General features: G+C 35.6%; 3 protein-coding genes across 8 annotated transcripts; all 3 read right to left on the bottom strand.

The window, feature by feature from the left end:
• Positions 1–9,430: 9,430 nt before the first annotated feature.
• On the bottom strand, positions 9,431–31,708 carry ikzf1 (IKAROS family zinc finger 1 (Ikaros)). 5 transcript variants are annotated; one of them, XM_030156794.1, is made up of 8 exons: positions 31,405–31,708; positions 26,230–26,283; positions 25,946–26,059; positions 19,165–19,434; positions 17,164–17,331; positions 15,716–15,841; positions 15,080–15,214; positions 9,431–11,073 (listed from the first exon to the last, which is right to left on the bottom strand). In XM_030156794.1, the coding sequence occupies exons 1-8, from the start codon at positions 31,697–31,699 to the stop codon at positions 10,370–10,372; spliced, it is 1,866 nt and encodes a 621-aa protein (XP_030012654.1). In that variant the 5' UTR covers positions 31,700–31,708; the 3' UTR covers positions 9,431–10,369. The 5 variants fall into 5 exon arrangements, with proteins under 5 accessions (XP_030012654.1, XP_030012655.1, XP_030012656.1 ...); XM_030156795.1 differs by having other exon boundaries at positions 15,080–15,211; XM_030156796.1 differs by lacking the exon at positions 15,080–15,214.
• Positions 31,709–34,143: 2,435 nt separating this feature from the next.
• Positions 34,144–63,370, bottom strand: spmip7 (sperm microtubule inner protein 7). Its single transcript, XM_030156600.1, has 11 exons — positions 62,980–63,370; positions 60,596–60,684; positions 57,011–57,093; positions 56,524–56,662; positions 51,888–51,955; positions 51,755–51,796; positions 51,272–51,379; positions 50,952–51,062; positions 40,419–40,527; positions 39,659–39,832; positions 34,144–34,311 (listed from the first exon to the last, which is right to left on the bottom strand). The coding sequence occupies exons 1-11, from the start codon at positions 63,368–63,370 to the stop codon at positions 34,144–34,146; spliced, it is 1,482 nt and encodes a 493-aa protein (XP_030012460.1).
• A 51,548-nt stretch (positions 63,371–114,918) lies between these two features.
• vwc2 (von Willebrand factor C domain containing 2) lies at positions 114,919–231,160 on the bottom strand. Of its 2 annotated transcripts, none has more exons than XM_030156809.1 (4): positions 230,881–231,160; positions 193,114–193,846; positions 191,618–191,747; positions 114,919–115,755 (listed from the first exon to the last, which is right to left on the bottom strand). In XM_030156809.1, the coding sequence occupies exons 2-4, from the start codon at positions 193,765–193,767 to the stop codon at positions 115,604–115,606; spliced, it is 936 nt and encodes a 311-aa protein (XP_030012669.1). In that variant the 5' UTR covers positions 193,768–193,846; positions 230,881–231,160; the 3' UTR covers positions 114,919–115,603. The 2 variants fall into 2 exon arrangements, with proteins under 2 accessions (XP_030012669.1, XP_030012670.1); XM_030156810.1 differs by lacking the exon at positions 230,881–231,160 and adding an exon at positions 196,561–196,582.
• Between the last annotated feature and the right edge of the window lie 11,070 nt (positions 231,161–242,230).

Genomic DNA, 242,230 nt, shown 5'->3' with positions numbered 1-242,230 from the left:
TTTGAGTTTGAGACCCAGTCAGTCTGAACCCAAGTTTTGTTGAAGTGCTATCATGTCTACATTTCTACTGACTCATCCATCATCACAATAAGGCTGGAACAGTCACAAATAGGAGGATAATGTCATCAGTCACTCCTAGGTAACAACACAGCAGAAACCACAAAGAATAAAAAATAATGACTTAACACTAGTGACACGAACACATGGCAAAGTTGATCTTGTCTTGTTTAATCTTTTACATCTTTCATGCGATCCTGCCTTCACGTGCTATAGGAATTATGGTATATACTAATTACAAACTCAAAAAGTGCACATGAACGCCCCCTCATGTTGTATTTTCCACTGGAGAACTGGGGAAAATTTTTGATCCATGGGATGAAAATAACCTTTTGAACTTTTTAACATGGCAGACAGCAACAAGGAATTCACCACAAATGACGAACAATGCTCTTATTTACATTCTGATGCTGTTAGCTGATGATTTTGCACATTTATAGTATAAACAATTTGGGAAAAAATGCTGTAGCAGAGGAATTAACACATCCAAAACTGTTTTACCCAAGTTTTTTCGTTTCTTTTCTTTTTTTTTTTTTTTTTTTTTTTTTTTTTAACTGAAACAAACAACATTGCAAGAACAATGACGAACTCACACGAAAGCATCATTATCTTGATTATTATTTATGTTTTACTGATTATGCTTTTAATTGTGTGTTTTTAACCTTTCTTTTCCATTTTTGTAAAGCACTGTGAATTGCCCTGTGTATGAACTGTGGTATACAAATAAATTTGCCTTGCCTTACCTTGCCTTATCTTGCAGTTTTGTTTTACCCAAGTAACAGGTCACCATAAATTGTGTCAGCCATTTTTCATTTCACTATGATAACAAAAGCACTTGAACACAACATGCTTGTAATTTTGATTTCACAAGTGGAAAGGTTCATCTTCCCGATAGCACGTGAAGGCAGCATGAGTTACAGCATTTCAGGAATTCTTCCAGAGAAAGATATTGTTCTGTTTCAATCTGGAAATGTAATCCGCATATTGTATCAAATATATGCAGAAGCATATACAAATGGCCTGCAAAAAAATAAAATAAAAATGTAATATTAAAAAGTCAAATATTCTAAAAGTCTAATATTTAGCACTTAACATTCTGCTGTGGTATTGTTTTGATTAACATGCAATGTCACCACATTTATTTCCATCATTTTCTGGACACATAATGTTGCTGAACCTAGACCTGACCCACTAAAGCACAGGTGTCAAACATGCGGCCCGGGGGCCAAATCCGGCCCACCAAAGGGTCCAGTCTGGCCCTTGGAATGAATTTGTGAAATGCAAAAATTACACTAAAATATGAACAATCCTTTTAGTTCAAGTTCCACATTCAGACCAATTCAATCTCCAGTGGGCAGGACCAGTAAAATACTATCATAAGAACATATAAATAATGGCAACTGCAAATGTTTCTCTTTGTAAATGTAAATATTTTCACGTATTTACACTAAAACAATGTATAATTTTGCAAAAAATGTGAATAACCTGAAATGTCTTAAGAGAAGTAAATACAATTTTAACAATATTCTGTCTGTTATTAAATGTTTTGTGTATTTGTAGATCCACTGTGATCTGTAAGTTATCATTTACATGTGGAAATGATAAACTGAGGCAAAATATTGTTAGAATTACACTTATTGTTTCAGTTTGTTCATGTTATTCACATTGTTTGAAAGGATAGTTTGTAGATGTAAACCTTTTCATAATGTAAATTTACTTTTTCGCTCTAAAACAGAGAAAAGTTTGGAGTTGACATTATTTATATATTATTATGTTATTATTTTACTGGTTCGGCCCACTGCAGATCAAATTTAGCTGAATCTGGCCCCTGAACTAAAATGAGTTTGACACCCCTGACCTAAAGGAACAACAGATCTGACACTGCCCCCACAGGCTTGGAGTGTAGGCGCTAGGCATTATGGGTAATCCCTTCATCCACCTCTCCTCCTCATCCTGATGGACCATCACTCTAGAACAGGGTCAACCTGGACTCACCAGACCACATGAGAATTTTCTATTGAACCACAGTCCACTCTTTATGCTCTCTATAAACTGATGGTTCTGTAAGAGCGGTACCGGAAGCAGCCACAGTTCTGTCTGTGTTGCCATGGTAACACTATGTATCGCTTGTACCACACCCATGTAACCAGAAGAACATCAGTTAAAAGTGCAACAAAACCAACAGTCAGAAAACAGAACTCAATCCACATGACAAGCACTTAAATGGACAAATATATAAACCAAGCTAACAGTCTGAAAACAGCGTATGTCATGAATAATTAATAAAACAACAGACAAACTTTGCAGTGCTAAGATAAGCTAAGCTAAGCTAACACTAAGCAGATCCAAAAGTACAAGTGTTATTTCTTTACCGATAGAATTCACAGAACAAGAAAAAGAAAAGCAAAAGTAAAGGTTACATTAGGAAACAATAATAATTAACTTTGTCTTACCTTTGCTGTTTTCTAACTGTATCTTGGATTTACAAGAATGAAACTTTTGCTATCGGCTAACCCATTGTTTTGTGTTACACTGAAATGATTCCCACTGGAAACAAAGGGTTTCACAGGTTAACCCAGTAAAAACAGCTCCGGGACTCATTTCCAGTCTTGAACCTGAGTTTGAGAACACAACTCTGTGCTGGACCAATTCCAGAACAAAACTGTTGTTGCTGTTGTTTTTTTGTGTCTTTTTTTTTTTTTTTAATCTATTTATTTGTCATCCCTCTGAATTTTACCAGCTCTAAATCCCTCAACATGTCACAGTACACTGAAAGATTCTGTCTTCCACACTAGAGAATAATTTACTTTGTGTTGTTTTTTCCTTAAATCTGCTTCCAACTGAATCAAACATGACACTGACGGCAGAAAGTGAACAAAAATCCATCAAAACAGTGATTGAATTCCCAAGATTTGCCTTAAATATTTGGCAAAATCCCATTTATTATCAATATCAGTAAGGATCATTCACCAAGCAGGTTACACCGATCACACAAATGCATTATTTTTACAGTCAAATTTACTAAAATTCAAAGACATCATAGAGCTACAAACAACACAAATCATATTCAAAGCCAAAAATAATCTACTACCGGGAAACATACAGAAATTATTCACCGAAAGGGAAGGGAGTTATAATTTAAGGGGTAGATTTAATTTCAAAATTCAGAGGGTGCGCACTACTAGGAAAAGTTTTAGTATATCATTCTTCTCTCAGTTTTTGACGTGAACATTTACCAGACCTGTGTCTTCATGTACAAATATGTTCACTTAACTCATATTCTTCCTAAAGTTTTTCGCAGTTTCTTTATGTTGTCTTCTGTTATTCACAACTTTCCGACACGATTTTCAAGCAAATTTTCTCTTCCGTACTGCCGAACTTCAGTCTGTCAGTATTCTCTGAAATATGGTGGACCAAATCTGTGGAATAATCTACGACCTGAACTTCAATCAACATCTACTTTATCATTGTTTAAAAAGCATCTGAAAAGGACTTTAATTCATGAAAAAATGTAAGGCTGTGTATCACTTGATTTGTATTTGATGATTTGTAATGTGGATTACATTTTTATTGTTTTTACTTTAGTTTATTATTTCAGTTATATTGTCTTTTTTAATTCTTTTTTTGTGTATTGTTCATTTCGGGGGAGGTATTCATATAAGCCTTCTTTTTTGGCTTCTAACCTCTCCTGCACAATTTTGTTACTTGTTTGAATGTTGTTGTTTTTTCCATTGCTGTTTTTATTTTGAGCAAATAAATAAATTAAATAAATAATGTTCAAACATAAGACAATTCAAACATGTTTTTCACAAGATATAGTTAACAGGGTTATTAATTGTCACCATATGTTCACTGCTGTATATAATCCTTCCTTGAGTTAGTTATTATTTGTTTATTTATTCAACAGCACAACTAAGAAAGGCATTGGTAAAAGATTATATGTGTATTTGTATGTGTGTTTATGTATAAACGTATATATGTGTATATGGATGAATGAGTGTGTGTGTATGTGTGTTTGTGTGTGTGCGAATAGATATATAAATATAGAAGAGTAATGTAAAAGGATGAGGGACATATATTATTAATAATATTGTAGGGAGAGGGGGTGGGATTAAATAAGTTATACTTCTTCCCACCCCTTTTCGGGTAAATGTAAACGGAATTATTGTGCTTTTCTTCTGACTAAGATTGTTATGATTCTTGATATTTGTATTATTACACTGGGCTACAAAAAAAAAATGATTTTGCAAGTTGTCTAGGTTTTTTCAACTGAATTAGGACCATTTTGCACCGCTAAATCCAAAAATGACATCTGTTTTTCTCAATCAGGTCAGGTTTTTTTGCTAATTTGATTTTGAAAAATTTGATCTTCTCACAAAACTGATAACATTTAATAACATTAATACCAAAATAAGATTGGTAAGCACACTTTATGAAACTTGTGACTTGATTCCTGTTAGGTACAATGGTGTATTCACCGCAGATGTAGCAGAATACGTCAGGCTTATTTTTGCAAGATCTTCTAGTCGAAGCCATTTCATTCACCTGTAATATTAAAAAAAACATTAATCATAAATTGGCAAAAGTCAAATCTTCAGAACTCGTTTTTTGCAAGAAATATGAAAGAATTTTGTATCATATGATGTGAAAAGGCCCATAAATGTAAGCAAAAATGTTAAAAAGCCAATATGTAGCATAGTTCAGAAAGTTGACCTGATTGAGCAAAATTAATGTGATTTTTGGATTCAGCACACCAAAATTATCCTAAATCAGCTCAAAAAACTTAAATAATAAATATGTTGTTGACCAGTGTTATGTATGTTTTGCAAGAGCATACATGTTAAATTTCATTGCATGTTCGGAATAAATCACTAAATCACAATATTGCGTTCAGTTACTTTATTTTAACCCTTAATTTAACAAGCAAAGACCAAATTCTGACCGTCTGGTATGTGCCAAAAAGTATTTACAGAGGAAGGAAATGGAAAAGAGAGCAAACACATAAATAAAAACAACAGATGATAAACATAGAGAAGGGGAAAATGGCAATAAGAGCAGTAATTGAGATGGATTTCTGCAGCTTTTTATGATAAATTTCCTTCCTTAGCAGCAGCAGAGTGCAGTGACACCAGGCCAGAGGATGTGTTGGATTTTGAGTCTTTTATTCTGATGCAAAGGAACGGCTACATATTGTATTTGGCTGCAGATATTTGGCTGATGAAGCTGTTGGATCTCTTTAACACACAGGTGTCAAACATGCGGCCTGGGGGCCAAAACCGGCCCGCCAATGGTTCCAATCTGGCCCGTGGGAGGAATTAGCAAAAAGCAAGTTAGGGCATCAAACTCAAAAATAATATTATAATAACCTATAAATAATGATAACAGCATTTTTTTTCTCTTTGATTTAGTGCAAAAAACATTAAATTATGAAAATGTTTACATGAACAAACTATCCTTTAACAATAACATGAACAACTTGAACAAAATGAAGAAAATTAAGTGCAGTTTCAACAATTTTCTGCCTGTTACTAAAGGTTTTGTGTATATGTAGAAATGATAAGTCGAGGCATAATATTGATAAAATTGTACATATATTTCTTAACAAATTTAATTTTTTTTCAGGTTATTCACATCCTTTTTGTTTGGATAGTTTGTAAATGTAAATATCGCCATAATTAAACTTTTTTTTTTTTTGCACCAAAACAATTTGGAGTTGCCATTATTTATTGCCTACCATGCTATTATTGTACTGGTCCGGCCCACTTCAGATTAAATAGGGCTGAATGTGGCCCCTGGAAGAAAATGAGTTTGACACCCCTGCTTTAACAGAACAATTAGATTTGAGTGATTGTGGTTCTTAAAGGAGCGCTCGAACTCAGCTGTCTGAAAAGGGAAGTGAGATGTGGGATCCTGGCAGGGCCGGAGCTGGTTGGCCACGTTATCCCTCTTATGCAAATGGCCCCCCCTCCCCTGTTGGGTCCCAGTCAAGCGTGGGGGCTCGGCGCTGGCCACAGCTGCTTCCCGTTTCTGCTAAATCACACAGCAGCCATCTGGACGAGGCCGCCGCTGCACAACGCCGCTGAGCTCCTCTGCCGGCCCCGACCCAGCATCTCCAAACAGGCCTGGCCCTCAGAGCCCCGGCCCCTGCCTTCTGCTCCAGTGCCTGATCCTCTCCGTCCCAGCTCTCTGGTCCTGGGGGGCCCGACAGGACGCTCCCTCAGCCTTCAGGTCATACGGACCAGGCACATGTCCACCGGCTGGACCTGTTTTTGTGTTTCCAGGGTTTCACAAACAAGGGGGGAGGAAGCCAAATGCACTGCCGCCACCTTAAACACAAGCATGTCCGTTTAAGGAAGCACTATCATCAGAGTATTTTTACTTCTTCACCCCCACACTGCAAATTACACTGGTCTACAAGGAAAATCCAGAATAAAAGTAATGAAATTTTACCACATGACAGTCACTGATAAAGAAAAATCAAGTCAAAAATGCTGGTTGGCTGAAGTTTCCAAGATACAGCCTTGGGTCAAAATGTGAAATTCAAGAATTAACGAGAGAATGGGTTTGACTCAAAAGGAATATTTGTCTCAGAGCTACAAGATCTACTTCCAAACACTGTCTGCACATTCGAATACATTCACTTTACAGGTTCTATTTAGTGGAAGATTTATAAAACTATTATATAAACGCACATAAACCAATATATATGTGTAATAACACTTAATCACAGACCTTGAAAACATCAGCAAACCGGCACTTTTGTCATTTATTTTCCAATTAACCCTTTCATGCATACTGGTCACTCCAGTGGACAGTTCTTCTCCAGCTGTTCTCTTGTGTATTCATGGATTTTGTTGTTTTATTTTCATATCAGCCAACACAGTGGACGCTCATGCATCATCCCATACACAGCAGTTCATAGCATTACTGTAACTTTGCTGTTCTAGATAAACCTGATCTGCACGAACATGTTTGAGTGTAAATCAAGTGCTTGTTATTGTTATTAGACTGTAATTAACAGGTTTTTTTTGTTTTTGTTTTTTTAAACAAAATGGTTTCTTTTTTGCGTATTATCTCCATGAAATGAGTAATGACCTGTATTAGTGTTTGTTAAAAGGTGAGAAAACATCAGATTAGCTGCATTAAAAATGTTTTTATGTTATAGTTTTCACACAGTTTATCAGTAAATACATTTCTTTGCTTCAAAAATTGAATGCATGGTGTCCAGCTGAATGGATATTTTTGCAACTCCATGAAAAATAGGTTCATAAAAAATGTTAATTGATTTTTTTTAATGCCTAGAGGAATAAAAACACTCAAGAAAAAAAAAACTTAATTAAGGCTGTCATAATTCATGCATGGAAGGGTTAAACTTATTAAAATACGTAACATTTAGCACATTTAATCTCTGAAGCAAATCATTTCTAAAAAAATGTAGACCAGTGTTATTTGTTTTTGATTAAAAAAAACCCAAAGATTTAGAAGTGTTAAATAATTTATCTTGTTTTAAGAGTTAATTTCTTATTTTAAGTGTTCATACATGTAGATGTGCTTATTTCTAGATTTAACAATCTTAATTAAAGAAATTCAAGAAAAGGCACACGTCTACCAGCTGGACCTGTTTTGGTGTTTTTGTGTCTCACAAATAAAACTCCTTTTACACACAAATCACAATTTACATTTATATGCAGACAAAAAAACAAAAACACCTATGGATACCTTCTATAATCCACTATGAAATAAAAAGGAACATTTTTAGACAGAAATTAAGACTTGTACATACAAGTTTAACCCTTTCATGCATGAATTAAGAGAGCCTTAATTAAGTTTTTTTTTTTTTTCCTGAGTGTTTTTATTCCTCTAGGCATTAAAAAAACAATGTGATTGACATTTTTTATGAACCTATTTTTCATGGAGTTGCAAAAATATCCATTCAGCTGGACACCATGCATTTAATTTTTGAAGCAAAGAAATGTATTTACTGATAAACTGTGTGAAAACTATAACAAAAATATTTTTAATGCAGCTAATCTGATGTTTTCTCACCTTTTAACAAACACTAATACAGGTCATTACTCATTTCATGGAGATAATATGCAAAAAAGAAACCATTTTGTTTAAAAAAAAACACAAACAAACTGTTAATTACAGTCTAATAACAATAACAAGCACTTGATTTACACTCAAACATGTTCGTGCAGATCAGGTTTATCTAGAACAGCAAAGTTACAGTAATGCTATGAACTGCTGTGTATGGGATGATGCATGAGCGTCCACTGTGTTGGCTGATATGAAAATAAAACAACAAAATCCATGAATACACAAGAGAACAGCTGTAGAAGAACTGTCCACTGTAGTGACCAGTATGCATGAAAGGGTTAATACAAGTACACATTCACCACCATAAAACCTGTTAAATCTTAACATTTTTGCACAACATCAACATTCTTTCATGCATTATCAATGTTATTATGAGCAATAGTGTGTTTCCTTCCTATTATTTTATCAGTTTCCACCACTACAAACATACACAGTAATTTAGTTTTATCTTTAAATATACTGAATTTAGTCCATGTGGTTTGTTTAAGAGCAAATAAGATTTTTTAAACATTATAATGTCAATACCAGAAGACAAAACTAACATTATTACTCTAAGCTCCACAATTTTATTAAAAAATAATGGAAGGATCACTGTGTCGTATATTCTGTTAAATATACAGTATCTTGGTGTTTTTATTATTATTTCTATTTTTACTGCTTAATATTACATTTTGCTCTTTACTGTTGCGACTAATTTAAAATGATTGAATTTTATTTTAACAGCTTATATAAAAGCAACTTTTTATTTTCATTTTATGACCATATTTAGAGGACAGTGGTATTTATGAACAGAAGTATTTTCCTATTAACCTGTTATTATTTTTGCTTTCAACATGTTTAGGGGTTGTTGTATTCTGTGCACAAATGCCAGTCATTCACTCGTCTTGGCTTTTTCTTGACAGGCAGGACTGAGCTGCATCTTGAATGACATTTAAACTTAATTATTTGTGAAGGTTTGAAAGCGTAAAAGGACATTTCCATATTTTTTCAGAACATGAGATGATGAAGTTAAACAGAAACTTTTCAGATAACTCCAAAAATCTTTTTTTTTCCTGAGTTTGGTCCTAATTAACAATAAAGACAAACACTGAACTTTAAATTGAACTTGGATAGTGTTAGAAAAGGCAAGTTAAGGCCATGGGTATTAAAACACAGTATTTAAAAACATAATCATGCACTTTTCTTTCTATTTACCTGCTGTAAAAAGAGAAAATTTATTCTTCTTTCTCTATGATCATTTTCATTTATTGCAAAACAAAACACTTCGTCTCCCTTCGTGCATATATAAAATATCCTTTATTGATATTTCTGCAAGCAAGAAGCTCCCACAAACCTCCGATGACTCACGTTTTGTGTGTGAAACAAATCTCAGCCATCAGGTACAAAACAAAGGCCAGGGATAACATTGTCTTCTCATAAAACTAAAAATACCTTCCAGCAGCAGTAATCGTGTTTTCTTCTCAAATACATTTAATACAATTGAAAGGATTGAAAAAAAAAAAAAAAAACAACAAAGGTTCCAGCTTTTAGAACTACTCTACAGACAAACAGCAACCACTGTAATAAATAGAAAAAACAGACAGGCAAATGTAAAGGCAAATGAGATATAAATAATGAGTTATTACAAATACAAGAACAGGTTTGGACTAAGTGAGGATCAGGTTTTCTACTGTACATTGATTGCAAAATTTGTATCGGTAGGATTTGATACCAATATTATGGTCGCCTGCATGAAAGTGATTGCAGCAGAGAATCTTTTCTTCATATTGTAGATGCTTCAGTGCAGATATTCTTAAATCTTTTCATTACTTTTATTCTAAAACTAGAAAAAAAAAAAGTTGCTGCCTGGTTTTCCAAAAGAATAAATGCATTTGTACATTGTATACAAGAGGCAACTGTATATATGGTTTGTATAACACCTTTGTAGGATGTCTTCTTTTATTTCCGAACATTATTTTTTTGTTTCTTTAAACAGACAGGTGAAGAAAGCTCCTTCTTTTCAACTCCTTCAAATGAAAATAAATGGACTTCTTCATATTTGCATACATTTATGTGTCAACAATCATGCATACTTTGTATAAAAACACAGCTTTTTGGGGTTAACAGTGTATCTTACATGATGTTTTTCTATAAATTTATTTCATGTGCATGAGTCTGACTTCTTAGCATGTCTGTCTGTGTGACAGTGTGTGTGATCTGGTCTTCACGTGGCTCAGTAGCGATGCTCCCCTCGTGTTATGTGGGAGGAGAACTCGTATCGGTCTTGGCTCCGGTGACCGCAGAGGTTGCACTCGAAGGGGTCTCTGAAGCCGTGGCAGCCCATGTGAATGGTGTACATGACGTGGTCCAGGAACAGAACGCGGCAGTGTTCGCAGCGGTACGCCCTCACCTGCTCTCCGTCCGACGTCACCACCTTGAACCCCTCCGAGGCCATCTCCATGCTGGCCCGGATGGCCTCGTACTGCCTCTGCTGCTCCTCCTTCACCAGGGGGAGCACGCCGTTCCTCACCCCCGAGGTGATGTGATTGGTCAGGTAGATGAGGCCGGCGGCAGCCCCCGTGGGCCGGTCCTCGTTGTTGCTCTCGGTGTCTGTGGAGTCCTGGCCGCTGTGGCTGGGCGAGCCGTCCTTCTCGCTGGAGGCCGACTTGGACTTGGACAGCAGCAGGAGGTTCTCGGCCGCGCTGTCTTTGGCGGACAGGGCCGTCCCCACGTGGCCCTCGGGCGGCGGCTTATGCAGGGGGTACATGGAGCCCAGGCCAACATCAGAGGAGGAGGCCGGGGAGGTCTGAACCAGAGGCCGTAGCGACTCGGCGCCCAGGTAGCTGATGGCGCTGTTGATGGCCTGGTCGATGACATGGGGCTGAATGAGCTCCCCCGGTCCTCCGTCGTAGGAGAGGTCGGACAGACGCTTGTCACCTGAGGAAGCAGACAGAGGACCAAACTATAACGACCACACTTACACTGACACACAAACATCACCTGCAGCCTGTGACTTCATCATCTGTGTAATGAGCCTGAGCTTCAGTTCAGAGCTTAGTTTAGATCATCTGTAGGTGAGATGTTTGAGGCACTTATCCATAGTCTGAGCCAAGGTTCTAATAGTTTTGGATTTTTCACTATAGCTTAGTTTTATTTAGTTTTGACTAATTTTCTCTAATTCAGTTAGTTTTAATTAGTTTTTAGAGCAGGTTTGCTAGTTTTGATTAGTTTTCATTATTTTCTAAATGCTTAGTTTTAGTTTCTTTATATCTTTTCTCTTCTTCACCGTCAAATTCAAATAAATCCCAGACAGGACTCTGCTGCTTTCTCCCAACTTTAGTCTCTGTGTTTCCAGGTAGAGTGGGGACCAGAAGACGAGTAAACGACAAGTGACGACAAGTGACAGACCGTTAAATATCATATGGTGCCAGCAGGTAAAATTGCTCGAGGGAAATAAATCGATTTTATATCAATCCGATATTGACAAACACGAAAACAAAGGGAATTTTATCCAGAATTTTTATTAGTTTTAGTTAGTTTTGTAAGCACACAATACAGTTTCAGTTAGTTATTGTTTTTTTCTTTTAATTATGTTTTTTATTTATTTCAGTTAACGAAAATGTTTTTACAATTCTAGTTTTCGTCATTTTGTTAGTTTTCATTAACGATAATAACCTTGGTCTGAACTACAGTAGATCGTCTGCACCGCCCCAGTTTGGAGATGCAACAAGGGAACTGGAGTGGAAGCAAAACAATGACACTGCTGTGGATGGGGGGGGGGGCAGCAGAAGAAACACAGGCATGTCCGTTTAAGTAAACACTATATTCAGAGTATTTTTACTTCTTCACCCTCACACTGCAAATTATTTGGTTCTTACCGTGATAAAAAAAAAAACTTAGATTTAGAAGTGTTTAATAATTTATCTTGTTTTAAGAGTTAATTTCTTATTTTAAGTGTTCATACATGTAGGCATGTTTATTTCTGGATTTAACGATCTTAATTCAAGAAATCTTGTCAAGTGAAATGATCTTGCTGCATTTCACTTATTTTGGGTACCTTTTTTCTCAGATTTAGTGTTTTTATCTTGTTCTCAGACACAGGGAATGAACATGGACACGATATCTGTCTTTTCGAAGCTACTGTTTTCTGACCAACATGATAACAGTCATTTTACCTCAGAACACAGGAGTTAGCACTTTTTCACTGTTAGTTATTGTGAGATGTTACTCTTTTAACATGTTAGTTCAGGTTAAAGTAACAAACCAACACATTGGTCACAGCAAAAAGACTATTTCAGTGTTCTATGGCAGGGGTGTCAAACTCATTTTAGTTCATGGGACACTTTCATTCCAATATGAACCGAAGTGGGCCAGACCAGTTAAATAATAGGTAAAACTACATTATGAAAGTGTTTCCATCTACATCTCTTCCTTAAAAATGTGAATAACATGAACAACCTGAAATTTAAGAAAAATGAATGCAATTTAACAATATTTTGGCTCAGTTTATCATTCACACATGTACATTATCACTTACAGTGGCTCTATACATATACAAAACATTTAATAACATGCAGAATATTGGTAAAATTACACTTACTTCTCATAAGACATTCCAGGTTGTTCATATTTGTTTAGGTTATTGACATTTTGTGCAAAAGGATAGTTTGTAAATGTAAACATATTTATGGAATTTTACTTTTTTCCCTAAAACAAAGACAAACATTTGGGGTTATCATTATTTATAATTTATTATGATAGTATTTTACTGGTCTGATACACTTGATATATTGGTCTGTATGTGACCCCTAAAATAAAATGATTTAACACTATTAATTGTTAATATCTTCAGTGTAATTTTTGCATGTCAAAAATCATCATCCCACGGGCCAGATTGGACCCTGTCGTCGGCCAGTTTTGGCCCGTGGGCCATAGGTTTGACTTTTGTGTTTTATGGGATAAAATTGCTGTTTTAGTTAAAGGAGTCTGATGGTGTAGAAGAGACTGATATAGAGACTTCACTTCCGCATCTTAAGGAGTGTTGGCTAGAAGGGTACACCACTGCAAATATTAAAAACACACTCTACAGCAGGGGTGTCAAACTCATTTTAGTTCAGGGGACACATTAAATGAGTGAAATATTAGCGTAATAGCCTTAAATACTGACAACTCCAAAGTTTTTTCTGTTTTAGTGCAAAAAAATAACATTAAATCATGAAAATATTTACATTTACAAACTAGCCGAACAAAAAAAAGATGTGAATAATCTGAAAAAAATTTAATTTCTTAAGAAAAACAAGTGCAATTTTAATAATATTATGCTGAAACTTCTCATTTATACATGTGGATTATGGATCAGATCTACAAAGGCACAAAGCATTTAATAACAGGCAGAATATCGGTCAAATTACACTTAATTTTCTTTAGACATTTCATGTTGTTCATATTTGTTCCGCCTATTCACATTTTATTGTTAAAGGATAGTTTTTTCATTCATTCATTATCTGAACCCGTTTTATCCTCACTAGGGTCGCAGGGGTCGCTGGAGCTATTTATGGGTGAATAGTTTATAAATGTAAATATTTTCATAATTGACTATTATTTTTTTGCACTAAAACAAAGAAAAAAAATTGAAGTTTTCATTATTTATAGGCATAATGTAATTTTTTTTCATATTAAACCAAAAATAATATTTGGAGTCATTATTTATAGGTTATTATGCTTTTATTTTACTTGCAAATTCATCCCATGGGCCCGATTGGAACCTTTGGTGGAACGCTTTTGGTCCGCAGGCCACATGTTTGACACCTGTACTCTACAGCAGGGGTGTCAAACTCATTTTCTTTCAGGGGCCACATTCAGCCCAATTCGATCTCAAGCGGGCCAAACCATTAAAATAATAGCATAAAAACCTATACCTCCAAATTTTTCAGAACAAAAAATAGCTTAAATAACTTAAATTCTGAAAATTTTTACACTTTACAAACTATCCAAAACAAAAAAGATGTGAATAATCTAAAAAAAAAACCCCAGACATTTCTGAAGAAAAATAAGCATAATTTTATCAATATTATGCCTCAACTTATGATTTATACATGTGCATTACAGATCAGATCTACCAAGGCAGAAAACATTTGTTAAAATTGCACTTATTTTTCTTTAGATATTTCAGGTTGTTCATATTTGTTCCGTTTATTGACATTTTATTGTTAAAGGATATTAGAATTTAATGTTCTTTGCAATAAATCAAAGAGAAAAAATTGGTGTTGTCATTATTTATTGGAATAATGTCTTTTTTTTTTTTTTTTACATTAAAGAAGAAAATTTGGAGTAATTATTTATAGGTTATTATGTTATTATTTTCGAGTTTGACTGACTTAAAATCTTCAGGGTAATTTTCCACTTTGCAAAATCATCCCGCGGGCTGGACTGGAAGTTTTGGCGGGCCAGTTTTGGTCCACGGGCCACATGTTTGACACCTGTGCTCTACAGGATGTACATCGATGCATCCTTTAAAACATTATTTTTGCTTTGGTTCTGTCCCAGTTGCATTCTGGGAAATCCTGACTACAATAATACACTGACCACAGATAAGTACCTCATACAACCTCTGTACATTTTAAGTGTCTTTAATTAACTGATTTTTTTTTTCATCTTTATCATTTGCAGCTTTTAATAAAACATGTTTGTCTCTATTTTCACATAAAGGTTATAGTTGTCTTAATGTAAAATTAAAATACAGGATAAAACATGTGTTAAATATGGTTCTACTAGAGATACTATAACACTGCATGCATTCTGCAGAGCCAGGGAGCAAATAAAAAAAAAAATGCAACACACAAAGCGCACCTATGCACATGCTATAGGTGCAGCCTTTACAGTTACTTGTCAGCACATGTACCAACATTGTATTTACTCAGAGGAAGCAGATTTCAGCACTTACCCACAAACTTCTGTGGCATAGTGCTCTTACGTTTAGCTACATTATTAGCTAGTCTGTCTAGCACCAAGGCTCTGTCAGATCCCGTCTGGCTTAAGTCTTCCCTCTGCTCATTCTGGTTGCTTTCTTCCTTTACTACTGGAAAGCAAGACAGAAAAGTAGATTCAGAGTCAAGGTATTTTAAGTTTGTCCTGTTTAAAGTAATGAGCTGTGTACGAAGGTCTTTAGGTTTATTATAACACATGGCTGATGTTTTTTTTTTTTTACTCAGCGCAGAGCGGACTATTCTGACACATGTGAGGCACTTGGTCTATAAATACAGTATTCGTTGGTGCTCACAGTTGAACTAAATGTGTTTCTCAGCATCAGTGCAGATGTTAAAACACACTTTACCTTACATATTTTACAGTGCATTCATTCATGACTGCAGAGTACACATGGACAAATATTAAACTCTGTGACTTCTTTGAATTTTTATTACAATTACACGTATTTTACGTTCCCAAAAGGCTGTAAGTCAATGCAGGTTTCTATTCAACCGGTCCTGTTTGGTGACTGCTACACTTTTGTCGCATGCATGAGAAGCCTTACATTCAAGCAGGTCATCAGACTGGGTGAAAGTGCAGCGTGAGCACCAACCTGTGTAGATGTTGTTCTGCAGCCCCATGCACTGGAGGTAGTTGTGACACCGTTCCTTGTGCTCCTCTAGAGAGCTGCGCTGCTTGTAGCTCCGCCCACAGTAAGCACACTTGTGGGGTTTTCCAACTGCAATAAATAAGTGTACATCAGTGAACACAGCAGTGGAATATACAGGCAAATACTCAGGTTCTAATCTAGTGTTTATTTGTTTCTACAGACTGGTTTCAGAGCTGTCGGATGGTTTGCTTTTCACCTAGCGCCATCATCAGGTCAACATTGAATTTGCTTGCAGTGGTTTACGTACAGCTTATTTCACTGTGTCATAAACTTATAATTAGACTGATTAATAATTTTCTTCCACTTAATTTAATTACTATATCAATAAAACTTGGCTCTTAAAGTGGCTGATTATTAATTTCAGGCTTTTTACTAAAGGAAAATAACAGTTTGAAAACTAAAAATCACACTTTGAACTGGCTAATTTTTTTTTTTCACAAATTACTTTTGGCAGATTTTTTTTTTTTTTTTTTTGCTTTATTGTGAATTACTTTGAGTTTGATAGTAAGTGATCCAGGTGTTTATTAGATCAGTTCCCTTCAGTAAAGTTAAAGGCAGTTTCCAACAAATCTTGTATTAAGTTAGTGATAAATGTGTAAAAGCACTAGAGGGGTAGGATTAAATAAGTTTATACTTCTTCCTACTCCTTTTTGACCGTGCAAAATTCAGACTTGCACGTACTTGAAGATAGATTCTGTTCATTTAAATGTTACTTTGTTTTTGTCTTATTTTGCTTTGTTTTGTTTTATTTTGTTTCTTTGCATGTTCAAAATAAATAAATCTAGGTTTTTTTCAGTGATTGAAGCTGATATGAGCTTTTGCAGGTTCAAATGATCATAATTTAATCAGTCATCCTTTATTTCTAATGTCTAAAACATTAAATAACACTAGAAGGAACCATGAGGGAGCACAGTTTATCGTTTTTTTTTATACTGAGTTAATCCTACATTCTCATCCTGCTGCTGTAAATGTTCACAACTCCTCCAAATGAATTAAACTATGCATTTGCTTGAATTACATTTGCTGTAAATTTCAGTGTTCAGCTACTTTGGAAAACAACGCAGCTTATTTTAAAAGTGAGATTCTATACAGTATTAAGTAGTTTTAATATTTACATCGTCAGTAGGGATGCATGAACTCATGGCATTTCATTTTTCCCTCTGTGCAGTGATCGTTTTCATTTACTTCAGCTCAATAAGTTTATGACCTACTCAGAGAAGGCTGTTTACACCCTAAAATTTCATTAACACATACTTCTGCAAAGCATTTGCAAAAAAAGTGACACCATATCTACACCCAGTCAACTTCCCCTTACATGTCATCCCTTTTGTAAACACTTCCATGTAATGTTCCTTGAATTACCACTGAGGGTGAGCATTGTGTTCACTCACCCGAGTGGGTGCGTAAATGGCCGGTGAGGGCGTCCCTCCTGCGACAGGCGTAGCTGCACAGGTGACACTTAAAGGGTTTCTCCCCCGAATGGAGCTTGATGTGACGCAGGAGGTTGCCCTTCTGAGTAAAAGAGGCGCCGCACTGGCTGCACTGGAAAGGACGTTCACCTGAAGACGAGAACACAACAGCACACGTTACTGTAAAGACGCAGGTTCAAAGGATGAACAGGAAAAAGCAACTTGTATACTTATACTAGCACCCAATTTAATGAAGGGTTCATGATATGAAAGCGTTGGAAGCACTGTACCACTGTCCCTGATCTCATTATTTTTAATCACTGAGGACAATTAATGCTCAGAGCCTTTGTCTTTTCTATGTGGATGAAAAAGCGGCTGCTGCTGTGGGAATGTGGGGTCACTGCACTACAAGCATCCTGAGCGCCAGAACAAGCCGGATGATGGAGCATCTCTGGGGCAGACAGCGATCCAGCAGCCTGGGAGGGTTTCACAGCAGAGTGACACTCCATCTCTCCATGCTCCCCCTGCCCCACCGACTTCTGGCGCTCTGATCGAACAAGAGCCTTTCAGACTCAGCCTGCCAGTTCCGTAATGCACCATTGCCTAGGTCAATTTGATCTGAAAATCTCATTTTTTCCTCTTCTTCGTCTCTAAAATAAGAGCGGCACATCACAATGCAAATTCAGCCTCATTTGAATAAAGCGAAGGAAACACTTTGTGTTGAGAGCCAGTCTTCCTGATCAGCGCCTCTGGAATAAACCAATATCCAGCCTCTCCGCGTGTTGTGGCATTCTGTGAGAACGTTTTAATATGGCCTTTTTTTTCAAAAGCCCCCCATAAAATAAGAGTCACCAGTGGAGCAGCAAAAATATATAAAAGGAAATTCATTAAAAATGCATTTCTGGAGCAAAGACTCACCACAGAATATTTTCTATTTAAAACGGAGGCACTTCATTATATCTTTTATTGTACTTTCTTTTGCATTTACATTAGTCTAGTGTTCCTTTCTTCCATTTTGAGTTTCATTAGTTTCTGAAGCTTGACAGTTAAGTGCCTTTTTCAGAAATGTTCCCCACCACTGGTTTGGGTTCATTACAATAGAATATCAATTCTGAAATTTGAAAAACTTTTAATAGCCAGATAATTGTCACTTCATGGAGATTCCATTTAATTGCTACAGATATCCTGTTTCTCAACTGAAGCCATGTTTTTTCGGACCAAGTTCCCCTCTGCTACTTTATCGCACAGTAATTTGATCATTTACTATTGCTTGTCATGTGGTAATTTGAGATGAACAATAATAAATACTAATCTCAGAGACTATTTCACGCACGATAGGAAGGTCTACATGCAAACAACCAAACGCAGAGATGCCATTACAACTAAGGGTGATTGCAAACATAACAACAGGCTCTAAAGTTTATTTCTCAGAAGTATCACTACTGATGGTGTGTCAGGAAAGAACACAAAGGGATGCCTCGATTACCTTAAAGTTCACTAAAAACTTTAATGTTCGAGGATCAGTGTGAATACACATACAACTGACACTTTATTCATGTGAAATCTGAGTTTAAAGAATATATTTACAAGCAGGATTTTTTGACATTTCAGATATTTTGGAGCCCATTGTGAGCTTTTGTGCTGTTCTATCAAGTGCATTGTGGAAATCCAAAGCTCATGCAATGGAAATGGGCTTTGAAGCATGTGTTCAACAAAACTTTACTATTCAGAGACCCCAGACAGTGTTTAATGAGGTCACTGAACTTTTTTTTTTTGTGTAAAAAACAAAATAGAATCAAATTATGAGTATTTTTAGGGTGAGGTTAAAGTCAAATTGTTGCAGGAAGACAGAAACTAAACAAAAGCTGTAAAACTGGGGATGAAGGAGCCACAGCAGACGTCTTTCTACCCCTCATCCATCCTTTCATACTGACAGTGAACATGGGTGCAAAGGAAGGGCAAGAAGTTGTGCAGATGGCTTACCAGTGTGGCTTCGCTTGTGCACCATCAACACATTGGGACCAATGCAAACTATCCCACAGATATCGCACTTGAGCTTCCCGTTGGGCAGCCGGATACCGCCGGCCGAGGAGAAGGCCTTGGCTTCGGGGCTCGGCTGAGAGCCGTTCACCTTGGCCCCGGAGGCATCGATCACGCGCAAGTCTTCCGCGCACTCCTCCTCCTCCACGCCATTCATGTCACAGGCCAGCCCATTCTCCTCATCACTGCGAGCCTCAACTTTAATGTTACAGGCTGGAAAAGAGGGCAAGGGGAGCCACGGTTTAGAATACGAGCATGGTTCTGTCATAGAGTTAAATACTAGGACTGTCTACCAGTGTGATAGTGATACCGTGACATGTTGTGACTCTGAGATGCAGCATTAACCCTTCATGTCCTAAACAGTCGCCAGCTACCAAAAGCATCTACTGACGTAAGATGTCAAAAAACTTTAGAACCACTAATCCAATCAATACATGAAAATAATTGGTGTAAAATGCAGTTTGTCATCTTTCTATGGTCATCAGATATGACCCAATTGGACATTCAGAGGCTCCGTAGTGAACGTGGAAACACCGATTCACCAGTAAAACCCATGGAGTTTGATAAATGACAGTGATTACAGGTGGTTGTTTTTATGTTCAGTTAATGATATATTGTCAAAAATGTCACTTTTTCTTCAGTTTTCCCTGTTTTTATATAATGACCTTTGAATTTACTCTGAGCTTTTGTGAACATCTACACAATCAGAAAATTAAATACAGGAAAATACCTGAATATCACGGAAAAATGTTAAATGCAGAGGATGATATGATAAAAAGTTGTGATAAATACTTATGAAAGGTTTAATGTAGAGAGAAATTAAAAAAATTAAGAGGTTTTTCAGGGTTAACATGATCCTTTAAATTCCATTCTTGGAATAGCAATTGTTTTTCATTTGTTATAGTTATATTCTATTAGTATATAATTGTGATAAAGTGGGAAAGGTTAAATATAGGAAACATTCATTTGGAAGTTGCCACAAAAATAGGTCTAGATCTTTAAGGGTTAATGTTGTGAATGATCCCTGTCTTTTTTACTCTTCTTTGAATCATTACATATTAGTCTTAACTTTTTCCACTCTAAGCGTCAAAGTTGTTTTTATCTGATCCATCACTGTTCGAGTCTAAATTAAGGTTAAGTCATCATTTCCTTGTTTTTTAGTCGGAATTTTTCACTTTCTATTTTTTAATCTCACCTACAACATCCATTTTCTCTCAGGCATTCTGCTTTTTATAGTTTTGTTAATTTTGTGGCTTTACATGACAACATTTTAACATGATTTACTCTCAGTGCAGTAGTCCAGAAGTGTCCTATTAACACAAAACCTATAGAATGCACTTTATTCTCTCTCTGTCTCACTTCTCTATTTAGATCAATATGCATCGGGTCATCTCCTCCTTGAACTGTTGCATCGGGCAAGTTCTGCCCCCATAAACTTCCTTTAGTTTTCATTCAAATGTATTAAATTCCCCTAAACTTCCCCCTTCTATTAGACATTGTTTTCTAATATTCACCTAGAGAAAAGCTCACATAAAACCCATCTACGGTCCCTTTTATTTATTTATTTATTTTAACTCTACATTCTTAAGAACACACAGGTACTTTGCGTGCCTGCTGCTTGAAGATGTCAGTGATGAAATGAAGAAACACACAGATCATCTAACACTATCATCACACTTTGGTGAAACAAATGACAGCAAGATAAACAGGAAACAGAGACACAGGAAGTAGTGTGAAACTAGGGACGACAGCGGTGTTTCTCTGAGCAACACAGTGCGATGAACACACACAAACACACTCACTTGACCTCTTTTTTGTTCACCTAACAGGGTCTTCATTTACTTAAATCCTGTGCCATAAATATGGACGCCTGCTTTTTATTTAAGTCTGTAACCTCCACTTGGTTTCAACGCTCCGTGTGACAGTAGCAGCTCCTTCTTTTTCCCACCAGCGAACTTAAGAAACATTAAAGAGAACTGACCGATATCTTGCAAGTCCCACAGCCACCAGTCTGTGGTTTGCATGTCATGGTGGCAGCCTGATTTCCCCATGCCTCTACCTCTGTTTGTACAACTGAAGAGGAAGAAGTGGAAATAAGTGAAATATAGGAATCTATGGAAAAGGGGAAGCTTCAGAAAGAGGGCCTGTCTAACTGAAATACCAAGAATTATGGAGAAGTGACAGAAAGGGAAGCACGGAGAAAGGAATTGTAAAACAGCCTGTAACTGAAACTTTTTTTTTCAGAGACCCAGAGACAGGGAGGCGTCTGATGTATGTTTCCCATAGAAAACAGGTATTTTGGGTCGTCTATTTTCTTGATTAATCCAACCATCTAGACTACTTTATTAGTCGTCGTGTGACACACAAACAATCTCCTCATCTGTTTGTCTGTTGAAATTTTCTGGACAAACTCTCTTGTCTTTTCACTGTTCAGATGAGATAAGAGAATCACCATCTGTGCACGCAAAGGGAAGGAAAGGCGTCACTCTTTATCAAATCAAAATGGTACTAAAGCTCTTTTAAAATGAAGCTGCATAAATGAATCGTCTGTAATTGAAGCTCTACCTTTGCTCTTAGTCTTTCGTCGGGTCTTCATGCACTGACGTGACTTTAAACTAATTAATCCCTGTGTCATATCTTAAAGTGCACGCAGCTTGTGTACGTGTCATTACCGTGTTTCTGGTGGTGAAAAAGAATTACAGCCTCCACTGAGCAGCTGGAGTCATCTTTTTGTGGAGGCTTTACATTACACAAACATTTGTACAAATATCTCACTCGAACCAGCAGAGTTTTTCAGTCAGGCGTAATGGCTTTACTGCTGATGTATGTGTCAGAAACAAATTAAACTCTGGAAGGTTTTTTTTTTTTTTTTACTCTATGTGAATAAGTTTGTTTCATTTGCATATCACAGAGCTCGAAAGCAAAACTCGATAAGCGGCTGAACCGCTTCAAGCCTCCTAACTTTATTCATTGGTTGTAGCCACAAAACCTCCAGTTATATTAACCAATAACTACAGATGAATGTTATCAAAACTAATGAATAATTAAAAGAAAACACAAAGATCCTTATATGCAGGAAGATGACATTTGCAGGTTTATTTTCTAAACATAAAATTGTCTTTTGTTTTACTGGCTTGTCTTCCTGGAAGTAAAACATCCTCCATTTACTTTCATTTATGTTGTAAGAATCTTTTCTTTGGAACTAATGTGGTATTTTGTTTAACCTCCTGAGACCTAGGAAGTAAAAGTTTTGGCTTTTTTTTCCCCATCAAATAAATGCCTTGACTGGAAACGGCATAAACGCAACAGTTTTTCAGATGCATTTTTTTTTTTTAGTTTTTTAAGGGCTGTCCTTTGCAGTAAAGTAAAGCTGTGAAACACTTATCCCCTATAGAGGACAAAAATGCATTGCAGGGACTGTACAATAACCGACCATTTTGCAAGAAAATAAAACATTTGACCCCTACGACTGTACGTTTTAACTCATAAGATTAAAGATTAAAGAGTTCATGAATATACACTGTTGCCCATAAAGTTGGAAGAAAATATTTTTACCTCTTCTCATGAAATGATTGTGACAATGTGATTTATTCCTGATATTCAAAGTTTAACTGGGACTCAGTATGTAATCATTGCACCTGATTAAAGGTGATTACTGATGTGTATAAACAGGAATAAAAAGAGGAATGTGTCTGAAAACAAAATTATTACAACTTTACAGGCAATAAAAATATAAAAATAAGGAAATTACTCATACAATGGTGTAGTCATACTGCGAGGTTCTAGTGTATATATGTTTGATGGGTAAGAAACATAAAAACAAACTATTTGAGAAAGTTTTAGCAGATTTTCCATGGATATACAGCTCTTGATTATCATCCTATAATGTGTTTTGAGTTGTGGCTTTCCACAGATACATTGATGCCCAGTTGGAACACTTGGAATTAAATATTTTTGCCTGTTCTCATGAAATTATTGTTAAAATGTGATTTGTTCTTGATAAAATCTAACTGGAACTCAGTGTGTAATCATTGCACCTGATTAAAGGTGATTACTGATGTGTATAAACAGGAATAAAAAGAGGAATGTGTCTGAAAACAAAATTATTCCAACTTTACAGGCAATAAAAATATAAAAATAAGGAAATCAATGAACAGCATTAATTATACAGTATTAATTATGACCAAAAAGGACAGTCTGAGGAATAATATTTTAATATAAAGCCTATAGAAGTTGTATTCATCTGTCACTGATTTCATGAAATGAGGAATCTATAAATACTAACTCTTCATGTTAATGTGTAGCAGAGAGGTTCTCAGGTTATCAGTTGCCTAAATCAGACAGAAGGGAACCATGAACGCCTGGCTGACACCCACTTCTCATGGATATGGGGAAGTTATGACTAAATCGGGAGTAGGAACAAGGCTTTTTACTTTATGTTATGTTTGTCACAGTCACACATCCTGATTTGCTCGTTTTGGGAAGCAAGTGTCAGATCACAGCATAGACAAACAAAGGCCGTTGCAATAAAAAAAAAAAAAAGTTCTAACCTGATGTGGATGAAAATGTTAAATAGATATTAGCAGAGGGTGAAATACTGCACCAAGAGAAGTGAGTAAAAACATGACGAAGGTACAGAATTAGTGTAAGAGGAGCACTTTGTTGTAACAGGGTCATAATGTACGCTCAAGCTCTTTTAACAGAGGTTGAGATAGGAATCAAGCTGGTAAGTGTGTTAGTTCTGTGCAGCGTGGAAACACCGGGAGCCTGTCGGAGGTTCCTGTTACAGAGCTGTGCTGCTCTCACTGCCTGAAAATAACCCTGTATGCAAGTTTGTCGAACCACATGTGTTAAACCGCGCCAGCAACACACTCAACGCCACTTGCAGGAACACCAAAAACAGCCTGCTTTTCCCCTCACCTCACTTTTTTTTTTTTTTGTTGGTTTTTTGTCATAAACGCGCCTCCATGTTTTCGGGAACTACAGTCTACAGTCTCCTTCTTAGTGTCATGTCTCTGAAACAGCAAAGGCTCCTTCTGATTCACCGAAAGTGAAAGAGAAATCCGTCCACTGGGATGTTGTAAAGGTCTGCATAATGTTCACACGTTTCATTTGAAGGACCTTACAGAAAATGACAAAACTAAATAACTTCCCTTTCTCCTGGAATTACACATGAGCACACAATGTTTTTTTGGTTGCACTATTGTCAATTCATAGCAGCAATGTCACTTGTCTGACTACTTATTTGCAGCAGGAAACCTGGTTTTGAGGTTTGGAGCGTTCAATACTTTGAGGTCCCATGTCCCGCTTATAGCCCCCCCCCCCCCCCCTTCTCTCCCCTCCTTCCTTACTTTGCCTTTTTGCTACAGAGAACTGAGCAGCACATGATCCTGGGTGATAATTATAACTCGTTCAGGTTTTATCACAGAGGTAGCGATGCATAGATGTACCAGATACTTACACTTCCCTTCTTTCTTTCTCTGTCCCTGTATATATGTATATATAGACACACTCGTGCTCAATATTGAAACTATACAGGGAAAGAAAGGAAGCTGCGATTGTGCATAAAGTCACACTTCTAAAATGATGCCAGAGAGCAAATATCTTCAGTCATGTGTCTTTTTATGTCACACACAAAATCTGTCCATGCCGTCCACTTCGGTTTAACCCATTCCGACCTCTCGGTGCGTGTTTAGATGATCATACATGTGACATATGACGGCCTAACTCGACTGTGTGTGAGTGTGTGTGTATGTGTGCAGGTGTGAGACTTGATGTGGTGAAATGATGCACAGCTCAGCCCTGTTCCTGAACTCTTTATCTCCAGGAGTGTTGAAACTGTCTGATGGCAAGTTCTTCTTAGGAAACTCTTACACATCCTATTTCAGTTTCCTCTCGCATTTTATTTTTGACTGTGCGCTGCTAATCTTTACCGTTATCTGGATAAGTGGAAAAACACTGGTAGGATCGTCAACGCTTTGCTTGTGTCATCGTGTGAAGTAATTTGTCATGATGAAGGCTGAAATGCCTCTTTTTAAACTTCTTTTAATTTGTTTACACTTCCTGTTGTGCGTCTTATGTTTGTTATAATAAGATTTAATGTGTCAACTGAATAAATAATGTTTTTTCTCTAATTAAATGAACATCCTGTCTGTGCTATGTAACTCATCTGACAAAAACTGTCAATAATCTGCAAGTATTCCTCCTTCTACATTTCATTTCCTATTTTCTGACATACTGCCCATGCAACCAGACTTGAGATAAATATACCCCTACAGGCCCCATCCTTACTTTCACCATGATATTCCCTGGCTTGATGTTCACAAACTCAAATCAAGGCCACATTAGCTATTCCTTAAGATTGGGCTTATTAATGACATGCCATGGATCAAAGGGATTTTTTGTACCTTTTCTGCCAATGACCTAAATTTGTGTCTTTGCAGCTTTAAATTAATTTTTCCAAGGGATTTAAAGTGGCAAATACCTCCCACTGGATGAGCATGGGATTAAATTAAGGGTTTTTTAATATATAAGCTATGCGTTTGATAGTGACACCGCTGCCGTTTAAGTATTTTACTCTGATTTGGATGCTTTGTGAATACTTTATCAGGCAGTGAAGTACTTACTTGCATCGCCGCTTTAAACTTCATATGTGATTCCAATCATATGTGAATTTTTACACAAGTATCAGTGGGTGTTTGAGGAGATGCTGCCTCATTCATACCTTTGTCCCCTCTGTTGTTCTGCTGGTGGGTGGAGCCGGATGACAGGTCCTCCGGGACGGCCATGGGCTCCTCCGCCTCCTCCGCCACTTCGTTGGCAGGAGGGCTGTCCCTGCCTGTGGAGACACACACCAGCAAAACACCCATCAGTCACCGCGCAACCCTTCGCCGCCTCTCATTCGGCAGAACCAAAATTACCTCCAGGTGGTGTAAAAGCAGTTTGTTGGCCCTATTGTATCTACTTTGTGCACTCTATGCCTCAATCATGCAGCGGGTTGTCTTTTACCTGGCATCTGGGCCATTTCCTGGGCCTCCTCTGTCTCCATGCGGTGCAAGTACTCTAATAGGAGAGAGATGGAAATGTAGATCGGTGTAAGTTTAATCAAGTACAGGCTGAGAAACAACATTATAAAAAGACAGACTTGAGTAAAGGGTGTACTTTCTCGCTTTGACCCCTGTGAGATCAGTCTTGTCGCAGCTGCAGACACTCCACTGTCCCCCACATTACATTACAAAGAATTACAGACATTTTCATTACAAGTCTGACAGAGCGACTGAGCTTGGAGAGTGGCTTGGCTCGGGCTGATGTGCCCGCCGCTAGCGCAGGGTTACCGGGAATGGGCTTTCAGACCACATTTGTTATTTATTGTTAATTTCCTGCCACGTAATCATCCAAAAATGCAAACTGACTGCCGCAAAATTAAGCAGAAAATTAACTGGCCCAAGGTCACTGAGGATGCGGGTGTTTGCCGTGCCCAGCTGATTGGCGCTCGTGTTCTCTCTAATTTACTGAGCATGCATCGCTGAGCCCGCGGCCTGAGCACAGATGCATGCAAGCCACAATCAGAAACAAAAAGAATGGAGGAAAGAGACAGAGAGACAGAGGAGGCCAGGGAGGCGGTGAGACAGATATAAAGGCAGACAGGTAGGCGAAGGGAGGGCAAGAAGTGAGGAGAGTAAATGTAAAAGGAAAGAGGAAAGAAGAAGGCAGAGAGACAGAAAAGCAGGCCGAAGGACAGAGAACTTCTCTTTATTTATTAATTTTTTTAGCAAGAGGAGTCCAGAAGCGATCCTTCGGCCAGGGCTGAATATCTGAGGAGTCACCAGTGCTCGTGGCCCCATTAATAATGGATGGCCCTCAAGCCTGCAGCAGATGGGCCCGACAGCCTCAGCCCCAGCTCCGCCACTTCAAGAAGCCCTTGGTGGGGCCGCTGCCCAGTCCAAGCAGCCACACAGGGAGAAGTGAAGCTCCCGAAAATAGCGAAATGAGCCCAAGGGAGAAGGGGAACCTAGGCCTTCCTGTTTTACTGACAGATGGCTCCACACACTTGGAACAAATAGTGGGAAGCGACAGGGCCGCTCTGTCGCAACACACAGTTTTCTGCGGAGTCAAGTCAGGAGCTCGGCAGCCGCAGACGCCCAGGATGCAACTGTGAGAGGAGGGAGGAGAAGTGGGGGGCAAAGGTCGCTGGTGCAGATGATTCGTTCAGCACAACACGGGGTGTTGCGTGTTACTCGGCTGATATGACTCTGCACCGCCTTTCTTCAGCATCTGGAGTTTGGAGGCAGGGGGCAGAAGGGTATATTCTCATGTGCCCTTTTCTGGGCAGATGGTGCGAAGGGAAACACGGATGTGTTGGCGGGGGGGGTGCTTCGACAGAAATAAAGAAGAGAGTTCCTACATTCAGCCACAACCCAGTTGCGTAGGCATGTGGAAAGAAAGGTGTGCACTGAATATTCAGGAAGCAGATACTGACGAAAAGTTATTCAAAAGTATTTTTATGTATTTTCACAACCTACTTATATCCTCCTTTAGGTGTGTGTGTGTGTGTGTGTGTGTGTGTGTGTGTGTGTATGTGTGTGTACCTATAATCCAGTAATATTTTTAATTCAGAAATGGGCCTGTTTCTTCAGTACCTCAAGTATATTTTTAGATCAGTATTTTGCATTTTTAAGTTTTAGCTTTAAATGCAGTACTTTTATAGTATTTTTACACTGTTGTATTGCTACTTTTACTTACATCTAAATACTTTATCACCACTGTTAAGAACTGTGCTTATTTGTATGAATGACAAATGTGCTCCTTTAAAAGCAGTTCCATTAACAGTAAAACATTAAACTCCACATATCTCAGCATACTTACACCTAAATGAGAAAATGAATACATTTACTGCTGAAACTGCTTTCAAAAGTTCACATTTACTATCAAACACCAGCAATAATTCTCAGAAGTGGTGAGAAGATATGTATAAATGTAAGTAAAAGTAAAAGTAGCAGTACAACAGTGTAAAAAAAGCCCTTCATGTTAAGGCTTATTTAAAATTACATTAGTATTACCATCAAAATATACTTCAAATATAAAAATAAAAGTGCAGATTATAATTATTATAATTATTGATGCATTAATCTATGTGTTCATTTTTAATTTTACAGACAATAACAGTGGAGATGATTTTAATTACTGAAAATACTATTGGGTGTCTCACGTTATAATTTGAGTTGACTTATTTTATATAGAATAGAATAGAATAGAATAGAATAGAATGCCTTTATTGTCATTACACATATGTACAACAAAATCAAGAGACAACTCTCTTGTGGTGCGTAGTGCAAAACAGTTTAAAAGAAAAAGAAGTGTAAATATATATACACAATAAAATAATAAATCAGAATTTAAGTTTCTCATGATATTTATGATAATTTGCATCCGAAGTCTATGGAAATACTCAAATAAACTTCAGCAAAAGCACATATTTCCTTATATTCTATCACTGATTGATAATTATGAATCAGTAAAATCAAGCTGATGTTTCTGTATAAATGCTGATGTTGTGAAGACATTTTAGTCAACTCTCACAACATTTTGAGGGTTAAAACTTGACAGTGAAGTTAAGGATAAGATGCAAAATGACGCATTTTGTTAAAGATAAAGTGGGGGCAGGTGGAATTTTTCAGCCGGTGAAATGGATGTCACAGAAAAGAGTTGTGTGAGCGGAGGGGCACTGGAAAAGTTTAGGTCTTAGTGTGTCAAGTGAGTCGAGGCAGGAAGAGGGTTGTGGGTTGACAGAGTTGTCAGTCCTGTGCGTGTGTGTGTGTGTGTGTGTGTGTGTGTGTGTGGTGGTGGTGCATTCAGGGGGGGAGGAGGGGGGTGCCTTCAGGCGTCTGCTCAGAGTGAGGTGCAAAAGCTACACCAGGGAGCTGGGTGGAGATGAGAAACAACGAAACCGTTAACAGATACTGTGGACCACACCAGCAAAGTTTGGATACTCAGGAGGAACTCAAAGTCTGCAGAGCATGAACGCATATGGATAAGAAGTCAATCATAAAAAGTACATTAAAAGTCTTCACTGTTTCACAATAAGTTTAGCTATGTGAGTAAAATGTCTATACATATGCAGCAATATAATAGCTGATTCAGTCAGTGACGAAATATTCATTAATAAGTCATTAAGAAATAAAGCTCATAATATTTGTAGTTATTTATATTTTAAAAGCATTAAAATGTGGTATAATATGTAATATAATGCCTGTATTAAATATCATCACCATCATTCAGATTGACATATTAAAGCTGACCTCACTTAGATAACATGTACATGCAAAATAAATCATACATAACTCCACTTCATTTCACTCTTCAGTACAACTTTCGAGTGGTGATTAATGAAAATATGTGAATTAATGCTTCTATGAGAAGCAGTGAAGCTGTGTGCGCTTTCTTATCAAACATTAGGAGAAGAGATTATCCTCGTCGTCGAAGCAATGTGGTGCATGGTCACCTTTGTGCAGTTTGGATAGAGATTCTCATCAGTAATTCATGAAATGTATGGGTGTAAGTGGGTAGGTGGTGTTAGCAGATGTGTTCTGGTGCCTGCTGAGGGGGTGAGGGGAGAGTAAAGGTGCGCTGAAGAGAAGTTTCCTTCATTTGCATCTGACACACTTCACTACTCTGGTATTCAGACAGTACAATCATTTTAATAACTGTCTGTCTTCCTCTGCCCCCCTCCTACTTCTGTTTCTACTGACAAGAAAGATGATGTATCTGCAGAGAGATTTGCAGCACTTTCAGCACTTCTCTTTCCAACTGAGCAATGAAAAAGTCCTTTTTGTGCAGGTACTGGAGTCAATTTCAAAGCTTTATATAAATTTAATATTGAAAATCTTAACTTTTGAAGCTCTTCTAACAAATATTGATTTTTGTGGCTTGCATTGAATGTGATTTACAGCTTATTTCCTCAAGTTAAATAAGATTTTAATTTAAAGAAAACTCCAAATGTATTTATATTTGAAAAATATATATATATATATATTTTTACATAAAATAAGTAAGGTTAAATAGGTTAATTAAAAAGAAAAAAGTTTGTACAAATTAAGACTCACAATAGCTCCATTTAAAACACTTAAAAATATCAGTTAATATTTTATTTTATCAAAATCCGAAGTGAAATATTTTTGCTGAAACGTTCCCAATCTTTAAGTTTTTGCAAAGTTTAAAAAAAAAACAAACAAAAAAAAACACATTTGATTTGCTCAACATTATGACAGAGAATGTCTCTGTCGTTATTTTTGGGCGTTGATGAACAACTTTCCACCTCAGAGTCAGCAGTGTGAAAAGTTTCAACAGTCCTGCCTACATTTCAGAGTTTTTTACCTCTGTCTTCACGCAGACGTTCAACATCTAACAGAGACTGTGGTTCCAACAGGTGAAAACAAAGCTTAACGGTATGAGAAACTATCAGATTTATAGATTATACACCGAACAGACGAGTGTAGTTACAGCTTTAGTGCGCACGGTTTCCTGTTTAAACAGCGGAGAAATATTTTCACATTCGGTTATGTATGTGGATCTCTGTGAATTTAAAATAAAAGTAGTTTTTGGAGGAATGTCTTTTAATATTTTTCTTAAACTTCACTTAAAGTCCGTCTGAATGGAGTGAGTGCGCACTGATCTGTTGCAACAGGTGCCAAAGCGCAAGAGGAAAAACGCATTAAAGCGGTTAAAAAAGAAAAAGAAAACAAAAATAATACAGTTATATATATAGAATTCAGTTTGCTATTTAATTAAAAATATTAAATATTGGGAAATATCCATGTGATCCCAAAAGAAAAAACAGGCGCATGGATGAAATCAGAAGTATCCCATTATTTCCGTTAAATAACTTTATGGTTAAAAGAAAAAAAAGTGACGCGTAAAAAGGGGAATCTGGTTTTATTTTTTATTAAATGTCTGTTATTTTTCTGGTCCGTTATATGTCAGCTGCCAGAGGAGAATAACGCGCACAAAAAGGGATCTGATGCTGCGGTGCACCTGCACCGAAACTACAAGGAGAGACTTTTCCAGTCATGTGCAAATCTCTCCTTTAAAATCTTACCGAAAAACACGCGTGGGTTCGATCCACATGTCTTGACCTAAGCTGTGATATGTGTGCCGAGCTGAAAAACGCAGTGGAAGTGACTTTACCTGCTATTCCTTGAGTTTGCAGTATGAAGTTCTTCCAACTCTCCCCGGCTCCATGTGCAGAAGGTCGCAGCGCCGCGGCGGCCCCATGGAGCTGCGCCCTCAGTCCCTCCCCTCTCCACTGCACTTCCTCGTTCCAGCCCAACATGACTATGTCTCTGAGCTCGACTGAGGCATTTTGCTTGCTTTTATCCACAGGCCGAGTCTGCAGCGGGGAGTCGAGCCACCAAGCCCTTGGCACTGTCTTTGTGCCGTGCCAATAAAAGCTGACACCCAGTAGACCATTACTGGCAGCCATGCATGAGATGGGATGAGGCGAAGGCGAGAGGAGAGTGGACCATTCATTGTTTATTTATTTCATTCTCACCGAGGAAGCTGATGGGGGGGTCCTCTCACTTGCATACTGGAGAGCTCTCCTTCTGTCACCTGTTCTGGCACATTGAAATATAGTCCATGAAATTAACTCAACTGTTTCCTTTCCCATAGTTCTGCTAAAACATAAGGCTTCATGCATTTGTCTTGTTCTCTCTGCTCACCTTTAGTTTCCTGTCCTGCTTCTTCACATCTGCAGGTGACCAGAATCAGGACTATTCAATCAGAACCTGAACATGTTTTACTTTGTGTGTTTTAGTCTTGCAGATGTTTATAATGCACTTCATTGAAATGCAGTTTTTCCCTTTGGTTTATTGCACAGGAGGGAAAAAACTAACATTTTTCCTCCAGTACTAAAGAGTTTTTCCACATTATAACTTTGACGCAGGACATTTAAGCTGCAGAGGTGATCATGTAGAAGCAAAACTATTTAGTACTGACCATTAATGAGATATTTAACCTTTATAATCAGTCACACACAACAGATTTACTGTTTGTCCATAAGGTTGGAATACATTTAGTTTTCAGTCACATTCCTCATTTTATTCCTCTTTAATCACCTTTGAAGTGCAATGATTACATACTTGTTCCCAGTTTCACTTAAACTATAAAGAATAGATTAACTCTTTCATGCATGAATTATGAGAACCATAGTTGAGATTTTTTTCCTGAGTGTTTTTATTCCTCTTTAGGCATGAAAAAAACAATGCAATTGAAATTTTTTTTATGAACTTATTTTTCATGGAGGTACAAAAATGTCCACTCAGCTGGACACCAAGCATTTAATTTTTGAAGAAGAAAAACATGTATTTAAAACCCATCATCAGAAAATGAGATACTGTGCAAAAACTATGAAATAAAAACATTTTTCATGCACCTAATCTGATGTTTTCTCACATTTTAACATACTCTAATACTAGTTATTACTAACTTCATGCAGATAATATGCAAAAAGATAGTAATGCTATGGTGCATAAGTGTCCACTGTGTGCTGAAATGCAACTAAAACAACAAAACCCATGAATATACAAGAGAACAGCTGCAGAATAACTGTCCACTGTAGTGACCACTATGCATGAAACAGTTAAATTGTCACAATCATTTCATGAGAAGAGGTAAAAATATTTTCATTCATTCATTCACTCATTTTGAGCAGAAGAAAAAATGTATCATTTTTTATGTACAAGGAACTAATATCCCAGCAAATACATTAATAAATAAAGATGATCAAGACAAAATAGCAATTGCCATGTACACTAGTAATAACAAAATAAATTCAATATGTACTGCTCAAAAAGGAGTGGGAAGAAGAAAAGTTATTAAATCCCACCCCCATCTCACATGTATACAACATAACACATTACTTTTGCTTCCTTAATGATGTAGTAATTTGTTAGTATAGTACTTGTTTAGAGTCCTAATAATGTAAATAACAGAAAACAGAATAGGAAAACTGAAGTATATTACACTTAGTAACTATGTAAATGATAGTCTCCATGACTAAAAATGCAATATATTTCAACATTTTATTCCAACTTTATAGACAACAGTGTACATCTGACTCATGGTTGTGTTTTAAGTATAAATAAAGGACATGTACCTCACTAATGATGTGTTCAGGTACTTACAAACTCTGTTAAACTGTTTAAATGCTCCTTTATCTTCATACACATTTTATATTTTTTCTTTTTAGTAACATAGAGAAAATGAAAATACATACATAGACATGAAAAAGCAAACGACTGCAGACTAAATTAGACATATGCTTGTCATTTCATACAAGATTGAATTAAATGTCCGCAACTAAGTGAGGAATAAGTCCAGGATAGAGGCTATAAAACTGAAATCCAGGCAGGTCAAAGCACAATATAATAGAGTATGATACAGTTGGATTCCATTAGTCCTCCAGCTACTTTCTAATTTCTTTCAATTGCCAGTTGTAAGTGACAATGTCTTGTTAAAGCCACCGAGTGATGAGTACTCAAATACAGCATCAAATTTATTCAAAGAATTAGAAATTGTGCATTAATATTGATTGAAATTATGAATAAGTGATGAGTTACACCTCTGGTTTGGATAAAATAACTCACATCTCATTTTCTGATATGTTCCGTCATTATCTCTGCTATGGTGTAATAATAATTGTTTTTAGAATTACAACTAAAGTGAAAGCATAAACCTCTGAGCCTTTTCTTTCCATTCTGAGAAGTTTTCTGGAGTTTTTACTGAAATTCCCCAAATAAATGCTGGTGCTTTCTGTGCTTGTGACTGTTTTTCCCAGGATCCCACAGGGTGAACAGTGCTCGCTTATCTCAGGAGACTGGATGTGGTGTGCTGGATTGCTGAGTCACCTTTCATGGGAGGATGCCCTTATCTCCTAAGAACCACGACTTTGGGGCAGTTGGTTGCAGAAGGAGGAACTCTGTGCGCGACCATCAGGATTGCAGCAACACTCCGCGACTTCCTCAAAGCTCCTCGGTTTGTCCGTGAGAGCAGAGAGGGCGACTTTTGGATGCTCATAGGTGAGGTGAGCAACACCTGAGGGGATGTTAGGACTGCACAGAAAAAGTCTAAATCGTACCAAGTGTATTTTTCTCATTTCTGGTCAAAATGTCTCATCACACTTAAAATAAGACATAATCACCTACAGAGTAACTTTTCAGTGAGATATAATAACTTATTTTTAGACAATATCTTATTTTAAGAAGTCAATTTTCACTTGTTCCATTGGCATTTTTTTGCTTAATCCAAGATTTTTTTTTTTTTTTTGCTTAATTCAAGCAAAAAATCTGCCAGTGGAACAAGTGAAAATTATCTTGGTAAGATTTCTTAAATTAAGATATTGTTTAAAAATAAGTTCCTATATCTCACTGAAAAGTTACTCATTAGGTCAGTGTTTTTCAACCTTGGGGTCAGGACCCCATGTGGAAAGTGCCTGAAATTCAAATTGGGTCGCCTGAAATTTCTAGTAATTGATAAAAACGAAACGCACTAATAAAAAATATATGGTGAGTTGACAGAGACAATCCCAATACATAAAGGACATGACAAACTGTGAAGCTGAAACTGAAGTGCTGTGGTACTTATCTGTCAAATGTTCATTGCGGTCGGTTTCAGATGCTGCAGCTCTTTCATAATTCATAGTTTGAGTTCTTGTTTGTTCAGTATTGTCAGCCTTGGAAATCCAAGCTGGACTGACTGTACATATCCTGACCAAGGAAAATCAAATTCTCCCTTTGTGCAGTAATCTACACCTGGATTTACTGCCTCCGTCCATAATAATATAGATTATATAAACTAAATGTCATCTAAAATTAATGTTTATTTGCAACATAGTATAGTTAACTATTACATGATCAGAAAGAAATTAATTTTAGCAAAAAAAAAGTCTCCGTTTTGAATGGGGTTGCCAGAAATTTGTGAAGTTAAAATGGGGTCATGAGAAAAAAAAGGTCGGGAATCACTGTGATTTTGTCTTAATTTAAGTGTGATGAGATATTTTGACTAGAAATGAGAAAAATACACTTGGTAAGATTTAGATTTTTGCAGTGTGAAATGTGAGTCTATCAGAGGTGTCCAGTCAGGACGGTGGGCTTCCACAGACACTGTCCTGTCCCACTGACACAGCATCTGCACCTGCACTGTGGACACAACAGACTGTTAGGAGGCATACGTTGTTAGTGGAGCTGGCGAAGAATAAAAAGCGTGATTTCTCATGACTTCAGCTCCTTCAGCTTTAATAATATTTCATGCAGTAGTAGAGTACAAGTGCATTTATTCACAGACTGTACTTATTTACAGATTAGAGGTACTTATATTTGAGAATATTTCAATTGTATATACTGCGTCACATCTTAAAGGCAAATATTGTACTTTTTATTCTTTACTTACTTTTCAGATACAAATTTTTACACAGTGGATAGAATAAGCTATTTCCACCTTTTACTAAATTCCAACATTTTACAAAAAGCAGTTTGTGGTCAGTTCACATTTAACATGTCTACATTAGCCTGTGAGTTTGGGAACTTCCCTGATTCATAGAATAGAATAGAATAGAATAGAATAGAATAGAATAAAATAAAATAGAACAGAATCTTTATTTTGTCATTACTGGGTTCACAAACGTAAACATGCACCACATACCAAAATTTGTCTTCCGCCTTTAACCCATCACTAGATCATGCATCACACACCGTGCATGCTAGGAGCAGTGAGCTGGCCATATAAGGTACCTGGGCAGCAAATTGTGTGTGTGTGTGTGGGGGGGGGGGTGTTAAGTGCCTTGCTCGAGGGCACACCAGCCAACAACTCTCCATCAGTCAAGGGAATTGAACCACTGACCCTTTGGTCATCAACCAGATGTTTTCAGGACATGATGAAATTTTATTACGTATATTAACACGTTTACTTACATTTATATCACAGATCTATAAACGTTACCATAGAAGGGATGTGAAAAGTGAATATATTCTAATGCGCAGACAGAATGAAATCCAGTCTCTTATTAATACATAGAATTTCGTGTTTTGACCCAGAATCAGACTTAATTTTTCCTAAAGTTCATGACTTATATTTTGGAGTACTTTTCGTTATAGACCAGCGCTATTAACAGCAAAAGTAACAGTTTTCCCTCTGAACTACATGGTTTCATTTAAATAAGTGTTCAAACCGTTCAACTGGATGTTAAAAATCAAGGATTACAGAGAGAACAGAAAACGTCTACTGATCTAAAATGTTTAATAATTTTTAAATCATTAATCCTATTAATATATGTAAATAATTCAAGTAAAATGCAATTTCTCAGCTTTTCATGGTCATCAGATACGACCCATTTGGACGTTCAGAGGCTCTGTATTGAATGATATATTTTCTTAAGATGACATATTTTATTTCATGTAAAAAAATGACTTTTCCTTCAGTTTTCTCTGTTTTTACATAATTACCTTTGAATTTACGCAGCTTTTATGAACATCTGCATGCTCTATATGTTCAGTAAATTAAAATATAGGGAAATACGTGGTCTTCACTGAAAAATACAAAATGCAGAGGATGGTATTGTAATAAATGAGGTTAAATATGATGCTAAAAATGAACAATTACAGAGAGAACAGATTTGTATATCAGAGCTTGTGTTGATAATGTGATTCATCTGGTGTTTCTGTTGATAAAACTGGGTACATCGTAGTCCAAACTAGTTCTACCTTCAGAAGAAACAACAGCAACATCTTAAAAACACTGATGCTTCTCTGTTAATAATTTAATGATGTCAGATATATGAATAAATAAGTCAAAAAGTAGACATTTTACCTTCTGTCATGCAGGATTTTTTTTTTGTACTAATGTGTTTTGACATTGTTGTATTGGTTGTTTTACTTCAATAAATGATCTGACTACATTTTCCTCTAGTGTTTCTTGAAAATTGATAAAACCTTTAAAGCAGGTTTGCGCTTCGGGTTTTCTAAGATCATTAAATTCCACAGCGTTTAACATTTTATCTCCAGAACGGGCTGTAATCCACGACTCCAAATCAAACCAAACATAACCCCCTGCTCCCTCAGGTTAATCCACGATCTGAAGCAAACCATGTTGCTGTAATTAATATCATTACTTGGCAAGTCTCAAAACATCATCAGGCAATGTAGCCGCTCGACTACTGAACAATGGACTCAGGCTGGTTCTTATTTCATGGATCTTTAAGCAGTATTCACTGTTTCACATTTGGAAGCATGAGCAGCATGTAACCCTTAATTGGTTTCAACACCTTAATAAGTCAAAGACGTTCAAGACTGATAATCACATTAAATAGTCCAATTTATCTAAAAAGTCAATTGCAAACTGAAAAACTCTCTTTCTTTAGGATTGCATTATGCTGTGAGGATGTCAGAGTAAATTAAATTCCCCTGTGCACACTAAAGCATCAATTTCCTTATGGTAATTATCTGCTGGAATAGACGTGTCACTAGAAGGAGTCAGGCATGCTTGACATTTAGCCTTTTTATGGAGAGGCGGTGAGTAAAAATTAAGATGAGGAAAAGGAAATTAATCTCCAGCCCAGGCAGGCATTGAGAGATCCTGGAGGATAGAGGCTGAATCAATCACAATGTTTGTGAGGCTGTTTTGAAAAGGAGCCAGTGATGAGATTCAGACCACCGGCTGGAAAATCTAAGAAGAAGAAGAAAGAGGAGGGGGGGAGGGGGAGGAGGAGGGGGGAAGGTGCTTTTTAAGCAAATAGAGTTATGATTGTAATGAAAAGCTTAGCTTGATTTTATTGGTCTTACACACAATGGCAGACTTGAGTAGAATAGCAGTTTCAGGTGTCTGAGCCATGTCCAACAGATATAAACTGGTGAAAAATTAATCAATAACAAGACTTATCATTCCATCATATCACTGATAATATTTTAACGAGGGATGATGGGTCTTAAATGACGGCATGAAATTAGGAAAAACCCTTAAAGACCTGAACAGACCATAAGCATCTACTGAGCTAAAATGTTTAATAACTGTAAAACCAATCATCCTATCAATCCAAGTAAATAATTGGTGTAAAATGCAGTTCGTCATCTTTTCATGGTCACCAGATATGACCCATTGGGACGTTAAGAGGCTCCGTAGTTACCGTGGAAACACCGTCAACTTCTACAACATTGATTCAAAAGTAAAACCCATGGAGTTGGATCAATGACAGTGGTTGTAGATGCTTGTTTTATGTTCAGTTCATAATATATTTTGCTGTAAAAGTCACTTTTTGTTGAATTTTCTGTTTTCATAACAATACGTTTGAATTTACTCTGAGCTTTTATGAACATCTACATAAAAATATCTGATTTTCACTGGAAAAAAAAAAAAAAAAAAAAAAAAAAAAAAATCAGAAAATATTAAAAAAAAGGTGACAAATCATTTAGGAAAGTTTTTGGAAGTTGCCATAAAATATTTCCAGTACTTTAAGGGTTTTTTAATGAACATGGTTCAAATAAGATGGTCTCATTTTAGTTTTTATGATATTTATTGACAAACTGAGGAAAAATCATGACCTATTTAGCCACCAGCGACCAAAATCTAGTGATATAAAATGTTAAATAATTGTTGATCCACTAATCCTATCAATACATGTAAATAATTGGTGTAAAATGCAGTTTGTTGTCTTTTTGTGGTCATCAGATATGACCCATTTGGATGTTCAGAGGTTCCGTAGTTACCGTGGAAACACCGTCATCTTCTACAACACTGACTCACCAGTAAAACCCATGGAGTTGGATCAATGACAGTGGATGAACACACTTGTTTTTATATTGAGTTAATGATATATTTTGCTAAACAAGTCCCTTTTTCTTCAGTTTTCTCTGTTCTGATATAATAATCTTAAAATGCAGAGGATCATATAATAATGAGGTTAAATATTGAGTAAATTAATTTGGAAGTTGCCACAAAAATAGTTTTAGGTTCTTTAAGGGTTAATTTACAAAGCTGAAATGAAAGTTTTGAGAATATTACTCAGTTTCTTATTTTTCACTATATCAGTTTGGTTTTTAATTTTACTGGGGTAGAAGGTAGTTTTGTGAGTGCAAGTAGTTTTTGTTTAAAACTAATCAGTTCCTCAAACTAAAAATTAGTTTAGGAAAGCCTCGATTTATAGAAGCTGAAAAAAGGTAAGATGAGGGAATATATGACATCGAATATGTTGTTGTTTATCAAAAGCTCAAAAATGTGCAAATTAAGTTTATTATTGTACAACATGAACCATTAACACTGAAAGAAAACAATACAAATCTGATTTTATTTGCAATTCTGTTTAATTTTAACTCGCGTTGCATTGTTTGTTGCAATTTTAAAGACTAATTTCACTGAGTTCTTGCTGACCCTAATGTCTGTGCACATCACTCACAAACAGGGCTGTCAGCTGATATTCGACTGGATTGACTGGATTCACTGCAATGTAAAGGAATTGATAAACCTTAACAAATCTGTGCCGGCTGCCGATAACAGTAAATGAACTGCCATCACACTGCTTAAACCCAGAATTGACTGCTGCTCGAGTGCAATCCTTGTAGATGTAAATCTAAACAAAATATAGATGACGAGAAACAGGAAAACCAGCTCATCCCTATTTCCTGTGTAAGCGCGAAGCTGCACAAACCACAGACATAAAGCTATAGCTGCCAGATACTTCATAATAATGTCGATCACAGTCACATCTAGTCACACGGTTTCAAGTGATTCATGCAGGTTTTTACATTAAAGCAGTAATGAATGAGTTTTATATGTGTCAAAGGTTTTATAAAGTAAAATACGTCTTTCTTTCCTGTAATATTTCCTGTGTTTTGTCCCTCTTTTTGCCCTTCGTGAGAAAAAAAAAAAACAGAGCATGAGCTGAAACACACACACAGACACACAAAGTGAAAGTCAGTCAGTCAGAGCGCGAATGTTTAAGAGGACAATGCATGAGCTCACTACCCAGAGTTAGAAAACCACTCATCTAAATCAGGGAAATTATGATAATGGGGCATCTCATTATTCTCCAACTCACTCCGAATCAGTCACTGACATCACATCATTATAGACGTATTCATATAAACAGATTGGATGGAAGAAAAAAGGAAGCTAGCACCTTCAAAACTTTCTCATCTGCTTTGTCTAATGCCTACGTGGGTGTTTGCATACGAGGCAGGAAGCGTCGGTCTCAGGAAGGGGTTGCAGGGCGCCGTGGTGGTCACCATTCGGGACAGGGGCGCAGCATGGACGAAAGCATCCACCCTGTGAAAGTAGCACCATTTTACAAGTAAATTGGCTTTAAATCAACTTAAATCAGCAAAAGAAGCAGCTCAGTTCAGGTTATTTTGCTCATTTCAGTGCATACATTTCACAAATGATCAACATATTATAACATATATATTTATATACGTTCCACACCTGAAAATTAGCAGAAAATCTTTCACAGATCAATAAAACAGACAAATAAGGCAACATACATAATGCATTAATACATCACACATGTATACATACAGCAGATATATACATATATACACACACACACACACACACACACACACACAGAAATACACACATATATGCATATACACACATATACATGCATACACACAAACACACACACATATATGTATACACACATATACATACACACATATATACATACATACATACATATATGTATACACACACATACACACACACACACACATCCATACATCCATACATATACAGTAGAACCTCACAGTACAAGTTTAATTTCTTCCATTATCAAGCTTGTTTTGAAATTTACTCGTTTTACAAATCAATTTTTGATTAATTAATCTATTGAAGTTAACTAACATATAGTTAATCTGTTCCAACCCCAAAAATACACCCAAAAAACCTTTTATTAAGGATGTTTAAAACAGAAAAGGTGCAGTTAGAAAATAGCAGTTATAAAAACACAATAAAAGAGAATGCAAAAAATAAACACACAAAACAAACAAAAATCCCTTCAACAAAACAACTGCAATATTGCATCAACGAGATGAACACATGAACTGAGTGAGCAGAGGCTGCTCCTATGGGGGGTGGATTTCCACTCGTATTTTAAGACAAAGATACTCAAATTACAAGCAAAATACTCATACAATGGTGTGCTCACACTGCAAGGTTCTAGTGTATATATGTTTGATGGGTAAGAAATGGACAAACCAAATTATTTGAGAAAGTTTTAGCAGATTTTCCATGGATATACAGCTCTTGATATCATCCTATAATGTGTTTCGAGTTATGGCTTTCCACAGATACACTGATGCCTGTTGGAACACTTGGAATCAAATATTTTTTACCTCTTCTCATGAAATTATTGTTAAAATGTGATTTGTTCTTGATAAAGTGTAACTGGAACCCAGTGTGTAATCATTGCACCTGGTTAAAGGTGATTACTGATGTGTAGAAATAGGAATAAAAAGAGGAATGTGTCTGAAAACAAAATTATTCCAACTTTATGAGCAACTGTGTGTAATAAAGTCTGTACAATCTGTCAAATTGAATGGTTTTGATAATAAATCACAAATTTCTTAGCTGTGAAAATCATATCAAATTTCATAACATGTCTAATGTATAGTAATTCTTAATTATTTAGCAGCTATAGTAAATTTCTGGAAAAATCCTGGGAATTAACACAATCTAAAACAGGACATTGTTATCATCAGGAAAAAACATCCTTTGGCCACATATCATTTACAATAAGAGCTTCCCAACTCTGAATATACATCCAACAAATATACAAAGGCTCAAGGTTTATTAACCCCGTAGGGAATTCAGTCTCATAGACTATATGCCACATAATGATTCTTATCATTCCTTTGCACATCATCTCTAAACTTGACTAGATACAGGTTTCTGCAAAAGTCTTAGCCCACCCTCTTCTTTGTTTCTTTTTTCAGGGTTGAAATGAGCAAACATATTTATTGCTCATTCTCTTTTCTTCACATACAAAAAGAAAATACAGGAAATATGGGCACAGCCTGAACTAAATGGATTCTAAAGGTTAAGATCACTAATGCCGCGTGGTACCGACAAGACTTGACTCGACCCGACTCAGGTACCAGGTACTATTCCTGGAGACTGTTTCCATTACAATACTACTGACTTTGATGCCCAGGACATTAATAAAAATAATAATAATAATAAATTGCATTTATAAAGCACTTTTCATTCAGCAGAATCTCAAAGTGCTACAGAGAAAAGACAGTCCAAAAAAAATAATAATAATACTGTATTAGGAATAAAAGACTAGGCGGATAAAACAGAGCATCCATTCCCTTCTTCTACTGTTTACTTGACTGCTGTTTGTTTTCATATCCAACTAATTCTGTGTAGCCTTGTGTGGCTTTTTTATGTTTTTTATGTCATATACCTCTTGTGAAGCACACTGAGTCTGCCTTGTGCATGAAATGTGCTCTATAAATAAAGTTGAATTGAATTGACTTTAGAGTACCTAGTTGTCATAGCAACGCTGCGCATAACTTCTGCGACGTCATCTTCAACGCGACACAGCTGATGGTAAAAACAAAGAGGAAGAGAAGAAGAAGAACAATGACAACGGTGTGATACATGCACACAGTGGAGGATGTCAATGGGATATTTTGTTTTTGTCGTTTTGCGGGCTGTCATCATGATTAGCCTACCGGTATATTTAATGTAAACTTCGGAATCTGTTTTTTTTTTTTTTTCTAATGGCAGGTCGCACATTGATGACGCAAAGACACAGAGACAACTCTCTGACCAATTAGTGGTCTGCAGTGTTTACACATCACATTCTAGTACCTCTTCACCCATTTTGGAACCTCAGACGAGCAAGTACTAAAAAAATAGTACCGGGTACCAGATTCCAGGCTCTTTTGGAAATGCTAAAAAGCCGAGTCGAGTCAAGTCGGTACCTCGTAGTGGAAACGTGGTGTATGTGACCTCTGACCGCATGACAAGAAGCAGCACAATTAGAAACATCTGACATGTGTTGAATGAAACCTGGTATAAAACATCAGAAAATTAAGGCAATAAATCTCATATTGTCTGAACAAAAGGGTTAAAGACAAAGTGCAAAGGGAGGTCACACTAAATACTTTTGATTTTCCAGAAACTTTTCTGGATTGGATCTAAAAACAGAAACTGACAAATGCATTTGTGTGGTCATTAGAACTTTACTAAACTAACAAACAAATGTTGGACTAGGACTTTAGTTGATTATTTTGGTCATTTTTACAAATTTTGTTAGTTATTTTATTAACTTTTGTTCCATTTCTTGATTATTTTGTTCATTTTTATTCATTTTGTTGAATTCTTTATTCATTGTTGTTCATATTGTGCATTATTTTGCTCATTTTTGTTCAAGACAATTAATGCAATAAATCTCATCTTGTCTGAACAAGAGGGTTAAAAACATGTTAAGTGCAAATTGAGATCACACTAAATACAATTCCTTTGGTTTATAGAAGTTGTTTTTTTTCCCTGAAACTTTAGTTTTTCCTCCTGTACATACTTCACACATATCAGATTGGATATGCTTCTTCAACACCACTGGCGTAACTGTCAATAAGCTTCACTTTCCTGATTGAAACCGTAATGATTTGCCCAAAAGAAGTGATTTATTGATTTTTAACCTGTATGATAAAGGGTTAAAATATTTATATATAATAAGGTGAACAGATGATGAAAAAAACAAAAAATAAATAAGAGATGGCAGCAGCCTAAAATGTTTGAGGGTTAAAAATAACTAATAATTACCGAAATTCTGTTGTTTTTTCTGTTCACAGATAGTATAAAAATGTCTAAAACACTTGTCAACATAAATATTTCCAAATAATGTCAGATACTTTTAAATAATTTTTCTTAAACTGAGCAAAGTTTGAGAAACATCTGAATCACTTTCCAAAGTTTCTCTCCATAACCTGATGTGAACCTTCCAACAGATCCAAATGCAACTTCCTCCTTCGATCCTCATCATTTAATCCCAAAATAAAAAAACTTCTGCATATCATACCATTCACAGCTTCCATGACAAACACAGTTCTTAATTGACTAAATCTATCAGTTTCAACCCATGTGACTTTACCAGACAGTGATGTTCATAATGAAACACCATCAGAAAGTGAGACAGATCCAGACAGACTACTAAAAATAAATACCCACAGGCACTTTAGTAATGAGCAAAGCAAAAAATCCAGAGGCCGTCTGACCGTTGGAGCAGACAGTTAATCAATCCGACGACTTGTCTTTTGACTGTTTTGGGGAAAAAATATGGGAGGCCAGTCTAATCAGCAGAGGAAACAGATCTCAGACAGTGTTGGACACCAGGAAAATGGATCTGTGTTGTGAAAACCACGATTACCACGAGCTGCTCAGGATTCAGCCATCTGGAGATGACGGCTCCAAAAGCCGGTAAAGTTCGCTCAACTGGGGCCCAGTTAGGAAACAGGTTTCACCTCCTTAACAGACACATGAGGGATGTTTACTCAGCGCAGGAACTGGTCTTTTCCCTTAAACTATTTCTGAACTATTTTATTTGTTTGCGTCTGATTTTGTTGGTTGTCAGTTTTAGCTGTAATTTCCCCCCCTTGCTTATTCCTTTAACCCTTTAACCCCCGAGACATTATTCCAGGTAACAGTGCTGCTGTGAATTTGCATCTGTTTGTGTCATAGAAGCTGCTGTGAGTGTGTGCTTGTGTTCCTTTTCTTCAGAGGTTTTGTTTTACTGTGTGTTTTAAGGTCAAAACAGATGGAATAACAGAGAAAGACAAAGAGAGGAATTGAAGTTTGACAGGTTTGGACTAAATAAGGAACTCAGAATGTACATCAATAACAGACTAGGATGTTTTATATGAACTGTGAACTACAACACATTAAACAAAAAGTATTTGAATTGTAGCCCAGTAGTTTTTGTTTTGGGGCTCTTTTTTTTCCAGCTGCTTTTGGCACCTGATTGAACTCCAATAAGCAGTTACATGTTCAAAACTCAGTAAACACAGTAAAAAACAAAAAATATATTTGAAATGCCCTATATGTTATTTTGTTCATCTGTTCAGTTATGTTTTATATAAAAAAAGTGTATCATTCCTATTTTATATATTGCTTTGGTTTGTACGTTTGAATGATACTCAGTAAAAACACGTGAAAAAATACATAAAGAAAGAAAGAAAAAGGGGATGCAGTGAGTATGTTCAGATGTCTATAGAAAGGACAAGGTCTATTCTATCAGCACATTTTGAAAATATTCCTCTTAATAATAATATTAATATATTATTATATAATGTAATATTAATATAATATTCCTGCAAACGGGTGACTTTTAATAAATATTTACAATAAATCATACATTCAGAACACTCACCACAGACATGTCAGGGGTTAAAGAGTTAATGAGATTAAATAGCAAAAATCAGTAAACATCTAGATGATGGGTCAATTAATTACCTCCGCCAGGAAATGTTGATACTGGCACAAGGCACAAATGATTACATTTTGGTGGTGATTCTGGGGGTGAGGTGGGGATTTTTTGTTTGTTTGTCTGTCTGTTAGCAAGATAACTCAAAAAGTTATGGAAGGATTTTGATGAAATTTTCATGAAATGTTGATACTGGCACAAGGAACAAATGATTAAATTTTGGTGGTGATTCTGGTGGGGGGGGCACTGATCTGCCTTGGCGGAGGTCTGCGCTCTCAGAGTGCTTTTCTAGTTATGTATGTTTTAAGTTTAGGTCCTACAGAGACGTCAGATTTATATTTTGTGGTCTCAAACTGAAAGACCTTAGGAACTACTGCTGTAGTGCATTACAATACATTATGAACAGACATTATAATGCACATATAATGCTGTATAATCATAGTATTAGGCTTATTCAGAATGCCTTATAAAAATCATGACTCATTAGGAGTCTGGTTTAGACCAGCTCTAAATGTAAAATGTAACTTTTGTTATGATGTGACACGAAGATAAGATAAGATAAGATAAGACTTTATTGATCCCATCATGGGGAAATTTAACAGTTTACAGCAACAATAATAAAATTTGATTTGAATATTAGGACAAGTTTTATAACAGGTATTAATTCTGAAATTGTAAATAACAAAAACCTATAAGATGTCAGATTTATATTTTGTGGTCTCAAACTGTAAAAAATTGGGAACTACTGCTGTAATGCATTACAACGCATTATGAACATACATTATCATGCACACATAATACTGTATAATCATAGTTTTCTCCCTTTAACTATTTCTGAAATATTTTAGAAGAAATAGTTTTGACCCTTATATCTGCTTTGACATAAGTGTTTCCCTACCCTCGAGTTAACCTTCTTGTCATTTTCTCCAAGACTTGTTTTCCAAGACTTCCAATTTACATCCTGTCTGTCTCTGGGAATGACATCCATTGTTCTTTTTTTAATGTGGGCTTTAACATGTTCAATTACAGCAGTTCAACTGACCATTAAGTTACAAACACGCAAAAGAAAGAAAGAAAGAAAGAAAGAAAACATCCAGCCCCTAACATTAAACACCACTTAAATTAAATTCTCTTCAGTAGTTCCCCATGGGAAACATTCAAAATTTTCATTGTTCCTGTGTCTTTAAAAACAAAATTCCAACCACAAGCTGGGTTTAATGTCAACTTCCCTTAAATTCCCTTTTACTTCAGCTCATTTAATAGTGAATTTGGCTTCTCTTATAATGAAATATATATATCAGGTGCATTTGGATTTAGAACTTTTGTTATAATAAAACAGCAAAGATGTGAGCATCTGTGTGCACCTTCATTCTTCATGTAACATTAATTATCAGTTAAGTTGAAAAACTACAGGTGTAAATGTGTTTTTCTGGGATAAACTTTGGATAAATCCCTTCTTCAGGTGTGTTATATAAAGGTGATCAAGCCTTTTGTGGTCTGAATGACACTTAAAAATTTAAATAAACTGCCTGAGGAGATAACACCTGCAACCTCTGTCTTGTCTTTTAAAACACATTAAAAACCTACTTCTTTATGTTTGATGATGTGTTAGTGACATATTTAGCTTTTAGAGTGTTATACTGTACAGTAAATGAATAGGTAACCGTGTTATGGTGATGCTTAAATAAAATCTGTAACACATTCTATTTCTATATGTGTAATGCTGCTCTTCCCAAACGTAGCGTCATCCACTAGGTCCCCTAGTGGCAGCGAAAAATGCATGTTTTAAAATGAAAGAGAAACAGAGTGTCCTTTATTGCTCATATACTCGATCTACAGGGTTTTCTCTCTTGTGCAAACCTGGACCTTAAAATACGATCAGTTTCTAGCTGAGGTAACAATAACTGTGACTTCCGTAATTCCTTCACATTTGATCATGTGAATGAAGTCAGAACAGAAATACACGAAGCCAGAGGAGATACTAAATGTGAATTAAATTAAGATGCATTCAGTAAAGAAAGCTTTAACTGAATAAATTAAACAGATTCTCAGTGTTAGAGCATTTCTTTCCTGACCAAAACCACAGTTTGACACTGGAAAAGTACAACAGTCATATTTGTTTGTGTCTGTTTGCGTCTGATTCTGTTGGTTGTCAGTTATATCTGTAATTTCCCTCCCCTGCTTACTTCTCTAAGGGAATTAAGCCACAAAAATGACTCATCTTGAAGAAGAAGCAATTAATTATGTATGGTTTAAGTTTAGGTCCTACACAGACATCAGATTTATATTTTGTGGTCTCAAACTGAAAGAACTTGGGAACTACTGCTGTAATGCATTACAATACATGAGGGAAAATTCATTATAATGCACATATAATACTGTATAATCATAGTATTAAGCTTATTCAGAATGCCTTATGAAAACTGTGACTCATTAGGAGTCTGGTTTAGACCAGCTCTAAATGTAAAGTGTCATGAGATAACTTTTGTTATGATGTGGTACTATATAAATAAAACTTGATTTGAATATTGGGACAAGTTTTATCACAGGTATTAATTATGAAACTGAAAATAACAATAACCTATAAGATGTCACTATGTTGTAGTTTATTCACTATCCTTGCAAGATTGAAGTGTATCAAAATTTACTTTGCTGCAATGCATGTGAATTATGTTATAACCTATTATTAAAATGCATTACAGTACGATTCGAAGTTTGTGTAAATGTCCTTTGGGAGTTTCAAGTAAAGTGATGAAATCCCTGTTATATACAGTTACTACAGTGACTATAAGAGGTCATATTATTGAAAGAAAAATATGACATCAATGTGACAGCAGCATAAAGCACTGTAAAATATATAATACATTACAAACCGTTTAATGATAAACAACACATACAGTGTATATTCATGATCTATGATAAACAATGGATTAATAAGCATGGTGAATTATCAGAATTGCTCATCATTTTCATTAAAAAGACTATTCAGCACTACAGGTGTATTCTAACACCACATTTTGAAAGTACAAAAACAAAAAAAAATTCAAACATGGGCTGCATAGAATGTGGTAACATAAGGATAATTATCACAATATTGTCATAATGTGAAAAATCACAGAGGTTAAAATTAAATAGTTTATGTAGATTATATCTCCTAAAAAAAAGTCAAACGCGACAAAATAATGTTAATATACCAATTAAAATAGATCTTGATGATTTTAACACATTGTAATATAATAATTAACCTAATGTTCCTCTCTATAGTATTTGTTGTGAGTTGTCTTTCATTTCCAGTGCCATGTGCACTCTGTTTGGTGAAGTCAGTGGAGTGCATTAGAGTGCCCTCCAGTGGTCAGTTGTGAAAATGTCATTTCTGTCCTACTATAAATACATAATCCACAGAATATACAATACAGTGAACTGGATAAAACAGACACATCAGACATTTAATCTGAACATCTCAAAATCACCTCAGTGTGTAAAACTGGATTCACATGTATTTTATGACAAAAACTTGTATCTTTTCAGCATTCAGGTCTTTGTCCAACCTCTGTGTTCTGTTTTAAGACATTTGGATATATATACATTTCATGACAACCTACTTTCTAAGACTGTAGTGAGTGAAGTCTGTGAACACTGATGGTGACCAAAAGTAACTCAGTGAATGTAGGAGGAAGGAGCTAATGGCAGAATGGAGGGAGGAAGTTTATTTAAGTCACTAGAAGTAAACATTTATGATAGAATTATGAAGCATTTCACTCTCTGGCTTCTTCATGACTGGGACTCTCAGACTTCTGAATTTAGGTTTCTGTTCTGAACATTTAATTTATTTCTATAATCAGTGATTTTTTTTTAACAACTGTTCAGCCATTCAGTGCTTTAATTGTTCTTGATTTACTTCATTTAGAGAAAACACATGAACTCACACAGAATTGATATTTCTGAACGTTGACATTTACACTTATTAAATTATTCTGCAGTCTTTACAGTGGTTCTGTGTAGTATTAATATTCCAAACTCTGACCAGCAGAGGGCAGTCTGGTACCAGAACTCAGTTCCATCAAAACCACCAATGAACCAACCCTATGTGTCCACAGACTGTATCAGGCACTGAATAAAGTATAACTCTCATTGTTTACACACACATCTGCTTTTCTTCTTCAAACTAAAACTCATAGATGGTTATTTTAACAGTCACTTAAAATAACACTTATAATCTTCATGTGCTACATCAGCTGATAGTTTACATTATAGCTCTGTTAACTTAGCTCTGTTTTTAGACTGAAAACAGCCACAGTAAAACCACAAATCACCTCTGTTTTCTGTTCGGTTTGTGTTGTCAGTAGCTGAACTAAAGATCTGTTTGAATCCAACAAACATGGTCAGAACTGTCACAGTTTAGTCTGAACCGTGGATCAACAAACAGCAACTTAGCAAAGATAATAACATAACTTTATACTTTCATAAGGCTCATAATCAAACTCACCCATGTAGAAACGCTGCCATTTCAGTATTAAACTCCATTCTTTTTATTTACAGCTGTGTCCAGCGGAAACAACAACAACACTGGTACTAGTTTTTATCACAGACTCTAAAGTTGTTTATCGGTTCTCATCCCATTTGGTCACTGTCTGACGCTCCCTCTAGTGGTCACATAAATCCCCCAGCCTATTGGTATAAATAAATTCAGTTCATATCTCTACAATCCAATACATTAACAACTTCAGAGCTCTTTCTTCTAGGCAATTTAATGTTAATTTACAGTTTTTTTTAATATCTTAAAGTAGAAATATTGCATATAACCCCCATACAAATTCTCCTATTTTAGGTTATGCCTCCATAATTGCAATTTTTCCGGCTGATTGCTGATGTTGGATATTTTGAGCATGCTGAATATTACGTAATTTATATTTATTTTGTTTTTTGATTTAATATGGTTAAAATGGAATCCATTTACTCATACATACTTTTCATAATTTAATTGGTTTTCACTCTAAGTGTTATGTTTGTGTTTATTTCCATTGATATGTGATTTACTTGTGTTCTGATATTTTAATTTTCATTAAAATCATTGGTATATTTGGGTCTTTTTCCTAGTTAATATTAGATCAAATCAAATTAAATTCAGTGTAATTTTGAGATAATTGGTAGCAACAAAAAAAGTTTGTTTTGAGTTTGTACTTATTAGACCAATTTTAGAGATGTGGGTGATGAATGCTGCCTGAATGGCTCCAGAGGAGTCAGAAGTGTTGAGGCTCACCCTGGGGCCCCTGCAGGACTGGATCCAGCTGGGAATAAGACTGCAGCATCAGCAGCAGCAGCAGCGTCAGCATAGACCGCCTTCCCTGTATAACCAGGAATAGTAGTTCGGCTGCCGCAAAGGGAGACAAGAACTCATTATTTATGTAGATCTAATACAGGAGACTGGATATCACAGTGTGAGAGGTGTTTCAGTGGGAGCAGACCCTTAATAATCTGCCCTATTTAACACAGGGAGAAATATGGGAAGTGCAGAAACAGTTCCATGAAGGAGGACACGGCTGTGGTGAGTCACATGGACACAATGGAGGCGTGTCTCACCGTGATGTGGGCGTGTACGGTGGCAGGACGCTCCTCTTCAGGGTCAGCGGGGAGAAGTTTTCATCCATGTTGTCAATGTTGTCCATGTTTTTGGAACCAACAGTGCCCCTATGAACACATGGCAGCACAACTTGGTCTTGGTCTTCAAACAGCTTTCATTTTGAAGGTCTTGGTGGCGTCTTGGAGTACTTTTACTTGGTTTTATCTCAGTCTCGGATAAAGATGTAACAGATTTTACCTAAAGACTAGTCCAGACAGTAATTGTGGGGATGGGACTAAATTGCCTGTACATTGTCAGTTTTTTGTGAAGATCATAATTGTGATTTGGAAAAAAAACAATTAATAAATGCTCATAAAGTTATAAAGCTGATACATATGTAGTGGAAAATAAAACCACATGCAATTTTCTTTCTGGTTTGTAAAATTGTACTGAAAGGATATCTTTCAGATAATGTTGTCAGCATTAATACTGTAAGTACTTACATGTACAGTGGGATTTGCCCTGATCTTGGACATCCACTGCAGCTGAAAAGGAGTAATAGCACGTATTATTTTTAAGAGCTTTATTAATATTACTGCTCGTAAAAAGATAAGAGTATAAGCAATAGAAACTTACAATGATATGGGTTTCCTGGCGTCATTCCTGGATCGAAGCTGCTGCCGATTCCATTCAGCTCCAACAGACTTGGAAAAGGAATGCAGCAGTTTTTATTTAGCAAAATTTATTAGATAACTGCATGAATAAAACTAGAAGGACAGTCAAAGAGGGGAGACCTTTACTAAGGCCAATAGTCCACTCATTCGCTTATTAAACCAGAATCAAATTCACAAATGATAACCTACATTTTACTCTTTTTTTGGTCCATTGGTGCAACTGATTAATGTCACCACCAAGTAACAGAGGTCAATGAGAAAACTGTTCACTGAAAACATACAAGAAACCAACTATAAATGCTGTATTCGAAAGAAAACAGCAATGAAACACCACCATGTATATGAAGACCCGCAGAAAAAGAACAGAACATTATCTGATCAGCGCAGTGGTTCAGTTCAGAAGGAAAAAAATAAAGCAGCTTCAGGTTTTTGTCAAACATCCATCAGCTCTTCAGTTAACAGCTCAAGTAATAGTTTACTGTATGAAATATAACATCTACACTTAATTTCTAACACATGAGGATGGTGAGGATCCAGCTCTTGGATGGAAACATAGATAAATTAACATTTTCTACAGTCAGCTCTCCAATAATTTGCAAGAATTTGTAATACTTTTGGAAAGAAACCGGCTACAGCAATAAATAAATAAATAAATAAAAATAAAAATCCCAACTTCTGCTCTTTATGGATCTCCTCTTAAATTTAATGCTTTCAGTATTCCAGACCTGTCAATCAAAACCCACCCGAGCCCTTGATGTGACTTTAGATCTAATTAACTAAGAAAAACTTGAAGATGGACCAGATCATTTACTAAAGATTCCAAAAACTAAAAAAATTAACAGATGAGCCCAGAATGAGTGCTTGGCTTAGCATTTTTAGAGAGAATTTCAATCAAAGTCTATGGCACAGGGGCATTTGTTTAGTAGCAGCTAGTGGCTGTCTGCGGTATTACACCTCTAGGACACTTCCACCATGGCTTCATTTTGGGGATGAGGTCCTTGCTCCTTGCTCCTTGCTCCTTGATCTTGATACACTGTAACCACCATAAAAATTACTGTTATTTCAGTTTTATGGTGATAAGGTTGACTGATTTATCATATTATACCATAACCAGTGTTATACTAGACTATATATGATACTGGATGAAGTAACCGTGGGGTATGACGTCATTTTGAGGACAGTAATGTGTGATTTGGTCATCATCATGTTTTTGGAGATGGACCCGACTATAACTGTGGCATAAGGAGGGGAAACACCAATGCTAGTTTACTAACTCTGTAAAATGTCAAAGGTAGTGGAAGCGATTAGGCATAAGTACAGCGGAAGCTAAATGAAAGGACCTGTCAATCAAAGTCAAACACAGCAGATAACAGTGCCCTCTATTTGACATGAGATCCTGGGAAAAAAATTGATTTAGCGTTTTTGTAGTGAAGTTCAGCCTAATTCTATGTGAGCCTGTTCTTTCTGAAGCACTGTCTAGTGGTAGTCAGCGGTATTACAGCTCTAAGATACAGTCGCGGAAAAAATTATTAGACCACCCTTGTTTTCTTCAATTTCTTGTTCATTTTAATGCCTGGTACAACTAAAGGTAAATTTGTTCGGACAAATATAACAATAACAACAAAAATAGCTCATAGTAGTTTAATTTCAGAGATGATATCTATCCATTTTCCATGGTTTTCTTGATAATAACCAAAATCACTTCAGTTCGTACATCAATAGCTATGGCATTGTACTGACAAAAACAGTGCTTTTAAACATTCCATGTTTTCTTTTCTGTCTGTTTTAGTCACACGATACACACAGGAGTTAGCACTTCATTGCATAACCGTTGTTTTTGATGACTTTTGATGGTCTAATATTTTTTTCCACGACTGTACTTCCACACTGGCTTCATTTTGGACGTGAGGTTCTTGCTCTCTACACTCTGGTCTCGGTCGTGACTGGATTTTGATTTAGGTCTTACTCACAACATTACTATAGCCCCAAATGAATTGTTTAGCACCCATTAATCATTGGAAAATAATATCAAGCCGGTAAATCTAATAGTTCTGACTAGTCTTTATAAGAACTGGTGGAAAAATGTCAGGATGCTGAAAGAAACTAGTGAAAAACACTCCCATCCTCTGCTCTTTTTTTTATGGATCTGCTCTTAAATTTAATGCTTCCAGTACTCCATTCTGTCCTCTCGTATAACCCCCATAAACTTCGCTAACAGTTTTATGTTTGTTTCAGGTTGACAAATCAATTTCAATGTGTTATCTTGTCTCTCAAAATGCCCCCATGATGCTTCGTGATGCAGCCTCAAGCCCCATGTTTACTGAAGTCCTATGAATGTAGATCTATGTAAAACAGTGTCATCACACATACATTCTCCAACATTCTCCTCTATCCTCCCGACCTGTGTCAGTTATTTCAGACTACATCAGCTTCCTACAACACCTGTTCTGTTGAAAATCCCCAAAACAAAAAGTGCATTTGGTCTGTCATTATTTCAATCTGCTGCAGCTTGGAGATTTGAATGAGCTTCAAAATCACTAAAAATGGGCAATTTTATGTCTTTTATGTCTGAGTCAGCTTTGGAATTTTCTATTATGGACATTCTGACTGATTCGTGCAGGTGTTTTTTGACTGGCTAATGTTTCCCCTGACCTTAGTCTGTTTCATACAGTTATTTCATGCATATTACTTGTTCTTGCAGCTTCTGTCTCATTCCCTACCATATGTTCACTATCCTTGTTCTTTGCATTGTCTACAAGCTATTTGCATGTTGTTTTTTTGTTACCCTGCAAGACTTTTCAATAATTCTTGTTATCACATATAATGCTTGTGGTTGTGTTGAAAATCCTTGAACATGACCTGTTTCTTTTAACCCTTCCCCATTCATTAAACAGTCTTTGCCAGGTTGCCGCTGTAAATTTCATAATTTGTCTGGTAAAAATGTAACAAAAAATTGCAATCTTAGTCATGTGGAAAGAATGCATCACTCTTAGATAAATGAAATGTTTTGCAAGACAAACACAGTTTTGTTATCTCAGCCTATAAGACTATGAGATCACTCCCACTATTTCAATGAGATGATGAAAATTTTCAGTCAGAACATTATGAAAGAGAGGTTAGAAGCCAAAAAACAGCTTATACAACTACCCCCTCTTAAATTTAAGAAGTAAAAAAAATAATAATAATAGGAACAAATCAAAATACAGGCATCAATAAAACATAAGAAAACAAAAAACAATGCAACTTACAGATAGGATCTTACATTTACAAATTTAGATACAATATAGGAAAAATATATGAGACAATATACATTTTCACTAAGTAAAGTTATTTTCAGATATTTTTTAATTATGTTGACTGAAGTAGGGAGAGCAGATTGTTCTGAAAAGATGGTCCTCGACTCATCCATCCCACACATGTACAGACATGTAGGACTTATTAATGCACAAATTCAATATGAGCTTGATGTTTTTCCACAGTTTCAACATTCATTTGCACTATTTTGGCCACTTTAGATCACCATGCTCACTTTTACACCTGTGTAGTATTTTGTTTTTCCAAAACCCTCATATGTGTGTGTGTGTGTGTGTGTGTGTGTATATATATATATATATATATATATATATATATCTTTTCTTGTACTTTGTGTATTATATTTTGTAAGATATCCTCACTTGCATCATAATCAAGACTGCATATATAATTTTATTATGTTCAAATTCAATGTATATAGTAACTATAGTTTTACAGTTTTATTTTCACCCTTTGCTGTGTTTTAACGTTTTTTCTGTCTCATCTCATCTCATTCCATCTCATCTCAGTGAATAGTGATTAACAGAAGGCAAAAGTCTTTTTTTTTGTGGAATAAAAGTAAATATATGAAGAAAACTTCAAAATCTTCTGTCAGGTCATGAGCTGAACTTGTTTATACATGAAGACAAAAGTCTAGTAAATATTCACATTAAAAACTGATCAAAGCTTTGTATTTTTCTGAAAAGAGGAGCAGATCACACTTCTTATTGTTCTCAAAAATGTCTTTCTTATCAGGGAAATCTTCCAGAGATAAGTGGGACAAGTAGCAGCTAAGAAACTATCACAATAGATAATATAGTAATAAATTAAACTGTAATAAAAAGTCAGTGTACAGGATTGATTAGCCAGTGAAGCATGAACAAAGCATCATGAGTCAAGGACAAACCCCTTAAATTTAGGAGCAGATCCATAAAACCGGGGGTGTTTTTCACTCCATTCTACACTGAAAAGCCCTGGGCTGAAAACTCAGAATGGTAACAGTTCAATTAAAATAAATAAAGAAATAAACACATTTGTGGCACAAACTGAAAAAAAGGAGGAAAGAGGAAGTTACTGTGCAGAAAACTCAATGACATTGATTTTCATCTTAAACTGAGAAACATCTTTCTTTCCAGTGTGGAAATATTATTCCTGCAGTGTCATATTTCCTATTTTTCAGCATTTGAATCTAAAATAAAATTATAGTTTCCTTCTGTCAGTTGTGTGAAAAAGTTCCAGCAGGAAAGAGACATGAAGGGAGCTGCAGCCTTGGCTGTGTTTTTCATTGTTTGCCTTCAATGACTCACCTGCCACAGCTGAGGTCTGCTATTGTACCTCCTTGAAGAAGGTCGCTCCGTCACTGGGTCGGCCATTTTCTCCAGGGATGTCGTCGGTGCCTTCAAGCGCCGTGGTAATTTTGTATCCCAACCAACTTCCTCGTAACTCCTACAAGCCAACAGGGATTCAGGGCTATTATACATCCCAAACAAAGCCCTCCAATGTCATCGATTCCCAAACGTTATTTGCTTTAATTTGAATCCTTAAGCAGCCTCCTCCGTTGCTTCTTAAAGTGTATTAGACAGCTTATTAACTGGGGAACCAACTCATTCCAGAGGGTTTTAAGCAAAGCTACAGTTCATCTGCATGATTTTATGGAGCAGCAGTTACCACAACAGGAGTCCCTGTTCTCTGACGGAGCACAAAATCCAATCTATTCATTGTCAGTAAGCCTCAAAATGACTGTCACCTGCACATGATGGATGATGAGTGAAAGTAGGCCAAGTGTGTTCTGACCTCTGAGTTGCAGAAGTGAATCTGAAGCGTCGAACTGCCAGCGTGTTGTCTGTCCACAGCCTCAAATCAGGAGAAAATCCATCCTTAAAGACATTCAAGCTTTCATCATATATCAGTTGTAAAACTGATTCGAAGATCTAAAATGTTTGATGTTTTTTACACTCCTAAGGAAAATGTATTTTGAAACCTGGTGTGGACTTAAATAATGATAACAATCTTCAGTTACAGAGCTCTTTTCAACCTCGGCTTTCTAATGTGCTTCACAAAGGCGACAAAATTTAACAGCAAAGTCATAAAATCACCAGGTTCTGAAAGAAAACACAAGATAATAGGCTATATTATCAGTCTCATCTGCAAGATAAAAAATCAATTTGGTGTGTAAAACCGGTAAAGTGTAAGAAAAGGAAAACATTGTATGGAAATAACAGACTGTTCAAAGGAAATCAGGAAAGGCTCTGCTGTAAAGAAGGGACTTAAAGGAGGTCAGTGACTCAGACTCAGACGACCTGATTTCCACCGGCAGGTCGTTCCAGAGCCTCGGGGCCCGACTACAACGCTCTGTCCACTTTCAGCCGAGCCTCTGGACCAGACAAAAGAGCTCCACAGAGGACGGACAGAGGGCATGGAGAGCCCTTCAGAAAGTAAGGAGCCGAGTCTTAAAAACTAGTGAGGGTTAGGAGATGCAAACAGGTGTGATGTGATTACATTCTTAGTTCTGGTTCAAGCTCTGTGCAATATGGAGTTCATCAACGGAGCAAAATATAGAGAAGTTAAAGTGTTCATTGTGCAGTGAAATGGTTCCTGTCAGTGTTTTACATAAGGTGTTTTAGAATCATTTTACTAGTACATTAATGTATATGGCTATCCTCATAGCATAATTGCCTAAGTCATATTTTTGGCCAAATGTTGAGAACACTGCCAATTCATTTTATGCAGATATCAACATTTCACCAAAGATATGACTTAGGCAATTATGCTATGAGGCTAACGATATGTTTCATTTTACTGCTGCACATATCTCGTCAGGCTGATGTAGTGTTGATGTCCAGCAAGAACCACATAAAGGTAAACATTTCATGAGCTCAGACAAACAGATGCATTTTTATGGGAATGACATGAAAAGAATGGCCTCATATTGAAACATGGGCCTTCTGAGCTACCAATCCCATCCATACATGTAAATAATTGGTGTAACATGCAGTTTATCGTCTTTTCATGGTCATCAGATATATGACCCATTTGGACATTCAGAGGCTCTGTAGTGAACGTGGACACAACATCATCTTCTACAACATTGATTTACCAGTAAAACCCATGTAGTTGGATCAATGACAGTGGATGGAGATGCTGTTTTTTATGTTCCGTTAAAGATATGTACTGCGGAAAAACAGAAGTCCTATACCTATAAGCAATGACAAAATGAAAAGAACTTTATTAATAACCTCAAGAAAATTCAACTGGCAAAGGCTACAGCTCAAAATACATAACAGTAAAATAAAATAGGTATTTAATTCAGTATTTTGGAAAAAAAAAAAAAAACTTCTTAGTTGTCAACTTAAAAAAAAATAAAAATAAATAAATAAATAAATAAATAAATAATATATATATATATATATATATAATTTTAGTGTTTTTTGTTTTTTTGTTTGTTTTTTTCAGAATCATAAATAGAAAGTGTTGATAAATTGGTGTGTGTTAGGAGATGTTTTCATTCATCTGATTTATTGTGTTTCTTTAACCATCTTAAATCACTTATTGTGTCTTCATAAACTTCAGTAAATCAGCATATCCCATTTATCTTTTTTATGTTTTGAGGCTTTCACTGGTGACCCTGAATATAAATCTGCAGAGGTGTCGCCTTTTTTATGTCTTTAAAACTGTTTATGAGCTAAGAAAAACAGGTTTGTTTTTGAGACAGAGTGATAGGGACAAAAAATGATGTAGTGGAATTATTCTGCTATTTTACACCTAAATAAGTGCACAATGACATGTTTAATATTATATGGACATCCACTTTGGAAGCTGCAGTATGTATAAAACATAGTTCATCTTTTCTTCCATTTATAATTTAGTTAATTGGTTAGATTTAAAGTTAGGGTTAAAAGATGATGGTGTGGGATCACAAACTTTCACATCTACCAGTCACAGATTAATTCAGTTTAACATGTATAGTTTGTGTGTTTTGCTTTTTAACATCTCATATATGTTTTTTGATACTGAACCTAAATCTTTTTCAAGCCTTTCAGACCTATAATGCCGACACGTTTACATAGATGCATGGTTTTTACTGGACAGGAAGAGGATCAAAAAGATGTAAAATCAACTAAATCTGTCAGCGAAATGTAAAGAAGTAAAAAGTATGATGTTTGCCTTTAAGGTCAAAGTATAAAGCTGCGTATATAAAATAACAACATAACTTGATTAAACGTTTCCTGATGAAAAAGTCAGAAGACTGTCATACTGAACCAACATGGACGAAGGCCTGTAAAATGGTTCCTGTATTTAACAGTAAGTATGGATCTGGGCTTTCTATTTCTCAGACAATAAAACATCAACACACAGGCTTTATAGCATGTTGCAGAATGCTTAAACTGCTGGAAACCCCCCAAAATGCTTTGCAACAGACTCGATATGATCCAACAGGGAGCCAGCAGATGGCAGGATTTGTTTTGTAATTTTATGGGATAAAATGACACGGATCTGTTTGTCTGTCTTCAGCTGAAGATGGGCTTTAGTCATCACTACAGTAGAGCCAATCATACATGTACAAGCGCTTGTTCTTGGTTTAAGTAGGGTGTTAATTTGGATCGTGAAGATACTTCCAATGATGTCTCATACTTCTAGGATACACATAAGAGTACATCTGTACAGAGCATAAATGTATTCCAATTAAAATTCCTGTTCTTTTTCTGTAAATGAATATATCAAGGCGTGACAAGGATTGCAAGTGTCTAATTTGCAACAGAATGGAAATGAGATAATACAAATTGACAGGGTGTTGTCTTAAAACAGATTTTCTTAAGTGAATCTGAATGAGTTAATCAGACACTCTAATGCAACGTAGGATCAAGCATTTTGTTTCCCACGTTTCCAGACAGGCACAGTGCTAAAAGACAGGCATTAATTAGGCCTCTCTTCACTAACCAACACATTACAGTCTACATACCAAGTGCTGTAAAGCTGCTTCATAATACGTGTGACGGTAATTATGATTACTTCAATTATCAGACTGAGAAATGAAACAATAAAACATGATTATGGTCTCAAAGTGAACACCTGCCCACATAATAGCGGTCTAGAATAATGTGAAATAAAAGGAGGGATGTGTTATCAATTGCTTTTTTGTCATGTAGTATATTATGTTTTGCTGTTAATCATAGTGGAGTTATTTATTCTCATTTTAAATGTTGTGATCAAATTAATGACCACCATTTTTTTCTAACCCGAGAGTTTTACAGCAGCTAACATTGGAAATATCTATCTTGTTAATACTTATGTGCTCAGGGGAAAAGAGGAGAAATATAAACAAAAATGATGTCTGAATTAATGCACTCGAATGGGAAAGGCTACGCAGTGATCACTCACCTGCACTGCAGTGTGTTTGTCAGGAATACTGCCGTACTCCATCCGTGTCCTCGCCGAGTGGGGTTGAACTTGAACAGAACTGGTTGAACCTTGGTGGAACGGAGCAGATACAAAGGTTCTGGGTTACAGGAAATAATGATGACTAATGTAACTAGGAGTGATGTATGAAGTGAGTGTTTTTTATTTATTTTATGGCTGCACATGTTTAACCCATAAAGCAGTGTTTTTCAACCTTGGGTTCAGGACCCCACGTAGGGTCACCTGGAATTCAAATGGGGTTGCTTGAAATTTCTAGCAATTGAAAAAAACAAAAAACAAAAACAACTTACTAATAAAAAAACATATGGTGAGTTGACAGAGACAATCACAACATATAAAAGACATGACAAACTGTGAAGCTGAAACTGAAGCACTCTGGTACTGTTTATCTGTCAAATGTTCATTATGGTCGGTTTAAGATGCTGCAGCTCTTTCATAATTCATAGTTTGAGTTCATGTTTGTTCAGTATTAATTGTCAGCCTTGTAAATCCAAGCTGGACTGACTGTACATATCCTGACCAAGGAAAATAAAATTCTCACTTTGTGCAGTAATCTACACCTGGCTTTTCTGCCTCCATCCATAATAATATATATTATATAGACTAAATGTGGTCTAAAATTAATGTTTATCTGCAGCATAGTATAGAAAACTATTACATGATCAAAACCAAATTAATTTTAGCAAAAAAATGTCTCTGTTTTGAATGTCTGGGGTCGCCAGAAATTTGTGACATTAAAATGAGGTCACGAGCCAAAAAAGGTTGGGAGCCACTGTAATAAACACCCAAACAGCCACTGGCACCAAAAGCATCTACTGAATCACTAATCCTATCAATACATGTAATTGGTGTAAAATATGACTTAGGCAACTATGCTATGAGGCTAACGATATGTTTCATTTTACTGCTGCACATATTTAGTCAGGCTGACGTAGTGTTGATGTCCAGCAAGAACCACATAAAGGTCAACATTTCATGAGCTCAGACAAACAGATGCATTTTTATGGGAATGACATGCAAAGAATGGCCTCATATTGAAACATGGGCCTTCTGAGCTACAAATCCTATCAATACATGTAAATAATTGGTGTAAAATGCAGTTTATCATCTTTTCATGGTCATCAGATATGACCTATTTGGACCTTCAGAGGCTCCGTATTGAACATGGAAACACTGTCATCTTCTACAACACTGATTCACCAGTAAAACCCATGGAGTTGGATCAATGACAGTGGAAGGAGACACTTGTTTTTACGTTCAGTTATTGGTGCTTGAAAAACTAAGTTTTCCTTCCTTTGGAGCTTTCATGAACATCTGCATGATCAGAATATTAAATGAAGGAAAATAATGGATTTTCACTGAAAAATGCACAATTACTGAAGACAATATTATAGAAAATGAAGATAAATCATTTAAGAAAGGTTAAAAAAGACAGAGAAATTTATTTTGGGGCTGCCACAGAAGTACCACTGGGTCTTTATGGGTTAAGGATGAGCTCATTTCACCTACTTTATAAACAGTTTTATCTACAGTGATGCATCATAATGATTATATGTTTGTAACGTCACAAAGAATGTAGTATGATCCAATAATCCTATTAATACATGTAAGTAATTCAGGTAAAATTTCTTTGATATATTTCCTACTTTTTTTACAAATCCAACAGAGGAAATTAGCTTAAGACGGATGGGAATTTCCTCAAACAGCTCATCCCTCAGTTTATCACAAACATTCAGCACATCTGGAAATACATAGTTTTCATTGGATGGGAAAGTGATGAAGAATTGTAACATGAAACATAGATAAAGTTACCATACAAATGCATTGAAGTAAAAATTACATTAATCTATGAAATATCATGTAAAACGAGTATTTACCCAAATAAAATACACAGAAGAGCCATTTTAAGGTCTTTCTTTGTGCAGCGAAAAAATAAATAAATAAATAAATAACTCCAAAGTGTTTAGATTTCCAATCACATAAGAAAAGGAAAGCATGAAAATCTTTGCATTGCGAAGCCAGAACCAGAGAAAGGTTGGTTATTTCTAGTTGAAAATTCTTTCGTTGATTACATGGTTCTAAAATGGAGGCAGATTAATTTTCTGTTCTTGAAATAATCATAATCACACTAAACAGATAAATGACTGATGCTATCAGCTCCAGCCCATATCATTTCCATTAATTTTCTGCTTCTGCAGGCTCCTGCTGTCTGCTCTGTCCAACCTCATCATCTGACCTGCAGTGTTTGATGTTCAGTAAATATTGATGGGTGGGCAAAAAGTCTGTACGTGTATATAGAATCATATGAGGAAATGTCAGCATCTACATGTATGTTGTGTTTTTACCATTGATTCTTGCTCTCAGTGCAGATTCCGGGACCTTCCTCGAGCTCCAGGCCTTGTCCTCGGATAGATCTTCACAGAGGCTACCGTGGGGCCGTGGAGATGTTTGGGGTCTCTCTCTGAAACCTGGAGGGACCCACAGAGCAGAGGCCACATGTGGGATATCAATAAATGTTTGTCGACCTTTAATACCCAGGTTCACCTCTGCTCCGGCGCTCAGGTGCCCACAGCAAGGGTCCAACAGGGGAATGTCACATCGTAACGGAGCTAGGGCCGAGCGCTCAGCAGGTTTCAGTCCATCTCTAACACCGGGTCGACTCAAAGTGTTGTTCAGCCGTCTGATGACGTGCAGCTCTGCAGAAAAAGGCTTGGTCAGGTCCAAACATGCAGCCATTATTCCCACTGAAGCCTGTGTGCGTCCATGTGTGTGTGTTTGACAGGGCAGGTCAGAGCCCTCCTATAGGACATCATGATGCGGTGAGCGCTCGTTGCTGAGAGACTCACTCTGTTTGCTGCTTGGATCACATTTCCAACATGTACAGAGGTCATATGACGTAGCTGTGAAAGAGTGTAGCCTTACAACTCTTGTGTGTGCACATTTATTTTGTAGATATATTGTCATAATGAGCAGAAACCTCGTAAACATCCACTGATATCTATTTTGGATGCCTCACATCAATGATTCACCTCAGGGGACCATTCAAGAACAATAATGTTTCTTCCAAGCTGCTATATTTTGGCATCCTACAACCACAGTAATTTATCACAAAGCCCAAATAAAAATGTTTTGTCAGTCATCATCGCTGACTATTGTCCCTGGAAAATTGTTCTACTCAAATGTGTTTCGGTGGTACATAATAACGACAAAGGCCCATCGCTGCCTCAGGGTGTAGTGGACTGACCCTCCTGAGATGATGCTGCATTACTTCTTGTGGGGGGGTTAGGAAAATTTATTTCCTTAAAAATAAAATTAAATAAATAAATAAATAGGAGAAACTGTACTTCTCTCTCCATAGGGCTGATGACAGTCTGCTTTTCCCCTCAGTTATCACTAGATGGAGGAAAAGAGCCTTTATTACAGGATGCAAACACCAGAAGCAGACCTATAAATGTGTTTTTTCCTCCTTTGTGAATTAAACGACACTACATAAATATCACCGCATAAACTATACGTCCCAGTTGCAACATTATGGTGATACATTACGAGCACAAAAATACTATTAGACAGGAAAAGGTGACCATCAACCTGCCACTGAATACCTCAGACACATTCCAACTCCCATAAGTGATATTAAAATCATTTTTCCGCATGCATGTAGGCTAAACGTGGTATTTCTTCAACCAGAATAAGATGTAGGATGATAGAGAATCTTCAAATGTGCTCTGTGTTTAAAGTTGACAGTAAACTAAACGAAAATTATGGAAATTACAAGAGGGGAAAGTGTTGCAAATAATGTTTTTACAAAGGGTGTAATCTGGTGAATACACAGGCTTGAAAGAGCTGTCTTATATTCACTGGAGCACAAAAAACCAAATACTACGTGCCGTGGTGCGTATTAATTAGTTTGCTTGGGTCGGTTGAAACGTAATGTGCAAATGTAAATATCCCTCATAAATATACACTTATAGGCGTGCACTCTACTGCTGCTGCTGCTACTTGTGTTTTATAAAAATAGTCAAAGCACTAGGTGGCATTTTACTTGGGAGGGAATCATGTTAATGTGTCAGTGGTGATGATGGTAATGCTGGCTGATAGATGATTTTTACTCGGGCTGTCATTAACAAATGTAAACACCCAAGAGCTGTTGAAAAGGATGTGTTAAAAATAGCCTAATTAGAGTTATTCTCATAAGTGAGTGGTGAATATGCCCGACTCCCACACAATGTTCTTCCACAAAAGGAGCACACAAATGACACTTGTGAGATCTGACGTGGGTTTCTTTTGAAACAGCTCTTCAAATAAAATGGAAAAAATAAAAAAAAGAAAACCTAGCATCTGTTACATCAGTCTTAAGTCTCAAGAGAGCTGCACTGATTGTATATTCGAGCGTTTGTTAAAAATGAGGCTCTGTAGGTACACTGTGATTTATAGTGACTGGAGTCCATTTATGATTCTTGTATTAAAAGTTGCTTTTTAAATCACTATGTATTTCATTAATGTTTTGTCTCCCAATTATTTCTGGGGTTTTCAATTGTTGCATGAATTCAGATATCAGCCTCTGTCTGAGATGTCTGTATTTTTTTTTTTTTTTGCAGGAAGTCAGATATTTCTGGAGTCATTACCATCCGAGCAGCTCTTGTTACTGAATCCTCTGTTATTAGTCAGCTTGTCTGCCATTCTCTAGACTCCTCCACAGGCTCAGAAATTATTTAAACCTCACATCTCGCCTATGGTGCTGGGCCCAATGCTACGATGCAGTAGCAATGACTAATTTGTGCAGGCTGCATTCATCTGAGAGGAACTGTTGCACTGGATTAAGAGGCATTGTCGCTGCTGCTGCTGCTGCTGCTGCCACCGCCGCTGCTGCTGCAGAGGGTCATCAAAGCAAAGTCACAATTGTGCAGCTGAAGACAATATGGGCTGATGCTGCTCTGGGCAGGGCATTATTTTTGTTAATCAGACAACTGGGCTGACGGTGACCCAGAATGACACCTCAGGATCAGACAGGCAGGGGATGGGAGGAAATATAGCTGCCGGGTGCAGAGCATGGATCATCCATGAGAGGAGAGGGCGCTTTAAAATATAGGCAGCGAGCATCCTTCATTATGACTACACCAGAGAAATAAACACATACATGGGGACAGACAGTATTGGGAAGGCTTATTCTAAAACATATTTCACAGCAGGTTACAAAATACGTGCCCTTAAATGTACTATGTAACATATTCCATCAGATTTGCCTACATTATTATTGCATTCAGACAGTACTGCTATCTACACTACATTGAACCCTGGAGCGACTCTGAACGTATACAAACACTTGCCGTATAGATGTAAGTGATGTTTTGTCTGCAAACAGAATAAAAAGCCAGTTTTTCTTCGACCTTACATTTTCCACAGCATCAACTTGGAATACATTATTTTGCTGCCTTGCAACTAATCCTCTTAAAGTAAAAATGGCTTCAGAAAAAGCACTTCTTACTTTGACTGGAACATAGATTACAAAATGATAACTCAATCCACTGGCGCATGTATTGTGCATTTGTTTTGTACTATGCTTTAAATCAGGCGTTTATGGGAAATTACTGATCCTCTTTAAATCAAGGAGGCTTAAAAGTCATCAATTTCAGTATTTATTGATTACAAAAATGTAAGTGTAGTCCAATTTAAATAAACTCAAATAGCAGCAAAACACTCATGAAATGTGTCTTGAAGGGATGAACCTGAGATAAAGTAATAATAAACACAAATGTACATATAAAATGCAAATATTACAGTTACTAAGGTGACTGAAAAGCAAAGGATGATGCAACAAAATTAAATCCGCTCATAAAATAAATAAGCAGACACAAAATGCAAAATTGTGTAACACACTACCAGCACCTGAATGAGACTGAAGGCTGGAGTAAGCAGATGTGTTTGGAGTTTGCTTTTAATTAAGGCCTCGTGATTATGAATAGAAAGATGATTCAATAAAAAGAGAAGCTTTATTGGAGAAAGTCCAACGTTAAGAGGAGAATCCATAATGGCACAAACCCCACTTCCAGAAAATATGGGCCATTTTCCAACTAAAACCTCACTAAAAACTGAAATCTGCAGATGTGTTTTCCCTGAATAACTTTGTAAATATTAATAAATTTAGTTTCTGATGCTGCAAAACACCCAAATGTTGGGGCAGGCACATGTTTACCACTGTGTGACATGGCATTTCCATTTCATCACACTTTGTAATCATTCAGGGACACTAATTGATTCACTTTTGCATGCAGGATTTTTGTCCATTTTTGCTGTTTACGTGACTTTAGGTGGTGAACACGCTCTACTTCATAACGTCCATACATGTTCAATAGGACACAGACCATCACCAACGCTGGTCTGAACCAAGAGGCAAAGACCCTGGCTCCCAAATGACGCCAATCCAGAAATGTAATCCAGAAGTTTATGGAAGTATCTCAAGAACTGGTGGTCTCTGATGGGGTTGCTCCTGACTGCTATAGATTCACATTTAACTTCTCTCTAAAACATATTAGGTCTACATTCTTTTCCTGGACTCATTCTGGTCTCATTCATTTCATTGGAACCCTGTAATAAGTAATCTAATTAAACTTTTTCCTGTTAATTAGATCTCGGGTTGAACAGAAGGTTTTACATCTGTCACATCAGACTTTGACTGACAGGTCTGTATGACAGCTCGTTGCCTGAATTGAACTTTCAGAGTTTCAGTTAATATTTCATGAAACACATTTTTTCCTGACAAACAGCTCAACTGTAGCCATGGTTAATAGATTCCCTTAAACAAGACTGTAAAATTACCTTATGCAAAGAAATTTGCTGGTCCTGTATTTCTGTCCCTTTTGTCCAAATATGGTCACTTCTGGCTCCAAAAAACCAACAAGATCACATCCATATCTGGCTTCAAAATGGCAGGTCAGAAAGTGTTTTGAGCCTTTTGCTGATAAGTCTGTTTTTTCTGATAAAGGCGGAAATGTGGACTCATCTGGTGACAGGGTTATCGTACAGGACAGTGCTACTGGTTTATTCTTTAGCTTTTAGTCAAATTTCAGTCACACCTTCCTTAGATCCATCCACAGCACATCTCTTTTCAGAGGGTGTTTTCATCTATTCCCCATTGCATTTAAAATGCTATATTCCAGGAAAAGCTCAACAGCTTCAAATTAGGCACAAATATTAACTTGCACACAAACCCGAACTGAAAAGACTCTGCCAGAGGTCAAAGGTGAAGGTCACTGTGACCTGATGCTTGTCCAGTCCCTTGAGTGTGATATCACAGAAAAACACTTTGAGGGTATTGAGGCTGTTACAAATTGCAGTTAAGTTTCAATTCAGTAAATTAACATTATAAAGATTCTAGTTTTTGTTGTGTTTCAGGAAATACCCAGACTTTTCTGGAAATGGGGTTTATTCATATATTCATATTTGATACTACTGATAAATTCTAAATGCATACATTTTACTACACCTGAACACTGAAACAGATGACTGACAGATATTTATGTTTATGATACTTATTTCTGCATAAAGTGGTGACATATTAGCCGCCTGCAGATACATGGTCATATGTCATGAAAGTCATACCCATATCCATACATCTCTTTTGTATGCATGGGATACAATATCCCCATACAACGGCACACATCCAGACCTGATGCCTAATGCAGCTACTGCCTGGATCATGTCCGTATGTCTTGTAAACTGATGAAAATGCATAAACTTATTTATAGCATAGTGCCGTGAGCCATTACTCTTGTGTCGAATTCATCACACAGTAAAGGCAGTGAATTGATTACTGCCCGATGACCATGCATGCATTAGATTGGAGGGCAAATCGGCTCAAGCGAGCTCCGTCTCGTGCTGTGTGTGGCCGTCTCAACCATTTGGAAAAATTCAAACTTAGTGTGGCGATGAAGCTCCCATGAGCAGCGGGGTTGCCATGTCCTCAGAGAGTGGCCAAAGGCTGTATTGCAGTGCTGCTTCCTTGCCCTCGGTTGATGCAGCTCTTTGCTTGTCACACTCAGTTAGCTCAATGAAGTAATGAATACGCTGCTGTACATTTTTCATGAGGGAGGTGGGAGTGAAAAAATCTGCTCTTTATAATGCTTTTAATATGGAAGTTTTCACACACACTCCCCCGCAAAGCACCCTTCCGGCTATCATGATGCTGCATGAGCATGATGTTTAATGCTAACATTCCCCAGGGGAGAGTCAGCACAGTGCAATGTCACTTTCAGTGATGGATATGTTGACTGCAGAAGATACTACGCAGGCAGCTGTAAATCATGTGTAAGTTGGGATAACAGTGCCTGTCCTCTATAAATGGAAGCCAGGGACTACCCAGGAAATTACTGGCAGATAAACTCCTTCCTCTTCACTGTGAATCACCTGCACAGCCTCACATCATTACATATAATAACTAGAAGGGCACTCAGAAAGCACAGACTTCCAATAATACCATCATTCCTCTTTTTTTCTTATTTCACAAAATTATTAAAACTTCAACAAACCACAAATTACTACCTATTTTCTTCTTTTTCATTAGTTGGTACCACTTGTTTGTGTAACCAACTGCTACCATATCACCAGAGGACTTAGATTTAATTTGTCAGTTGGTGGTTAGTTTGTTTATTCATTTATTCAACTCCTTATTTATTTATTTTTGCTGCTGATGTAAATGACCCTGTGGCTACCCAGTGTTAAAGCAAGTCTAAAACCCCAGCTCTGCACCTGCTCCAAAATTTCAGCGGGTTGTCCATGCACTATCCTTCCACCAAGCTTTAGTGCAGTAGTTTTTGCGTCATCTTGCTGACAGAAGCTGTGCACACACCAAACACCAGGCTGAACTAGCTGAGTCAGTCCGCTGCTCAACACACTGATGACTGGTCATAGTGACTGGACAGTCTGAAACCTGATAGCCAGTGGACAGTCATCTCCCTGAGTACAGTCACTAATCAGAAAACATGCTGAGCAAACGCAGTATCCTCACATCCATGACACAGACTGGAGCCATTCATTAAAAACATCCTTTGACATATTTCTCTAATACTACATATGCACATAAGCCATGGTAATTAAATTAGAAAACACACAATTAATACTTCATAAGAAAAAGTAAGTATCACTGCTTACCTGAGCCATTCAGATCCTCTGCAGCTGTAGCCTAGTTCCTCTTCTTGTCAACTTCCTTTAGATTTTGGAAACTTTACCATCTGAGCTTGATTTATTACATGTCGTTCTGGAGCAGCCTTGGACAACAATACATTCTGGTTCAGTCACATGACTTTAGGCCTGTCCAAACCAGGGCTGTTAAGAATAAAAGAGACAAAAGTGGTCACAATGTGAGTTAGTCAGTCAGCTCCTATGTCATGGTTCTATATAAAGAGTCTTTTTGTTCCTCTGAGTCTACTTTACATTCCAGGTAAAAGACAAATTTGGTGCCAACTGTATTTGATTCATGTGATGTTCATGTTAAGGACTGTCACTAGATTGTTTAATATTAGCAGGTACCAGGACTACTTTCATCATAATGTGAATATTTCTGTAAACCATTTACTGATAACTTACTGATAAGATGCAGTGCTCCATGAGGGTCTGCAAGTGCGTCTCTGCTAGCCAAAAGAATCTGAATCACACCTATATTTACACCCTACATTTTTATATTTGTTCCATAAAGATGTGTTAAATTATCAATTGTTTATACTCTTTATTTGGTATCTTTTCTCTCGGTCACTGTTTCTAGCCGTGTATGTGTATGTTAGAACACTTGTCCAATAATATTTCACTATCGTGTGCTGCCAGTTAAAAGAAATCTGCCTTGAGGCTCAGAATCAACAGTGCAGCCTCTGGAGCTTCAAATAAATGGAACGAACCTGTTGATTTAACCACATCAGATTTCTTCTTCTGATCTATGAGGTCTACAATAACGTAAGCATTGGACTGTCAAACTACACGTCAGTTAGAACAAGATCAGCTAGGAAACGACGTCTGTAGCAAATTGCATTAGATAAAATATATTGGTTTAGATTTAATATCTGTTTTCCCAACACACAATGGCTGACAGAGGAAAAGAAATGGATGTGGTCCCAGACAGCCTTTTTTGGTGAATATTTGTATGTTTTTGTCATTTTACTCTGTAAATATTGTTGATGGTACTTGAGATGATGTACGGGGTGCAGCTGTGGCTGTAGTGAAAGGAGACCTGCTGAGTTGTGTTCACTGGAGTTCTTGCTTTAGTAATGACATTCAGTCTCGCTACAGGATACCTGTTTGTGATGAAACACCGTTATATTGTTTTTTCGTACAGTAGGATTTTGATAGTATTGATATTGATGGTTTAGTATTGATATTAAAAAGGTGGATTCAGTCACGTAGAACACCACTGAGGGTCTTAGAGTCAAATTCACAGACCAACACTGATACGATGTCACATCCAGTGTATCTTTACAAAACAAACTTTTTGCTAGCATTCCTCTTTTCCTATGTATTTACATGGTCTAATATGGAAGTAACGTCATCAGTTTCTGTCATTAACAAAAACGAACATCTTGAAAAACATATTAAGAACCAGTTGCTCAAGTGATTTAAGGATAGAAATTTTGGCATTCTCTCTTACTCTCTTTTAAAACTTGCTTTATAGTGTTGTTGAGATGTTTTAAACAATGATATTAAAAGTAAAAAATAATATCTTTATCCTAGATCCATCCTGGGTATGACACTTAAATGCATCCACCTACTGCCACTGCGGTCAAACCAGCCCTGATTCTCCTCTGCATGGTCAAGCCAACCCCTAGTGTTTTTCATGTGTGCTATTTATCTGATAATTACAGTAAAGTAAGCTGGCTAAAATGGTTTTAAGGCTATTTTTTAACATGAAATAAACATTTTGTCTCCATAAGTAGTCCTATTTCAATCTGGTATTTTTGGTAGTAGTACTCCATATTCCATTAGCATAAATACTATGAACTACTTTTACTGTGTACTTTTGGAGTAATCATACTCCAAAATCCCTTCAAGGCTGCAAAAGTGTTTTCATTTGAAGTTGTGTAAAAGACTAAATATAATGATTAATAAAACACCTCATGAACTTGGTAGTTTTGGTAATAGTACTTCATATATTATTAGCTCAAACACTATGAACTACCTTTACTGTGTAGTTGTGGAGTAATCATACTTCCTAGATTCATCAGGTAGTTATTGGAAAAATGTATTTTATTTATTGGAAAAATTTATTTTATTCATCATTGAATTTAGTCTTAAGTATGATTACTCCACAAGTACACAATAATGGTAGTTCATAGTGTTTGTGCTAATAATATATGAAGTAACAATACCAAAAGTACAAAATTCATGAGGTAAGTGTTGGAAAAATGTATTTTATTAATCATTAAATTTAGTCTTTTACACTATTTCAGACAAAAACACTTTTGCAGCCTGGAAGGGATTTTGGAGTACGATTACTCCCAAAGTACACAGTAAAAGTAGTTCATGGTGTTTGTGTTAATAGTATATGAAATACAAATACCAAATATACTAGATTCATGAGGTACTTATTGAAAAAATTCATTTTCTTCACGATTGAATGTAGTCTTTTACACTATTTCAGACAAAAACACTTTTGCAGCTTGGAAGGGACTTTGGAGTACGATTACTGCAAAAGTACACAGTAAAAGTAGTTGAAAGTGTTTGTCCTAATAGTATATTAACCCTTTCATGCACACTGGTCACTACAGTGGACAGCTATTCTACAGCTGTTCCCTTGTATATTCATGGATTTTGTTGTTTCTTTTTGTTTTTTGTTTTTTTTTACACATATATTTATTAAAGTTTTAAGACACTACATATCTTTTCTGACATGAATTGGTAAGATTATGTAGATCTCTCCTGAGCATAAACCCCCAGAATCACAAGCCCTCCCCCATAGTTTTCACACAATTTATCAGTAAATACATGTTTCTGTGCGTCAAAAATTAAACATGTGGTGTCCAGCTGAGCAAACATTTTTGCAACTTCATGAAAAATAGGTTCATGAGATTTTTTTTTTTTCATTATTTTTTTTAAATGTATTTTTTTTTTTTTTTTTAATTTTTATTATTTTTATTATTATTATTACTTTTTATTTATTTTTCAGAAGAAAATTTTCAATCGCATTGATTTTTTCATGTCAGAAGAGGAATAAAAACACTCAGGAAAAAATGTTGATTAAGGTTCTCATAATTCGTGCAAGAAAGGGTTAAGTAATAATACCAAAAATAGCAGATTCGTGAAATACTTATGAAGGAAAAAGATTTTATTTCATGTTAAAGATAAAAAAAAAGCCTTAAAACTATTTTAACCAACTAACTTTATCGTAATTATCAGATAAATAGCGCACATGTAAAACACTTGGTGGTTTGACCATACAGAGGAGAATCAGGGTTGGCTTAGTCACAGTCTGATGCCTTGTAGGTTGAGCTACTAACTAGTAAGTTGAGTTACTAGTCAGCAAGGAGGTTCATATCATCCATTATCATCACTGATAAACAGTAATCTAAATCGCAGGTGTCAAACGTGCGGCCCAGGGGCCAAATCTGGCCCGCCAAAGGATCTAATCCGGCCATTAGGATGAATTTGTGAAATGTAAAAATTACACTGAAGATATTAACAATCAGTAGTGTAAAAAAATTCCCTGAAATTTCCCCCTGTGGCACTAAAAAAGGCATATCTTATCGTATCTTATCTTAAAAATCATTTTAATTCAGGTTCCATACAGACACATACAGACCAATTACATCTTAATTGCATCAGACCAAAAAAATACTATCATTGTAACCTATAAATCATGACAACTGCAGATTTTATCTTTGTTTTAAGTGTAAAAAAGTAAAATTATATGAAAATGTTTATATTAACAAACTATCCTTCAACAAAAAATGTGAATAACCTGAACAAATATGAACAATGGGAAATATCTTGAGAAAAGTAAATGCAATTTTATCAAAATTATACCTGTTACTAAATGTTTTGTATATTTGTAATTGTAATGTAAGTTGTAATACACGTGTAAATGGTAAACTGAGGCTGAATATTGTTAAAACTGCACTTGTTTTTCTTAAGACATTTCAAGTTGTTCACACTGTTCAGATTTTTAAGGAAACGATGTAAATATAATTATCATAATGTAATTTTACAATTTTTACTGGTATTATTTTACTGGTCCGGCCCACTTGAGATCATATTGGGGTGAATGTGGAACTGAACTTAAATGAGTTTGACACCCCTGACCTAAATGATCCAGTGACGTTCATGGTGTGTTGTTTCTGAAGACCTGCACGAGCTTGTTAACCCTCCGTTATCCCGTCCAGCTAGGCCCTTACTAAGCACCAAGTGTGCCTTTTTCGCACACTTGTGGAATAATGTCAAAAAAATTTTCATAGTTTGTTTTTAATTCTTTTACACTTTTTTTCTATTTCATCAACTTGAGCCGTAAATAAAAATACCAAATACTCAATAATTGTCACATTTTTTAACCCTTTAAATACCGTGTTTGTAATGTAAACAAACTTTTTTGGGGGGATGCAAAAAACACAAAAAATTGATTTTTTTCGGTATACTACAAAAAAAATTGGATCACATTTTATTTGATTTTTGCAGCCTGGCACATGTCAATGATTGACTCCAACATTGGTTAATTTGCATTATTATTTTTGGCGCTAGGTCAAATGTTCAAAAATACTAGCATTTGTCACCAAGTGTGCGTAAAATGTACACTTATAAATCAAACTATTAAATATTATATATTTTTTTTTATTTTTCTGCACTAATTTGATTTTATTTTTGTAAATCAAGGTCAGTCCTAATCATACATTACAAATGGAAGAAATAGTGCGTTTTAGGCACACTTGGGAGACAGGTGCTAGTCTTGTAATTTTCTTTTGTTTACAATGTGCAAATTTTAGTTGATGGCCAGAATTTTAAAGATCATGCAGAAATGAACAACTTTTGGATTCTAACCTTATTTAAATTGTGAAAAATAATATGAAGTTTTTCAAACCAAAGTGCAAAGTGTGCCAAAAAGGCGCACCCAGATACCGGAGGGTTAATAAGCATTAGCCTAGCTACTAGCTTAGCCGGGATGCTGATAAAATGCGGTGAAATTGGGGAAAGAGCAGGACAAATGTTGCAGTTCCTAGTACAAGCGTGTGTTTGTTGAACAGTTGGTGTGATACATGACTTACTGTCTTTCACTCGTTGTGCTTTTATATCTTCGTTGGGCTGACTGACGAGGCTTGTGTCGGTTTTTTGATAAGCAGAAATCGCAAACCTGCCGCTCGCGCTGCAAGTTGAGAGAAAGTTGTGGACTGTACCACTGTGAGAAGGGGGGGGGGGGGGGGGGGGGGGGATTTCCAAAACTAAAAAAATAACATTGTTTCACTTTTATTATGTATAGAACCACTTATATCGTGCCTTCATTGGATCTTGATAAGTTATTCAAAATTATTTTCTTGGGGTTTTTTTGGGGGGGAGGGACAACCTTATTATTGGGAGGGACATGTTTTTTTGGGTTTTTTTTTTTTTTTTCATACTTTATTTACAAAATACTGTATACACAGACCAGAACATGGCATGGAGAAAAAAAACATAATGTTCGAGGTGAGGCAGGAAGAAATGAAATACAATTACATAAATAGGTAAGTAAATTAAATAAAATAAAAGTAAAGGAATAAACAAGTGTGCGTAAAATGCACACCTATAAATCAAACTATTAAATATTACTTTTTTTTTTTTCCTGCTCTAATTTGATTTTATTTTTGTAAATCGAGGTCAGTCCTAATCATACATATCAAATGGAAGAAATAGTGCGTTTTAGGCACACTTGGGAGACAGATGCTAGTCTTGTAATTTTCTTTTGTTTACAATGTGCAAATTTTAGCCGGTGGCCAGAATTTTAAAGATCATGCAGAAATGAACAACTTTTTTTTTTTTTTTATACTTTATTTACAAAATACTGTATACACATAGACCAGAACATGGCATGGAGAAAAAAAACATAATGCTCGAGGTGAGGCAGGAAGAAATTAAATACAATTACATAAATAGGTAAGTAAATTAAATTAAATTGAATAAAAGTAAATGAATAAACAAGAAAAAAAAATTTTTTTTAAATAATACAATTTAAAAAATAAAATAAAAGTAAATAAATTACAACTTAAATTCATCACATAAGGCTTTAGTCTTCACAGCTTTAGGGTTAGTGCAAAAGTTAAGTGTGTCTAGATAGGATTTCAAATAAGATTTAAAGACCACAAAGCTGGGTTTGTGATTGGCAAATTTGCTTGTATGTATATGAAATTTAGCTAATAAGGAAATGAGATAAAGAACTAGAAGCACTCGGAGAGCGCAGACCTCCGCCAAGGCTAATCAGTGGCCCCCCCCGTGGGCCCCCCCACCCCCGATCACCACCAAAATTTAATCATTTCTTCCTTATCCCATTTCCAACAAACCCTGAAAATTTCATCCAAATCTGTCCATAACTTTTTGAGTTATGTTGCACACTAACGGACAGACAAACAAACAAACAAACAAACAGACAGACAAACAAACAAACAAACCCTGGCAAAAACATAACCTCCTTGGCGGAGGTAATAAACAATTTCCAAACAGGCAAATCAGTAATAAAGAAACCAAATAAAATATCTTCAATTTTGATGTTTAAAGAAATATCCAGCTTTCTATTTAAAAAAAAGATTTATATCACACCAAAATATTTGACAAAAGGCACATTCCCAAAACAAATGAGTTTATGTTTCATCCGAATTATGACAAGATTAGCAAAAAGGGTCGACATTGATCTTACACGTAATCAGAGCTGAATTAGTTGGATAACACCTATGTAACAGTTTTAAAGATACCTCTCTCACTTTATTCAAAATAAAACAACTTTCTTGGTAATAACCATACCTTTTCCCATTCCACATCAGAATATAAATTACTCCAAAAATAAGATGGAAGCTGGCTTAGAAATTGTATCCCTTTGAATCATTTCTCTAATGCATTTATTATTAGTTTTTTTACTCAAGAATGGATCTAAATTTCCTATGTATAATTCTGATTGTGCAATTTGAGGGGTTTGGGAGGGACATGTGTCCCCCCCCCCCCCCCACAGAGATGTCTGCCTATGAGCTCATATTAAATTAATGGACTCTATGCACAGCCCCACTACTTCCTGAACTTCAGGTGGGTTTTTCATTTCCTGTCTTTTATTATTGGTCACACTGATTAATCCAGGTGTGTCTGCTACTTCTTGTTGTGACTACTGATTAATTAGGCACAATGAATGAATGAATGAATGAATGAATGAATGAATGATTTTATTATTGTGTCTTGCATACAGACATGCCCAGCCCTTACATGGGCTTATAAGACACCATAAATACAAACCAAAAATCAAATACCAGACAATAGGCACAGTATATAAACAAAACAAAATACTGACCTATTTAACCCTTTCAGGCATAGTTGTCACTACAGTGGACAGCTATTCTACAGCTGTTTTCTTGAATATTCATGAATTTTGTTGTTCTTTTCATTGTTTTGTTTTGTTTTGTTTTTTTTACACATATGTTTATCAAGGTTTTAAGACACTACATATCTTTTCTGATATGAATTGGTAACATTATGTAGATCTCTCCTGAGCATAAACCCCCAGAATCACAAGCGTTACCCATACTTTTCACACAATTTATCAGTAAATACATGTTTCTGTGAGTCAAAAATTAAACTCATGGTGTCCAGTTGAGTGGACATTTTTGCAACTTCATGAAAAATAGGTTCATAAGAATCTTTTTTTTTTTTTTTTTCATTATTATTTTTTTAATGTATTTTTTTTTTTATTTTTTGTTTAAATTATTTTTATTTTATTATTATTTTTTAAATTTATTTTTCAGAAGAAAGTTTTCAGTCAAATAGTTTTTTTCATGCCTAGAGAGAAATAAAAACACTCAGGAAAAAATTTTGATTAAGGTTCTCATAATTCGTGCGTGAAAAGGTTAAACAAACATATCTTTTTCCAGGCTTTACAAATAAATAATGCTAATTTAAATACATTTGAACCAAACAACCATTTCATCTTGTCATCATCAGTGCTCCAGAACATATCATGATGTCGGATAAATATGTCGTCAAACTAAGAGGCTCTCAGTCTCAGTCTCAGTCACAGGCACTCCTGGATTAATCAGTGTGTCCAATAATGAACGACAGGAAATGGAAAAACCCACCTGAAGTTCAGGAAGTAGTGAGGCTGTGCATAGAGTCCATTGAGAGAACACACACTGAGCCTGATTAGTTGTAATGATTTCTTATTTCCTGTTTTATATCCCAAGTCACCGTATTTGTGTGTTATTATTTGTTTTTACCTGCTGTCTTCATGTCTTTTCCCTCCTGTAACTTGTCTCATTGATGATCAGCCATGCTTTTGTTCCATCTCCTCAGTAGTTCTCCATCTCCTTAGCCACTCCTGCTCACACCTGTTTCCATCCTTCCATCATGTTTCCATCCATTCTCACTTGTTTCCCCTTCAGTATTCAGTGGCCTATATATACACACCACTCCCCTTCACCGTGGTCTGTAGGTCATCATGTTTTGTGTCTTACCTGTAAACCTTGTGTTCTGTAGCTGTCACTGAGATATGTGTCTTTGTTTAGATATTTGATCTATGTAATGGCAAGTTTACATATATTCTATATTACACATAAGATTGGTTGAACTCTGTATTATATGAGACTGGGTTTTATTCCTGTTAGGCAAATTATTGTTTTGCACTCTGTGTTTGGTCTAGGATGTAGGGACATCTGTGTTGGAAAATGTTTTCTCACAGGAGTTTCTCACAGAAGTTATCTCTTCCAGACATTCCATTCTGGCACACATGGGTTACCATTGTCACACAGAGAGAACATAATTTTTTTTTATTACTTTCATGTAAGAGACAATGACAGACTGTAATTTCTTGTACACTCATGCCAACAGCTTGCCTCTGTACGATCTGTACCTGGAGCTCCAATTAAATTACACTGAAAAGACACTGATCCTCTAAATGACCATTTCGTATTCTGAGGACGAATAAGCAGAGTATTTTTTCTACAATATCTGTATGTATTTTTGTTTGTTTAGTCATTCATGACCCCTGCTGTTGGAGAAAAGGTACATGTCAAGGTAGCCATGTGATGCATTTGGTTAGTCATGTGATGCTTCAATCAGTCATGTGATGTAATATAGCAGGGACAAAGAGTTAAGTTCTGTTTTGAAATGATGGAAAACACACCTTTTTAAGAAGAGCTACTCCTTATTTTTTGGGCACACACTGTATGGAGTACTTCCAATTATTATTTACATTGATTTGCATGTCACGTTTATGTTAAATAATGTGTTAATTATGCTTGATACTAACATTTTGATATTATATGTTGTGTTTTATATTATTTCAGTTTTTCACAGTGGTTTGATGTTTGAAATGAGAAAATAAACCAACCGTTCATCAGCCATCAGTCAGAGCGTGGTTTTCGTCTGTAGCCGGAAGAAAAAAGTTTAGGAGCAGCTATATGTTCCTTGTGGGTCTTTCTTTGCTCGATTAATTTTTCATGCTCTGTTAGTCTGGGTGTGGGTCCTCCCTTTTCTATAACCATACTTATGACAGTTATTTTGTGTTTTCCCTGCTATACAAACAAGAAAAAATACTGGAATGACCGACAGACATTGTCAATGTATTCAAAAGGTATGAGATTCATGCCATGTATACACGTATCGGGAAAAACAGATGGTTTCTCATGCGTTTCTGCCTTTAATCCACATGAAAACTCCAGCCAAAGTGGATATTTTGGAAAGCTCTGTTTTTGTGTTTGTGTGTGTACAGGGGGAAATGGAATTTTAGGTCCCAAATGTCACAGAATGCAACAAAAAATCCTAACCCTAACACCATGAGGGCACTCAGTGGCGTATTGATACAGGTTTGTATAGATGGAAACTTTTCTGAAAATGACCTTGTGTGATGATTATTGAAAAGTGGAAGTAGGGAAATATTAGTTTGTAGAAGTACCCGGCTATGTGTATATATGGCCTCAATGCAACCTCCAAAAAGGAGCTGCAACAAAAAACACACGCATGTATTCCAGGCATTCATCCAACAACTATAAGCATTTACACACTGAAAAATTATACATCCAACCCGTTAAAAAGAAAACACACAAAAAAAAAACAGTGGATGGTGCAGTAATAACCAGATAATAAATATAAAATGTGTAAAAATATTGCACATGTAATTTGTGCAAAGAAATATATTGATTAGTCATTTTGTGCATTTACTGTATGTATGTTTAAGGTGCTGATTCTCTGTGGGTAGAAATTGTTTTGTTTGTGTTCATGATCACATACAGTGTGATTTCACTTTAAAGGTGAGACCTCTTTGCACTAAAATATTCAAAACGGCCTGGCCTATATGAACATACTGTATTTAGCTGATTTCTCCTTTTACATTATATAAACTGTTTCCAGCAATATTAAGCGACAGTTGTAATTGTATTAAATTTTACAGCTCTGCTTCTTAGTTGCCTATCTAGTGTCATATCCGATTTCATTAATGTTAACTTTTAATGTTACTTGAGGCTATTTCATAGAATTAAATGGACTTAATGGAAATATGCACCCTTACATGTACACTTCTGTGCCTGTTGGAAACATTTTCATTGACAGCAGTGGTAAAAACTCCCATGGTTCCACTCAACTTTATAGTATCATTAATATCTATTGATAGATAACATACTGTGCATTTCATAGCCAGATCTTGTTCTGCATATTTATTTAGATGTATAGCACAGCCTGCAGTCAACAGGAATATCTCTCCTGCTTTTTCTAAGATTTTGGCTATTTTCTCTACCTTTTGAAGGGATATTTGTGGGGACTAATTGAGGGTAAAAGGAAAGCAATGTTTTTTAGAGTGAGCCCAATAATGTGAATTTGAGCACCACAATATTGGGCTATATAAAAAAAAAAGTGACTTGCCTTGAAGCTGGAATAGGACCAAAGTGCAGACTCAGATGTTACCAAGCAGGTTTAGGTGAATTTAGAAGTTGAAAGAACAAAAACATCCAGACATTCAGGTGTTAAAAGCAGAAATCTAGGGAATACTAAACAATGAAAAACATCAGAGGGAGAATATAAAGGATGGAAGGACTTGAGTTTAAGACTCATAAAAACATTATGGTCTGGAAAAGACGAACGGAAGGTGGATTTAACAAAGGAATAAACTTCTCTACATGTCACTGAGAGCATTAACGATGGCTCTGTTCCATTTACTTACCCCAGGATATAATCCCATTGAAGCTATAAGCACAATTCCAAGGTGTCACAGTGAAATGAAATGCAGCCATTTTTAATTATACTAATTATATCTGTTTTCTGCCTCATGTCAATGCTGTGGAAAAATGGAGCTGGGTAGAAGAGGGTCATGATAGGAGAGCCTTAAACTATGAAACTGAGAGGTCTAGGACTAAAGATGAATGAAAAATAAACAGAAACTGCATTTTAATACTGATAAATAAGTCATAATTAGTCAGTCAGGTCTGGTGTGTTTGTAACTATTTAAACAACTATGTAACTACTGCAACTATGTAAAGTGCTTAATCACACGGAAATGAATATTCCAACCCAATCATCTGAAAAAATGCTGTCATTGTATGTTTCTGCAAACCAAGGATACATATAATTGCTATGTAACTTGTCATTGAAAGAACCACTGCTTTTTTCTTTTCCTCAATAGACAGGAAGGTTGTAGATTGTAAGGTTTTCAGGTTTGGGAATTAAAAATGCTTGTCATATCTTTGGGTTGTCTTTTTATATGTGCGTACTTGGGATTCTTGCTAATACAAAGTGTGTTATTGATAACTGTTTGACAGAGTTTCTTCACATTTGGTACAAGCGTTCACTTGGAATAAAGTGAATCTCAGGGATAAAGGTGACTGTGACCATGTCTGTCCATGCATATGACTGTGGCATCTCAGGAATGCTTTGTCTTGTATTCAAAAGCTCTACAAACAACTTTTTGGTCCATTGTTCAATTCTGTGTTTCTGTAAATAGACATGCTTTTCAGCAGTCATGCATGTCAATAGGATGAGAACATGCATTTTCTTAGCTTCTTTCAAAGTCCTCACAACATCTGAACAAACATACAGTATGTAAAATCCTGTTTCAAGACCATAATTCCAATTTTGTATTAACCCATAAAGACCCAAACAGCCACTGGCGACTCAAACCATCGACTGATGTAAACTGTGTAATACCTGTTGATCCACTAATGCTATCAATACATGTCAATAATTGGTGTAAAATACAGTTATCCATCTTTGCATGGTCATCAGATATGACCCATTTGGACATTCAGAGGCTCTGTAGGTTACTGTGGAAACACCGTCATCTTCAACAACATTGATTCATCGGTAAAACCCATGCACTTCAATAAATGACAGTTGTTGGAGATGCTTGTTTTTACGTTAAGTTAATGATATATTTTACAGTAAGAGTCATTTTTTTTCTTAAGTTTTCTCAGTTTTTGATATGATAACCCTCAAATGTAATTTCAGAATGATTATTAAAATACATGATATGTAAATCAAAATTAGGAAAATGCCTGATTTTCACTAAAAAAGTGCAAAAATACAGAGGATATTATTATAACAAATGGTGATGAATCACTTAAGAAAGGTTAAATAGAAAGAAAAAAATCATTTGGGAACTGCCACAAAAGAAGTACTGGGTCTTTATGGGTTAAATGATGCTATTGGGTCAAAACACGGTATTCGAAATCTCTCTGAAGGGGAAATTTTAGAGACGATTTGACAGATTAGTGTTGCTAAATGACCTACATTTTTACTTTTAAGTTCATTTTTGCTTTAGTTGGACCATAAGGGATTATCCAAAACAAGGAGCTATTTTATATCGAAATAAACGTTGGAATGGCAATCAATTAAAGTTCATTACTGTGTTTTGACCCTAGTATATCTTTGTTAATTATGGCTAATTAACAAAGTCCTGCTGTTAGCGGCTAGAATGCTGATATACACATGTAGAAACACTGATAAGAAGGGGCAATTTTTGTTCCAGAATACAAATATCTGAGAAGGAAACTGTGAAATGTCACCCATTTTGGTTCGGAAACGTTGAGATTACAGGTAATTGTGGTTGGAATGGGCCATCAGCACAGGGAAATGCTCTGATAATGCTCTTGCACTTTTGTTTAGATCAGTTCAACTTGTAGAGATAGTTTTAAAGGACAGGAGAACAGATCCTTGTCCAAATGAGAAACAAACCAAAAAAGAAACATGCAAGCAGTCAATGAAACAAACACTTTCTACTTGTTACATGTCTGACTTCCTGCTTCGGATGGTGATATGCAGGACACTACACCTCTGATTTTCAATTACCAAATAAGACGATGCATTAGGCGTAGAAACAGTAAGGGTAATGGACTTTCTCTGTTACTTCAAAAGATGGACTTGTCCCCAGAGACCTTGGTTTCTATTATTAAACCTCCAGCACCTGGGCTGTTTTCCATTCCCTCTAACCAAAGTGAAATTACCTGCTTTTGAAACATAGTAAAGAAGCCGCAGAGTGGTTCAAGAGTTTGAGCTGCCATTTCCTGCCTGCCAGGTTCCAGCTTTTTATGTAGTGCAAAAAAACAAAAAAAACAAAAACAAAAAAAACTCTTGAGGGTTGTTTGTATTGAGGTTTGATGCCCTTATGGCTGTCTTTTGCAAAATATCCCAGGGGATGTTGAAGCTGTATACAAGCTGGTGGCTAATACATTCACTGGGCATGCTTAGTATGTATCAAGACCTGGGTGATGAATTACCATACAAGGCCGTAGAAAATAAGAACCAGGATAGCCAAGGATGAATGCGGTGTTGCAAAACAAACACTTGGTATTCTGGAAGGTTGAGACAAAAGCTGCTTCCTTTATGATAACCTAACAATCCACAATACAATCTCCAGCCTGACAGCAACTTATGCAGATGTGTATAGCTCAGAAGGGCTGTGCAGAATTGAACATCCCCCACCACCCCCACCTCCACCCTCCGAAAAGTGTTCAGCAAGCAGGTCACATTGGCGTAGGCTGCCTGTTGTGGATGAAATGCTGAAACGCTGTCCTCCAACAGACTCCAAGCCTTATCACTCACCTACCTGGCCTATTACAGTCTGTGATGGACAGGACCAGATTGAACCTGCGGCAGCCTTTCCAATCCCTGTCGTTTAAAGAAAATAAGGCCTTTCTTTGGGGCTCAATTACTTCTGAACATTAGTACAAAGGCAGGTTGAGTGTTTGCTTGCGTTGACCTGTCTATTTAAACCGGGTAACAAGCATCTGACAAGTCATTATAACAAGACAAAATGAAACCATTTTGTAAAAACATTTTGTATGACGAGACACAACACAATATGCAATACATTTTAATGTTTTCTTTTCTATTGTAGTTGCACTTTTACTCCAATGGAAGTAAGATTTTTGAGGAAATCAGTCAGAATACCTCTGCAGAAGAAAACCCTGTTAGAAATTACAGCTTAAATTAGTTTTCCCCAACTCCCCGAGTTTTGCTTTAATTGTGATTTAAATAAGAAGAACAACTTGCTGCCTTTACACCAGAGTAAACAACAGGTGTAATTTTAGATTCGGGAAGTTTAATTTATCTTAAAAGTTTGGGCTGTAAAGCAGTTAATCCAATCCAATCCAATCCAAATTTATTTATAAAGCACTTTAAAACAACCACAGTGGGCCAAAGTGCTGTACAGAAGAATAAAAACACAATACAAATTAATAAAAGCATTAAAAACATTAACCCTTTCATGCATGAATTATAAGAGCCTTAATCAAGATTTTTTTTCCAGAGTGTTTTTATTCTTCTAAGCATTAAAAAAAAAATAATGCAATTGAAAAAAATTTTGTGAACCTATTGTTCATGGAGTTGCAAAAATGTTCACTCAGCTGGACACCATGTGTTTAATTTTTGAAGCAAAGAAGCATATTTACTGATATACTGTTTGAAAACTATGAAAAAAAAAAAACAAAACATTTTTAATGCAGCTAATCTGATGTTTTCTCACATTTTAACATACTCTAGTCATTACTCACTTCATGGAGATAATATGCAAAAAACAAAACAAAACTGTTAATTATAGTCTAATAACAATACCAAGCGACTGATTTATACTCAAACATGTTACTGCAGATCAGGTTTATCAAGAACAGCAAAATTACAGTAATGTTATCAATTGCAGTGTATGGGATGATGCATAAGCATCCACTGTGTTGGCTGATATGCAACTAAAACAACAAAATCCATGAATATACAAGAGAACAGTTGTAGAACAGCTGTCCACTGTAGGGACCAGTATGCATGAAAGGGTTAAAATCCAATCAAATAAATTAAACCAAGTTAAAATATAAAAACAGAAACAACATGTCAACATTGGACGAGTGTTAAAAGGCCAAGGAGAACAGTTAAAAAGTTAAACAGTTAAATATAACATAGTTACATAATTTGTTTCATAAGTAAGATGAATTAATCACATGCCAATATTTGGCCTAGAAAGCATTTATATTTTTCATGTGAGGGCCAACACTGAATTTTCTGAGCTGAATAGTGTTCATTTACTTCTTCATTTACTATACAGAAGGTGAAGAGGGCATTTCTTTCAGCCGTTTCCATCTGTCACCAGTGTAATTCTCAAATGGATGCATCAGTCTTCATGACTCTTATGGTGCAACAGTTCACATCTGGAGGGCTGGATTTTCTCTTGTTTCTGACTGAAGAACTAACAAAATTAAATATGAAAATGGAACATGTGCATCCACTATGTGCCCTCTTTGCTGCCATTAAACATGCAAATGCAGAAAGACAAGTGGATGTGTTTTGTGGACTCAGGTGCACAGATGAATGAACAGAAGCGGACCTGGAATTTTTGGGGGGGTGATCTGCCTTGGCGGAGTCTGCGCTCTCCAAGTGCTTTTCTAGTTTAACCCTTTCATGCATGAATTATGAGAACCTTAATCAAGATTTTTTTCCTGAGTGTTTTTATTCCTCTTTAGGCATGAAAAAAAACCCAATGTGATTGATCTTTTTTTAATTAATTAATAAATTTTTTTATGAACCTATTTTTCATGGAGTTACAGAAATGTCCACTCAGCTGAACACCATGCGTTTAATTTTTGAAGCTCAGAAACATGCATTTACTGACATACTGTGTGAAAACCATGAAATAAAAACATTTTCACCCTCCTGAGACCCAGCAATGCATTTTTGTCCTCTGTAGGGGACAAAAATTTAACAGTTTTACTTGCTGTCCATTGCAAAGAACATTCCATAAAAAAAAAATAAAATAAACAAAAATAATAATTTAAAAAAATGTATCTGAAAAAAAACAAACAAGCAAACAAAAAAACTGTTGCATTATGCGGTATCCAATCAAGACAACTGTTTAATGGAAAAAAGCTAAAATTTGAATTTTCCTGGGTCTCAGGAGGTTAATGCTGCTAATCTGATGTTTTCTCACATTTTAACATACTATAATACTATAATACTCAGATAATATGCAAAAAAAAACAAAAAATTTTTTTGTTTAAAAAAGAAAGAACTCTGTTAATTATAGTCTAATAACAATTAGTAATTGATTTAGATAAAAGAACATGAAAGTTACAGGAATGTCAGTGTATGGGATGGTGCATAAGCGTCCACTGTGTTGGTTGATATGGGACTAAAACAACAAAACCCATGAATATACAAAAGAAAATTTATAGAATAACTGTCCACTGTGACCACTGTGCATGAAAGGGTTAACTCTATTTTATTATTATTTATGCATGCTTCTTACCTACTCCATGTTCTATGTACGCACCAAACCACTGAAGCAACATGATTCTGATTCTGATTGTGATCAATAACATGGATCACGGTCACATCTTGCCATAAATGGGCCTCGATTGCTCATCCAAACACTTCAAACTGTCACTTGTCTCACTAGATGATTATTGTTAATTTTAGATCTGAATAGGTGGCATTAGGGATAAGATGGAATGATCAGAGTTCATCTTCTCGTTTATGGAACCAACAGCTTTCACAAAGTACTTGTTTATTCAGGGAGCTGAGACACTTTTTCCATACGACTCCAATGAGACACTGATTTCCCTCAGAAAAGACCTCAAAGCTGTCACATGTTTACATCCAGAGAAGGGAATCTACTGGTTTTAGTGAGGACACCTTTGGTTCTGATAAATGACAATGTGAATGTAGCGACTATTTGTCATCAAATTTAAACAACTTAAAAGTAACTGAACTATAGACTTTAACAAAACACAAATAACCACTAGATGCACCATGGATTTGGGGTTTACGCAGTCAAAAATATAATGTCCATACCATAGATGTATTCCAGGTGGTTTATTTTCAGGCTTTTTGCAGGCAAACAACAACTAAGGCCTTTTCTGCTGTCTCTCCTCATCCTATCTGACTGTCTGTCTGTGACTGACTGACTGTCTGTCTGGTAAAAAACCATAGGCCCACCCAGGTGCATGATGGTCTAACTTGGTGCTGCCTATTTATACCCAGCGCCCATAATCTAAACCAGGGGTCTCAAACTCATTTTCTTTCAGGGGCCACATTCAGCCCGATTTGATCTCCAGTGGGCCAGACCAGTAAAATAATAACATAATAACTTATAAATAATGACAACTCCAAATTTTTGTCTGTATTTTAGTGAAAAAAAAACCTATTAAATTATGAAAATATTTACTTTTATAAACTACTCAAACAAAAAAGATGTGAATAACCTGAAAAAACTGAAATTTCATAGGAAAAATAAGCACAATTTTAACAATATTATGCCTCAACTTACCATTTATCCATGTGCATTATGGATAGGATCTACAAAGACACTAAACACTAAGTAACAGGCAGAAAATGGTTAAAATTGTGCTTAATTTTCTTCAGACACTTCAGGTTGTTCATATTTGTTCAGGTTATTCATATTTTATTGTTACAGGATTGTTTGTAAATGTAAATATTTCCATAATTTAATGTTATTTTTTGCACTAACACAGAAAAAAATTTGAAGTTGTCATTGTTTATAGGCATAATGTTATATTATTTTTGTCACATCAAACTAAGAAGAAAATATGGAGTCATTATTTTTTGTAGGTTATTATGCTGTTATTATTTTACTGTAGATCATATTGTTACGGAAAAAATATTACTCTACTAATTCGTCTATAATAATGAAGGATAAGATCAAACGTTCAGTGTCAAAGAAATCCCTTTATTTGGAGCTCCATAGAAAGAGATACCCCTCAGACGAAGACTGAGACGGTCTGAACCCAAAAATACAAATCACCCTGTAGTCTTCTGTGTCCCATGAGAAAATTATGATGTGTGGAAAGTGTTTTGGTTAGTGTCAGGAACTTAAAGATAAGACCCCTGTGAGAAATGTTGGTTTGGCCTTCTACTGTGGACACAACACAAAAGAGTTCCAAACTGCTCTATAATACACAGTGACATGAATATATCTGAAATAGAGTTAGAAGCCTATATGATATATGAAATATATATGAATATATATGGATATAAGTAATATTTCCATTACAATATTGGTCTGTATGTGGAACCTGAACTAAAATGAGTTCGACAGCCTTAACTGTGGAATTTTTACACTTTGCAAATTCATCCCACAGGCCGCATTAGAACCTTTGGAGGGCCGCATTTGGCCCCCAGGCTGCATGTTTGAGACCCCTGATCTAAACCAATAAGAAAGCACACAACAAAAAGTTGCTAAATACTAAAGAATGAAAGCAATAACCATGAAAAAAATAAAAATAAAAGAATTCTAAATATTAAACAAACAAAAAAGTAAAAAAAAAAAAAAAACCAAAATAAACAGTTTGCAAAATATTCTACACTACCAGGCAAAAGTTTGGACTCACCTCCTTATTTAAATGACATGAGATGGACCACAGATGACCAACAAGTGCTCAGCATCATTTGGAACTCCTTCCAGACTTTTGGAAAACATTTCAGGTGATTACCTCATGAAGCTCATCAAGAGAATGCCAAGAATGCACAAAGCAGTAATAAAAGCAAAATGTGGCTATTTTGAAGAATCTAAAATATAAAACATGCTTTGAGTTTTGTCACACCTTTTTAAACTACATAATTCCATATGTGTTCATTCATAGTTTTGATGCCTTCAGTGAGAATCTACAAAGGAAACAGTCATAAAAATAAAGAAAAAACAGGTGAGTCCAAACTTTTGCCTGGTAGTGTAAGTTACTAAGCAAAAAAGTAAATTAACTTTAAACAAAAAACTAAATAGACAAATAGCTCCTACAGTGAAGTTACTCTGAGAAAAGAGGTAAGACCCATTTGTCCAAACCAGGAAGTCGGTACAGAATTATTATTCAGATTTTTATTTGATACTGACTGAAAATATGAAGAAGGATAAACATTTTGTGAATCTAGCTACAGAATAGTGTGTATCATCCATTACAAAATGCTTGTTCAGTTTGTTTCCAGAAGCATTTTTCCACTGTTATTTGTATTCAGTCATATTGCTGAACAAATTGCATTTACAATTCTATGTTTTGTTGAGGTCTATGGTGTATTATCAGTGTGTTTTATTTTGTTATACATATCAATACAGATGCAGCTGCTGTTTTCTGATAATGTTGTCATTATTGAAATTTGTGGATAATTTCTTATGGATGTTTTCAGATAAACAGCAGGATTTGTTGAACACACCTCCTTTTTGTGTGACTAAAATAGATTAATAATCCCTGTATTGTGCCTATTCCTCAAGATGATTAAAACGGATGAATGAGAGAATCGATGAATACCTAGGCATTATAAATTTTAAAGGTCAACATCTGTGTTTGCGTACAGCGTGTAAAGGCTTTGTTAACCCCCTGGCCTTCAGTCCTATTTATTGATGGCGTTGGTTAATCTGTCTTCTCAGTTGGTGCTTATTGGCTGGTTTTTCATGGTAGTCATTGGTTATTATCCAAGGCCATGCTGCAAGACTCACTGTTGAAGTGTATTGTATTGTTGTTACTGTACTCCTCAATAATATGAAATAATATATTAGAAACCACACAAACAAGGTCCAGAGGGTTGTCAACAGTAAAAAAAAAAAAAGAAGTAAATTTTACATTCAGTGGGCTGAACATGAGCAGAACCATAGCATAGTTTCTGAAGCCAGGACTTTGTGTATTGTCTAACCCCATGTAAGGTTCTAATAGTTTTGGATTTTTCATTATAGTTTAGTTTTATTTAGTTTTGACTTTTTTTCTCTAATTCAGTTAGTTTTAATTCATTTTTAGAGCAGGTTTGCTAGTTTTTATTAGTTTTCGATTTTTTTTTTTAAATGCTTAGTTTTAGTTTAGTTGTAGTTTTTCATATCTTTTATCTTCTTCACCGTCGTATTCAAATAAATCCCGTACAGGACTCTGCTGTTTTCTCCCAACTTTAGTCTCCATGTTTCCAGGTAAAGTGGGGACGAGAAGACGACTCTAAACCACAAGTGACAAGAAGTGACGGACCATTAAATATCATATGGTGCCGCTAGCTAAAATTGCTTGAGGGAAATAAATCCATTTCATATCAATCCGACATTGACAAAGATGAAAACGAAGGGAATTTTATCCATAATTTTTATATGTTTTAGTTAGTTTTGTAAGCACACGATACAGTTTCAGTTAGTTATCATTTTTTTCTTTTAATTATTGTAATGCTCAGAGTACAAAAACTGAACCCAGATGCACGACCCAGAGACAGACTGAAAAGTTCACAGTGTTTATTAAACACCAAGCTCACTGACAGTTCAGTAAAAATGATACAGTACAAAATCTTGAAGATAATGGTGACGGGGATCTTCTCAGGGTGAGGGCCCCGGACCGGAGACGAAAACCCACCGTCGGGTTTGGTAGTACACGTCGGTTTCCCGACTGGGGAGAAGCAGAGGGAGGTCAGTGGTGGAACCAGGTCATACACGGGAAGACTGTCAAACAGGCAACAGGACATAGGGATCAGGCTAGCTCACATACCGTTTAAGTCAGGCGAGAAGGTCAAAAACCAGGAGGTCAGAATGAGGCAGACAAAACCGACAGGGATTAGGCAGACAGGTAAAAACGAGATGGCAAACCGGGTCAAAAAACAGGTAGGCAGACAGACAGACAGGATCAAAAACACTGGTAAGTACTTCACAAGGAAAATACAAACTGGCGACTGACAAGGGGAAAGACAGGACTTAAATACACAAAAGGGAGGGAAGACAATGAGACACAGGTGGAACAAATTAGGGCGGAGTCAGGTAATCAAGAGCAGGTGGACACAATCAGGGAAAGGAAGCAAAGACACCAGACATGACACACGAGGGAAACTTAACAAAATAAAACAGGAAATGACAGACAACATAAAAGACAGACAAAACCAGACTATCGTCTGGGGACAGGCTTGACAATTATAGTTTCTGTTTATTTCAGTTAATGAAAACGTTTTTTCAAGTCTAGTTTTTGTCATTTCATTAGTTTTTTTTAATGATAATAACCTTGATACTATGTTGGCTTTTTTTGGAGCTTGAAGTGATCATATTTGGACAAAAGGGCAGAGCTTGTGGAGTGCATGGAGATGATGAGTGAGCTAATGCTAATGCTAGCTTAATGGCAAGATAAAACATTTGCATAACAAAATAATTTGAAGGTCTTGTTAGTGTAATTCAGCTACAACTGCAGGAAAGCTATCATGAAAAAAAAACAAAACAAAAAAAAACAAACAAAAAAACATCTTATTCAAATAGAAGCTCTAAGTATTTTTAGAGAGACATTTGATCCATGACCCCAATTTCAAAACCTTGGAACGCTGTGTAAAATAAAAACTGAATGCAAATATCATAAATCATATTTTACTCACAATAGGACACAGAAACTCTATCATTCAACAGTTGTGGATTATCTTCGGTGCATTTTTAGTTACATGGTAAATGTTTTCAGTTGGTGTAAGATCTGGTCTGCAGACAGGACCAGGACTCACTTCAGGACCAGGACCCACACTACAACGTCATGCTGTTCTAATAGATGAAGTATGTGGTTTAGTATTGATTTGCTGACATATGCAAAGCCGTCCTTGAAAAAAAATGTGGTCTGGATCCTGTAGATATGTGTCAGTATTGATGGTGCCTTTCCAGATGTTGAAGCTGTGCATTCTGTAGACACTAATGCAGCCCCAGACCATCACAGATACAGGATTTTGACCGGTCACTGATAACAAGCAGGATGGTCCCTCTCCACTTTAATCTGAAGGACGTGGCATCCATAGTTTTTTAGAGTTCATAGAGTTTTTCATTTTGCCCGAGTCCATTATAAATGAGCTTTGGTTCAGAGAAGATGGCAATCGTTCTGTATCAAGACAGAAAAATGGAAAATAGAAATAGAAAGAATATATGAAGCTAAATTTTTAGGTGTCATCATAGATAGTAAACTGTGTTGGAAACCCCATATTGAGTATATTAAAACTAAAGTGTCCAAATCTATAGACATACTGTATAAAACAAGGGATTTAGTAAATAAAAACAGCCTATACATGATATAGTGTTCTTTGGTTATGCCCTACTTAACATATTGTGCAGAAATATGGGGACATGCAGGAAAAACTAGTATAGATACATTAGGAAAATTACAAAAAAGAGCTATTTGAATAATTTATGAAGTAGGCTATTTTGAAGCAACTAATAATTTATTTATTCAAGTTAACACCTTAAAATTGCTGGATATTGTATATATTAACCCTTTCATGCACGAATTCTGAGAACCTTAATCAAAAAATTTTTCTGAGTGTTTTTATTCCTCTTTAGGCATGAAAAAAAACAATGCGACTGGAAATTTTCTTCTGAAAAATAAATAATAATAAAAAAATAAAAATAATTTAAAAGATTTAAAAAATACATTAAAAAAAATAATAATAATAAAAAAAAATTCATGAAGATGCAAAAATATCCACTCAGCTGGATTCCACATGCTCAATTTTTGATGCACAGAAACATGTATTTACTGATAAATTTTGTGAAAACTGTGGAGACGGCTCGTGATTCTGGGGGTTTATACTCAGGAGAGACCTACATAATGTTACCAATTCATGTCAGAAAAGATATGTAGTGTCTTAAAACTTTAATAAAGATATGTGTGTAAAAAAACAAACAAAAAAAAAAAAACGACGAAAAGAACAACAAAATCCATGAACATACAAGAGAACAGCTGTAGAATAGCTGTCCACTGTAGTGACCAGTGTGCATGAAAGGGTTAAAATATTAGAGATGATTTATAAAGTAAAAAATAATATTGTTTCAAATAACATTCAAGAGTTCTTTAAATTAAGAGAGAGTAACTATAATTTAAGTTGACTGTATGAAAGTGAGGACAAATGTGAAGTCCAGATGTAATTGGGTTGGGAGGGTGAAATTATGGAATGGACTTGAAGATGAATTTAAGTTGTTCACTTCTCTGACAAATTTAAAAAAAAAAATGTCTTAAGTATGAGATCATTCAGGAATATTAAGTGAAGATGGTAGAAAATATGCTTTTGCTTCTAGCCTATTCCTTTTTTTTGGTTTTTGTGTTTATTGTGGTTGTTGTAATGTGTGTGGTGATTACTGTGCAAACAAAAATTCATTCATTCATTCATTCATTCATTCACTCATGCATGTATTATGTTCATATGTGGCTTATTTATGTGTTCGAACAGTGCTTTCTAGAAGTGTATCTGAGCCCATACAGTGATGACTATTACGGAATCACGTCTGTTTTAATGCAGTGCTTCCTGAAGGTATGAAGGTCATGGACATCTGATGCTGGTTTGTGGCCTTGTCCTTGGCCCAGATTTTTCCAGATTCTCAGAATTTTTATATTATGTTGTTTACTGTAGATAATGACATATAAGCCTTTGCAATTTTACATCGAGGAGCATTATTCTGAAAGTGGTCAGCTTTTGTTTGTTTGTTGTGGGCTTTTTCAGGGGATAATAATTCTGGTCCACTCTCAAATGTAATGCATCGAATACTTGATGCCACTACTATTAAATAAAAGGACTTCTTCTTCCTCTTTTCTCTGAACTGCTGCAGAAACATGATGGAATCCTGCAGATAGAAACAGCTCATTCTAAAGTAGTAAAAGACAATTGTTCGTATTTTTAAGTGATTATACACAAATGACAACATAATTAGAAACATTATGTTCAATTTCTTAAAGTATATCTGCAGGTTCTTTAAAGGAAATGGCTATGGAATATTGACAGACCATGTGAAATACCCTTTGAGAGTAAGACTATGTTCTTCGGACACATACCTCACACTGTAGGCCCGGACTTTGTGTTTACTAAAATCCTTTAATTACAATGTACTTAAATGATTTTAGTTTTATTACATTACTATAGAATCTTAAGTATATTCTACTAATTTGTACACATAGTCGAAAGTACAAAAAAGTTGAAGTTGAATGGATTTAAATCACTAAGTTTTAGTCATGACCACACCTTTTTATCTCCACATTGCATTGTGGGTATTGGGCATGTTGTTGAAAATGTGTTCTTTTTATGTCCCGGGGTTCAGCGGGGTTGTGTTGTTAGTGCTAATTTTGACTTAATATGTGTATGGCAATGTTTATTGGTCTTTTTGTGTTTGTTTTTTTATTTTTGTAGAGCTGCACCATGAGTCAGAGCCATAGGCCCAACAATGGTTTTCCTGTTCATCTTATATTTGTGGATTTCTGTGAATCTTTAACCTTTGCCAAATTGAAGGCACTTCCTGTACTGGCAAATTACTTTGAGCTAACTTCCTACCTAACTTCCGTACTTGCTACAATGTATTAAACTGAATAAATAAAAGAATTTATATTGCAAAGTAGTTCAATTTAAATCCACTTTGAATTGAGTACGATGAACTGATGATATTAAGTCTAATGATTAAACAAAGCAATTGACATTGCAGCAAATTTTAAGTTAAATTAACTTGGCATTTAGCATGCTGTACTTTAAACAGCAATGCCATTCAAATCAAGCATTTAAGTTGAATACACTCAAGTTTTCAGTACTTTATTACTTAAAAATTTTAAGGTAACCGGTTTACTAAAATTTTTAAAGTAAACTCAACTTACTCGGTCTTACAGTGCAGGAATGGCCAAAAAGAGATAAACATTTAATTAATATTTTTCTGGTGGCCTGTAAAAAGACTATTACCAGGAAATGGCTATCACAGGAGAGCCCAACTTTAACCCTTTCATGCACGAATTATGAGAACCTTAATCAAAATTTTTTCCTGAGTCTTTTTATTCCTCTTTAGGCATGAAAAAAACAAAGCGACTGAAAATTTTCTTCTGAAAAATAAATAAAAATAAATAAATAAAATAAAAATAATAATAATTAAAAAAAAAAATTAAAAAAACATAAAAAACAATAATGAAAAAAAAAAATCTTATGAACCTATTTTTCATGAAGTTGCAAAAATGTCCATTCAGCTGGACACTATGTGTTTAATTTTTGACGCACAGAAACATGTATTTACTGATAAATTGTGTGAAAACTATGGGGAGGGCTTATGATTCTGGGGGTTTATGCTCAGGAGAGATCTACATAATGTTACCAATTCATGTCAGAAAAGATATGGAGTGTCTTAAAACTTTAGTAAAGATATGTGTGTAAAAAACACAACAACAACAACAACAAAAAACGAAAAAAAACAACAAAATTCATGAATATACAAGAGAACAGCTGTAGAATAGTTGTCCACCGTAGTGACCAGTGTGCATGAGAGGGTTAAATGTATGGAATCAAATCGCAATGGACATTCAAAAAATGGGAACAATAACAGTATTTGTTAATCATAAATTGGAGGAATTTGCTTCATACTGGGAAAACTGGGTCAACTATGTCACACCCTATAGGCCTGATTTTGTTTTCACAAATTAGTGATTGTGCTGAATGGAAAAGATCACTCCCTTCCAAGGTTATATTAGTTTTACATTTGTCATTATAGTTTAGTTTTATTTAGTTTTGACTTTTTTTTCCTTTTTTTTCAGTTAGTTTTAATTAGTTTTTAGAGCAGATTTGCTAGTTACCTCCGCCAAGGAGGAAATGTTTTTGCCGGCGTTGGTTTGTCTGTCTGTCCATGTGCAAGATAACTCAAAAAGTTATGGATGGATTTGTATGAAAATTTCAGGAAATGTTGATACTGGCACAAGGAACAACTGATTAAATTTTGGTGATGATCTGGGGGGCACTGATCTGCCTTGGCAGAGTTCTGTACTCTCCAAGTGCTTTTCTAGTTTTTATTAGTTTTCGTTATTTTCTAAATGCTTAGTTTTAGTATTAATTTTAGTTTTTTCATATCTTTTCTCTTCTTCTCCATCGTATTCCCATAAATCCCAAACAGGACTCTGCTGCTTTCTCCCAACTTTAGACTCCATGTTTCCAGGTAGAGCAGGGACCAGAGGACGACTAAATGACAAGTGACGAGAAGTTAAGAATATTTTAAATTTTTGGGCTGTTTTTTTCAGTTGGTATTCTTGCACAGTGCCTTTTACTTTTTTGTGTGTGAATTGAAGCACTAGTTTTATTTACAAATGGCAATAATGACAAAAAAAGAAAAAGAAATATCTTTAACTTTTTGTTTGTAGTGTAAATCACAGATGAAATGCATTGTATCTTCTACTCAGAAATAAATTACCCGCAACTGCATTTGCATCATGAAATTATAATAAACACAAATTACTGATGCTTTATCTTCCCCAAATAAAGTCACAACAACGTGACAAAATGTGGCAGAATTTTATAAAAAGCCACATTATTTGCACAGTGAAGGCTTATTATACAGTGTTTCCTCCCAGTGTAGTGTGCCTCTACATAACATATTCTAATAGCCTGATTGTATTCTATTGAGGCTTATCTTTCATCTTGGTGATGTGCTCCCAGATGTATGATCGGGAAGACGATGAGTGTCACCCTCATCTGGAGGCAAGACGAGGCAGAAAGGTGAAATTGAAAATGTGAATGTCTCACTAATGGCAGAAGAGGAGCACTGGAGATATAATACCAAATCTATAAAGGACAATTTCAGGCTCAGACTCCGGAGCGTCAGATGCTCAGTCATGAAGTGATTCGCTCAGATTGATCAAGGGGCGTCGTAACCACATGGGAATGTTACATGTGGCTCCAAGGACGACTCACAGAACTGTCAGGAGACTTAAAGCTGGATTTAATAGATTTGAGGTGATGTGCTTAGAAATCATTTCAGAAGGTGCAAATAGAATCCTCAAAGCATTTTACCAGCATTTAGCAGCTGTCCAGTGAAATTAATGTTTCAGAACAGTGGAATCTGGAGGAATAAAATCACCGTCTGGTGGAACAGAGTGCTGGAATTTACTCTATATTCTCACAGCAGAATTGAAAGGCCTGGCTGAACTGACTGAAAGAAGGAATCAGAAATCTACTAATGAACCACGCGGCTGATAACAGTCCCATATTAAGCAGAAAGCCTAAACGCACTTACAGATAACAAGGCTTCTTTTATTTAAAGTGATCCCAGTTAGAAGCTCAGTGCGCCTTCAGAAATTGCAATAAATGCTGCAAATGTGACATTAAATATTCATAACCTTCAGCTGTCATCTGTCTTCCTGTCGTCCTGAAGATAACTGGGCTACAAAAAACATCATCATTATTCACTACTAATAGGAAAAAGGTCTGTGAAGGTACGTCGCCGCAGCATTCTGGGTAAGTGGCATCCGCGTACAGGAGGCATTTTATCAGATAATGTAAAAATATGAAATGGTAAAATGTTCCCACATATAGAAGAACTTGGGAGGCATTTGGGTAAACTGCACACTGAGCCGCTCTCTGAAGCTCATGGAACATTCTCAATTCTGTCAAATCATTGTCTCACAAAGCTTTTAAGGCATTTCATGAGATTGCAGCCAGATAAGGCCATCAAGTCGGACTGAGACGCATGTGTGAGGAATCATGAAAGTAAACCTGTGCTCTTATAAGTTTTGATTGAAGTCAGATCTAAACCTTCAATAAACTTTAAAGGGACCCAGCTCCAGAGGCAGTGTTGACTCGCTCATAGCGCCGTTACCGTTCATATATTTTGTTTTACTGCGCGGCATAATAATTTAATAAAACAATGAGTGAGAGGCTATTGTCATTTCAAAAGATTCAATAAGCCTTTAGAAACTTCATTCGGTGCGCTGAAGGATTTTATCGAGCGGCTTTTGAAGCACTTGGAAATATTCATCTCAGTATCTCCCTCAAGCGTGTAACCTGATGACATGGGGTTTTAATAAACGGTTTGTTAAGAAACACGACTTTAAAGATTTTATATGAGTCAAAAACACATAAATTAGTGTCAGAAATGCAAAAGTTTATAATTAAAAAACCACTAAAGTGTTACATGAGATTTTCATTTCCCTGTTATATCTCACTTAATCTTTTGTGTTTTATAGGGATGTTTTACTCTGCGACTATTAGACATTAAGAATGAAATACCTGATTTTTATACATTTTTTTAACCATGTCATATTCAAATATCTTCAATTTTCCAATTTTTGGGGGGAATATTTGACATTATATACACATGCAGCTGAGAAAACATGTTTTTTATCCTTGTAAATAAGACAAAACTTGAACAATTTCGGGGAAACTATATGTTCACAGAGACAGGACTTGATTTTATGTATATATTAATTTATTAGCCTCAGTTTTTCCATGTATTTTAGTATCTTAATTGCTTTTTGTTTTTTTTTCTTTACAGTGTACTAATTTCCTTGGAAATTTGGAATGACCAGTCTTCTTGGATCCCTGAATATAAAGTCTAACTGAAATATTACACTGATTAAATAAATAACTTTAACATTTAACATTTATAATTAATTGTGTCAGTTTCTTTCTCAATTGTGTAACACAGTGACATGGGTTTTCAGTACGGGTTTTCTTTTATGCCTTTAAACACTTTAGAAGTCAGATCCATGAGCTACATTTAGAAAAATAAAAGCTTTTTCTGTTTCTTTACTTCAGAAACAATTCTACATGTTATGTTTTGCATCACAGAGCATTTTCACTGCAAACATTTGGCCACAGAATCAGGGCATTAATGCCCTGTGGGCACTAGTACAGATAATTTGCAGAACAAACATTTTTCTCTATGTTTGGACCTCTCACCTACATGTAAACAATGCTTTAAGTCACTGAAACAGTTTATAAAATGCCTTCCAAACTGAAGATTTGTATGTATCAGTGTGGTATAAAGACATAAGGAAACAGTAGCATGCGTCCTAATGTACCCATGTCTACTGCGGTTTAAAGTTCTTACATATGTCTGAAAGAAATGACAACAAACATGTCAGATCTATAGAATAAATACATCTTATTGGTGTATAAGTGTGTGTATGACCTACAGTACAATGTAAAAAAAAATCTGTAATTTAACAGAATTTTCACTGTTTATTTTACAGATTTTCCCTGTATTTTTACGATACAGGAAAATATCAATGAAATTACAAAAATAGACTGTGATTTTACATGTCAAATGTAAAATAACATGAAAAAACTGTAACTGTGAATAACCATAAAATTTCCATTTTTAAATGAAATTTTTCCTTTTTTCACAGAAAAATACAGTTAAAATACATTTGCAAATGTATCGTAATTTCACAAATATTTCTTTTCTATTTATGAGATTAAACTGTTAATTTAAAGTTTAATACTGTTAATAATAATAATAATAATAATAAAACGAGATACAATTACTGACAATTAACCATAAAAGAAGTATTAATTTTATTATTTTATTTATTTGTTAATTTAAGTGTTAATTGACAAATATCTTGTGTAATTACAACAAAAGTGTTGAATAAATGTATTTTTGTGAATGTATAACATGTATAAGCACTGATAAAATGTCAAAATACAGTTTTTTATCAGTGGATTGTACAACTTTGTGTCATTGAAAATTATTTATCTGTATTCATAGTAATTTGATTGTTTTAATACATGTAAATATTCTTTATTAAACATTAAAAAAAAAAAAAAAAAAAAAAAGCTAAATGTCATGTAAAGTTAGAGCAAAAAACTGTATTTTAATTATGAAAAATTACTGTATTTTTATGAGATGGATATTTTCTGTTATTTAACAGTATTTTTTTGGCGCCCCAGCTGCCGGAATATTAGCATTTTTTTTTACAGGTTTTTTTTTTTTTTTTACAGTGTAGATCTCTGGCAAAATCTACTGTATGTAATATGAAGAACACACTTCAACACTTAAACGAGTGATATTTTGCTTTTTTAAATGGAATTATGCATTTTAAAACATTCCCCTGTGGTCTACATAAACTGTAAATGCTCTGCTTGGGTCTGAATTCTTCATTCATTCAACTCCACAGGTCCATCTTCAACCCTATTTCTGAGTAATGACACCAGAAAGGTAGTTTGGAGCGTTGGCCCTTTAAATGCAAATGAACCACTTCAGGCCCCGCCCCCTCCAGGTGGTTGGCTGTCCTCCTCTGTCCTGTTCAACCAACAACTGAACATTCAAGGTGATTGGCTCCAAGTTTGGACATATTTTCAGTTTCTACGACAACCGCTGCTGCTGATAAACAGTTATGTCGTACTCGGAGAAACGTTCGTTGGAAGTTTTGACCTTATATGTGAAAATGTTGAGATGTAACTAATTATAAAACGTAACAAATTAAGCAGGAATTAAAACAGGTTGTGGAAATCCACTTGATATTTGCCCAAATGAATATAAAGACAGCTTAGCAGCAGCTGGAGGGTTCAAATTCAAACTGTATGAACTATTAGGGTCCAAATACACACATAAATGAACCAAAGACGAATAAAAGTGGGTTTAGATAAATATGAGCCCCTTAACTTAACCAGTGGATTCTCCTGAACTTTGTGTCTGCTATGTCCAAAACTATGTGAATGTCCACAAAGTCCAACCAAAACTCAAACTCCTCCACAGACCTCCACACTGTTCCACAGACTCTCTTGGACTTTCACCCCATCATCCACTTAATCCCGTCACGCTGCTGACTTCGCCAATATTTCCACCCTCAGGATTTTTATTGTTATTCATGATTTTGTTTATTTTTATGCTAATAAATTTGTTTACTCCCTTTAGCATTGTGTGTTTGAGTCCGTTCATTCTCTCCGTCATGACACTATGGCTTGTGGTGAATTGTAGTTAAAACGTGTTGGTTTTGCGTTCTCGTCTGCACAGATATATTTGTAAAATGAGGGTGAGAATTTTTTTGGGCCTTTTTTATTTTTCTAAACAGAGGAGGGAAACATCTGTTTAGAAAAATAACCATATTAGCATCTACAGGATATAAAATTGCTGTTTTTGTTTTTTGATTATTCCACAGAGGTGAATTTAAAGGTGCTGGAGACTTTCATGACCAGTTTTTCATCTAATCTGTCAAACCTCAGTCACATCCTCAGTATCATGGATCTGTAAGTCTGTCTGTCATTACTCACCTGAATCTCTTGCATTACGGCGAACAATTTCTTAGTGCCATCCACCAGAAACAGTCCATGTGTTTACAAATGTAACTCGGAAGTAACTCGGGCATCTTCGGAATTTTGTCGCGACGTGCATTGTGGGAAGTGAAGGCTCATGCAGCCACCTGACAGCGGCAGCTGGAACAGACATGATCGGAAATGGCAGGATCTCTGTTCCTTCTATTCATATTCCTCCAGCTGTTTCCACATGTTTGTTTCATCCAAATAATACCATATGGTTGCGCTGCCGCTGTCAGGTTGCTGCACGAACCTCCCTTTCCCACAATGCACGCCACGACAAAATTCCGAAGATGCCCAAGTGACGTCCTGGGTTGGTTTGTAAACACACGGTTTGTTTCTGGTGGATGGAACTAAGGAACTGTTCACCGTAATGCAAGAGATTCAGGTGAGTAATGACAGACAGACTGACAGATTCAGGATACTGAGGATATGACTGAGGTTTGACAGATCTGATGAAAAACTGGTCATGAAAGTCTCCAGCACCTTTAAATAAACGTCCAGTTTCCATGATTATTTTACACTATTTTACTTTTTCTGAATATACTCTTACCCGAGGCTGTTTAAAGTACATTGAGACATGATTTGACTATAAGTCTAAGGCTAATATCACCAAAAATTAAATTAAAAGTGTGTTTGAACTGAATTCATAAAAGAACATGAGACTTTTACTACATCAGACTGTAAGAAAAGCCTGACTTCATCAGTCTAACCTGAGGAACATGTTCATTAAGTCTTTCTAAAACTACACGCTCAAACAAGCATCCTTTTTATTATTATTATTATTATTATTATTATTATTATTATTATTATTATTATTATTATTATTATTATTAGTATTATTATTAGTATTGTTATTATTATTATTATTGTTATTATTATTATTATTATTATTATTATTATTATTATTATTATTCTACAGAGGTATATTCAAATAAATGTCCAATTTCCATGATTTTTTGTGCTATTTTACTTTTTCTGAATTTACTCTTACCCGAGGCTGTTTAAAGTACAATGAGACATGATTTTACTAATGAGTCTGAGGCTAATATCACAAAAACTAAATTAAAAGTGTGTTTTAACGCAATTCATAAAAGAACATGAGACTTTTACTACATCAGACTGTAAGAAGAGCCTGACTTCATCAGCCTAACCTGAGGAACATGTTCATTAAGTCTGTCTAAAACTCCGTACTGATGAAATTTAGGAGTCTTTTGCTGACCAGAGCTGCTGGTTTGTCTGAACTTTCAAGGCTTTAATTCCAAATGTCAGAGTTGGCTGATTGCTTTAAATATATTGTGAATTTCATCATCTCGTCTGCAAAGATATATTTGTAACTTTTTTTTTTTTCTAAGCAGAGAAGGTAAACACCTGTTTAGAAAAATAACCATATTAGTATGGTTAGGGCATAAAATTACTTAAACAAGCACCTGTTTTTTTTAATTCTACAGAGGTGTATTTAAATAAACATCCAATTTCCATGATTATTTTATGCTATTTTACTTTTTCTGAATGTACTCTTTCCTGAGGCTGTTTAAAGTACATTGAGACATGATTTGACTAATAAGTCTGAGGCTAATATCACCAAAAAGTAAATTAAAAGTGTGTTTCGACTGAATTCACAGAAGAACGTGAGACTTTTACTACATCAGACTCTAAGAAGAGCCTGACTTCATCAGCCTAACCTAAGGAAGATGTTCATTAAGGTTTTCTAAAACTACGTGCTTAAACAAGCGCCTTTTTTTTTTTCTACAAAGGTGTATTTAAATAAATGCCCAATTTCCATGATTATTTTACGCTATTTTACTTTTTCTGAATATACGCTTACCCGAGGCTGTTTAAAGTACATTGAGACATGATTTGACTATAAGTCTAAGGCTAATATCACCAAAAATTAAATTAAAAGTGTGTTTGAACTGAACTCACAAAAGAACATGAGACTTTTACTACATCAGACTCTAAGAAGAGCCTGACTTCATCAGCCTAACCTGAGGAACATGTTCATTAAGTCTGTCTAAAACTCCGTACTGATGAAGTTTAGGAGTCTTTTGCTGACCAGAGCTGCCGGTTTGTCTGAACTTTCAAGACTTTAATTGTAAATGTCAGAGTTGGCTGATTGCTGTAAATGTGTAATGAATTTCATCATCTCGTCTGCAAAGATATATTTGTAACTTTTTTTTTTTTCTAAGCAGAGAAGGTAAACACCTGTTTAGAAAAATAACCATATTAGCATGGTTAGGGCATAAAATTACTTAAACAAGCACCTGTTTTTTTTAATTCTACAGAGGTGTATTTAAATAAACATCCAATTTCCATGATTATTTTATGCTATTTTACTTTTTCTGAATGTACTCTTTCCTGAGGCTGTTTAAAGTACATTGAGACATGATTTGACTAATAAGTCTGAGGCTAATATCACCAAAAAGTAAATTAAAAGTGTGTTTCAACTGAATTCACAAAAGAACGTGAGACTTTTACTACATCAGACTCTAAGAAGAGCCTGACTTCATCAGCCTAACCTGAGGAAGATGTTCATTAAGGTTTTCTAAAACTACGTGCTTAAACAAGTGCCCTTTTTAAAAAAAAAAAAAAAAAAAAATTATTATTATTCTGCAGAGGTGTATTTAAATAAATGTCCAATTTCCATGATTATTTTATGCTATTTTACTTTTCCTGAATATACTCTTACCCGAGGCTGTTTAAAGTACATTGAGACATGATTTGACTAATAAGTCTGAGGCTAATATCACCAAAAACTAAATTAAAAGTGTGTTTCAACTGAATTCACAAAAGAACATGAGACTTTTACTACATCAGACTGTAAGAAGAGCCTGACTTCATCAGCCTAACCTGAGGAACATGTTCATTAAGTCTTTCTAAAACTACATGCTGATGAAGTTTAGGAGTCTTTTGCTGACCAGAGCTGCTGGTTTGTCTGAACTTTCAAAGCTTTAATTCCAAATGACAGAGTTGGCTGATTGCTGTAAATGTATAATGAATTTCATCATCTACTGTAATATGAACCATCTCATCTGAGTGCGGCGGCAGTGTGCATTGTCCAGAACAAGGCAGGAGCCTAATTACACAGTTACAGTGTTGGGGAGACCGGGCTAATCTCTTATGGGTTTCTTCAACAGATGTGTCTAATTAATGGCCTGTCTTTGAAGGAAGACCAGTTTAGATGTGAACTACTCTGGGAATTTCATCTCAAAGTAAAAGAGCCAGCCTGGTGTTTGATGAGGAGACTATAGCCAGTTTTAATCACACTTTTCCTGTACACACTGCAAATTTTGAGTTACTGCCTGGTACAAACTGATCCAAAGCCAATTGTGAATGTTAATGACCTGGACAGAGCAGATATGGGCGACCGATAACATCCCAGGGCTGAGTCATTACTCCGCTGCCTGATGCTCAGCATGTGGAATTAGACATAAGGGAGTATTATGTGTTTAAGTGGAAGAATAGACACGTGACACAGCAGTAACATCTCGGAATAGAAGGACAGGGTACATAAAATAGAGGAGGTTATGTGATCGCTCCCATCTGTCTGATTGTTGGCAGGATTTCCTAAACTACGGAGCTGATTTTTATGAAACTTGATCAAAACAGCGTGGGTCATGACCTTAAACCAACACTTAAGAAAGCTAAAAGTCTTTTCTTAAATTCCAAATCATGAGCTTTTCTTCTTTTTCTTCCTTTAATACCTCCATGCTGCAATTCTAGTGTGCTGCATGCTGGAAAAAATCCAAATCTTACCAAGTGTGTTTGTCTCATTTCTAGTCCAAATATCTCATCACACTTAAAATAAGATATAATCACCTAAAGAGTAACTTTTCAGTGAGATATAAGAATGTATTTTTAGACAATAGATCTTGAAAATCTTATTTCAAGAAATCTTACAAGATAATTTTCACTTGTTCCATTGGCAGATTTTTTTTTTTGCTTGAATTGAGCAAAAAAAAAAAAAAAACATCATGAATTAAGCATAAAAAAACAAACTTGAATTAAGCAAAGAAAATCTTGAATTAAGAAAAAAAAACTTGAATTAAGCAAAAAACAACAACCTTGAATTACGCAAAAAAAAAACAACAAAAACCCAAACTTGAATTAAGCAAATAAAATAATCTTGAAATGTGCAAAAAATTGTTGAATTAAGCAAAACAAATCTTGAATTAAGCAAAAAAAAAATCTTGAATTAAGCAAAAAAAAAATCTGCCAATGGAACAACTGAAAATTATCTTGGTAAGATTTCTTGAAATAAGATTTTCCAGCTCTACTGTCTAAAAATAAGTTCTTATATCTCACTGAAAAGTTACTCTGTAGGTGATCATGTCTTATTTTAAGTGTGATGAGATATTTGGACTAGAAATGAGAAAAATACACTTGGTAAGATTTGGATTTTTGCAGTGTATTGCCGTTGCAGGTGAAGCCACAGTATTACTAAATAACTTTATAGTGTGTTAAATATTTAGCAGTTCTCATCTCAGAACAAACTTGAAACTTCAAAAATAAAAATGCTTACATGTGAACACAGAGTTTGTTCAAGTTTGAAAAGTCAGGAGTCGTCTGTAGTATTACATGACACCAGCGCTCAGTTATTTTTGGGTGAAAACACAAGGATACAAACATGAAGGAGAAAAAGAGACATTCACATCTATATTTACTTACATTAACCCGTAAAGACCCAGTGCTACTTTTGTGTCAGTTCCCAAATGAATTTTTCTTTCTATTTAAACTTCAATAAGTGATTTGAATTAAGGAAAAAAAAAAAAAAATCTTTCAATGGAACAAGTGAAAATTATCTTTGTAAGATTTCTTGAAATTGGATTTTCAAGATCTATTGTCTAAAATAAGTTCTTTAATCTCACTGAAAAGTTACTGTTTAGGTGATTATGTCTTATTTTAAGTGTGATGAGATAATTTGACCAGAAATGGAAAAAGATACACTTGGTAAGATTTAGATTTTTGCAGTGTATTACCAAAATATTTGTCCATACCTGAAATCAGATGGGAAAAAAAATAATAAATAAGTAAATAAATAAATATATAAATGTGTGTGTGTGTGTGTGTATATTTTTTATATGTATATACGTGTGTGTGTGTGTGTGTGTGTGTGTGTGTGTGTGTGTGTGTGTGTGTGTGTGTGTGTACGCAATAAGCAATATACACACTGGGTACTTGCCTCTTCGGCCTCTGCTGTATACATACTGTACATATGGTACTAAACAATGTGACTTCACATATGACTCATATATAATACCTTCCTTTAATCATACCTTCTTCTTTTCCAGTCTTTGCTGATACGCTTTGTCTTAATTATAAATACATTTATTCTTATTCTACTAATTGATCTTACCTTTTATTCTGCTGTGGAAGGAGGGATAGCAAACATGTTTCATCCAGTGCATATGAGAATAAAACCTCTTTTTTTGATTGATTTTTGATTGATTGATTGATTGATTAATGTATTTATTTCGAATATGAATGTCAAACAGAAGAAAATAAATAAACCAAACACTTAAACATAAGACATATAATACATATTCGAAAAGGAGTGAGAAGAAGTACAACATATGTCTTTGTGTTTTTTGTGTTTTGTATCTGTCTGCAGATTTTTTTGCTTAATTCAAGATTTTTTTGCTTCATTCAAGAAAAAAATTCTGCATAAGTCTTTGTGTTTTGCGTCTGTCTTTATAGACATCTTACATGTTGTTCATTCAGTTGATTTCTTAGATTTTGGATTTGTTTTTCTCTTATATTTGGCTGCGGTAGCCTTACAGAACTTACAACTGTGTGATCCAAAGCGTGATTTAACCCTGATCATTAGCCAAACCATGGTTTACTTTGGTCTGGAGTCTGGACCAGGACCACCTTCTTTAGTTGGACCTGAGATTGTGTTTGGTCCACACTGAGGTCTGGGAGAGGTTTCAGATTTTCCATTTTAATCCAAACCAAATTTGCAAGTCCGGACCAACTGTTGTAAGTGTGAAAGCACCCTCTGTTATACAGGGAACTGGATTTATTTATTTATTTATTTATTTATTTATTTATTTTTTTTTTTTACTTTATCACAGTAAGAGTGTACACAAATGGAATAAAGAAGAAAAAACATTGAGGGTTTTCTGAGAATCTGATGACAAACCTCTACCTAGAAAGCTGTATATTATACCTGCCATGTATGAGAACAAATGAGTCAGTCATTACCTCGGTAATGTAATGTGTGTATGAAGCTGGCAACAAATGACAGTCTCCAACTAAACTCCATGCAAGCACGGGTGTAACCACTAATCATCCACAGTGCATAATGCATAATTAAATCACATTACATATTGTACTCTGTGTTACATTAATATTGGCTTATGCATAATTCTGTTTTTAAAAGAAGCTGATAAATCTGTTTGCGTATTTGTCTTTGCAGTATAGCTTTAACATAAACAGGGTTTCTGCAGGTCATTAAAAGCTATTTAATAGATTTTAGGAAAATTAAGGCCTTAAATGGCATTAAAAAGCATTAAATTTGATATCCAGAGGTATTAAAAAATGAAATACACTTGATGGAGAAAAAAAAAAGCATTGTTATTCACGATCTATTTTGATTATATGAAGATTTAATAATTTTGATCGGAATTATAGTGTGATGATTGACAGGTTGAACCCTTTAATTGTCTATTGTTCATGGCCGATACATGAAGTCACAACACCAGATGCTTGGAATGCAACGCCACTGATATGCACTATCCCAAATAAATAAATAAACAGTGGTAAATTATAATAAATAAGATATAAACAATAAAGAAAAACAAAAAAACAAAAATGAACCTCCACCATATTTGCATTTGAATAAATACCTAAAAATATCGATACAGTACTTTTTAATATCGATACAGTATTGTGAAATGAAATATCGCGATATTTTGCAGAACCAATTTTTTCTAACACCCCCATTAATTTCTCTCCAATAATTATTTCCAAAGCAGTACACTGTTTTGCATTTTTTAAGGATACATATACAGGCTGATTTTATCAAAGGAGAAGAGGCAGATGACTATTTTATATTCATTTTTCTTGATGGACATAAATACAAAAAACAACCTAATGATCCACCAAGTTTCATGAGAACTGCTGCACTGTAAAAAAAAAAAAAAAAAAAAAAGAAAAAAATGACTGTAGAATTAACACCAAAAAGCTGTAAAACTGCAACATGAAAAAACTGTAAGTGACAATACAATGCAAAGTTGTTTATTTGAAAAGATTTTTGTGTTAATGATTGAATCAAATATAGCTGTAGTTTTTACAGGAAGAGTATGTGAACAAAACCAGATTTGTATGTAGAAATGATGTATTTCTATTGTTTTTAGAAAATAAAACTGTAAATTCAAAAACAATGTGGTGCCGTTTAAATTGCAAGACCATAATGTTGAAATGACAGCATATTTGCTTTTTTTCCCCTTTTTTTTTTTTTTAAATAAAAATGTTATAAAAAAAAAAAAAAAAAAGAGTAAACATTTAACAATTTAACATTTTAAACTTGTAAATTATTGGGTTGGTAGAGTTGGTAGAGCAGCTCGTCCAATAACCAAAGGGTTGGTGGTTCAAATCCTGGCTCCGACTGTCCATATGTCCAAGTGTCCATGGAAGACACTGAAGCCTAAATTGTTCCCAGTCGGGCCTGGTGGCTTTGGAAAGTGCTTTGGACACCATGAAGGTGGAGAAAATGAGCTAAATAAGTGCAATCCATTTACCATTGAAATCCAACGTTAAAAATGTTAAATCTACACGTTTAAAACTTTAAATCTACACGTTTAAAATGTTAAATCTACACTTTTAAAATGTTAAATCTACACGTTTAAAATGTTAAATCTACACGTTTAAAATGTTAAATCTACATGTTAAAAATGTTAAATCTACACGTTTAAAACTTTAAATCTACATGTTTAAAATGTTAAATCTACACGTTTAAAATGTTAAATCTACACTTTTAAAATGTTAAATCTACACTTTTAAAATGTTAAAACGACACGTTTAAAATGTTAAATCTACGCGTTTAAAATGTTAAATCTACACGTTTAAAATGTTAAATGTACACGTTTAAAATGTTAAATCTACACATTTAAAATGTTAAACCTACACGTTTAAAATGTTAAATCTACACATTTAAAATGTTAAATCTACACGTTTAAAATGTTAAATCTACACGTTTAAAATGTTAAATCTACACATTTAAAATGTTAAACCTACACGTTTAAAATGTTAAATCGACACGTTTAAAATTTTAAATCTACACATTTAAAATGTTAAACCTACACGTTTAAAATGTTAAATCTACACGTTTAAAATTTTAAATCGACACGTTTAAAATGTTAAATCGACACGTTTAAAATGTTAAATCTACACGTTTAAAATGTTAAAACGACACGTTTATAATGTTAAATCTACACGTTTAAAATGTTAAATCTACACTTTTAAAATGTTAAATCTACACATTTAAAATGTTAAATCTACATGTTACTCTCTAAATATGTTTACAGTTGGATGTGTTTCTTACAGTATTGTTCTGGTAACCACAGCTGCCAGTTTTTTTTCCATAAAAACAACAGGATTTTTTTTACAGTGTCCAGTATAGTCTTTGTGTAATCCCGCTGAAAGACAGACAAATAGAAGTGGCCACATAACCTCCACGGACTTGATCAAACCAGTGGCACGACCTGACAACAAGGAGGAAAACATGAGTTGTAATTTGCGGTTTGTTTGTGGCCTCATAATACCTGTGGATGAACAAGAAGAACAGGCTTTCCAGAGGTGACCTAAAAGTAAAGCCTGGACAGAAGAAAATATCGGCCGTTTATCACTGACACCAATGTATGCAGGAGCACAAGTCCTGCTCTGACTGAATGAATGTCTGCAGTTTGACAGGATCCTTACAGTCATAGAAACAGAGGAGTTAAGCCTGGCCACAGCCTTAATAGATCTGTGCCAGCGCTCCCCTGCTGCTCTGAGAGAAGCCTGTCACGTAGCATGTACATGCATTTAGACTTATTTACCTCGATCCTTCCTGCTGCCTGACAAGCACGTCTCACTGCTGGAGATGCATCATTGTTGTCTGGCAACCCCGTTTGATCATTGTTTACTGGCATGGTCGGTGCACTGCAAAGACCCGCTAATGCCCGCTAATGCAAATGTGAGTGAGAGCAAAAAAAAAAAAACCAGACTGTGAGCGTGTTCTTTTGTTGGAAGCTCCAAGTATAAGTCCGGATTCTTTTCGGTCTCATTTTTATAAATTTATTATTGGCTTGATCTGATCACAAAGAAAATATAACTCAGCTGAGGATCCACACCCCAAGTGGAGAAAATAGACCCCGAACATTGCAATGCACCTCACTTTTATAATCTTTGTAAACTAGTGATGGGATGTTCACGAACGAATCAAATCTTTTGAAAGGCTCTTTGAAATGAACGATGGGAACCGAGTCTTTGTAAAGAGCCGTTCATTTTTTTAATTTATTTATTTATTTTAGGAGGGAGTGTCTGATTGCCTGTCAATTTACCAACATACTTGATCACACACGTTCTTGTTCTGAGAATTGCACTACAGTTCAGGTATTTCAGTAACTGCAGCGATTAATCACTGTTGTGTTTTGTGCAATTTTTTTCCGTATGTTTACACACATTTATTGTTCTTGTTTTGAGGAGAATAAAATGTAATTTCATAAGAAAATGTTCTATTTTCTTCTTCATTTTTAGGCTACAGACTAGTCCACATAATGTACCGTGATGTTTTTGGTCCAATTCCATCATTTGCCTAATGTCACCTCTCATGTCATGGATTTAGCTCACACATGTGAACTATTCTTTTTTACGGTAAGATAATATTTACTGCTGCGCCAATTAAACCCCTTTAAAATGTAATGTCAATCATCACATGTAGCCTATTTAGTCATTAAAACATTGGTGATTCAAAATAATGCAAAAAACATAAAAGAGCCAGTCTTTTGAACGGCTCTTTTCAGTGAACAGCTCCCTTCAAAGAACCAAAAGTCCCATCACTATTGTAAACTGATCTTCGAACTATGGGCTGACCCCCTTGTCTTGGTGGGTTGGATCACAGAAAATGGACTGGTGTCATCTTACACTAAAGTCAAGCAGATGAAATTCCTCAACTCAATGAAAAAACCCCATAATGACCTCGTTTACCTCTTATCTCTTGTTGTTTACGATCAGCTGGGGGCATGTGTATTTAACAGTGTGCCTAAGGTAAAACCTAAGTCCTGTAAATATAAATCTGTCAGTTTAGTATGTGACCTAGATGTGACCTATCCTAAGAAATTCACGACTGACCAGTGAAACAAAGAAAATCTAGTGACACAAAGGAATCCTAACTAATACTGACTAGTGATGTGACATTCACGAACGAATCGAATCTTTTGAACGGCTCTTTGAAATGAACGATGGGGACCGAGTCTTTGTAAAGAGCCGTTCATTTTTTTTAATTATTTTTTTTATTATTATTTTTAAGGAGGGAGTGTCCGTTTGCCTGTCAATTTAGCGTCACTGGGGAGGCATTGGGCAGGAGGAGAATGTTCACATATATTGTTCTTGTTTTGAGGAGAATAAAATGTTATTTCATAAGAAAATGTTTTATTTTCTTCTTCATTTTTAGGCTACAGACTAGTCCACATAATGTATCATGATGTTTTTGGTCAAATTCCAGCATTTGCCTAATGTCACCTCTCATGTCATGGATTTAGCCCACACATTTGAACTAACTATTCTTTTTTACGGTAAGATAATATTTACTGCCGCGCCAATTAAACCCCTTTAAAATGTAATGTCAATCATCACATGTAGCCTATTTAGTCATTAAAACATTGGTGTTTCAAAATAATGCAAAAAACATAAAAGAGCCAGTCTTTTGAACGGCTCTTTTCAGTGAACGGCTCCTGATTGAACAGCTCCCTTCAAAGAACCAAAAGTCCCATCACTAGAAAATAGACCCCGAACATTGCAATGCACCTCACTTTTATAATCTTTGTAAACTGATCTGCAAACTATGGGCTGAGCCCCTTGTGCCTTATCCTAACTAATACTGACTAATACTAATACTGACTAACCTGTGATTAAACCCAAGAATTCAACCATCCAAATTAAAATAATATTTCAAGACAAAAACCAAAACAGGCACACAGCATCTGCATCCGTTAATCGGGGCCTGCCCTTCAGTGCTCATAACTGAGTCTAAATTATTAATCTTCATTTTGATCTGCAGACCCCAGACCCTCATGACCCCACAGGAACATCCATCCACATTTCTACTTCCAATCAAGTCTGAATATTTTTAATTTTTTTTTACTTGTTAAATATTAAAAGCAAATTGGGATCAGTGATATTATGGTGAGGGGTTTGACCTTCAATTATGGACTTGTACGACAACCCCCCCCCCCCCCCCCTCAAAAAAACAGGTTCAGCTATGCAAATTCTGCATCACAATGCTTACACTGCAAAAATCTAAATCTTACCAAGTGTGTTTTTCTCATTTCTAGTCAAAATATCACATCACACTTAAAATAAAACATAATCACCTAAGGAGGAACTTTTCACTTTTCAAACTTGAACAAACTCGGTGTTCACATGTAAGCATTTTTATTTTTGAAGTTTCACATTAGTTGCGAGACGAGAACTGCTAAATATTTAATGCGCTGTCTGGTTGTTTAATAATACTGTGGCTTCACCTGCAACAGCAATATGCTGCAAAAACCAGAATCTTACTGAGTGTATTTTTCTCATTTCTACTCAAAATATCTCATCACGGTTAAAATAAGACATAATCACCTAAAGAGTAACTTTTCTGTGAGATATAAGAAGTGAATTTTTCTCTCTATTTAAACTTTAATAAGTGATTTATCACCATTTATTACTATATTACCTTCTTAATTTATCATTTTTCACTGTATATCATGTATTTTCCCAAAATACAGAGCATAGTATTAGAATAAATGGTGGTAAATCCCTTAAGAAATATTAAAAATAAAGATAAAAATTCACTTGGGAACTGTCACTAAAGTAGGTCTGGGTCTTTATGGGCTCAGCTGTGGAAACTCTGCATCACACTGCGTATTGCTGTTGCAGATTACTAAATAACTTGATAGCTAATTAATTATTTACCTGTGAATTCCACATAAGCAGTTCTCCTCTCAGAACGAACCTGAACCTTCAAAAATAAAAACGCTTACATGTGAACACTGAGTTTGTTCAAGTTTGTCAAAGTCAGGAGTTGCCTGTAGTATTAGCGCCAAATAATTCATTCCAAAGAAAAGAAAGTAGGTTTGATCTGAGAAACGCAGCCTCATTTGATGATATAAGTATTTGATGGAACAAGTGAAAACTATCTTGGTAAGATTTCTTGAAATAGGATTTTCAAGATCTATTGTCTAAAAATAAGTTCTTAAATCTAACTGAAAAGTTACTCTTTAGGTGATTATGTCTTATTTTAACCCTCCAGTATTCGGGTGCGCCTTTTAGGCACACTTTGCACTTCGTTTTAAAAAACTTCACATTATTTTTCACAGTTTAAATAAGGTTAGAATTCAAAAGTTGTTCATTTTTGCATGATCTTTAAAATTTTGGCCACCAACTAAAATTTGCACATTGTAAACAAAAGAAAATTACAAGACTAACAGCTACCTCCCAAGTGTGCATAAAACGCACTATTTCTTCCATTTGATATGTATGATTAGGGCTGACCTTGATTTACAAAAATAAAATCAACTTAGAGCAGAAAAATAAATCAATATATAATATTTAATAGTTTGATTTATAGGTGTGCATTTTACGCACACTTGGTGACGGATGCTAGTATTTTTGAACATTTGACCTAGTGCCAAAAATAATAATGCAAATTAACCACTGTTGGAGTTAATCATTGACATATGCCAGGATGAAAAAATCTAATAATATTTGATCCACTTTTTATGTAGTATATTGAAAAAAATAAATTTTTTGTGTTTTTTGCATCCAAAAAAATGGTTTGTTTACATTACAAACACGGCGTTTAAAGTGTTAAAAAATGTGACAATTTTTGAGTATTTGGTATTTTTATTTACGGCTCAAGTTGATGAAATAGGAAAAAGTGGAAAAGAATTAAAAACAAACTGTATGAAAATTTTTTGAACATTATTCCACAAGTGTGCCAAAAAGGCACACTTGGTGCTTAGTAAGGGCCTTGCTGGACGGGATACAAGAGCGTTAAGTGTGATAAGATATTTGGACTAGAAATGAGAAAAATACACTTGGTAAGATTTGGATTTTTGCAGTGTATTGCCGTTGCAGGTGAAGCCACAGTATTACTAAATAACTTGATAGTGTGTTAAATATTTAGCAGTTCTCATCTCAGAACGAACCTGAACCTTCAAAAATAAAAACGCTTACATGTGAACACCGAGTTTGTTCAAGTTTGTCAAAGTCAGGAGTTGCCTGTAGTATTAGCGCCAAATAATTAATTCCAAAGAAAAGAAAGTAGGTTTGATCTGAGAACCGCAGCCTCATTTGATGATACAAGTAAATCTGTGAACATTTTATTTATTTGGGGAGAAAAAAAAAGAAAAGAAAACACCACCAAGTGCTCTTCTCAACAACAACAAAAACATGAAGGCTGAAAGTACCATTGGAGCGTTTACGGAGCACAGATCGGCATTTATTTGAAACATGAACACAGTAACAAGAGAAATACAAAAAAAGCACTTTCAAATCAAAACACATTGGAACATCCAGAAAGATAAAAGAAATCTGGGAACAGTCACATCCACTTCAGTTTCCTACTGTTGTCTCCTTGTTGTTTCTAACTCTGCACTTGATCCGTCACAGCCACATCTTTACTCGGTGTCTTAAAGCGGAGTCTAGTCTGCACTTTGGTGGTAGAGGAACGAACAGGTGTCAGAATATGAGACGACACCACGCGTCCCGACATTGAGGTTTTCACCTTCAAAGACAGCTGTGTGTGTTCTATACATTCTGTTGTTTTATTGACCTCTGGTCCAATACATTGCTTATTAAAATACAGAGCCTATAAAAAATACTTCTTTCACTAGTTCAGCATTAATGACTCCTATATTTGTAAGATATTCATAAATAATTTAATACATAGATAAATAGATATTCTGTATGTGGATTATAAATCTTCATAAAAGCCGTTTTTTTCAGTAATACTGGAGTGACTATAAATGCTGAAATTCTGGAGGGCTGCTGTCCGACCCTGATGTCCAGTAGACTGGGTGAAAGGCTCAGAGTTTACATGCGGGTTTGGCGCTGGTGTTGTGGGCCAACGTCCCTGCGGCTATGCCAGTCTTAGCTGCGCTGGCACTCGTTCTTGCTGCAGGTGGCTTGTCGCTCAATCTGCCACGTACCCTCCTCGTATGTGCAGTAGCAGATTGTGCACTCATCAATCTTCACCTCGCGGCCGGCTGGTATCACTGCGGTGTCCGCGTAACAGTTTGGCCCTGTGGGTGAAAAGCAGAGAGTCAGGAAGGGCAAAGCCAAACACAAATGGAACTGTTTCAAAGTGGATTTTAGCCCCATAACAATCGCTTTTCTTTTCTTTTTTTTTTTACTTTGTCATTGGCGTGCCCGAATAAAAACGCCTGTAGTGGATGAGCTGCAAGGCCACACACTGTAAAAAATGAGTGTAGAATTAACACCAAAAAGTTGCAAAATTTCAACATAAAAAAACTGTAAGTGACAACACAATGCAAAGTTTTTTATTTGAAAAGATTTTTCAAATATACCCAATATACCCACCCTGTATATATATATATATATATATATATAGTTATAAAAAAGTAAACATTTAACAATGTAACGTTTTAAATTTGTAAATTAATGGGTTGGTACAGTTGGTAGAGCGGCGCGTCCAATAACCAAAGGGTTGGTGGTTCGAATCCTGGCTCTGACTGTCCATATGTTAAAGTGTCCATGGAAGACACTGAACCCTAAACTGGTCCCAGTTGGACCTGGTGGATTTGGAAAGTGCTTTGGACACCATGAAGGTGGAGAAAATGTGCTAAATAAATGCAGTCCATTTACCATTGAAATCCAGTGTTAAATCGATACGTTTAAAATGTTAAATCTACATGTTTAAAATGTTAAATCTACATGTTACTCCGTAAATATGTTTACAGTTGGATGTGTTTTTTACAGTATTGTTCTAGTAACCACAGCCACCAGTTTTTTTCTGTAAAAACAACAGGATTTTTTTTACAGTGCAGTATGAAGCCACTGTTCTACTGTCTTTTAATTGTTTTTCAACTTCTTTTAAACTTTCACTAGTGTGCTGACCTGTGGGGATCCCCGGGTTCTAGATGTGGTCATTTTTATGCTGTTGTGTATTCGTGCATGCTGCACAGCATTTGTCCACCAGTAACTGCCAAAGCATTCTGGCTATAGCAACATAATTGTAAGGCTACTGTATTGCAAAATTACTAATATCTCCCAAAATATTGGTCCTATCAACTTGCCGTTTTCACTAGTCTGTTCCATGACCAAAAATACAAAAGTCTGACAAACTGCAGCAGTCAGCTCTGTACGGATTTTGTGTGAATCCCCGGACACACACATACATAGAGGTTACTTGGCTTTTGTAATATAGATGATACTTTTACACGGTTTATACAGTATCTCTGACTTCTATTTTGATTGTACATTTTAATCTTTTATACTTGCACTCTGAGAGGCCACTCTGTAATAATTCCTATGTACCTGAATGTGTACAAATGGCAAATGAAACTATCTATCTTATACAAAAAGACAGAACATGGTGAAAGTATTTCAACCCGATCTTTGCCGAGACAAAGGAATACACAGCGAGGGAAGCTTCGGTCAACAAAGACAATGGCAGTACAGGAAGAACTCGTTATTGTACCATCCATCACGCCTCCCAAAGGCCTCTATGAACGAAGACTTTGACAAAGCACAGTCACACAAAACAGTTACTGAACTATAGCATCCACAGATAACACAATAACATGATACCAGCGCTCAATTATTGTGGGAAAACACTAGGCTGCAAAGATGAAAGAGAAAAAAAGATATTCACCTCGACATTTAGTTGCATTAACCCATAAAGACCCAGTGCTACATGATTAAAACTGTGAATGTCACTCTATAGAAGTGAAGCCCCACCTGTTCCACTGTGCCCTATGGGACCGAACGTCGCTCAGTAGAGAAAAACAAAGAATTTTTTGCACATATGATGGTATATGTGACTTTAAATCACAGGTGTCAAACGTGCGGCCTGGGGGCCAAATCCGGCCCGCCAAAGGGTCCAGTCCGGCCCTTTGGATGCATGTGTGAAATGCAAAAATTACAGTAAGACATTAACAATTCTTTTAGTTCAGGTTCCACATTCAGACCGTTTCAATCTCAAGTGGGCAGGACCAGTAAAATACTTTCATAATAACATAGAAATAATGACAACTCCAAATGTTTCTCTTTGTAAATGTAAATACTTTCATGTATTTACACTGAAACAAAGTATAATTTTGCAAGAGAAATGTGAATAACCTAAAATGTCTTAAGAAAACTAAGTGCAATTTTAACAATATTCTGCCCGTTATTAAATGTTTTGTGTATTTGTAGATCCACTGTGATCTGTGCGTTATAATGTACATGTGGAAATGATAAACTGAGGCAGAATATTGTTAAAATTACACTTATTTTTCAGTTTGTTCATGTTATTCACATTGTCTGAAAGGATAGTTTGCAGATGTAAACCTGTTCGTAATGTAAATTAACTTTTTTCGCTCTAAAACATAGAGAAAAGTTGACATTATTTACATATTATTATGTTATTATTTTACTGGTTCAGCCCACTTCAGATCAAATTTAGCTGAATCTGGCTCCTGAACTAAAATGAGTTTGACACCCCTGCTTTAAAAGATGACTTTACATGTCAAGACAGTTGCATTTTAAGGTAAGATGGCAAAGTAACGTCTAGTTTTGTGTTAAATAACTGAATCGACTCGATCTCTTGTGGCCTGTACATATCACCAACACTTACTCTGATCTTAACTTGTTCTTAATTACTTTTTACTGTGCTCTTACTCTTTTATTGTTGTGTTGTAAATAGGGATGCACCGATACCACTTTTTTCCAGACCGAGTACAAGTACAAGTACTTACATTTGAGTACTTGCTGATACCTTGTACTGATATGAGTACTTAATAATACCATTACAGTTCTTAGTTACTTTTGAAAATGTGCTTTATTGTCGTTGTCATTAGTCTGACTGGAACAAAGTGCTGCTACTTACACTAGCAGCATTGTACCCGTGGTGCCATTGTACGATAGCATGATAAGTAGAAGTTGTCTGCCACCACTATCTGCAGACTGCAATACAATTTTTTTTTTCTGAAATAAGCTCCAATGGGGCATAACAGGAAGGGATGGACATCACCTCTCTGTATTTAACTATTTGCTTTGATGAAGAACCTTGAGTAGATGAGGAACTGTCATATTTGTGTTTTTCTCTCCATTTGATGCAACTAGTATTGTATAAACTGAACACAAACACACAGTAAAGAAGAGACATTTACTGGCACTGAACATAGGCTGTATGTAAGAAGAGGACAAAGCTACTCTGATGTCACTAGTTTTTTTATGTTTGTTTTTTTGTTATTTATTTGAATTGATTATTCATTCATTCATTTTCTGAACCCGCTTTATCCTCACTAGGGTCACGGGGGTCGCTGGAGCCTATCCCAGCTACTTACAGGTGAAGGCGGGATATTTTGCCAGTTCATCGCAGGGCTGACATATAGAGACACGTTCACATTCACAGCTATGGGCAATTTAGATTAACCAGTTAACCTATCAGTGCATGTCTTTGGATGGTGGGAGTACCCGGAGAGAACCCACGCAGACACAGGGAGAACATGCAAACTCCACACAAAAAGGTCCCACCCCCATCGACTGGTGTTGGAATCAAACCCAGGACCTTCTTGCTGTGAGGCACGAGCGCTAACCACTGCACCACCGTGTCGCCCTTGAATTAATTAATTAATTTATTTTATTTTATTTTTATTTATTTATTTTTTGGACTATTGATTTGAAGCCAGGAGTTTGAGTTTTTGGGTGTCATCATATTGGTTTATGAAGCCAGGAGAAGAAAAAAGCAAAGCTCCAGGGACATGAGGCATGAATGAGCTAATGCTAACGTCAAAGTCATCTGAAGATCTTATTAATGTAATTTATTAACCACAACTACAGTCTGGAAAAAAATCTGTTTCAGTCAGTAAACAGAAGCTCCAAAAATCTGATTCTGTAAAAAAAAAAAAAAAACAATACAGCAGAAACCAGCTGTTCCGTTAGGCCTTAAATACTATTAGTGGGCCCATAATTTCAAGATTATTCAAGCACACACATAACACAAATGACCATCCCCCCATTCCCATCAATCTATCATTATTATTATCATCAGGCAAAGTAATTATAATTTAAGGGGAACTGAAATCTACAAGAAAATGAAGTGTAGAACAAACATAAAAAGCCAGTGTATCTCTGTTAGAGGGGTACATCTGTGGAATACTCTGGAGCAAAACTTAAAAATGTCTTCTTCAATCTGTGCATTTAAAAGGATGTATAAATCCACTATAATAACAAAATATAGAACATTACAGTATGCATAAAATAAGATATTATAGTTAATTGGTTATCATGATAAGAAGATACTATCATATTTATTGATCATTGTATTTGGAGTAAATATTTAAAGTGGATATATATATATATATATATATATATATATATATATATATATATATATATATATATATATATATATATATATATATATATGTATGTATTATAGTTTATATTAAAAACAGTTGATGATTGCAAATCTGATTGTGCGTATATGAATGGTTTTTATGGATGTTTTGTGTTATTGTAAAAAAAAAAAAAATATATATATATATATATATATATATACAGAGGAAAATGTGTGTTAACAAAGCAAAGGTAGCGGATCCAGTTTGATTATTAGTTTGTAAAAAGGGGGTGGGAGTCAGTAACTTATACTTCTTCCCACTCCTTTTCGAGCACAAATAATTGTATTTATTTATTTGTTTTAACCATGTTGTATGATTCTTTGTTATCTGATGATTCTATGTGCTCGAAATAAACTACTACTACTACTACTATTATTATGCAAAATAGTTACTCCAGTAATTGCAATATGGTGATGTGCACTAATCTGCTACTAACGTAAGGACTTGGATGCCTATGATGTGTGTAAATGACTACAGCAGAACAAAAATCACACCCAAGCAGATGGAAAAAATCCTCCTGATGTTGGTGTTGGAATGGTCTGAAAGGAGAAGAAAAGCTTGTTATTGAGGTCATCATGGTTGATTTTTTTCCGCTGCTCTTTCAGACCAACCAAGGTCATTGTTCAATGTGTAAAATCCAGTAAGAGGGACAACACTCCTGAAAGTCACGTATTGTACAGCTCGAAGGATGGTCTTTCATTTAAAAGTGGCAGAAATCAGAGACTTTCTCAACGCAGGTGAACTTCGGTCCTGTACGTCTGTTACGACAAAACAGAGCTCGTACTGTTGAGCCTGTTAACCTGATTAATCACATTAGATTTGGTGAAAATAGCAGGTGCATTAATGCAGTGACTCACGTTTGATATATTCTCCCTCATGACTAACATTTTATCACAAGAAGCAGATGAATTAAAATGACTGTGTATGCAAAGGAAAACTAAAGCGTTTAGATGTCAGTCTGTACTGAGGTATATTACATCACCGTATGTCAGGCTGGTGTTAATTTACAGCAATTATCTACTCTGTTTATTAGATAGATAGATAGATAGATAGATAGATAGATAGATAGATAGATAGATAGATAGATAGATAGATAGATAGATAGATAGATAGATAGATAGATAGATAGATAGATAGATAGATAGATAGATAGATAGATAGATAGATAGATAGATATCTCCAAATAACTGACTCATAGTACAGTATAAAACCAACACATTGTCCATTTCATTCATCATATATCCTGTCAGTGTGAGCAGCTTATCGTGGTCATTCAGGCATATGTGTGTGCACTTAACACATAACATAACAAACAAACAAACAAACAAACAAATAAATAAATAAATCAAACACACTGGTAAGTAAGTCAACAGGGACTCTATAGGCTCTTCAAACCCACTCCTACCCTGACTCATTTAACAGCCTGATGGCAGAGGGAATAAATGAGTTTGAGTGTGTGTTTGTTCTCCTCTGAGGCCCATAATAACACGTCCCTGACGGCATTAAACTAAATCTGTCTTTCAGGACATGGTCTGCTTGGATTCAGATTCTTCTGGTTTTCCGGACAACCTGCTTCTCCCACAAATAATTCAAGTCCTTTAGTTGGAGCAGACCTTAATGCTGTACAAGACATGAATGAGGACTGATATTATTTATGTGAATGCATTATGGGAGCAAGGTTATTATCGTTAACAAAAACTAACGAATTGACGAATACTAGAATTGTAAAAACATTTTTGCTAACTGAAATAAATAAAAACTGTTATTAAAAGAAAAAGACGATAACTGAAATTGTATTGTGTGTTTACAAAACTAACTAAAACGTATAAACATTATGGATAAAATTCCATTCGTTTTCATCTTTGTCAGTGTCAGGTTGATATGAAAGCGATTTATTTCCCTCAAGCAATTTTAGCTGTCAGCACCATACGACACTTAACAGTTCGTCATTTCTCATCACTTGTCATTTAGAGTTGTCTTCTTGTCCCCACTCTACCTGGAAACATGGAGACTAAAGTTGGGAGAAAGCAGCAGAGTCCTGTCTGGGATTTATGTGAATACGACAACGAAAAAGATAAAAGATATGAAAAAACTAGTGCTGGGCAACAACTGAAATTCTCAATCGCAATTAATCACATGGATTTCTGTGATTAATCATGATTAGTCGCATAGTTATATGCGGGGGGGGGGGGGTTACCGGCATCAAGTGATCATTAAGTGATACTTCAGACTGGAAGTACTCCGGTGATAAAAATAATTCCACATTGCAGTTCTTCCAAACAACTGTGTCCTTCTCAACCCCACCATCTGAAGACATTTAAAATGAAAATGTCCATGGAAAAGACTGGTACTTTTCTCCATGTTTATGTCCCCACCAGTTTATTTCCGGTTGTGAGTGATTGACAGGAGTCTTCAGCCCACCCAAAATGCTGTCATTGGTTGAAACACATGATGACGCAGGTTGGTAAACCAACCCTGATCAACATCCCCCTGTTCCTGTGACCCATGGTTTACCTACATGTATTCACAGAGCAAGAGCAACGGACTTTCAAAATAATATGTGATGTTCAGTTGTTAAAAGCCAGCAAAGGGGGCCCTCTAGTGGTCGGAATAAGTTACACTAACATATGTTGTGTACTTGTGGTGTTATCGTAGTCAGTTCAGACATAAGAAGGAACAAACAGAGACATTTCTTTCACTCTATTTGTATGGCCCCAAAAACGTAGTATTTTATGTTTTATGAGTATTTTATGTTCAGTTGTTGTAAGAATGAATAGTATAAAATATCTCTGATGTGAACCTTTGTTGCTGGATAAAAAGACGTTGTAAGTCTTAAGTAAATCTATGAATGCTAATCGTTAGCGTGTCTATGAATTTTCCCATTCAAGTTAGCAACGAGCTAGCGATCTTTTTCCCATTCATTTGAATGTATAATGCCATGTAAATGTACTAAGCCAATGAACATAACTGAGACAAATTTTGTATGTATGTTGCAGTTTTACAGTGAGTTTCAAGTAAAAGATTTGGAGAGAAGTTTTTGGCATCCGGCTTTTCTTGTTAAACCTGTTGTCTATCTGCCGAGCTAATCACTACACGCACACAAGCAGGGGCAGAATAATATGAGTTACAATAAAACGGCATTAGCATGAGATAAAAAAAAAAAAAAAAAATTGTCTGCGTTATTTAATGAATGCATTAACGCGGTAATAATGCATTAACTTGCCCAGCCCTAGAAAAAACTAAAACTAATACAAAAACTAAGCATTTAGCAAAAACAAAAACTAATAAAAAAAAAATAGCAAACCTGCTTTAAAAACTAATTAAAACTAACTGATTAAGAGAAAAAAAAAGTCTAAACTAAATAAACCTAACTATAATGAAAAATCCCAAACTATTAAAACCTTGTATGGGAGTTGGTGTTTAGCAGGGTTTCTTCTTCTTCTCCTTGGGTCCAGATTATTGAGGTAAAAGCCTAACCACAGACTCCCAGACCTTCCTCCATGTGGTTGCCAACCAGTCCACAGACATAATCCCCCCCCCCACTCTGCCCATGTCCTCCTCCTATCAGGAAGGCGTCCAGGAGGCATGGTAACCAGACGAAGCGCCGTCTCCTCTTGTTGTGGAGGAGCTCTACTCTAAGCCCCTCCTGGACGACCCATCTCCTCAGCCTATCTCTACAGGGAGCCCGGCCACCCTGCAGAAGGAAAGTGATTTCCACGGCGATTTCACTCATTTAGTCCTTACCCACAGATGATGAGGCAAGGAATGCAGATCAGCCAGTAAAACAGCAGCTAATCCTTCTGGCTCACACTCCTCTTCATCACTGCCTTCGTCTGCCCTTTCTCACTTGTTTGGTAATGACCCTTGGGCATCCAATTACAATTTCTGTGATACTCATATATTACATTACATTTCCAATGTGAACGGTGTCAGCTAGAAGTGCATTTTTAAGTGTTGGAAATTTATAACATGAGCCAGGTGACAACAGAGGTATTACCATAAACATATTTAATCTGTATTTGCAGAATTTGCCCTGGGAATTTTTGGTCTAAACAGCAAAATTCAGAAAAACCTGTGGAAATTCTCTGTCATTTGAGGTGGGTGGAATCTGCCCTTTCTTGTAAAATAATAAATGCACATAGAGGAAAAGGAAACCACTTTTGTAACCCGTAAAGACCCAGTGTTACTTTTGTCAGTTCCCAAATGAATTTTTCCTCTTTAATCTCCTAAAACCCAGGAAATGTCAGCAGAGTACAAAGTTTTTTTGTTTTTTATTAAATAAGTGCCTATATTGGAAACATCATGATGCAACAGTTTTTTCAGATGCTGTTTTTAAAATTTTTATGGAGTGTTCTTTGTGGTGGACAGTTTTCTTTTCTTTTTTTTGTATAAAGTTGTGAAACTCTTGTCCACAAATGTGGACAGAAAACCCATAGCTGAGTCTGAGGAGGCTATTTAACCTTTCTTCAGTGATTGATCACCATTTATTATAACATTATCCTCTGTATTTGGTGTTTTTTTAGAGAAAATTAGGCATTTTCCTGTATTTAATTCGCTGATCACTGTGGATGTTCATAAAAGCTCAGAGTAAAGTTTAGGGTTATTATATCAGAGAAAACTGGATGCAGAGTTTCCATAGCTGAGCCCATAAAGACCCAGTGCTACTTTTGTAACAGTTCCCAAATGAATTATTATCTCGCCTCCTTGGAATTTAAATGGTGTTGCCTCTTGTTTGTTCAGTATTAATTGTCAGCCTTGGAAATCCAAGCTGGACTGACTATACATATCCTGACCAAGGAAAATCAAATTCTCCCTTTGTGTAGTAATCTACAACTGGATTTACTGCCTCCGTCCACAATAATATACATTACATAGACTAAATGTAGTCTAAAATTGACATTTATTTGCATCAGACAGTGACGATTCCTCACAGATTGCAAGGGAAGTTCAGCTTCCCCTAAAATTACGAAAATTAAATGGTCAAATATGTTCGGTTGTGTTGACAATTCATTGACTCCAAATGTGTAAGAACACGTTCATCTCACAGACGAGTTCGTTCAGAATCAGCTTTATCACAAATCAACGGACGCGATGTTGTTCACTTCTCATACATTCCCGTTGTGCTGTTTTCTCATTCGATCTCTGCTCAGTGCATTTGTCCGTGCATGGACGCTCAGCGTCCATGCACTTCAATGGGACTGAGTGGAACAGTTTTTTTCATTGCCTCAAAACTGGACGGTAATTGGATAAATGCCACGATGTTGTCCCGCCCCCGGACACTCGGCGTCTCTGGGGGTGAATGGAGCTGTGGGCGGAGCTCGGCTGGGCTGGACGCTGGGCTTCCATGTGCCAATTGGAGGATCAGTTGAAAGGCTGAATCCCGTTTGATTGACAGCTATTTTCAGATCTACTCCTTCACTGACACAGTTCAGTTTTATACCGTCGCACATTCTGCTGTGAAATCAAGAGAGAAACCACTACCAAATTACTTGTTCATTTCTTGCACTGTAAATAAAACACACTCATTGTACTTCCTTGTTTCAATTTAACATAATTTCAACGTTTTCTTGTTTAGTTGGTACGATAAGGTCACTGACCATTTTCTTAAAAAGGAACGGAGGGCCGAATTTATGTTTAAATAACTTGACTTTATTTTAAATGTAAGCCGACAATGAACTTCCCCTGTCTGAAAGACGAGCAGCCGCCACTGGCATCATAGTACAGCAAACTATTACATGATCAAAAACAAATTAATTTTAGCAAAACAAAAAAAAGTCTCTGTTTTGAGTGTCTGGGGTCATCAGAAATGTGTGATGTTAAAATAAGGTCACGAGCCAAAAAAGGTTGGGAACCACTGGTATAATTCCATTTAAAAAAGCAACATATCACTCTTTTAAGTTAAGTGTTGAAGTGTATTCTTCATATTACATAGATTTTGCCAGAGATCTACTGTAGGTCCTACACACACTTATACACCATGAAGACGTATATATTGTATAGATCTGACATGTTTGTTGTTATTTCACACAGACATATATAGGAGCTCTGAATGTCTGGGGTCGCCAGAAGTTTGTGATGTTAAAATGGGGTCATGAGCCAAAAAAAAGTTGGGAACCATTGCCTTAGGGTTACATGTGGAACGGAATGTGATGCCCTGACCAGGCTTCAGGACGTGATCAAAGTTTGGAGCGAAAATGTGCAGAACTCGTCTCATCTCTAGGGGCACTAACTCATCCCCAGCCCCGAGCAGACACTCCTCTAAGAACCAAGGCTTAGGCTCGGAGATTCTCATCTCAGCTGCTTCAAACTCAGCTCCAAACAGCCCAGAACAGTCTGGAGGGTTGGAGCTGTTTGGCCTTTCTCTGAATGTATCAAAGCGTTTTTCCTCCAAAATGTATTACACATTTGGTTTTACAGTAACACTGCCAAGAAGCAATTTATCAAACCATACAGTTCTGTAGTCTTTGATAGGAGTGAACAGTTTTACAGTAAAAACCCACAAATATACCGTAGTTTTTTGTGGAAAACTATTTAAATTAACTGCCAGCCCTTTTAAAAGTATTGTATCATAGCACAAAACAGCAGCAAATTAAACTTTAGCAGTAAGTTAATTTCAGAGTAAATGAACGGTAACCCTGCAGGAAAACTAGATGCATGTTTAATGATTAATGCCTCAACCACACATCTGTTACAGTTGTTTTTTTGTGGATGGTTGTACATCTGTCTTTAGTGAACACAAAAACTCATTAAAACATCAACTATTTTTTTCTATTCTTCTTCAATTTCACTCATGACCAAAACCCAATTTAGCAAAAAAACAAACACGAAACTGAAATGAAAAACAACAACACTAAATTAAATAAAAATGAAAACTGATAAAACCCTTAAAATGAACAGAACTCTGGCATTTACCTTCATGAATAGTTTATCTAACCTTTTAAATAACAGAAATGGTACTTTGTCTTCTGTTTCATCACAATATATCCAGAATCCCTTTCTCACTTGTTTGGTAATGACCCTTTGGCATCCAGTTACAACCCCTGTGATACTCATATATAATGTTATATTTCCAATGTGAAGGGTGTCAGATAGAAGTACATTTTTAAGTGTTGGAAAATTACAACATGAGCCAGGTGACAACAGAGGCATTTCCATAAACATATTTAATCTGTGTTGGTAGAATTTGCACTGGGAAATTTTTGTCAAAACAGCAAAATTCAGAAAAACCTTTGGAAATGTAAAATTTGCCCTTTTCTTGCAAAAGAATAAATGCACATAGAGGAAAAGGAAACCACGTTTGTAACCCATTAAGACGCGGTGTTACTTTTGTGTCAGTTCCCAAATGAATTTTTCCTCTCTATTTCACCTTTCTTAAGTGATTTATCACCAATTATTATAACATTATCCTCTGTATTTTGTGATTTTTAATTTTTTTTTTTTTTTTTTTTGTTAAACTCATGTATTTTCCCGTATTTAATTCACTGATCATTGTAGATGTTCATTAAAGCTCACAGTAAAATTAGATAGACAGACAGACAGACAGACAGACAGACAGACAGACAGACAGACAGACAGACAGACAGACAGATAGATAGATAGATAGATAGATAGATAGATAGATAGATAGATAGATAGATAGATAGATAGATAGATAGATAGATAGATAGATAGATAGATGTACTTTATTAACCCCCTAGGGGAAATTCAGAATACAAAATGCGGTCACCGCTCCACAAACACAGCCATACCTCATCAACACTCAATGAATAAATAAATGCAGAGTATAAGTAGCTGTGAATAACTTAGATTAAAAAGAAGTAGACTTAAAAGACAAGATGTGTTTTCTACCTATCACATAAAAGCATAAAAACATAAAAGCATAGAAACATATATATCGGCTAAAATTTGCTTAGAGGTCTTATTTATGTCTTTGTGCATAAGAAATCAATCTAAGTGAATCCCCAAAGGAACTTTGTGTTGGTAAATGCAAGTTCTGCAAATTTACAGGATTTCAGTTCTGTTCAACATGTTGATGCTCATATGAACTATGTTTTCAGCTCAAAAATGTCCAATTTCATCACAATTAATGCTATATTTTCATGTCACAAATGGCCAAGTTATATTTGAACTGAATTTACCTGAAAAACAAATATTCTATTCTTTTAGATTCCCCAGTTTTTCTTACAAGATTCTATCCTACATATCACATGTTTTATTTTTACAGGTTCAATCTGGAGTATGGTGCTGATCCATCCTGCTTATGTTACGCCGATACATACATGAAGAATGTCACATGTCACTGTTTAAATCAACAGTTTTCTAATAATAAGCATTTTTATAAAGAAATAACAATTCTATATTGTTATTTCCTCTTTAGTATGATGATAAACTACACAAATAATTCTGATCCTAGTTTTTGCACAGGGATCATTTGTGAAAACAGTGACATGGCTGCTGAGCATCAGTATGATGGGATCCACAACAACCATGTCACATCCGTCCACTGACACGTTTTGTGTTTTTGTGTCAGCTGTTATTGTTTTAGATCCACAATACTAACATTTATGAATAAGAGGAGAATTAGCAATAGTAAGTCTATAAGTTTATTACTAATAAAGTACTGGTACTGACCAGAGCATCATGGGTAATGTTACGTCCGTCCACCAGCAAAAGTTTTCACATACACGTGCTATTCAAAATCCAATATTTCTGAAAATAGAGCTTCCACTGTCAAATAATATCAGTAGTCTGTGCACAAATGTATTAGCATTATTTCAACACAGTTCTATGCATTTCTTACAACTTTTTTTTTTTGACAAGAATGGCCACTCATTTGACCCCCTAAGTACATTTTAGCCGATACATAAAAATATAAACATATATAAATTGAGGGTTATTCTATCAGAAACAGAGAAAACTGGACAAAAAGTGACTTTTTCAGCAAAGATATCTATAACTGAAAGTAAAAACAAATGTGTCCATCCACTTTCATTGATCCGACTCCCAATACCCAAAAATGAAAACTAATAAAACCATTAAAATGAATAGAACCCTGGCTTTTACCTTCATGAATAGTTTATCTAACCTTTTAAATAACACAAATGGTACTTTGTCTTCTGTTTCATCACAATATCTCCAGAATCCTAATATATTTTCACTGTTTTCAAATTGTAAATCCAGTCCAAGTGCATTCAACTATAAGAGCAGAATATAAAGCCTCTGTGTGTGTGTGTGTGTGTGTATATATATACATATATATATATATATATATATATGTATACAGGGTGGGGAAGCAAAATTTACAATATTTTGAGGCAGGGATTGAAAGACAGTGTATGACCAATTAGTTTATTGAAAGTCATGAGAATTTATTTGCCACAAGAAAATTTACATCATAGAAAATGTTTTTATTCTATGTGTCCTCCTTCTTTCTCAATAACTGCCTTCACACGCTTCCTGAAACTTGTGCAAGTGTTCCTCAAATATTCGGGTGACGACTTCTCCCATTCTTCTTTAATAGTATCTTCCAGACTTTCTCCTAATAGTTTTGCTCATAGTCATTCTCTTCTTTCCATTATAAACAGTCTTTATGGACACTCCAACTATTTTTGAAATCTCCTTTGGTGTGACGAGTGCATTCAGTAAATCACACACTCTTTGACGTTTGCTTTCCTCATTACTCATATGGGCAAAAGTTTCTGAAAAGGTATGGATAATAGTGTTAGGTATGATTGTGACATCAATATGTGTTTGGTTTAAAAACAATTGACGTAGTGCCTGCTGAGAAAAAACAACTAAATGTTCATTGTAAATTTTGCTTCCCCACCCTGTACATATATATATATATATATATATATATATATATATATATATATATATATATATATATATATAGACAGGACATACATATAATTACCCTACTATTGGAGCTTTCTGCAAAAACTGATAAAAGCTGCAGTGGAAGTTAGGCCAATGGGACACAAGCAGGCTCAAAATAGGACAGGACTATTTTCTTTTACGCTTTACACACCATTTCTTGCTACTGCTGCTTCTTCCCTGTTGCAGTGACCACATTTCCATATGTCGTCCAGTGCGGGTTCATCTTATCTGCTTGCTTTAAGATCCTTCCATGATGTTTTATTTGACTTGAATGTACTCAGTCAAAGCAGAGAGGGACCACAAGAGATCAAATGCACTGCCCTTCATTTCATTTCTCTCAATGGAAAATGGGCTCTTACATCTGAGCTTTCATTGATTGTTTCCCAAAATAGTATTCTGGTTATGGGAATTTAAGAGGAGCCGGAAAAAAAAAAAAAAATGATGGAAATACAAGCATCAAGATTTGAGAACATGCTTCTCTTAGTGCCAGTGGCCATATTTGATGACTTTTAAAGCAGGATACTCATCACACTTACTATAATGAATCTGGTTTTATTACTTGGATCTTGCGTCTTTGAGAATAAATGTGGAATATTCAGTCTGTGACATTTACCCCAATTTGCCCTGAATCATCAATTGGCTTTAAATCTGCTTTGCAAAGTAGCTTTTCCAGCCGCAATTATTACCAGTGACCACTCACGCCTCATGGAGCGGCACATTTTCATAGTCGGTGATCAAGATACCATCAGGACAGAATGCATCCTGGGATTACGCTGATAACTTTGACTTGTTAAAGACATAATTCATACAATTATCTCTGTCACGGTCTTGGTTCAGATGTCTTAGTGCAGGTTTCATTTTCCTAGGTACATGTGATTCAGCCTAAAGTGACATATTGTTTCATAATGTCTTAGTTGGGTTACATCCCAGACACAGTGCAGTGCAGAGGAGCCGGGGGGGGAGGGGGGGTCTTGGCTCCTCTTAATAAGACATGAGCTCCTCTGAAAACAGGCTTTGTAATGTTTGGGGGGGATCTCTAAAAAATTGAAAATGTGCTATTTTCATCATGCATCCGTCTTTCGTCTACCTTCACCATCTTAAATCATGCATAAAATTAGGCTTTTACTAACACATGATCGGTCAGTATTCATTCACTTTAATAAAGAATGCATATTATTCTTAAAGGTGCGGGAGACTTTCGTGACCAATTTTTCATCAGATCTGTAAAACCTCAGTCATAGTCTAAGTATCATCAATCTGCAGTCAAACATGTGGTCCGGGGGCCAAAGGTTCAAATCCGGCCCCTGGGATGAATTGGCAAAGTGCAAAAATTCCACAGTCAAGGCTGTGGAACTCATTTTAGTTCAGGTTCCACATACAGACCAATATGATCTACAGTCAAACAATAACATATAATAAAAAATGAGTCCATATTTTCTTCTCGGTTTGATGTGAAAAACATAACATTACATTATGCCGATAAATAATGACAACTTCAAATTTTTGTCTTTGCTTTAGTGCAAAAATAACATTAAATTATGAAAATATTTACATTTACAAACTATCCTGTAACAATAAAATGCGAATAACCTGAACAAATATGAACCTGAAATGTCTAAAGACAATTCAGCACAATTTGAACAGTTTTCTGCCTGTTATTAAGTGTTTAGTGTCTTTGTAGATCTGATCCATAATGCACATGTAGAAATGATAAGTTGAGGCAGAATATTGTTAAAATTGAACTTATTTTTCTTAAAAAATTTCAGTTTTTTCTTACCTTACCTTATTTTATCTTATCTTACCTTATCTTATGTTATCTTATTCTATCTTATCTTACCTTATCTTATGTTATCTTATCTTATTTTATCTTATCTTATCGTATCTTATTCTATCTTACCTTACCTTATCTCATCTTATCTTATTCTATCTTATCTTCTCTTATCTTCTCTTCTCTTATCTTACCTTATCGTGCCTTACCTTATTTTATCCTATCTTATCTTATTCTATCTTACCTTATCTTATCTTATCTTATCTTATCTTGCCTTACCTTATTTTATCTTATCTTATCTTATCTTATCTTATCTTATCTTATTCTATCTTACCTTACCTCATCTCATGTCATCTCATGTCATCTCATCTCATCTCATCTCATCTCATCTCATCTCATCTCATCTCATCTCATCTTATCTTAACTTATCGTATCTTATCGTATCTTATCCTATCTTATCTTAAGGTGATCGTACTTTATAAAACCACATTGATAACGTAGGAGCATTCACATCATTAGTAGTATAGTAATTAGCACACAGCTAGGTGGTTGCCCCTGGAGTGAAACACAGGCAGCACACAATATGATATTTAGCTATTTTTGTTAGTTTTACTTTCTTCACTCACTGGAATAAAAACCTTTGTTTATTTCGCACATTTCATTCCAGGTGGAAGCACAATGTGCTACAAGTGTGAAGTATGAGTTACAACCAAAACAAAGCAAGAAACCGACCACTGATAAAACCTCGTGAAATAATAGTCAAGAGGTAAAAATCACAAAGGGCAAATGTATTAAAATAAGCAAGAATAGACAGTAATTTCACCTGATTTTATCTGTATTTATTGATGGTGGTGTCTCATCCTTTATTGGTCATATTTTTAATTACTTTGGCTTTCATTTTTGTGATGTTGTTATATATTTTGGTTTGTGCAATAGTTAATAGTTATTTATTTATTTACTGGTGCTGTATCCTGTCCCATGTTTCAGTATGTCATGTCATAGTATTACTGTCACATGTCTGCAGTGTTATTTATTATTATGTGTCTGCACTGAGATGTCTTCGTGTTTGTACTATACTCTCTGTACAACGTTGCAGCCCCCGTGCACTATTACCTACAACGAATTTCCCCTCGGGGACAATAAAGTATGTCTTATCATATTTTATCTTAATTGTGAATATACTCAGAACTAGGGAGGTAACGATTACCAGTATAATGATAAACCGCGGTAAAATTGCAGACGGTTAGTATTACAGTTTAAATTCTAATTATCATGATAACCGTGTTTGATTACTGCACTTTTCCAGAGAAAACGCCTATGTAAAGATCTGCTTTTATGTCAAATATTTGAGTATAGTTTGAATTTATTACAATTTTAATTTTATGTACCTAATATTTGGAACCAATATTCACTTTTAAAGTCTTTGAAAGGGTTCGTTAAGCATCTTTGTGTTATTTATGCAATAAATTATATACATTTTTCAAATCGGATTTAATTTTTTTGTGTGTGTGTGTGTTTTCTGGTCTTTTATGTTGATATAGTAGGTTAAAGTGAAAAAAAATAATAGGCAGATGAAATAGATGAAGCTGTGCTGAAAAGATACCAAACATGGGTGTAGTAAACATTTGTTTATATAGTATATAAAGGCAAAATCAAAAGTACTGAAAAACGGCCAGAATATAGGCTCAGACCACTAAGGGTTAATACTTGAATGTTTCTGCCAAGAGAAAGTGCATTGTGCCAATTATTTTATTTTATTTTTTTACAAAATACAACTTGGTTAAATTATTTCAGTGTGTGTATTAGTACTTTTGAACATTTTGACCACAATTTCAACAATACCGTGATAATAATGATAACCGTGATAATTTCGACCACAATAACCATGATTTGAAATTTTCATATTGTTACATCCCTACTCAGAACACACATATAAATTACTTTGTTGACTCTTTAACAGGATTTTATTTTTTGTTTCATGGACTGTTTTGTCATCAGCTTTATTGGAGTTAGTTGTGGAGTGGCTGTGATTTCAGTAATTCCAGGAGGAAGCACAATGTGTGAAGTATGAGTCACAACCAAAACTAAGCAAGAAACCGACCACTGATTAAACCTCATGAAATAATAGTCAATAGATAAAAATCACAAAGAACAAATGTATTAACCCTTTCATGCATGAATTATGAGAACCTATAGTCAAGATTTTTTTCTGGAGTGTTTTTATTTCTCCTTAGGCATAAAAAAAAATTGTGATCAAGTTTTTTTTTTCATGGAGTTACAAAAATGTCCATGCATTTAATTTTTTAAGTAAAGAAACGTGTTTAAAACCCAAAATCAGAAAGTAAAATGAAAACAATGAAATAAAGAACATTTTTAAGGCTGCTAATTTGATGTTTTCTCACATTTTAACATACTCAAATGCTAGTTGTTACCTCATATAACATGCAAAAAACAACTCTTTTTGTCTACAAATTAACAATTGATTTACACTTAAACATGTTAATGCAGATCAGGTTTAACAAGAACAGCAAAGTTATAGTAATGGTCTGAATTGCAGTGTTTGAGATGATGCATAAGCGTCCAGTGCGTTGGCTGATATGGAACTAAAACAACAAAACCTATGAATATACAAGAGAACAGCTGTAGAATAACTGTCCACTGGAGTGACCACTACGCATGAAAGGGTTAAAGTAAGCAAGAATAGACAGTAACTTCACCTAATTGTGAATATACTCAGAAACACACATAGAAATCAGTTCGTTGACCCTTTAACAGGATTTTATTTCTGTTTCATGGGTTGTTTTGTCATCAGGTTTATTGGAGTCAGTTGTGGAGTGGATGTGATTTCAGTGTCAGTGCTGTCAGTTCTATTATCAGAGTATGAACTGTCGTGTAACGGGTCATTATTCATCCAGGATGGTGATTATCATGGTGTGTATCAATATGTGACGAGTTTGGAGCAGACAATGCGTAGATTCTAAAAGCTTTTTACAAAAAAGACTATATTCAGATGTAACCACAAACATTTCAGTAAATAACTGTAATCAACTACAAAAGCACTCGGAGAGCACAGACCTCAGGCAGATCAGTGCCCCCCCCCCAATCACCACTAAAATTTAATCATTTGTTCCTTGTGCCAGTATCAACATTTCCTGAAATTTTCATCCAAATCTGTCCATAACTTTTTGAGTTATCTTGCACACAGACAGACAGACAGACAGACAGACACAGACAGACAGACAGACAAACAAACCAACGCTGGCAAAAACACAACCTCCTTGGTGGAGGTAAATATAGCTTTACGTTGTCCACTTGCTATCACGGACAAAGAAAGAAAGAAAAACTTTGTTTACTTAGCACATTTTGTTCCAGGAGGAAGCACAATGTGTGAAGTATGAGTTAAAACCAAAACAAAGCAAGAAACCGACCACTGATTAAACCTCATGGAATATGAGTCAATAGATAAAAATCACAAAGAACAAATGTATTAAAGTAAGCACCAATAGACAATAACTTCACCTAATTGTGAATATACTCAGAGCACACATATAAATCAGTTCGTTGACCCTTTAACAGGCTTTTATTTCTGTTTCATGGATTGTTTTGTCATCAGGTTTATTGGAGTCAGTTGTGGAGTGGATGTGATTTCAGTGTCAGTGCTGTCAGTTCTATTATCAGAGTATGAACTGTCGTGTAACGGGTCATTATTCATCCAGGATGGTGATTATCATGGTGTGCATCAATATGTGACGAGTTTGGAGCAGACAATGCGTAGATTCTAAAAGCTTTTTACAAAAAAGACTATATTCAGATGTAACCACAAACATTTCAGTAAATAACTGCAATCAAATATAGTTTTACGTTGTCCACTCACCATCACAGAAAAAGAAAGAAAGAAAAACTTTGTTTATTCAGCACATTTCATTCCAGGAGGAAGCACAATGTGCTGCACAATGTGTGAAGTACGAGTTGCAGCCAAAATGAAGCCACTAACAGACCAATGCAGTCAATGGGAATAAAACCTCATGAAATAATAGTCGATTGTTAAGAAACCATAAAGAAGAAAATTATTAGAAATGATTTATTCCCCATTAAAGCAGAGATCACAGACCCTCAGGCTGAATTATCCCAGTCTGTTGTGAATAAATAGATTTCATTTATGTTTCATCACTTGTTTTGTCTTTGGTCTTTTCAGTGTGAATTCTGTCTGTTCCATAATCAGTCTGAGTCTGAACCAGTGGTGAAAGGACCGTCATTCATCCACAATTATGAATATCAAGGTCTCCACCAAAGTGTTCAGAGTGAGAATGTGGAGATTTGAGAAGCTTTTCACTGAAAAGAATATATTCAGATGGAAACACAAATATTTGGATAAATAACTGTAATTGAACAGAGTGAAATATATGAATAAAAACCACCATGAATAAAGAAAGAAGGACAGAAATGTGATCATATAAATAATGTGTGAAATATAAAATGAAACCAGAAACTGACCGCTGAAGTCAACTGGGAATAAAGTCTCATAAAATAATAATAATAAAGACTAGACCAGAGAATAATAACACTGGTCAACAACAAATTTATTCTTGAAGTTTTTTGAGCTGATTTAGGATCATTTTGGTGTGCTGAATCCAAAAATCACATTCATTTTGCTCAATCAGGTCAACTTTCTGAACTATGCTACATATTGGCTTTTTAACATTTTTGCTTACATTTATGGGCATTTTCACATCATATGATACAAAATTCTTTCATATTTCTTGCAATAAACGAGTTCTGAAGATTTGACTTTTGCCAATTTATGATGAATGTTTTTTTTAATATTACAGGTGAATGAAATGGCTTCGACTAGAAGATCTTGCAAAAATAAGCCTGACGTATTCTGCTACATCTGCGCTGAATACACCATTGTACCTAACAGGAATCCTGTTAGAAAATGATTTTTTTTGTCTTAAAACCTATTTTGGGTGAGAACTATATAAAAAATCAACTGATAAAGTCACAAAAATGTAATCAATTTTGTGAGAAGATCAAATTTTTCAAAATCAAATTAGCAAAAAAACCTGACCTGATTGAGAAAAACAGATGTCATTTTTGGATTTAGCGGTGCAAAATGGTCCTAATTCAGTTGAAAAAACCTAGACAACTTGCAAAAAACATTTTTTTGTAACCCAGTGTAATAGATCTAGAATAATAGATATAAAACCATGAGTTAAGAAACGACAAAAAAATGAATTTATTAGACGGTGACTTAAAGGAGTGACAATTTGCTTTTTTAAATGGAATTATGCATCTTAAAACATTTCCCTGTGGTCTACATAAACTGTAAATGCTCTGCTTGGGTCTGAATTCTTCATTAATTCAACTCCACAGGTCCATCTTCAACCCTATTTCTGAGTAATGACACCAGAAAGGTGGTTTGGAGCGCTGGCCCTTTAAATGCACATGAGCCCACCCCCTTCCAGGTTTTTGCTTTCTGTCCCGTTCAGCCACTTGTGTTTGTTAAAACAACCAACAGCGGAACATTTTATGTAATCGGCTTGAAGTCTGACATATTTTCAGTATCCTCCTGAGACCCAGCAATGCATGTTTGTCCTCTGTAGGGGACAAAAGTTTCACAGTTTTAATTTTTAAAAAATGCTGTCCATTGCAAAGGACATTCCATAAAAAAAACCCCCAAAAAAACCCCAAATAAATAAAAATAATTTTTACAAAATGCATCTGAAAAAACTGTTGAATCAATCAATCAGTCAATTTATTACAAAATTATTACAGTCAAAATTGACAACTCATTTACAAGATACATTTTGTAACAGGACACCCCAGAAGCAGTCCTCAGCTTATAAGTGGGGACCCTTAGACATGTGATAAGAGACACAATTTACATTATAATCTTTAATAAATTAAAATGTTCTAAATAACTACAAACATTTTAAAATATTTACCTATCTACCCCTAGACATGTGATGAGAAACGTAATTGTCATTATAATCTTGAATAAACTAAGATGTTCTAAATAACTACAAACATATTTAAAAATATTTACCAATCTATCTAACCATGTTCCATTTCATTTCTTTTTCCTGAATCAAGACCATTATTTAATGCAAAAAAGCTAAAACTTTCACTTTTCTGGGTCTCAGGAGGATATGGACTCCAACCGCTGCTGCTAAACAATTCTGTCGTACTCGGAGAAATGTTCATCAGAAGTCTTAGCCTTATATGTGCAAATGTCATGATGTAACTAGTTATAAAACATAACAAATTAAGCAGGAATCTAAACAGGTTGTAGAAATCCACTCGATTTTTGCCGGAATGAATATAAAGATAGTTTTGCAGCACCTGGAGGGTTCAAATTCAGACTGTATGAACTATTAGGGTCCAAATACACAAATAAATGAACCACAGACTAAGAAAAGTGGGTTTAGCAAAATAACCCTTTATCAGGCAAGTGACTATTTTTGGTAACTTCCTCAAGCATTTAATAAGGGGCCAATCCTGCGCCACAGTGAGGTCCAGAACCATGTTTATTGATTTTTTAATTTAACCTTTATTTAACCAGGAAAAAAAAAGATCCCACTGACATTAAGAACCGGTTTTCCAACATACAATAATTTACAGGACAAGTCAAACTATGAAAAACACCTGCAAGTCATGTTGGTTTTTATAACATTATACAGTGATTCAGAGAGATTTTATAGACATTTTGAAGCTGTAAATAGTGAATATGAGTGATTTTTGTCAGTTTATGACCTTCTAACAGTTGTTTTATTGCATGTGTTTACTTTTTAGCCAGTGCTGCTCTGATGTTCTAGGGCAAGAGGAGGGAGATGATGATATCCAATAACACACTAAGGCTGAAATATACAGTTTCAGAGTATTTCAATGAGTGCCCCATAAAGGGTTAAACTATGAAACATCACTGCTGCGATTTTTCAGAGAAAGTAAGAAAACACACCTTTGACAAGTTTACTAATTCAACCAAATCCTCAAAAAAAAAACAAAACCCATAAATAAATAAAAATGAACTTCCATTTTTACTGCTCTAACTCAGACTCCCGTTCGACTCTTCCATCAAATAAAAAAAAAACAAAACTCTGTTCATTTTGTCTGTTCTTACAGGGTGTGACAGACACACAGACTGACTGCATTACTTCCACTGCCAATAAAATTAACATTCAGCTGGGTTTTATTTGTACAAAAAGACTCCGCTCAGTGATGTGGAAGACTTTCTAAGAGATTAGTTTGATTGACAGAAACATGAGGTTCTGTGTCTACTTTAAGATTTTGATTAAACATTAGATACAGTGTACTGAATATTGTTTTCATTTAGAGCCATGAGCATGAATTCGACACTTTAATACTGATTTCATTTCCACAAAAGAGTAAAAAATTGTCCTGTTTTTCTGACCTGAACTGTAAGTTTTTATTCTTATGATGTGACATTCTCTGTTTAGTTGTATGTAAGTATACAGGTGAATGTAGAGGCTAATGCCCATGTGATCATACTATGTTTTTTTCAGATTCAGATTCAAATTTATTTGTCATTTCAGCACATAAAATACACAGAAACAAAACACTGTACTCAGGTCCCAATTGTCAGCAGCATTTAGTAAATACCATAAAACAATAGGGGTGTAAGAAAATATCATTTCTGCAATATATCGTGATATTTCATTTCACAATACAGTATCGATATTAAAAAAGTACTGTGTCGATATTTTTAGGTATTTATTCAAATGCAGATATTGTGGAGGTTCATTTTTGTTTTTTTGTTTATATCTTATTTATTATTATTTAACACTCTTTTAGTACATAATGTTAGTTCCTTTGTTGGGATTGCACAAAAATACTGTTCTGATGTTAATTCTGAACTAATAGAATATGAACATTTGAACTGGATCTGAAACTGTAATGTCTGTAAAACAGAATTTCAGTTTGAACACAGGAACATTTTGTGATAGAACATTAGATCCTGTTCTGATCAAATAAAAATGTATTTAGTATTTGTGCATATTTCTGGTGTAATTCAATTCTTCAAGGAAATAATCATTAAAAAAAAAGAAACAAAGACAAAAAATTGCCTTTTTAACAGTATCATGATGTATCGTGATATTTCGTATCGTGATCCTAGTGTTGTGATTTGTATCGTATCCCCAGATTCTTGCCAATACACACTCCTATAAAACACTGATAAAAATACTACAATACTGACTAAAAAAAAAAAAAAACAATACTAACCCCCCCCATTAAAAAGTTACCCATAAATAACTAAAATCATTATTTTCTAAAGTGCACAGCAGTAAAGTGCTAATGAAAAGTGCATTCCAGGGCTCCAAAGTTCATTTTCATTCATTTCAGAGTTCATTTGCCAAACTGAGTTTGGTTTTTGTTTATTTGTTTGTTTGTTTCTTATTTCTCATACACACACTCTCCCACCCTGACACACACTTACAAATTCTCTTTTTCTTTTATTCTGTTTATATTTTTGTTGTACTCTATATATTATGGTTTTATTCCTATTGTCTTTCTTTATGCTAATGCTGTAATGAGGTCAGATTAACTTTATAAGCCCCACAGGGTTTTCTGATCTCACCTGCACAATTTGTTTCTTTGTCGTAATGTTTGATTTGTTGTTGTTGTGCAAAATAAACCCAAAAAAATGATGCCTATGTCATCGTTATTTGTGTGTGTGTATGTGTGTGTGTGTGTGTGTGTATATATATATATATATATATATATATATATATATATATATATATATATATATATATATATTATTTTTTTTTTAATAGTGAAAGAGTGATGTACAAATGTTGGCTGTTTTATGTCTTGTTTCTGTCACCTGCCTAAGGACTGCAGATGAAAAGCAGGTATTTTTACTAATTCTGGCATATTTTTATACAGCAACGTTCATAAATATGCATGGTCCCTATTAAATAAACCAATAAAATAAAATAAATCATAAAATAAAGTCTCTCTTCTTACTCTCTTCATTTTACTGCCCTTGTCTTTATCTTTGATTTTATTGCTTTTATTTATATCCAGTTCATTATTTCTGTTGTTGTACCTTTTGTTTGTGTTCTCTCTTCCGTGCATATAGATGATGGCTGATTATTCCGTTATTTCAAAGCCTCCTGTTTTTGCTTTACATGTCTAAACACAAAACAAAATTGCTGTTTTAATATGTATAAATATTCTTAAGTTCTTATTCTTAACTGTTCCCCGTATGAATAGTGATGAAATATGGCAGATTTAGAAATGAAACTGATCAACTTCCACATCAAAAATAATCTGACCTTGATGTGATTTTCTTCAACAACAGGTGCCTTTTATTTCCAGGAAAATCTGATAAATATTAATAAGTGACTGATCTCAAATTCTAGAATCCAGATCTGGACCGTTTTCGAGAACTGAGTTACAATAGGTACCAAGCATGTGCTGCAGAGTTTGAGTTAGAGGCTGAGACAGACTCGACGGTAATACTCCTGAAGAGAGACGGTGAAAAATATCCACTAAAAACACACCGTCTTGATGCCAGCCGCCATAAACCACAACAGAAGAAGAACAATGACAGAGAACAGAGTAGAGTTATTTGATGTTCACTTCAAAATCCACAAACAAAACAGCATTTTTGTTTTCTTGGTTAGAAACCGCAAACACAGACACTTAGAAGAGACTTGATTTTCCTTCTCGCCTTCATAAAATACAACTTTTTTTATACACATAATTATTTTCTATCAGTAATAAAGTGCACTACTGTTGTGATGAAATAAACAGAATCGGTTTTTGTCTCTAATGCTGAAAGATAAAACCTCCTGCTTCTTATTTGTTTACTTGTTTGCTTCCTTTATATCAGTGGTTCCCAACTTTTTTTTCCCTTGTGACCCCATTTTAACATCACAAATTTGTAGCAACCCCAGACATTCAAAACAGATTTTTTTTTTTTTTTTTTGCTAAAATTAATCTGTTTTTGATCATGTAATAGTTTGCTGTACTATGTTGCAAATTAACGTTAATTTTAGATGACATTTAGTCTGTATACACTGTAAAAAAAATCTGTAATTTAACAGAATTTTTACTGTTTATTTTACAGATTTTTTCTTTAGTTTTAAGATACAGGAAAATATCAATGAAATGACAAAAACAGACTGTGATTTTACATGTCAAATGTAAAATAACACGAAAAAACTGTAACTGTGAAGAACCAAAAAATTTCCATTTTTTAAAATAAATATTTTCTTTTTTCACAGAAAAATACAGTTTAAATACATTTGCAAATGTATCATAATTTCACAAATATTTATTTTCTATTTATGAGATTAAACTGTTCATTTAAAATTTAATACTGTAAACAAAAAAAAAGACATAAAAATTACTGACAATTAACCATAAAAGAAGTATTTGTTCTGTAAGTTTACCAAGACTTGTTTGTTAATTGACAAATATCTTGTGTAATTACAGGAGGTTTCACAACAAAAATGTTGAATAAATGTATATTTGTGAATGTATAACATGTATAAGCACTGATAAACTGTCCAAATACAGTTTTTATCAGTGGATTGTACAACCGAGTCTCATTGAAAATTATTTATATACATATTTATAGGTAATCTGATTGTTTTAATACATGTAAATATTCTTTATTAAACATTAATAAGTCAAAAAAATATGCAAAATCTCCTGTAAAGTTAGGGCAAAAAACTGTATTTTAATTATGGAAAATTACCGTATTTTTATGAGATGGTTATTTTCCATTGTTTTACAATATTTTTTCGGCACCCCTGCTGCCAAAATAATACTGTTTTTTTTTTACATTTTTTCTTTCTTTCTTTTTTTTTTTTTTTTTTTTTTTTTTACAGTGTATGTATATTATTATGGAAGGAGGCAGTAAAACCAGGTGTAGATTACTGTACAAAGTGAGAATTTTATTTTCCTTGGTCAGGATATGTACAGTCAGTCCAGCTTGGATTTACAAGGCTGACAATTAATACTGAACAAACAAGAACTCCAACTATGAATTATGAAAGAGCTGCAGCATCTGAAACTGACCACAATGAACATTTGACAGATAAACAGAACCACAGTGCTGCAGTTTCAGACTCACAGTTTGTCATGTCTTTTATGGATTGGGATTGTCTCTGTCAACTCACCATATATTTTTTATTCTTTATATATTCTTTATATTGTTATTGTATTAGAAAGTGCTCTATTGAAATGTAATAGATTACAGTTCAGTTACCCATCTGTTCTGAGTTTAATGAGTCACTGAACTACTTAAAGTGTTCTGCTGAAGTAGTGAACAGCGAAGTTTGTGTCTTTAAAATACTGTTTAGTTTCTAACACTGGAAGTTGTTCGTCTCCAACCACACGGACATGCTCGGCTGTTTAACTCAATAAGCCTGTTTTCCCTCCTAAGTCATCGCGGTCTGTTGGTTTGGGTTTGAGCCCTGGTGTGTTTTCAACACCCCACTGTGCAGTGTACTGGATACAAGTCAATGTAAATCCTTAAGCCCGGTTCAGACCAAAGATCCAGCATCCATTCCATTTTTTTCCCCCTAATTTTGAAACAGACAATATTCTGAATAGACTGTTTACATGTAATGGAGTATTAGTGTGCATGTAAACCAGTGTTAACCATGTATTTCACATCTAGGACTTCAGTGGTGTATATTAACACTATACACCACCACCATATATATATGATGTGCAGCACTTTGGAAACGTTCTTGTTGTTTAAATGTGCTAAAGTGGATTGGAAGGATTGGATTGGACACCATCAATACTATCCAAAAAATACAATCTGATAGGGCATTTCGTCTCAGACAGGTATCTGATGTGGTGAGATTGAAAAAAAAAAAAGGAAGAAACCCAGCGAACACAACTCAGCAGGTCTCCTTTCACTACAGCCACAGCTGCACCACGTTCATCATCTCAAGAATAATCAATAATATTTACTAAATAAAATAACAAAAACATACAAATGCTCATAAAAACATTACACTGACCAAAACTACTTCATGATGGAAATCAATTTTTTTCTCTTCTGTCGGCCACTGTGGGTTGAAAACAGATGTTAAATGTAAACCAATATCCTCCTGGGACCCAGGAAAGTAAAAAGTATTAAAAATAGTTGCCTTGATTGGAAACAGCAACTGTTTTTTCAGATACATTTTAATTTTGTTATGTAATGTCCTTCACAGTGGACAGAGTTTTTTGTTGTTTTTGTTTTTTAAGTTAAGCTGTGAAACTTGTGTCCCCTACAGAGGACAAAAATGCATTGTTGGGTCTCAGGAGGTTTAGTTTTAGCTTATGTACGTCTCTACAGATGTGGTTTACTAGTAGGGATGCACTGATACTTTTTTCCAGACAGAGTATGAGTACGAGTACTTACATTTGAGTACTTGCCGATACCGAGTACCGATACGAGTACTTAATGATCCCATTCCAGTTCTTAGTTCTTTTTGTAAATGTGCTTTATTGTCGTTGTCATTAGTCTGACTGGAACAAAGTGCTGCTACTGACATTTAATGTGTTGGAATGAGCGTTTGTCAATTAATCCACCAGGGGGCGCCGCTCTGAATTAACCATACTGGACAAATACCATGAAGAAAAGTAAAGTTTTTCAAGAAGAAGAAGAAGAAAGTCAGTAATAACAAACATGGAGACGACAGAGGAAACACCAATGTGATACTAATATTGCAGCGTTTTCACTGGTAAGTGAGTTTAGCTTCAGCAGGAAGAGAAAAGAGAAATGAGCGATAAGTTTCGTTTTCACTTCTGTTGGCGGCGGTCTGCACCACTCTGTACTCCCACTGGTATTCTCATTCTGGGTATGCATCTGCGAGCACCTGGAAAACAGATGGAATGTATGCAGAGGACGGACAGAACGCTGCGTCTGTATCTGTCTGTGTCTGTAACATTACTTGCAGTCAGCATTACTTCTATCACCATCATTTATTTTGAAAAATCTCCACACTCTTCACACTCCACACACATTATTCCTCCTCCTCGTACCTGCTGCACTGAACTGTGAATGTCACACGGCCATAAGTGGTATCGGTGCATTTGTATCGGATATCTTTTATGAGTACGAGTACATACACTGAGTATCGGAGCCGATGCCGATACTCATATCAGTGCATCCCTATTTACTAGCTAGGTTTCATTTGACTAGTCGCTCTTTAACCGTCCAATCAAATGACATGAAAACACCCACGTTAACGTACGCCTGCTAGATCGCCCCCATGTGGCCAACATGAAATCTAACTGGTTAAATCAGGTTCATTCCATTTATTTGAAGCTCCAGAGGCTGCACTGTTGATTCTGCATCCTAAAGAAGTGATATTTTGCTTTTTTTAGAAACGGAATTATGCATTTTCAAACATTTCCCTGTGGTCTACATACACTGTAAATGCTCTGCTTGGGTCTGAATTCTTCATTTATTCAACTCCACAAGTCCATCTTCAACCCTATTTCTGAAAAATGAAACCAGAAAGGTCATTTTGAGCACTGACCCCACCCCCTCCAGGTTGTTGACAGTGTTTTCTGTCGCATTCAGCCACTTGTGTTTGTTAATACAACCAACAACTGAACATTTTAGGTAATCAGCTTGAAGTTTGGACATATTTTCAGTTTTTACTACAACCGCTGCTGCTGACAAACAATTATGTCGTATTCAGAGAAATGTTTGTTGGAAGTCTTGACCTCATATGTGCAAATGTCGTGACGTAACTAGTTATAAATGTAACAAATTAAGAAGCAATTCAAACAGGTTGTAGAAATCCACTCGATTTTTGCTGGAATGAATATAAAGATAGTTTTGCAGCACCTGGAGGGTTCAAATTCAAACTTTACACTGGAAAACATCTAAATCTTACCAAATATATTTTTCTCATTTCTAGTCAAAATATCTCATCACACTTAAAATAAGACATAATCACATAAAGAATAATGTTTCAGTCAGATATAAGAACTTATTTTTAGACAATAGTGACAAAGTATAAATAGAATATATCAAACGCAAAATGTCCAAGGCTGTTGCGATTCTTTATAAAACTCGTGACTTGTTAAGCAAAAAATGTTTGCATATGTTGTACTGTTCACTTGTAATGCCATATATGTCATACTGTGTGGAAATATGGGGCAATGTGTATAAAACTAATTTAGACCCAATAATTAAACTCCAAAAAAATGCTATTAGAGTCATAAACAAAGCTGGTTATCTCCAATCAAGTAATCCACTTTTTGTAAAATCTGGTTTACTAAAATTTTTTGATATTGTATATTTAAAAACAATGGAATTTATGTTTCGCGTTAAAAGTAAAAACCTTCCTTTTTGTATTCAGAAAATTTTTAAGTTAAGAGAAGGACATTATAATTTAAGAGGGATGTTTGTGTTTGAAAAAGGTAAAGTAAGAACAAACGTTAAATATCACAGTGTTTCAGTTATTGGTGTCAAGCTATGGAACAAAGTGAAGGATGAAGTGAAATTGTGAAGCTCACTGTTGAGTTTCAAAAATAATTTAATTTGTCAAATTCTAAGGGCTATGAAAGTAATATAATTACAAAATTATTTATAACACTGAATGTAGTATAATTTGTGCTTAAGTATTTACCTGCTGCAACTACGGGTGTAGACGTGAATTAAGGATGTGAATAGGAGAAGCAGAAATAAGCCTCCGGCTTCAGCTTCTGCCTTTTTCAGTTACAAAATGTGTTAATTTTATGTTTGCTTGTTTTTTTAATATGTATGTGTTTTGTTTTGTTGTTTTTTAATATGTATATGTTTTGTATTTTGTATTTAACTGAAATAAACATTCATTCATTCATTCATTCATTCATTCATTCAAAGTGACTAGTGATCAAGATAATTTTCACTTGTTCCATTGGCAGATTTTTTGCTTGAATTAAGCAAAAAAAAGTCTTGAATTTAGCAAAAAAAAATCTGCCAGTAGAACAAGTGAAAATTATCTTGGTCAACAGTCACTTTGTCACTATTGTCTAAAAATAAGTTCTTATATCTCACTGAAAAGTTACTCTTTAGGTGATTATGTCTTTTGTATTTTGACTAGAAATGAGAAAAATACACTTGGTAAGATTTAGATTTTTTCCAGTGTATGAACTGTTAGGGTCCCCAAATACACAAATAAATGTACCAAAAACTAATAAAAGTGGGTTTAGCAAAATATGACCCCTTGAAGGCAGATTTATTTTACCCGGCAACACATGATAGTGTAATATGATTGGACTAACGCTCTAACATACAGGTTCAGTACTGGAAGCAGTGACTGAGGGAAAATCCATAGAATAAATACAATAGACTATCAAGAAGAATTTAATACATCTTCATGGAACAAGTATAGAAATGTAGGGTGTAAATGTAGGTCAGTGATTCTGATTCTGTGGCAGAGAAGGCCTGGCTGGACCTGACAGACCCACACTGATGTAAACTCATGTCAGTGAGAACTCAAACTTGCAACTACTTGCAATGCTCCAGTCTGCAAAATTCTAACTCTTAGCTCTCAGCTCTGCACACTCTGTATTTCCATTCTAGCTGCTGGTGTTTGGGTTGTTTGGTTTTTTTTGGTATCTGGATATAATTTGTAGCATTCTAAAATATGAATGAGGACAATGACGGTAAGTTATTTACTACAGCTGCTCCTCTGGTATTTATTGAAACAGTGAAGCGATTCCCGGAGCAGCTGTGTTGTTTAAGGGAATTGGAGTCACCTCTAATAAGGAGAGAGAACATGGACAAGACATCAAGACAGGATTTACCAGAGGGAACAGTAGATAGAAACTGTGGTTTGTGGTAGCAGGTGAACGACAGCCTGCAAATACCAAGAAAAACAAAGACTATAGAGCACAATGTTCTAAAACCTGCCTCTGGCCATTTGAGAAAATGAATCGATGATGTTGCCATTGGTCCAGCTGAGACGGTCGCACAAGCTGCAACCTTTATCTCCAATGTTCTAAAATGTTTTCATCTTGTCATGAATCTTTGGTGTAAACTGGGTTTGAGACAACAGGAAGTGGTGACATGGGCCGACAAGGGACATTGTTCAGTAGCAAAACTTTTATAGGAGATGGTTGTGGTGCTTTTAGAGGAACATTAAAGTTTGTAGATTCACACAGAGAAGACCATGGTTCATTAGCTTGTGTTTATCTGTGTGTCTTCTCCTTGTCTTTTGTATTTTAGCCTTTAACCAAACATTTCTCTAATCTAATGCCGTGTTTCCACTACGCAGAACTGGCTCGACTCAACTCGACTTGACTCGGCTCAGGTACCAGGTCCTATGCCTGGAGACTGTTTCCATTAGCAGATACTACCGACTTTAGAGTACCTGGATGTCATACCAATGTGGTGCGTTACTTCCGCACTGTCCTCTCAGAGAGTTACTGATAAACTCCCTCATTTCGTGTTGTCTCATCAAGCTCATGCTGAATTTTTACGTCGGCCACCAAAGACTGAATCGCCTCGACCGACCATGGTGTAGTTTTACAGGCTGTCATCATGCAGATTAACCTACTGCTATATTTACTGTAAACTTCCACATCTGTTTTTTGCAAAACGGTGGGTCACAGTGTCGACTCTCTGACCAATCAGTGGTCTGCAGTGTTCACACATCACGTTTGAGTAACTATTCCCCGGTCTTGGAACCTCGGCAGAGGTGATACCAAAAAACTAGTACCGGGTACCAGATTCCAGGTCCTTTTTCGTAATGGAAACACAAAAAGGCTGAGTCGAGTCGAGCCGGAACCACCTCCCTGCCTCGGTCCGGGAGGCAGACACCCTCTCTATGTTTAAGAGTAGGTTACAAATGTTCCTTTTTGATGAATCCTATTGTTAGGGCAGCTCAGGCTGCTCTTAGTTCTGCTGTTATAGGCTTAGACTGCTGGGAGACTTATCTGGATACACTGAGCTCTTCTCTGCTCCTCCTCCTCTCTGACCTCCTCTCTGCTCCTCTTTCTCCCTGACCTTTTCTCTCCAAATTTTCTTTTCTATTTACGCCCCGGTGAATACATGTTACTGACTTGACTTCTTCCCTGGAGTCTCTGTGCTTTACCACCTCACAGGTTTTCCCAGGATCATCTCTGGACCTGCTGCTGTGCTCCTGCCTCTCTCCTCCTTTATCGTTATCACTCACTTATCCATATGGTTATGATAGTGTTTATTATATAGTTCCACAGATGTTCTAGTTCAGTTACCTGTGCATCAACTGCATCCATGTGTCTCCCCCTACTTTCCCCCTTCTCCCCCAGTCTCTCTCTATCTCTAATGCTCTTTCTTTTTCTCCTCCTTTACTCTCTCTCTTTAACCCCAACTGGTCAAGGTAGACGGCCATCCTCCAGGAGTCTGGGTCTGCTCCAGGTTTCTGCTGTTAAAGGGAAGTTTTTCCTCACCACTGTCACCAGTCACAAGTGTTTGCTCCTGGAGGATTCTGTTGGGTTTCTGTAAACTGGCTTAGAGTCTGGTTTTGACCAACTCTATAAAGTGTCATGAGATAACTTTTGTTATGATTTGGTGCTATATAAATAAAATTTTATTTGATTTGATTTAGTGGAAACGCGGCATTAGACAAGTTGTTTTGGGCCTAAATTAATGGGCTCTAATGACCTCAGCTCCAAAATGAAGCCAATGAAGGAGATAACAGTTGTAATACCACTGATCGCTACTAGATGTTGCTCCAGGAAACCCCGGCTGCACTAGAGTTCAGTCATTCATTTATCTTCTAAACTGCTTTATTTAGGGTCGAGGAAGGTGAAGTCGGGGTACATGTTGCCAGTTCATCGCAGGGCTGACATATGTAGAGACGAACAACCAGTCACTCACACATTCATACCTATGGGCAATTTAGATTAACCAATTAACCTATAGGTTAATGGATGGTGGGAGGGAGCTGGAGAACCAATGCAAACACGAGGAGAACATGCAAACTCCACAGTTATGTTGGGTTTTACTGTAGAAATTTTTTATTTTTTTTTTAGCTTACCGGCCGACAGGCTGTAAGCTATCGTCATCATGTGGCGTCTGTCGTCATCGTCCGTTACAAAAATTTCAATCGTCTTCTTCTCAGAAACTACAACTGCGATTGACTTCAAACTTGGTATACAGCTTCTTCATGATGATGTCAACAAAAGTTAGTGAAATTATTTGGATCTGGATCTGATTCTGGATTTGGTGCGACTTTGAAAAATGTCCCCATTATAAGAGATAGGAAGTGGATCCATGCAGTAACTCAGTAAATATAAATGACATCAAGGTGAAATTTCTACAGTCCAGCCCTGATGGGGAGATGACCAAAACATAATGTCCACATGCTGATCAGGATCTTCTTCTGGATCTGGGAACTTACGGAAAATTTAACATGGGCTCTTATGGGGAAACAATTTCAATCATCTTTTTTTCTGAAACTCCAGTTCCGATTGACTTCAAACTTGGTATACAGCTTCTTTATGATGATGTCAACACAAAGTATTAAAATTATTTGGATCCGGATCTGATTCTGGATTTGGTGCGACTTTGAAAAATTTTCCCATTATAACAGATAGGAAGTGGATTGATCCAATAAATCAGTAAGTATCAATGATATCAAGTTGGAATTTGCATTTTTTACAGATCTGATTGGAATATGACCAAAACATGGGCTATTTCTGTAATATAATAAATACACAGAACTGGGTGAGAATAAATGGCATCTGGATACATTTCCCAAAGCTTTTAATTTGGCCGGTAAGCTACAGGGCCATTGGTCCTATTTTTTTTTAGGAGTCATTCTGGTTTTGTTCTTTTCTTTCAAACCCCTAATAAGTGATCTGATGATCTTTCTTAAGGTTTTTTCCTCTATTAATCAAATCTCAAGTCAAATGGAAGACATCTATGTCTCCTAAGTTGGATTTTCTTTTTTTTTTTTAATTAATTTATTTATTGTATACTCTTTTTCGTGCTTACAGACAGCTCTCCTGTAATGGTATATTGGCTCCACTAACAAGATCATTAAACAAGTCAGTGTTCGATTTTTTGTTTTGTTTTATCGAGTCAGCGCAAAGCGTTTAACATCACTCTCACCCTCGCACTCCCACAGCTCTCCTCTTTTTGTCCAAATACGGTCACATCTGGCTACAGAAAGCAACTACTGGCTTCATAATGGCAGTTCAGAAACCAATTGACAACACACTTCCCCCCCTCCCTAATTACATTCAGTCCATGGCCTAAAGCTACCACACCATAACAATGGCATTGTGTAGACTGTAGATAGTACATAATTAATGGATGAACCCACTGTGACTTCAGCTATTGGTTTATGAAGTGAAATTCTGAAGACGAAAGTTGCGCAATATGGTCGTTGTCATGTTGATTTTATGGAAACAACCGGGTGGAGTCGGAGAAAAAGTGAGGGATGAAATCAGAACTTGCTGGCACCAACCACATCCACTAATAGCGTCATAATAAACACCATCAAGTATTTTCAACCACAGAATAAATGTTAACGCATCATGTCATAATAGTTAAATGTAGTAATACAGTAATCACTGCTAAATGAGCTAATTAGCAGGTTAGCAGACAGACCATAGGATTCAATATGGTTTAATGCTAACATCAGTAACATCAGTTATTGTAATTAATGACCTAACTGACCTAAACAGCCATGAGTGACCAAAAGCATCAACTGATCTAAAATGTTAACATTTAAACAACTACTGTACCCTATCAACACATGCTCAATACATCATCAGATATGACCCATTTACACGTTCAGAGGCTCTGTACTAAACGTGGAAACACCATCTTCTACATTATTGATTCAGAGTTTGTAGAGGCTTGTTTTTTTTATGTTCAGTTAATGGTATATTTTGCTGAAAAACTCACTTTTTCTTCATTTCCTCTGTCTTACATAATAGCATTTAAATTTAATCTGAGCTTTAATGAACATCTACGTGATCAGTAAATTAAATACAAAAATATACCTGAGTTCACTGAACAATGCAAAATGCAGAGGATAATATATAATGATAGTGATAAAACACTTAGGAAATGTTAAACGTAATGAAAAATGTACATGGAAGCTGCCACAAAAATAGTTCCAGGTCATTAAGGCTTAATCACCAGTAAGTTTCCTGACAGAATCCTCTGACGGTCTTATTAGCGTAACTCCTTACAGACGACTATAGCAGAGCTGGCTGTCAGGGGGAGGAATACGTTTTATTTGATAAACAAGAGCTGTGATGTCCAACTCTGCAGCCGAGGTAACACCAGCGAAGAACAAACAGCACAGAACATACTGATGGCATCCACCTGTCAATCACAGTGGACACTCGCTTAGTTATGCAGAACGTTTTGGCTTAATATAACCTAATGAGGTGAGTTATATAAAAGGAACTAATGCTAAACAGCTGTCACAGAGGGAAATGAACAAAAGAGACCAAAACCAGTGTTTGTACCAGGCTGTTAACAGGTTTATTTCTGCTGTAAAGTCACTTATTTTATACAACCGTCTATGAGGAGTCAGCGTGATATCATGACTTGCGTACATATAACACACCACTTTTAATTGGCATGTTGTATGTTCACGCCGCATCAAATACCATGTTATTAACGATCAGCGGTTAGGGTTAGCACTTACCAGACTGATCTCATGAAATTGTGTTGTATGTGATGCCAGTTTATTGCATTTGCCATGCTACACATATGCATTTTTAAACCTAACCCTAACCCTAACTCACAGGTGTCAAGCATGCGGTCCGGGGGCCAAAACCAGCCCGCCAAAGGTTACAATCCGGCCCACGGGATGAATTTGCAAAGTGCAAGTTAGGACATCGAACTCAAAAATAAAATCATAATAACCTATAAATAATGACAACACCATTTTTTCTCTTTGATTTAGTGCAAAAAACATTCAATTATGAAAATGTTTACGTGAACAAACTATCCTTTAATAATAAAATGTGAATAACCTGAACAAATATGAACAACCTGAAATATCCAAAGAAACTTAAGTGGAATTTTAACAATATTCTGCCTGTTATTAAATGTTTTGTGCCTTTGTAGATCTGATCTGTAATGCACATGTATAAATGATAAGTCGAGGCATAATATTGATAAAATTTTACTTATATTTCTTAACAAATTTAATTTTTTTCAGGTTATTCACATCCTTTTTGTTTGGATAGTTTGTAAATGTAAATATTGGCATAACTGAATGTTATTTTTTGCACTAAAACAATTTGGCGTTGTCATTTTTTATTGGCTATCATGCAATTATTGTGCTCGTCCAGGCCACTTCAGATCAAATTGGGCTGAATGTGGCCCCCGGAAGAGACCCCTGCCCTAACTGCTAATTGTGCTGCTAATTGTGCCAACAGTGTGCTATTTTACACAGCCTAAACATTTATTTATTTTGTTGTTTTTAATTGTATAGCTTTTAAATCTATTCTTGCATTTTATTCTTTTATTTGGGTTTTATTTATTCTTCTGTATAGCACTTTTTTATTTTTTTGTACAGTTTCTATGTCTTTAAATCTATTCTGTATTTTATTCTTCTATTTTGGTTTTAATAATTCTTCTGTACAGCACTTTGGTCCACTGCAGTTGTTTTCAAGTGCTTTACAAATAAAGTTGGATTGGATTGGATAAACATACACGCTGAAAGCTTATAATGCGTACAGATAACACGCCAATTAAAAGTGGCGTGTTATCTGTATCCAATTCATGATATCACGTTGTGGTTTACGGATAACACGCCAATTAAAAGTGGCGTGTTATCTGTATCCAATTCATGATATCACGTTGTGGTTTACGGATATGTAAACCAGAGATCTTGGCGTACATTGACACGCAATCAAATGGCGTTGAACATCACGGAAAAGGATGAAAATGCATAAGTATAGCACACCAAATGCCCTAAGAACTAGCCTGACATACAACGTGATTTCATCAGATCAGTCTGGAGGACTGACTCCCTTTTGGAGCCAGCCCTCTAGTGGACATTAAATTTACTGCACTGTTTGATACATGTCTATATGTGGGAAAAATAACACTATAATGCAGTGGTTCCAACCTTTTTTGGCTCATGACCCCATTTTAACATCACAAAGTTCTGGCAACCCCAGACATTCAAAACAGAGACTTTTTTTTTTTTGCTAACATTAATTTGTTTTTGATCATGTATAGGTTAGTATGTATATTATGTCGCAAATAAGCGTTAATTTTAGACAACATTTAGGCTATATAATGTATATTATTATGGACGAAGGCAGAAAAGCCAGGTGTAGATTACTGCGAATGAGTGAGAATTTTATTTTCCTTGGTCAGGATATGTACAGTCAGTCCAGCTTGGATTTCCAAGGCTGACAATTAATACTGAAAAAAACAAGAACTCATACTATGAATTATGAAAGAGCTGCAGCATCTGAAACCGACCACAATGAACATCTGACAGATAAACAGAACCACAGTGCTGCAGTTTCAGACTCACAGTTTATCATGTCTTTTACGGATTGGGATTGTCTCTGTCAACTCACTACATATTTATTTATTTTTATCAATTACTAGAAATTTCAGGCCACCCCATTTGAATTCCAGGTGACCCCACACAGGGTCCCGACCCCAAGGTTGAAAAACACTGCTATAATGGTATTCAGTGCACTGAAATGCAACACCAAGTACAAAATAGAAGGGAATGAGAACGTGAACATCAAACAAAATTTCTCAGTAACTATAACATATTACATTCATTTTGTGATATAACATAGCTCATACACTCTTGGAACACAGATGGAGAATGTTTCGGACCAAAACACTGACCATGGCATAGGCCTTCCTGGCTTTTCTCCAACAATTCAAGTCCAACTTCAAGAAGCAGAGTTAGAACAGTGCATTAAAACCAAATTAAGCACCGCTATGCAGCCCTTTAATAAAGTTCTGAAGTGCACCCCAAGGGACTGTTCTTTTTTTTTTTAGTATTTTGGTGGAAATTGGTTCTCACTAATGGGAATTTTGATGTTGAAGGTAGCAGTCGTTAAAAAGGCTGGTGGAAGTGCCCCTGAGACATGCATGAATTGAAATACTGCTTGTGCCTGGCTTATGTTAACACTCTATTCATGCTAAGAGAATGAGGGGAATTTTGTATTTAAATTTCCTTTTTAGACAATAAAACCAAACATAAATATCTGTGTGTCTCCCACAGCATCACCTCCTTTGGTACTAGGTGTGATGGGAAGTCTTTTGTCTGGTGAAAGTGCCTCCGTCCTCAACCAGTGGCTAAAAAAAAAGTGCTCATAAATCATCCATTATCTCTTGAGCCGCACAGGAAAATATAAACACAGCGGGAATTGCTTCCATAACATCAGGTATAGCATAACAATGGCTATTTCCCTTAGACTAACAAGGTCTTGAGCCACTCTGTTGTATAATTAAGATGCTGATAAATGGGGAGTCTTTCAGCTGCAGCCACTGCATTTCATTGGACGGCGGTGCCCAGAAGCGGCGTGCAGGCACATCAATCAATGTGAACAGTTTGCAGAGGCCTGTCAAAACGTCAGCCCTAACACATTTATAAGTCTTCAGATGAACACGCACACAGCCCTATCTGAATAACAACTCATCCTGTGGCCCATGCTGCTGTCGCTACTGATTCATCATCATTAGCGGCATTTAGTACACAGTGTCTAGAATAAAAGACGCATATGCCAAGGGTACGCTAGGAGAGAAAAATGAGGAAAATAATCATGCACTTTACAAAATAAATGAAAAATACTTCCTCCTGGAGCTGGGATTAAAGCGTAGCCTGTCACCCAGTCATTCACAGTTGCATGTCACCCATTTGTGTTAATTAATGCATGGATTCGACGCCACCGTGCTTACTCATTTCTGTCAGCGTCTTTCTCTCCCATTCATATCACACCCACCTTTTTGTCATCACTTCATTAATATCATATCTGCTCGTCTCTCCGTCACCTCCTTCGCTCTCGGTGGTGAGGAAGAGATTTTTATAGGCACACGGGGCTTCGTACCAGCTTTTCAGCAGCACCCGAAGAGGCAGAGACAAATGGACTGTGCATGTGCATGAACAGTTGGACCCAAACTGTCACTACAGCATGGCTGAAGCTGGCATGGGCGCTACGTGAAAAAGATAGCCATTAGCACCTGTGGCTTTTGGCTCTGTAGCAGCACATACATAATGGACATGAAAAAGAGGGCATATCCTGATCATCGCACGGCTTATTTCTTTAAAAAACCTGCACAGGGCCCATTGGAAGGAAATGGAATGTAAGAATAGTAGAAATCACTTACCGTAATGCATTTCTTGAGTGCATTTGCATTATAAATAGGGGATAAAAATTACCTTGCTTTTAACAGATAAAGTGGACGAATTTTATAGCAGGAGATAAGATGAACAACAAGAACTAAAGGGGCTCGAGGACTATGCAAAAAATACACCATCAGTTTTATTGGAAATTGGTGGAAATTGGGTATGGCAGACATTAATTATATACTTAGTACTGGTATATGTTTCGGTATATCTGACCAAGATGTTAGAAGTAGACCTGAATTCCAATACTGTATTAACCCATATTTATCTATTTTATTTATTTATTTATTTTGTTGTTTTTAATTGTATGGCTTTTTGTATTTTATTCTTTTTATTTGGGTTTTATTTATTCTTCTGTACAGCACTTTTTTCTTTTTTGTACAGTTTCTGTGTCTTTAAATCTCTTCTGTATTTTATTCTTCTATTTTGGTTTTAATTATTCTTCTGCTCAGCACTTGGGTCCACTGCAGTTGTTTTAAAGTGCTTTACAAATAAAGTTGGATTGGATTAGATTGGATAAAGACTCAAACAGCCACCGGTGACACAAATTATCTACAGATATAAAGTGTTTTTGTTTTTGTTTTTTTAATTCTTCATTTTTATCACCACATTTTATGATAGGCAAAATAAACAAAAAAATAAAATAAAATAAAAATAAAAGACAGACCACAAATATTAGAGCATCCAGGTTCAAACTCCAAACAAACAAAACATACACATTCCATTTTTCCCAATATTTTTTACATTTATCAGGAGTCAGTCTTAATGAGAAGGTCTAGATGTAAACTGGTTCATACAGAGGTCTCAAACATGCGGCCTGGGCACCAAATCCGGCCCACCAAAGGGTCCAGTCTGGCCCCTGGGATGAATTTGTGAAGATATTAATCATTTTAGTTCAGGTTCCATATACAGACCAATTTAATCCCAAGTGGGTCAGATCAGTAAAACACTATCATAATAACCTATAATACAACTCCAAATTTTTCTCTTTGTAAATGTGAACATTTTTATGTCATTTTACTGTATTTACACTAAAACAAACTATTATTTCACAAAAATGCAAATAACCTGAACAAATGTGAACATTTTGAAATGTCTGAAGTGCAAGTTTACCAATATTCTGCCTGTTGTTAAATGTTTTGTGTATTTGTAGATCCACTGTGATCTGTAAGTTGTAATTCACGTGCGTAAATGATAAACTGAGACATAATATTGTTAAGAACTTTCCGTTTGTTCATGTTATTCACATTGTTTTAAAGGGTAGTTGGTAAATGCAAACATTTTCATCCCATAATTTTACTTTTTTCACTCTAAAACATACAGGAAAGTTTGGAGTTGACATTATTTCTATATTATTATGTTATTATTTCACTGGTCCGGCCCACTTCAGATCAAATTTGGCTTAATGTGGAACCTGAACTAAAATGAGTTTGACCCCCTTGGTTTAATACCTGTCGATCCATTAATCCTATCAACACATGTAAATAACTGGTGTAAAATATAGTTTACCATCTTTACATGATCATCAGATATGACCCATTAGGACGTACAGAGGCTATGTAGTTACCATGGAAACACTGTCATCTTCTACAACATTGACACAAATAGTTGTAGACACTTGTGCTGATGTTCATTTAAGGAAAAATTTGGCTGAAAATGTTCTTCACTTTTCTCTGTTCTGTTATAAAAACCATTAAATTTACTCTGAGCTTTTATGAACATCTACATGATCAGTGAATTAAACATAGGAAAATACATGATTTGCACTGAAAAAATTCTAATAAATGGTGATAAATCACTTCAAGGTTAAATATAGTGAGAAAATCCATTCAGGAGATGATACATTTGACTGAAAAAGTCACTTTTTCTTCAGTTTCCTCTGTTTTTGATATAATAATCCTCAACTTTAATCTGAGCTTTTATAAACATCTACGTGATCAGTGAATTAAATATAAGAAAATACAGGATGTTCACTGAAAAAGCACAAAATACAGAGGATAATGTTAGAATAAATGGTGATGTATCACTTATGAAAGGTTAAATAGAGAAAAATTGATTTGGGCCGTACTATAAAAGTAGCACTGGGTCTTTATGCGCTAAAAAATACTATATTCTCTTGCTTTAAAAATCTCCAAATTATGGATTTATACACAGTGACAGCTTGAAAGTTTCATATTGCGCTTATTCGATCCAGCAGGGCACCAGAATATATGTGTTGTCAAGAACCCTGCTGGTCGGTCTGCTTTAAACTCCGATTTCAGGTGAAAACTGGGAAACTGAAAACATCCAGAGAGTGCACAATCAGTCTGCACAGAGAAACTTAAAGGTCACAGGGAAGGAACATGAAATACTTTTTTATTAGTGAAGAGGCTCCATAAAAAGGGGCTGGGCGCTCATTCATGCATACATCCATCCATCCAGGCTTCACAGTCCTGTACTTCAATCAAGCCAAAAAAAAAAAAAAAAAATCCGAAGCTCGACCCCCCCTTTGATGGATCTGATCCAAAATGTAATGGGTCTGTCCTTGGCCCATGCCGTACCCGTCCACCAAGTTTCAGGAAAAGACTTTTTTTGTGTGTAACAAACAGCAGCAGTAAGAGGTGGCAGACGTCCACACATTCTGTTCAGCAGGACTACAAATACCTGTGAGGGATTTCACACCTTCACTCAAGTACAATCTAGAAGCAAAGAAGCGGAAAAAGAGGGTTTCATTTATATATTTATATTTATTTCGGCTAAAATTTACTGAGGGGTCAAATGAGTGGCCATTTTTGTCAAAAAAAAAAAAAGTTGTAAGAACTGTGTTGAAATAATGCTAATACATTTGTGCACAGACTACTGATACTATTTGACAGTGGAAGCTCTATTTTCAGAAATACTGGATTTAGAATAGCACATATATGTGAAAACTTTTGTTGGTAATAATAATAATGGATTAGATTTATATAGCGCTTTTCTATGAACGCATAATCAAAGCGCGTACAGAGGATCCATTATTCATTCGCTCTCACATTCTCCCTCTGGTGGTGGTAAACTACATGTGTATCCACAGTTGCCCTGGGGCAGACTGACAGAAGCGTGGCTGCCAATCTGCGCCTACGGCCCCTCCGACCACCACCGAACATTCATACACATTCATACACCAGTGTGAGTAGCAGCACTGGAGGCAAGGGGGGTGAAGTGTCTTGCCCAAGGACACAACAGCACATGGACAGAGCAGGATTCGAACCACCAACCCTTCGGTTATTGGACGACCCGCTCTACCATCTGAGCCATGGCTGGTGGACAAACGTGACAGTGGACGGACGTGACATTACCCATGATGCTCTGGTCAGTACCAGTACTTTATTAGTAATAAACTTATAGACTTACTATTGCATATTCTGCTCTTATTCATAAATGTTAGTATTGTGGATCTAAAACAATAACAGCTGACACAAAAACACTAAATGTGTCAGCGGACGGATGTGACATGGTTGTTGTGGATCCCATCATACTGATGCTCGGCAGCCATGTCACCGTTTACACTAATGATCCCTGTGCAAAAACTAGGATCAGAATTATTTATTGTATAGTTTATCATCATACTAAAGAGGAAATAATAATATAGAATTGTTATTTCTTTATAAAAATGCTTATTATTACAAAACTGTTGATTTAAAAAGTGACATGTGACATTCTTCATGTATGTATTGGCGTAACATAGGCAGGATGAATCAGCACCATACTCCAGATTGAACCTGTAAAAATAAAACATGTGATATACAGGGTGTCCCATAAATCTCCATACATAGGAGACATAATACATTCCATACATATATGGTTCTAACATGTATTTCTTTATATTTCTTCTTTATAGTTCTTCAGCAGTGGAGGACATGCATTGAAATGTGTTCCCGACAAAATGGCAGTCATATAGAGCATATTATATAAATAAAAATGGTTTATGTCAAGAAACGTTTATTTTTCCTATGTATGGAGACTTATGGGACACCCTGTATAGTATATAATCTTGTAAGAAAAACTGGGGAATCTAAAAGAATAGAATATTTGTTTTTCAGGTAAATTCAGTTCAAATATAACTTGGCCATTTGTGACATGAAAATATAGCATTAATTGTGATGAAATTGGACATTTTTGAGCTGAAAACATAGTTCATACGAGCATCAACATGTTGAACAGAACTGAAATCCTGTACATTTGCAGAACTTGCATTTACCAACACATAGCTCCTTTGGGGATTCACTTCTATTGATTTCTTATGCACAAAGACATAAATAAGACCTCTAAGCAAATTTTAGCCGATATATATTCTCAATAAACCATCCACCCCCTCCCATATCACACTATGTGCATGCGCAACCACAATGTAAATATGTAAATAATATGTGACTTGAATTCTAATTCAATATTTAGTATTTATATAAATACCAAATTTCTTATTTTTCAGTTTATATTTAATTTTTCACTCGTTTGTGTTTTTTTCTACCTGACCTCTTCTCTACACTTACTTGTTGTAAGTTATTGCTGATAACTGAAATTTCCCTATGGTGGGATAAAGGAACATCTTATCTTATCTTATCTTATCTTATCTTATCTTATCTTATCTTATCTTATTTTACTTAATTTTATCGTATCTTATCTTATCTGATCTTATCGTAACGTATCTTATCTTATTTTATTCTATTTTATTCTATTTTATTGTATTTTATGTTATATAGCATTTTATTGTGTGTTTATTACATTTTATAGAATGACTTAACACCTGTAAAAGTCTAAATGTGAAGAGGATTTCATTTATATAGGGCATTTTATTTATTTCATATTATATATATGAAGTAATTAAAATGTCGTGTATAAATGAAATGGTATAGTACAAATACATGTGCTACATAAACGCCACATACACAAGCTTTCAAGGATAAAAGCAACACCAAACCATGTGTTGTTGGCAGATGTGCCCTTGAGCACAGTACTTAACCCCTCATTTGCTCCCTGGCTGCTTGACATGGCAACCCACAGCTCTAGTGTGCAGTGTGAAGTGTGTTCCTACATGTTCATATTGTGATGGGTTAAACACAGAGGGTCAGTTTCAATGTGTGTTTCATGTACAACACATACTGATAAATAAATATATTGAATGCAAACACAAACCAGAGTATGGTAATAGAATAACAGACAGTGGAAACAGATTAGAAACACATGGTCCTGCAAAGTGAAGTTGTCAGGCAGGCGTGTAACAAGGCAAAAGCTGTTGGAAGGTTTTAGACTGTGGAATGAACAAAAGGGTTTTACCAGAAGATAAAAAGAGAATTTACAAGTTCGTTTAAATACTGCACAGTGAGGTCAGGCCATGCAAGAACTTAGGAGAAATCAGTCAGTGTAAATCTGAAGTCAACTGGTGCGATGTGGGATCCAGGACCAGCTTTAATTATTATATTGATCATATTTGTCAAGTACATATTGTACAAATTACTGTTCTAATTGTGTTTAATAAACTGCTTTAATATGTATACTCCTAAGACTCAGCTATGGGTTTTCTGTCCACATTTGTGGCCAAGAGTTTCACAAATTTATACAAAAAAAAAGACAAGAAAACTGTCCACCACAAAGGACATTCCATAAAAATTTTAAAAACTGCATCTGAAAAAACTGTTGCATCATGATGTTTCCAATATAGGCACTGATTTAATAAAAAACAAAAAAGGTTGTACTTTGCTGACATTTCCTGGGTCTTAGGAGTTTGAAATATATTTAGAGTTATATATGTGTGTATATTTAGAGTTTTACATATATGTATATAAGTGTGTGTGGTTATTTATTTATTTTATTTTATTTATTTTTATTTTCTTGTAGTATTGGTCATTTTTTTGCCTGCTATTTAAACCCTTAAAGACCCAAACAGCCACTGTCGACCAAAACCATCAACTGATCTAAAAAGTTTAATACATGTTGATCCACTAATTCTATCAATACATGTAAAAAAAAAAAAAAAAAAAAAATGGTATGAAATACAGTTTATCATCTTTTCATGGTCATCAGATATGACCCATTTGGACGTTCAGAGGCTCCATAGTTACCATGGAAACACCGTCATCTTCTACAACATTGACTCATCAGTAAAACCCATGAAATTGGATCAATGACAGTGGATGGACACACTTGATTTATGTTCGGTTAATGATATATTTTACTGAAAAAGTCCCTTTTTCTTCTGTTTTCTCTGTTTTTGATATGATAACCTTCAACTTTAATACCTGATTTTGACTGAAAAAATGCTACAGAGGATGATAGTACAATAAATGGTGATCATTAACTTAAGAAAGGTTAAATAGAGAGAAAAATTAATTTGGGAACTGACACAAAAGTAGTGCTGGGTCATTATAGGTTAATTATACTTATACAGAGCAACTAATCCTACCAATACATGTAAAAAAAAAAAAAAAAAAAATTGGTATAAAATGCAGTTTGTCATTTTTCATGGTCATCAGATATGACCCATTTGGGCGTTCAGAGGCTCCGTAGTTACCATGGAAACACCGTCATCTTCTCCAACATTGACTCATCAGTAAAACCCATGGAGCTGGATCAATGACAGTGGATGGACACACTTGATTTATGTTCGGTTAATGATATATTTTACTGAAAAAGTCACTTTTTCTTCAGTTTTCTCTGTTTTTGATATGATAACCTTCAACTTTAATACCTGATTTTGACTGAAAAAATGCTACAGACAGAGGATAATATTAGAATAAATGGTGATCATTAACTTAAGAAAGGTTAAATAGAGAGAAAAATTCATTTGGGAACTGACACAAAAGTAGTGCTGGGTCTTTATGGGTTAATTATACTTGCACGGAGCAACTTTAACACACAATAAATTCCCCTGGGATTAATGAAGTATTCCGATTTAGTTTAGAACCAAGATCAACTAAAGACGGACAAGAGAAGATTGAGTGATGCAGGAGAATTATTGTCTGAATACTAGAACATCAGTGTGTGCATGAGAAGATCCATATTTTGATTAGATTTTTGTCCCTCAAATGAAAAATGTAAAATACTCGTCCACAGATATTACACATCAAATCTATTCCTGCAGAACATTTGCAACAGTTGTTGCACGTCTTCAGAAAAAGGTCAAACTCATACAGTTCATTTTTCAGAAATAATAAATGATTAAATATCATGTGGACTGATGTGTGTGAGCTCCAGTCTGTCTGTTCTAGTGCCTCCTGTCCCTCTGGGTCCAGCTTTATGTCCAGTGTCCACGGAAAAAAAAAAAAAAAAAAATCATATTATGTTAACATTCCATAACCTCCTCTCTAACCTCATTGTTGAGTTGTTTGGCGATGCCCACACCTTGTCCTTCAGTTCAGTGTCTTAATAATTTTTGTGTCCTTTTCCATGTCACAGCGACCATTATACGCATCACGCGGTGTGCGTCTAAGTGCCAGAGGGGCCACTTGGCAATCATCATCATCATCATCATAATGATAAATTACTTAAATTTACCATGCAGGGCGTCTACAATAGACACATAACCATTACAGGCAAGACAAGAGACATTTACAGGAACATGTGTTTAATTTTATATATGAGGTGGGTCTGTTGTACCTCAGTGCTGCTGCAGATGACTGGATATGTCAGAGCAGTACTGTGGTGCAAATATTATACAGAAGTAGCTTATGTCTATACAACAACCAGCTAGAAATTATATCATTGGCTAAAGATACACAGGATTTTTTTTTTTTTTGTAAAGGAAGGAAAGCATTTGTGCTTTAGGTTCCAAATGGCCAGAGTAGGTAAGAAAACATACCATACAAACTTTATTTATAAAGCCCTTTAAGAACTTTACATCTGACCTAAGTGCTGTACACAAATCATAAAATAAGGAAATAAATAAATAAGTAAAAACAGTAATAACACCGGGTGCAAAGCAGGCTAAGAACAATAAAATACAACCATCTAAAAAACAAAGACAAATTAAAATCTGATAAAAACAGCATAGGAAAAAAAAAATCAACAGGTCCACTTGGCCTTTGGTGTCCTCTTATTGCTTTTTCAGCTATTTATTGTGAAAAATGTGTCTGAAATAATCTTTGTTCTGCCAAATAAAAGACATACAATAAAAATATCCAAACAAACTAACAAATTATTGCTGTTGTGGTGTCTGTTCTGTACAATTTGAGGGATTAATGCAAAACAAAAGCTTACAAAATCCAAATAAAATGTTGACATGCGGTAGCACATGCAGTAGCTTATGTCTATACAACAACCAGGTGGAAATAATATCATTGGCTAAAGATACACAGTTTTTTTTTTGTTTGTTTGTTTTTGTTTTTTGTTTTTTTAAGGAAGGAAAGTGTTTGTGCTTCAGGTTCCAAATGGCCAGAGCAGATAAGAAATTATACCATACCATACCATACCACACCATACCATACCATACCATACCATACCATACCATACCATACCATACCATACCATACCAACTTTATTTATAAAGCACTTTAAGAACTTTACATCTGGCCAAAGTGCTGTACACGAATCATAAAGCAAGGAAATATATAAATAAATAAGTAAAAACTAATAACACCGGGTGCAAAGCGGGCTAAGAACAATAAAATACAACTCTAAAAACAAAGACAAATTAAAATCTGATACAAACAGCATAGGAAAAAAAAATCAACAGGTCCACTTGGCCTTTGGTGTCCTCTTATTGCTTTTTCAGCTATTTATTGTGAAAAATGTGTCTGAAATAATCTTTGTTCTGCCAAATAAAAGACATACAATAAAAATATCCAAACAAACTAACAAATTATTGCTGTTGTGGTGTCTGTTCTGTACAATTTGAAGGATTAATGCAAAACAAAAGCTTACAAAATCCAAATAAAATGTTGACATGCGGTAGCACATGCAGTAGCTTATGTCTATACAACAACCAGGTGGAAATAATATCATTGGCTAAAGATACACAGTTTTTTTTTTGTTTGTTTGTTTTTGTTTTTTGTTTTTTTAAGGAAGGAAAGTGTTTGTGCTTCAGGTTCCAAATGGCCAGAGCAGATAAGAAATTATACCATACCATACCATACCACACCATACCATACCATACCATACCACACCATACCATACCATACCATACCATACCATACCATACCATACCATACCATACCATACCATACCATACCATACCAACTTTATTTATAAAGCACTTTAAGAACTTTACATCTGGCCAAAGTGCTGTACACGAATCATAAAGCAAGGAAATATATAAATAAATAAGTAAAAACTAATAACACCGGGTGCAAAGCGGGCTAAGAACAATAAAATACAACTCTAAAAACAAAGACAAATTAAAATCTGATACAAACAGCATAGGAAAAAAAAATCAACAGGTCCACTTGGCCTTTGGTGTCCTCTTATTGCTTTTTCAGCTATTTATTGTGAAAAATGTGTCTGAAATAATCTTTGTTCTGCCAAATAAAAGACATACAATAAAAATATCCAAACAAACTAACAAATTATTGCTGTTGTGGTGTCTGTTCTGTACAATTTGAAGGATTAATGCAAAACAAAAGCTTACAAAATCCAAATAAAATGTTGACATGCGGTAGCACATGCAGTAGCTTATGTCTATACAACAACCAGGTGGAAATAATATCATTGGCTAAAGATACACAGTTTTTTTTTGTTTGTTTGTTTTTGTTTTTTGTTTTTTTTTAAGGAAGGAAAGTGTTTGTGCTCCAGGTTCTAAATGGCCAGAGTAGATAAGAACTCAACAGGTCCACTTGGCCTTTGGTGGGTTCTTATTACTTTTTCAGTTATTTATTGTGAAAAATGTGTCTGGAATAATCTTTGCTCTGCCAAAGTACAATAAAATTATCCAAACAAACTAACATATTATTGCTGTTGTGGTGTCTGTTCTGGATTAGTGCAATGCAAAAGCTTCTGAAAATTAAGCAAATCCAAATAAATTGTTGAAATGCGGTAGCTTATGTTTATACAACAACCAGGTGGAAATAATATCATTGGCTAAAGATACACAGGTTGTTTTTTTTTTTTTTAAGGAAGGAAAGTGTTTGTGCTTCAGGTTCCAAATGGCCAGAGTAGATAAGAAATCAACAGGTCCACCTGGTCTTTGGTGGGTTCTTATTGCTTTTTCAGTTATATTTTTGTGAAAAATGTGTCTGAAATAATCTTTGCTCTGCCAAAGTACAATAAAATCATCCAAACAAACTAACAAATTATTGCTGCTGTGGTGTCTGTTCTGTCCAGTTTGAAGGATTAATGCAAAACAAAAGCTTACAAAAATTAAACAAATCCAAATTCTAGAAAAGTACTGGGAGAGTGCAGACCTCCGCCAAGGCAGATGGCTCTCTCAGATCAGCTGATCAGCTGCTCTTGATGGTGCCCAGAACAACTTCTAAGCTTAAATTTCTTCTTAAAACCCACCTGTTTTCCTTGGCTTTTTAACACTCTTGCATTGTTGACATTTTGTTTCTGTTTTTATATTTTTAACTTGTTTTATTTCTTTGATTTTATTGTTTCTTAATTGCTTTTATTATTATTTTTTTTATTGTGCTTTTAGTCTTCTGTACAGTCCACTGTGGCTGTTTTAAAGTGCTTTATAAATAAAGTTATATACGTGTATGTATGTGTGTGTATATGTGTGTATGTATGTGTGTGTATGTATGTATATATGTACATATTCTTGGTTTAGACAAAGGGGTAAGAGCGAATAAGCTATGCTTCTTCTCACTCCTTTTCGAATATGACTTTTTTTCCCCTTTTTTTTGTGTGTATCATTATTTTATGCTTCCTTGAATTTTCATTTCTATATTATGTTGTGCAAAGAAGTCAATTGGTAGCAATCAGGAAGCTTGTACCATGCCATATTCGAAATAAATCAATAAAAAAAAAAAAGTTGGATTGGATTGGATTTTGTATAACATGTAAGTAGACATGGCTCAAAAAATGTATCACCCAAAAAAAAAAAACAAAAAACAAAAACTCACCTGGTGTATAAAGTAAAATGACCTAAAAATAACCTTTCATTATCATCCAACAATTATCATCATACTGTTTACAACAAAGAGCTGTGAAGTTTAGCTAAAGTTGCCAATGTACGGGCTTTATGCACAGCCCCACTACTTCCTGAACTTAAACCACCTCCATTATTTGTTTTTATTTAGTTTATTTCGAATATGCAACAAGACAAAATAATCTTACTTCGTCTTTAGAAATAAAACAGGTAGTAAGAAGTCATGGATAAAAAAAGACAACAAACTTATACATATACATGACTTCATTTGCACATTCAAAAAAGAGTGGGTGGAAGTATAAGTTAATTAATCCCACCCCTTCTCCACACAACCACCTCCTTTATTTCCTGTCTTTCATTATGGGACACACTGATTAACCCAGGTGTGTCTGCTGCTGTGCTCAGACACACCTGGGTTCATCAGTGTCCAATAATGAAAGAAAGACAGGAAATAAAGGAGGAGTTTTAAGTTCAGGCAGTAGTGGAGCTGTACAGATATGAACTGATTTTATTTCCAGTGACGGGCCTCAGGATTTATGTGACCACCAGAGGAAGTACACCACCGGGCCTTTGACCAAAACATCCGAAAGTGACCAGATGGGATGAGAACCATTAAGAAACAACTTTTCCAGTTAAAGAAAGTGATAAAAACTAGAAATACTGTTGTTGTTTTCTCCACTGGACACAGACTCTAAATGTAAAGAACGGAGTTTGATACTGAAATGTCAGCGTTTCTTCAACACGGGTGAGTTTAATTCTGAGACTTATGAAGGTATGAAGTTATTATGGGATGTTATCTTTGCTAAGTTGCTGTTTGTTGATCCACGGTTCAGACTAAACTGTGACAGTTCTGACCTTGTTGGTTGGATTCTAAACAAATATTTAGTGCAGCTACTGACAACACAAACCAAACAGAAAAAGGGAGGTGATTTGTGGTTTTACTGTGACTGTTTTCAGTCTAAAACAGAGCTAAGCTAACAGAGTTAAGGTGACAGAGTTAAGGTGACAGAGTTAAGGTGACAGAGTTAAGGTGACAGAGTTAAGCTAACAGAGTTAAGCTAACAAAGCTAAGCTAACAGAGCTAAGCTAATAGAGCTATAATGTAACTTATCGGTGTGGATATTTTAAATGAGTGATTTTTTTGCTGTTTATTAACAACTTTATCATTTTTCCATAACATTTACATCATTAACCCTTTCATGCACGAATTATGAGAACCTTAATCAAAATTTTTTCCTGAGTGTTTTTATTCTTTTTTAGGCATGAAAAAAACAATGTGATTGAAAATTTTCTTCTGAAAAATAAATAAATAAATAATAATAATACTAAAAATAATTTTTTTAAAATGTAAAAAGACATAAAAAAAAAATAATAATGAGAAGAAGAAAAAATTCTCATGAACCTATTTTTCATGAAGTTGCAAAAATGTCCACTCAGCTGGACAACACGCATTTAATTTTTGATGCACAGAAACATGTATTTACTGACAAATTGTGTGAAAACTATGGGGAGGGCTCGTGATTCTGGGGGTTTATGCTCAGGAGAGACCTGCATAATGTTACCAATTCATGCCAGAAAAGATATGTAGTGTCTTAAAACTTTAATAAAGATATGTTTAAAAAAATAAATAAATAAAAATAACGAAAAGAACAACAAAATCCATGAATATACAAGGGAACAGCTGTAGAATAGCTGTCCACTGTAGTGACCAGTGTGCATGAAAGGGTTAAGGCATTTCTTACACAGTTTGAACTTGCCTCCCCCCCATCCAGGTGATATCTCTACGAATACATCCATATAAACACATGTTTCAAATGGACAAACAGAACACCAAAGGGAAAAAAAAAAACAGAAAAAGAAATATACAAGTCAAAAAAAAAAAAAAAAAGACTCAAACCAATCTGTGTTGATCATTCCGGTCATATCACCAACATTCTGGACCTCTGGCATAAGAAAAAAAAGTCCCAGCAGTCAGACCTTGGGCATTAAGAAGACTAGGATGGCAGTAAAAGAATGAGGAAGAAAGAAAAATACATTAAATAAAAACAAAGAATCAGCCAAAAGGCAGGTTCTTGATATGAGTTATGAACTGTGACCAGGTTCTGTCATATTTATCCTCCAACCCGTGGACTGTACACCTAATTTTTTCCAGGTCCAATCGCAACATCCCCTCTCTAATCCAATGAACATAGGCAGGGGGGTTTTTCCCCTTCCAGTTCAGTAATATCAGACAGCAGGCATGCAACAATGCAAAGGCAATTGCATTTTTGTGGAGATGAGACATGTTTAGCTCATCACTAGATATTTTGCTTTTTTAAATGGAATTATGCATTTTAAAGCATTTCCCTGTAGTCTACATAAACTGTAAATGCTCTGCTTGGGTCTGAATTCTTCATTAATTCAACTCCCAGATCCATTTTAAACCCTATTTTTGAGTAATGACATGAAAAAGGTCGGGTTTTTTTTTGTTTTTTTTTAATCGCTGGCCCTTTTAAATGCATATGACCCCATACGACTCGAAGTTTGGACATATTTTCAGTTTTTACTACAAACGCTGCTGCTGATAAACAATTATGTCGTACTCAGAGAAATGTTCGTAGGAAGTCTTGACTTTATATGTGCAAATGTCGTGATGTAACCAGTTATAGAAAGTAACAAATTAAGAAGGAATTGAAACAGGTTGTAGAAAAAAAATGAAAATGTGGCTTATCAACACCTATAGCTGCCAACACTAAAAGACAAGCCTGTTGTGATGTTTTGATGTTGTGATCAAATGTCATCGTGATATGTTGTGATGTCTTATTCTCTTTTAATTGTGTAGTAAGTGTTCAAATATGTATCTTGTATTATATTGTACAGGTATTGTGTGTTTTGTGCTCCCTTAACAGTCTGTTATGTATATGTTATTTGTTGCATTAGTGCCCTATCAAGTGTCTAACCATGTCTTTCTCCTGTAAATGTTTTTTTTTTGTTTTTTTTTTGTTTTTTTACTGCCTTTTTAAAACTTGGCTAGGGGACTACAGATGAAAACTAGCCTTCTGGCTAATTCTGGCTTTTTAAACCATGTGTTTTATGAAATTGCATTGTCCCCTTTCAAATAAACGAAACTAAATCCACTCGATTTTTGCCAAAATGAATATAAAGATAGCTTTGCAGCACCTGGAGGGTTCAAATTCAAACTGTATGAACTATTAGGGTCCAAATACACAAATAAATGAACCAAAAACTAACAACAGTGGGTTTAGCAAAATATGACAGTGTTATTTTGAGCAACTGTTCAATTTAGCATCTATGGGCTGGATCTATCAAAGGTTTGTGTGTATTAAAACGTGTGCAAACTCATGGCACACACAAAAAAATGTACAAACTGATTTACTAACTGTGCACAATAAGGGCTGTGCTTTTCAAAGGTGCAAAATAGTGTGTCTGCATCCAGTTAGTACATTTGCCACAATGAATATGCAATTTGGGACGTTTACCTGCAATTGTGCGTGTGGTGGGAGGAGAAAATATAAATGTATTAATTTAGCACACGCAAAGTTATTTATCAAACCTGAAAGGAATTTTGCTCATAGAAACTGCGTCTATATTTAACACGTCTCGAATGGAGGTGCAAACAATTTGGATGCGTAATTGCGCGCACATGGAAGTGGTTAGAAGACAAAAAAATTATGAAACGAGATGCAGAGAACGCATTTTTCACCCTCGTGTGAACATTTTTGGAGTGACAGAAGAAAAAATAATTGAGACATGCAAATTAGGATCTTAGTAGATCCCACCCTATGAATTTTAGTTCGGTGATACCATAATACAGATGTGTGTAAACAATGACCTTTATATTTTATTCAGTGAATAACACAGTCTGTCATACATAGAGGTATTTGTTGCTGGTTTTGGTTTTGTGTGTTCTGATACCAGAGCTCCCTTTGCCTGTGAGAGTATGAAATATCTACACCCTTTTTTTTTTTTTTTTTTTCGGAAAGCAATATTAACTTCACTCCAAACACCAGTTTCCAGTGTCGGCAGCAGAACTCCAAACATTACGGCTCCTTATCTGCACAGTCCAGTCTCCTTTGCTTTCATCTCGTTATATCTTTTATACTGATTTCGTCTGAACATGATATGCACCGATGGATACAGCGTCCATTTAGTTTGAAGTCTGTCTTTATGTCTGGAAAACACGCAAAGATCCAAACTAAAAAAATAATCCGTGATTCAACGAGAAAGCGTTTTGTTTGTGTAAAAATGTAGGAAGTGAAAGTAGAGACACCTGAAAATAAGATGTAGCGATAGGGGTGATCACGTAACATCATGAAAGACATTTTTATTAGTAAAGGTCTTTATTTTTGCATGGATTCTATCTCCAGCAGCAGTGTCTATATTGCTATACATTGCCATTGAACAATCCATCTGCTGCGGTACACAATCACTGGCAAAGTGTCACAATCGATGTCCTTCACAGGGACGGAACGGCGACCCTCACACTCATCATCGTCGTCCAGGTGACAGACGATCACCGAGAGTCCTTCATTTACTTAACCCTCTTAAATCACAAGGCCTTCACTCGCCTCTATCTCTATTTCTCTATTATCTAACATGTATTTTTGAAAGACACATTAAGCTTGACTTCTATTCACATAAAACGTCAGGAAATTACACATAACAAAAAGAACAAGCCATTCAGTGATCCAGTAGTACTCTAATTTTTGAAGTATAATGTGGCTAACCATTAGCTTTCATTTACGTAACCTTTCGCTATTGTATTCGTAATTCTCAAGCCCACAAATGGAGGATGGCCTTTAGATAATAAGATGTCGCTGTGTGACAGAAGAAGTGCAAGAAAAGGTGAAAAACTGTCAAAAAAAAAGAGCAATTTTAACCTTTTGTAAATGTAAAACATGACACATTCTACTCCACTTTGCATTTCCAACTTATTCAAGAAATTAATCACTGCTTTTTACCCCTCGGCCAACTTCGAACCGAAAGGGTATTGTAGTCGTTTTGTCATCTGTCCGTCTGTCTGTCTGTCCATTCAACATAATTGCATTATCAGAAGAATGTATTGAGATATCTGCAGCAAATTTATACTATGGATGTATCTTGGCATGGAGCAGAAGCCTATTAAAATATGTGACCTTGACCTACTTTTTCAAGGTCAAGCGCAGTTAAAATAACAAAGTATTTTCAAACATAAATATGTATGTTAGTGGTTCCCAACCTTTTTTGGCTTGTGACCCCCTTTGAACATCACAAATTTCTGCAAAACAGAGACTTGTTTTGCTAAAATTAATTTGTATTTGATCATGTAATAGTTTTCTATCCTATGTTGCAAATAAACAAACTGCATTTTACACCAATTATTTACATGTATTGATAGGATTAGTGGTTCAGAAGGCCCAGGTTTCAATATGAGGCCATTCTTTGCATGTGATTCCCATAAAAATGCATCTGTTTGTCTGAGCTCATGAAATGAAATGTTGACCTTTATGTGGTTCTTGCTGGACATCAACACTACATCAGCCTGAAGAAATATGTGCAGCTGTAAAATGAAACATACCGTTAGCCTCATAGCATAATTGCCAAAGTCATATTTTGCACCAATTATTTACATGTATTGATAGGATTAGTGGTTCAGAAGTGAGTAAACAGTTTAGATCAGTAGATGCTTTTGGTGCCAGTGGCTGTTGGGGTCTTTAGTACAATGGTTCCCAACCTTTTTTGGCTGGTGACCCCATTTTAACATCACAAATTTCTGGCGACCCCAGACATTCAAAACAGATAGTTTTTCTTTTGGCTAAAATTAATTTATTTGCGATCATATAATAGTTTGTTATACTGTGTTGCAAATAAACATTAATTTTAGACAACATTTAGCCTATATAATGTATATTATTATGGATGCAGGCAGAAAAGCCAGGTGTAGATTACTGCACAAAGTGATTAATTTTCCTTGGTCAGGATATGTACAGTCAGTCCAGCTTGGATTTACAAGGCTGACAATTAATACTGAACAAACAAGAACTCAAACTATGAATTATGAAAGAGCTGCAGCATCTGAAACTGACCACAATGAACATTTGACAGATAAACAGAACCACAGTGCTGCAGTTTCAGACTCACAGTTTGTCATGTCTGTTATGGATTGTGATCGTCTCTGTCAACTCACCATATATTTTTTATTTTTTTAAGTTTTTATTTTTTTTATTTTTATCGATTACTAGAAATTTCAGACTACATTTAAATTTCAGGCGACCCCACGTGGGGTCCCGACCCCAAGGTTGAAAAACACTGATGTATACAATAAATTGTAGACAAAGATAATCTAATCTAAATTATAGAGCGGTAACTTTCAACTTACTTTTTAAACAAACAATAGCTCATAAATGATCTCCACCACATTGCATATTTTAGAGTTTTACTTGAACTCTGTATAGATTATTTATGTTTCAGTATTCCTTTATCTCACAAGGTTTTTAGGAATTGTGTGTTTCTGTGTTGTGTTGTTGTATGAGCGATATCTAAAATGATTTTCTGTCACAACAGACAATAACACGGTGGCCGACACATTGCAACGGCCCAATGCGTCTCAGTTAACCCTCGTATTATGTTGACAAAAAATTACATTGCTTATATTGAGGGTCATTTTGACCCGTACTGTGTAAATCCACTCAAAACAGTCAAAAAAAACAGGTTAAACCAATAACAACTTTATTTTAGATTATATAAACGCTTAGAAAAGAGACATATAATACATTTTTAATTCCAATACTATTTTTAAGAACCATTTATTTAAAGTTTTTCCCTCTTCATGGTTTTTCCCTCTTCTTGGTTTGCATTGTTTGTTTATTTGCAGATTATTTGATGATTATGCATGTGTTTTTGTGTCTTGTTGCATTTTTTCATTTGCACCACATTCCTCTTTTTGTATCTCGTTTAGACTTGTGTTTGTGAATTTGCATCGTTTCTGTACTCGCAGCTGTTTTCTCTTAACTAAGGCCGTTGCAATGTGTTTGGCCCTTGTCAATAAAGCTTTTCTGATTCTGATTCGAAACAGAATCTTACGCTATATTTGTCCAAGCGGTATTAAAATCGTGCAGCACATTATGTTTGATCAATGCGTACCAAAAGACACGCAATACATTGATTTTATTTGACACTTACATAAAAAATGGATTCCGAAAAGAAGCAGTAATCACGCCATTAATTCTCTATCTCTGTGTCTGCAGTCGAGGACTGTTTTCAAGCGATGACGGGTCGTGTGGTTTCACATCCATACAAACATCTCCGTCAGAGTCATGCATTTTCTATGTGGCCCTTTAAAAAAAAAAAAAAAAAAAAAAAACCTGCCACATCTTAAAAGGCCCCTCTATGAATCATGCGTCTCTTAATTTAAATGAGTCTCTATCCCTCTTGGCAACCAGGCTACCATGTCTCGTGTTGCTCTATTTGAAGTGATTTTGGCTCCGGTTCAGACTGTTTATCACATCCCCCCCAGATTAGTGTTGACCCTAATGTCTGAGTCTTGAAGAGCACCACTTGTTTCCTCATGCGTTGCCAAGGCGATACCCTGCAAGACCAAAAGGACAAGAGGGAGGGAGCTATGGCCGCTGTGCTAGGCTTCTCGTCGAATCTTTTTTTTTTTTTTTTTTTCTATTTCCACTGCATTCTTCAAAAGCAGATGCCAGAAAAAAAAGCTCATAATTCACAACAAACACGTCTTATCACTCCAACATGCCCGGGAAGAGGCGTCACGCCAGAGGAAGGGATGTTTTTTTTCCACTTTGACTTATATCGATTAGGTGTTCTTTACATGAATCAATACTGTTTAATTAAAGTTTTTGGCACCGTCGTCACAAACTTTAGGGGGTATGAAACCATTTAATTGCAATGTGTTCCGGTGCTTTAAGATAATGAGTAAAAAATGATGAGAACCTGCTTCCATTCACAGCTGTTCTTTGATATTCATGAACAACTGTCTGGGGTGGATGTTAGCGCTACCTCTCACTTTCATCTTCCTCCCCTGGCTCTTCCCCAAGTGTCTCCTCATATACAGACTGAGAAACACATTGGAGACAGGGTGCTCTGCCATAAGCATCGATTTTGCATGCCTGAAAAGGCCGAGATAATGCCCGTGCATAATTGATGAACTTATCAAACACTGAAATACTTCATTGTGATTTGTATCAATAGAGAGGAAAGTCGTAAAAAAGGGGAAAAAAAGGCTGTTAGTGGGGAAATAAGTTACCGACTGCACACCCGACTTGTTGAATCTCCCTTTTTCTACTTTTACTGCAGGGGTGTCAAACTCATTTTAGTTCAGGGGCCACATACAGACTAATATGTTATAAAGTGGGCTGGACCAGTAAAATAATATAAATAATAGGATAAGAGCTGATAAATAATGTCGACACCAAAGTTTTCTCTGTTTTTGAGTGAAAAAAAGTCAAATTCCATAATGAAAATGTTACATCTACAAACTCTACTTGAACATAAAATGAACAAATATGAACAAACTGAAAAAAAAAAGTGTAGTTTTAATAATATTCTGCTTCAGTTTATCATTTCCACATGTACATTATAACTTACAGATCACAGTGGATCTACAAATACACAAAACATGTCGTAACAGGTGGAATATTATTAAAATTGCACCTACTTCTCTTAAGACATTTCAGGTTGTTCATATTTGTTCAGGTTATTCAGATATTTTCACTATATTACACTTTGTTTTAGTGTAAATACATGAAAATATTAACATTTACAAAGAGAAAAAATTGGAGTTGTGAGTATTTATAGGTTGACCCACCTGAGATTGAATTGGTCTGAATGTGGAACCTGAACTAAAATGATCGTTAACATTTTAGCACAGTTTTTGCATCTCACAAATTCATCCCAGGGGCCGGATTGGATCCTTTGGCGGGCTGATTTTGGCCCCCGGGCCGCATGTTTGACACCTGTGTTTTAATATCTTCATTTTCCTTCGTCCTTCAGCATTTTTTGTCCGTTTCCATCCACTTTCTTATCTCCGTGGCAGTTTTTGTCCTTATTCCAACCCCACACATATGGATTGGTATCTGATTTTTTTTTTCCACATTAATGAGGAGCGAGGCTTCTCTTTGATGCCACTCCGCGGTTCCTGGGAGGTCTTAACATCTGCCTTTACTTCAAACAACATCTGTACGCGACACAAACAACAACACCAGAGTGTGAACTCGGCGCCAACCTCCAATAACCCTCGTTTGCACCGTCGGTTTTTCATCGCCGAGCTACTGCTGCTACGGCGCCATCTCCTACCGAACACTGACTGATGAGAGCTGACAATCAATGATGCTCGTCATTCAAATTAGTCTGTAAGACCTGGCAAAGAGGCATCATGAATAAAAGACTGAGTGAAATCCGATGAATAATCATTCTGATATTGATACCAGCGTGTCATTTAGACTGATGACTCATTTGCTTGAGTTTACATCTGGTTAATATATCGTCCAATTATTTATCAACGCTGGTCATTTTTAACCTGTTGTTTATTACATTAACTCTCTGTCAAGCCTAGCGTGAAATGAAATCCAATGGATGCATGGATGTGACAATTAAGTCTTCACAGCAACACATTTTTGATTGATTATTCCCCCGATGGAGACCTGGATCTGCTCTCTGGCGTGGACTGAGAGCGAAGGTGTGCACAGTCTGACACTCATTAAAATGTCTGATGATTTTAGCGAGTGTTTTGCACCTGTGTGTTTATGCAACAATCCTCTCCATCCCAGTACATCTAATCAGAGCCTGGAATACACGAGAGGTAGTTAAACACATACTGATACTCTAATCTTCTTAATTAACAGCTATTTTCACAGCCATCCTAAATATGTGCAGACACCGGCAGAGAGAATACAAATGAGACATCGACAGCAACCAATATGTTGTTTTTTTATATTAAAATCTCACCTGGTGAAGCTTTAAAAAAAAAACACGGCCGCACAAATGAGGCGTAAATACTGCCAGTGGCTATTTCTGCATCCTGGTGAACATGACTGTGCTGCTGGAGATTACTATGAAAGAGTGTTCGACTGAGCCGACACAGGCTGCATGATGGAGTAGGTGCACGATCCTAATTTTAGCAAATACAGGTGTCTGTGTGAAATGATAAATAAGACCTCAGGTTAATCCCACAAACAATATTTAAAGGTGTATGTGACCTCTCTGCATTGAAATGTTAAAAACGTCTACATTGTGGAGCCCGTTTTGCTGGTTTTAGTACTCATGATAGTCTAAAATTAAGAGAAATCTGCAGTTTTATTCAAGCTGATAGAATGTTTCATGTGGTGTCATAGCACACAGTGTGAACACTAGATAAAACAGCACAGTATTACAGTAATACCACAGCATTTCATTATTTTTTCATCATTTCCACTAGAGCATGGGTGTCAAAGTCATTTTAGCTCAAGGGCCACATGCATAGTGATCTCAAGCGAGCCAGACCAGTAAAATAATAGACATAATAACTTTTATATACCTAATAATCCAAATTTTTCACTTTGTTTTAGTGTGAAAAAAGTCCAACTGCATTATTAAAATATGAATAACCTCAATAACCATGTAAAGCTGACATTTGTTAAGAAAAATAAGTGCAATTTCAATAATATTATGTCTCAGCTAACTTATACAGTCGCGGAAAAAATTATTAGACCACCCTCGTTTTCTTCAATTTCTTGTTCATTTTAATGCCTGGTACAACTAAAGGTACATTTGTTTGGACAAATATAATGATAACAACAAAAATAGCTCATAGTAGTTTAATTTCAGAGCTGATATCTATCCATTTTCCATGTTTTCTTGATAAAAACCAAAATCACTTCAGTTCTTACATCAATATCTATGGCATTGTACTGACAAAAACAGTGTTTTTAGGCATTCCACGTTTTCTTTTCTGTCTGTTTTAGTCACATGATACACACAGGAGCAAGTACTTGATTGCATAACCATTGTTTTTGATGGTCTAATAATTTTTTCCACGACTGTAGATCACGGTGAATCTATTAGTAGTAGTAGTAGTAGTAGTAGTAGTAGTAGTAGTAGTAGTATTTTTTTTCAATAATATGCTTATTGACATTTTTACAGGCTATATACAAAATAGAAACATATAAACCACAGGTGTCAAATATGTGGCCCAGGGGCCAAAACCGGCCCACCAAAGGTTCCAATTCGGTCCACAGGATGAATTTGCAAAGTACAAGTTAGGGTATCAAACTCAAAAATAATATCATAATAATTTATAAATAATGACAACGCCAGTTTTTTCTCTTTGATTTAGTGCAAAAAACATTAAATTATGAAAATGTTTCCATTAACAAACTATCCTTTAACAATAAAATGTGAATAACTTGAACAACTATGAACAACCTGAGATATCTAAAGAAAATTAAGTTCAATTTTAACAATATTCTGCCTGTGACTAAATGTTTTGTGCCTTTGTAGATCTGATCTGTAATGCATGTGTATAAATGATAAGTCGAGGCAAAATATTGATAAAATTGTACTTATATTTCTTAACAAATTTCATTTTTTTCAGGTTATTCACATCCTTTTTGTTTGGATAGTTTGTAAAGGTAAATATCGGTATAATTGAATGTTATGTTTTTGCACTAAAACAATTTGGAGTTGCCATAATTTACTGGCTATGATGCTATTATTGTACTGGTCCGGCCCACTTCAGATTCAATTGGGCTGAATGTGGCCCCCGGAAGAAAATGCATTTGACACCCCTGATATAAACAGTCAAACAAACAAACAAAAAGGCCCATTTTAAATCAGTGCTTGAATCCATGACAGTCCTTCCAGATGATGAGTATTATTGTCAGAATGCAGCATATGATTGTGGACCTGTACAGGAAATAATTACGATGTCCCAGATACTGCAACAGATAAATCAAATCTTTGTTCTTAATATAATTAATGAAACGGCCCCACACTTCTTCAAAAGTGTCTTGTTCGTCTTTTAAAGTGTATGTGATTTTTTTTTTTTTTTTTTTTTTCCTGTGGTAAACATGAAGACAATTTTTTTGAGTCCTTTTGCTGTGCTCGGTTAGACAATTTTTTTCCATGACACTCTCTTTGCTTGTAATATTCCCAGGTTTATGAGGATTTTCTCATAGCGATCTATGTGAATTTCTTCAGGGTATAATCCTAATATAGAAAACTTGGGTTCCAGCACTAGTTTTACTGATACAATCTCCTGTAACATACCTCTGACTTCTCAGTGAATCTATTATTTTGCTAAAATGGAACATTTCAGGTTATTCATATTTGTTCAGGTTATTCATTAGGGGTGTGTATTGGCAAGAATCTGGCGATACGATAAAAATCACGGTGCTAGGATCACGATACGATATATCATGATATATCATGATACTGTTAAAAAGGCAATTTTTTGTTTTTCTTGTTTAAAAATGATTATTTAGTTGAAGAATTGAATTACACCGGAAATATGCACAAATATTAAACACATTTTTATTTGATCACAACAGGATCTAATGCTATATCACAAAATGTTCCTGTGTTCAGACTTAAATTCTGTTCTACAGACATTACAGTTTAAGACCCTGTTCAAATGTTCATATTCTATTAGTTCAGAACTAACATCATAACATTATTTTTGTGCAATCCCAACAAAGGAACTAACATTATTTAGTAATAAATAATAAATAAAATATAAACAAAAAAGAAAAACAAAAAAGAAAAATGAACCTCCACAATATCTGCATTTGAATAAATACCTAAAAATATCGATACAGTACTTTTTAATATTGATACAGTATTGTGAAATGAAATATCACGATATATTGCAGAACTGATATTTCTTACACCCCTATTATTCATATTTGTTGAGGTTATTCACATTTTATTGTGAGAATAGTCTGTAATTGTAAATATTTTCATAATGCAATTTGACACCCTTGACTGTTAATATTGTATTTAATTTTTTTTGCAAATTCATGCTGCGGGCTGGATTGGAACCTTTGCCGGGCTGGTTTTAGCCCTGGGCCGTATGTTTGACATCCCTGCACTAGAGGTTGACTGTAGGTTTTAAAAAATAATGCGAGATTGGACAAAGAAAAACACAAAAGCGATCAAATGGTCTACACCACTGCTGGAAAAAAATTAAGAAATAAAATTGATGCTTTCTGAAGTATTAGAAACTGGAAAGCTGCAGAACTAAACCTGAATCAAAGTAATGGCCGAAATAAATAAATCTGAATCGCTCAACATCAGCAATGAGCATAATATCAGCAACTATCAGACCCACTAATGATAATATATAACATGTCAGCACTGATTAATCAGTTTCTGGTCACTAATTTATAACCATTCTGCAACACAGTAAATTGAAGTTGACAAAAAACACAATGATAAAATAATGATCAGGAAAAAGCCAATCGCTGATTAATCCTGAAGGACCCACTGTGACATTTGTGTCAGTTCCCAAATGATTTTTTCTCTATATTTAACCTTTCTTAAGTGACTTATCACCATTTATTGTAATATTATCCTCTTTAGATTGAGTTTTTTCAGTGTAAATCATGTATTTTCGTATATTTAATTCACTGATCATGTAGATGTTCATTAAAGCTCAGAATAAAATTCAAAGGTTATTTCATCAAAAACAGAGAAAACTGAAGAAACAGTGAATTTTCCAGTAAACCAAGTGTCTCCATTCACTGTCTTCGTTCAAACTCTGTGGGTTTTACCGGTGAATCAATGTTATAGAAGATGACAGCGTTTCCATAGTAACTACGGAGCTTCTGAATGTCCAAATGGGTCATATCTGATGACCATGAAAAGATGAAAAACTGTATTTTACACCAATTATTTGCATGTATTAGTGGATCAACAGGGATTAAACAGTTTCAGTAGATGATTTTGGTAGATGGTGGATGTTTGGGTCTTTATGGGTTAATTGGTCAATATCATCCATGGCTTTTCAGTATGATAATATTCACACTATAAACACATAATGTCTAAAATGCACCAAGTAGATAAGATATAAACTTAAATTAATCCTGAAAGATCTATATCTATTTTAGTGGTGACTTCCAAATGAAATTTTCATATTGAACCTGTCTTAAGTGATTTAATCACCACATTTCTTATGATATTATCCTCTTCATTTTGTATTTTTCAGTGGAAATCAAGTATCTTCCTATATTTAATTTACCGATCATGTACACATAAACTGCATCACATAGACACTTTTCTTTTTATATATTCTTTTTATATATTCACAATCATACCTAACACTATTATCCATACCTTTTCAGAAACTTTTGCCCATATGAGTAATCAGGAAAGCAAACGTCAAAGAGTGTGTGATTTGCTGAAGGCACTCGTCACACCAAAGGAGATTTCAAAAATAGTTGGAGTGTCCATAAAGACTGTTTATAATGTAAAGAAGAGAATGACTATGAGCAAAACTATTACGAGAAAGTCTGGAAGTGGAGGAAGCAACAAAAAACGTACCAAAGCTTTTATTAAAGCTCTCAAATCCAAAATCCTAAAGGATCCAACCAAATCCATGAGAAAAATGGCAATTGAACTTGAGGTAGACAACAAGACCGTTAGAAATGCAGTAAAATATGATTTGAAGTTAAAATCTTACACAAGAACACCAAAACACTTGTTGACGACAGCAACAAATCCAACTTTAGCAATTTTTGGGAATCATGTTTATGGCTGCCTTCTAGCCCAGATCTAAACCCTCTGGATTCTGCTATTTGGGACGTTTTAGAACATGCTACCAATAGAACATCACACAGCAATGTCGACTTTCTTAAAGATACTATTAAAGAAGAATGGGAGAAGTTGTCATCCGAATATTTGAGGAACACTTGCGCAAGTTTCAGGAAGCGTGTGAAGGCAGTTATTGAGAAAGAAGGAGGACACATAGAATAAAAACATTTTCTATTATGGACATTTTCTTGTGGCAAATAAATTCTCATGACTTTTAATAAACTAATTGGTCATACACTGTCTTTCAATCCCTGCCTCAAAATATTGTAAATTTTGCTTCCCCACCCTGTATATTTGTTGTCCATTATGAGCCCAAAAATGTAACTTTGAGTGAAAAACACATGAAACAAATTGCATCCGGACCACTTCAGGTGAAAACCTTTTCCTTATCCATAGTGGTTGACGTGGTGTGCACCTTTTATTACCTCTGGCAAAAAAAAAAAAAAAGACTTGTCAAATAAAACTGACATTCATAAAACCACTCCTGAAAACAACAACATATTGTTGAATTCTCCCGTAGGATATTACCGCCGCTATGACAAACAGCAACGTGACGAGTAAGCCACCTGTGACACTTCGCCTGGTTTTCCCAGGAAGCCAATGTGGTTCACTGATTGGAAAAGGAGGATCCAAAATCAAGGAGATCAGAGAGGTACTACTACTGTCCTTTATTATTTTCCATCAGGGAGTTATTTTATGCATCAAAAAGAGGACAATTACCTCCTCGACCATTAACCCATAAAGACCCAGAGCTACTTTTGTACAGTTCCTGAATGGATTTTCTCAATATATTTAGTTTTAAGTGATTTATCACCATTTATTAGAATATTATCTTCTGTATTTTACATTTTTCCAGTACAAATCATATATTTTCTTATATTTAATTCACTGATCATGTAATGTTTATAAAAGCTCTGAGTAAATTTAACAGAACAGAGAAAAGTGAAGAACACTTTCAGCAAAATTTCTCCTTAAATGAACATCAGCACAAGTGTCTACAACTATTTGTGTCAATGTTGTAGAAGATGACTGTGTTTCCATGGTAACTACGGAGCCTCTGAACGTCCAAATGGGTCATATCTGATGACCATGAAAAGATGAATAACTGTATTTTACCTGAAATATTTCAATGTATTGATAGGATTAGTGGATCAGGAGTTATTAGGCTTTTTAGGTGTTTGAGGGTTGACTTAGAAGAGTTAGTTTGAGTTTTTAACCCGTAAAGACCCAGAGCTACTTTTGTACAGTTCCTGAGTGGATTTTCTCACTATATTTAACCTTTAAGTGATTTATCACCATTTATTAAGATAAGATAAGATATTCCTTTATTGATCCCACAATGGGGAAATTCACGAAATTTTATTAGAATATTATCCTCTGTATTTTGCTTTTTTTTCAGTGCAAATCATGTATTTTCTGATATTTAATTCACTGATCATGCAATGTTTATAAAAGCTCAGAGTAAATATAACAGAACAGAGAAAAGTGACGAACACTTTCAGCAAAACTTATCCTTAAATGAACATCAGCACAAGTGTCTTCAACTATTTGGGAACTTTCTATTTTTGTATTAAGGGACATTTTTGCTCATTTTTTCCACATTATTTATTATTTTGTAGGTTTTTTACTCGTTTGTTAATTTTATTTATAAATATATGTGTGTCCATCCACTGTCATCGATCCAACTCCATGGGTTTTACTGGTGAATTAATGTTGTAGAAGATGACTGTGTTTCCATGGTAACTACGGAGCCTCTGAACGTCCAAATGGGTCATATCTGATGACCATGAAAAGATGAATAACTGTATTTTATCTGAAATATTTCAATGTATTGATAGGATAAGTGGATCAGGAGTTATTAGGCTTTTTAGGTGTTTGAGGGTTGACTTAGAAGCGTTAGTTTGAGTTTTTAACCCATAAAGACCCAGAGCTACTTTTGTACAGTTCCTGAGTGAATTTTCTCATTATATTTAACCTTTAAGTGATTTATCACCATTTATTAGAATATTATCCTCTGTATTTTACATTTTTCAGTAAAAAACAGGTATTTTCTCCTATTTAATTTACCGATGAATGTAGATATTCATAAAAGCTCAGAATAAGGTTGAGAGTTATTATTTAAGAAACAGATAAAACTGAAGAAAAAGTAAAATCTATCATTAACTAAAAATAAACCAAGTGTGTCCATCCACTGTCATTGATCCAACTCCATGGGTTTTACTGGTGAATTGATATTAATAATATTAATTAACAATATTAATAAGACATATTTTGTCCATGTAGCTTATTATGTTGTTGATTTATTATTCATTTTGCTAATTATTTTGGCTGTTTTTGTTCATTTTGTTGCTTATTTTATCTTTTTTTGCTGTACTTAAGGACATTTTTTGCTTATTTTTTCCACATTATTTATTATTTTGTAGGTTTTTTACTCGTTTGCTAATTTTATTTATTATTATAGAAGTGTGTTCATCCACTGTCATCGATCCAACTCCATGGGTTTTACTGGTGAATCAATGTTGTAGAAGATGATGGTGTTTCCATGGTAACTACGGAGCCTCTGAACGTCCAAACGGGTCATATCTGACGACCATGAAAAGATGATAAACTACATTTTACACCAATTATTTACATGTATTAGTGGATCATTAGGGATTAAACAGTTTCAGTAGATGATTTTGGTAGATGGTGGATGTGTGGGTCTTTATGGGTTAATTGGTCAATATCATCCATGTCTTTTCAGTATAATGTTAACGCTATAAACACATAATGTCTAAAATGCACCAAATAGTTAAGATATAAACTTGAATTAATCCTGAAAGATCTGTACCTATTTTTGTGGTGACTTCCAAATGAATTTTTCTCCATTTTACTCTAATTATTTACACATTGATTGAATAATTGGTGCAGAAGTTATTAACATTTTAGATCAGATGGTTTTGGTCGTCGGTGGCTGTTAAAGGGTTAAAGTGTCCACTTCACCGGTATGTGCTGATGTAATCTGCTGACACCGATTTACACACCCACTGATATGATGAATTATACACAAACATCCTCGGAATAACTCTGTCTGTATCTCATATCCAACCTCAGAATAATAATAATAATAATGATAATAATAATAATAATAATAATAATAATAATAATAATAATAATAATAATAATAATAATAATAATTATTATTATTATTATTATTATTATTATAATTATTATTATAATAATAATAATAATAATAATAATAATAATAATAATAATAATAATAATTATTATTATTATTATTATAATTATAATTATTATAATAATAATAATAATAATAATAATAATTATTATTATTATTATTATTATTATTATTATTATTTATTTGTAGAACGCTTTCAATCAAAGTGCTGTACAGATATAAAATCAATCACAATAAAACATAAAAACTAAAAACATTAATAGTAAAAACAAATCAAGACATAAAATACAGAGTAAACAAGTGGGTCTTGAGTTTTGCTTTAAAAACATCCACAGAGCATGCCTGCCTTATGTCCAGAGGAAGACTGTTCCAAAGTGTTGGCACATGGAAAGAAAAGCCTCGCTCACCAACAGTCTTTTTCCTGACGTTAGGCACAGTCAGGAGGCCAGATCCTTGTGAGCGAAGGGCACGAGAAGGTGCATACAGTCTAACCAGCTCCGTCAAGTAAGAAGGTGCCGCTTCATTTAAAATTTTATAAGTCAATAAAAGCACCTTAAAACCAGCACGAACCTGACATGGAAGCCAGTGAAGAGAGGCCAACACTGGGGTAATATGATCATATTGCCCAGCTCCAGTCAGAACCCGAGCTGCAGCATTTTGTACCATCTGCAGGACCTTTACTCATTATGGACAGTAATCACCCTCTGTCTTTAGCCCCCCCCGTTTCCTGGACATCCATGAGCTTGTCACAGATCCATCTTTGACTGGAAATACTGTATAGTCTGCATGTGTAAGCGCTGCTGACAGGACTGATATATCAGATGGGGAATTCCCACAGCTGATCTGTATCTCAGCGGTTGTGAACCTTTACACTGTATGTGCATGACATTGACTACGACAGGAGTTTCATTCAGACATTCTTTGTCCGATCTTGGTGTTATATTCTACTTCGCTAACGTCTGTCCTCGAAGCTTGGAAAAAAAAAAAACGTCTCAAGCCGACCTATGGGCCCTGGTACCCATGACAACAGCTATTCAACCTATAGATCCTATTTAAACCTTTTAACGCCAAACATATCATATTTGATACATGAGTTTAAGTCCTCTACATCACAGGTGCCAAACATGCGGCCCGGCGGCCAAAACCAGCCCGCCAAAGGTTCCAATCCGGCCCGCGGGATGAATTTGCATAATAACCTATAAATAATGACAACACCAATTTTTCTTCTCTTTGATTTAGTGGAAAGAACTTTAAATTATGAAAATATTTACATTAACAAACAATCCTTTTACAATAAAATGTGAATAACCTGAACAAATACGAACAACCTGAAATGTCTGAAGAAAATTAAGCACAATTTTAACAATATTCTGCCTGTTACTAAATGTTTTGTGCCTTAAATATAATAAATTAATAAATAAAACATGAATAAATACATTTAAAAAATTAAAATAAATAAATAAATAAATAATAAAATTCATTCATCCATTCAAAAAAAAAAAAATTGTGCCTTTGTAGATCTAATCTGTAATGCTTATGTATAAATGATAAATCGCGGCAGAATATTGATAAAATTGTACTTATATTTCTTAACAAATTTGATTTTTTTTTCAGGTTATTCACATCCTTTTGTTTGGAAAGTTTGTAAATGTAAATATTGGCATAATTAAATGTTATTTTTTGCAATAAAACAATTTGGAGTTGTCATTATTTATTGGCTATCACACTATTATTGTACTAGTCCGGCCCACTTCAGATTAAATTGGGCTGAATGTGAAGAAAATGAGTTTGACACCCCTGCTCTACATGATCAGTATGATATTCTTTTTTCTTGAAAAACCTGATGTATACAATTAGATACATGCAATCAAGGGTGCCGCAACCAATTATGGGGCCCATGAAAGTATAAATGTTCTGGACCCTACTAGGGCTGTGTATTGGCAAGAATCTGGTGATACAACACAAATCACAATACTAGGACCACGATATGATATATCACAATATATCATGATACTGTTAAAAAGGCAATTTTTTTGTTTCTTTCTTTTTGGCTAAATGATTATTTCCTTGAAGAATTGAATTACACCAGAAATATGAACAAATACTAAACACATTTCTATTTGATCACAACAGGATCTAATGTTATATCACAAAATGTTCCTGTGTTAAAACTTAAATGATGTTTTACAGACATTACAGTTTAAGATCCTGTTCAAATGTTCATATTCTATTAGTTCAGAACTAACATCAGAACAGTATTTTTGTGCAATCCCAAAAAAGGACCTAACATTATTGAATAAAAGAGTGTTAAATGATAATAAAGAAAACAAAAATGAACCTCCACAATATCTGCATTTGAATAAATACCTAAAAATGTCAGTACAGTACTTTTTAATATTGATACAGTATTGTGAAATGAAATATCGTGATATATTGCAGAACCGATATTTTCTTACACCCTTAGACCCTACAGAAATTGACTATCTTCTCGATCTGTTGGACTGGGGGGGGTGTAACATGTGTACATGTGGGTGCAATCCATAAACAATATCACTGACAATATAGTGAAAACAAACACAAAACTTAACATTTTTTTCAATGTTCACCTCCCCACTTGTGCACCTCTCTTATGCAGCGTATCTTACACGAAATTTCCACAACTTCTATATCCACTGGGCCCCATGAATTTGTTAGGTTTACCTCACCTTATCGACACCCCAGCATACAATACACAGATAATCCACCAGGGGGGAGGAATTTATTCACCAGAGGCCTTTCTAATGACACCACAAGACTGTCACTAATGAGGAAGGAGGAAGAACGTTGCCAATTTTGAAAAGGAATTACCAATTTGTTAGACATGTTTGTGTTATATTATGTTTTTGTTCGTTCAAAAATAATAATATTTGAGCATTGAGACCTGATGTATCAAATATGATACAAAAATGAAACTCATACAGGGAAATTGATATTTTTAAAAATAAAAGTATGTGGTTGTTCAGAAGGACCAATAAAGGCTCCAGTTTCAAAGAAGTGGAATTTTCTGTCAGTGATTTAATGGTTCAGGCTTTACAGGGTTAAGAGGAGGCTGAGTTTTCACGAGTAGTTACTAGACTTAAACTTAAACAAACTTTATTGATCCTCAAGGGAAATTACTTGCGTACAAAAATACTCTTGATAAAACACTAGCAAAAAAAAATTAGTGTGAAGAGATAAAAGCAATAAATAATTTTAATATAATACACTGATAAAGCAGCAAATAAAAGAAAATGCAAGATTTGCATATGTACAAATCTAAAGGAAATGAAAGTAAATATACATTAAATTACCAATAAAGCATACACTAATAAAGCAGAGTAAATATATTATTATATTTTTCAAATTTTTAGATTTTTTTGTGTGTGTGAAACTGCATTAGTGGTGATTGTTTTCATGGGAAGATGAATGAACCCTAAAAAGAGATACGATGTTTTGTGGTTCTACTTTGTGTAAGTAATAAAAATGACTTGAATACAGAGTTGGCCCATGCTCCTCATTTAGTTAAGTAACACTAGGTACAAGTCCAACTGAGCCACAGTATATATATTATACTATATATCTGGCATGGGTGTTGTATTTGTTGTTTAATATACAGACGTATACTGCAGCAATAGGTACAAACACAAAGTTGTAAAAAATCTTAACTTAAAAAAAAAATGTTGATAACTGTCTGTTTAATTATTTAAAATATCATCAATGTGGATGAGACACAAGTGCAGAAAACAATGTAGAGTTTGCAAAATATAGTATACTAATATAGTATATTCGTACTTTTACTCTAACAGTGGTTTTCTAGGGTAGTGTTTGTACTTTTACTGTAATAGAATATGTTTACAGAGCAGTATTTGTACTTTTACTGTAACAGAGTATGTTTACGGAGCAGTATTTGTACTTTTACTGTAACAGAATATGTTTATGGAGCAGTATTTGTACTTTTACTATAGCTGAGTATTTTAATGGAGCAGTATTTGTACTTTCACTGTAACAGAATATGTTTATGGAGCAGTATTTTTTACTTTTACTGCAACAGAGTATGTTCATGGAGCAGTAGTTGCACTTTTACTGAGAGAAAGTATGTGTATTGAGTAGTATTTGTACTTTTACTGTAACAGAGTATGTTTATGAAGCAGTATTTGTACTTTTACTGTAACAGTATGTTTACAGAGCAGTATATGTATTTTTACTGTAACAGATCACTTTTATGGAGCAGTATTTGTACTTTTACTGTAACAGAGTATGTTTATGGAGCAGTATTTGTACTTTTACTGCAGCAGAGCACTTTTATGGAGCAGTATATGTACTTTTATGCTTACATCTTACAGCGATGTTGCAGGTTGTAACCAATTGCATCCCCTTTACCCTCTACGGAAAACATAAAATGTAAAAACTTTAATAATGCAAAAAATTCTGATTTTTTTTTTTTGTCCGTCCATGCCTTCTGTTGAGGGATAATAACTCTGTCTTACACTCAAACAGGTGATGCATCTGTTTCTGCTTATTCTAAGGCAAAGACAACTAAGTGTTTCTCATTTTGGTGCGATTATACACTAATGAAAACAAGTTGTATTTCCTTCCTGCAACTAGATCATCCTAAATCTTACGCAGTGAACCTTTATGTTACTATTTAGTATTGCATTTGCTAACGTTACTTGCATCTGCCTCATGGGGAAAGATGCAGCGTGAACATATTAATACATAAATATGATTTCCACCTGAGTCACGTCGGACAGATTTTCATTTGAGAGGCTGATGAAAAAAGCATCTCCCATCATCGACACTACTCGAGAACAACAGTCGCAGAATTTTCCTCCCTGTGCCTTCAATAATCACAGTGTCTCGTGCTCAGACACCGTTCATATGTTCAGAGTCATGTTACCTGTCGTCTGACACATACTGAGCTGTGTTTATTTGATGGTAATGTGTGCTAATCTTATGGTAATAGGGGCTGATGCCAACTTAAAACAGAAAATCCTTATCGGCTGAATGACCCCATGGATTTGCAGGAACTTTTGAATATAGATGCAGATTGTCTTCAGGCTGCCACATCTCAGCTCATACTGTATCTACATCTGTCTACCAGACACATGTGGCCGCGAATCCAGCCCAGCAAATCCACCGGGCATTACACGAGGGGGAAAAAAAGTGGAGCGCTTCCCAAACTCTGCACAAAGCACTCTCAGCATGATCAATATGTGCATAAATAAAAAGTGGGTGAACAGCAAAAAAAGGAACAAAGGACCAAGCATGTATTCCCTAAGATTGCAGTAGGCAAATATTAATAGAGTGAGTAACGCTGCATGACTACCAATGTTTTCAACTCGTTATCTCTGGAGCTTGTGAGACAGGCTTTTAATTTCAGTGGGACAACCTCTGATTGATAACTAGTCATGAACATTCATTACATGCAAATGCTAATATCTATAATGTTTCCTGAGTGTAAACGTGATATTCTGAGCAATTACACGGCACTGAGTAAATAAAAGATGGTTGTATATACGAACAGAAAGAGTTTTCTCCAATTAATTTAACCGGTTCAATTATGGGCTGAATTATTGACTGTTTGCATTTTGGGTAATAAAGAGAGGCCCGATAAAATGGCAAGTCTAATTTATTTGCAGTTTATTTTTAATCGCCCTTCGTACATCATTTATTGCATCCAGTATGTATGTGCATATTCCACATCTTCGGTCAACAAACAGCATAAGATCTTTGTCAGGATTTGGGCTTGTGAATGATTAGCAGTGTAATAACTGACTGGAACAGACAAAGCATTTTTCTGTGCCGCTTGTATCTTTTTCTCTATCGCAGGACTTTCTTCATGCAGATTGCTTGCTCTTGTTTATAGCAGACAGCCTGCGCCACTTTAAGATTCCAAGTCAGAGATACATATCGCAAGTCATCATTCTTTTTGCTGAAGGAAGCAATGTTGCTGACATTGCCATGTTGCATTAGAGTCACACCAAGAAAACAAGGGGACATAATCTAGGACGTGCTGTCTGAAATCATTGGAAACAACTTCAGATAATCGACTCTGAGCCAGGGAATTCTTTCTCAGACGAGATGAAGCTCTCAAACCAACAGGGATCTTAAACTCCCAACCTCCGGCTACAGAAAATGCAAGTGTACTGTACCTCCTCATGGCAGCGGACCAGGCAGTGGTGACAGATTTGGAACAAGCAATTCAATCTTCCATCAGAGAGTAATTTACTGAAATTAAGATGGAAATTACAGCAAATATTTTTTTTTTGGGGGGGGGGACAGAAGATGGCTCCTAAGTGGCTAAACACATCTTAGTTAAACGTCAAATTATAGTAAAGCCAATTACTTTAAATATGCAAACTGATACAGCATGAGACTGCAAACACTGCAGTGCAGCAGGCTGCATGTTTAGCATCAGCAAAATGAGTGCAACAGCATCTTACCCTCCTGTTGTGGTGCCCTTGAGCAAAATATTGGACACTTGTCTGCCTACTGGTCAGCTCTGGTTGTAAAGCAAAATGTTTACTCTGGTGTTTGTGGAACGAACAGTCCTCACTCACCGCTCTTGCAGATGGGGCAGCACTGATCCGGCTCGTACTCCGGGTCCACACACTCCGTCTGTGGGCAGGCTGCCACGGAGCACAACACCTCCCCACTTGGCTCACATCGGCACTTCTCACATGGAGACACCTGGATCACATGGAAGAAATCGTAATTAACACTCTCATAAACAGTTCACACCCAGTTACACACACACACTGGCTAACAAAAAGACCCTTCTTAATTAATTTCTTCTATCTTGGGCTCTTTGTTTGTCTCAGTGTCTGAGTCTGGTTTTCCATGGTTCTGACTCTCTATAGTTATCTCTGCCTCTCAAACACTCACAGAAAATACTCCTGCCTTTCTGGTTTGTTTAAGACAGTGTGCATTCATCTATAGGGAAGACCCATCACTCAAGTTGTTTCTCAATGAATGCCTCTTTCTAGGGCAAGGGGAGATGAGCCAATCAGGCACATGGAAAAATCAATAGAAATGGGAAATAAAAGAAACGCACGTCCAATTTTCTTGCTATGTGATCTGTGTTCAGAATGGTCCCTGTATGTCTTGAAATAGAAAAAATGTGAAACAAAGACTGGAGCTGATAGTGTACACTTTGAAATGTATCCTGCTCCTACTTTGCCTGTGAAAGGTTTCATTTAACATAGCTTCTCTAAAGCCGCACACCTTTAGTCTTAACAAGCGACCAAAGGTTAATTCCAGCAGCATGGCTGTAGACTGCGCCTCCGCACGGCACTCCACCGTGAAAATGGTGCGAGGCGGCACTTAGCACAATGCCCCAGAACTTAGCAATCAAGCATAAAAACCTGCCTGTTGCTAAGTTTCAAAGAACCCCCTCCCCCTGCACACCTAACCACACAACACAAAAGATGACGTATGGAGGTTGTGAAAGTAGAGCTTTTGTAGATTTCCCTCAGCAGAGACCTGGCTTAGAGCAGTCAGTGAAACCAAGACTTAGTGGAAGAAAATGCCATATTAGCTTTAACCTCCTGCTGAGAAACTCTCTAACATGAAGAGAAGCATTAGGCAGCGGTAAATGCATTATCTCAAGAGAGACATAATTCCAAGATTGCGGTTGAATCCTGAGTCTGAACCTTTCAAAGCATCAGAAGATAAAACAGTACGATCTGGCTGACATACCGCTTGTGTTTCTCTTCACAAACACCCACATGCAGCTGTGTGCTTTGCAGAGTTGTAACATTACTATTATAGCTGCTATCATGTGTATCAACAAACCAAATGTGGAAACACCGCTGAAGCTGCATTGCTAAATTCAGCCTGTGGTAATATTCAGGTTTTGTGCGGGAGAAAAAAAAAAAGACAAGTGCTGACCTTTGCCATTATAAATCTGCCTGCTTGCTTGCGTGCTGCGAGGCAAGGTAACTAGTTTCTGTGTAGTGCTTGTGATAAACTCCACTGAACAGCGAGGACTGTTCTGTCAGCACTTCTTTCAAGAGTAAGCATGTCAAAAATGAGTGAATGCAGTTAATGGGCTCACCTTAAACTCCTCTAGCGAGGCGTAGATTTTGCCCCGAAACTCGCAGTAGTTTTTTTTCTCCTTGCACTGCGGGCAGCATTGGCTAGTGTCCACCTTAATGCAGCGAGGGTGAACCTTGGGACATTCCGGCTTGCTGCACAGAGGGCCCTCGTCTGTGCAGAGGCAAGGGCACGTGGAAGGGCCCGGGGTGAACTGCTCGCCGATGGCAAAGACAAAGCCGCTCTCGTCCATGCAGCCTTTCCCCCTGTAGTCCGGGTAGGCGTACTCGTCGATGGGGTCCATGGAGAGGGTGACGTCGCTCGTGGGGCCCTCGTCTATTTGATTCAGGGTCTCTTGCTCCCATTGCTCCTGGGACTTCCCGCCGTTAGATCCTTGTGTCTTGGAGCTGGGGTTGGCCCTGGTCCGGCTCACGGCAGTCCTGTTGGAGCTCACGGGATTGATTTCCGGCTTTTCCAGCTGCTGCTGACCGCCAAACCCCGCCGTCTGCTCAGGGGCCTGCTTGTCCTGATGTTTGTCCTCCCTGGCTTGGGTCAACACCTTTTCCAGACGTTCTCGGCTCGCTGGTAAGGTCGCTATAGGATTAGACTGTGCGGCGCTCATCAGGAACCCAAGAACAAAGAGAACTTCTGCTGTCATGGCAACGGAGCGCAGCATATCTCCCCACCACCAGTGAGGTGGGAAAACACCTTGGCTCACATAACACACTTCACATCTCAGGTGTGAGCCAGTCCATCTGGAAAGAGAAAATTAAACTGGGGTTATGTGTTCAGTATTTTGTCACTTTCATTCCAGGTGTGTAGTTTGTCTCATTTTGCTTCCAGAAACAGTGCGACAAATTTGGGCAACTTCCTATCACTGTGCTGAGATGTCAACCAGATGCTTGGGGTGTGAGTGAGGAGAGTCTGTGGCTTCAGTGAACCGGATCATCGGGATAGAGAGTATTCATGGGGTTGTGTTTGGAAATCAATACTGTAACACTTCCCCGCATCAATCGGCCCCAGCAGTGACAGAGTTAGAAGAAAATGACCAGAGAAGGGTCTGAATCCACCACTTTGAAGCTCCTGCTCCTCTAACGGAACAAAGAATCTGGATCAATGTCTGCTTTTTCAAATGAATCACAGTCAACTGAATAAAAGAAGGCATTGATTTGAAAATAGAGCATAATACTAGTCTGCAAAAATGAATTTCCTATAGCTGACAGAAGCAGCCATATCAGTTACAACCAAAAGTGGGATTCACTTTAGCTGTTACAGAGTGCATCGCCTCAACCTTAATGTGCCTCACAAGAGACCGTTTAGGTTTGAAATTACTGGTCTTTCTATCATTTGGACTCTGTTAATGCACAGTAATATCTTTTCTAAAGGGAGGTGTATGTTTCTACTCTCTCGTTTATTAAAAAATGATAGTAAGAGTGTTTAGAATAAGGAACTCTTCCACAGATGCCAATGTATTGGATTGTTGAGATATTAACTGAACTTATTTACATTGATGGGGATTTATGTGACCACTAGAGGGAGTAGTGAGTCACTCTGCCGGTCTTCCATGATGAGGAAAACTAACGCCATGGGACCTTTGACCAAAGCATCAGAAAGTGACCAGATGGGATGAGAACCATTAAGAAACAACTTTTAGACTCAAAGAAAGTGACAAAGTAATAAAAGTTAGAAACACTGTTGTTGTTTTCTCCACTGGACACAGACTCTAAATGAAAAGAACGGAGTTTGATGTTGAAATGTCAGCGTTTCTTCTACATGGGTGAGTTTGATTATGAGGCTTATGAAGGTATGAAGTTATTATGGGATGTTATTATCTTTGCTAAGTTGTTGTTGGTGGATCCACGCTTCAGACTAAACTGTGACAGTTGTGAATTTGTTTGTTGGATTCCAAACAGATCTTTAATTCAGCAACTGACAACACAAACCAAACAGAAAACAGAGGTGATTAGTGGTTTTACTGTGGCTGTTTTCTGTCTAAAAACAAAGCTAAACTAACAGAGATATAATGTAACTATTTTTTTTATTTTATTTAACTATTATTTAACCAGGAAAAAAATCCCACTGAGATTAAGAACCTTTTTCACAAAGGGAGTTCCTTCCAAGATAGACAGCAGCAAATATAAAACACAGTTACAAGATTATACAGTTAAAACACAAAAAACTGACACATTTGACAATAAATAGTAAAAAATAACATTCACGAGCTGATTAAGAAAAATAAGTGCGAGTCATGGAGTTGGCCTCACGAACTCTGTCTGGACTTAAATGAAGGTTTGATGATGAAATGTCAGCGTTTCTTCTACACGGGTGTGTTTGATTACGAGGCTTATGAAGGTATGAAGTTATTATGGGATGTTATTATCTTTGCTAAATTGTCGTTGGTTGATCCATGGTTCAGACTAAACTGTGACGGTTGTGAATTTGTTTGTTGGATTCCAATTAGATCTTTAATTCAGCTACTGAAAACACAAACTGAACAGAAAACAGAGGTGATCAGTGGTTTTACTGTGGCTGTTATCAGTCTAAAAACAGAGCTAAGCTAACAGAGGTAAAAAGTAACTTTTTTTTTTTTTTATTTTATTTAACCAGGAAAAAAATCCCATTGAGATGAAGAACCTTTTTTTTTTACAAAGGGAGTCATTTACAAGATAGGCAGCAGCAAATACAAAACAAGATTATACAGTTAAAACACAAATAACTGACACATTTGACAATAAATAGTTAGTAAAAAATAACATTCATGAGCTGATTAAGAAAAACAAGTGCAAGTCATGGAGTTGGCCTCACGAACTCTCAGTCTGGACTTAAATGGGATGTTATTATCTTTGCTAAGTTGTTGTTTGTTGATCCACAGTTCAGACCAAACTGTGACAGTTCTGGCCTTGCTTGTTGGATTCCAAACAGATCTTTAGTTCAACTACTGAAACACAAACCAAACAGAAAACAGAGGTGATTTGTGGTTTTACTGTGGCTGTTTTCAATCTAAAAACAGAGCTGAGCTAACAGAGCTATAATGTAAACTATCAGCTGACACAGTACATGATGATTATAAGATACAGGGTTATTTTAGCAATTGTTGAAATAAGTATCTATGAGTTTTAATTTGAAGAAGAAAACTTGATACCATAATAGAGATGGGTGGAAACCTGGGGCACCGTAAAGGGGCGGGGGGGGGGGGGGGGGGGGGGGTTGTAAATGTGAAAAATTCATGTGGCCCATAGAGCAGTGGAGGGGGTCCAGTGGATACAGGTTAGAAGTTGTGAAAATTTCGTGTAAGACATGCTGTATAAGAGAGGCATAGAAGCTGGGAGTCGGAGTTATGTCATATGTAGACCACACCCCCATGTTTATAACTGCTGCCCCTATCCCATGTACCCCCCCTCCCCGACAGATTGACAAGCATCCTCCATAAACTGAATTTTTTGGAGGATGGAGGGCCCACAACGTTTACTTTTCATGGGGCCCACAGTTGGTTGCGGCGCCCCAGGTGGAAACCATGAGTATTATACATGATACAGTCTGTGGATACTTAGCATTGATTCGTTGATGGTTTTGTCCGTCGTAGAAGGCACAGAACCACTTTAAACCTGAGCTCTTGACGTCTGTAATAAACTGCAGCTTTTCTAAAAACACTCATTTCCTTACAAAGTCTCCATTTGAATCCATTAAAATGGATAATTATGACCCCCACAGTCATTAAAATCATGTCTTCCGTTGTATCAGGTTTTTAAATCATAACCCTGGCTTCAAAATAAGATTGTAATATCATCAATTATATTCCATTTAGTTTATTTGGATACAGCAGGGAGCATTTGGGGAGAGTTTTTTAATGGACACTGCAGAAACAAATAAAGAATCTTACAGCCAGTGTCTTTATATGTTAAAAAGACTGACATTTAAAGAGCTAACGATCTAAAAAAATGAATGAATGTGTAAGGATATTGTTTGTTTACAATCTCAAAAGACATTATGAGAGCTTAATGTATGAACTTTTGACATATATGTAAAAGTAAATACTGCAAAAAATAATATGAGTCAATGGTATAAAAGACTCAAGAAGATGGAAAAGATGAAAACAACAGAATAGAACAAAAAAAATGACCAAACCAGATGTAACACAACTGAAACACACCCATAATTCCCACGATATATATTAAATATTTTACAAATGTCTTCTCCAAATTTAAATTATTCATGAAAGACCAGATGCAACATGACAAAAATTATATAAAAGTGAAAATTAAATGAAAGATGAAATCGATGTAAAATATGCAACAAAAACAAAAACATATCCACTATATTAATAATTATCATAGCAAAAGTTAATTTTAAAAAATCAAGGTGGGATAAAAGACAAAACTGTTATAAAAGATGCAATAAAATAAAAAGCATCACCACAAAAACCCAACAACAGATGCAACCGGATGAAAACGTCCTAAAATCCATATCAGTAAAGAATAACATGATTCACTGCTTATTTTTGTTCATTTTATTCCTTTTACACACTGACTTTCACAACATAACGTCAGAAAATAAATAAAATGGGTCCAATCTGAAGTTATATTCTACAGAATGGGGACATTTTGTGAGAGTAAGAAGCTGAAAATGAGCAAAATAAACCCTAAAGACAAACGAAAAACTCACATCAAGATAACAGTAATTATCATTTTGTGGCCCCGTCTGAAAATGTACAGTCACAATGGACATAATAAACCAAAAACAGCAGTACAGAGCACAGTTATGATGGGTTTTTAGGTGCTTTAAAATCGGAAATATCAATTCTTCAACTTGTTTGAGGCAGTTTGTTCCATTGCGATGCCACTCTGGAAATAACAGAGTACATTTTTTGGGACGAAGAATTTTGAGTCGGAAGTGATGAGTAGGGCTGAAGTGGAAAATAATGTAAATAAATAATATCTCTGTCAGTTTTCGACTGAGACGTCAGAAAGAGGAAGTGTGCGTTTGTTTGTTTTTTTCGTTTAAATGAGGCACAAGAAGCCCACTAAGCATGTCATTGTTTTGCAGTACGTTGCTTCATTTCCACCCGAGTCAGTATCATTCACAACAGATCTACTCAAGTAAAATCCCCAGATCAACTCCAGATGATGCAGAGGCTGCACTTTTTTTTTTTTTTTTGTTATGTTTTTATCTCTTGCTTAACTTGATTTCCTGCAGCATCTTGAAATTCTAATGCCTGCTATGATGCTTTGCTGCGTTCAGTGGCCTACTTCCATTCATTTCCTTCACACCAAATGTTTGTTGTTGCTGCACAGATTCGACTGTTGATATTATATATACACATATATATACTGGGTGCGATTTGTCAAAAAAAAAAAAAAAAAAAAACGGAGGGGGGGGCAGGTGTCATGGAAGTTTCTAGCACTCTGGACGCAATTCGTTCCATGAGAATCAGCTGGCTCTATGTCCCCTTTTTGCAGAAATGGAGTTTTAACCTGTTAAACCCTGACCATATTCTCAGGGGAAAAACGCCTAAAAAGACATACCCAAAGTAAATGAAGAATTACTTATAATACTTATAATAATAAGGTTCATATGGATGTTCTTGGTGTCTATGGACATTTAGAGACCTCACAGAATCTATTCCCATCGTCTAAAATATTGTATCTATTATTATGCTTGAGTAAACTGTAACAAACTTAAAGAGAAATTAGAATTTTTTATCCTCACCTGTTTTTTTTTTCGGCTGGACTGATGATGATATGCATAAATTGTTCGTGTCGGAGATTTTTAATAGCATATATTTCACCCCACAAAGATTAAAAATCATGTTTGAACATTAAAGTTTGCACTAAAATACACTTTTGATGTACTTTTATTAACATTAGGGTCTAAACTTTGAGCAAAAGTTGAAAAAAACATCCACTGTCCTGATTTATTATATTTTTATAGTAGATGAATGTTAATATAATTTTTTCAGCCCACCAGAGGTCTGATAGGGCTAAAGGGGTTTAAGCATATCAGGACATTCTAAAATCATTTAAGTTTTTGTCTCAAAGTGCTTAGCTCCAAGCTAAACATCAACACACACTCACACCTAGAAACATTTAGTTCTATGTCCTGAGTGGCGCTCGTTTCAAATCAGGTAGTTCTATGTCCAAGGACCCAGTCAGGGGCCATACCTGGATCATGTGACATTCGCTCAAAATGGCCGTGGAGCACATTTAAAGCACAAAATGAGAACTCCTCAGAAAAAATGTTCTATCTTTATTCCTTCTGAAAAACTTATGGATTATTTTGATGGGTAAGTTGTTCACCAATAATGTATAGATATTGTAAATCTTTATTTTGTCGTGTTAGGGGCGGAAAATCACAACATTCCTCACTAGACCTATGCATGGACATAGAACTTCCTGATTCGATCATAAGTGACATCTGTAAAGGCACCAGGTCCTCTGTTGGACATAGAACATGTTGACCAGGGGCAGCTTGCATACCTTGGAATCAGAAAGTTCTACGTCCATTTTAACTTCTTATATCTCTAAGCCTGTGGAGATTTAGAACATGTTAACAATATGTTTAGGGTGCCTTCCACAGTCAACACTATTCCACACAAAAGATGACTGATAGCTCTCCAATTATTACAGATCAGACAGGTGAAATTTTCAAACTCTGTTTTCTCAAAATGAGGAGAAGTGGACATAGAGCCAGCTGATTCTCAAGGGACGAATTTTGAAGCAAGAACACAGTCACTGAATTGGGGTTAAGCAGATATATCGAGACAACAGACCGTAAACATCTAAAGCACAGGTGTCAAACATGCGGCCCGGGGACCAAAACCGGCCCACCAAAGGTTCCAGTCTGGCCCACAGGATAAATTTACAAAGAGCAAAATACAAAAATTACCCTTAAGATATTAACAGTCAAGGGCATCAAACTGAAAAATAATAGTCTAATAACCTAGAAATAATGACTCCAAATTTTCTTCTTGGCTTAATGCAGTGTTTCTCAAAATGTGGGGCGGGCCCCCCTGGGGGAGCGCGAAGGCTTGCCAGAGGGGCATGGGATCATTTCTAGGTGTTTATTTTTTCTTCAAGTTAGAACAGGGGTGCCCAATCCTGGTCCTTGAGAGCTACTATCCTGCATGTTTTAGATGTTTCCCTCTTCCAACACACCTGACGGTCTTTATCAGGCTTCTGCAGAGCTTGATGATAGGCTTATCATATGAATCAGGTGTGTTGCAAGAGGGACACATCTAAAACATGCAGGATAGTAGATCTCAAGGACCAGGATTGGGCACCCCTTGGTTAGAACATGTAGCAGGTGGAACTAATGTTTTAGCGTTGGAGCACCCTGGACTCATTTTAGGGACGTACAACAAAAAAATCTACTGCCATGGTGATCTGTCACTAGACTAGATAAAGAGTTTAGGTTTGGAGAGTGGACCAGGATTGGACGGGAAAAGAAAAATATGCAATGTTTCTGTTTTTGCACAGTTTGCACTTTAATGATCTGAGATGTGCAACGTAAACGGGCACATTGCAGCCTCTGATATTGTTATAATGTTCATCTTTGTTACCAAAATTTGTTTGTTCTATTAAAAAATTTACCTTATTGTCCTAGTTGTAAGATAATTACTCATTTCCTATTTTTATTTGGAAAAATAATGTCTCAGGGAGCAGTCTTGTTGAGTTCATTAGTATTGTTCAATCAAAAATCTAAGTTATTTTTAATTTGCACAACAAATTATTCAAGGAAAAGCAAAAAGTTTTCTTACGATACTGATGTTTCTTTCAGTAAAAGTAATAATTGCACCACAGGTACAATGTTGTTGGGGTTGAGGGGGGCTTGGAGATTTTTCATGCTCCAAAGGGGGGCCCGACAGAAAAAGATTGAGAACCACTGGAGAAGAATAATATGACATTATGCCTATAAATAATGGCAACACCATATGTCATGTCATGTTTAAAATGGGAATACTGGACACTGCAATATTCTACTTTTTTTTGTCACAGGCGCAGCAGTTATATACATGGGGGTGTGGTTCATAACTAATGTAACTAATGCTGGCGTGAAACGAAAGTGAAACTTTACATACGTTCAACATCCAACTCCTGGGTTCTATTCCTCTATTATACAGCGGATCTTACACGAAATTTTCACAACTTCTAACCTGTATCCACTGGACCCCCTCCACTGCTCTATGGGCACCCCCAACAAATGCTGGGCCCCATGAATTTACATTTACATTTATTCATTTGGCAGATGCTTTTTTCCCTAGCGACTTACTGGGGAAAAACCAAAATAAAAGAATAAAGACATTAAACAGATGTACAATTAAAAATAGTGTTGTGCAGAAGAATAAAAAAGCAAAATGATAGACTAAAATACAAGAATAAATTTTTAAATAAATTTTTTAAAGGTAAAGGCAAATTTACACAATATAAGACTGTAAGACTGAAACGGAAATTTTCTATTATCATGGTTGGGGTCTCAGTGGCAGTTAGGATTATTCTTAAACTCTGGAAAACACCTAAAGCCCTACAGTTTTAAGAATGGGTGAACATGATGGTAAAGACTGTTTCATATGAATGTGTGCTTCATAAACTTAACAATAGGAATGGAACCACAGAACCAGTTTGGGAGCCCCTCTGGTCTTACATAACTATGACTGACAGTCAGCAGGATGACAGCTAAACTACTTCCCTCTAGTATTTATTTATTTATTTAGCTATTTATTTATCTATTTCATTTTATTTTATTTTTTCTTCTTGGGAACTTCCACGCTTTGTAGCATTTTTGATACTTTTCATCTATGTTCAGAAGCTCTCTTGGTTAACATTAAGCAACATTGCATGATTGTCGTGTACCAAGTGAAAACTGTAATAAAAACCTGAATTATTTAAAAAAAAAAAAGGAATAAAATAAAAAAAATATTTGTCATGTTTAAACCCACCCCCCCTTATGGCAACCCAGTGCATGGGGACGTTCATGAATTCTGAGACTGCCGACAGTTCGGTTCAGGTGAACATTAGTGCCAGTAAAGTAGGACAAAGGTGTAAGAAAACTGTCACAACCTGCCTCTTATTTACATTGGTTGGTTGTTTCCCCCGAGGATGGAATTCATTGAGCAGAAGTATGGATGTAAAAACCAGAGGGGAGGTTGATTTCCCCAGACAACAAATCCCACCCTGTATATATGTATACATTTCTAAAGGTGAGATTACCCCCTAGTGACAAACTCAACAATTAACTGTGGAGGCCTGTCTGCGCTCTCTCAATAATAGTTCACCGTATTGATTAATTTGTCAATCTTTGCGAGAGTAAGCCTTTTTCCAACAGCGCGATTAGGAAGGTGAAGACAACCCAGCATTAAGTAAACAGTAAGCAATTACATTAATGCACCGGAGGAGCAGAGATAACGACGCTGCAGCCCAGACCGTATGAAGTCAAAGTCTTTCCACATGTTTTAAGTCATGCCTTTTGATATTCATAAATTCTGATCCATTCTGAAGGAGAAAAGGCTGGAACTGACTGCTGGCACACCACTGATATTCGAGCGCTGTTTTAGCTGAATTGCCATGTTTGAGGCAGAATCCTTGGAGCTACTGTGGAACTGAGAGGAAGCAGAACGAGGTGCATACCGATAACGCTGCAGCTGAGCGACGGAGAGAGGGAGAGCGATGAGCCCCGGCCTCATTAGTAAAAAGGACCTCATTTGGCTTTTTCTTGGCCTTACCTCTCCACCTTAACAGCTGTTGTGAGCTGTCACACTCATTCTGCCGCTGCTTGTTCTCCTGCGGGGACCGAACGCTGGGTGGGTGGGCCTTCAGGCCAGCAGTTGTCAAAGGGACTACGACTGGCACAGTACGAGGCTGATTTATTCGCATAAAAAAGGGACCAAAACCAATAATTCACTGATCTGTTCACAAGTACTGGTTGTTTATCCAAACCTGGATCCAGCTGACTCCTCTATACCAGCAGCATCCATTATTTAAGAATACACAACTAAAAAAAAAACACACTGCACTGAGTTACAAAGTCAGTTTACAGCAATAACTTTATATCATATCATGATTATTATCACTACTGCCATAATCTATATCGGGGGTGTCAAACTCATTTTAGTTCAGGGGCCACATTCACCCCAATAGGATCTCAAGTGGGCCAGACCAGTAAAATAATAACAGTGAAAAAAGTAAAATTACATTATGATAATGTTTACATCTATGACGTTTGCTTAAAAATCTCAATAACATGATCAACTTGAAATGTCTTACAAAAATGTTAACAATATGCTGCCGGTTTACCAGTTTATCATTTTACTTTACAATTACAAATACACAAAACATATAGTACCGGGTATAATATTGGTAAAATTGCATTTACTTTTCTTAAGACATTTCAGGTTGTTCATATTTGTTCAGGTTATTCACATTTTTTGTAAAAGGTTAGTTTGTTAATGTAATCATTATCATGTAATTTTACTTTTTTCACTAAAACAAAGATAAAATCTGCAGTTGTCATTATTTATTAGGTTATTATGATACTATTTTACTGATCTGACTCAACTGAGATCTAATTTGTCTGTATGTGGAACTGAATTAAAATGATTTTTACACCATTGATTGTTAATATCTTCAGTGTAATTTTTGCATTTCACTAATTCATCCTATGGGCCGGATTGGACCCTTTGGTGGGCCGGATTCGGCCCCCGGGCCGCATGTTTGACACCTGTGATCTATATTCTAAAAGCCAAGTGGCCTCGTGTGCATGTGTGTGTATCCCGGGATTCACACAAAATCCAGATAAAGACGACTGCTGCAGTTTGGTATTATTATTTAGTTTTGGTCAAGGAACAGACTAGTGAAAACGGCAAGTTGATAGGACCAATATTTTGGGAGATAGTAATTTTGGACTACTGCAGCCTTATAATCACATTGCTATGGCCAGAACACTTTGGTGGTAACTGCTGGACAAATGCGGTACAGCATGCACGAATACACAACAGCATAAAAACTACAATATCTAGAACACCTGGATCCACACAAGTCAATGTGCTAGTTACCCTTATCTCTGTATGCAACAGGATTCATCTACTGATTTAACAAGGCTGTTCTGGTTTTCCTTCACCTTGCTCCTGCATATTCAGATATTGCCGATAAATTTTTCTATGATAAGATAAGATTTTCGTTTGTTTATTTGTTTGTTTTTATCTCAAATTTCAACATTTAAAACCAAATACAAGGAAAAAACAATATATAAAGCAAGGAAAAAAAATTCAAAAATTACCAGGATGAAGATAAGACAAGATAAGTTACGGTAAGGTAAGAAGATAAGTTACGATAAGAAGGTAAGGTAAGAAGATAAGATAAGACAAGATTAAGATAAGGTTAAGGTAAGGTAACAAGATAAGTTACGGCAAGGTATGGTAAGGTAAGAAGATAAGTTACCGTAAGAAGGTAAGATAAGGTAATGCAAGAAGATAAGATAAGATTAAGATAAGGTAACAAGATAAGTTACGGTAAGGTAAGAAGGTAAGATAAGACAAGATTAAGATAAGGTTAAGATAAGGTAAGGTAAGAAGATAATATAAGACAAGATTAAGATAAGGATGAGGTAAGGTAAGAAGACAAAACAAGATTAAGATGAAGTTAAGATAAGGTAATGTAAGAAGGTAAGGCAAGACAAGATTAAAATGAAGGTAAGATAAGATAAGGGGGAAGTTTCACAGTTAACAGCAGCAACATACAAGCAAGTGCAGAGAAAAAGACGGGAAGAAAAATCACAAATGAGTGACAAATGAAATATAAAGAGAAAAATTTTTAAAAATTGGTATTTATATAAATATAGAATTAAATTTTAAGCATCGTTATATCAGTTTTAAATCTTCTACTTCTGCATTTCTGAAATGTTGTGAACAAAGTGAATAGTTTAAAGTCATAAAATCAGAGGATTCAACTGTGGTTTTCTGTCTTCTGTTACTGTCTGATGTGTGTTTTATGACATTCTAGTCTTCTTCTGCCTTTCACATTTCCATTTTGTTGGATCTTTCACAGTGTTTTTGCCTCCTTGTGTCTTTTAAACCACTTTATTCACGTATGTCATTGTCAGGTTTTTACACCGTTTAGTCTGATTTCCAAAACGTTTGGAAAGGCCTGAAGAGGCCTGGCTCTCAGTCTCTGCTCTAATTCATCCCAAAGGTGTTCTATGGGGTTGAGGTCAGGACTCTGTGCAGGCCAGTCCAGTTCACCACACCAGACTCTGTCATCCATGTCTTTATGGACCTTGCTTTGTGCACTGGTGCACAGTCATGTTGGAAGAGGAAGGGGCCAGCTCCAAACTGTTCCCACAAAGTTGGGAGCATGGAATTGTCCAAAATGTCTTGGTCTGCTGAAGCATTCCCAGTTCCTTTCACTGGAACTAAGGGGCCAAGCCCAGCTCCTGAAAAACAACCCCACACCATAATCCCCACTCCACCAAACTTTACACTTGGCACAATGCGGTCCCACAAGTATCGTTCTCCTGGCGACCGCCAAACCCAGACCCGTCCATCAGATCGCCAAATGGAGAAGCACGACTGGTCACTCCAGAGAAGGCGCCTCCACTGCTCTAGAGTCCAGTGGCGGCGTGCTTTACACCACTGCATCCGGCGCTTTGCATTGCACTTGGTGATGTATGGCTCGGATGCAGCTGCTCGGCCATGGAAACCCATTCCATGAAGCTCTCTGTGCACTGTTCTTGAGCTAATCTGAAGGCCACATGAAGTTTGGAGGTCTGTAGCGATTGACTCTGCAGAAAGTTGGCGACCTCTTCACACTATGAGCCTCAGGATCCGCTGACCCCACTCCGTCAGTTTACGTGGCCTACCACTTCGTGGCTGAGTTGCTGTCGTTCCCAAACACTTCCACTTTCATATAATACAGCTGACAGCTGACTGTGGAATATTTAGGAGCCAGGAAATTTCATGACTGGATTTGTTGCACAGGTGGCATCGTACCACGGTTCCACGCTGGAATTCACTGAGCTCCTGAGAGCGACCCATTCTGTCACAAATGTTTGTAAAAGCAGTCTGCATGCCTAGGTGCTGGATTTTATACACCTGTGGCCATGGAAGTGATTGGAACACCTGATTCTGATTATTTGGATGGGTGAGCCAATACTTTTGGCAATATAGTGTATATATTCAGTGGCGTGCCATGAGGTTTCAGTTAAGGCCTTCTGTATACATTAACCATCACATTAGGGTTAGGGTTTTGTGTTTTGGTTTTTCATAAGATTATCATAAAGGTGGCGGTGGTTAAACTTTAGATGGTGAAAAAGGTTTGTTGTGTTACCGGTCAGTGCAGACACAACTGCAAAACTTTTTTTTTTTCCATTTCATTTTTATTCATTCATTGCAATCTAAATGACTGGAAAAGAGCAGGATGAAGAAAACTTATAATACCTGCCCCTTTCTTGAAACATCTGCTTACATCAGATACGTTGCCATTACAGTTATTAAAGTAAACAGTTCACGATAGTCAATACAAATAAAATAAATCCAACATCCATAAGTTGAATTATGTCATTCCATGCTTTATAAAGCTTCTCTATTCTTTCCTTATACAAACTCTTAAACTGAAAAATATTTGTACAGCTCTTCTCTTTCACTGCCAAAGAATTCCACATCCTGACACCCACAACAGAAATACACATTTTCTTCACAATAGTCCTTCTATGTTCTTCATCCTGTGATACTAAAACAAATAATCTCTGCTGATTTTGTTTAGAGCGAGAAACAGACTTTTGCCTGCAAATTTGCAATGTCCTTAATTCAACCAGTTCTTTAAACGAAACACATTTTGCACGAGATGTGTTTTTGCTCTTTGTCTTCTTCATCAAACCCAAAGTGGTTCCATACAACTGCATTTGACGGGCCTTTTTTGTTTACCAAGTGCTTCTGCTGTGATTCTCCTGCTAGGTACAACTTTCTTAGTGGGGTGGACAGCTGTAGCTTAGAGGGGGGCGGGGCCGAGCAGCTCATGGTAGCTTGAGTGCGCGTGAATAAAAACAATTCAAAATTAACCCTTTCATGCACAGTGGTCACTCCAGTGGACAGTTCTTCTCCAGCTGTTCTCTTGTATATTCATGGGTTTTGTTGTTTTACTTCCATATCAGCCAACACAGTGGACACTTGCTTATCATCCCAAACACTGTAATTCATACCAGTACTGTAACTTTGCTGTTCTTGATAAACCTGATTTGCACTAACATGTTTGAGTGTAAAAAAAAATTGCTAAGTGTTATTAGACTGTAATTAACAGTTATTTAGTTTAGTTTTTAATTTTTTTTAATTTCATATTATCTCCATGCAGGTATATTAAAATGTGAGAAAACCTCAGATTAGCAATTTAAAAATGTTTTTATTTCATAGTTTTCTCACAGTATATCAGCAAATACATGTTTCTTTGCTTCAAAAATTAAACACATGGTGTCCAGCTGAGTGGACATTTTTGTAACTACATGAAAAATACATTCGTAAAAAATCAATTGCATTTTTTTCCATGCCTAAAGAGGAATAAAAACACTCAGGAAAAAAATCTTGATTAAGGTTCTCATAATTCATGCGTGAAAGGGTTAATAATCGTTTTTTCTCGATTACATAATTTTTGTAATCGTTGAGTGTAATAATCGAAATCGTAATGGAATTTCGATTAATTGCACAGCCCTACTGTATTTAGTTCATTTCTGTGTCAGATTTGGACGCATGAGTGTGGATGTGGCTGAAAACATCTGCGCCTGGTGTCGGAATAAAGACGCTGGTAAAAGTAGAAGTCAAACTCCTGCCCCTCACAGACATATTCACTGTCTTCATTATTATCTACTAGATCCAGTCAGCTGCTCTGCTCAGGGTTTATGTAACCTCATTTTAAGCAGGGTGCCCCTATAGAATACCTGCCACCGCTGACGTCTACATTTTGTCTAATCACAGGTATTTCCAGACAGGTGGGGGGGGTTAAATATATGACTGACAGGTGTAATTACCAACCACTGATCAGAAACAAGGCTAGTGTCCATGTACCGACGCAGAATCTTGGAGAAGTGGCTTCCGTTTTTCCGTAATGGCACGAAACAAACGTCAGGTTCATCTATATTTATATATTTATAGCTCATCTATATTGGACCAAGAGCTGCAGAAGCAATGGGTGTATTTTCACACTCTGGCATTTGTCTTCCATCTTAAAATATTCTTAAAAGAACTGATTTCGTGTGATTAAACTTGACTGATATGCAAATGTTTATTTTTGGTGATCATATTTATACCCTCATCAGACTGTCCTCTGTACATGTGCTTAATTTCTTTTTCCTATTTTAGTCAGATTTGCTGAGTGGGACTTGTATTTTTTATGAATCTCTACCTCTTTGACCTACTTTACTGGGTTTTCCTCAGGTGTCCCATCTTATGTCACTGGTCAACTCATGGTTTTTATTTCTTATTTACTGCTCTACTGTTGGTCTTACTATTGTTTTGACCCATAAACATCCAAACAGATACTGGAAACCAAAACCATCTACCAATCTAACATGTTTAATACTTAATCCTATCAATACATGTAAATAAGGGCTATTAACTAAAAGAAAACTAAATGTAAAAAGTGAAGGAGCTGCCAACATAAAGCATATATTTTTATTTTAATTACTGTTATTTAACCCATAAAGACCCAAGCATCCACTGATCTAAACTGTTTAATACCTGCTGATCCATAAATCCTATCAATCCATGTAAATAATTGGTGTAAAATACAGTTTGTCATCTTTTCATGGTCAGAAATAAAACTACTGGTGTCATGTTATCACATCTACAAATTTAATCTAATCCATTCGACAACATAATCTGACGTTAAGTGTTATTTTACAATTCTAGTCACTACAGGTGTGTGTATAACATTTTCAGTGAATGTCATTTATTGAAATATTTAACCCATAAAAACTCAAACACCCACCATTGACCAAAACTATATCTACTGATCTAAACTGTTTAATACCTGTCGATCCATTAATCCTATCAATACATGTAAATAAGGGCTATTAAGCAAAAGAAAACAAGATGTAAAAACTGAAATAGATGCAAGCATCCCAGTATATATTTTTATTATATATATCTTATTACTGCTTTAATATGTATAATATATTCAGATATTCAGAGCTATGTGTGTGTGTGTGTGTGTGTGTGTGTGTATATATATTATTATTATTATTATTATTATTATTATTATTATTATTATTATTATTATTGTTTGTTTGTTTGTTTGTTTGTTTATTTTTTCTGTGGTATTGGTCATTTCTTGCGTGCTACTTTAACCCATATAGACCCAAACATCCACTGGTGACCAAAACCATCTACAAATCTGACATGTTTAATACCTGTTGATTCGCTTATCCTACCAATGCATATAAATAATTGTTGTAAATAACAGTTTGTCATCTTTTCATGGTCATTAGATATGACCTATATGGATGTTCAGAGGCTCCATAGTTACCATGGAAACACCGTCATCTTCTACAACCTTGATTCACCAGTAAAACCCATGGAGTTGGATCAATGACAGTGGATGGACACACTGGGTTTATATTCATTTATTGATATCTTTGCTGAAAAACTCTCTTTTTCTTCAGGTTTTCTTTGTTTTTGATATAATAACCCTCAACTTTAATGTGAGCTTTAACAAACATCTACATGATCAGTGAATTAACCCTATAACGCCAAACATATATTTGATATGAGTTTTGAAGCCCTCTACATGATCAGTGTGTTTTTTTTTTCTTGAAAAACCTGATGTATACAATTAGATACATGCAATACACAGATAATCCACCAGGGGGGAGGAATTTATTCGCCAGAGGCCTTTCCAGTGACACTACAAGACTGTCATTAATGAGGAAGGAGGAAGAACTTTGACAATTTTGAAAAGGAATTACCAATTTGTTGGACATGTTTGTGGTATTTTATGTTTTTGTTTGTTCAAAAATAATAATATTTGAGCATTGAGACCCGATGTAGCAAATATGATACAAAACTGAAACTCATACATGGAAATTGATATTTGAAAACATTTGTTTTTGGTTGTTCAGAAGGACCAATAAAGGCTCCAATTTCAAAGAACTGGAATTTTCTGTTAATGATGTAATGGTTCAGGCTTTACAGGGTTAAATATGGGAAAATCCTCATTAACTACATCAAAGGGTTAGACCTAATCGGCAGTTCAGTTGACTGTTAACATTATATGCATCGTAGTTCCTGGTTTTATATGGACAAGTACACTTCTATACCCTGGACTCAGGGGATTGCAGTGGATGGTGATTTTTGTTTCATTGAACTACCGCTGTCAAAAGAGAAGCTCTCTTTGATGCTTTGTAAACTGTTTTTGTTTTCGGTTTGCATTAAAATAGTACAGGTGTGTAAAGGAGGGTACATTCTGATTGAAGTGTATTCTGTGCTTTATGATTGTAAACCTCAATAAAAATATTTAGCCAAAAAAAAAAAGCGAAAATACCTGATTTTCACGAAAAAAACAACAACAAAATATTAGAATAAATGATGCTAAATTGCTTAAGAAAGTTTAAATAGAGAGAAAAATTCTTTTAGGGATTGCTATAAAAGTAGCACTGGGTGTTTATGGTTAATCAGTGCTATTCTTTTACTGTTTATCGGCTGTTTTAATAATTACATTTTTAAGCGTTTTTAATTCACATGTATGATTTATGTGTTTACTTAAGTCCAGTGTTGTGTCTTTATTCTATCCACCTAATTCACCCCATTCTTTTTGCTGCCCATTGTTCTCCCTCCTGGAATGAAATGATCTATAGATGAAGTTTTGTTTGCAATGACCTATTTTTAAAGACTTTCAGAAAGTATTAAGACAAACCATTAAAATAAAAAATTAGATAAGATCCGCACAACCTGTGAGCTCCCAAGGAGGTGTTTATTCTTAAGACGAACCATTGCATTACATTTTAGGGATTTCTCTGAATTTAGTGTCAGTCTTAGTGCCACAATTATCGCTTAATAGCTACTTTTTTATCTGAGCAAAACAAATCAGACTGTTTCCTACATTCATAATGTCTGAATGCAACCCTGTCTCTTTCAGTTTTGATCCCATCTTTTATAAAAGTCCACGCCAAGGTTATAATAGTGTTGGATTTTTATTATAGTTTAGTTTTATTTAGTTTTGATTTTTTTTCTCTAATTCAGTTAGTTTTAATTAGTTTTTGGAGCAGGTTTGCTAGTTTTTATTAGTTTTCTTTTTTTTTTTTTTTTCGAAATGCTTAGTTTTAGTTTAGTTTTAGTATTAATTTTAGTTTTGTCCTATCTTTTCTCTTCTCCATCGTATTCAAATAAATCCCAGACAGGACTCTGCCCAACTTTAGTTTCCATGTGTTTCCAGGTAGAGAAGAGACGAGAAACTGACTATAAACGACAAGTGACGAGAAGTGCCGGACTGTGAAGTTCCATATGGTGCCGCCAGTTAAAATTGTTAGAGTGAAATAAATCGATTTCATATCAATCCGACATCGACAAAGACGGAAACGAAGGGAATTTTATCCATAATTTTTAAACATTTTAGTTAGTTTTGTAAGCACACAATACAGTTTCAGTTAGTTATCGTTTTTTCTTTTAATTATAGTTTTTATTTATTTCAGTTAAGGAAAATGTTTTTTCAATTCTAGTTTTCGTCATTTCGTTAGTTTTCGTTAATGATAATAACTTTGACCCATGCGTCTAATTCAGGGGTGTCAAACTCATTTTCTTCTGGGGGCCAATTTAATCTGAAGTGGGCCGGACCAGTCAAATAATTGCATGATAGCCAATAAATAATGACAACTCCAAATTGTTTTAGTGCAAAAAATGACATTCAGTTATGCCATTATTTACGTTTACAAACTATCCAAACAAAAAGAATATGTATAACCTGAAAAAATGAAATTTGTTGAGAAATATAAGTACAATTTTATTAATATTATGCCTCGACTTAACATTTCTATATGTGCATTACAGATCAGATCTACAAAGGCACAAAACATTTAATAACAGGCAGAATATTGTTAAAATTGCGCTTAATTTTCTTAAGAGATTTCAGGTTGTTCGTATTTGTTCAGGTTATTCACATTTTAGTGTTAACGGATAGTTTGTTAATGTAAACATTTTCATAATTTAATGTTTTTTGCACTAAATCAAAGAGAAAAAATTGGTGTTGTCATTATTTACAGGTTATTATTATGAAATTATTTTTGAGTTTGATGCCCTAACTTGCACTTTGCAAATTCATCTGGGCCGGATTGGAACCTTTGGCGGGCTGGTTTTGGCCCCCAGGCCGCATGTTTGACACCTGTGGTCTAATTAATTCTCACAACATAATGTGGGTAAAATTTTACGGGCAGATTAAAAACATGAGTCTGTCTTTGTACTGTTGCACCTTGAACATTTATTTCACAAACGGATAAGTGTTGTAATCACTGCTCATGCTCGATGGCAGACTTTTACAGATACAGTGCAGCATGGAAGCCATTTGGGGAAAGGTCATGGATTTATCTTTGCCCTCGAGCCCTGTGGAGAATTCACTCTTTTGCTTGACTGATCTATTTTGAGTACTTGCAAAGACATCTCGTCTGGATTCACGGGGAAAAAAACACAGAAGACATACGCCAGGCATAAAGATACAATACAGCGTCAAGCGTCTCTGCAGAACGAGCTTGAGTTACAGTCGGAGCGTAGACATATTTCAACTTAAAGTGTAAAGTGTGATAAACTGTAACGGCGGTCTTATTTAGAATCAGAACGCGGGGTTTTTCCTAATGCACCAGCGCTCGGTAAAAGCCTCATATACTAACCACCTTTTGCAGCCATCAATCAGCGCCACGCCACTTTATGTAAGCCAACATCAACGAGTTCACTCACACTTCAGATACATTTGAACACCCACTTCAATGCAGAGACCGGCTCTGTAAGTGGAAAAACAACTCTTCAAATTAACACTTGTCAGCCCCAAATAATTATCTGTGGAAAACAAGCACAGATGGAAATTTAGCGCTATATTTTTGTCTTGAGGAACAATCACCTTTTATTTCCATGGACAGAGCTGTTTGACGGTGCGCTTGGACTGTTTCCACATCAGTTTCTCATATGACAGGACTCTGCATGGTTCCGAACGCCTGCTCTGGCAATTTCAGAGTTTTACAAACGGTGAATCCAGCGAATAGAAACCAAAAGAGACAGAAACGTACGACTGGACTGGATTTTAGACCATGATAAAAAAGATAAGTATCATTATGAGAACACGGAGAAAAGACACTCTCATGATAAGCATTTTGATATCAGTTATAGCAGGAGTTCCCAATGGGGGGGGGACTTGGAAGAAGCCCAGGGGGTACTTGACATTTTTGCGAAAAATACAACAAATAAGTCCTCATGTACCGAATACAAAACAAAAAAAATGAGAATTAATGCTGAAATATAAAACACAATCATTTCAATCATCTCGTTTAAGCTTTGGTAACATTTGAAGAACGTTTGTATTTTATATTATTCAAAATGAGTTTATTTGAGTAGATAAGGTATTATTTCTGGTTGACGAAAGGTTCATTTATTCATTAATGACCAATTTATACATTTTTCTTATCGATGAAAAAGGGCATTTTTCAGTTACTATTTTTCACAAAATTTACAAAATCTGTTTTTATATATTTGCAGAAAATACATTAAATAAGTCATCATGAACTGGATACAAAATAAATACTGAGAATTAATGTTGAAATATAAAACACAATAAATACATTCATATAATAGATTTATTGTCAATCATCTTGTTTAAGCTTTGGTAAAATTTAAAGCACATTTCTGTTTTATATTATTCAAAATGAGTTTATTTGAGTAGCTAAGGCATTATTTTTGTTGATGAAAGGTACATTTACTAATTAATGACCAATTTATTTATTTTTCTTATCAGTGATAAAGGGCATTTTTCAGTTAATATTTTGCACACAAAATTTACTTTAAAAAATGTGTTATTTTCTCATATGACAGGACTCTGCATGGTTCCGAACGCCTGCTCTGGCAATTTCAGAGTTTTACAAACGGTGAATCCAGCGAATAGAAACCAAAAGAGACAGAAACGTACGACTGGACTGGATTTTAGACCATGATAAAAAAGATAAGTATCATTATGAGAACACGGAGAAAAGACACTCTCATGATAAGCATTTTGATATCAGTTATAGCAGGAGTTCCCAATGGGGGGGGGACTTGGAAGAAGCCCAGGGGGTACTTGACATTTTTGCGAAAAATACAACAAATAAGTCCTCATGTACCGAATACAAAACAAAAAAAATGAGAATTAATGCTGAAATATAAAACACAATCATTTCAATCATCTCGTTTAAGCTTTGGTAACATTTGAAGAACGTTTGTATTTTATATTATTCAAAATGAGTTTATTTGAGTAGATAAGGTATTATTTCTGGTTGACGAAAGGTTCATTTATTCATTAATGACCAATTTATACATTTTTCTTATCGATGAAAAAGGGCATTTTTCAGTTACTATTTTTCACAAAATTTACAAAATCTGTTTTTATATATTTGCAGAAAATACATTAAATAAGTCATCATGAACTGGATACAAAATAAATACTGAGAATTAATGTTGAAATATAAAACACAATAAATACATTCATATAATAGATTTATTGTCAATCATCTTGTTTAAGCTTTGGTAAAATTTAAAGCACATTTCTGTTTTATATTATTCAAAATGAGTTTATTTGAGTAGCTAAGGCATTATTTTTGTTGATGAAAGGTACATTTACTAATTAATGACCAATTTATTTATTTTTCTTATCAGTGATAAAGGGCATTTTTCAGTTAATATTTTGCACACAAAATTTACTTTAAAAAATGTGTTATTTTCTCATATGACAGGACTCTGCATGGTTCCGAACGCCTGCTCTGGCAATTTCAGAGTTTTACAAACGGTGAATCCAGCAAATAGAAACCAAAAGAGACAGAAACGTACGACTGGACTGGATTTTAGACCATGATAAAAAAGATAAGTATCATTATGAGAACACGGAGAAAAGACACTCTCATGATAAGCATTTTGATATCAGTTATAGCAGGAGTTCCCAATGGGGGGGTACTTGGAAGAAGCCCAGGGGGTACTTGACATTTTTGCGAAAAATACAATAAGTCCTCATGTACCGAATACAAAATTTAAAAATGAGAATTTATGCTGAAATATAAACACAATCATCAATCACTTCAATCATCTTGTTTAAGCTTTGGTAACGTTGGAAGAGCATTTCTGTTTTATATAATTCAAAATGAGTTTATTTGAGTAGCTAAGGCATTATTTTTTGTTGCTGAAATGTTCATTTACTAATTAATGACCAATGTATTTATTTTTCTTATCAGTGACAAAGGGCATTTTTCAGTTTATATTCTGCACACAAAATTTACTTTAAAAAATGTGTTATTTTTTATATATTACAGTTAAATATACGTTGCTTGTTTACAAAGTTTTGAAAATATAAACAGACACCTTTTGGCACAGGAACAAATTTTGCCAAATTTTTTTTCAGTCAAAAATGCAGAAGTGAGAGTTGGGGTACTTGGCTAAAAAAGTATATTTCAGGAGGTACTCCACTGTAAAAAGTTTGAGAACCACTGAGTTATAGTATTGACTGAGATGTTAAATTGTTATCTATTAAAGGATGATTTTGGTCCTGGGTGAAAGTGAAAAAAAAAAAAACAAGCCAGACAAAGCAAGACAACAACATGAAAGACGTAACTTGACAAGAATTATGTAAAAGATACATCATAAAGAAACTACAAACAATATAAATAACAAAAAAATCCATAAAGATGAAACAAAAATAATGCCGAACAAAACATATAACTAATAGCAAATGAAAGAAATAACAAAAGAAAAACGATGTAAAGAGGAAAAATAAAAACGAAAACAACGTAAAATGCAATAAAATATACATAAAAGATATATTATGATAAAAATGATGTAAGATATAGCAAGATTAAAATGATGAAAATGATGAAATGAAACCAAAAATATAGAAAAGATATCACAAAAATCAGGATAAAACAAAAAGAAAGTGATGTAACAGACAAGAGAAAAACAGTTTTTATCCATTTTGATTTTTTTGTGAGGTTTTTTTTACTCCCTAAAGACGAAAGGAAAAACGAAAAAAAAAAAAAAAAAAAAAAAAAAAAAAAAAAAAAAAAAATATATATATATATATATATATATATATATATATATATATATATATATATATATATATGGATCATGACAATTATTATCTGTATTTGTCATATACAGAACAATAATCAAACAAATAAACAAACAAAAGGTGAATTAACTACATTTTTTTAACATTTTATAATAAATCTGAGCAATAAAACATCCACTAGCATTACCATGATATATTGTTACACCATGATAATTGTATTTATGAAATAAATACACATTTGTCTTTTGTCTTAAGTCTTTATTTGTGTAGATCGTTGTTTTACGTTATTTTAATCATGTAAATTTTGATGTTGAGTGGATATTTTATCATTATAATAGATAGATTTCTGAAATGTCCTGTTGCTTCCTAAGTTTTTGTCATGTTCTGACCTTAAAGAAGAGCTTAAAACTACAAAATAACCATCTTTTATATAATCTTATCTTGTCAAAATTAAAAATACAATGATAATCAGTGACTGCTGGTGTGTTTTGGTCACGACATGTTGTTTCTCTTTGCATTTTTTTTGCCATTTTCATGTTTTAAAGCAAATTAAATCAGTCTTTAACCTCATGGTTTGACATTTATCATGATAATTCTAGGTATTTTTGGCCACATTTCTGAGCTTCACATTAAAATGCACCAGCAGGAGGTTTGTATAGTATGATAATGGTTTGGATTGTTTTGGGATCTAGGCAGAAAGTCTCCTATGGTTAAATATGCATGATAATAACTCTCCAGCACGGCTCAGCTCTACCATTGTCCTCAGTTATCTAATGTTATGTCTTTAATTGATTTTTGCAGAATAATTAATGATGCAAACAGAGATGTGAGGACTAATTAAATCCCTGCGCAAAAACAAACAAACTACACAACCTCTCGGTGAAATATGTTTCCTAAAAAAAATATAAATATCAGTGAAACACCTCAGCTCGTATCATTAAAGTTTAATGATGGAGTTGCACAATAACGGTGCAAATGAAGTCCATTTCTAATCCGTGCACCGCTGAGGCTGGCGGCCACAGCAGATCTCAGACCAGGGAAGTAAAAGATGTCTGAAAAGTGACAGGTCAAACAGCAGGAAGACCGCAGCTGGAAACCCGGCAGCAGAAGAAATGAAATTCAGGAAAAGGAGCGTTACAGCAAAACAGCCCCTCAGAAATGAATACTTTAAGAATTAGTGATGCATCATGGGTGTCGAACTCATTTATGTTCACAGGCCACCCAATATGAGCCCAAGTGGGCCGGACCAGTACAATAATACTGTAATAACCTAGAAATAAGGTCAACTTTAAACTTTTTTCACGTTTTAGAGTGAAAAAAATTAAATTACATTAAGGAAGTTATGGAAAATGTTTATATCTACAAAGTATCCTAAAATAAACATGAATAACATGAACAACCTGAAATTTCTTTTAAAAAATAAGTGCACTTTTAACAATATTAGGTGTCAGTTTATCATTTACACATGTACACTATGAATGAATGAATGAATGAATTAGAGCCCGACCGATATGGGATTTTTGGGGCCGATACCGATATTGGGGGGGGCTAAAAAAGCCGATATCCAATATATCAGCCGATTTCCGATATTGGGGGGTAGCTCCGTGATTATGTGATTGTGTGTGTGGGGTAGGGTTGGGAGTCTTAGTTGTAAGGCCAATATGATACGCATCTCGATACAGCATCTCCGATCCGATATGTTAAAGATACGTGTATGGCATCTCGCGATGCGATACGATTCACACCCAAATCACGATACAGAGCAATTAAGCACATTCTGATTGAACACATTTAATCTGGTAAAAAAAAAAAACAAATGCAGTGCAATTCAATGAGCTTGATTATTTATTTATTAAATAAGACCATGCCTTTTTACAAAGTGGCTTTAGTTCAGTTTCAGAACACGTGCCTCACATTCAGTCAGGTTAAAAAGTCAGGACTTTGTTTCCAAAGTCGTTTCTCTGCATGTTTCTAACACTCAACTTCTTGCTCCCTTGCAGACTCAGTTTGTAATGTAATGTATTTGTAATGAAGATAAAACAGAAAAAGGTTCTGTCACTTTAAGAGACACCTGCACAAGGTATTCTGGGATGCGCTGTTGGATATGTATGACACTGTTTAAGGAAATATGTCCAGTATGTACGGCAGTATTTAATGCAGTTCATATGGTAAAAAGTACACGTTCAGAAACCACATGTCGTCTCCTCCCTTCTGTCAGATTCACGTACAGACTTTACAGTATTCATCTGCGGCGCTAATGCCACAGTCCATCCACGGAGCTCAGACTGTTAGTGTACAGTGTACACATCCGCGAATCCATGGCGCACATTAACGTTGGTCTGGAAAGAAAAACTTTACCCAAATAAATAGTAACACTTTTAAATGCAAGTAAAAATACATTTCATTAAACGGATCCAATTTTATCTTTACAAACATACAATAACCGATGCATCGCAATATCATTCCAAACTTTTCATTCACTCGCAGCTTCTCTACCGGTGCACTCGGATCGTGCACGCACGTGTCAGCACATCAATGCGTATCGGATAATTTTCCCATCCCTAGTGTGGGGTGATAGCGTCATTGTCCGAGCAGGAGTGAAAGTGAAACTAACTCGCTTTAAAGTTCCTCTTATTCTCTGGGCAGCACACACACACACACACACACACACACACACACACACACATGAGCAGCGAGCGACAGAATCTCTGCACAGCAAAAAAAAGTTAATATATCGGCTACATATTGGCCAATGTTGATTAATTGGTGATACGCTATAAGTGGCCTGATTAATCAGGCTCTAGAATGAATGAATGAATGAATGAATGAAATCTTTATTTTGAACATGCAGACAGTGAAATCAAAACAAAATCAACCAACAAAAAATCAGTAATGATACATGAAAGGTCGATAAGTAAACAAAAGGAAAAAAAAGAAATAAAATAAAACAAATGAAATTAAACATGCTCGAAAAGGAGTAGGAAGAAGTACAAACTTGTATACTCCTACCCCCAATCTCTAATCCTTGATCTCTATATAGCAATTACCATTTCACAACAACAACAACTCACAGTTTATCTACAAATACACAAAATATTTAATAACAGTGTACTAGTAAAATTGCACATACTGTTCTTAAGACATTTCATGTTGTTCATATTCGTTCATGTTATTTAAATTTTTTGTAAAAGAATAATGTGTAAATGTAAGCATTTCCTTGTCATTTTATTAGAGAAACTTTGTAATTGTCATTATTTATAGGTTAACCCTTTATAGGGCATTCATTGAAATACTCAGAAATTCAAAATTTCAGCCTTTCTCTGTTATTGGAAATCGTTGTATCCCTCCTCTTGCCCTAAAACATCTGAGCAGCACTTGCTAAAAAGTAAACATGCAATTAAACAAGAAAAGCACTCAGAGAACACAGACCTCCGCCAAGGCAGATCAGTCATCCCCTCCCCCCACTGCACCCCCGAACACCGCCAAAATCTAATCATTTGTTCCTTGTGCCAGTATCAACATTTCCTGAAATTTCCATCCAAATCCGTCCATAACTTTTAGAGTTATCTTGCTAACAAGCAAACAAACAAACAAACACACACACAAAGCAAAGTGATCACAAGACCACCTGGTGGAGGTAAAAACTGTTATAAGGTCATATTCACTATTTAAAGCTTCAACAGGTCTATAGAATCTGTCTGACTCACGGTACAATGTAAAACCAACATGCTTTTGGACCTCACTGAGGCATCATACTTAATGTTTGTGGAAATGACCAAAAATAGTCACTTACCCAATAAAGGGTTAATACAGGGGTTTCCAAAGTGGGGTACTTAAAGGCCAGTTTTGTTTTCCACTAATTAACACAGAAAAACCTTTAAAAATCATGGAAATGTTCAGTAAATTATCAAAAATGAGGATTAAGTCAACGAATAAGCGCTCAGCATTCATAAAACTCAAGGATTATTCTGATTTACATATACATTTATTCATCGTTAGAGTTTATTTTCTTTGCATTGTCAAATAAAACCAAAATATTTCAACGCAGTTTCTGTATTTTATCATAATTAGAGTTTCTGCCTCTACATTTATTAAATGTTTTGACCATAAAAGGAGTTAAAACCATAAAATAACCATCTGGTTTCTTCATGTTTTACTCTAAATCAGCTGTTATAAATGCTGATTTCTCATTTATTGTGACCTGGGACATGTTTTAATAGATGAATTAAACTTTGTGCTTGGATTTTAATTTTTTACAGCAAAATAAATGCATCACTTTGAGACACAAGCATTAACTAATTTTTTTTTTTTTTTTTAATTTGTCACATCTACACTTAATAAAGCTGGATTTCAGTGCTGCCTCAACTATAAGTAAAACCACCACGTCAGATTTGCATCTAATGAGTGTTTTATGTGCATTATAGAGTCATGTATGAAGGATTTTGTTAATTTTAGTCATAAAATTAGACAAAAATTGCAAAAAACAGAAATGCCAGTTTTGGCCCACAAGCCATATATTTGACCCCCCACTTTCCATTATCCCTTCCTTTAATATACATATTGTGTTGTAATGATACGGACCCTGACCTCAGCCACTGAAATAAACTTTATGACTGTTTTTCACCCTTCCTTCACATAATTGAATTAACTTTGGTTTCACTGAGAAGCCAGTCACACACTTCAGAGATAAAAAGGCAATAATTCCTCTTTTTTGGGAATACCAGAGCTCACATTTGCAGGTTCAAACACTACTTTCAGGACTTCAGTGTGGCGTCAGTGGTTGGTGAACTGCCAGATCATTTTCATTACACTTTCACGAGCCAAATATTCTGTTTAGTCAATAAAAATGTGGCAGTAATTGTGAAAAAGACCCTCAGCGCTCATAGCGATGTCTATTGGGAGCTTGTTTTCCACTAATTAACACAGAAAAACCTTTAAAAATCATGGAAATGTTTAGTAAATGATCAAAAATGAGGATTAAGGGAACGAATAACCGCTCAGCATTCATAAAACTCAAGGATTAATATATTTATTTATAGTTGGGGTTTATTTTTTTTATTACATTGTCAAATAAAACCAAAATATTTCAACGCAGTTTCTGTATTTTATCATAATTGGAGTTTCTGCCTCTACATTTATTAAATGTTTTGACCATAAAAGGAGTTAAAACCACAAAATAACCATCTGGTTTCTTCATGTTTTACTCTAAATCAGCTGTTCTAAATGCTGATTTCCCATTTATTGTGACCTGGGACATGTTTTAATAGATGAATTAAACTTTGTGCTTAGTTTTTAATGTTTTACAGCAAAATAACTGCATCACTTTGAGACACAAACTTTTTTTTTTTTTTTTTCTTTTGTCGCATTTACACTTATAAAAGCTGGATTTCAGTGCTACATCAGCTATAAGTAAAACCAAAACATCAGATTTGCATCTAATGAGTGTTTTTATGTGCATTATACAGACATGTATGAAAGACTTTGTCAATTTAGTCATAAAATAGGGTTTATTTTCTTTGCATTATCAAATAAAACCCAAATATTTCAGTGTATTTCAGTATTTTGTCATAATTATAGTTTCTGCCTCTAGATTTATTAAATGTTTTGACCATAGAAGGAGTTAAAACCATAAAATAACCATCTGGTTTCTTCATGTTTTACTCTAAATCAGCTGTTCTAAATGCTGATTTCTCATTTATTGTGACCTGGGACATGTTTTAATAGATGAATTAAACTTTGTGCTTGGATTTGAATGTTTTGCAGCAAAATAACTGCATCACTTTGAGACACAAGCATTAACTAATTTTATTTTATTTTTCGTTTTTTTGTCACATTTACTCTTAATAAAGCTGGATTTCAGTGCTACATCAGCTATAAGTAAAACCACCACGTCAGATTTGCATCTAATGAGTGTTTTTATGTGCATTATAGAGTCATGTATGAAAGATTTTGTTAATTTTAGTCATAAAATTAGACAAAAATTGCAAAAAACAGAAATGCCAGTTTTGGCCCACAAGCCATATATTTGACCCCCCACTTTCCATTATCCCTTCCTTTAATATACATATTGTGTTGTAATGATACGGACCCTGACCTCAGCCACTGAAATAAACTTTATGACTGTTTTTCACCCTTCCTTCACATAATTGAATTAACTTTGGTTTCACTGAGAAGCCAGTCACACACTTCAGAGATAAAAAGGCAATAATTCCTCTTTTTTGGGAATACCAGAGCTCACATTTGCAGGTTCAAACACTACTTTCAGGACTTCAGTGTGGCGTCAGTGGTTGGTGAACTGCCAGATCATTTTCATTACACTTTCACGAGCCAAATATTCTGTTTAGTCAATAAAAATGTGGCAGTAATTGTGAAAAAGACCCTCAGCGCTCATAGCGATGTCTATTGGGAGCTTGTTTTCCACTAATTAACACAGAAAAACCTTTAAAAATCATGGAAATGTTTAGTAAATGATCAAAAATGAGGATTAAGGGAACGAATAACCGCTCAGCATTCATAAAACTCAAGGATTAATATATTTATTTATAGTTGGGGTTTATTTTTTTAATTACATTGTCAAATAAAACCAAAATATTTCAACGCAGTTTCTGTATTTTATCATAATTGGAGTTTCTGCCTCTACATTTATTAAATGTTTTGACCATAAAAGGAGTTAAAACCACAAAATAACCATCTGGTTTCTTCATGTTTTACTCTAAATCAGCTGTTCTAAATGCTGATTTCTCATTTATTGTGACCTGGGACATGTTTTAATAGATGAATTAAACTTTGTGCTTAGTTTTTAATGTTTTACAGCAAAATAACTGCATCACTTTGAGACACAAACATTTTTTTTTTTTTTTTTTTCTTTTGTCGCATTTACACTTATAAAAGCTGGATTTCAGTGCTACATCAGCTATAAGTAAAACCAAAACATCAGATTTGCATCTAATGAGTGTTTTTATGTGCATTATACAGACATGTATGAAAGACTTTGTCAATTTAGTCATAAAATAGGGTTTATTTTCTTTGCATTATCAAATAAAACCCAAATATTTCAGTGTATTTCAGTATTTTGTCATAATTATAGTTTCTGCCTCTAGATTTATTAAATGTTTTGACCATAGAAGGAGTTAAAACCATAAAATAACCATCTGGTTTCTTCATGTTTTACTCTAAATCAGCTGTTCTAAATGCTGATTTCTCATTTATCGTGACCTGGGACATGTTTTAATAGATGAATTAAACTTTGTGCTTGGATTTTAATGTTTTACAGCAAAATAAATGCATCACTTTGAGTTTCACTGAAAAGAGACTTAGACATTTTAATGGACACAAGCATTAATTCGTTTTTTTTTTTTTTTTGTCACACATAGTTATAAAAGCTGGATTTCAGTGCTACATCAGCTATAAGTAAAACCACCACGTCAGATTTGCATCTTTTGAGTGTTTTTATGTGCATTATAGAGTCATGGATGAAAGATTTTGTCAGTTTAGTCATAAAAATTTGACAGAAATGGCAAAAAAAAAGCACCATTAAACTTATAATTTAAGTTATTTAGTGAGTGAAAATAACCATTCTGGTATCTGATTAGTTAATATTTTGTAAAGCAGACTGTTTTTAAGCTTTTATGCCAATCATTTATTAAGAAAAACATACTGTGGGTTTTTGTTATGACAGCCTCTGTAATATTTACAACCTTCAAGGTGTCACTTCAATGGCAGTCGATGAAACGGACTGACATCCTGTTTCGCATTAGATCTGATGACTTTTCCTTGTTTAATGGAGGTGAAAATGTGTCGTACCTGCCGGATTTTCAAGTGTTTTGAGCCAGTGAAGGAAAAGTCATCAAATCTCCGACTAAACCCTGTCATGTTGGTGTTTTACTGCCGTTAGACGTCCAATCCCATTAACCCATAAAGACCCTGAGCTACTTCTGTGGCACTTCCTGAATGAGTTTTTCTCTCTATTTAACTTTCCTTCAATGATTTATCACCACTTATTATAATATTATCCTCTGTATTTTTGCATTTTTTCATGTATTTTCCTGTATTTAATTTACTGATCGTGTAGATGTTCACAAAAGCTCAGACAAAAGTTGAAGGTTATTATATCAAAAACAGAGAAAACTGAAGAAAAAGTGGCTTTTTCCTGTAAAATCTATCATTAACTGAACATAAACCCAGTGTGTCCATCCACTGTCATTGATCCAACTCCATGGCTTTTACTGGTGAATTAATGTTGTAGAAGATGACAGGGTTTCCACGGTAACTACGGAGCCTCTGAACATCCCAATGGGTCACTATTTTGTACATGTTGTCTTCATTTTGTTAATTTTTATTCATTTTATTTAATAATTTTTTGTTTGTTGGCTGCTTGTTTTTCTACCTTTTGTTGCCTCTTTTTTTTTTTCTTCAATTTCGTTCAGTTTGTGGCATATTTTGTCCATGTGACTTATTATGTTGTTGATTTATTATTCATTTTATTCATTATTTTGGCTGTTTTTGTTCATTTTGTTGCTTATTTTATCCTTTTTAGCTGTACTTAAGGACATTTTTTACTTATTTTTTCCACATTATTTATTATTTTGTAGGTTTTTTACTCGTTTGTTAATTTTATTTATTAATATATGTGTGTTCATCCACTGTCATTGATCCAACTCCATGGCTTTTACTGGTGAATTAAAGTTGTAGAAGATGATGGTGTTTTCATGGTAACTACGGAACCTCTGAACATCCCAATGGGTCACTATTTTGTACATTTTCTACTCATTTTGTTAATTTTTATTCATTTTACTGTTTTTTGTTCATTTTATTTAGTAATTTGTTTATTGGCTGATTATTTTTCTACATTTTGCTGGCTCTTATTATTTTTTTCTTCGATTTTGTTCAGTTTGTGGCATATTTTGTCCATGTAACTTATTATTTTGTTGATATATTATTCATTTTCTTCAATATTTTGGCTGTTTTTGTTCATTTTGTTGCTTATTTTATCCTTTTTACTGTATTTTGTTTGTTATTTTGTACAGTTTTTTTATGCATTTGTTAATTTTATTGATTAATATATATGGACCCAGTGTGTCCATCCACTGTCATTGATCCAACTCCATGGGTTTTACTGGTGAATCAATGTTGTAGAAGATGATGGTGTTTCCATGGTAACTACGGAGCCTCTGAACATCCCAATGGCTCACTGTTTTGCACATTTTTTTACTCATTTTGTTAATTGCTATTCATTTTATTGTTTTTTTTGTTCATTTTATTTAGTAATTTGTTTGTTGGCTGATTATTTTTCTACATTTTGCTGGCTCTTATTATTTTTTTCTTCAATTTTGTTCAGTTTGTGGCATATTTTGTCCATGGGTTGATATATTATTCATTGTCTTCAATATTTTGGCTGTTTTTGTTCATTTTGTTGCTTATTTTATCCTTTTTACTGTATTTTGTTTGTTATTTTGTACAGTTTTTTTATGCATTTGTTAATTTTATTGATTCATATATATGGACCCAGTGTGTCCATCCACTGTCATTGATCCAACTCCATGGGTTTTACTGGTGAATCAATGTTGTAGAAGATGACGGTGTTTCCACGGTAACTACAGAGCCTCTGAACATCCAAATGGGTCATATCTGATGACCATGAAAAGATGACAAACTGTATTTTATACCAATTATTTCCATGTATTGATAGGATTAGTGGATCAACAGGTATTAAACAGTTCAGATCAGTAGATGCTTTTGGTTTCCAGAGGCTGTTTGGGTCTTTAAGGGTTAAACGTAAACTGAACATTAGCGTTCTACTCCTCACACTTGTCTCATGACTATTTTTTGAAGCTGGGTCCCCAGCCTCCGACACAGAGGATTCTTTTTTTACTACCACAGCTTCTCTGATTTATTTGTTAACGTCATTACTGGGGCTTGAAAAGAAATCTCTCAAACACTTCATCTCGGTGTAAAACCCTTTGCTAGTCCTTGATTCTTTTTCCCAGGCTGCTATATTCTGCTCCTCACTTTCAACTGGACTCAGCTCATCTCTCATACCTCATACCTTATCAATCTGTTCTATGTGAAAACCCACTACCCATAATGCCCCTGCTGTGCATCTGCTCTGGTCTTGGACTTTACTTGGTCTTAGATTTATCTGGTCTCGACTATAAACACAATAACTCATCAACACTGTTGGTATTTCTACTCGACTAATCTAATAATTGCTGCATTTTTGCAAATTAAAATCCATTAATCTCAAATACAATGTGTTCTCGTCATAAAAAAATATACTTTCACCTCCTCTGTTTGCTCTAAACAGCAAAACCCACTACCCATAATGCCCCTGCTGTGCATCTGCTCTGGTCTTAGGCTCGTCTGGTCTCAACTATAAACACAACTCATCAAAATTGTTGGTATTTTTGCTCAACTAATCTAATAATTGTAGAATTTCCGCTAATTAAAATGCACTAATCTCAAATACAATGTATTCTTGTTATAAAAACATAAATTTTCAACTCTTCCGCTCACTATAAACAGCTAAACCCAATACCCATAATGCCCCTGCTGTGCATCTGCTCTGGTCTTAGACTTGTCTGGTCTCGACTATAAACATGACTCATCAACACTGTTGGTATTTTTTTTTATGACTAATCTAATAATTGCTTCATTTCTGCTAATTAAAATGCACTAATTCAAATACAATGTGTTCTTGTTATAAAAACATGTACCCTCAACTCCACTGCTCACTCTAAACAGCAAAACCCACTACCCATAATGCCGCTGCCGTGCATCTGCTCTGGTCTTAGACTCATCTGGTGTCATCTATAAACACAACTCATCATAACTGTTGGTATTTTTGCTCGACTAATGCAATAATTGCTGCATTTTTGCAAGTTAAAATCCATCAATCACAAATACAATGTGTTCCTGTCATAAAAAAATATACTTTCACCTCCTCTGCTCGCTCTAAACAGCAAATCCCACTACCCATAATGCCCCTGCTGTGCATCTGCTCTGGTCTTAGACTTGTCTGGTCTCAACTATAAACACAACTCATCAAAATTGTTGGCATTTTTATTCAACTAATCTAATAACTGCTGCATTTCTGCTAATTAAAATGCACTAATCTCAAATACAATGTGTTGTTCTTCTAAAAACATATACCTTCAACTCCTCCTCTCACTATAAACAGCCATAATTACTTACTGTAAATGTTTCCAAGGAATAACAGCCAGGCAGCAGAGGTAAATTATAATTATCTTCTGTTCAGGGCTAATTTCCCAGTAATAAAGTTGCTTTTTGTTATTCTGCGCTGCCATTAACATTGCATATTTTAACGCTGCCACTTCCTGACGTGTTCCTCTTGAGGTCTGATGGTGTTTCCACTTTTTCCACTGACATTTAAATGAGGCGCAGGAAAGAATGCACTCAATATTTAGCCGGAGTATTGGGCGGAATAGGAGCAGGTTCACTCATTAACACCAGCCGTAGATAGAAATCCATCTGTCAAAGGCCAAAGTTGTGTTTACAGCTCCGGCTACTGATCATATCCGGGTTTGACCACCGAGGTGTGGCAAGAGTGATTAATCAAGCAAGGATTCAACCTGGCTGTTAGTTCACGGTTCAACGACGCTCGCCATCGCATTGATTTATGACTCAAATTATTGTCGTTTTCATTACCCAGCGGAGCGAACAAGGCCTATAAGTCCTGACACAACAACTCACACTCGGAGTAAAATCTTACCTCTAAGATACTATTATTCATATAGATTGAATTGGCAGGGATTCAATAACATAGAGCAGGGGCGGTTGTGTTGAGTTTGGTTTGACCCGCCTCTTCGAAAACCTTTCAGGTTTCTTTCAGGGTAGTTGATAGCTTTTTCAGTTGCACAATAACACTATAAATAGAGCCAAATGTTCCGAGGCAGCGTTCTCATCTCCAGGAATTTTCCACACATAAGCTTTTTTTTGTTTGTTTTATTTATTTCTCATTATTACTGTTTGTTGTTGTTTGAGCATGTCAAGAATTGGGAAAAAAAAAAGTAAAAGAAACAGAAAGAAATTCAGTTTGGATCTGCAGCCGTGACCTGATCTGATGTCAACTTCCCAGTGATGCACTAGGATTGAGAATAAATGGTTTTGATTTGTAGCTTCATGGCTGGTACAACAGTGTCACAGACTCATACTTGTTTACTATCCGGCTGACAATAAGCCTCCAAAACAAGCAGCGTACAAACAGCACATTCACATTGTCTTGGAGAATAAAACTCCTTCGATGTCCCTCTGTAAAATCAAACTGGATGTCACTGAGAGGAAAACCATCTCCTCGGGGCTGGAATTAACTCAGACAGACAATATGCCCTCGTCGCAGCCGTGCTCACTTCATTTATTGCACATTACAGATTCTTCTACTAACACTGCTCCAACATTCCAACATGCCATCGACGGCACATCACAGGGGGAATGCAACAATTTACTTTGAGGTTCTACTTCAATTTATGACAAACCAGATCAAGGCGGACAAGATGTAAAATGTTTAGACACTGGTGGCTGTTGGGCTGGGATCTGACAGGGCTGAGAAAGTATTGAATTAATGATGCCACTTTTAAAGCTCATTTTTATACAGATAAACAGTGTGAAATGATGAAATCCAATTAGAGCAATAAGGGAACGCCAAGGCAGAAACCAAGAGTATTAAGCCATCTGCCAGTGAGTAAAGATTGCTGCAGGGCTGTCTAATTGAATTTTATCCTCTGACACAAAATCTTAATAGTGACCCAAATCAAAAGAAAGTTTGCCTCGTGATGTGCACTGCAAAAGATTAAAAAAAAAACCAACCAGCCTTTGCAAACCTGTGTAGTCGTCTGATTATGTGGACTAAGGTGAGGATAGTCTTGAAGTCTGAAACATATCGTCGGCTTCCTGATAAAACCCGCTATGTGACTTTTGGCAAATTTTACAGAAGAAACAAAAAACTCTTTATATAACAGGAAACTGTGAAATATGACCAAAAAAATATCTGTTCCTTTAACCCTCTGGTATTCTATCCAGCAAAGCCCTTACTAAGCACCAAGTGTGCCTTTTTGGCACACTTGTGAAATAATGTCAAAAAAATGTCAGTTTGTTTTTAATTCTTTTACACTTTTTTCTATTTCATCAACTTGAGCTCTAAATAAAAATACCAAATACTCAATAATTGTCACATTTTTTAACCCTTTAAATGCAGTGTTTGTAATGTAAACAAACCATTTTTTTGGATGCAAAAAACACTAAAAATTATTTTTTTTCTATATACTACATAAAAAGTGGATCACATATTATTTGATTTTTGCAGCCTGGCATATGTCAATGATTAACTCCAACATTTGTTAATTTGCATTATTATTATTTTTGGTGCTGGGTCAAATGTTCAAAAATACTAGCATCTGTCACCAAGTGTGCCAAAAAGGCACACCTATAAATCAAACTATTAAATATTATATATTGATCTATTTTTCTGCTCTAATTTGATTTTATTTTTGTAAATCAAGGTCAGCCCTAATCATACAGATCAAATGGAAGAAGTAGTGCGTTTTAGGCACACTTGGGAGACAGATGCTAGTCTGGTCATTTTCTTTTGTTTACAATGTGCAAATTTTAGTTGGTGGCCAGAATTTTAAAGATCATGCAGAAATGAACAACTTTTGAATTCTAACCTTATTTAAATTGTGAAAAATAATATGAAGTTTTTTAAAACGAAGTGCAAAGTGTGCCTAAAAGGCGCACCCGGATACCGGAGGGTTAATGTTGGTACTTATGATGGAATGTAAACAACTTTCACAGAAGACTGAAATTTGAAGCTATATTAGGTGAGATAGCAGGTTTTTATTCCCAACCAAAAATGTCACTTAGCAGGTTTTATCAGGAAGCCGACTATATTGCATGTGCAGGAAAAAACAGTAGACAATAATGCAACACTGGATTTGAGATTTCTTGCCAAAATGCCAAAAAATGTGCAAATAAAAACCTGACTGAATCCCTGTTTCTCCACAGATTCTGCCTCTAACTGCTCACTTTGCAGGACATTAATCGGTGAGTATAACTGTACAAAGGGGGGGGTGCATTGACTGGATGTTGCATCCTGAAGAGTGTAAGCAGACAATCTTTGTGCAGCCCCTGATATCCCTGTGATGCTCCCTCCACCAGCCTCACTTCCATTTACATCAAAACACCCAAATATCAGTGAGTCCTGTTGTGCAGCCAGCCTCCACAGGTGCAGCAGCAGCAGCAGCAGCAGCCTGTGTCTGCAGGATTCAACAGTGTCTGCTTTTCCCCTTTGAACCACATTTGCATAAAGGCTTTCTCTTGTAATTTATTGACAGATGCAATTAAACATGGCATGCAGACTGGGGTGGCCTTTAACTGGAACCCTGAATGAAAAACCTCAAACACTCATCCAACACTAAACTAAGTTGACGCAAAAGATGAGGAATAAATCAAACCAAGCTTAGATGCATAAATTACAGAATGCATGCATAAAAAACCCTTATTTATGCCATAGATTTCACCTGTGTTGCTGTGTCGGAGTCTGTCCGGATCCGTCAGTGTGCGTCTGGGCTTTCAAACGCAACCTTCGGACTTGTACAGCAGAGCCGAGGCAGCAACAAATGATCTGTGCTGAAGAGATGGAAACTGACGCTCGTTAAGCCAGTCAAATGCACAGTTTCCCCGGAGGATGCTCGCAGGTCATCAGCTCAACTTTAATCGCCACAGTGAGTGAAGGCGCTCCGGCTCTGGCGGATGCGCCGCGGTTCGCAAGTGTGCGTAAGCGCTGATGTCCTGAACCACACTGGCACCGGAGTTCCCACGGTGACAACCGAAAGAATGAAATAAAGGAGAGAGGAGAGAGGGAGGAAGGAGGTGGAGGAAGAGGAGGAGGAGGGGGGGGGTTCAGTCAGCCGCGCTCCGACGTCACATTACCCCCAGTGCGCCGCTAGATGGCGCACTTTAAGTGACTCCAACAACAGACACCGGAGTCAATTAGTGGACGGACAGAAGATTCACAGGTCGGTTCATCAGGTTCACACACACACACACACACACACACACACACACACACACACACACACACAGTCTCTGATTAACGGCTTTAGTTAATTATCTCAAATTAGGAAGTCTTTTCCCCGGCACAGAGCGAGCACCAGGGGATGAGACATGAAGACGGCGCGTAAAAAGAAGAACGCACTAAAACGCACACACTGTAAAAAAATAAAAATAAAAAATAAAAAAATCGGTTTTTACAGAAAAAAAACTGGCAGCTGTGGTTTCCAGAACAAAACTGTGAAAAACACATCCAACTGTAAACATATTTATGGAGTAACATGTAGATTGAACATTTTAAACATGTAGATTTAGCATTTTAAACATGTAGTTTTAACATATTAAACATGTAGATTGAACATTTTAAACATGTAGATTTAACATTTTAAACATGTAGATTTAACATATTAAACGTGTAGATTTAACATTTTAAACGTGTAGATTTAGCATTTTAAACATGTAGATTGAACATTTTAAACGTGTAGATTTAACATTTTAAACGTGTAGATTTAACATATTAAACATGTAGATTGAACATTTTAAACATGTAGATTTAACATATTAAACGTGTAGATTTAACATATTAAACGTGTAGATTTAACATTTTAAACGTGTAGATTTAGCATTTTAAACATGTAGATTGAACATTTTAAACGTGTAGATTTAACATATTAAATGTGTAGATTTAACATATTAAACGTGTAGATTTAACATTTTAAACGTGTAGATTGAACATTTTAAACATGTAGATTGAACATTTTAAACGTGTAGATTTAACATATTAAATGTGTAGATTTAACATTTTAAACATATAGATTGAACATTTTAAACATGTAGATTTAACATTTTAAACATGTAGATTTAACATATTAAATGTGTAGATTTAACATATTAAACGTGTAGATTTAACATTTTAAACGTGTAGATTTAGCATTTTAAACATGTAGATTGAACATTTTAAACGTGTAGATTTAACATATTAAATGTGTAGATTTAACATTTTAAACATGTAGATTGAACATATTAAACGTGTAGATTTAACATATTAAATGTGTAGATTTAACATATTAAACGTGTAGACTGAACATTTTAAACATGTAGTTTTAACATATTAAACATGTAGATTTAACATTTTAAACTTGTAAATTAATGGGTTGGTAGAGTTGGTAGAGCGGCTCGTCCAATAACCAAAGAGTTGGTGGTTCCAATCCTGGCTCTGACTGTCCATATGTCAAAGTGTCCATGGAAGACACTGAAGCCTAAATTGTTCCCAGTTGGACCTGGTGGTTTTGGAAAGTGCTTTGGACACCATGAAGGTGGAGAAAATGTGCTAAATAAGTGCAGTCCATTTACCATTGAAATCCAATGTTAAATCTACATGTTTAATATGTTAAAACTACATGCTACTCCGTAAATATGTTTACAGTTAGATGTATTTTTTACAGTATTGTTCTGGTAACCACAGCTGCCAGTTTTTTTCCATAAAACCAACAGGATTTTTTTTACAGTGTATATATATTTATACTTCTTCTTTTAACCTGTTTTGCACTACACACCACTAGGGAGTTGTCTCTTTTAATTTCGTTGTACATATGTATAATGACTATAAAGGCATTCTATTCTAAAACACACCATACCATGCTTCAGAAATCACACAGGCATGTATTTACCCCCGAAATTACTCATTTATCATCTCTCCCAAGCAGGACTTTGTGGAAGCAAGAAAAATAAATAAATAGGCACCGATTTAATCAGTATTTTTAAGTCACTTTTTAAGCAAAACTGAAACCAAAGGCCAAGAATAAACCACAGATAGACAAAGCAACTAAATGCAAATGTAAAATATGTGCATTTATTAAATCTCAATCCACGGAATATATGTGTGTCTTCGGAAATAATTAGATGACCTGTGATGTCTCTGTTGAAGTTCAACATAACATCTCTGCAGCATTGAAGATTTTATCTGAAATCCATCAAAACGGTTAATTATCACTGCATTTTGTAATAGGTTTGACAAAATCTGATATTATTCTGTATAAGAACATGGAATATTGGAACAGTAACAGTACTGAGTTTGGCCTAGAAGACCAAAAAGTTATTTAATTTAATTTTTGCACAGTCAAAAAGAAAAGCAAGAAAAACAAAAGATCAAAATGTAATAAATTGTGTGGGTGAGACCAAAAAGCCCCAGAGCTTTGGAGAATTATCTCCAAGTGAGCAACAATAATGAAAGAAAGAAAGAGTGGCAATAAACTGGGTTATGAGTACACAACGGGAACGCCCACAAACGTCACATCCGGTTTGAGCCGACGGGGAAAACAAACCAGTCTCTGCCATTAGTCATAATACTGAAGAGTTACTGTGTGCCCTTTTACACCGCAAATTAAAACAAACAAACAAACAAACAAACACCAATTAAAGTTTTACATTTTACGAAATAATACAACGGACTCACAAGAGGTCAAAATGGATTCAAGTTATCAGAGGAGAGGACAAGTTTGGCAGATTATAGAACCAACAACAAAACGTGTGTAATATCTGCAGTCAGTTCTTCATTTAGTTCAGTTTAATTGCATTTACAAACAGTCATAGACTATCTCAGGACAACACTGCTCTACAATTTCTTGGAAAATATCTGCTTTAGACATTAAATGTGCAAAATCTTACATACTTCAATAAGATGAATCAGAAAACAAATTACAAAAGTGGTGGTTAGCTCATGTTTGCAGTATATATGATGGTGTGTTATTACACATACAGGGTGGGGAAGCAAAATTTACAATATTTTGAGGCAGGGATTGAAAGACAGTGTATGACCAATTAGTTTATTGAAAGTCATGAGAATTTATTTGCCACAAGAAAATTTACATAATAGAAAATGTTTTTATTCTATGTGTCCTCCTTCTTTCTCAATAACTGCCTTCACACGCTTCCTGAAACTTGCGCAAGTGTTCCTCAAATATTGGGGTGACAACTTCTCCCATTCTTCTTTAATAGTATCTTCCAGACTTTCTCCTAATAGTTTTGCTCATAGTCATTCTCTACTTTCCATTATAAACAGTCTTTATGGACACTCCAACTATTTTTGAAATCTCCTTTAGTGTGACGAGTGCATTCAGCAAATCACACACTCTTTGACGTTTGCTTTCCTGATTACTCATATGGGCAAAAGTTTCTGAAAAGGTATGGATAATAGTGTTAGGTATGATTATGACATCAATATATGTTTGGTTTCAAAACAATTGACGTAGTGCCTGCTGAGAAAAAACAACTAAATGTTCATTGTAAATTTTGCTTCCCCACCCTGTATATGTTGGTTTATGTACATTTACACAATGGATTTATAAATGTTCCACTACAAAGAACCAGAAAAGTGACTGTATTGTATTGTGCAGACACTGTTTTGAGGTGGATGTGCTAACTCTGAGACAAACACTCCTTTTGAATAAAACCCATTCTCTCATTAATTCTCAGAATTTCGCATTTTGGCCTAAGACTGTATCTTAGAAACTACAACCAACTAGTGCTTTTGATTTAATCTTTCTTTTAGTGACTCAAATTTGGTAAAGTTTAACTACTTTTATTCTGGAAGCATTTTACTTGTAGACCAATGCTATCAGGAATATTAGACTAATCGTTTAAACCAGGGGTGTCAAACTCATTTTCTTCTGGGGGCCACATTCAGCCCAATTTAATCTGAAGTGGGCCGGAACCAGTCAAATAACAGCATGATAACCAATAAATAATGACAACTCCAAATTGTTTTAGTGCAATAAATAACATTCAGTTATGCCAATATTTACATTTACAAATTATCCAGACAAAAAGATGTGATAACCTGAAAAAAATTAAATTTGCTAAGAAAAATAAGTACAATTTTATCAATATTATGCCTCGACTTATCATTGATACATACCCATTACAGATCAGATCTACTAAGGCACTAAACTGATCTACCTTGGCGGAGGTCTGCGCTCTCAGAGTGCTTTTCTAGTTGTACATGTATATAACTTTACATACACCTCAACCCAAACACTTTTGTCATGTGCATCGGCTACAAATGTGAGGTTACGAAACTACAAAATGTTTTATTATCTACCAGGAGATGAGAACTGAGTGATGAGGACATGGACATTTTGAAGAGAAGAGAAATTTGGAATCAACCTGCAGAAGAAAATACAGACAATACAAAAACCCCTCAGATCTCTAAATGAAGAGGCAAAAACCCATTCCATCATTTTTTTCCTGTTAGAAACTCCAAGAATTCCATATATTTGACGCAAATCTTCAAATATCCTGGGGTTGTGCATTAGGTGATAATTATATGACACCTTATACTTAACACATCACATCATATCTTACATTTCTCTGTCTTGTTTTGTTAAAAATGACAGCGATAAAGCCGACTGTGTTTCATTATGTAGGTGCTTGTACCTTCCTGTAGGCTACCTGCCGCTCAATGACAGTTTAATGGAAACCACTGAATAACTGTGAGGGGGAATAAAACCGGGCTTTTCACGACTGAGCAATTAACATCCAGCCATGCTCTGTGGCATATCAATGTCTGACCAAGGTCCAGTTGATTCTGATTTTGGATCAAAAATAGCAGCAGGAAAAGCTCCAAGCCTCGGGGAGGTGGGCAGCGCCGTGGCCGTGGTCTGCATCCACTGGTCTGTTTAGAGGAAGAGGTCACTGCAGATACTCGGAATACAAAGCCGGGCTCAGGGATCGACTCTATGCCGTGACGAAGCATTTGTGTCCTGATGGGAAATGACAACGTCTCATCCATACAGCGCCGAGGATGAAAACTATGTGAATCATACTCAACCAGAATAAACACCTATGGGACACTTTGTACCGACATGTCTGCAGATGCAATCATCAAAACACCAGATGGAGGGATGGATATGTTCTATTGGATTCAACATGAGGCTTCAAGAGCCACGTCAGAAGGATATCAAATCAACCTACAGAATTCTAATCAGATTAGGCTGTTCTATACATGTGCTGCTGCTAGAATGTTTATGCATTCCACACATTGGTTCGTAACAGGGACACTTCTTACAAAACATCCTCAAAAATCCTTGATGAGAAAACACTTTAACCCATGAAAACCCAAACATCCACCATTGAACAAAAACATCTGCTGATCTAAACTCTTCATTCACTAATCCTATCAATACATGTAAATAATTGGTGTAAAATGCAGTTTGTCGTCTTTTCATGGTCATCAGATATGACCCATTTCAGACTGATCTCATGAAATCGTGTTGTATGTGACGCTAGTTTATTGCATTTGGCGTGCTATACCTACATATTTTCATCCTTTTGCGTGTTATTTAACGCTATTTGAAGGTGTGTCAATGCGCCAGCTGCTAATCTTGCTAATCGCTAACTGCTAATCACACAAGCCGCTAACCCTAAACCCAGTGGTTTCCAACCTTTTTTGTCTTGTGACCCCATTTTAACATCACAAATTTAGGGCGACCCGAGGTATTTTTTGTTTTTGCTAAAATTAATTTGTCTTTGATCATGTAATAGTTTGCCATACTATGTTGCAAATAAACATTAATTTTAGATGACATTTAGTCTATATAATGCATATAATTATGGATGGAGGCAGTAAATCCAGGTGTAGATTACTGCACAAAGTGAGAATTTGATTTTCCTTGGTCAGGATATGTACAGTCAGTCCAGCTTGTATTTCCAAGGCTGACACTTAATACTGAACAAGCAAGAACTCAAACTATGAATTATGAAAGAGCTGCAGCATCTGAAACCGACCACAATGAACATTTGACAGATAAACAGAACCACAGTGCTGCAGTTTCAGACTCACAGTTTGTCTTTTATGTATTCTGATTGTCTCTCTCAACTCACCATATTTTTTTGTTTATTAGTATGTTATTTTTGTTTGTTTGTTTGTTTTTTTAAATTACTAGAAATTTCAAGCGACCCCATTTGAATTCCAGGTGACCCCATGTGGGGTCCCAACCCCAAGGTTGAAAAACACCGCCTAAATCTAACCCTTACCGCTAATTGCCCTAGCTACTAATCGCACTAATGGCGTGTTATCTTACGCGGCTCAAATATATACGCTGAAAGTTTATAATGCGTACAGATAACACGTCAATTAAAAGTGGCGTGTTATCTGCACGCAATTCATGGTATCACGTTGCCCATTTGGACGTTCAGAGGCTCCGTAGTGAACGTGGAAACACCATCATCTCAACGTGATATCATGAATTGCATACAAGTAACACACTGCTTTTAATTGGCATGTTATCGATATGCATTATATGCTTTCAGCGTGTATATTTACACCACGTAAAATAACACGCCATTAGCAGCTGGTGCGATTAGCGGTTAGGGTTAGCGCAATTAGCAGCTAGCGCACTGACACACCATGAAAGGACTAGGCTAAACTATTTAGGCTTAAGAGGCTACACCAGGGATTCAGGTTGTGTAAGAATGAGGATTTCCTCTAGACTAGACTGAGGTCCCACATAGAAGAACCACTTTTGGACAAAATGCACTTTCCATGAAGTAACTAAAGGCTGGAACTCTCAGTAAGAGAATACTCCACATATCCCACTGTCACAGCTCAACCCAAAGAATGTTTAAAAGCAAACCAGTCTGGTGATCATTTTTAACTTTTAATCTTCTAATGCATTATACTTTCACTGTGTTACACTTTTATTGTTGTATTTGGAAGATTTAATTGTGATGTTTTCTGTTTTATGAAAATTGGCATTTTCGCTATAATCTGGCATATTTACATCTGATGTGGTTCAACACAGAAGGTCTGTTTGCACTGGTTTTTAATACAAGTCTGTGACTAATTTTATTAATAATTACAGGCAAAAGTCATTGAACATTGTTAGTTACTGTACCAGTTGATTTATCAAGTAGGAAAGGAAGAAAACAAATTGCACAAACCAAAGCTAAAGAGGGGAAGGAACCCCCCCCCCCAAAAAAAAAATCTCCTATCAAGGTATTCTGCTGTTCCAACAGATATGATGTAACAGATCTCCACTTACACGTAAAAATATCCTTTTTCAATTGCAATTGTGCCGTCATTTCTTCCATTATGTACATTTGTCGCAGTCTTTCAGTCCATTGTTGTACTGGGGGGGGGGGGGTTCTTCATCCAAGGAACATATAACAAAAAATGAAAAGACAGTAAAATAAGAAAAAAGAAACTATATATACATATAAACTCTATACACATAAAGACACAGTATCCACTTACGTATACAGTACAGGAGGTCCTCGGGTTACGAACGAGTTCCGTTCCTACGCTGGCGACGTAACCCGAATTTCCGTGTAAGTCGGAATTAGCCCTTTAATACCCCCAAATCCCCCCTAAATCTCTAAATAAATATCCAAATACACGTATTAGGCTTTACCGATGTTTGTCGGCGTCTCACCTTTCTCCGACCTTTTGATGATATCCAGCTTCGTTTCCGTCGTAATGGCTTTCCTCTTGGCTGGACCAGCATCGCTAGAAGATCCTGCTTTCTTTTTTGGGGCCATGATGTGAAAAAGGAGGGTGAAAAAGGCGAGGATACCGAGAAATTTATGGAGCACAAACACAGACACTCTATACTATGGGGCTGGAGACAAAATGGCGGATGAGACTCAGGCGTCATAAAGTCGAAACAGCGTAGGTTGAGTACCGTGTAACCTGAGGACCTCCTGTATATGCAAAAAATATATATATAAAAATACATTTGTTAAATTGTAAAAACACTTTATGGACACCCTGTATTTCTGAATATCCATGGGGGTGTGAGACAGGAGTAGTTCAGGTTCATCTGTATAAAATAGAAAACACTGACACAGGACACTTATGAGCCATTCAAAGAGTTTTTATTTAACTGTTTTTACTTACGTTTTTCTAATAAACACCTGCCTGCAAATATCCATTTACATGTACGTGACATTTCGAATATTTTTGCAGCTTTTTCTCTCCTTAGTACAGTCCTATCCAACCGGGAGCTGGAGTCCTGAAGTGCTCTTAAACCTCCCCATCCTACCTCTGCAGCCTGTGTTTTTATGTCACTGTGGTGTTTTAATGTGTTGTTTCAGATGCAGTTGGATGCAGATGCAGTTACAAGGCCGAATTTCTGTGCTCGTGCTCAGAACAGAGCCATAAAACAACTTGAGTTTGACCCATTAGAAAATGAATGAGGTCTGACAGAATCTGACTGAAGGACGTATCAACAGAACTCTGATTAGAGGCAGTAACCTGATTATTTTTATAGAAATTTTATAGAGTTGAACTAAATCAATGCTTTTGTTGATTCTTCAGTGTGTTATCACCAGCATCGATGTGCTTCATTACAACTGAGTCATATTACTGTGTTTAGAGATAAAAAAAAAAAACATTAGTGTTTAGCATCACTTTAACTGGATAATAATTCTGGTGAAAACTCAAACCTAGGAGGACGTTTTAATGCACCTTATAATTTATTCCACCACAATACAAAGGAAAAAAAGGAGAAAAGGAAGGAGCAACTGTAAAAACATACCGACCCACTTCGTTTATAGACTAAAACACTTCATTCTAAGGCAGGGGTCTGAAACATGTGGCCCGGGGGTCAAATGCGGCCCGCCAAAGGTTCCAATCTGGCCCAAGGCTGTGGAACTCATTTTAGTTCAGGTTCCACATACAGACCAGCATGATCTACAGTCAAATAATAACAGCAGAATAACCTACAATAAATAATGACTCCATATTTTCTTCTCAGTCTGATTTGAAAAAAAAAATTTACATTATGCCAATAAATAATGACAACTTCAAAGTGCAAAAAATAACATTAAATTATGAAAATATTTACATTTACAAACTATCCTGTAACAATAAAATGTGAATAACCTCAACAAATATGATCAACCTGAAATGTCTAAAGAAAATGAAGCACAATTTGAACAATTTTCTGCCTGTTAGTAAATGTTTAATGTCTTTGTAAATTCGATCCATAATGCACATGTAGAAATGATAAGTTGAGGCCTAATATTGTTAAAATTTCACTTATTTTTCATGAAAATTTCAATGTTTTCAGGTTATTCACATCTTTTTTTGTTTAGATAGTTTATGAAAGTAAGTATTTTCATAATTTAATGGTGTTTTTTGCACTAAAACACAGACAAAAATTTGGAGTTGTCATTATTTATAGGTTATTATGTTATTATTTTACTGGTCTGGCCCACTGGAGATCAAATCGGGCTGAATGTGGCCCCTGAAAGAAAATGAGTTTGACCCCCCTGTTCTAAGGTAAGAAAAACATATTAACTCTCTTTTTGTTACAAGATTTTACACAATGAGAGTATTATTATAAACATTATATTTTATTTCTGAAGGTAGATCGTCATAAATCTCTTAGACTGAATCCCAGTTCACCCTTTGGCCCCTCCCCCTTACTCCTCCCCCTCCGTTTTGCGCTTACACATGAAGGGGTAGTGCTGTCCTGATTCTCAGTTAGGAGGGGAAGGGCTAAGGCGGTCGGCTGTATAGACCTCAAAACGGAGATTTTTCAGGACCACACTATGAATGGAGGGAATTTCCCATAATTCTGTTAGAGTCATTGGCAAAATGGAGGTAAACACAGCCAAACAGTGCAGCCGTGTGATGAAAGAAACACACAAATGTACAGATTTTCTTTGTAAACAACTTCATCATTTGATCGACCGTTTAACCCTTTCATGCATGATTGTCAAGGTTTTTTTCTTCAGCGTTTTTATTCCTCCTTAGGCATGCAAAAAAAACAATGCGATCGATTTTTTTTTTTTTTTTTTTTTTTTTCTATGGAGTTACAAAAATATCCATGCATTTAATTTTTGAAGTAAAGAAACGTGTTTAAAATCCAATATCAGAAAGTAATATGAAAACAATGAAATAAAAACATGTTTAATGCTGCTAATCTGATGTCTTCTCACATTTTAACATATTCTAATGCTAGTAATTACTCACTTCATGGAGATAATATGCAAAAAAAAACTTCTTGTCTAACAAATAACAATTGATTTACACTTAAACATGTTACTGCAGATCAGGTTTATCCAGAACAGCAAAGTTACAGTAATGGTCTGAATGTCAGTGTATGGGATGGTGCATAAGTGTCCACTGTGTCAGCTGATATGGAACTAAAACAACAAAACCCATGAATATACAAGAGAACAGCTGGAGAACAACTGTCTATTGTAGTGGCCTATGCATGAAAGGGTTAATCCCATTTCAATGTGTTATAGATCGCATTTCTGTGATTTATAGTTGATAGAAGATAAAAGATGACCAAAGCCCATGGAACACAGCTGCTGACGGCATGAAGAATACTGTCAGAAACAAAGTTGTCGCATCTGTTTACAGCGGCATCGATGACTGATGATGATGCAACAGGTTGCAAAAAAGGGTTGTCCCATTTCATATGGGAATGTTTCAACCCCTACCCCTCGCAGCTTCGTTTCAAAAGGTAGTGCAAGTGCAAGGTTATAATAGTTTTGGATTTTTACCTCTGCCAAGGAGGTTATGTTTTTGCCGGCGTTGGTTTGTCTGTCTGTTAGCAAGATAACTCAAAAAGTTATGGACGGATTTAGATGAAAATTTCAGGAAATGTTGATACTGGCACAAGGAACATCATTCATCATCATCATTCATTTTCTGAACCCGCTTTATCCTCACTAGGGTCACGGGGGTCTCTTGGAGCCTATCCCAGCTACATAGGGGCGAAGGCGGGGTACACCCTGGACAAATCGCCAGTTCATCGCAGGGCTGAACATATAGAGACAAACAGTCACCCTCACATTCACACCTAT

This window comes from Sphaeramia orbicularis, chromosome 15 (assembly GCF_902148855.1).
Source record: "Sphaeramia orbicularis chromosome 15, fSphaOr1.1, whole genome shotgun sequence".
Lineage (NCBI taxonomy): Eukaryota > Metazoa > Chordata > Actinopteri > Kurtiformes > Apogonidae > Sphaeramia > Sphaeramia orbicularis.
This window is presented reverse-complemented; position numbering and strand designations above follow the sequence as displayed.

Bases quoted from the DNA above. Each gene is read 5' to 3' on its own strand.
- ikzf1 (XM_030156794.1), bottom strand. From the start codon at position 31,699: ATGGCTGCCAGTAATGGTCTACTGGGTGTCAGCTTTTATTGGCACGGC. The intron at 26,284-31,404 runs GTAAAGTCACTT...CTCTCCTATTAG, and splicing joins GCAAACTCAAGGAATAGCAG to AGTACTTGCACCGCATGGAG. The intron at 17,332-19,164 runs GTAAGCCATCTG...TCTCGTCTTCAG, and splicing joins GCACAAGCGAAGCCACACTG to GTGAACGTCCTTTCCAGTGC.
- spmip7 (XM_030156600.1), bottom strand. From the start codon at position 63,370: ATGGCTGCATGTTTGGACCTGACCAAGCCTTTTTCTGCAGAGCTGCAC. The intron at 51,063-51,271 runs GTGAGACACGCC...CCTTTGCGGCAG, and splicing joins CCGTACACGCCCACATCACG to CCGAACTACTATTCCTGGTT. The intron at 40,528-50,951 runs GTGAGCCTCAAC...CTACTTTCACAG, and splicing joins AGTCCTGCAGGGGCCCCAGG to GGTGGATGCTTTCGTCCATG.
- vwc2 (XM_030156809.1), bottom strand. From the start codon at position 193,767: ATGCTGCGCTCCGTTGCCATGACAGCAGAAGTTCTCTTTGTTCTTGGG. The intron at 191,748-193,113 runs GTGAGCCCATTA...CATGTGATCCAG, and splicing joins CCTCGCTAGAGGAGTTTAAG to GTGTCTCCATGTGAGAAGTG. The intron at 115,756-191,617 runs GTGAGTGAGGAC...TTTCACCCACAG, and splicing joins CTGCCCCATCTGCAAGAGCG to GGCCAAACTGTTACGCGGAC.